We start from the raw sequence: 213806 nt of genomic DNA on the forward strand, positions 1-213806 counted from the left end.
GTGCGGGCCCCGCGATCTCTCCGCCCAGCGATCCCTCTGCTCCGCGCCGCTCCGCTCCGAGCCCGGCGGGCGGGAGGCGGGGCTGCACCCCCCGCCGGGGAGCCCCTCCCCGGCCGCTCCCCCGGCTCGGCCCCGGTTCCGTCGCCCCGCCGGGAACTCGGACCCGGGAGGAGCGTGGCGAGGGACTACTTTGCCCCCCCCCCACCCGCCTACCCCGTGGCGGAAGGTTACGGCGCGGTTTGAATGGGATTCCATACAAAGCTCAGTCGCCCGGGGGAAAAGCCGAGCCCGGCGGGGTCGGGGGGCTGTGTCCGCTCTGCTCGCGACGGCTCCCGCTGGCAGCAGCGCCGAGAGTCCGACTAGGGGATGGGATGGGGGTCCCGGCAGCCAGGAGTGGCCTGAGGAGAGCAGGGGGCGGCCCGAGCGAAGCGGCGCCGAGTGCGGGACAGCGCCGGGCTCGGGGAGAGCGGGGGAGCGGCCCCTCACACACACGGCCCGCCGTGCCGCCCCCTCAGCAGGGCTGCCCCCGGGGTAGGGCCGCCCGCCGCGGGTCTCGCACCGTGCCCGGAGCCGCCCTCACCCGGGCGCCGCCCCGGGTCCCCTCAAGTAACTCCGCGGCTCCCCCGTGGCCTCTTGTGCCGGGCCGGGGCCGCGCTGGGGGCCGGGCCGCGCACAGACCCCGCGCCCCGCACGCCCGGCGGCTCCACACGCGGGCCCGAGCGGAGCCGGCACCGAGAGCCCTCCGGCACCTCCCGGAGCCCTCCCGGCGGGGCGGCCCCGTCCCACGCTCCGAGCCTTCCCCGGGTGACCCGGCGGCGGGGCCGGGCGGGGAACAAAAGCGGCACCGCGCTCCCTTCCCTTCCCTCGGCACACGAGGCTCTGTCGGGAAAACCCGCACGGTGTGGGGGGAACGGGGCATCAGCCCCGCCGTAGCTAAAATGGGCAGCCCAAGTATAACCGGACCACACGCTGTTATTTGCGGCTCGAACTGCGCGTCGGGCTGGGGCAGCACAATGCGCGGTCATGGAAAGCAGCTTGCGGGGTGTGTCTGCTATTTTCATTCAAATTAACTTCTGTAGCAAGTTGGTTTGTTTTTTTTTTTTTTATTGGCCCGAGCAATTAAAAGTGCCATTTGACTAACAGCGGTTATCTGGTATCAGCCAAACTGTCCCCGGCCACTCCCCGCCTCTCTCTGCCATTTTAATCCAAGAGAATTTGCACAGGGGGAGGGGGAAAGAGCTGCCGGGGGAGAGCCATCGTCTCCAGCCCCGGCCTTATCCTTCCTGCTCTATGCTGTGCCTAAGATTATCAAAATTATTTCCCTTCCAGGGAGTAGTCTGTAAAGGGTCCTGAATATTCACCCAGTATTTTTCTCCATTAAAACTAAGAAAAGAAATACCTCGTTGAGGTGTGTGGTAGTTTGCTTCAGCACACTGTGGTCTTTACAGTATCTCCTTTCCCATCTTCACTCGGTCTGTGTGTTGTGTACATACTGATATGCACTCAGTTTCCTTTGTTAACGCATGCATGTACCTGTGAGTATTTATTCACCCCAGTTATTTACCACTGAAAAAAAATAAGCTCATTTTCACTACATAAAAATGAATACATACATAAAAATAACTTTTTCTAAAATTTATGATGGTGGCTCTTGATCCCACATTCTTCGAAAATATCAGTTCTAAATAAGGGGAGTAATTACTGATGCTCTTAAACCCCAGCACAGACAGCCACAAATATCTCCGATTGCAAAGTGTATTAGTTCTGTAGCAGAGAATACATTTTCATGATAGACAGGAATGCAAACACGGCTGAGTGTTCATTATCCTTCTCCTCTGTATTCGAGGAGTTCTACTTCAGAAATGCAAGGGCAGGAAGGGAACACCTGATCTTTCATTTTGAAATGAGCTTTGAAGGTCCCAGTACTGAAGGAAAAAAAAAAAAAAAAAGCTCACCCAAGACTTAGGCTGAGACATACCTGAACTTGAACTTGAACCTGAGACCACAGATGACATTTGGAAACGTGTGTACAGCTTACGCTGAGACACACACGTGTGCACGGTTCTGCAAATCTGGGCCTAATTTTGGTCTTCCTTCACTTCCTCTTCCTCCCTCCCTCCCTCCTCTCTTCATGGCCATTACCCACTTAGGCCCCAGGATTAAAATCTTAAGTCAATCATCTAAATTATTTACAACACGATTTCCCTCGTTTGAACTGTTGGAAACAACATTCACTGCCAGCACTTCCCCGCAGCGTGCCCGTCCCACAGCCCTGCCCTGCAGCCCCTCCAGGAGAGAGCTTGGGCAGCTCCATCCTGTCACAGTGGGCTGGGGAGCAGCACATCCCCTGTGTCCCCAGTTCGTGGCAGTGCCATCAGGGATGCCAGCCCTGCCTGAGCCATGCCCCAGGTCCATGCTCTGCCCCTCCTGCCCACCCACCAGGCTGCTCCTTGCCCCTGGCAGACGATAAACTGGTGCCCAGGGACAGCAGTGGGACCTCTGTGCCTTGTCCCTTGGCTGCCAAGGGCTGTGTGTGTGTGTGTGTGTGCACTGTGCATGTGTGTGTGTGCCCAGAGCAGGAAGTCTCAGCATTGTCACCGTCACAGCCCCGGTGCACCTGTCACAGCTGTTGTCCCAGGCCAACAACACCCTCTTCATCCACAGCAGGGCTGCTCTTCATTTTCCAGCCTTTCTGCAGAAATTCATGAGCCCTGAATATAACGTCTCTGATGCTGATGGAGCTTTTTTTGTTTCTAATCATTGAGAAGATTCTTCCTGTTTGTTTTGGCTTTCTGAACAGTGGTGTTTGGTTTCTTTATGCTTAAGCTAAAAGGCTGAATTTTTGGGAATGTCCCGAAACAGCACAACAGATTTTGGTGTTGTTCTTGAAGGAAATTTTGAAAAATTGTTTTCTGGCCTTGAAGAAAACTCTTTGCAGAGTGTAGGCAAGTGTCTAAACAGACACTGTACATACATAAAATACAGAATTGCAGTTTTTAGCAGCAACACTGAATGCACTTTATACAGCCTCTAACTTATGACAAAAGAGCAACAAATTCTACTCTGGCTTACAGTACTTGCTCTGGAGAACACCTGTGTTAAAACTTCATTATTTTTAAGTTTTGCAAAGTGGGGAGGAAACCCTTTGAGCACTGACAGCCTCTGGTAGGTACAGGGTATTGTTTACCTGGATGAAAAAAACTTCATTTAGACATGTCAGGCCATGATCCCACACATGACTGCACACACCTGTATGTCCTGCTCAGGCTCCTCAAGAGGCATTTCTTGTATGATCTGCAGCAGACTGAGTTATGTAAAGCACAGATGGTATTTTCCTAGCAGCAGAGCTTGGCTGCAACTTCTGGACAATACTGTAATGTGGTGGTTAACCTGCTCACCTGTTTTTAGATATTAGAGCAAGAAGAGTGGAAAAAAAAGTCTCTTCCATATGAAGACTGTCACTGTTGTGCATATATTGTGGCCTAACAGGTTGGACCAGCCAGGACTGTAATTTTAAAAAATTTCTGGAAATTTGTTTCTCTTTGTTAAGAGGAAAGCACCTCTCCTTGCCAATTTTTAAATGAAAACTTTTCTTATTGTCATTAACCCTGTCAGTCCCACAAGTAAAATACAGATGAAGTAGAAATGCAGCCAGGATGCCCAACAACTGAGCAGCTTTTATCCCCTGGATGAAAAGAAGAGCATCTTCTGCCTCTTTCTTGGCCTCCTTCCTGCCCAGGTGTTTCAAGCCTTTTCCCAGGACAGCAATGCTCATTGTGCATCCTCGGGGCTGCTGGTTCTTGCAATAAAGGATTGGTTACGAGAGTTAAAACCCTTCCCATTAGCTGGAGTTGAAAAAAGGAGCTTTCTCACTTCCTTCATAATGTATTTTCCTTGAAAACAGATGCACTAAAAATGCTTACCCCAGTGAGAATGTGCCTGTGTGTTTACACAAGTATATATATATGTATGTATATACATATAGCTGGTTACCAGAAGTACAAGGACAATTAATCACGCTCTAGACTGATTGTTTTTAATACTGAAATGCTATTAATCAGGAAAATGTTACCCTTTCAACAAGATGTTTATACAATCAACACTATGGGTTGTTTTTTTTCCCCTGGTGTTAAGCTGCCTGCTAATGCAGAGAGGAAATCGGGTTTATTATCTCTTACTTTAGAACTTTGTGCTCCAAGTTCAACAACAATTTTGGCTGGAATTTGGAAGGAATGCACATGAGATGATGCCAGTTTCTCTTAGGCTTCAAGGGGACTTGGGTGTTCAATCCCTAAATCTCTGGAAGCATTTACATGCCTAAAAGACATAAACAGACATGACGTGCAAATTTCAAAAGCACCTCCTTTTGCTAAAAAAAAAAAAAAAAAAAAAAAAAAAAAGAAACTAACCAAAACCCAAGGGGAATATAATTTCATTTTAATGTGACTAAAAGACTTAAAATCTGTCCCTAAATCTCTTGCGGGCCTTTGGAAATTTGTCCTTGGAGCCTTTCAGCCTAAAAGTTGCTTTTAGAGAAGGAATAATATAGTAAATTTTAATCCAAACTTTTATTTCCCACTGGAGAGAATGGCTCATATCCTGTAGTGAGTGGGAGGCCAGCAGAAAAAATCGAGGGGAGGACTGTGGTGGGAGTGAGAGGGTGCAGAGTTAGGGCTGGATCAGCAGTGGGACGCGGCTGCTGGCAGCTGCAGGATCAGGGGAGCCACCGCAGCCTAGGAAACACTGTCTTGGCCTGGAGCAGGGCTCCAGGCTGACCCAGAGGGGAGGCACTAAGAGATGGCCCTGGGAGGAAGAGGATGAGACTGAAATCCTGCACAGGCAGATGCCAGGGAGAGCAGCAGGACGAGAGCACACGACAATCTTGTGGGCAGAGTTGCAGAGAACACCCTGTCCGTCCCCAGCAAAGCAGGGACACAGCCCCCAGTGGGTTTGTTTCAGCATTTGTGCTAGGAGATATTTCACAGCTTGTTTAGCTGATGGGAACAGGAGTCACCCATCTGTACGTGCTGCTGTGACCACTCCCTTTGCAGAGTTTTGGCTCCTTTTTGGCAGGGCCATACAGCTTTCCCCACCACCCTATGTTGCCCTCACAGGACTCCGCTTCCTTCTTTTCCCCCTGGGAGCTTCTCTCAGCAAATTAAACTTGAAGCTGTTGAGGAGCCCTGTTCCCCCTCAGCTCCCCGCTGCCCAGCCAGCAGTGAGTGCTCCAGGTTGGGCACCCTTGGCAGGCAGCACCCAGAGTGGGCAGCCTCTCTCTGTCCCCATCCTGCACCCTCTGATCAGCCCTGGAGAAGAGCTCAGGAGAAGAAAATGGGAAACGACAGCAGTGAGAGGAGGTAAGACAGGCTCTAGTGGTATTAACCCCTCCACAGCTGGTTCCTTCTCCCAAAATACAAACCTTGAGTGAGGTGAGACAGGCACCTTGCCCTCCCTGAGGATGAGGAAGAGGCATGCAGCAAAATCAGAGTAGAAAGTCTCAGAGTGCTGATGGGTTTGCTTCACTCAGTTCTGTGTTTAAGTTAATCTCCATATCTGATGAGAAACACACTGTGTGAAGAGATTCATCACTCCTTAAAAAATATATGGGGAGAAAATATTTCCTTTTAGGGCCCCACTTAATCGTAGGGATGATTGCAGCTAATGCAGCACTTAACCTGGGAATATACCACTCTCTTTTTATAAACTTCCATTTCACTTGTCTCTGGGGCAGCCAGTGAGCAGTGCTAGTCTGTGAAGGGAGATGGAATTGCAGGGGACAACTGCCATCATTTTTAAGATGTCTGGGAGCCAAATAACATAATTCTTCTCACAGGAAATTTTGAACAAGAAATGCCCACAATCCCTCCAGAGAGCTCTTTGTTACAAGATGTGTGGGACAAGGATTGAAGTTTAACAGTAGATATCCACTGTAAGAGCTTTGCAAGAAATACAATCCCTTGCATTTCAGCAGTGTTTAAATCAACTTTTTTTTTTTTTCTTTTTTTTTTTTTTTTTTTTTTTTTTTTTTTTGAGTGAGTGAGTGAGTGAGTGAGTGAGGGAAGAAGTTTTCCCCAGGAGCCCATGCAGTATGTGGCATTATCTTTGGAAGGACACTGCTATGTCAAGGATAACTAACTATGAGAAACATCACCCAGGTCCAGCAGGAAAACTCCTCTATACCAGCCCCTCCATGGTGGCAGCTTTCCAGTGGCCCATGTCACTGCACTCCACGGTGGGAGCAGAAAAGACTGCCCAGAGAGAGGTGTCCCACCTTTGCAACATGTCAGGCAGCCCCTCCCTGCCCCCTCCCACAGAGACACCCTGGTGCCCGGGGCTCTGACCATAGCAAAGCCCCTCAGCCAGGTGGTCTCAGCCTCCCTGGGAGTCCTGCATGTGTCTTGCTGTCTTGCTGCTATCCTGGTAATCCCAGCAATGGAGAAGAGAAGTCCAGCTGAGAGGCAGCTGCTTGCTCCTGAAATCGTACCAAAAAAATCCCCGCATTGACTTTCTGCCAACACAGCCCCCTCTGCTCCACCCCTCAGCCCAATCTCTTCCCATGACACAGGGGATCTTAGGGAAATGCAGCCAGGGCTGTCCTACACGGCCTCTGAGCACTGCCATTCCCACGGGAAAGGGAAATATTAGAATTAATCTGAAACTCCCTTCAAAACTCATAGTCACAGGTCCAAGCAAACTGTTGTAACAGAGTAAAAATGTACAGGTTGGAATGTCCATGCATGCACGTGAGAGTGAAGAAAATCATCATATTCACATCCTTCTGACATATGTGGGGATCACTCTGCTGAAATCTCTGGAAATTCCCTTTCTTGTAAATCCAGTAGAAGGCTCAGGCCCAGCTGAACACAGCCCTAAGGCAGCACAGCTCAACAGGACTCTAGTGCCAGCTTTTGATTGCACACTTTCTCTTAATTCAGGCCAAATATAATCTGGAAATTTCAGATGCTAGTGATCTCAGAGGGAGGAGAGAGAAATACAGGTTAGTTCCTTACTGATATTTGTCTAAAGAAAACCTACAACACATGAAAACCCAGAAAAGAAATTTTTTAAAAATCAATGAAACCTCTATTTGCTGTCAAGTGAGGCACTAAGCATGAACCAAAAAAAAACCAATTTTCTAAAAAGCCATGACCTAATACCTCTTAAAATCACAATTTAAGAAAAAAAAAATAAAAAAAAAGTTACATTCCTATCTGCCCCAAGCTTTCCTCTTATTAAACATGGAACACACCAAATACAAATTAATTTCCCCCACCCAGCAGCACTGAGCTGGTGATGGATGATCTTTCATTGGTACTCTCTTACAGCCACTGTCCCTCTGGGATTCCCCTGCTGATGCCAGAAACCTTGCACCAAACTCAGATATCAGACCAAATCTTTATTCTGTGGTCTTCCTCTTCTCAGTTACATTGGTGTAAATCAAAGGTTTAAACTGATCCCAACCTGCTCAGTGGCACTGGAAGGCTCTGGATTAATATCAAGCAAAGGCATCTGTCTCCTGCTGTTTCTGTGCCTGTGGTATCAATAGTGATTTTGAAAATTATTATTTCCATACAGTCTGTAATGACTTAGAAGGAACGGTTACAGCCCGTTGTGCAAATGCGAATAATACGTGCTTTTTAAAAATGTGGATTTTTCATACTACAGGAACTAATGGCCCTTTCAGAGCAGTTATGGTCTATCTTGTCAATTTGGTTTCTATTCATGCATGCTAAGTGAATTTTTATAGCTAAACTAGGAGTCCTTAAAAATGGGCCTTACACTGGAAATGCAGATGTGACTTACTGTGAGTTGTGCTAGGAGAGCATCCCTGTCCCTGGGGAGCCAGAGCCAGTAATCAGAATTCCCTTTTCCCGTGCACATAACATGACTTGCAGGCACTCTTTCATTTGCACTGAGAGGCAGGAAGGAGAGGCAGAATTAGCCCCTCATTACAATAATGTTTCTCACACTTTCTCCAGCTACTCTCTGCAGGCATTAGTAAAGGGGGCCTGGCTGCCAGAAATGCTGAAAACCTACATCTCCAGTTAAAAGAAACCAAAGAGCAGGGTGCTCAGTGGCTCTGAAAAATCAGAGCCACAGAGCTTTAAACAAATGCTTTTATGCTCTTAAAAATATAAATATATGGACTCACCTTAACTTTACTCTCTACTGTGAGTGCCTTGTTGAAAGGAAATTGTGTATTTTCCAGATCGTCTGATTTCTCTCACAGCTTCACTATAAACTCTGCTGCATACATACATCAATATATTTACCTGCCTGCTTCACAGCTGGAAAGAAAATGAAGCCATCTCAATCACCTTCACATTCAGCAATAGAAAAAACTGATTTTTTTTCCTCACTCAATGCCAATTAAAATGTGAAATGTGGATAATCTGATCTCCACTAAATATTCCAATCCCCTTCATAGCACAGAGTGGATATACCTCCATCCTCAAAGGCAACCTGAACCTTTTCTAAGAATGGAAAAGGCAAAAGAACAGAGCCTGTACAGTCTTATTACTTATTTATTTAAAATGTTGCAGCCATGCCTCCCTTCATCTCTTGGCTCCTTACCCAAAACCTGTGTAATGAGCAACATCACAGGACCTGACTACCAGCAGACACGACACCTCCACTGAAATGAATGCATTTATACTGATTTATGGCAGCCAAGGAGCTGCCACAGCACACCCAGGGAATTCCCACCTCTCCAGAAAAAAGGTACAGTGCCGACAATGCCTTCCCAGTGTCTTCCCTGTATTCTCACAGATCCCATGCCTTAGTGGAGCAGGACTCATCCCCACCCCAGCTTCCAATCCTGTCTCAGTTGCTGCACCAGGTGCCGAAGTGCCTTGTCCTGGCCATGGAGGGTCTCCCCTGGAAAGGCACGGAGCCAAACCTGGCATGAACCGATCCGATATGTACAAAGGGAAATCTTGACGGCATCTGTGAACAGAGTTTAAGAGAAAGGAACAAAATAATACCACATATGTTAACAGATTGAAATGGTAGCTATGGTGACCACGGACAGACAAAGAACAAACCATTTTGACTGAATTCAGCCAATTCTTTCTGACAACAAACTGCAAGTATAAAGCAAACTTTTAAAAATCCCTAATGAAATCATTATAACAAATCCATTCGGCTCTGTTTGGATTGTTTGCTTTCTGAATTTCCATGGCAGCTATTACATTAAACCTATTAATCATTGATGTATTCAAATAATATCCTCCGACTAAAAATGGGGATTTTCTCACTGTAAAAAAAAAAAAAAAATTAAAAAATCTAATTGATTGCATTTTCGAGGAAAAAAAATAAAAGCAAGAAATAGTCATTGTAAAATGGCAGACATTCATAATTCAGGGCATTTTCTTGTGCGTGAGAGAGTGTCTGGGTTTTGTAGAATACAGGCTTGTTTATAAAAGTTGGATTACTTTCCCTATCCTGATATGCATCGTAGCTATGAAAAATGACTGTCCTGTTTATTGTGTATCACAGTGTCAAACGTCTCAGCGTCTCTTTCCCCCAGTGTTCCACAGAGCTGGAGCTCTCCCACTGAGAACAGGCCAGTTGTGCCCAAGGGAGCTGAGCTGAGGACAACGTGGGAGAGCACAGAGCTGAGCTATCGAGGAGCAGAAAAGCTGCCTGCTAAGAGCCAGCGCTGCAAATAGGCGGGCAGGAGACGGGGAGGATTACTCCAGTGCCAGCACAGCATAAGGCTGCTCAAAGTGCTGTGCAGCTGCTCGCTGCTTGCAAACTCCCCCCCAGGAGGCTGGCAGGGCCAGAGGAGCCCCCTCGGTGGATGTCACCATGGACACTGCAGGGCATCGCCTGCTGAGGAGCATCCAGGCACTCCTTGATGGAGACCCCCCCTGCCTGCTCGGTTTTAGTCAGGAATATTATAAACTTACACCAAGAGAGACTGTTTCAGCACACCCAAAACAGGGGATGCCGCCCCTCCGCCCTGTCCCTGCCCCCAGCTGTGCTCACTGGGTAAAATTTCAGAGCACAACAACAAGAAGAAAATCTTACTTCTAACCTGTGGCAAACCTGCTGTCATTTCCCTGGGTGAAGGCTTAATATTTAACTTGGTCCCTTTGCAGACTGTGCAGCTCCTAACAATATGAATTTGCATCGTAGCCGTGCTTTTTGATGCTCCAGGAGCGGCAACTTCAGATTTCTGCAGTGCACAGACACTCTCAACTCCACTCTCGCCTTCCCATCTGCGCGAGCTCCCCGCTCCTCTCTAAAGAACAAAACAAACCCGAAGAGCGAACTCGCAAGAAGTGCTGCCCACCATTCATGCGCCGCTCCCTTTTATCCGTGCGCTGACGGAGGCTCTGGCTCAGCCTGCTGCCAATTAAATGAAGCTCCCGGCGATGCCATCGCCGCCTGCGCGACCGAGGGCGCTTTCCCCGCTGGCGCTGCTGCCTCCAGCTCCCCGAGCAGCAGGACGGGACCGAGTTTATGGCCTTTCATCCCTGCCCTTCCCTGCCTTCTCCACCCCCAGCCTGGCTTTGGCTGCTGGCAGCGCACAGGGCAGGGCCCTGGGGACCGTCCCCCGGGAGCAGAGCTGGGCCAGGGGGAGCTCAGCACATGTGCTCCCGTCCTTTGTGCAGGGACAGCCCGGCAGGGAATGAGCGTTCGCTCCTGCACAGCCCCACCTGCCCGAGAGGTTTGCTGGCCCTGCACCTTAAGTGTGGCGAGGAGAACATGGAGGGGTGTTCAGGGAAGAGGGAAAAAAAAAATTAGCACGTTTTCTTTCGGTATTGCCGGCAAACAGTAAAGAAACAGTTACTTTGATTTTATGTGCGGTAAGCCCTCACTAGATGGCTCCTTACAGCAAGTAAATATATTCCCCACAGAAGGAACACTGATGTGGCACGGGGAGAGCAGGGAGAGCGTGTTGCTAACTGGGCTGCATGGCTGGCTGAGTGCTCTGCATGGAAAAGCAGGATCTCACACGGGGGTGTGTGGTGAGCCAGGGAGCGCTCACACGAATTACGGATGACACCGCTCTGCGAGTCGTGAACTGTGAGTCACATGGGCACCGGTGGCTCCGGCACATCAAAAATGCAACTTGCCCTTTCCTGTAGGTTTTTTATGTTAATTTGTTTCACGTTCAACTTTCTAATTCAGAAGGCAGAACTGGGCTGTGGTCAAGGGTACCAGCAGTGGAGATCCTGCAGCGGAAACAGCTGATCCCAGCAGCCAAGGTAACAGATGGTATTAAAGCTGAACCCCCTAATGTCATGTAATCACTCCTAAAAAAAAATAAGAGATGCTTGCTTCTGAAATGCCCCCCCATTACCATCACGAGAACATGTTATTTATAATGTGTGTATTGGCAGGATGTTCTGGGCAGAAGAGCAAAAAGAAATAAGCTGTCATCTGCAGTTAACCTCTCATTCATACATCACTGTGTGCATTCAGTGGTTCAAGGTTATGCAAGTTGATTGTGCCCTCATTAATGAGCAGTGTTAATTGGTGTCTATCCTGCTTAGAGATAAACATGTATATTATGTGTTAAAAGTACTGCAGGCTGTGAAGGAGCTGTATGGTACACAAATGTGTATGGGCCCTGCACAGGGAGCTGCAGGGAGAGGTTGTGAAATGCTAGGACTGATTTAAATCCACCAGCGATTCCAGCCTGTGCAGCCCACGTCCCTGCAAGACAGCCTGGCACTGGCTCCAGGGCCCTGTGACTTCTGCTGGCAGAACTCTGGCACTGTGTGTGCCCCTGGCTGCCCACCCTGGCTCTTGCTGCGCCCCTGAGCACTCTGCCTACAGCCCACTTTTCAAGGTGAATTAGCAGTGATGTTAGTTTCCCTTACAGCTGGGGCTGTAACCTCTGGCCATCAGCAGCTTAGAGGTGGTTTAACTGCCAGTGCACCAGGACAGACAGACAGACACAGAGAAAGGTGTTGTCCATCTCCATATAAACTGCCCCTGCTCAGGAGTCAGAGGCAGTGGAGCCAGGTCGGCTTCTGGTCTCTGTGTCAGCAGCCCTGAGGGCTTTATCCAGCCTCTTTTCTCTCACATTTCCCTCTGCTCATGTGCTGGCATGGTGCTAACTCAAAATGAGCTCAAGTACACAGAGCCACGAGTCTCACCTCTCCTGGTGAGGGACAGAAAACAAGATCTGACATTGTGTCAAACTTGTACATCATGAAAAGACCTTTTATGTTTTTTCCTGAGAGCTGCTAAAAATCAGCACAGATAAATACCCTGAACCAGGTCATAATCAACACACAACATTGATGCAAATATTACTTAAATTAGAGAATTATGGCAATTACGTTAAATAATCTACTGGAATACTATAAATGCTCAAAAGAATTGAGTTACATGTCTCATAACCAAGCACAAGCCATTTCAGGCCAATGCAAGAATTTACCAATAAAGTAGTATTTGATCATCTAATTAATGAAGCTGTTATCTCCCCATGACAAGCAAGGCTTAGAGCTTTTAGGCTGTTAAACATTTTGTCTCAATGCTTAAAAGCAAGTAGCACCCAACAGACCTTTCTGTTTCTCAGTAGTGTTCCCTTGAAATATAATTGTTTACTTCAGGCCTTGAAGGCCGGATTAAGAGCAGAGATTGTTTGCTTTAAATTATACACACAAATTTTATAGTCATTCCTTCTGCCACCAACAAGCTATTTAATAAATGTCAAAGTGGCAGAGCTCACCGACTGCAGAGCTCAGGTCAAACCTGTGAATCCAGAAATAATACTGAGATTTTCCTCTCTTTTCATGAAATGTACTTGCAGCATGCAGCGTTGAAGTGCTTCCAACTTTCATAGCAACAAGGAGAAGCAGCTCATGAGTCAGCCCAAAGAGGAAATATGTCATTAGCCAGGGAGTTTTCAACATATGCAAAACCATCAACGTGCCTATGGCATCCAAGGAGGAATTTTTATAATATTCGTTGTAGTCAGCAGTTTATTGCCAGAGCTGTGGGTGTGGGCAGGTATCTCAGTGGCTGAGGCTGTGATTGCCTCCAACATCACAGAGCATTTCACTCCATGGCTCTCATGCTCCTCCTTTTCAAGGCAGGAAACAGACGAGACATATTTGTTTTTGATAACTGCTGGAAAGACCCAGCTGAGTCCTGGTGGTTGTACCTTGAGTTCCTCGTCATCCTCCGTATCGTGCTCACCGCACCAAGGAAGGGGTAGGGCTCTTATCTCAGCTTTCTGCAGTCCCAGCCCTTCTGTAACTGAATGAAAACAAACACAAAGAAAAAAATAATCAGCTTCCTACATTTTCTTCCCTGTGTAAATTATGCATCACACTCATTATAGAAAAAGGAAGACGCAGATTTGGAAATCAGTTGTGAGTTTCTCCATATTTCTTAAAATTATGCAAGTGTTACAGCTGCATACACAGGGGACTTTTTTTTTTCCATGCAGCTTTACACCAAAATAAAGGCCTCAGTTGTTCTAGTTGGTGATTAGGCTCAATATTATGCCTCTGGGAATGGGAAGCACGGGGACTCAGAGGAACAGAAAACTTAATGAATTCTTTATTTGAAGAAGAAAAAAAAATTTCAAAATGTTTTCCAGAGCTCACAGGAGAGATTTGGAGGCTCTTCCTTCTTCAGGAAAATGTAGCTCCTCCAGGTGAAAAATTTAACCCTCATCTGCTCTCAGCTGCCCCTCACCAAAGGTTTCCTTGCCCTAAGAGCCCAAGCTGAGCTGCAGAGCACAAATTCTCCCACGGGCTAAAATGAAGTCACTGACCCCTTTACTAGATCTTTTTACTAACTAATATGGCTCATACTGGCATGTGTCCCTGCAGGACTTGGGACTCACAGCGGGATGACTCAGAAACCAATCTTTAGTTGCACAACAAGCTCCAGAAGGACGAGGAATACAACCAGTGAATTTGCATATACTCACTTTGTAGGGGCCTTGCAAGTGGTCCATGACCCAGGTTTAGGAGGCTCCTGATTTGGCCAGGCTCCTGCCTGTCAACATCAGACCTCAAAATGGAAAGCACCGCACCATGGGACAGCAACCCTGCCCAGCAGGAGCAAATGGGAACTATCCTTGTCTGGAAACAACTTTGGGTATTGGGGGCTTTCCTGATGTTGGTGTGGGGTGGGGGTTTTTTCAAATTTTAATATTTCATGTAATGGAATAAATAAAAAACAAACCCCAATCTCAGGATTGCTTGCAGTGCAATGGGCAGCAAATCCCCACTGTCACCCTGAGACAGAGTCTCCTGGTGCTGCTGTGTCTGTGACGCCTGTCTGGGGACAACACCAGAGAGGTCACAAACCATGACAGTGGGACACCACTGGAACCACAAGCTGGAGCTGTGGGGCAGCCTCAGCTGCCAGCAGTCCAATTAACAGCATGCCCTGCATCCTGGGACCCTTCACTGCTGCTGGGACACTGCAGCACTGAGATGCCTTGTGTGACAGGGACACCCATGGGCACCTGCTGAAGGCCACCCTACTGCCAGCCCTGTCTACACCAGGAGGTGAAGACACAATGGTAAAAGCTGCCCAGTCTTATTTTATCCCAGATCAGATGACCCTAAATCAATGAGCTGTGCCTGATGCTTCTGAGTGCACTCAAGCCTGCGCATAAAAGAGGACTGGCAAAATAATCATGTTGCAAAATGCTGAGAATAGTAGAAGTGGTCACCCAGTGTATCTAGGCTGCTAAGAAAGCTCTTTTGATTAAATCAAACACAGAGCACAAGAAAAATGCTCATGTCATACATGATGGTGTCTCCTGGGCTGCCTTATACTGAGATGAAAAAGAAAGAATTACCCATGCAAAGCCCAGATCATCCATAATCTGCAATGCATTTGGACAGAGGGAGGCCAGCCTTAACTCAAACCATGTGTGTTTGGCTTTAAAAACCAGCATCAGCAGGACTCAGCCAGCTTGTGTGCCATCCTGCCTGCCCTGCCCTGGATTTCCCGCTTCTCATATTCAGCATTTCTTTCCATGTTCAGAGCTGAATCACTCTTGCATCAGCAGCATCACCATGGGCAGTGTTCCTTCTCCAGGGCAGGCAAGTGGCAAGACCCCCAGTCCTGCTCTGCTTGAGCCATCAGCAGAAAAGGATCTCTTCTAGGATACTGTGTCAGACTCCTGTGCAACTTTTTTTTTTAATCTCAAATTAAAACTTAAGCTTCAAAGGCATAGATCTAGGGGGGTCTCTCCATGCAGACACTGTATTTCCTGGAACAGATCCTTTAATTTTGTGGTGAGCCAGAGTTGAAGACATTTGTATTCAAATCCTTATTTAGGCTCTAATGCTCTTTAGTATTGGATATAGGGATTTTAGACTGGAAATGGCACTTTTGACTTTACTATCACCCCAAACAGACAATCACATTTTAAGCTGCTATTTCTTTTCCAGCCTTCTTATGCTGTTCCCCACACTCTCCCAGAAACTGTAATTATTCTGCCACATCTACTTGACTAATAAAATTTATTCTGTTCTATGTTCTTCCCCCCATTTTCTTCACAAGTCTTACACCATCAAATAAAATCAAGGTTTTCATTTGTAAAGTGGTTAGCAGCAGCTCAGCTTTTACTTACAGTTCTTTGAGCAGGCTACAGAGATGGTAGATGTATAGAAATGTCATGTAATAGCATATACTGTGTGTAACATCCAAGCATCATTTTCTATGGGGTGTCCTACAATACCTTCTCCTTTTAGGTGGACTGTATTGCTACAGATGATAACAGTACTGGTTCTAATAATTTTGCTGGATGTTTAAAATAGACATGATCTAGTTGATGTTCATGTCACTCATGCCAGCTCATCTCAGTGTTTGCACTCCTGCCTGACCACAACAGGATTTGCAATCTCCATGGGTCCTTGCAGAACAGCCTTCACTCAGGGATCTCTCAGGGCTTTGCAAGCTCACATTGTGCTCTGTATGCTGGCTAAAATCCACAGGGGTGGACATCACTGGGCTCGTGCTGAGGCAGGGGCAGGCACAAGACCATGTCCCTCTAAAAACGCAGTGACTGAAACTCCCTCAGAAGGACTGAATGCATTTAAGATCTCACCTATGCCCAAAAAATGTACGTTGAATATACACAAAAGATTTCTTTGAATCTCAGCTCGTTCCCAGATTTGCTCATCTTTTTTGCATTGGTGGCTTTAGGAGCAGCGGCTTTTGTAGTGTCCAGCAAAGGATTCATTCTCAAATGTCCCTGCAGTGTGCCTGCAATGTCCACAGAGTGTCATGCACCTCCTCCACTCTCAAGTGTGCAGGTTTTTTCCTGAAATGTTCACACCTAAGCTGGAATGCATGGGCAGAGCCTCCCACTCACTAACACTTAATTACCAGGCCTGGGGCCTGGGAGGGCTTTGTTTCATAGGCTGGTATTGCTCCTGCTCTTTAAAAAAACAAACAAATCCCACATTAAGGACGAGCTTGAAATTTTCTGTACATTCTCTTTGCAGAAAACAGAGACCCCAGAAAAACTGGGGAAGGGGGATGGAAATCAAATGTCATTCCCAAAAGGCAACAAGACAACATTCATTTAAGTAGTCTCATATTTCCTCATCTAAAATCAATAACACCCCCAAATAAATAAAAGAGGCATACCCATTCAGCAGGTCTGGGGAATACTGCAAAAAAGTAGTTAGGAATATTATTTCATATCCTCAGCATATGGATGCACATTGCTCTGGGAGCAGCTTTCCATGAGCACTCCAGCTAACAAGCTTGCTGCAGAGCAATCTTTGAGCAGCAAATTTTAAAAGAAGGCCCAGAAAATATTCCCCAGAAGACAACTTGGAATAACTAATCATAAAAAACTCTGCACTGGACAGCTAATTTAGGAGCTCTGATCATCCTTTCAGTAGCTGGAAATATAACACTTGATGTGCTTGTCCAGTCAGAACAGATGTGTGTGACTCAGAGCTCGGGAAGTTGTCGCTCACCCTGCACTCAGAGGCAGAACTGGCTCACAGAAAAGTCATAAGCAAGAATGAGTGTGTGTGTGTGTGTGTGTGTGTGTGTGTGTTTGTGTCAGGGGCTCCCCTCCAGCACATTATTTACTGTGAATTACTTAGGCAGCCCTAGATTTTATTTGATAATTTTTCCCTTGATGTGCTCCATATAAAGGCAATGTTAGCATTAACCAAAGCTAATCCACGGTGCAGTTGGGAAGGGGATTATTTTGCCAATGATTGGTTTTCTTTACATGGACTTGTGATCAAAGCAATATGGTTCTGATTTTTTCCTCTATTTTTTAGCTTTGTAGTATGGTTCTTCTTAATAGTAAGTTACTGCTATAAGCATGCTGTGAATTTCCAATATAGCAAAGCTTTAATGATTTGCAGCCATAATTGTTCCTGCTTCAGTCTCCAATTCAATTTGGTGTGGAATTCCCATCTCCCAACACAAAGCTTAACTCAACGGTATCTGTGTGAGACAGACTATGAAACTAGCCTGGTATAATGGACTTCATTAAGGGATAGGCAAATTATTTTCATCTGTAATCTATTTTAAATGGAAAAAAGGGCTTTTGAATAAATATTTTTCCTTCAAAAGTTATTAATTTCTGTGGGAAAAAGAGGCATGGTTATTGTTGCTTATTTTTTCCTTTGTTTTCATAGAGGGTTTGAAAATTATTTTCTGGTTGAATTATTTCTTTGGTTGAAATAACAAATATTTAAGCCAGGGTGGAAACAACATCTTTTTATTTTACTGAAGAGTCAAACTGGGCAAAGAGCTTTCACTTCTTTGCCTGCCTATCTGTAACCTCTTCTGATGCTAAAATCCAAGCTCATGGACTGACACAACAAGCATCACCCATCTCCAGACCTCTGTGACCATTTCTCTGCCTGTGTGTAGATTTAGTTGTCTCAAATCATTTTTCAGTCCAGCCTGAAAGTAGCGAGCGGTGAGATTTCAGCACAGATACCTGTTTTTAGGAGGGAGCCTCTGTTGGCAGAAGACCATTAACCCTAACCTGAACACACACAGACTAATAACAGGTTAGTGGAAAGTCTTATTCAAGCCCCGCACATGGCAGTAAATTACTCCCTTGGTGAATAAAAGCCATTACTTAGTATTTAGCATCATAGCAAGAAGCCTCTTCGGCCTGTTCCTAACAGAGATGTTACAGTTAATTTAGTGTAAAATTATCACCTGCTGTACAATAAAACAACAAACTGCAGTCAAATAATCTCTTAATAAATGAAAATGTGTAATAAACTGTGTCAGCACCACAGAGACTTGGCAAGGCTGAATACCCTAAAGGTACCAATCCAAACAAATTCACCATACAATATATGGCCTATGTCATTTCTGGTTCTTATCAGAGATGATTCATCTGGGAATCCTTGGCACTAAGTTTTACCTCTAAAGGCCAGGCAGTTATTACAATGATATAATTTCTGCCACATTAATTAAATATAATGCCTGTTAGCCCCTTTATAGGGGTCTATAAATTCATTGTAAACATATGCTGTAGATGGGCATATGCAATCTGCAAATGTAATAAATGTTCAGTCAGCTTCCTCTCCTTGCAGAACTGAGAGAGGTCAAATGATCACAGTGCTAGAAAATCCACGGATACCCAAAGGTAAACCTAGTCTCACTTCTGTCACACATTATGATAAATATATATATATGTATAAATACAGAGACCCGTGTGTCTGAGACAGAGAGGGAGGACAGCACGAGCACAAGGAGCATGAGTTGGTGGCAGCAGACAGGAGGACATGAGACTGCTCTCACTGCCTGCAAGCTGCCAGATCCACTGTTGGTGAGCACAGATAATAAAGGTCCTCCGAGTCACTGCAGTTCAGCACAGTCCTTATGCTGGCCTCTTCCAGCTGCAGGAGAGCCAGGGTTATGTGGAGATTTGCTGGAGATTCAAATGCTCACTTTACCCAGTATGAAAAAGAAATAAGAGGGGAAACCCTTATTTTATTAAGAGGAAAGCAAAGCCAAGGGAACAAAAGCTGGTAACATTTTTTTGCAGTCAGCCAGACCCAGACTTTGAGCAGCATCAACAGACCTTCTGAGACATCACATGAGAAAGCTGAGGAAGATAATCTCCATTCCTATGCTCCTCTGGGGAAGAGGAAGGCAGGGTGCTCAGTGGGCACTGCTTGCCCTGAAGTCCAAGTCCATCCATTTGAAAACAACAAAGAGACTTTGGAGGATTGTCCTTTCTCTGCCCCACTCCACACTGGCTGCTTTAGCAAGCACTGGGAGCCTGGTTCCCCCAGCCATGCAAGGTTTGAGCAGGTGTGTGGAGCAGCTTGTCCCTCCTGGAGCTGGCACAGGTCCCCAGAGCCTCTGACTCCCAGGTTCTGCTCTTGGAGGGAGCGTGAGGGTGGTCTGCAGCAGAGGCTGTTCACACTTCCATGCTGTATTTATTCTTGTTTTGTTTCACATAGCTCACAAGGCAAGAGCAAGGGACAGCTGGTGACAGCTGAAACCAACGGAGGGTCAGGGAAGGACAGGGCAGGATGCAGCTACCTAGAAGAAATTTTAAATAAGCATCACCATCAGGAGCCTTTTTATCTTCCCAGAAGCATTAAAATTGTGACATATTCAAATAGTGAAAAACAGCAAAATTACTTTTGTTTTTGTGCTGTGTCTCCCATATGGGCATTTCTGATGACTTTCCCACTATCACAGCAAACCCCACATCTTACAACAGAGTCCAACTAGAATAATGGCTTCATTGAGACAACTTGGGAACTGCCTGGCATCCCATGCCAACCCTCTGAAGGGCTGCCCCTGCTGCAGGTCAGCAGCATTGGATAATCCTTTATGTTAAGCATCCATCTGCTACCACTTCTATAATGCAATCTTCACTGGTACAAATAACCCTGGTCCATCAATTCTTCCAGCCACAGTCTGGTACCATGGGCAGCAGGAATGACCTCTCAAGTCTACTGGCTCACATCTATCTTCCAAGCTGTTGCTGGTGTCTTTACACAGATAATCATGCCCCAAAACTCCTTAGGTCCCCACTCCTCCAAGGTGACTTCTGCAAAAGAACAATGGAACAATTTCTCTCAGGCTTTCAGGATGGGGAAAGAAGCTGTGCTGATGCATAAATTTGGCTGGGCATCTAGTGGCAAAACAACATCATTCCAGCCCCTACCTCCAGAAGATAGCCAGCATGTCTTTTTCCATCCAAGTTCCTGACTAGGAGGCTGACATGACACTACTGGAGACCCATAAGAGGTTTGGATGCTGCTACAGGGCTGGGTGCAGCCTCTGCGTGGGATGTGATTGGGAAGAAGGTTCAGGAGCCCACGGGGTAACCACACCACCTGTCCTATGGCTCTGGTGGGGCACAGAAGGTAGGACAAGTCACCCTCATCTGGTGCAACCCTCCCATTGTTAAACTAAAGGGGCCTCCAGCCAGAGGCTGTTTTACAGACAGGACCCCCCAACCCATGGCAGACATTGGGCTTCTGACTTCCATGAGTGGGGCCAGAGGCATCAGTTTATTCACTTCACACCACCACAAATGGCAAAGCTCTCAAAAAAAGCTCTGTGTATTGGGTAACACACAGACTTCTTAAAAGGCAGAGACTGATCATTTAAAAACAGGAAATTAAAGTGACAGCTAGAGGAGACCTCTCCTCCACCCCGCTCCCTCCTTAGGAAGCTCCATTCCTGTATAAACATCTTCTGCCATTAACCTCTCTGGACAGGTTCTGCTCAAGCTGTGAGAGCAGAGACTTTTCTTCAAACTGAGTTTAGATGAGCAGAATTACATCAAACAATTACATCAAACAATTACATCAAACAATAATGGATTATCAGGACATGCCAGCACCTTCTGGTAGCAGGAAGGGACAGTGCAAGGGGGGAGCTGGTGGTCTCTGACATCTGCTCTGCCAGGAGTCTCAGCTGTGCCAAAAATGGGCACATTTCTGCTGAGGGGGCAGCTGGTATCTAAGTTGGCCTCAGGGGCAAAGTGAAATGTAAATGCTCTGTGCTTCAGGCCAATGCTAAGGTCTTTCTCACTTTTAAGAATGCTTTTGACCAAAATGGTGGAAGATTCACTCTGTTGAGTGGTGTAACATCTGCACCTCCTGGCACAGCCTCTGTCCTGTCATACTGCCACGTGGGCTTGCAAAGGTAACAATAAAAATAAGAATAAGCAGTACGGTGAAAATATTTTTTTCCTTTATAAGGCCAGGAACAGTCTATATATCCATTTTTCATTAATACAGTGCTTGAGAAAGTTCCTGCCTGACAAGCAGGCAGGCAGGCTGCCAGGCACCATCTCTAAGATCCACAGCACAGAATTGGCCCAAGTCACCTCCAGCAAGTTTCACATGGAGCGACACTGCCTGAAGGAGTGGAGAAAGGGAACTGGGTAGTCAAAGGCTGAACATAATCCCTCACCCTTTAGTTGTAAAACAGATGGGGAAACACTCTCCCAGACCCAAAATGGGACCAAGAAGAGGACTTGGAAGTAGTGTGGTTTTACCTTCACAAATTTCTTCCATTCTAAAGATGGAGGGGAAGAGTGAAGCAAGTGTGGTTTTATTACAAGGATTCATGACCAGAATTCTGAAGAGATCTTTGGAGACACCTGTGAGGGCCCCTGACATCCATGGGTGCCTGTGTTCTTCACCTGGCTATGCAGATTTGCATAGGGGAGACACCTCTGGCTGTTTCTTCTCTGGCAGAGGAAAACCAACAAGTCTGTTGTCTGTGTCTGATGCAAAGGAGAAGTCACCAATAACAGGATGCTGTAGAAAATCTTGTCATTACCAAGAGGGGCCAAGCCTGGCTCAGTCTCCAGCCCAGGGCAGCTGATGTGACACCCAGCTCTGGCCACCAAGACACTGTGCTAACCAAAAGGACGTCACAGCAGCCAGATCTGACTCACTTTGTGGTCCACAACTGATGCCTGATGGGAATGCCTGAACCTGTAAACCTGTTCACCACAGCACAGGAAACAAAACCATCAAGGGTGAAGCCAATGGGCAGAGCCCAGGGCAAGGCAAGCACTGGTCCTGCTCCTTGCTCACTCTCATGGGAACAGAGGTCAGGGCCCCATCTGCTCCTCACTCTGCTCAGGGCTCAATCCATCAGGGCAGCAGGACTGTGAGTACATCCCCACATCCTCCCACCCCCAGCATCTGCCTGCTAAAACAGTTAAACCACCCAAACCAACCTGCTATGGTTTCAGTTTATCACCTACCACGTACAGATCTCTCAGGGCTCACTGGCTCTCATGATGTTTGCTTCCCTCAAAATGCCATCCTATAAAAAATACCTAATTCAGCAGGGGGAGGGAGTTTGATATTTTCTCCTGAGGCTTTGGGTTTGTTTTTCTTTTCACCAAGCAAAACCACTTTGGCCTTTTATAACTGGAACGAGAAAAGTGTGACCCAGGGCCTTGAACGGCTGCTAAAGGCTGAGAAAGAGGGACTGTAGTTACCTTTTTCCATCCTAGAAGGGCCTCTCTGTCTGTAAGGCTTGTGACTGTACAATTTGACTGTATGACCTTACCCTGTCAATGAAAGGGACAGACCACTGCCTGCACTTGTGTTCTTGCTGCTGTCGCTGGGGGACCCACTGAGGCCCCATTCCAAACAAGATCTCCAGCCTCAGCAAGTCCCTTTCTTTGTATTATGAAAATGGCTGCTTCTATGATTACTATTGCTACTGGCACTTCAGTGTGATGTGAAATTAAATGCTTGGTTTGGTACTGAACCATGGTTTTCAGGTTTTTAATTAAAATTAATAAAAATTGAGTAAAAAAACAGAAGATAAGTTTGATGTTTGAAGGTCTGAAATTTTTAGAAAAACAGGGAACTGTTCACCTTTACTTTGCTTTACCTTTCAGCTGTTTCAATGTCATTAAATTGCATTTTTTGTGGAGGAAACCCAGCCACTCCAGTTATGAGCTGTAAAGCTAAGAAAAAATAAACAAGAAGAGTTTCACTTAGCCTTTATCTGTTGCCAAATCAGACGTGCCTTTTGCCTGAAGTGCAGTTACATTATGACAGAGATGCCCATTGAAGGAGGATTTTCTCAACACCCATGGCCACTGCCATCCTTCATGTCCTCAGACAGGATTCACCCCACTCATATGGGATCACTTTGCTTTCAGTTTTGCCCAGTCCTGGATTTTCCCTTCCCCCATCCAAGGCAAAGCCATGTTTGCACAGTGGTTCATTTTGCAGCAAGGACAAGCAGCTTGGGCAGCAAACCAGCCCCAGTGTGCTGTAGGATGTGGGAGGGTCCCCCCAAACTGGGGGGGACATGACACCACCCAGGAGTGACTCCCCTTTGGCTGTGGAGTCCTGCCCAGGGGGCTGGGATATGTAGGACCACACCATGCTCACATCCCTGACCTCACAGCACACACTGTGCCTTCCTCACGAAGGACATACACAGAAAGGTGATGCTTTGACTTTTTGGAGTCTCTCCTGACTTAGACCACAGCTCATTTAGAGGTTCCTACAGGAGTGGCACTTGCATTTGGTTCCACATGATTACTTGGGTGGTGACAAGGAGCAGGATTTGGGTCTGTATTGTGGTGTCATTATTTTGATAATGATTTCTGCTTAACAGACATTTTCCCCTTCTCTGCTGGGTGCAAACCTCACACAGAACCAAAATCTGTCCAGAAGTGCATTAAAATGCAAAACTATTTCTGCTTCACAGAAGGACCCTTTCCATGAGCACCTGATAGACCACAAGGGTAGTTCTCATTCTATTTTACAAAACCCCCATTAGAGCAAGGGGAAGGGAGACAGAGGGATGTTTTAAGTGATGTGGAAGCTGTTAAACGTTTTCACCAGGTCTGTCAGAAATTCACATCAAGAACATGAAGTTGCAGAAAAACCACAGACCCCAAAGAATTCCTGCAATTGAGTTTCCAGGCCAACAAGTGCTGTTTTGCATGTGCCCAGCCATCAGGTATGAGCAGAGCCTGTACTGCCCAGGCAGTTGCATGAATCAGACCCAAGTTCCTCTGCCTATGGTACTGCTGTACAAACTGGGGAGGAAGAGCAACTGAGACCTCTAGACATGATTACACCCAGGTTACTGCAATTATAGAGGGTCGATACTGCAGAAAAAAACCAAACAAACAAGGGAAACCTCCCTGCACCCTGCTCTTTAATCTGCCCAACAGCAGAGATGGTCCCACCACAGCCATGTCTCCGTGGTTTGGGCTTCTCCCTAGTGTGTGTTTCTTTCCTGGCTCTGTGGCCTGGGCATGGCAGATGCACACAGGGGCTCAGCATCCTGAGCACTGCACACCAGCACAGTTCAACTGCAGCAGCTCCAAAAGCAGAGTGAAAAAGGTTATTGCTGAGTAATTAAAACTGAGTTCTCACCTGGCATACAGCTGGGAGCTGGTGCAAGACAGGCTGCAGCTAAGGTTTAGCTTCCTTGGGGTGCAGATGTCAAGGGAGAGCACCCCATCACAACAGGGCTTTCTGGGCCTGGTGTTGGGGCTGCAGACCCAGACACAGCCAGTGCCCATAGCCAGCCCTGCAGGAGAAACGCCCAGGAGAGGCCTGGAAATGGGAAACAGCTCCGTGGACAAGCTCTGTTCACATGTGCACAGCATGAATATAACCCAACAGCAGCACTATCAACAGAGAAACAGCAAAACAGCCACCTCAGGGTTACTCAGAGAGAGGAGAGCTGAGCCCACTTTTACCTTGCTTAGTGGGGAAAAGAAAATCCAATTGCATTCTCTCTGTAAACAACTACTCAACAGCTTCCTTCTGTTTCTTTGTTCTTTTCTTGTTCATTATGGACCTTGGTCTTTTTCTTGCTCTGACAATCCAGGTTTTCTTCTCAGTGTAATCAAGCACACAGCTATCCTGAAACCATTTTCTCCTCCTCCTGGAGAAGAGAAATGTTAAAGCACAGGTTTTCCTCCCTCAGTTCAACTCACCTCTCTACTTTCCACAGATGCCATTTCCCTTAACCTTGAATTTCTTCTGCTGAAAAAGTCCCTCAAAATAACTAATCCTCCTGCCTTCCTTCTCTGCCTCCCACCTTCTGTTTTCCCCATCCCTACTCCTCTCCTGTTTCTGGTTTCTTCCCTTTCATCTGGTTTCTCTCCACCAGCTGGTCTCTACATACACACAGCTCTCCCCTTCCTTCTCAGTCTCTCTTCACCCTATTATCATTTTTCACTTGTGATAATTAGACCCTTGGTAAATATCTTCTCTGTCTTCCTTGCCTCTCCCTTTTCATGACTTCCTAGCCCCCCTGTCCTGGCATTTTCCCTTCTAGGGCTGCCTTTAATGCCCTCCTGGGATAAAGAGGCCACTCAGTGCATCCAGAGGTCTTTGTGGGCTCTGGCAACTCCTATACCTAAAATACCCTTGCTCAGAAAGCTGCTCAATCTGCATCCCCACAGTGCTGCCCTGCACAGCTCAGCACCAGCGAGGAGCCACTGAGGTGATGATCACCCCAATCAGGGCTCACTCTCTTAATTAAGAGAGGGAGGTCAGATCATTACCAGCAGGTCAGGCTGCCAGCTCTGTGAGCACAGCCAGGCCGGTGCCTTCCTCCCCCAGAGTCCCCAGCTCTGCAGGAAAACTCCTCCAGTGCAGTCCCAAATCACAGCCAACACAGACTGCCAGGAAGGGCTGTGCACTCCCCCTGTCAGGGGGAACAGCCACACGGGAGCATTTCATCTCAGAGCTGATGTTCATGAGACTTGCCCTGGAGGACACGTTACAGCAGCAGCAGCGTGACTTATAAACACAGCCTTGCTCTGCATCCTGGTGGCTCATTCCCAAGTCTCCAAATAGCACAGGTCACCGACAAATTGTACGATTCAGATGCCAAACCCTTGGTATCTGGGATGGCTCTAGTTAAGAAGCAGAGAAAGGAAGGCTTGTGGCGCCTGAGGAGTCCAGCCCATTGCTGGGAGAGGTCAGAGGAGTTTTGGTCTATGTGTGTGCTTTTGTCAAAGCTGGACTGGAAGAAAGTTTTCTCTCCCAAAAATGCCTTTGAACTGCTTTTCCCAGGGGTATTTCTGTCAGCATGGGATCCTCAGGCAAAGGTTTCTGCAGCTGTCAGAAAACAAAATGCCTGCTAAGAAAGCCAGTCCAGCTCAGTGTATTTTATTTAAACATCACTGTCATTCTTCCTCCTGATCATCACAGTTTGCCAGAGCAACCAAAGCCCTAATTCTGGATTACACCCTGTGCTGAACCTGGGAAGATGAACTGTCTCTATGGTACAAGGGGAATCATCTAGACAATTAGTTCCTGTTTAGAAATAATTTAGAACAAGAAAAGTAGTTTTTTTTAAATGTTGAAAACATTGAGCCATCACTTATCTGGCAGTAGCAATGTGGCTCATACACATAAATCACCTGAGGACAGAGGAAGGGAACACAAACACCGGGTTTGGCCAGCACTGCTTGTGACACCAAGACCTTGCCTCTTTCCAGGCTGGCCTAAGAGCTATAGGGAAGAGCAGGCATCACCCTTACAGGAGGTAACTGAGGAACTGGGTGTTGAGACATGCAAACACACAGCCAACTCCACCCAAGCATCACCCAGGGCCCACAGAGAACAGCCCTGGCAGAAAGATTTGCCCCAGCTCACCACAACCCCTCCTCAAACCACAAGGAGCCCTCAGAGAAGCCCGTGGGACCAAAATCCAGAGAAGGGCTCTGCTGAACACACATGAGAGCTGGCACAGGAACACCATTGTCCCTCCCCAGCCCTGCAGGGCCTTTCCAAGGACAACGAGCCACCGCAGCTGCATCTCTGCACTGCAGCTCTCCCCGCTTGGAGGAACACCCATTTGGGATGTGTCTGACCCCACGTGAACCTTCTCCCTCCTTCCCCTGCCAACTGCAAATGCGTCACTGAGGGATATTGCCAGAGCCAGCCCCGGTGAGGAGTCGGGTGCTTTTTATTGCAAAAAGGGATGAAAATGAGGCAGTCTGCACACAAAACTGTATTGAAAAGTATTTCGACAGGGATAAAGTTATTTCCATTTTTTTGCATCTAACAGATTTTATTTTATATTAAACATATTAAACAAAATTTTCCCGTTTATTTTGATTTTTCTTTCTCTCTCTCTCCCCCCCCCACCCCCACCCCCCTCCCCCCCCAACCTTGGGTTTGGAAGCTGTGTTAGCAAATGCCACAATGCAGCAGCAGTGCCATAAGCCCCCAAAGAGCCTCCTTACTGACCTCACAGCACAGGCAGTGAGTGAAGGACTCCTTTAAACTGCTGGTTTTCCCTTTGCCTTCCACTCTTTACTCCCCAGGACACAGTGTCCCCTGGGACCACTGAGCAAACACAATCCATCTCCTCTTCCACAAATACTGAACTTCTGACTCTGACAGGGATAGGTCCTCCAGCCTTGGGCTGTACTCCTTCAGCTGCCTCTAGGTTCATGAAGGCTGAGGACCACACCAGCTTCTCCCCAGGTCAGGGTCAGTGATCAGAGCTTTGCCTGGGCTGGGTTAGCCCAGCACATTGGCAGTCCCCCAGGATCTCCACCCCTGACCACCTAAAATATTGTTCTTTTGCAGTATTTGGCAGCTGCAGGATGAAACAGGCTTTGCGCACTCCAGCCATAGCATCACCCCACCAGGTGTCAACACCAGCAGGTTCCTCACAGTCCAAAACTAGTCCTGGTCAGGTACAAGCACAGGGGGCCTGGATTACCCTGAGCACTGCAGCTGGCTGGGAGCTACATGCCAGGGCCATGCCAGCTGTGGGAAGATGGGTAATCTCCAATGAACCATGAGGCTGGAGCAGCCCTGACAAACTCTATCTGATCGTGCATCAAGCCAGCCCGTACAGTTTATCTGTCAGAATGTTTTAAGCCTATGTGGATGTGCAGCAGGAGCTCCTGCTGTACCACTGCTCTGTGGCAAGGGGGTTGTGACAGCAGTGATCCAGCTCCAGGAGCAACTATTCACTGTACTGGCAAACCAAGCTCATGGCTCTCCTCTCATCCAGCTCCTGATGCTGGGGTCAGCCAAATCTGCATCATGGCATTAAGCAAAAAGCACCATAATATTTTAACTGTGCTTGTTAATAAAGAGCGGCAGTGACCCTGTACAGCCAAAAAGGGAGAATTATAAGGTAGCAACAGGCTCCAGACAGGATTAACAGCACATATTCTGGAGATGAGGTACGGGTGCGAGAGGATGCAGTAGAGACAAGACCAGCAGTGCTTTCCTGCTAACAGCAGTGATTCATCCAAGAGAGCTAAGTCAGTAAAGTTTTCCCAGAAAAACAGAGCAAGGTTTGTTCCTGTAATTCATTCTAAAACAGCTGGCTTTTAGTTTTCCCTTGAGCATTAGCCATTTCCTTGTCCACTCTTTCCAGGAAAACCTTTAGAAAGGTTGAGGGGGAAGAAGGAGGGATGACAGGAGCAGGCTGTTCAAGAATGCCTGCAAGTTAATAAAAAAACAGTGTGGACTGCTCTTCTGTGACAAAATGTGAGCAACTGATTTTCTAAAGATTCCACACTACTATCTTCCTTTATTGATTTTTTTACAAGGTTTGGGTATATTCCCATTTGGCCATATTTTCCAGGCAGCTGTAGTGTGAGTTTTACACACCCTCTTCCTAAGCCAGGCCTGAACTTCCTCCTACCTCTGGCATGGAAATTGTTCTCAGGGAGATACAGGCAAGGCACAGCTTCCCATCCCTACGCCCAGTGTTGGGTGAGGGGTTGGTAGCACTTTTAGCACTCCAAGTGCCAGAGCTGACCTGGCAGGTATCACCCAGAAGGGTTAAAGGGCTGGAAGCTCCAAACCTCAGCTCAGCAATACAAGATCCAGGCATTATGAGACAACTCATCCCAGTCCTGGTGAAACAAGGACAAACCCTGGCCACCACAATACCAGTCTTACAATGGAAGCAAACATTTAAAGGTGGTTTTTTGCAGCAGAAAAGAAAAAAAATTATCCCCTGTCATAGGCTTGGTTTGTGAAGGGAGGGAAATGGGTTTTCAGGAGCTTTTTATACCTTTGTGAGCCTCCACTACGAAAAAAAAAAAAAAAAAAAAAAAAAAAAAGAGTACAAGAGCCCTGCTTCCACCATCAGCAATAAAAATGTTACACAGCTATGAAGCTGAACCTGAGATTATAAAGTAAAACTAAGCTGAAATTTAGTACTTTTGCCTTAGGTCAAGAAGTTGCATTTTCAGTGGAACCTTAATTACTTCTTCCAGCTGTAGGTCTTAAATAAGCCTGTCTGTCAAAAACTCACAGATTGGGTTGAAGTGGAAATTTCTGCGTAATCAAATTTGGAGCAGACGAAATTAAAGAAAAATAAACCACAGAAGAAAAACAAAATGACATAATGTACTGAGCTGGAATTAATTTTGCTTTCTTGACAGCCTTCTGGAAGGGGTCACCAAGTCCCACATGCCCATGCCCAAGGTGTTGGGCAGGAGGAGAGGAGAGCCACAGCAGTGTTAATGCACTGAAAACACCTACCAAAAGTTGAAGAAAACCTAGAATAACTAAAGTCAAACTTCATTAGGTCACTCCTCAGTACAGCTGCATTTTATCATCTCCCAAGGTCAGTTTTCATGCGAGGGAGTGTCAGAGTCAGCAATTCACATTTTTTATTGATATGCCACCTTGCAGCAGGTTCCATGTTAAATTTAACGGGTGCAATTTCCAGCAGGGCAGGCGGCTGCTGTGCTGTTGCCTCCCCCACAGGGAGCCCTTAGTGCTGGCTGTGTCTACTCCAGAAACCAGCTTAGGACAGAGCCAGGGCCACTCGAGGCTTAAGAGCTTTTTTGGCCACCAAGAGCATGGTACATGCTGCTCCCCAGCCTTCCCTGGGGACAATGACCAGCCCAGCATGGGCAGCCTAAAGCAGGGTGGACAGAGCAGCAAGAGTGCCAAGAGTCACTGTTGGAGCATTAGTCTGTGCTGCCAAAGCACATCCTCCTGAACCTTCTGAGGAGACTTGGCCTCAAACCCCAAATTCACATTTAGAGTAGGTCCCTCAGGTCATCTTCTTCCTCTCTTTTTCTCTAAAGACAAGGAATGTGTTGTTCAGCCACTGTAGCAGCTGGGACAGCATTTGGCCTGGAAAAGAATGACCCTCTGCATTCAGGGAGCAATCAACTTGGGGCCAACAATCCATATCCAAAGGTGTGGGCACCTCATAGCTACAGCACACAGCTGCTGGCCAGCTGCCACAGCTGCTTGCCAACGCTGGCCTCACCATTGGCAAAGCCTGGAGCTTTTCTTAAGTGAAGGAACCCAGTCACCCACCTCTCCCTACCTAACTCTCTACCCTATACTTGGTCTGGAGCTTTCCCCTGCCTCCATTTCAGTCTGGACCCACTCCTGCTCCTTCTATTGTGCCTGACCCTGTGTAAGGAAGCACAGATAATCAGACAACCACCATTTATTAACAAACAAACAAACAAATAAATAAATAAATAAATAAGAAGAAAGAAAAAGAAAGGAAAAAAAAAACCCAAAAAAACCAAAAAACCCACACCTCAGGAGGACTCAGGAGAAGCCACACTGCACCACACACTGTCTCAAAACAGTGATGTGATGTTATAACAAACCTTACCTAGACCAGGAAGGGAAACTGCACCCACATTATCTTCAATATATTAAGTAAAATACAATCTCCCAGACCCTATGAAAACAAAGGGCTCCCTGCATCCACTCCCCCCTCCCCAGGGAAGGAAAGAGAACAGACAACTTGTGACAGACAGCCAGCCCCGGCTCCCGCCGCACTGGGCTGTGCCCAAGGCACAGAGCAATCATCCCGGGCATCTCCTGGAAGGAGCTGTGTCCAGGGCAGGCTCCTGGCTCGCAGTAGGAACGTGTTTGCCCGTGTCATCCATCCCCACCCCCGCCTTTGCTCTGCCATCTCAGCAGGGCTCGGGTGTTCCCGGGGCTTTATCCCCTTCCCGGTGACATTCCCTGACTGTCGGGTCCTGGGCTGGCGGCGAACAGGAGCTGCCCCGGCCCCAGCACCGGGGTCCCGTTCAGGGCCGAGCCCTGGGCCGGTCCGCAGGCCGGGCCCCCATCCCGATCCCGGGCGCAGCCGGGCCATTCCCATTATTCCCATTCCCAGCCCGGCCATTCCCATTATTCCCATTCCCAGCCCGGCCATTCCCAGCCCGGCCATTCCCAGCTCCCGTCCCCACGCCAGAGCACACCGCCCTCTAGCGGAGCCGGAGTCACAGAAAGCCTTCAGCGGCCGCCACAATGACTGGGGAAATTAAGACAAAAAAAAAAAAAAAAAAAAAAAAACAAAAAAAAAACCAAAAACACCCCACCAAAGTCCAAACCCAGCAGCTCAGCTCCCGGCCAGGCATGCCGCTCCCTGGGAACAGCCGGATCCCACAGCGCGGGGCCGAGGGGGATGAATGAAGCCTCGGGCTCAGGGAGCCGCTGGCCGAGCAGTAACAAATGCCAGATCCAGGCGCCTCAGTGCCGTGAAAAGCAGCGGAGCCATGGTGCAGCTCCCAGCCACCCCACAGGACAAGGCCAGGACACTCCACAAGGCCTTTGGCTCCCCTCCACATTCAGGCCAGAGCCTGGGTTATCAAAGGCTGCTGCACTTCGGATGAAAAAGGACAAGAGATGTCCCTCCTGCCGGGAGAGAGAGGGAGGATTTTAAGTTGGCAGTCACCGAACTCTAAAATCCAGGTGCTTTTTGAGAGGGGAACGCTCCAACTCTTTATCCAGGGTGGTGGGTTCAAAGCGATGGCTCCAGGCCGCTCCAGCCCCCCAGGCAGCTCACTGCATCGCTCCCACACCCACTGGGGAGAGGGGGGCAATCATCCCCCTCAGAACAGGATTTCAAAGCATCTTGCAGGACCTGTGGAGTATCAGGACAGCAGCTCATCCCTCCCAGAGCAGGGGCAGCACAGCTGGTGGTGGTGGTGGCCCTACAACAGGCAAAGAGGCCCTGGTGCAGTCCTGAGACACGGGAACCCGCAAAGCCTGTGGGGGCTGGAGCAGCCCTTTCCCACAGGACACAGCCACAGGAGAAGCTTCCCAGGAAGACACAAAAAGCCAAGAGGCATCACTAACTGCTATGGAAGCTGCCCAGCTTCCCAAGGGGTTGATTTTCCTTGGCAAGCTGACTCCAAATCCAGTAAGGGAGGATCAGTGCAAGACTCGGCCTGCTCATTACATGAGCTCCAAGGAACAAGCCAGACTCTTGACAGGGCTTGATGGAAAACCAACACAAATGAGAGGAGAATTGAACTTTCAAGCCACTCCTCCACCTAAAAACAGTTAAAGGTAAAACAAACATGACTATTTTTACTTTACAGGTCAGCACAGACAATCCCATGCCTTTGCTCCATAGAAGGATTCCCACCCCACGATGCCAACAATCACACCAGGAACTCAAGGCCACGCTGTGTCAGGGTATTTTCTCAGTTATTCCTTGGAAAGATGGCCCAGCCAGGGTACTTTGGGCCTCTTGCAGCCTCTCCCCAAGTGCTATTCAGCAACTTCTGCCTAAAGTTTCTCTGTGGTTTGCAGGGCTGGACAGCTGCCACTGCGTGACTGCACCACTGAATCATCCAGCTGGAGCATTTGTTGAGGGGAAGCTCACCCAGGCTCAGATGCTGCAGGGAGCCTCCCAGGACTGTGTCACTCTTGGACACTCACAACCCCACTCCCAATAAAGGCATCCTCCACACTCTTCCTGGGGTGATTCTGGGAACCACCAGCCACTGGGCAAGGAAAGGTTTGTGAGTGGGAGCTTGTGGATCCTCATGTCTCCTGGGAGTGTGACCTGGTTGGGATACAGGTCAGATTGCTGCACTCCAGCAGGGCATGAAGGCAGGGACCAGAGCAAAAGTCTCCTCCTGCTTTTGATCCACCTCAACCAGGAAGGTTCATATCCTCCCATTATCTGACAGCCCTCCCTGAAGGATTTTCACTAACACTCAATGAGGGTCAGGCACACAGCTGCTTTTTGGGTTTGATTTCTCTGTCTGTATTCCTTGCATCTGTGATTCAGGTATAAAAGCCATGCAGGTGAGGTCTTGGTGCATTATCTATCAGAGACTTGGCAAGAAAGAAAGGAAAAGGAGGCTGGTGCACAAGAGGTGCTATTCCTCCAAGCATGGGTCAGTGGGTAACAGCCAGTCCTTGCTGAGAGAGGAATCATGGAGGCAAACAGCACTCAGGTTTCCCCTGAAAACTGAGAGCAGATGTTGTGCAAGACACTGGACTGAAGTGCACAATGCCTTTTAGCTGGGCAGTGGGATGCAGCCAATCACTCACCCTTGGTGAGGATATACTCTTGGACTCTACAGGACATTTACATGCCTCTCACAACACAGACTCTGAAGTCAGATCTTTCTCTTCCCCACTCTTCCAGTTTTATTCCTATCCTTTACTCACACATCCACCCAGATCCTCCCATCACCCAACAAACACCCACCTAGCAATGGCTTGTTTCAATCACACCATGGTCCCACTGCTGGGCCAGCACTGCTCTTGCTGAGTGAGGGAGAAAGCAAAGAACCATCTTCCCTCATCAGGCAGGTCCATCCACAGGAGGAACAGCACCAACCTCTCCTCAGCTGCACCCTTCCTCCCCCAGTCCTTTCTTTCCAACTCCTTCACTTTACTCAGGTCAAAGCTGCTGTGCTCTGCTTGTCCCTCCATTTCCCAGGGCTGAACACATTGAAAAATTACTATATTTTACCACATATGCAAATAATAAAGAATAAATAATCCCTGATCTTCTCAGCCATTCTGCTAGAGCCAAATGGGGACAGAATTTACCTTCAAAAGTCCTGAGACACAGCATCCCAAGAACAAGATTTTTAAGAGGCCTGAATAGACAGAGATGGAATTCAGGAGATTTATGTTTTTTGGGACATTGAATCTAAATTTGGAATCAGGCAGTTGCCTTCCTGTTAGCCCTCAGCTATCCGCTTTCCCAGAAGTAGCTGCCTGTGTTTCCAAGACATTTGGCAACTTTTCTGCCTCTCACGTCATGACAACTTCCATTGGTTTCTGTAAAAGGGCTTTAAATAAAAGGAAAACACTATAGAAAGGTAGAGCATCCCCTTTGATATGAGTTTCAGAGGACATAATCATTTACTCACCTCACCGATTGAGAAGAACAGTAGTTTCAGTTCTAAGTGCACTTTCAGTGAAAAAAAATCCACATTTTATGAAAATGTTTCAAACTATTTTTTCATTATTACTGATGACAAATTCCATATGTGTTCAACTGGTGCCAAGTTAGGTCTTCTAAACTTCTGACAGAGCCTTATTTCATCTGATCATTAGTTACAAAATTAGTTCTTTGGGAATACCATCTCCTTGGAGAATCAGACAAGTTGAGAAAATTTCCCTCTGGGGAATCACTGGTTTAACATTCAGACTCAATTCTCTTCTAAATTTCTGGTGCGTGTCTCTAGTATATTGAGTAGAGAGTTGGAGACATTTAGTAGACTATATCATCAATTTGAAATTCATGCTTTGTCTGGGAATGTGAAGGCTGAGCTGCTAGAAGTAGAAGCATATTCGTCCCCAACTTGGTCTGAGCCAGTTCCCCTTTTCTGAAGCAGTTTGCACACAGCACCGTACATGTAAAGTTAATTTTGCCATGCACAGGTGCTTTGCAGCACTGCTCCCATGTGAACACAGCTGCTCAGGTGCCAATGTCTGTGCCCCTAAGTCCCACTTTTAGACGTGCCCTCATACACATCCTGTTTCCCAGCCAGGATGAAGGAACTCAGTGATGGCCATGCAGCTCAAAGAGCAGAAACTCACATCAGAGGAGTCCCTGATGCAACCTGCACCAGGAGTGAAGAGTGGTAGGAACAGGAAAAAGTATCTATTTACACCTAAAAGCAGGCTGGACATGAGAGTGAAGTGTAGAACACACAGCTGCTGGAGGAGGGGAAGCCTCACCCACTGGTGCCAGGGCACTCACTGGTGCCTCTGCAGAGGAAGGATTCCAGTCCCTGGGGCTCTTAATCAGGCATTTAATATAATTGATCTTATTACACTAAGCATATTACTGTTAAGCCTTCAGCTGTTAATGTTCAGTTGCTGTTGGAAGGGTCAGACCCAGCCACAAATCAGCCTAAAAACAACACATCTGAAGCAAACAAGATGATACTTCTGAGAGTAATAATTACTTTGTCCAGGAGTCTCTGAATCAGCAGCAACTCCTAAAAGCACTGACTAGTCATTGTGAGAGATCTCTAGGACATGTCCCCCAAGGGCATCTGTCTGCAGAGCTGCCTTCCTGCAGCCTCACACTGCAAACTGCCCACCCTGGGCTCTCCTGCTTCTTAAGCCCCAGCTCTGAATAACTTGGACAGGTCTGTTCTCCCGTATCAGAGAGCAGCCCACACTGAACTTGCTCTCATCGGGTTTCACAGAGCTTTCCAACCCCTATTCATTGCACAGGCTCTGCAATTCTCCATTCTCCAAAACACACACATTGGCCTCCAGCCCAGCTCTTACATCCTCCAGGGAAGCCAGAGACCACCTTCATCTTCCAAGGCAGAAAAAGGTTCCCTGCAGGCACCACTCAGCCCCCAGCAGAAAGCTTAACAAAACAAGCTTCCCTCCAGCCCAAATCCCAGGACTGCTACTGAACATACCAGCAAAGATGGATACCCAAAACCAGCACCTCCACTTTGGGATTCCCAATCCAAACCTTCCAGCTTCTAAGTGCCCTCTATATCCAGCATGCTGGCTTGCATTCACACCATCTACTTTTCTTTGTGTCGCAGGAGGTTTTTTTCCAAGAGGTTTTAATATTGGTCACCTCCTTACATACCATTTGTTTAAAAGCGACCATGTCTTGAATACCTTTTTTTGACATTATCAGCTGTGATCCCACAACTTAGAGAGGCTCAAATTATCTAATGTAAAAATCATCAATGATCTCAAAAATTATGTATTTGAGAGTGTCTTTTAATTTCTTCATTTTCCTCAGCCTTTCTAGGGCAAAATTATAACCTTGACGTTGAAAGATGGAATAGAATTTAAGATGAAAAAAGTCAAACATTAGCTTTCAAATAGTGGGAATGAGGACCCAGGGCTCTAAAAGGATCCTTGAATATTTGGAACCAGAACAGTATTACAAGAGCCATCTGTGCTAAAATTATTCATCTCATTGTTTTTACACATGAGGTGGAAATCTATATTTGCAAAGTATTGCATGTGATTTAGGCATCCAAAGAGGAACTGAAAAGGAAAAATTCAGCCCTGAAGATTTGATCTATTGAAAGCAAATAACTGAAAACTGGGTATTTGCTGATTAATTCATTTGTGACCAGCTATGTCACTGTCACTTATTTGATTTCCTTCTCTGTGATGTGTCTGTGTTTCACAGTGGACAGAGAAGACTGCATAGAAGAGTCCTTGGAAGCTGTAATCAGTTATCAGCACCCTCAGATCTGTGACTGAAGGTTGTGGAAAATTCAAAGACTTCAAGCAAGAGTTCAGTATAAGACACAGCTGGCTTGAGCTGCTGCTAGGCAGGAAAAGAGCAGGTAAAGTGAGATCTGTGTCTCAGGGGAAAAAAACCAGATTGGATTTCACAACACTGCCCACAGGATGCCTGTCAGACCAGTCCCAAGGAACACGCTGGGAAGTCCTTGTTGCCACCAAACCTATCCCACACCCTGCTGGTGGAAACCAGGGGCAAGGAATGGCAAGCCCATAGCAAAGGATTCCTAAAACAGTCCTCCCAATGCTCACATGCCTTTCTTCCACCACGGGAAGAAGGTGCTGTATTGGCAGAGGATGCTGTGCATGGACTGCCCACCATGGGACCTCTCCTGGCCAGCCTTTCCCAGGTCATCAACATTAACAAAAGCAGTTTAAGGCCATGAAGTGTAAGTCATGCACACAGAGATGAACACTAGGATACACCATCTCCCACTGTTTCCATGTACTGGTAGCCTCCAAATAGTGCCACTCAGCTCAGCACAGTGCACATTGTGCCCTGCAACTTGCACTGCTTCTTTAATGGAGGTTCCTGTTCCTTAGAAGCAGAGCCCAGCCATGCAGTAATCTCACAGATAGCTTGTTTCATACATCCTGGGGAAAACCAGTGCTGGAACAGGAAGCCTGATGTTGGATAGCCCAGGGGCTTGCAGCCTGGGTTTGAGGCACAGTCCCTGGTTTCTGAGATGTTCTCTGAAATATTATCCACAGCTCGTTGGTATGACCTGCTCTGAGCAGCCTGCAGAGCACAAAGATATTCTATTGGGAAGTTCTTGGCTACTCAAAACAAACAAGGAAATAAAATGAGATTAAATATAACATCTCCAATAAAGGCAGCATTCTGCTGTATTATCCCATTTGGAACGGCTAAACTAAATCCAGTGGTGAGAAAAATCTTGATTTCACTCCTGATTTAGCATTTTCAAGGCTAACATGGGATTACACTACACAAACAGGCTGCTACCAAATAAGTTGACTTCAGGCACTCCCCAGCTCGATAAGCAGTTGGATCACTATGGCCATGTTTTGCTCTGCACTGCAGTAGGTTTTTGAGTGACTCCCTGTAAGCAGCAAGAAAGCAAAATATCACCCTCCTATTTCTGTATTTTTAGGGCTAAAATTGCTCTTCTCTCCCCTTCTGTGCCCAGGCATGGAGATCTAGGCAAGGACAGTTCACCACCATTGGCAAAGATCATATCCAGAAACAGAAGACATGACCTTCACTTTCCAGTTTCCTTCTTTGCATTTTTTTTTTTTTTTTTTTTTTTTTTTTTTCTCACCATTCCTTTCTCCTGAAAGTCCCCCCAGCAACAAGACCAAATTAATACTTGTGAGGAGTGTCTCACCAGACTGCAAATGCCTCTGCTCTTTATCCTAAAATAATTCTCATGTGAGTGACTAGAATTGCAAATTGTTTTACCTTAGCCAAACGTGGGACTTAAAATTATTAGGACTTTTAGAAGAGGCCAGAGGGTGCCCAGAAATGCCATTTCCACCTGGGGTGAAGCATGACCTCTGCAGGGCATGGCTGTGTCCTCTGTCACTCCCGAGGATGGCTGTCCTGCCCGGAGCAGGGGGCACAGAGTCAAAGCCCTGATGAGTCTTTTTCAATGCAGGCGGTTTTCTTTGATCCCAGGAAGAGCTGCATTTGTATCAGATAACGGCTCAGGGTGATATTTGAAGCTGGCAGGTCCGTGCTGAGCTGGCTGGAGGCAGCAGCTCACCCTGAGTGATTTTCAAGTTGCCAGAGGATGGAGAGGCAGTGCTGGGCACAGGGACATTGTCCCACCAGCTGCGGATGGTTCAGGGTGGCTCTTGTCTCAGCAGATGGAATTTGTCATCACCTGGAAATATCTCCTTGATAGACATTCCTGTGCGCATGTGTTCCCATCAGTGGGGTCACTGATGTCCCTCCTATCCTGCCATTAGGTTGAACACTTTAGTCACTCAACAGCTAAAAGATGCTACAAAGGGACCTTTTGGGAAGGTGGAAATGCTGATCTCCAATCTGAGGGGAGCCCTGCCAACATACCCCTGTATCCCCAAACCAGCAGTTCAGCTCGTCCAGAGCCCAGAGGGACTTTTGGGTTCAGAGAGAGAACCGTGTGACAAAGCCCAGAATGCAAATCACCCAAGAAACTGTCAGCAGCCAGATCAAACCCAACATTTGTACCGAGCATCTCAGCAGTACTGTGTGACAAAATCTCCACTCCAAAATTACTGAATCTGGAGGAAGTTTAAATCCAGAAACAAAACACTTATACTTGAATCAGCCAGTATTTAGAGTGGGAGTTTATGTGTTTGCATCCCATGCACACACATTTGTATGCGCTCCTTAACTACTGCAATTTCTAAAGAAAGTAAAAATCTAAGACCACAAGAAGTAAGGATTGCTCGCAGTAGCTGCATTTTTCATAGGCAAAATCACAGCCGAGGCTGGCACCACGATTTGCTTTTGCTCAGCTCTTTTCCCACAGACAGCATTTTGGGTCAAAAACAACTGGTTTGGTGTGTGAAGCTGCAGAGAGCCAGCCCATGCCAGGGGCAAATTCCAAGCCTGGCCTAAATGAGTGTAATTCACATTCAAATCAGCTGAAGTTACGCTAGCCTGCTCCAGGACTGCCCCAGCTCCGGCAGCTTTCCTCCTCAGATTGTTCCCAGCCTGTCACTGTGATGAGCACACGCTCCCAGGATTTTGGCGTGGGAGTCAGGCGAGGACGGCTCCGGACACGCTGATCAATCACAGAGCCCTTACATTGGACAGATCTGAAATCACTCACCGATTTACCAACTTCCAGGCATGTGACAATCAGGAGCATTTGGGGATACATATTTATGTTTCCAGAAATGAAAACACAGGGAGCTATTAATAGATGAATCTAAAAGCATCCCTAGGACCGTGTGAGGTGTCATCATCTGGCAGCACTTCACTGTACCCACTGCTGGGAACGTAATCATGGGGGTTGTGATCATGCACCCACCCTGGCAGCAGCACAGGCTCAACCCCACTCTGGGGCCAGCTCAGTCTCCACCAAAGGGGCAGCAACGTCTTAACTCCCCTCCAAAGCACTTGGAGAGGGAGTCGATGCTGGAGGTATTTTCCTCTTAGCAGCTCAGCTGTTTCCGCCTTCCCTTAGGAGACAGGATCCCATTTCCTCCCTCCCCAGGCAGATTGAGGAAAGCCTGGAGCCATCCTCTAGTTTCATGACAAAGGTACACTTGGGAGCAGGGGGGCACCTGTGAAAGATGCTCCTCAGCTGGGAGGCAATGCTGACCGAGGATGCAGATCTTAACCTTGCTCTTATTTTCTTGGAATAGGACCTGGCTAGGCTTGGGAAATGGCTGGGCAAGTCTCAGCTTGATGCCTAGACTCTGTCAGCATGGGACCCAGCAGACTGAGAAGCACTTCTCATCCCCTGCATCCAGGGTCAGGGGATCAGGTGGGATTTGGCTGCACAGGTCACGAGTTCAACTCGCTGTACATCAATATTCAGCATGAGGAACAGAAGTGCAATGTGTGTGTCCATTTGTTTTCATGTCTACTCCTCTGTTTCTCCTGCCATGGGTTCCCCTTGGAACTGCAGGCACATTAGACTGTTTTCCAGCTCTGAGATAGCTCTCTGTCCTTTCCCAATAACCTCTCTCACATCTGTGCTCTTGCCCTGTAGAGGTGGAGGTGATGGCAGAAAGCAGGCTGAGTACCCACTGCTAAAAAGTGACAGCAGGAGAGGAAGGTGGCCTGACCAGCTGATTCCTGGTTAAGTCCTTCAGTTCCTGGGTATGGCAGGGTGCTGAGCTCCTAGGGGGAAAATATTCTTATAATTTAAAGCAAAAAACATGAAATAAATGAGCAATTTTACCTTTTTTTTTTTTTTTTTTTTTTTTTTTTTTTTTTTTTTACCTGGAATTTATTTCTGGGAAAAATTTTCAAATATATTAAAATTGAGGTATTTCACATCTAATCTGTTCTTGTCCTTTAGTGCAGTCAGCTGGCACCCCCTTCAATTTCTAGAAGGTCATTCTACTCTAAGGCTGTTTCAAATAACTTAAATTAGTTACAGATTCATAAACAATTACATATTTATGTAAGATGAGGGATTTTCCTTAATATGCATTTAATGAGACACTCAGAATATGAACTAGCTATGGTTTGGGATTTTGTTCGTTTTTATGGTGTTTCTACCCATTTATTTTATAGGCTCTGGGGAGTGGAGTCTAAACTTGAGAGCTTGTAAGAGGTTATAAAAGAAGAGAACGGACATATTTTTCATGGCAGTTTGAATAGCCAGGTTTAAGAATAGAAAAAAAAACCCAAAAAAATCCCAGCAATGCCTTTTATTCACATCTTAGGCAATTGTTTTTTCCCAGTGCTGGACTCAGATGTGGGGACCTGTATTTTTTTTTTCTCATGGGCTTTTTTCCACCACCCCTCAGCACTGCAGCCCTGTGCTCACCAGTGTGAGAGCATCTCCTCTATCTGCAGCCCGAGGAGGGAGGGGCTGTGCCCTGCAAACTGCCAGGGGCCCAAGCAGAAAGCCCCAAGAGCCCAGTCATGGGGGTGCATGGCACTGTGCCTCTCTCTGTATATTTAAAGCATCACTCCTACCAACATCTGTCAAAGCTGTGGGAACCTGGCACTTCTGTAAATCAGATTTTCAGGTCTTCAGCAGGCATTCAGAGGAAAAGAAAACACATTTATGGGCCACCTGCAGTCAAACATCATGGAGGTCCAGACACAGATTTGCACAAACCAGTTCCTCGTGATGGATGGTTTGAGTACCCAGCCAGCCAAAAGCTCAAACTCCTTCTGTGTTGTTGATTGCACATCTCACATGCACCACTTCCAGCCCGTTTTTACAGAAAATGTCTTGAAAGGAGAGGAAACAGCTGGTGAATAATACATTGTGTACCCTCCCAGTTGTATTGCAGCCTCTCCTCAACAGGCAGGGTTATCTGTACCACCACGAGCCATTCCCCTAACGCTTCTGGAAACAAAGGCTCCCTTTCTGCAGCTGTTTACCCAAAGGACACGGAGAGAGCTGTAGGAGGAGTTGAGGGAACAGCAAGAGTATCCCCAGTGTAATCTCTTCTCAGGGAGCAGAGGTATCTCTGGACAAGGAGGGCTTGGGACTCACATTCCAAGTTTATCTCCCAGCTCTGTTCCCCTCACCACTAAGTCCTCTCCCAGTTTATAATGACCCATCCTCCCATATCAGAGACTGCTTCTGGACTTGGAAACAAACCTGAAGTTGTGAAAATTGAAGAATTATGAAAATTAAAGAAGCAAGCAATAAGGCAAGAGAAAACAGCTTCGAGTTGTGCCAGGAGGTTTAGATTGGATATGAGGAAAAATTTCTTCACTGCAATGGTGGTCAAGCTGCCCAGGGAAGGTGCTGCACAGAACAGGCTGTGCAGGGAAGTGGTGGAGTCACTGTTCCTGGAGGTATTTAAAAGATGTGCAGATGTGGCATTTCGGACATGGTTTAGTGCTGGGTCAACAGACTCTGGAACTGGGTGGTACAGAGCAGCCCTGGGAGTTGTGACAAAAAGTGCACTGGCTCCAGGGAATGCTTTTTGGGGAAAGTGGCCATTCCCCAGGACAGGGCTACCAATCAGGATAACCACACTGCTCATCTTGTGCTGAGGACCTCAGTCATCATCTCACTTCCAGCTCATCCTGAACTGGTGGAAAGTTGGTATTTCACCTCCCAGCCCATAACTCACACATCTATTAGTCACTGAGAACTGATTGTATTTTTTGCCATCACATGCAGTGCTGTAGATGTTGCCAGAGTCCAGCTTGGGGAATATTTCTCCCATATATCTTTAGTTGTAATTAAAAAAACAGACTCTTATCAGCTAGCTGCCCCAAGTGGCCTGCAGCATGGAGGGAGACCAGGGAGAGGTTTGCAAGTGGTTTTTTCAGAGTTGCAATAAACCCATCTCCAGGCCCCCACCACCAGCCAACTCTGCCCTTTGTGAGCTGCACAGATGAAGCAGGAGGAAGAATGTTGGTTGAAAAACTGACAGACTTTATGCTAATCCACCAAAGAGCATTTTAGACCATACATGGACACTTAATCGAGTGGGAAAGACAGCAGCGAACACGACATTTAATTATGGGAAAGAAAAACGAAGTCTTTTACCCTGCATTTGGCCTGCTCCCAACACACAGAGTTAATTGTTAGGAGGGTATATTAGAAGGCAATGAAGGAGAAGATTGAAAACCCTGATTATGCCGAGGTCCTGAAAATGCTGAATTTATTGAATTTCACATGAGAAAACACAGTCTGTGCTACACTGAGGGCTGTGCCAGCAGCCAGCTAAGAGCTCAGGGGGTCTGTATGTGCCTGTAAGAGGGGAACAAAGCACCCCAACTGCTTTATGAGCCTCTGCCAACTGCTGGCCAAGCCTCACTGCATCTCTAAAATGGGGCAGGTCAATATATATTCATGTAGATGCTCTTGGTGTAGGTGATGCACAAGGCCAGCACATTTTTCAGGAGTTCAATTTTCATTTAGAAAAGGATCTAACCAGGTAAAGTTGGAAAGTGCATTTCATCTGTGACCTCTGTGTAGTACATTTAGTTGTATTTGGCTAGAGCCTGAAGGTACAGCAAGGCCAAATGCTTTGGCAAGCAGTGGCACAGATGCCCATGAGGTAACAAGAGTGGTGGGGCTGGATCATGTGTAGGTCCATCAGTCCACCCAGAAGAGAAAGTATTAACAGAACAGAGAATCAACCAAAATTCTCCCCCCAAAACCCCACCACCTCCAATAGTTTGATTCTTATACCTGTCCTTGGGCTGTGGTGTTACCTCAGTATCCTCCAGCACATTTCACTGTGAATTTTTTCAGTTGTCCCTTGAACCATATAGTTTTAGCCCATTTTTACTTCATGCCTCATCATGGGTGAGGAGCCAAATCAGACCCGTGGATGCAGTCGTTATATCATGACCTGTGGCCCACCATACCTCCCTGGGAAACTCCCCAGATGGGGTTCCACAAAGGAAAAGTAGTACCAAGAACTGCCAATTCCATCACATGGCATGATCCCATCTGCTTTTGCTGAAGTCAGTAGAATTTTCTCCGGATTTCAGCAGCACAAGATGCTTTTATTTTATTTTTTTTTCCATTTTTTTTAAACAGGAAAAATCCTCATGGATAAATGAGCTCCAGTGGATGGGGCACCTGCAGTAGCTGTCACTGTGCTGCAGGGGGGAACCTTTGGCTGCTGATGCACTCGCGGCTGCTGCAAGTTGGAACAGGCACCGCGAGTCAACTTTGGCCGAAATGCCCGCAGGAAGAGCCCTGGTGATTTGTATCGTGGTCTCAATTTTTATTATAGCTTCTGGGGTTTTTTTCCTAGCTTTAAACAGTTTAGGAAAAAGAGTCCTAAGATTAAAATAAATTTTTAAAAGACAGAAAGAATCTGACATTTGGGGTAAGATAGCCAAAATTGTTCCTTCAGATCACACGATTTTTGTGCCAGACCAATGTCACTGGAAATACCCAAATGGAACACCTGATTCCGCCTCATAGACAGAGTCAGGCTGCGTCACTGCAGAGGGGAAAATCCAGCGGAAAATGTAAAATTCTGGCTCCTAATGAAGTGCAGCAAACCACAGGGAACACAAAAGGCTTATGCAACAGTGGCACGCCCCTCTCACAGCAGCCAGGTGAGTGTCCCAGTCCGGGCAGCGCTTGGCACCGGCTGAGCTCTGGATTGAATCCCAGCAGCTCCCATGGGAGTTGAGCTCAGCGCTGAGCCTGCCCCAGGCTGCTGCTCCGAGTGGCCGTGGGCGGTCACACGTCCCTCAGGGCCAGCCTGAGGACACACACAGCTCCCGGGATGAGGAGCCGAGGCAGGACAGCGCGACACCGAGCATCGATTTGTTGATGGAGATCTCAGGGGAAACTGCTGAGCCGAGAAAAACAAATTGACAGCAACTCCATCCTCAGCAGCCAAATGCTCTTCGGTTTTGGCTTAGATTTATCAGGTGCCTGGCCGAGCTTGTGCTAAGCCTGAGCACAAGCAGCCGTGTTTACCCGGCCGGTGGCAGGCAGAAGGAGCTCTGTGCCAGCCCAAAGCCTGTGGACAGAGCAGGAGCCGTGGGACCTGGAGCTCTGGCTCAGCCCTGCGTGCTGGCAGCATCCACCCCTCGTGATACAGCTTTTAGGCAAATAATTAAGTTTGGTTTTTTTATTTTTTATTTTAATGAGACAAGAAAAAGTCTCTCAACTAAAATGTCCACTATGCTGTTTAAAATTTGATTTAAACACTTCCCGCTGCTTTTTGAATATTTATCCCTCTCACTGAGATTTTTTTTGAAAACAATTCTCCACTTTAGGCCCTATAAACATTTTCCTATAAGGGCCTCTGTGAGGAAGAGGCTGGATGATCATTTGCAAGAGTGTTGATCCCTGGGGCTGTTTCCAGCACTGCTGAGTAATGCTCCAGGAGACCTGGCAATAATTCACCCCCAAGATGTGTGTGTCCTCAGTCACACTGGATTTTCAAGAATCACATCAGTGTGGAACTGCACGCCAGGCACGCGATGCCCTGCCTGAGTCAGCAGGAGGCAAGTGTGAGCACACACCTATGGGCAGGTCACAAGTGGAAATGAAGGTTAGAAACACGCAAAAGCAGTTAAATATTGGTGAGCAGACTCCTTGTTTTTTCAAGGATTGAGGGGAATTGTTTGACTTTAGTTTGCAGCAACAACCACGCTCCAGATCTCCATTGCACTGCCAATGCAAGTGTCCTCAGAGGAACCCAGGAAAACCTCTGCCTATAATGGAGAAGGAGATGTCTCAAGAAAAAAAAAAAAAAAAAAAAAAAAAAAAAAAAAAAAAATCTCAGAACAAGGCCACCTCAACTACAACACTTTAAATGGAAGTCAAGCTGATGAATGAAAGACTGGCCTGCTCCAGAAGCACATCATTTTCCTGTTCCCTGTATGACAAGCAGAGGGTGGTTTCAATTCAGCGGTGGCTGAGCTGCTGTACAGTAAAACTCACTGGTGAATGAGCTACTTTAAAAGCAACAGAACTTTGTCCTCTTGGTGGCTCAGTTTCTCTGGCGTCTCCAAAATGTTTGTTTATGAATGGGAAATGACTAACTGGCCTGGGCAGAAACAAGGCAATTGAGGTTCCAGCTTTGGGAAGCTGCCCATGGTGTCAGACAGACAGGGCTGGGGAAGCCCCATGAGAGCAGGGGCTGAAGGCAGCAGAGGGAATGCAGCTCCATCCTCACCACTGCAGGTGGCTCAAGGAGTTCAGCTTCTGATATCTGCTTCAGCCCTCTGGGACCTCTGAGAGAAAACCTGAATATCAAATCCCACTGCTCTGACCTTGCCTCACCTCTCCCCCACCACCATCCTCACCCTTCTGCTAAAAACACACTTAAGTTTCTCAGAGCACAAACCAAGCATCAGAAAACCTGTCCCTTCTTCCCCAGACAACAAAACACTGGAAGTGGCAGTGCCAAGGAGGCTCCCCTTGCCTTTACATCTCCATGTGCTGTCAACTCTGAAACCTAATGATTGTGCTAACACAGCAGCTACCTTTGGCTTGCTTCCAGGGACCACTGCATTGCTGCCAACTGCAGTGGGCTTGTGCTGCCATCCCATACTCCTTCCACAAAGCCCCAGCCCCTCGGAGGGAGCATCCAGTTTACTGCAAATATTTGCCATGACACAGCCACTGCTGCATGCCACAGTCTGAAAGGTCACCTCTGACACAGGAGAAACTACAGCCCACGCAACACAACCTTGTCTCACTCACCGAGAGCAGTCCAGACACTGGGAACAACAGATCAGCACCCTCTGGAAGACCATGGATGCCAACAGTAACTTAAGGAAAGCTGCTTTTATTCTATACAAGCAAACAAAGACCTTGAACTTTTATCAGGCACTTATCACCAAGACAACCAAGAAAGGCGCTTGAACCCTGGCCAATATGTTTTTCTTTCTGCTTCACAGAATACATGAATTGCAAGAGCAGGCTGGCTCCAGGAGCATTTGTGCCTCAGAGACAGCAGCCAGGTTTCCAGGGTAAACTCAAATGAACTCTTACATCTCTTGTGGGCTTAACCAAAACACAAGTCTAAGGGATCTCAAATGCTGACATCATTTAAAAAACCCAATCCCACAGTATTACCTCTCCCAAGCACAGACCTTACTCCAAGGCTTACCTCCCTTTCTCACACTGGTATATTATCCCAGACCCACTTTCTTCAGTGGTTTAAGCTGAAACACCTGGCTGTAAACTAGGACACAGGCACTAGGACACAGGACACAGGCACATTCTGCCATCTCCAGTTTGGGGGCAGGAGAGTGGGGCTAGAGGCTGACAGCAACAAAGCAGAGATGGGAAAAGGTGAGCCTGAGTAATTTTGTCTGTCTCCTACAAAGCTTCTTAGCGTGACTGAAATTCCCACTGGTGCTGTTGGGCACTTCAGCAGGTGCTGCTGTACCCAACTCTGAGTGAGCTGCCGAGCCACAGAACAGCCCCCATTGGTGACAGACCATGTTGGCAAGCGTGGGGTACACAGGTGGGATGGGTGACCAGGATGAGCTCTGCCCACAGCACTGCAAAAAAAGTCTGAAGGAGCCCAAGACCTTTGTCCAAGTGTGCTTCATGCCTTTCTGCAGTAAAAAACCCTGCATGTGCTCCAAACACTCCGTTTGCCTCAATGGTGGCTGCTCCACTGTGGGCAGCTCTGCTGTGGAGATGGAAGGCAGTGGTGAGCCCAGTCAGCCTGTCCTGGTCCTGGTATCCAAGCAGGGCTGTAGGAGAGGTCCAGGGAGCAGAGCCAAAGGGGAGGAGACCACTGGGGCCCCTGCATGGCTCAGGTGGTGGCAGGGAGCAAGCTGACCTTTGTACAGTGCTTTGCAGCTGAGTTCAGATGTTTCTTAGCTTCACTATTTACACATGGCTAGTTTTGGTCACATATCTCATCTCCCAATTACGTTGCATCATCTTTTTAGACCTTTTTTAATTTCTGTTTTTGGGGATGGAGGCATCACAAAGCTCTTACAACACTTTATAAACATCAGTCCTCCTGTTGCCCTAAATTGCACATGGAGGAGTAGAGGAAAATCCTGGCAAGGGAAGCTTGGACCCTAAGTCCCTAAGTGCCCCAGCCACTTAATAAGCTATGAGTAGACATACTAATGGACAAATCTGATCAGGCAGTTACAGCAATTTCTATGCAAAAGCAGTGCTTCTAAATGGAGAGTGCATAGAATTATGCTAGTGCTAGACCATCAGGTAAAAGGCATTGCTACCCTGTTTTTAAGCACCTTTATAGTCACAAAATTATCTATCACCTCTACATAGAGGATAGCTACTGACTTGGAAAAGGAAAAAGCAAATAGAAAGACCCCACTATGAACTCGCCCATGGTTTAACCTCCTGATTGTACTTGGATTTGAAAATTTAATTAGAAAGTAATTACAGAGAAACCGGAAATATTGCAGAGGCCTCATCACCAGGCCCAGGAGGTTTTCTTGGCAGCTGCCTGCAGCACTAGAAGATTTCTGACCACTTTTTTTTACACAGCAAAAGGCAGACTCTTCCTAAACACCACTCTGCAGCCAAAAGGCTTTTGACAGATAATGCAATCTTTTTTCAGGAAAAGAGGACGGGTTTCCCGTTGGGTTGTTGGCGGCAGAGCTGCGGAGGCTGCAGTCACCGTTGGAGTTAACTGCTGCACTGCAGCCGCTTCCCACTGAAGGGAGCTCACCACAGAGCTGCCCTCTTTCTTCATCCCTGTTTGTTATTTCAACAGACCCAGCAGCAGCCAAGAGCAGAGAGAATGAACAAATGGGAATAAAAATAAGTCCTCTAAGACACGCAAAGCATTAGCCAGTTCTTTTTTTAATCTTTCTGCTTGGCCATGTATCTATTGTGCTTCAGAGCTGAAATAGCAGAGGGGTTTCTTACAGCAAAGCCAGATCAAATACAACTTTCAGGTGAGCGTTATACTGTATTTACCAGACTCTAAACAAAAGTGAGGGGGCTGCCTTGCTTTATCTTAGACAGAAGTTTGTTCTGCAATGAGCTACAAGGTCAGAACAGTTCCATCCTGAACAGCAGGGTCTGAACGGCCACACATGCCACCAAAAATTAAATGTACACTAATCACGGGTGAACTCAAATCATTTAGGCCCAGTGGTTGGATAGGTAATTTCTGAATCACAGAGCCCTACTCACATGCCAGCTACAAATACCTTGGGAAAAAAAAAAAAAAAAAAAAAAAAAAAAAAAAAAAAAAAAAAAAGATGGTTAGGGTAATGCTCCCCATGGCAACCCAAGCATCTACACAGTGAAGCTGCTGCAGAAAGAGGATATCTCTGCTTTGCTCCAAGGAGGTTCCATCCCCCCAAACCTCATCTAGAGAAGGGGACCTACACAGCCCTGACAAGTACAGCCTGCTCCAGAAACCAGGAGCTTGTGAACATACCAGTAACACTATGTACCTACACATCCCTCAGCTTTATGCAAAGCCATTTTGGCATTCCCAGCAGCATTGCTTGGAATTAGGGTGCTGCTGCATCAGCAGTGCTGGGCCCTACAGTCTGAACCACAGGTTTCATTCAGGCCAATTATAGCACATTATAAACAGAGGATCCTGCTTGTTTTGGAACCGGCACATCGCGAGCGGCAGGTTCTGCTTCCACAAATAGCCTGGGAGCTGGTGAGGACAGGCTCACATCCACCAGCCTGAAAGGTGCTGGGGTTAAAATGACACCAACAGGGAACAAGGAGGTGTCCCCAGCCTGGCCAGAAACTGGAGTGGATAAGTCTGGGTACCAATTCTCTATGGGGCCAGGCACGGCTTTAGCAAAAAACCCTTTATCCTACTTACCTACAGAGCTTTCATTCTGAACCTTCCTTGAATGTTTTAAGTAGCAAAATTTAATAACCACAGGTGCAATTTTATAGGCAAACAGATGATTTTGTAATGATTTTAAGGCATGTTCATGATATATAATAAAAAAGGCAGGCAATTCATTGGTTCTTAGGGAGCCAGGGCAACAAATTCACATTGAATTCAATCAGGCACCTGCTCAGAGCAATTCCCACTGGGGAAGCCATCCTATTCTCTAATTATAAAACACTGCATAATTTTTCTAACTTTTGAATATTATAGATTTTTTTTTTTTAGGTGAGGAGACAGAAATGCCAAGTATGATGTCAGCAGGCAGCAGTACCTCAGAGCACAACTGCTCTTTCCCAAAGCAGAGCACTGAATGCCAACTGAAGCATGGCTGGATATTGCACAATAAGAGACAAACTATGCTGTGCATATTTGGGGCAATGGAGGCAAGGGTTTGACCCCTTGTGCCCTAGGGGTTGCTCTGCCAAGGCCAGGTTGCTATATAATTATGATAAGGGTAATCCTGTTAGGCAAACACATCAAACAAATAGTCATTCCTGATTGCAGACCTTGTCTAGGCCGATCTAAGCCTGGGTTAAAAATGTGCTGAGTGTGCAGTCTTCTGGCACAGCACACCTGGGGCTGAGAGAGGGATACGTGGGGGCTCCTGTGCCTCAGGACCCCATGCAGGCACTCTTTGAGGCTCAGGCTAATTCCTGGAAGTGTCTAAAAATTGCGACAGAACAAGTTCCCTCTCTTTCCCCTTTACTTCTTGTGTAGAAGAGGACAGATGACTCTTATGTCAGCCTGTTTTGCTTCTATATTTATGTCCTGCCTCAGGCTCACAATGTTCAGCTCAAATGCAATCCAGTCTGGTCGTATTAATACATCTGGGAAAATATTTTTAACAACCAACATCAAGCTGAAGGCCAAAATCATCCACAGGCACCAGGAGCTCTCTGACCCCTCCTGACTGCTTGCTTACAAAACAGAAAGGCTCCCAAAAAGGTACTCTGTAGACTTTTAAGGGCCAAGCATGCTTTTCAGCTTCCCTCTGTAATATACTAGATGAAATTTAATCTCTGCTGCAGCTCTGGGAATTTCCCCAAGTTTCCAAAAGAATGAACGTGGCTGTTTTATTACAGGTGCCAAAATCAAGGCTTAATGAGAGGTGGGCTCTGAACCCAGTCAAGGTGAAGAGGACTCTGATGACAGCCTGTGAGCATCCCTGAGGGCTTGAAAAACAGCTGCAGCTGAAGGAGCTCATCACCTTGCTGCCCACCTCACTCTGCTAGACCACTTTATCAAGGAACCAGAATAAAAAATAAAATTCAAAGCCTTAAAAACTGGGTAATCCCACTGGTGGGCAGCATCAACAAATCTGGACACCAGCTGAGCCATTTATTCAGCCTCTCCTCAGCTGGGACTGATGTCTGACAGCAGTTAACCCTCACATTATATACTTCCTGCAGAGCCACTGGCGAGATTTCCTTTCCAAAACAAAACCTATCAGAGCTTTGCTTGGGCTCTCAAGAATCAAAAATGGGTAAGGTTGGAAGGGACCACTGGAGGTCATCTAGTCCAACCCCCCTGCTCAAGCAGAGTCCCCAGGAGCACATCACTCTGGATTGTGTCCAGGCAGCTTTTTAATATCTTCAGGAGAAGAGACTCCTCAAGGTCTCTGGGCAACCTACTCCACCAAGAACCATTATGGGTGCAGATTTTTGGAATTTGCTCTGCAACAAAGGAAGGAAACAAGAGTAGCAAGTGAAGATTTGTTCACTTTGTTTTTTTCCAAAGCAGATTTTTCTTTCATGCCATGGATCAGGATGGAGCTGACCCTATAATGAAGCAGAGAAAGCAGAGCAGCCAAGGTTATGGGTAGCTCTGGCTCAGTGTGAAATGGTGATTCACACAAAGTCAAGCAAGCAGAGACTGACTATAATACAAATGAAGACTGAGGAAGAAGAGAGATGCAGAGCAAGACAGTGCAATGGTGAGTCATGAGAACAGGGTGAGGGTCAAGACTCCTCCTGTGGACAGGGTGATGTTGTCTGTTGATTCCAGCAAGGGAGCCAGGAGCATTGCCCCAACCCAGACCACTGCTGACTCTCTAATCAGCTGTCTTGTTTCTCAAATGAAAATATTTTTGCACTTCCCAGGAAAACTTCTGTATCTTTTCCAAACTGATTTGATATTCTGAAATGAAAGGACAGCCATTTGCCAAAATGTTCCTGAGAAACTGAGAAGGGCCATGAGACACACAAAAGGCACGTACATGACCCAGGTGTTACAGACCCAGGTGGGTGTAGGAGGGAGGTGCTCTCATCTCTGCATCTGATATGCAACAGCCATCCATGGTGAACAGCCCTCAATCACCACCATGCAGGAAGAAAATGTACACTCCTCCTTACCAGGCAACCCCAGGCAGCTTCCCTTGCTGCCTTCCCATCCCTGGTGCTGCGGGCAGCCAAGGGCCCTCAGATGACAGAAACTAAGGACAAGCTCATCAGAGGAACCAGCAGCAGCTGAAGAAATGAAACCGAAAGGTTTCTGAGAAAATGTTTGTGTGAGGCTTCCACGAGGTGTCAGCAACAGCTATTATTCATCAGAGCTGAACGGAGTGCCTGGGGCTGCCATCCGCCTCCTCACATGGCATGTCCTCACCAAAGGAGAACAAATCCTGTCTAGTGACTGCCAGCAGCTCTGCTGCCGTGTCTCTGTGCAGGATGACCAGTCCCTGTCCCCCGTCTAACACAGCAGAGCGGAGGGTTCCCATGCAGAGCCCAGACCCCAAGGACCAGAACAATATACTTGTACATTATCCCTGACCTAAAGAGCTCACCAGCTGAAACAGGATGGTCAAAGCAGAGTTACTGCACTTGCTGTGCAGGTGGGATGCTGGTGGCACAGAGAGATTAAACTGAAGATCAGTGATGTACCTGAGGTGAGAGGGGGACATACAGTGTGTATATTCCAGCCCAGCGTCCCTACATAAAACCCCTGACTCTCCTCATTGCTTACTTCACTCTGAAGATGTGCAGCTAAACAGGACGTTAGGCATTTCTCTCTGACTTGTTGATGAAGTTCCCAGAGACTAAAAGTGAAGTGGCAGCTGTGCTGTTCCAGCCCACCAGGGATCTGGAGCTGTTGTCCAAACTCTGCTGACCTTTGGTCCTGAGCCTGCCTTTTTCCAGAGGAGACTGGTAAGTGTTCAGAGTCAAACCCATGCACAGATTCTTCGCAAGGACTGGAGTAAACCCTGTATCCTTCAGCTCCATTCAAGAATGAGGGATGTACTCCTTGCCCATCTTCAATCTCGCGCTCAAACCCAGCACTAGATCACGTTCAGTGTACTCCCTGATAGTGCCTATTTTTATTTTGCTTTTAATTATACACACAGTGATGTCGGTGAAGTCAAAATTATCCTGCCCTCAATTTAAATGAAAGCCTTAGGAAGCAAATGACGTCTGCCACAAGAAATGGCAGAGCTTTTCCCTTCGTGCAATTACGTAGTTGGGGTTTCCGTAGTATTAAGAAGGTTTTAGTTGGTCACTGGCTGGAGAAACCAAAGGATCAAGGTCCCAGAGGAGGGTGAAGATGAAAATAGCTCTGAGGAGATACGTCATGTTACTTGGATGTGGCTGCACCGACAGAGTAATCTCTGTCATGTGCCAAGGAACCTGTGATAAGCCCTCTCATAGTCAGATCGGTAATAAGATCAGTTACTTAATTCAAAGTGATTAAAACCAGGCTGGACTGCAAACAAACAAATCATGTTCATGAGTCTGTTCAAAAAAATATACATATCAGAAAGACTTTTCTGGACTGTCCTGTTACATCACTAGTGCTGAGCACCGCACCCTATAAACAATTTTGTGGCCAAATGTAATCCAGTGCAGCCCACAGACAGGCTGCCTTTCCTACAGGCAGGCTCCCACTTCAAATGTATGTGACAAATACAATTTGCAAAGGGTTACCCACCAGCTGCGAGGCCAAAAGGACTTGGCACACTCTGGCCTATTTTTAAGCCAGTGCTGGGGCCCAAAGCACACTATGGTTGTAACCATTGCCACCACCACCACGGGAGAGCTTGGCCCATGAATAACAGTGCCATTTCTACACCAAAGACATTAATTTCCTACAGAAAAGCCAGTTTGGCTTTGCCACTGAGCTAATGCCTTGCCTTTAGGCTCTGACACCACTTGGCTTGCCCAGGCATATGTGCAGGATGAATAGAAAAGGCTGGGGCACCTGACATCACCACACTGGACATGGAAATCAATGGCAATGTCCTAGCAGCAGCTAGGGAAGGATTTGGGATTCTCATCAGGGCATCCCCCAGAGCAGGCGGTACACAGACATGTGGTGGGTACCACTGCCATCAGCAGTGGGCACAGGCAGACACAAAGGAAGGGCTGTAGAAGCAGCTATTTTTAAACAATTTCTTTCAGTCCCGCACCTTGGTACAAATCATCCCATGGCTGCAGTGATAGGACACGACTGCCAGGTCAGTGCCCTGCTGGTGGCAGGGACTGGTGAAGCGGCTGCCTTTAATGGGTTTTCACCTGGAATCGGAAACAGGCGGTGAAAGAGGATTTTCTGTGCCGTGGCTGACATCCAAGACTCCAGGAGCTGTGGTGGATCCGCGGGGATCCTCGGATGACGAATTGTGCTGACAAACACTGGACGTAATTCTCTCCGGCAAAGCAGATCAGTGGATGTTATCCTTCCTTTATTCTCTTCCCTCAGATGTGGTCAGCAAGAGTTTTTAAGTGTGACAGTGGTGTGCAGTACCCTACCCAGCTCCCCCACCTGCCTGCGCTCCCTCACACAGAGCATCACATGGCAGGGAAGAAGTTACAAAGCAAAGCAAGCGCAGTTTAGGCATTGTTTCCCTGGCTGAATGGTGGTTCAGAAGAGGCACAACAAAGGGGATGGCTGTTCCTCGCCAGCTTCATCGGGGTCATCAGCACAGTTGGTAGCGTGATGTGGTGTCCCTTCCTGCCTCCCCGAGCAGCTTCACAGAGAGGGCTGCAGGGAAGCAGAGCATTTCAGCCCCTGTCTGGTGATCCCCCTCAGTGTGCACCAGTGTCTCCCATTCCAGCGACAAACAGCAGCAGCAGGACAACTCCAAGGACAAAGAAATCAGAGCTGTGGCCTGTGAACCCATCAGCAACTGGCATTGCCCACCTGCAGATGCCAAAGAGTCTGATCTTCCTGATTGACAGGACAATGGCTGTCAGAGGGGGAGACACTGGGGCCAAACACACAGAGGAAATGGTCTCAGGGGGTCAAGGATGGAGAAGATCCCAGTATTTGCTATCAGTAAGGAGGTCTTAGGAGAGAGCAGATTCTAGTAACGACAGCACTTGCTTTCCAGGTGTGTGACTCTCACCTGTACACATGCATTTTAGGGCCAAGCTGCAGGGCTGTGGGCAGTGCTGGGCTCAGTGCTGGGCTCAGTGCTGGGCTCAGTGCTGGGCCCACGCCATGACCATCTCCTCGCTCTTCTATAGGCCAGACCTGACAGGTGCCTGTCAGAGGGAATGGCTGCAGGCAAATGTCACTCTCTGGAGACACCCGAGAGCCCCAAGTTCAGCAACAAGCACGTGTGTGCACACGTGTGCCGGCCGCAGGGCAGAGCCAAGCCCCGGCCCGAGCCAGCCCCGGGGGCGGGCAGGGGCAGGCCGGGAACTGGCATAGGGCAGGTCGGGCCCGGCCGGGGCGGGCACGGAGGTGTGTCCCCGCCTCGTGTGCCCGGGCACGGCCCGTCTGCGGCCTCCCACGGCCCGGTGTCCCACAGCCCTGGCCGCGGGCCCGCTGTGGCCCAGACGCCGTGTGCCCTTGACCGGTGTGTCCAGGCTCTGCTGTGCCCTGGATCCTCCACACTCGGGATCCCGTGCCCCGGGACTCTGCACCCTCTGCTCCCTGCCTCCCTTAGCCCAGGGCCCCATTCCCCCAGGGCACCATGTACCTGGCCTTTGGGACCTTTGTACCTGTACCTGTCTCCAGGTACCATGTACCTGTACCTTCGGGACCCCAGACCCCGCGCTGCTGGGACGCCACATCCCATCCCGGGGAACCCCGATCCTACAGCCCCGGGGCTCCATCCCCATCCCTGAGGAACCCCATATCGCTGTGACCTCACAGCCCCGGTAGCCCCATCCCCACGCCCCCGGCCCCGGCCCGGCCCCCGCCCCGCGGCATTCCCGCCCCGCCCCCGGGGACTCCGGGCCCTCACACAAGTTTCTTGGAACTTTGCCTCCTGTGACGCACGCGCGGGCGCCGGGCCCCGTCCTCCCGGCGCAGCCAATGGGCGGCCGGGGCGCCGGGGCGGCGGCCAATCGGCGTTGGCCGGACAGTTCCCCGGTCCTGACCGACCTTCACCGCCCGGGCGGGGGGGCCATAAAAGGGCCCCGCGGCGGCGCGCGGCGCTCCCGCTTCTCCCTGCGGCGGGCCCGGCTCGGCTCGGCTCGGCTCGGCTCGGCTCGGCTCGGCTCGGCTCGGCTCGGCTCGGCTCGGCTCGGCTCGGCTCGGCTCGGGCGGACCGCGGGGCTGGCGGATGGTGAGCGCCGGGAGCGGAGGGAGGGAGGGGGGAGGCCGTGCCCGTGTACCGGGTCCCCGTGCGGCAGTGGTATGGGCGTCCTGTGCGCTGCCGGGAGGCCGGTCCCCTGTACCGGCTCTCCGTGCACGGGAATAACGGTGTCCGGTGCACCGCGGGGAGGCCGGTGCCGCGTACCGGGATCGCGTGCGGCGGGGACACGGGCGTGCTGTGCGCCGGGGGGAGGCCGTTCCCCTGTACCGGCTCTCCGTGTACCGGGGACACGGGCATCCCGTGCAGGGGAGCGGGGAGGGAGGGAGGGAGGGAGGGATGTCGATGCCGTGCTCCGGTGTACGGGTGTCTCCGGCACGGGGTGTCGCGTCTGCTCGCTGTCCCCGCGCCGGCGGGCCCCGTTAGCGGCCCGGGGAGCCCCGGGGAGCCCCGTTATCCGCCCGGCACTGACCCCCTCCGCCCCCCCAGGTCCGGGCCGATGGTGGCAGGCAGCCCCCGGCGGAGCCCGGCCGCACGCCATGCCCTGGAGCGTCCGCTGGGTCGGCCAGTCGCAGAAGCAGTGCAAGAAATCCTCCTTCGCCTTCTACCAGGCGGTGCGGGACCTGCTGCCCGTCTGGTTCCTGGAGGACATGCGGACCATGGAGGTGTTCCACTGGGAGGACGGCGGCAAGGTGAGCGTGTACTCGCCCTCGGAGGCGCTGCTCTACGCGCTGGTGCACGACCACCAGCCCTACGCCCGGCACCTGCTCGCTAAGTTCCCGCAGAGCGCCCTGGCCGTGCCCAGCCAGAGCTTCAGCTGCTGCCAGTCGGCCCCGCACCTGGCCATGGCCGTGCGCTACAACCGCGTCCGGGTGCTGTCCCGCATCCTCAAGGCCCTGCAGGCCCTGCCCGCCGCCGAGCGGGCCGCGCTCCTGGACCGGCGGGGCTGCGGCCGCGTGGAGGGCGGCAAGACGGCCGTGCACACCGCCTGCGAGCTGGCCCGGCCCGAGTGCCTGCTGCTGCTGCTGGGCCACGGCGCCTCGCCCTGCCCGCGGGACAGCGCCGGCAACACCCCCCTGGACACCCTCCTGCAGCAGCTGGCCCGCCTGCCCCCCGCCAACATGCGTGCCAAGATCCTCTGCCTCGACTGCCTCTTCCTCTTCGTGCCTCAGCACCTCAAGTTCGCCATGAAGCAGCAGCTGTTGGACAACCGGCAGCAGTGGCAGGACCTGCTGGGGGAGAGCAGGTTCCAGTGCCTGGTGGGCTTGGCTCCCCCGTCGCTGTTTGTGGGAGCCATGCGTGTCTTGATCAGGACCATTGCACCCGAGCACTTCCCGGAGGCTCTGGATAACCTGCCTCTGCCTCATTTCCTAAAGCCTTTGGATTTGAAACTGGAGAGCTAGAGGGGTGGTATGAGAGCCTCCCGCTCACCTGACAGAAATAGACTCGTGATAAAAAATGTATCAATATACAAAGCTGCTAACGCGGTGGCCAAGTATCTGTTTTACTGAGAACAGTGTTTTATAAAAGAATTGTATCTGGCACTTTAGAATATATTTTATTTAAAGATCCTTGTGGTGAGGTGAGGGCCATGCTGCATTTTATAAAGATGTTCTATGGCATGTACAAATGAGGGTATGGGGAAGAACATATTTGTAAATACATCCGAATAAACCACTGGCAGATGTGATCAAAATACAAATCAACTGAAAACCCTGGAGTGGCATGTGCCTTGGAAGAGCGTGTGCAGGGTGGGGGAGTATCTTTTTGTTAGGATTTCCCTGTTACATAAGCCTTGCCGTCCTGGAACAGGATGACTCCTTTTTTACAGCTCTCCTAATACATCTTGGCAGAGATGCGGGGTTTTTTTTAAAGGCACAGATGAAAACTTCCTTGTCTTGTACACAAGACCGAAGAGAAGCCAGATACTGTTACAACTTCCCTAAACAAGGCTGGCAAGGATGTGCATCTGAACAAAATGTATTTTAAAATAGGCATAAATAACAGTTGGCTTCCTTGTAAAGTTGTCTCTGTTCCCCTTGGAGGGCCAAGGTGTTTATTTTCAGGCAGAGAGAGATGGAGCACACGTGTTGCTGTGGCCAAAAATGTACCTACCCTGCTCAGGCTGGACCTGCAGCCCCTTTGTGTGATTGCTGCAGGGTGAGGAGGGTAGCACAGAGCAGGAGGGACAGCCTGCTATTCTCAGAGGGATGTAAGGAGGTATGACAGTGGCCCAGGATATCTCCTAGATCATGGCTTTTTTCAGTGGATTCTGGCTGCTGTTCCCCATCAGCATGATGGCTCAGTGCACATGGCAGTCTTGGTGTCCACCCTGTGTGCCAGAGGAGTACCTTAGGTATCCAACCTTTCCCCAGCTATCCCTTCTGAGATGCTCCAAGGTACAAACAACATCCTCACAGCTGCTCCAGATCAAAAAGCCTTTCCAGGGTAATGTCCTGCTTCCAACACTTCTGTTTTGACTGAGCATAGGGTACAGCTTCAGCTCCTTGCTCTGCAGCCTTTACTCTTCAGCATTCTGGGCAGTCCTTGTGTGCTGTGCAGGGAGCTGTGCTGGCTCCACCAGTCCTGCAATGATAGTGATCTCCTAGGACACAGCACTGGAGCCTTGGCTCTGCTCTTGGAAGTTGTCATTGAAACTGTAGGGTTTTGTTTCAGGGCTTAAATTCATAGTCAGGGAGTTGTTTGCCACTTGAACTATTTCAGGACTGCTGTTCACTCTAGGGTCATCAAGGAATTGATGTGCTTAGGAGAGAAGAGATATGTTCAAGGCACAAATTTCTTTATTCATTAATTAATTTTGGTTAAGGAATGAAAAAAACCCACATAATTGGGCACTATAAGCTGTTCATGTTTCAGCAGAACAGAGTGGTATTTCATCTAAAATAATCTCTGTACTTGCATGCACAATAAAAGAAAAGCCATGCTTCTGAAATTTGAGAAGAAACAGAAAGAAGATTGCTATTCTTAGCCTGATAGCACTGAAAATGTTTCCTAGAAGAGAAAATGTTCCTTTTTCCTAAGAAACAAAGCGGACACATGCTCAAACCCATTACCATGGGAAATTCAAATCCTTTGCTGGAAAACATGGAAAAATTCTAACTGTTCTCTTCACCTATCTTGTTGATTATAAAAACACAGAAATCCAGAGAACTAATCCTAATCTTCTAAACCTAGCCACTTAAAAAAAAAAAAAAAAAAATCTATGTTGCTACATTCTTTATTAGAATACCTGTTTCCCATCACCTCTGTAACAACGGTGTGGAAACGTCTTTCCAGACAAGCAGTAAAGCAGTCAGGTCTAACTTGGACATGGCAAAGTGTCATGAGGTGAGGGAAGAGACAGAGCTGGGGGGTGGGAAGGAATGTTTATCAGCTTTGCTGACAAGACATAAGAAGATTCAGCAGTAGGGGGGAGTTGGTTGGTTGGTTGGTTGGACTGAGTGCTGAAGATGCTCCTGCTCCCAAGCTGTGAGAGTAATTACACACTGAACAGCACAACAGGCTGGGCAGGATATCCTACACCTTCAAATGAGCCCTTTAACAAAACACCAGTGCAGAGGCTGCCCTGTGACTCCCTGGAGCCCTCCCACCAGCTCTGGGGTAATTCATTTCAACAAACAGAATGGATCCCCTCAACATGTGATGGTCCCAAGCTGATTGCTGTGCCCTTCCTGTTATTCTGGGACAGGAGTCAGTGCCAAGCCCACGCTGGGATGGCTCTGCTGAAGGTCACCAACAGCCCACACTGTGTGTGGCTCGTTGATGTCTGCCATGCTGCAACTGGAGAGGAACTGTGGGCAAAATACACCCCGGAGCACATGGATCACTCCCCCAGCTGGGGCCAGGCTTGTTTGTCAGACACAGACACAGCTTGCAGAAAGGCTGGGGCTCCTTTGCATTGGAAACAGAAGTCTTTTGGTTATAGACCAAGCAATAGCAACATCATCTTTCCTCAGGCTGACCTGCCAGCACACCTCTGTCTTCTGTCACCTTTAGGTCACAGTGCACCTTTAGGAGTGCAGGCTCCACAGCCCATTCAGTTTTCCATCTCTTGGAGAAGGCTACCAACAAAAGTACCAAGAAGTGCCAGCTGCATCACCACTGACAACTTTATTAAAGTGAACATGGACAGTGATTATGTCACTGCAGAAGAGAACTGTGGTGCTAGAGCCAGGAAGCTGGCCACAAAGGTGTGGAAAAGAAGTCCTAACACCATGGGAGCACAGGGGTAAGGAGATAAAAGCTTCTGTGTTACATGCACAGGTTAATGTTGTCACACATGGCAAATTGCTCATCCATAGGAAATGCTTTCCAAAAGCATGGAAGAAAGTAGATAGAACCAGCATTCCTGGAAAGCTTGGTTACAGTTAGTTCCCTAAAAAACTACTTTCCATCAGGAAACACTGATGAAATCTAATAAATATGTCCCATGGGTTGCTCAAGCACTTTCAAACCGAAATATTCATATACTACCCACCTTGTAGTACAAAGTGGTTTTATTTGCTGTGGCAGGTAAAAAAGGCCTGAAACATCATTCAGAAAGCAAAGGGAGGGAAGAAGTACTGAGTTAGTTTTGACTCTGCAACTGACTCCTCCCTGCAGCTCCCAAAGTTTAGCCCACCTAGAGTCTGCTGAAGGAGATGAGGTCTATTGTAATTCTGAGTAACTTGTTTAAAAGATGGGTTTGTTCTCTTGAACAGTCTTCTTTACTTTTCCTGGCCCAGAGGCAAGGAAAGACAGAGACTAGAAAGAGGCCAGGGTGCCAGGTGTGTTTCCTAATTTCCTATTTGTCCTATGTCTGGTGTTCATATGGGTTTTTGATTTGCAGTATAAGAAATCTACTGACATCAGCAGATCCTTGTGCATTGCATCAGCCCGTCCAGGCAAACAAGGCACTCATGCCATTTGCCTAATATTTAAAGAGCACTGTAAATCCTTGCAAACCATTTCATCAGATCTAAGTTAATAACAGTACTTCCACCCCTGCTTGGTGTCAGCATGTGTCTGAGGCTGCATAACCTTTAATTCCCAGGCTGGCTTCAGTGGTCTCTCCTCCTCCACCTGTAACCTGTGAAAAGGAAGTTCTGCTTATGACTTGCTCAGAACACATCAAACTGTACTCCATTACCAAGAATCTCATCTATGGTGCTGCAAGGCTGCTGCTTGCACTGATTTACTCCTGCTCTTCCCACCACACAGGCTCAGGTGCACCTGTAGCACAAGAGTGGAAGGAGCTGAGCTCCCCCACAAAACCTAACTCAGAAGGAAACACAAATATAGTTTGCAAAAAACATCAGAGATCCCTCTCTGCTGCTACAAGAAATGGAACCAAGTTCACTTGGGGTACAAAGATTGTCCCCACTTGCCCTGATCACCTGTGAAGTGACCAGTATCTGTTTGCCCAGTTGTTTAGTTGATAAATGAAAAAAAGTCACATAAATCAACAAAGCAAATTTCAGAAACCTCAAATGAAGAAATACTCTTCATGTTTAGGAAGTACTGCTAAAGCCAGGAGAGCCTGGCCATCTAGTCTAAATTATGTATGACCCAGGCATCTGCTTTAAATCCAGCCTTACTTTATTGATTTTTAAACTGGCACAACCAAGGCTCTCTAAGGAACCTGTAGCTGAACCAAAGATCCCATCCAGCTAACCTTAATTGCTCATCTGTCCCTAAACCCCAAAACATCCCCTGCCATCAACCTTGCCTCCTTATTCTCTAGGAAAAAAATATTCTTTTCCTAATACAAACATGAGAGTTGACCAAAATGGATCTGAATCAGCAAGGAGAGAGGCAGAGACAATTCAGAGAAGCAAGGAAGGCAGAGAGAGACTTTGATTAAAGCAAGGTTTTAGCAAGTCTGAGCCAGTAAGTCAGCATCCTGTGTGAGCTCCAGACCCTCCAGGCATTGTAAGGTTACGTTCCCTGGACTGCAAAGCTAATAGGAAGCAGAACAGATCAACACTTCTCCTTCAGGAAAGCAAATAAGGCCTGAAAAGCTCAATTCCCCAGTTCAGGAGCCATGGAAGACATCTGCATGCCTGGGATAGGAGGGGTAACCATGGACCAGTCTCCCCCTCCCTGTGCTCCCCAATTAAGGCAAGCACAAGGGCGATACACTTCATGGACCTCAACAGGGAGATGAACAATTAATGCTAGACAAGTCCTTTCCCCAGAGCCCTCTGTGGAAAGCAGTGGAAGGAGGCCAAGGGAGGAGAGAAAAGACTTCCAGGCAGAAAGCACTTGGCTCAGCCAGGACAGGGAGCAGCTTCCAGCTCTGAGGAGGGCAGCACCCCCCTCCTCTTGGCCCCCTGATTCCTGCATGGTTTGCTGTGAGTGCCGCAGTTCCTCTCCCACAGTCTCATGGCTATGGGAGCAAATTGACTGTCCTCCCAGCAGTGACCAGGCAGTGTACACAGACCTTGACTCTATTTGGAAGACTGGGCAGCCCCATCTCTCTCTCAGCCAGCAAAGCAACTTTGCTCAAAATTGTCCCTCTGCTCCTTTGTTCCAGTCCCAGTGGTAATTACTGTTTTGATGTAAGGGGTGTTTTTTGTCATCATGCTCTTAATATTCAGGCTTTATTTTATAATCATTAGGGGTTTTTCTTTTTAATAGTGCAAGTAAATTGCAGTAAACACATAATACATCACAGTCATATTTTTAATGTGATGTCATTTTTCTGACAAATGTTTGAGGCAGCATTTTAGAGCGAAGCCTAAAAGGATAAGTACTTTCTAACTCACAGTAAGAGAGAGAATTAAATCCCTTGGGGACCTGAGTTTCTGAACATGCTTTCCTCTAAAACCATCTGCCAATGCTCTCCTGCTCTCTCCCACTCCTGCAACAGGGAAAGCTATTGATGGTTAGTGACTCAAGATGATGAGACAGAGGGATGCAGACTCTCACACTGATTTCAGTCCCTTGCTAATGCCATGCCCAGTCAGGACTGTGACCAAAGGCAGGCTGGATAAAATTCCCTAACTGGTAAAGGAGGTGATCTGAACAACGGCTTGTCCACTTTTTCTGTGAGGAGAGGGGGACATCACTTCTGATAACACATCTGATAACTTTCTGATAACACATCTGCAGGCTCTCCCAGCAGGAGCAGGGCTGGGACCTGAAGGGCCCCACAGCTTAGGAAAACTGCTGTAAGCACTGTAGGGCCAGAGAACCATTGCAGAGCTCTCTGTGCTCTGGGAAAAACACTCACTGCCAGTGGGAAGAATGTGGCACTCCCTCGGGTTTGCCTCCTCCTTCAGATGCCCAAAGTTTGACTCAGCTCTGCTGCTGCCTCATTTTCCCTGCCAGCAGCATCATCAGAGCTGTGGTTAGACCATGAATGCCCTGGTAGAAAAACACCCTCTGAGACAGCCCTGAGGTAAGAGCTGCAGGGAGGGCAGAGCAGGTGAATCACTCACTGAGTCACTCAGCAGGTAGAATATTTTGAAGGATAAAACCAAGTAATTTCCTTCAAAGTTAACTATGCTGCCTTCACTATGGAGAGCATCAGCTGAGGTGCTGGAGCTCTGTACAACATCCTGGCCAGAGACAAGCAATTCACATCCAGCATCATCCTCCCAACCTTCATGACAGGTCAGCAACCTGCCATCCTATCAGCCAGGGCTGTGGTGTCAAGCTCTAGGTGAAAGACACAAGGTGTATTTCCTCATAATCCTTTGCTCTGGTCAGTCTGGTCTCTATGAGACTGTAACTCTTCCCGAGAGTCACCACCCCAGACTGGGTGTGTAGAGAGAGGAACTCCACCCTCCATTCTTTGTCAGGAATAAAGTCCTCTCTCCAGCACAGCACGTCCCAAGGCACTTGCCTGCCACTGATCCCTTCCAGCACTTCCAGCCCCGCTCTCAGGATGGATGGGAAGACACTACCAGCATGGCATTGGGCAAAGAGCATCCAAGCTGTCCTTCAGTGTACAAGAGACTGGGTAAGCCCCAGCTCCTCAGCGAGATCAGGCCCCTGTGGAAGCACAGAGTGGGAGGCACCTGGGGCTTTGGGAAGACAGCATGGCCAGGCAGACATGGGGCCAAGCACCACAACACTTGTATCATGAATGCAGTGAGAACCTGAGTTCCTTTGGTACCACATGGTATCAGCTGTGCTCACACACAGGCTCAGACATGACTAGTAATGATATGCCTGTGTTACTGAGCCACTGCCCACATGATGAACAGCCAACCCACAACACATCTCCTTTTGCCAGTTTAGAGAGACACAGAGCAGTTAAATCCCAGCTTTTGGGGTCAAGCTTTTCCTGAGTAACATCAGCAAACATTCTTATCAGTAACATCCGCAAATATTCTTATCACCAGAGGTCTCTGGCTCAGTATTGTCCTGCAGTGGCCACCACAGCAGCCTTTAACTCCTCAAGTCTCACAGGCACCCACAACACAAGCCAGATAGCAGCAGACCTTGTCCTGCAGGTGCATGCTGAACCTGCAAACAGCATTTTTGCTGGTACCAGCCCAGAGGTTGTCAGGCAGGTGTTTCTACTGCACAGCTGAGCACCTTGGGAGTAAAGACAGAATCATAATGCTCTTCCCAAACAGCAGGACTTTCATGTGTTCCCATCCTCTTTCCACTTCAACTGAATAATGGGGGAGGAAAAAGGGGGAGCAAATTACTTTGCTAGCCCTGACAGTGAGGGAGTAATTTTCCAAGCTACAGCCAAGCAGAAGAGGGAAGAAGTGACACAGAGCTTGGCTCTGCCCACCTTCAACTCAGAAAGAAAAGCTCTGCTGAGCAAATGCTGTGCCTTTCAGAGGGTGCTAAGCAGCACTGAGTACTCACTCTGGGAGGTAATAAGTCCCAGCTGGTAGTCTGGATCTGCATCTATTCACCTTTTCAGCATTTGCAGTTCATGCATGGGAAGTGGCACTGTACTGTACCAAACCAAGGACACAGAGCTGGGAGGGTATTTGGAAGTCTTTTGTTCCAGAATCAAAAGAATCCTTTCCTGCCTCCTACTTGGGATTTGATGCTTTAGAAACTGGTTGCTCAGATACCAAACAAATCTTGTGTAGACTCCCTATTAAAACAAAAGCATAGAAATTTATGTAACCAAATCCCTGCTTTGGACTGTGACCTTACCAGGCCCTATTCATTAATTAGGCTACACTGAAGCTTTACTCAGATCCAAACCTGACACTGATGCAGCTCACTCTGTAGGAGACACCCTTGCTGATGGGACACATACCAAATGTGCTGTTTTAATCCCACCTTGACCACAGGTGACCTTGACATTAAATACAGCATGGCAGAAAGATGTGTCCTACCTCTCTCTGTTAGCTGCTGTCTGTGAAGAAAAAAGCAAGTTTGGCTCTCCAAGCCAATGAATTTTAGCTCAGCTGGCAGCAGGGCTGCACCCCCTGTGACAGGAAGTCTTGACATCTGACCCTACAGAAAACCCATGTTCTTTGTGGTATTAAACCATGAAACTTGCAGTGCTCTTGGCATTTCTACTTGCCTTCCTAGTCCCCAGCCTCTGCAACATGGTTCTTCATGGGTTAATGGGAAAACATAACTCTAGTGGTTTGTGGCTCCCTTTCCTATTGCAGTAAGATGTATCTGTCCATCATGCTACTCTCAAGCCCACACCCTCAGTGTGAGCTCAATGCCTGACATCCTGCTGAACTGGTCAGTGAGGGTCACTTCACTCTGCTGACCACTCTGAGCAGCCTTTGGGAACTGCCCAACCAGTCAGTCTGTCACCAGCAAACCTCCAATTCCTCTTTCCTGTTTGCCTGTTCCCCTTCTAAATCTGCCTTTAGGTAAAGATAAGTTCACTGCTGATTTACTACAATAAATATATGAGATGGCTGGTTTTGGAGAAAATAACCACATAATAAATAAAACAGACAGCTTAGGCCTGTTGAAGTCAAAGACTGACACTACACATGAGCATCCACTTGTGGAGGGATCACCTCTGTGGACAAAGACTATGGAACCAGCACCTACAGCCTAACAAAAATAGATTTACTACACAAGTCTAACCATTTGCCTTTTACAAGTCTCCCATACTGTTGTAATGACAAATCATCACTGGTCAAAGGAATCTTTTTTATGTATACTCATGACATTCTGAAAATAAAAAAAACCCAAGCCAACACCCAGGTATATATTACAGCTATTACAGGTGATGTCATGTGCTATGAGCCTGCTGGTGGCATTGCCTTTTTGCCTCTTCTACAATAAAACCCATTGTTTTCACCCAGGTCATCAATAAGCCCTGAATGTTCTCACAGATAAGAGAAGTGCTGGAGGACTGGTGTGCAAAACTGCTGTGTGTTCACCAAATGACTGTACAGGCCATTCATTCATGAGCTGGACTCTATGATCCTTATGTGTCCCTTCTAACTCATCATATTCTCTGATTCTGTGAAAATGACATCAAAGGATGATGCACTCATTCTTCACCTTCAGAATTCCTGACTTTCTGCTAACATCATTCAGATGTACCACGCAGAACACGAAGGGACATAAGAGTGCTTTAAGAAGAGAAAACAAGGTGATACCAGCTACGTAAAAGAATCAAGCAAAGCAACCGAACATTAAATGGCTCTGACAGATAGATGTTCTTATTTCAGTATGTAATTACAGGGCTTGTTCCCTTTGTCCAACCTTAAATGCTCCATGGAATGGAACTGCCACCATTTCCTGACAACAGCACAACCTAGTAAGTCTTATGATAAGGAAATGTTTCCTGCCATTAAGCCTGTTTCTTCTTCCCTCATTCTTCTTCCACAGGTCAGAATTACTCTCTTCAACATTCCCTGAAACCATCACTTTACTTCTCCTCACCCTAGCAACCACAGATTAAGGTAGGTATTCTTTCAAGGCTCTTTCACTCCTTTCCCTGCCCCCCTTCCCAAGGGAGAGCATTATCTCTGCTCATACTGGTTTTCTCAGAAATGTCTTTTCTGAAATTCAGGTGCTTCCAGCTGTTTGCAGTAACATTGATGTGAACACATCAATATCAGAGGGGAAAAAAGTTACATTAGCACTATGCAATGCAATGCAAAAGACTTCACCCCAAGCCAGGAACAAAAATGCAAATATTACACAAAACCACTATCACAGGCCTCCTGCAACGTGACTATCTTTTGAAAAGATATGCTCCTATTTCCCAACCAGTGGCATAAAATTGCTTCCAAAGACACTCCTTACTTACATGGACTACAGCAGAGACACTGGGATAAAGAGAGGGGGAAAAAAAGATGGTTCCTTCCTCAAGTGTCATCCATGTTAAAATTTCATGAGTCACTGCCAAAGGACTATCACGTTATAGAAAGAACATCCATTTATTTTGCAAAATCACTTGCTTGGGATGGCTTCCAAAAACATCTTACTTGGCTGAACATAAGCATAGTTGCCTCTTGAGATGTTATATAGCAAAGCCTACTAATAATATTCCTGAAGCCTATCCAGGGGCCGTTGTAGTGAAAGCTTTGCCATGAATAGGACTAAGTATGAAAGACAAGCTTTCCAGTATTCCCTACTTGCCTGGCTGTGTTTTACAAAATATTTTTTCAAAATAGTAAAAAATAAAAATTGTTTTTCCCCTAGTCAGCATGGTTATAACTGTGGCCAATATTTCCTGAGAGTTACATGACAATTGAATTCAGATACTCTTAATCTGCTATTGGGAAAACAGCTAAACATAAGTCAAGAGAAATCAACAATACCAGTGCTAATAAAAATAAACTTGGATTTCTTTTCTTTTCTGGGGCAAGAGCAACGTTCATATTCCCAATGCAGCCATGTTTCTGGAGCAGTGATTCTCCAAGATGCTTCATCAGGCACTGCCAAGTGGACCAGATTTGTTTATAGAAGCGTAAAACTTCTGTGGTGCTTTCTATTAAAAACTAGATGGGAAAAGTGCAGGAAAATCTACAAGGAAGTTTTAGTGGTGACCCAGGTCAACCCACTCCAGAATTTGGGAATAGCTATTTTAAATGCACTCACTGTGAACAAGCTGTACTTGTAGAACTAAGAGTAAAAAGTGAGAATCTTGAATGCAAAATGAAAACAGGGTAATAATATGCAAATCATCTGGGTGAGAGGCCCAATTGTTGGGTCCACTAGACACTGGATTTTAGAAGTATTCATCTCAAGGTCAGAGATGGGTACTTTTGGAAAACCACTGTCACTCAATGTCCTAAAATCAATGTAGATGGTAGACACAATATGGGCTGTGCTGCTCCCCTCAACATTTAACTTTTAAAATTAAAAACTGCATGAAATTTGGTGAAATTCACCCTGAGAGAGCATGAACAAAGTTGTATTTGTAATAACAACTAGTCAATGATGCAATTTGTGTCTCTTGTGCTGATGTGTTCTCCCCTGGCTGACTTTGGGAACTCTAGCAGGGAACCCTAAACTTAAAGCAAGAATCCTTAGAGATAAACCTAAGAAACCACCCATTTGCCCAGATCTGCAAAAGATTCCTCTTATCCCTCACAGAGGCTGGCAAAACTCACCAGGCAGGGAATCCTATGTAGGTTATGAGCCTGTCCATGCTGCCCAGAACAAATGTGCTGAGGGAGACACTGAAGTCTGGGCTCTTGGCAGTACAGCTCTGCAGAGACAATGTTATTCTTAAGGCGCCTGAAGCTGACAGCAAGATAGATGCCAACCTGCTTCTTAAAGTGGCTCTGAGAAATCACTGGCTGTATGATTGCAACACTCAGGGACTGAATGAAGCATGCCTTTTAAGTGAAAGCTGAGCTCACCTTGCTTGGTATGCTTTGAAAACTCATCTAGAGAAATATGACATCTCTCACCCATTAGAAAAAAAAACCAAAAAAACAAAAAAAATCTGTTACCTTCCATCTCAAAAGTCTTCTATTAAAATCAGGTTTAAGAAGTCACTATATTGCAAGCAGCCAGCAATGGTGAAAAACATGCTGCAAAGGACTAAGGACAAGGTTAAAGTTGACACAAAACCCTGCTGGGTTTAAGCTCTGTTTTTTATTGAAACTGAAGTTAAAGTAGAAGGAGCTGCTTCACTACATCCCTGCACCTCAATTCCCATCCTACAGCAATTAAAAATGGCAAGATGGGGAGGAAGGAAAGAGGATGCCATACAAAACACTCAATTGCCTGTGTTTTCCTCGAAGGATTTGCTCTACATGGGCATAACATAAACATATGAAAGGACAGGAGAAAGATCTTCCCACTAAGCAAAGAGCAGTATGAAGAGCCATCAGCAGGCCCTAAAAGCAAGGAGATTCATCCTCCCAGTGCATCCATTCCGAGTAGAGACAAACACGTGTTTCAGAGTTTTCTGTTGCTGTTTTAAACAGGCCTCATGTTGGCAATATTTTAAGTAATCAGCTAATGAGACCTGAAGCCCAACAGATCTTCTACACAAGTACCTATGGCATTGATGTTAATATTTAACAAGGTCAGCATTATTATTACAGCAATTACAAAGAGAACCAACAGTGCTAAACGTGTTATTTCAAAGTGTTACACTGATCGTTTACCACGTTCTCTTTAACTTAAAAGGTCTGACTTTCACCACAGCACCACGGAGCAAAGTGCAGGTCCACTGCTTCACATGTTTTTATCCCCAATTTGGAGTACTGGGCGCGGCTCACAGAGGGAACAGACCTTAGACCATCTGTTGAGGCACAGAACGGATTTAGCAAGACAAGCGTGGGAGCTGAGCAAGTAAAATCTCAGTCATTCTAGCAATTACCCTACTTACTTTGCACTTCCCATGATCAGCTGGCTGGTCTGTTCCCTAGAACAACCAGGGATTGTGGGGTTTCTTGCTGGCAGTTGCAGTTTTTCCCCTGCAGCTCAAGCAAATTCATTCTCTATGGTACATCCCCCTGCTCTGTAGCCAGGCACACATGCCAGGAATTCTGCTGGAGGCTTCCCCGGAACTTATAGGGGTTTTTTTCTGGGAGAGATCTAGTTAGCTTGATCTTTCACCTGACCCAACAGAGCTCAGCTAAATTCATCCAGCCCACGTTTAGGGAAAAATACAGCAGCGTGACAGCCTCAGCAAGGAGTCATCTGTTGAGTATTCTCATTTCACGCTTTAGGAGATGTCAACACCTGTGTCACTTCTCCATTCCATACACAAGATACCTCTGCACACCCTGAACAGCAGAGAGCTCTCAGCAAAAGCTCCCCACACTGATTACACAGCAGGTCCACTGAATGCAAATAAACCACAGTCATTTGTACAAACCCAAGATGGTAAGTACAGCACCTTAATAAAATTCTGTACACATCTTTAGGTACATTTTCTCTGGATATGAGATTCAAAACACAAGTGCTGTAAATGGAAGTCTCCTTCCTTTATCTGCTCTAAGTGTATCTCGGCTGAGGTTATGAGAAAATTATATTAAAATGGAAAAACAAGTCACTGGTTTCTTCAGTATCAGAAATAGTGAATAATGTTTGAAAGATTAATTCATAACTGCAGCTCCACTCAGTGATATTCAGCTGTGTAGTATTCAATTCCTCTATCAGAATCACAGGCTATAAAAATCCCTGTATTTAGAAGTAATTTCTGAGGGTCAGTTTGGAAGATTTAGTACTTTTTGATATTTTATTATCATTGGTATTAGCTTTTACAGAACAGAAATCAAAGCTCTTATATATGTGCATATACATATAAATATATATAAAGTCCACCATCCATAAGAACATAAAGATTCTCAAATAGATCTTTACTTTTTCTACGCTTTTTTTTCTTCCAATAGCATCAAGCAGGATTTTAACCTTATGGCTAATATAATAATTTGTTAGATATATTTACATACATTTCAAGTCAGGTAGACTCAAAGACCAAAGGAATCATCATGGTAATTTCACTCAGCTTCCAGTGTGATACCAGCCACAAAAAACTTCTAAAACATTTCCTGCACTGAACCTAAACTTCACTTTCCATCAATTTCAAGCAGTGAGAAATCCATTACTGATAAACCTAGATATTGCTATACAGCAGACTAGGGAGATAATTTCATTTATCCAGACATTTTAATCTTTATTGGTTGTAGTAATTCACAAAAGATAATGACTGCAACTCAACTTTCACTTTTCAGTAATTAAAATCTAGTCCTATATATTACAGCCCTATATATATATAAGTTATCTTCTGTCCTGCTGATGTGAGAGTGATTAACTATGATAACTCATTATCAAAAAATCAGGGTGATCTACTTTGTTTGGCTGGCTATTTGCCACCATAATACTGTTTCCAGCATGTAACTCTGGCTTTCAGGAAGGCTGCAAGAGGAATAAAGCTTGTATATCACATTTAGCAGCTGGAAATCCTCAATCCAGTCTCACCTCTCTACTCCTGACAGTAGGGATGGGATGTAGACAGGGACAGTGTAAAATCTGGAGACCTGAGAATTTACACCAAAGCAATGAGGAGAACTCCATACCTTCATAAACAATTAATGCTTCACTAACTGCTAATTAACCAGGCAAAGCCATACAAGCACTTGAATTTCAAGCCTTTATACTCAGAACAGCATTTACTGAAAACGTGTATCAAGGTTGTTCCTTGAAATCTACCCACAACTGGCTGAAACAACTAGCAAAAGCTCACTCATTAAAGAGACTTTTAAGAGAAAAGCAAAAATATAAACCAGAAAGTCACACAAGTCTGAAATAGCCCACAAGTGACTTTGAAATGCTTGGCAGACCTCATCTATTGAAAAGTAATATAGGGGAGTTATGGGGTTCTGATATTCACAAGTGTGTGGGAAGAAAGGGGGATCCCAGTCTCTTCCATCAGACCCTCTTTGAACAGGTAATGAAGGCTGTTCATGTGAAACTTTGTACCTGCACAAATAAAGCTGTTTAGATAATGACCCAAGTTCATGATTGTTTCTCATTGTAATTTCCCTAGTCGTAGTACTGTCTCATATAAACATCTCTATTATCTTACCTAAGGAATTAGTGTATTTTCTTTGACACTTGTTAGTGAGAGATTTTCTCTGTACATAGTGATCATTTAATATGATCCTATGTGTTTTCATTGCTGCGAGACAAAGAAAACCAGGAGTTTCTCAGCTGCCTAAGACGGCTGGTTTCAAAACAACTCATCACAGTCATCTTCCTTAAGCTGTGACATCAGGATTACTCCTGCATAATAGCAAGGAGCCAGTGCTGTAAGGAGACTACTATTTTCTCTGCAGGAGTCAGAGAAGCAGCTGAACCAGTTTGTCAAGATAAAAGCTATGATAATTAGCAAGGACACTGCCATCTGAATCTGAACAGGATTCCTGGGGCTGGAAGTGTGTTTAAGAGTCAGAAGCTCCATTAATCACTGTTATATTCTCTTGTGTGAAGTTACCCAGGTCCCAGCTCAGTCAGGAAACAGCTCTCTCCTTTGGGAAGCTAAGCCAAGGTGTTCTCTTTTAAGCCCTAGCTGCAGTTCCAGTAAAATGTCAGAAACACAGGAAGTCCTCAGATAATGAATAATTCAAGGAAGGGTGCAGTTACAGCACACGTGGTACAATCACCATTTTCTGCTGGACCATTTTCTAGCTGAACCACAAATGGATTATTTTTCACTGGGAACTAAATATTCAACATGCAATTTTTATTCAGCATGTAAATTTTTTTTTAAACTTCTATTACAGCAAGACTATCTTAATACAGAGGCAACAAGCTTAATATTCAAATATGAGATTTTTAAATTGTCTTTGCTTGAATGATGAATGTTTTGCTGGCTTGACACACCTGTCACAATTTAAAAAATATATAAAATGTACTTCACAGTAGCCAGGTCCTTACATTGTCATTACCATGTTGTCTGGGGCAACATTAGGGAAGGATTTAATAAGCACAGTCTTTCACAACAAGACAACTGCAAGACATAGAGAATTCTCTTGTAAATCACACAAAAGATGAGTCTTACCACAGTAATTTATTTCTTAAAAATCTAATTTATTGCACTTGTCTTAAAGCACAAACAAAACCGAAAACCTAAATACAGAAGTAAAAGTAAAAAACCCATCCTAATTTTGTTGAAACTACCCTAAAAAGTAGTCTCTAAGAGCTCTTGACACCAATTGAATATTAACAACCATAGCAAGGAACAGTATTATACAGTAAATAAACAACTAGCAAGCTCAAACCATTACTAAGATGACTTTGAAAAATGTAATACAAAAGTGTCACTATTAAATAATGCCATTGTACTTGAGCATATGGTGCTTGGAGGGCACAGAGAAGTTGTTTCATGTCCTTTCTCCAAAGTGATTGACTCGGGAGTTGCCATAAGATACTTTCAAGCTGAATTTCAGCTTCTTTGGGGTCCTCAAGACACCAAGCTATGCTTGCATAAAACAGACTGGGTTATTTCACAAGCTGATTCCATTACCATCCACTTCCAGACAGGCTAAAAGAATCCCTCTGGGGTAATCTCTGTATAGAGATGAGATAGCTAAGAAGCAAACATATCATCTATAAAAGGGAAATAAATCTGTCCTTCCTGTAGGATTAAGATTCAACTGAGAACCGACAGCCAATACCAAAAGTGCTACTGAAAAAAAAAAAATAACATAACTTGGTTCTCTCTCCACCAATACACATTCTCACCTTGTACCATGTTTGTTCCAAGTTTAGTGCAGTACAAGCATGAACTATTCTGAAAGAACAGAGGTGAAAAAGAAAACACATCCTTTTTCATTTGTGTTAAGTTCTGAAAACAGAAACATCCCCACTTTTCAACTCTTGGCCTTTCCTGAAGCTGGCTCTTTTACAGTATTGGTTAGCAGCTGCTTAAAACATTCTGATGATTTATAAGCTTAGAACAAACACAAAATAACTCCTCCGCCTACATACTGAACTCAGGTTCTCTCATCTATGGTTCTATTGCTTAAAAAAGATGAGGTATCTTTCAAAGAAGATTTAGTATAAAGAAAAATAAACTGCAATGATTAACTTAGGTTACTTCCCAGTTCATCACATACTCCTGTTGCAACATCTGTTAAGTATAAGACACTTCAAAATTTAGCTAACATAGCTAAAAATCAGAATATTGTTAAGTATTTTCTCACAATATCACAATTTTTAATGGGATATATAGGTAACTCTATCAATTACCATTTTATTCTTAATATATCTAAGTTTGGTACTCAAAACAATATGAGTCCAAATGTTAAAGCACTGGCTGGAGGCACAATTACAGCACAACAGGAATTATGAAAGCTGCCTTGTACATTCCTGCTTTGTACTACAAACCCAACAAGCGACCTCTTCTTATTCGAAACTGGGACTCACCCCCAAAACTCTGTCAGCTTCCTGATAGCTATGGAAATGGGCAAAAATCACCCTGATATTAGGTGTAATCCAAACCTCTACCTTGTGAATGAAGCCAAATTATTAACAAAATTTCTGGAAATGGAAGGTTAGTATAGCCTTGCAATTATTTATATGGAAAGGGATCAAACTAAGTTCATTCAAACCGTACTGTGTAATCATGATGGTCTCAGATCTTACTAAGAAATACTTCACCATATTTTCTTCCATGCTGCAAGGAAAAATAAATATATGTACAAGAGTCAGGGAGAGATCCCATCAGTATGGTATGAAGTTCAAATACAAGAAGAAATTGAGAAATGCTTAATGTTTCTGCTGTATAGAAATATTTAATGCAACAGAATTCCTCCTCAAAATCGATACATTAATTGCATGCTGTTGTGAAGTACTCACTTTCATTGCTAGTAAGGTTAACTTAAGAGTTATATTTCCCAAGGAGCTTCTATAGTAGTACAGTATTACAATGGCAGTATGCCACGCCTAAAGAGTCTCCCAAAAGATTATGTAACAAACATCAGAACTCACAGCTTGGAGGCTATTTAACAGGTCAGTGTTCCAATACAAAAGTGCTAATATCACAGGTCCAATATGAGTGGCTTTTAGATCAAATACTCTGTACATAAATTACAGAAATTCTGTCCTCCTGGTTTTTTTTCACTGCTTCACAAGCTTGACAGACTTCATATCACTTCCCATTCATCTTCCAAATCATCAGGGTGAAGCAGAACAGAGGTGTCATTATTTTTCTGCAAACTATGGGAATGGCTAAAGGTCTTAGTGAGGCGCTGGAGGAGAGATCCTGAAGTACTGATCGCCCACAGTTCATCTAGAGGGGTCACTGCAAGGCATAAATTATCCATCTTTTAATTACAGTAGCAGGTTCCAATTCTAAACATTGAATAAATAATATTTGGATCTGTTTTCCCAATTATACCCAGAGAAGCTGTTTACTAATGTGATAAAAACACCCTTGGTGAAACACAGCGTGCGCAGCTCTCCCTGCATATGGTCAGCTTGAGCACCATCAGGTAGAGCTCAAAGCAGACATCACAATGTTTTGGACAGACTGTCATGCAGAACCAACTTGCCTGTTAAACGTGAGACATTCCCAGGAATCTTCTTCCAGTAGTCTCCTGCAGGATTCTTGTCAGTGACGCCGTATCGGCGAGCAACGTCTCCATTGGGACAGCGTGCCCACACAGTCCTGGTGCTCAGAGCCAGCTGGCAGGCCTGCAAACCTACAGGGAATTGGACATCAGCGGGAATAATCAGCCTTTCCTAGACTTTAGAAGTACTTTGAGAGCAGACATCAAGACTTTAATAGTTTTTATATATTTTTACATGAAGCACTGGTGAACAAAAATGCTTTTTAACTGCAGACTTGGTACTCTCTGCATCTATTGACCATAAGGCTCATCCCAACATGGATACAATTTATGTGGCCACAGCCACAAGCAACATCCAATTAGAGGACCTTCATAACACACTTTTGGAGCCCCCACTGCATGTGACTACCACATGGGGAATAAGCCAACAATTACAATCTTAATTTGTCTAAAAATGGTTAATATTACAGATGTCGTGGACTCTTGCCCCCTCTTCACAAGAGTACTCTGCAACTAAGTGCCATGAGTTAATGCAGTGACAAATCTTTAAAAAGCAGACAGCATCAATGCACAGTTATTTAGAAGGAAACAAATAAAATTTAGTTTTATTTAAAAGCAAGGCAAAAGTGTAATTACCTAATCCACAACATATCCAGCACACAAGATTAGTAGAAAGATGTGCAAAACAGTGTAAGGTTTTTTTACCCACATCTAGGTAGAAACCTCATGTGATATCACAATTAAATACAAAACCCCACAGCACAACAATCTCCCTTACTGCTTAGGAATTCTGCTTTAGTTTTAACTGAAAGAGAACTGTACAACTTACTAACTGAGTGGCAGCAGTCTGAAATAGCACAACAAATTCGTTAAAAAAAAACGTATTTCTCCCAGTTAACTACTCAGTATTTTTAAGTGAAACCAAGGTCCTCTTTGGAAGATAACCCTTATCAAACACCTGATTGCCAAAAAAAAAAAAAATAAGCATTACTATCCAATTTAAAAAGCAACAACAACAACAACAACAACAACAACAAAACAAAAAAAAAAAACAAAAAAAAAAAAAAACAAAAAAAAAAAAAAAAAACAAAAAAAAAAAACAAAAAAAAAAACTAAACAAAACAAAACCATTGAAAAAATGGCAGAAACAACAAGGAACTGATGCATTCATTTTTACCTGGTACATGTTCCCAGTCAGTGCCTACAGGCATTTCATCTGTAATTCCAACTCGTACGTGGACATTCCATTTGCTATCAATTGCCCACAACATCTGATCATTTGGACTTGAATGAATGCTGACCAAGTTGATTCCTACTGGCTATAAAAATTAAGCACAGTATTTAAACTTTGTACTACTGTATCTTTGTACTATTGTAGCATTTGTTTTTCACAGAAGTACACAAGGGAAGTAAAATATTTACCAGATATTAAAGGCAGGGAGAAATGTAATTGATATTTTATGTGCTACTGTACAAAATGATCCACCTTCCAAGAATTTATGCCCTTTGTAAGTACAAAAGGAACATGAATTAATGTATCACTACTGATAATGACAGTCATATTTAATGTTCAGTATTCAAGTCTAATAATCAAAGAATCATTACGTTGGAAGAGACCACCAAGATCATCAAGTCCAACCCAGCCCTAACACCTTAACTAAACCAAGGGACTGAGTGCCACATCCAGTCTTTTTTTAAACTCATCCAGGGATGGTGACTCCACCACTTCCCCAGGCAGACCAGTCCAATACTTTATCACTCTTTCTGTAAAAAAAAACTTTTTCCTAATATCCAACATATATTTCCCTTGGCATGGCTTGAGAGTGTGTCCTCTCCTTCTGTGAGCTGCTGCCTGGAGAAAGAGACCAACCTCCACCTGACTACAGCCACCCTTCAGGAACTTATAGAGAGTGATAAAGTCACCTCTGAGTCTCCTTTTCTCTAGGCTAAACACCTCCAGCTCCCTCAGTCGTTCCTCACAGGGTTATGTTCCCTCACCAGTCTTGTTGCCTCCTCTGGATGCCCTCAAGTGTCTCAAGGTCCTTCCTAAACTGAGGGGCCAGAACTGGACACAGCACTCGAGGTGTGGCCTCACCAGTGCTGAGTATAGGGGAAGAATGACCTCCCTGCTCCTGTTGGCCACACCATTCCTGACACAGGCCAGGTGCCATCGGCCCTCTTGGCCACCTGGGCACACCCTGGCTCATGTTCAGTTGCTGTCACCAGAACCCCCAGGTCCCTTTCTGCCTGGCACTGTCCAGCCACACCATCCGCAGCCTATAACATTGCAGGGGGTTACTGTGGCCAAAATGCAGGACTCAGCACTTGGACTTATTAAACTTCATCTTGTTAGACTCTGCCCATCCAACCAACCATTCCAGATCTCCCTGCAGAGCCATCCTATCTTCCAACAGATCAACACACGCTCACAGCTTATTGTTGTCTGCAAATTTACTTATGAGAGACTCAATACCCTCATCCATGTCGTCAATAAAAATATTAAACAGAGCTGGCCGCAGCACAGCCCCCTGAGGAACCCCACTGGTGACTGTCCCCAGCTGGATGCAGCACCATTCCCCACCACTCTCTGGCCTGGCCATCCAGCCAGTTCCTAACCCAGCTCCTGTCCAAGCCATGGGCTGCCAGCTTTTCCAGGAGTTTACTGTGGGAGACAGTGTCAAAGGCCTTGCTGAAGTCCAAACAAACATCATCCACAGCCCTTCCTGCACCCACCAGGCAGGTCACCTGGTCATAAAAGGAGGTCAGGTTGGTCAAACATGACCTACCTCTCCTAAACCCGTTGCTGGCTGGGTCTGATACCCATCCTATCAGTGCTGTGTGATGACACTCAGTAAAAACTGCTCCATTACCTTACTGGGTACTGAGGTCAGGCTGAGTGGCCTGTAATTACCAGGATCCTCCTTCCCACCCTTTTTGTGAATGGGTGTCACACTGGCCAGCTTCCAGTCATCTGGAACCCCACCAGTGAGCCAGGACTGTTGGTAAATGGTGGAGAGCAGCTTCACAAGCTCATCTCCCAGCTCCCTCATCACCCTGGGATGGACCCCATCTGGTCCATCAGAGATTTATGAACATCCAAAGATCTCAGCAGTTCTCTTGACTGCCTCTTCCGGGATAACAGGGAGACCATTCTGCTCCCTGACACCATCTACCAACCCAGGAGGACAGTTGTCCTGAGGACAAAACGTTTTCCCACTAAAGACTGAGGCTAAGAAGGTGTAAAGCACTTCCACCTTCTCTCCATTGTAGTTACTAAGTTCCTCTACAATAGAGAGCCTAGGTTGGTCTTACGTTACCTTACACCATTAATATATATTTGTAAAAACATTTTTTAATTATCCTTTACAGAAGTTGCAAGTTAAGTTCAAACTGAGCTTTGGCCTCCCTAATTTTCTTCCTACATGCCTTTGCAACCCCCTTAAATAGTTCCTGAGAGACCTGACCCTTCTTCCAAAGATAATACATCCTCTTTCTATTCCTAAGTTCCTTCAAAACCTCCTTGCCCATCCAGGCTGGACATTTGCCTCATCGACTCATCTTCTGGCACACAAGGACAGTCTGTTCCCTCTGTGTCCTCAAGATCTCTCTTTTGAAGCACATTCACCTTTCCTGAACTCCTTTGTTTTTAAGGGTTGCTTCCCAAGAAATTCTCTGAATAAGTCTCTTAAAATAGGCCAAAGTCTGCCCTCCAGAAGCCTAATGTAAAAGTCTTGTTGCTGTTCCTCCTGATTTCATCAAATACTGAGAACTGTACAATTTCATAATCCCTGTGCCCCAAGTGGCCTCCAACCACCGCATCTCCCACCAGCCCTTTTCTATTTGCAAGCAACAGGTCTAACATAGTCCCTCCCCTGGTGTGACAAAAAGTTGTCCATAACACACTCTAAAAGCTTCCTGGACTGTCTCTCATCTGCTGTATTAAGTTCCCAGCAGATGTCTGGTAGGTTAAAATCACCTACAAGAAGAATGTTAGTATTTGCTCAGCCACTGCTATTCCAATCAGTTTCAACTGCAAGTTGGAAGAGGAAGCTCTTCCAATGAAAAGCACAAAATGCAGTATTTTCCTCCTGCCTGACAGAAAATTTTCCTAACATTATTAAACCTGCAATTTATTTCTAAGCATATTCTAAAGCAGTACATTTCTGCAGTCTGAACATCTCCTCTTTGCAAGGAAATGATGATCTGCCTTCTTGTCCTCCATTCTACAGGAATACAACCATGGAACTCACTGCAGAGCACTGCAGTACTGGAGCAGCCACACCTGCAGGAGAGGATCCACAACATTACCCACTGGCAAAAAAAATTGAAACACACTTCTGCTCTCAGGCATGTCCTTACTCCACCTGTTTCTACAGAGATTTGCCTTAACTACTGCTCAAAATCAGTGGTACTGACATAACATCATGATTTTGTAGCAAAATATATCACCTGATCAGGCTGATTGCAAATATCCTGCAAAACATGTACTTTGAATAAAACATGGATATTAAATTAAAACTTTTATTAAGAAGTTTTTCTCCACACCAGCTTAGTAAAGGCACTGCAGAAGACGGTATGATGTCTGAAATACATCATCTCCTCACAAAGCAGCACTGCATTCGCTGCTTTAGCCTCATGGCACAAGCTAAAATTCCAGAGTGCTAAACAGAAGAGCAAGTAGCCCTCTGTATGTATAAACTAAGGGATACAGAAGCATGATCTGCATGTATATATAAGCACATAACCCAGTCCCAGATGGGCCTTCTGTATACATAACAGTTACCTGCTTTGGTTTTGCTTTTAAAATTCTGGTGCTGACTTGAGTCTGACCATGCCACAACCAAGTCTGACTTGCATCACCAAATCAATCCTGTCTATTCAGGTTTCAAGGCCCTTGACAGACTATCTTCTCATGTTTTTCCTCTCATTAGGTATTTGCCCTCTGTTGGAAGCTTGAGGCTGGTAGTGGCTTCATCAACTATTTACCTGTGGTGAGTAAACTCAGGAGTGGCTGCAGTTTGAACACTTAAAAGTAAAGCCACTAATTGTCTCAAAAAGCACTGACTACCTAGAATACATTGCTGCTTAGCTACTTTCAGATTGGTATTAAACTACTCTCTTAAACAAAAACCTCAACCAACCAAAAAAAACATGCAACCCCAAAACAAACCACACCACAAAACCTCCAAACGTATCCAAAACCAACCAAGCAAACCCATCAAACACACAAACCACACACACACAAAAAAAACACCCACTCCCAATTTTCCCATTTGGACTTTCTGCCCCTTTGCTGGAAGTGACGCTTACTCCTGGCCCGGTTTCCATTTCTCCCCTCCATTTTTTTATTTGTTTTGTTCTACAGCCACCTTGGATGTCACTCCCCACTTGTCCCTGCTCACCTCCCCACACCACTGCCATGGGGCAGTGCCTCATTCCTGTGCAGATTCCTGCTCCATCACATCCCTCACCACACTTCTGCTCTTGCAGTCCCATGTTTTCACACAAGGGAGCTGGGCAGTGATTAGCTTGTAGCTGAAGTACTGCATGAACAGGAGACCTTTACCTCTCTTTCTTTTTTTTTTTTTTTTTTTCTTTTTTTTTTTTTTTTGTAATCCACTTATCTCCTTCTTACCACGCTCTCCTAAATAGCCACCTCTTTCCCAGATTTAGGACTTCTCTGTCACCTTTCCCCCGTGTCCTTCACACCACACACTGGCACTGTATCTGTCTATGCTCTGCAATACGCCTGATGCTCCAACCAGGATCCATCCCAAACTGTGCCTGACACCTTGGTAGGACTTTCGTTGCTGAACTGTTGGGATTTGTGCACCTTGCACACTCTCCTATGTCAGAATCCCAAGCCTCTCTTCTACTGTCATCTGTCTAGGAGAGAATTCTCTGAGAAGGAGCTGGAAGAGTATGGGTTTGACCCACACTTTTGAGGGCCAGCCTGGCAGAAAAGTGTCTATAATTAATTTGAGCGAGACTGCTCCTTGAAGGCGTTTTGTAAATCAAAAGGTTTAATAATTAAAAATAACAAAATAACAAATGTTACAGAAAACAAATGAAAAAGCCCCGCACAGGTGTCTGAGAAATCTCACTCTGCTACAAACACCCCAAAAAGCCTCTTACTTCTTTAGTGCTCCTTCCTAAACACTAAATGTTCTAGGAGGGATAACTTGGCTTGCAGCCAATAAGATCACCGAGGGGTTTTGAGTTACACTCTCAGAGCCCAATCCATGCCCCTGTGCTGGCACACTGAGCCAATCTTTGTCAGCAAGGTATGGAAGTTTCTAGTTAAACTTCCTAATATGTCTAAAGGTAAACTGAACTTCTTTCCCTATTTGGAAGCACCTACTGAGGGTGTGGGGCGCATCACTACAGAAGAGTATTTCCATCCATAAAGGCTTAGGCACTGAGTGCTTAAACCTACTACCTAAGCCTGTGCATTATTACAGATTTGCAGGTAGTGGAAGCTAAGAGAAGCAGAGGAAAGGCCCAAAAGGAGAGCCACAAAAGGAGCTGCATGAATCTCAGCTAAATTGCTCCTGATACCACTGCAGACTCAAGCATAATCAAAGTAATTACTTCTAGCCTATTCTGCACCACCAAGACATCTATGAAACAAACAGCAATCATCAAATTCAAAATAATGTGTTTAAAAGCTTGGCTAAATATTCTTCTCATTTTTTGCTTTTCTAAGTGAGCTCATTTTATCCTTAAGTTTCCCTGCCTCTCTGGGTATTTCACTTCCAGCTTCTATTCCTTCTTCAGGCTACTCAGCTCTTTCTGATAACCTCACATCAATAAAACAATCCTCTAACTCCTACTGTAAAGAATCCAGGCAATTCCTCTACCCCCCAGCTTTCTGCTGTGGAACAGCCAGGAAAGGACACAACTGACAGGACACATAGTGACATCATTATATACAGCAGCTTTTGGCACAAACCAGGGACAAGCCACTGGAAACAAATACAGGCAATTCTTAGAGCCTGTTGAAAAGGTTTGACTTCTGGATTATATTTTACCCAGAAAGCAGTCATCTACAACAAGAAGGTACTCTGATGGCTACCACAGTAAGGTGGATAAAATAAATTTAGGATTTTCTTGACATAATGTACTATTTTCTTAGAACAATCATGCGGATATTATCTCAGATATCTCCCATTTTCACTAAGTTTTAATTACCATAAGCATGCTTCAAGTATTTTGTAAGTTACATAACGAGAAAATCTCTACAGCTGCAGTTAAAGGTTAAATAGAGTTCTCTCATAGCACTAAAGAGAGATATCTCTGCAAATTCATAAATCTGCTGATAACATTTCAGAGGCTGATAACCATGAAAATTGATAAATTATTTCAGCATAGCCTTTACTCAGCTGGTTTAACTTCCAACAGCATTCATGAGATTTATATACCTTGACTGTGAAACATGTTCTATTTGTAATTTACTGAAGAATCTGGAATTTTAAAGAACCTTGCAGCAATCTCTCAGTGTTCCTGCTCTGACACACCAAACTCTGTTTATACATTTACCCACAATATAATCACCACTGTGAGAGATCAACCTGTTATGGTTAATTCATGGATCCAGGGCCATTTGATAAAAAATTGCAGAACATTGTTTTTCTATTACTTGGGGTGCCAAACATTTCTAAACTCTAAAAATCTAGAAGTCTGACTGTTTTAGCCAGTCACATCTGAATGCAGAGTCCTCATCTTCTGGTCTTGTGCCTTGGCTACAAACACTCCAGTCACTTTCTGTCTTTTGATATGAAGAATTTCCCACCAGGACCATGGACTGCAACACTATCAACTATGTCCTTTTTCAACATTCAAGAAATATACTAAGACCTGTGGATGTATTTGTTGTCTGCTACAAACAAAAACAACAAAAACCAGCTTGCCACGTGTCTGTTGTGAAAGCAGTATTGATAAAATGAAATAAACTTGAAGGAATCACATAACTGGCAAATTGTTAAATAACATCAAGAAACAACAACTATGCTAAACATATTTAAGTTATCAAGTTGTCCATTAGCTTTATAATTCTGTGCAAGTTACTTCCTTTCTTTCTGCAAACCACAGAGAAGTAAGTTTCAGCATAAGAATTTACCTTAAGCAATAGTATCAAACAAAATCCAAAGTAAAAACAAACACATTCCCCCATCCACTCTCCCCTACATACTACTCAAAAGTTTTGTCTTATTGGCCACAGCTGAACCCAAGTGGTTAAAGTTCCCTGTCAACGAAGAAAGGACAAACACACGCACACAAAAAAACACACCAGAACATTTTCCACGTCACTTTTCAGGAGCACAGAGTCCACGTACCAGCAAACCTCCATTATCTCTGTCCTGCTGGAAATATCCAGGATAAGGAAGACTAAACATAACATTATCAGTCTGTCTGAGCTCAATCCTTTTTGTAACAGATTGGTGGTTACATTCAACACCAATGTTCTCCTTGCCTTCAAAAGACAAATCAGAAACACCTTCAGCTGGTGCAGGCCAGGCTGTAAGAAGGTCACATCAGGGATACTTCTCACACTCTTGAGCACTGTGAATGTATCAGACTAATGTGGCTATTTTCATGACTAACAGCATCCAGACCCTCCTAATGAGGGTAACAAAAAAGAATGCAACTTAGAGAGACTCGCCCCCAATGCAGGCCTATTTACATATTATTTTCTGAGGTCCATTTAAATGAAGGTTATAAAGCTCTTTCAGCATTAGCTTGCGAAATTAAGTGCTGCTTTTTTTCTCTGCAGAGAAGTTCAAGGCAATATACAGAAGCAAGAAAGATGAATCTATGTTTTGTCTTCCTTGATGACACATATTCTTCAGTAAAGCTGGCACTAAATTGTCAGAAAAACATAACTATTTATTATCTGTAAAATTGGAGTACTATATTCCTCAAAAGCCTTAGAACAACAACAGGACCCTTTGCCCCACTTTTTGCCTTTAATGAATAAAAGGGACAAAAGCCTTAGTTGGGTATTTTCAATAAAGGAGATATCTACTGTGCTGTCTATGACTAACACAATCTGGAAGACAAGCAAAGTTAAGGAGCAAATCCCTTGACCTCTACCTTCTGCATTTATTCCAACATTTCTTCTTGCAGAAACATGGGAAAGACAACAACATATGGTATCAAATCATAGAAAAGATCAAACCTAACCCATGCAACTCCTCAACATATTCTCAAGAGAACCATAAAATATTTTAAAAATACTTAGTATAACTGTTCCTTAGAAACAATTAAAAAAATAAATAATTTAAATTTCATGTAACCACTTTAGAGACCATACAAACTCCAGGCCTACTCAGGTTTGCCCAACTGTCCTCTGGTCACTGTTTTATAACTAAGATTATAAACTGTAATGTAGGAGATAAGCCCTCTGTAATTACCACTACAGGTATTTTTAATAACATACTGAAGTACTAACTATTAGGAGAGTAAGAATGAATTATTTACAGAAATGTGTGTTAAATAAACACTGAGTGCAAATTCCCAGGAAGCAGAACATAATTTAACACCAGGTAATAAAAATCTTGTATAAGCAAAGTTCTGAGTAACAAAGGCTTTTATTTTTTTTATAAACACACTTTTAACGAGCATCAGCAAAACACCCTCTCATGCAGCTTATGCCCATAAAGGGCCCCTCTTTAGTTTTTGAAACTTAAATACCTTACCAAGGAGAGAAAGCATTTCTTGGGGGTTACAGGGAGGAGTCTTCAAGCTCTTAATTCAAGGTCAAAGAGTCTGATGTGCCCAGCAGATACCCCAGGGTGTCTCCTTACTCTGTGCAACCACAGCTCATGCCTGCTAAATCATGATGATCATCCTCTACCCACGAATTTTTGTACCATGGTGCTTTTATTTTTTAATAGAATAACTCTGAAAAACTCTCAAAACTTAACGACAGTTGTGGTTACTTTATTTGCCCAACTGAATGTTAAATGTATTTCTTAATCTCTCTGAAGAATAATTGAATATCTAATTCTGTTTTAACTAACCAAAATATGGGAATATTGGAAGAGTTGCAGGTATGAGGAAGTTCCAAGTAATGACCAAACTGAAATATGAAAACTGAAGGTTCTCTTCTCCACAACTGTTGTTTTAAATGTAAGCCAGTCTTGTCAAAAAGCAAATACACCCCCTTGAGATCACGTTTTAGAAGGACACGGGAGGATTGCCTACTGAACTCTCTGGGTGTACTCCAATTTGAGCACTTTCTGTGATCTGACGCTTCTGGTGCTGATAACAGTTGCTATCTCCCATGACAGGCCCCATGCATGCTTTTCTGAACACAGTGATAGCAGTGCCTTAAAACAAGTATCAGAAGGCTAAAACTCCACAGCAGCAAAATACAGTGAAATATAGAGACAGCAGTTTTCTTAACTAGCAACAAGGAGGAAGATAATAAGCACTATGCTCAGCAATGGAATCAGCATGAGGCAACTTCAGAACAAATGCTGAAATTGCATTTTTTCAGCCTCTAAAAGCACCTTTTATATAACTTACAATTATTTAAGATAGGCATGCCTGTGAAGAATAGCACTGACTTGAACTTAAACATTATGGCATTCTAAGTCAGCTAAACAAAAGACTCAGCTGCACAAGCTTTGATCTCCTATACTTATTTGCAACCCACCTTGAGACAGCTGCTCTTACTATTGCCAAACAGCTTTTCTCTACATCATCTTGAAAAGTGCAGTCCTCCAGGAAAATCTTCTCCCTAATAATGTTTTCAGAGGTCTCACATAAGTGAAGATATATAGAACAACAGACTAGTTAGTCTGGCCTAGAGAGAACCAAGCCTAATAAGTGTATTACTTCTCCAACCTAAGCAGACTTTGGTTAATAAATCAAAACCCTGAATCTCATCTTAGCACTCCAAAGCAGAACTTATGGTAACTCAGAAGATGTCTGTGCAATAGGTGAGTAATGCAAGCTGGTCTGTGCTAGTGAAAACCATTGGACTTTGAAAGAATAGTCATGTGGATATTGCATTGGAAAGAACAGAGATTCCATGACAAGGATGCTCGAAAGAAGCATAGATGATTCTGAAGTAAAAGTTATAAAGCATTTTCAACAGAAAAAAATCCCTCCTCTCTAAATATTCAATTCTTGAAGATCATTTCAAACAAATCCTTCCAATATTTCAGCTTAATGGCAGAATCTGATCTTGAGGACTGCTCATCACTTCCTCCTCTAAGTACCACTTAATGCAGAACTGGACTTAATAACAACAGAAATCTCACTGAGATAGGCAAAAGTAAGGCAGATGCAGAAGAAGAAATTAAGTCCCCAGATTCACATTAAGTGTTCTGTAAGGTAAGCAGAATTTTATCCAAATAAAGGAAACAAAACAAAGATGATGACAATCATTTCTAACAAGTCAACAGTCACCTGTAAGGCACAATCAACTCCTTACCTTTTATTGACATATGTTCAATGTAAGGTATTGAAAAGAAGTTAAATCTATCCTGTATTGATTTTCAGAATTACAGTTAATTTGCCTAAATTTCAAATGGCATTTTTAGACTACCATTTGCTTCCTAGTTTTATTAATTTTTGAATGACTGTGAAAGCATGAACAACCTTGATTTAGTTTTTTGGAAGTCTGTGTGCAAGAAAAAAATAGCTCCTCCCATCAGTAAGAATTTCTACTACCTGTAAGAATTTCTCTTACCTACAATATCAACTTAAAGTACAGACACAATTACCAGGCTGTTTATGGGAAGAGCAGTAAATCAAAATTTTCTCTAACTTGAAACACAGAAAATGCTTGTGACAATTTTATGGTGAACTAAGTCAAACAGTACTCATTGCTGAGACCCTGGGAACTACAAATGATCAACTAAAGCTTTATGCAGCAGCCAAACATTTCCTTAAACAAACCCCTTGTACTTTGTAGCTCAGACAAGCTATGTGGAGATTTAAACAGAACTCTGGATTTAATCAATTCCACTCTGGCTTTTTCAATTCCATTCTTTATGAAATTTGGCTACAAATGAGCAAAGAACAGCAATTAAAGAAGTGACAATAAAATGTCTCTATTTTTAGAGTAATGCTGATTATTTACAATGAGTAGATGATTAGTCACTCACTATAAATATTTGTTCTGTTTCCTTTAATTTTGTCAGATAAAGTTGTTTATCTGATAGATGCCTTAATGTAAATCTGCAATGGTGGCTTTTAAGGCCAGTTCTGTGGGAACTAAGAGTTTCTCAAGATCAGATTTTGTCCCAGCATATTTTTCTGAAGGTACCAGAAATAAAAGTTGAAATGCTCAAAGAATCATTTTCAAACCATCCAACTTTGGGGGACCTTTGAAAGCAATTTAAAGACTTTTACCTTTTGACCCAGCTCTACTCTTTAATAATCTAAATAAGTCTATTCTAATTTTCTATTTTATTTTTATTTATTGTTCCTTTAGGCCAGAAATCAGAAAAGCATCAAATCATAATAAAGATATACACATATAAAATATACTCTGTATTATCAATATAAATAATATTTGTATTTCCTGCTCTTTTTTTTAACTAATTTTTTTTATCTATGTAAAATGTGTATGTATTTTGAGACATGTTACAACAGATGATAGTTTTATCTTGCATGTTAACAACAGAATAGAAAAAACATTTTCTATTTCCTGGTCTAAAATAATTTCATCAAAGCATTTTGATCAGTTTTGTCAATGTCCTTGAAGCAGCTTCCAAAAAGCTGCTTAACTACATAATTATTTTACTTCTGAGACTGCAGAACCAAATTGATGAATCACAGAAAACAGCTATATATAAACTACTACTGCTCAAGATACTTTAATGATGTTATCAACCATTTCTGAAGTACTGGATAAAATAAAAAAGGAGGGAAGAGAACATATAATCTTATTCTTCATCTCAAGAGATACTTCAGTAAGGAGATACAGAGGGAAGAGTAACAAACAAGAATGGGTTTAGTCTTGATTTAATAAAAAAATACAGCATCACAGAGTCAAAGACTGAACTTAAATTATATTCACTCATTTTACCATGAGCAAAACCTCATCAAAACTGCAGTGTCTGAATACCTTTGTGAAGTTATGCAAAGATGAATGCTGTGCAACTGCAGCACTCTTTTAAGGAGAAGTGACACCATAAAAGCAGAGTCTGCAGCTGCTCACAAGCTGCTCCTGAGTCATGAGATCTGGGATAGACGAGTCATATTGGCTCTGACATTTACTAGGGAATTAAATATCCATAGTTGGTTTTAAATTATGTTGAGAGTGCTCCTGTACTTGAAGCAAGTAAAACGCAATTTTGATTTCCCTCTTTAAGCAGAAAATGGCCGAATCATTCACAAATACTTCTTACAGTATTTCTGTTGTTCTGAATGTAAGAGCAAAGCAGCATGAATTGTGTCAAAGTCAATTAAGGGACAGATAACAGTACGTGTTCCTAATAAGCAAATACTGTTCACTTAATAGCTCAGTCTACAGACATCATGTTATATTTGTTTTCCAAATACTAAGTTAACATTTGGAAATACTTTTAAAGTTCACATATTTATGTATTTTGCATTAAGCCTCTGCAAAAACATGAAAGACTCCTTTAATGACTTGTTTTAACATGCTGGAATTGTCTCAAAACAAGCACGGAACACATAAGTTTTCATCTTCTCTTCAAGCAACGTCTGAATTCTTGCCCTTTCACATTGACTCATTAAATTTGCCATGTCAGGAGTTGGCAAGATAACAGGAAAAGGAATGACACTGCTTTGGGTATCAGGTTATAATTTTTGGAAAGCAACATCACCCAGCTTTGTTGATAAGATAATGGGAAATAATTTGATTTTCCACCTTGTCCATTTTCTACGTAAGGAAGACACTGCCAAATCATGAGCCACAGCAAATCCCAATTCTTTTAAACACCTCTGTATTGAGTAGTTTAATCTACTTCAGCAGAGAAGTAGAGAATCCCTTAGTACAGAGAAAATACTATCAGCATAGAGAAACAGCTTTTTGGGTATTCTTCTGGATAGACCTTTGGTAAGAAGACAGTATACAAGTTTAAGTCTCTATCTCTTGGCAAACTCAGTTTAAATGGAATGTTTCTTCCTCTTTTTTTAAAGAATGTTGCCTTTATGGGAGACATCACCACTGACACGTTCTCTCCTCTTCCTGCTGCCCTACCCCCTTTGTTAGCAGGGACAACATGTTACAGATTACATCAGAAAGACCCACTTAGAGGACATCACGAACACTGTAACAAAGTCCTTTTTGCAAGTGGTATTGGCACCTACTTATCAGTCTGCCCTGCTATTTTGCGAAACAAGTTACCATTTCTCCAGAATCACACTCCCAGTACAGAATTAGTCATCTAACCAGTGCTCATTGATGGGATGCATATCTGCAGTTTTCATTTCCCCGTTTCCCTGCCCTTCTTTGCTGTTACACCCTGAGAAACACATGAGCCAACAACTGCCTGAGAGATAAGCAAAACTAAAAGCAAATTATGTAAAAGCCAAATAATTATTTCAACTCCACTGCCACACATTTACTTCTATTTCCTAATGTATATTTTTTAAACTACCTCGCATTTCAAAATCTTTAAGAGAAATCCTATAACATCATAAAATGTCCATCAAGTATGCAAGCACATCCAGTGCCACTGTGCTAGACCAGCAGATAGCCCAGTTCAAGTGATTTTGTGCCAAAGAGTAAAGAATGAAATCAGTAGTCAGAGGTCAGCTCCATGACAGCAGTCCCAACCCACAACAGAAATTACTCCCATTTCATAGATTAACTTGCAAAGAATTAGAGCAGCAATGAAAGCAAGCACTGTGGTTTAAAGAGAGATTAAAAAGAAAACAACCAAAAACCAAACAATAAACAGACACTAGAGAAACAAATTTTGTCAGTTTTCTATATTTTCCAAATATGCTTCCAGGTTACTTTAGGAGGCTTCCTTCAACTCTGGTCCTCCCAGCTGGCAGGTAGAAAGGATATAAAGTTTGCCCATTCCAGTAACAAGGGAAAAGGGTTGCATTTGTACTGCATGCTTACGAAGCACTGCACGACAAGCAAAGTCCCTGAATCCAGGCACAGCACTCTAGCAAACATCCCAGACTCACAAGGGTGAGGATAAAGGAAGAGGGTGTCAGGGACTTCAGCACCATGCCACTGGAGCAGAGCCTTCCCACACCCTCTGCTCTGTGCTGCTTGCCCATCCAGCCTCTGGCTTAGCACACAGAAGGCACTCAGGGCATAGCTCAGTGCTACACTCTACTATAAAACCTGGCTCTACTGTTCCCCATGAATTGTAAAATTACTGTTTTATTGTTTAGCACAGAGCTAAAACACCGGGTTACAAAGAATTGTAATCAACATTTTACCTGTATAGGTGGCTCAATCATTATCCATGCGGGAAGCATCAAACTTGGGTTAAGAGGTTGAGTTCCTACACGGAAATAAATGCCACCATTGGTGTCACAGGCCCAAACATGCTGATTTCCACAGGTCAAGCTGATCAGCTTTACACCACCTAGTAACAAAGAGATTATTAGCAACCTGGCATTTTCCTTTCAAATTCAGCTAATAATCAGAACTTGTATTTAGACTTCATTGTATTAAACAAGCTTTAAACACAGTCACATAAAAATGATTAGAAGTTAATACAACTTGTGAGAGAATAAAAAAATTGCTGGATACAATGAACAAAATCAACAGGTAGTGCATAAGTGACAAATTTCTCTCCTAAAAATGAATGTTTTAGTCATAGGAGAGTGCAATTTCTAAAGCACATTATAAATACGCTATTACAATAAATCAAGCAGGGAAACATTCCATGACAAATGTTATCAGTGCCTAGACAAACTTTCACATGACCTAACATGAACTCTTCTCTGTAGCTGGCCAAGCTCAGAGACTTTTAACGGTGTTGATCTGCTAATACAGTCAGCAAAGAACATTCCTAATGCCACCAGCATTTCAAAAATATGACAGCAAATGGGTTATGCATTTCAATGTTAACATACCAGTGTCACATCTGTAAATAAAGAACTGATTTTCAAATGGATTTATATTCACCACTGTACATATTTGTAACACTGATCTCAAATGTGCAGCAGTATTTTAACTCTGTCAGCACCACAAAAACAAAGCTGCCAAATAAGGGTGTGTTGGAGTGTTGGAGTGGTTTGTGTTTGGGTTTAGTCTAGATTGCTGCCAAGACAGCAGAGATGCATACCTGGTATTTTAGACTAAAAAAACCTGCTACTTAACTGCCTACTGAAACTCTTACTCTTTCACATTCATTTTAAAATAGCCATGTGACGTAGCTAACATATGATTTCCTTTTTTCATCCCATGTTGGACGAAACAAAGCTAAGTAATGGAAAACAAGTTCCAAAGAAAGCAGGACCCAAGCAGTACAGATCCACTACAGAAGGAATGCTCTGGTCAGACTCCAAACTAAAGACTCTAAAAATAGGCCTTGCTGGTTAACTGAACATGCCAGTGCTGCCTGGGATATCCCATTCTTGGTAGCAGTTCTGTTTTCAGGGATGTGAAATCTGGCAACGAATCCTGTAAAGGGCATCAGACACAGCATTCCTTAAAGAGGGCCGTGGAATTTTATCCCACAGAGCGCAAGTTCAAAGTATTTATTTCTGCAGAATGCAATATTCCCAATTGTTAGGGCTTGCTGGGGAAAAGAACAGGGAACAACAGGATAACAGAGCTTTATTTTTTATCTGTAGTGGTAAACAAATCTCATTGACCACAATTATTTAACTTTCTGAATCACGGGAATAGAAATCCATCTATCTCATCCCAAAATTTCCTTTAACCAGACAGCTTCATATAAAAACCAAAATGGAAAACAACACCTTCTGCTGCTTGGGATGAGAACATATATAGCAACTTTATTTGCAGACAGAGGCTCGACTTTGAGCTGCAAAGCCAAAATCTTACTTAAAACCTCGTAACTCCTTCTAATAAAGTATGACTTGAAGCAATAGCTTTGTCACATGATAACTCAGCTGTCGAAGTGTTCTGATCCAGAACAAGCATCAGGCACTCACACATGGAATCACATATCACCTACTCGGCATAGCTGGTATCATTTACGTCTACAGTACAATTTGATATTCAAAAACACAGCCCTTATGTAAATGTTTTGGAGGTTCTCCCTCTTCCCGCTTACTGTTTGTATCTTAGGAGAAGGTCATGTTAACCACATTCACCAACTGTTTTGGAGTAGCATGAACCAGCAGTATTGTTTATTGTTAAAACCTAAAGGTCATTCTACTGTGTTTAGAAACCTTGATAGTGATAGTGGAATGCTAATCAAAATAATCTACTGGGTGCTACTCCCAGTGCATAATGAAAAAGGCAAGATACTACCAATATAATAAGAATATTTCCACCTTAATGTTGATACCCCACACACAACCCCACCACATCCATACAGAATTCTGAACTGCGTTTTACAGAAAGTTTTTCCCACCCTGCCTGCCCTCCACAGTTGAAGTCCTAATGTTTCTGGAGTAAACTTAAACATATACTTGAACTGTAACAACAGCTCTCCGATTTCTTCAGCTCCGTTAGAACAAATAAAGGCTTTTCTACCATAGTGACGGATACACACTTGTTAAGCAGTGATGTACCAGATGCAATTACATGGAGGAAAAAATGCCTAAAACATCTTCACATTTCAGTGAAATGTGAAGTACAGTGGAGTGTTTGAGTACTTCCTGACCCCAAATCTCTTCTACGCCACCACCACGTGCCACAGAGCTGACAGGAACAGCTGAATGTAAAGGTTGAATTTCTGAACTGTTGAAGTTCACAGGCCAGGTATTACAGTCTGTTAACACCAATTACACTGATTTCCTGTAGGAATTCTTTTGAGATTTCAGACAATGGCCAGAAGTTACTTATTTTTTCAGTTAAATAGTTACTGTCTAAACTGCTGGAAAGCAGTGGTTCATAGGAAGAGTTTCAAACCACACTAAGGAACATGAGCAGGACAAAGTGGCCAAATCTATCCTGTAAGTCAGTAAAAGGCATCAATCAGTGTTTAAGTTATGGTATGATGAGTGATTCAGAACCAATTCATCAGGTCTGAAAAATAAGTGGTGTACAACTGACAAGCAAGTTGATTTTAAAAGACACATTTTAGAATTTTTCCATGACGTATTATAAACTATACACTAAAACTGTACATGAGGCTTAAACTCTGCCAGCTGTGTCTGCCTTTCCTTAAACCTTAAGTTAAAATTGTCTGTTCTCAGACCAGATATGAATATTGCCATCAAAAATGGAAAAATTGCAAACCAGTTGAATTGTTTTTAAAATGGTGAGAGAATGGTGCATAGTCTCAATTTCCTTTATCCTCAACTGAAACAGGAATGCAGATTAGCATGAAGGTAAGAATGTTATAACAGTCAAACTATTAAAGAAGTAAATCTGATTAGAATATTACTCATGAAGTTAGCAAATAACCTGATTACCACAGAGCCAAACTCCAAACTGCGACTACATTTCAATGACCAAATCATGCTCAACCACCTAAGCAAATGAAAAGAGCATTAACTAGCACCACATTCTAAGCATTATGCTGAATTATTACATCACCATAAACCTGAACTTGAGTGTTATCAGCTGCATCACTCATGAACGATGCCACTCTTGGAGCATAATTCTTCCTTGGCAGGAAGCTTTGATGACTCTGCTAAAAATGTGTTTAACCATAAAATTCAGACCTTTGTGCACTATACCAGGTGATTATGGCTGCACTGAAGTACAAGAGCCAGCCTAGTTAAAGCTGCTGGAGCCTCTGCACAGCACCGTGTCAGGCTGAGCCACCTGAGACTGACCAACTGCAAGACGCACTGAACACACATAAAGTATCTTGCAAACAGAAAACTTCTCGTCTCCAGGAAAAGGCTAAACAGAACACTCTTTGAAAGCCACATCTGTATCTGATGTTTTACTATAGCCTGCCAACAGGTCCTATTTAATCCAGTAAACGTTATATTCTATGTCAGTAAACTGAAAGGTACTTCTGGAAAATACGGTGTGCTGAAAGATAGTCTACTCAATGAAAATGTCATACCTAGTTGGGAGAGGTCCAGTTTTGTCCAATGCATCCCTGTTGGGCAGCTGGAGGAAAGTGTTCTGATAAAGATCTGCCCAAGACTATCCAAGCCCCAAATGGCATCCTGGCAAGCAGAGTACTGCACCATTTCAGCCTCCGGTGGCAGCTGCACCGTAGAAGGACGAAAATGAGGATTCTGATCACTGACACAAAACAGATCCTTGTTGCTTTGGCACAGCCACAAAAAGCTTCCTATGGAAAGGACACTTCTGTTATTAAAATAATTTCTAATCCACTCTGAGAAAGCTTACACATCTACTTTTTCTGAAAAAAAAAAAGATCAGTACATTTGAAGGCAAAACTAAAGCTTCTTGGCTGTGTTCGTTGGGTAAGGCTTTGAAATACAAATATACATCCTAAGCCCTTATTTAGGCAGTTAAATACTCTATTTCTCAAATAAAGGAAGCAGTAAGTGATCTCATTTGAAGAAATGTTTCATTTGAAGGAACTAATAGAGAGAAGACACATGTAACAGTGCACTATCAACTCTCTTTATTCTTTTGCTCTTTTTTATCCGTGATAATAGCCTTTGAAAACAGCATTCTTTTTCAGCTCTAAACCACATTTTTGCCACTGAAGCCAATGTACTTAGATAATGCAATAGCTAACAATTGTAACCAGCAGTTCAATTCCCTGACAGGGTCTCACTTTTACCAATAATGAGCAATTTTGCTGCAGTGACTGCACTGACAGGAGAATCAGGCATTTCAGCAAAGCATGCTCTGAAACTTCCAATTAGAAATTCTGGCAATTCATGCTTTGGCAGTTTAGGAAGTTGTTGCTCCTGAGGACCACCCACTTCTCTGTTGGATGCTGCTCCACACCAAAGGTGAGAGTGAGTAATACATTAATTTTAATCTCCAGTAGTTTTACAGACATACTTCCACCCTACTTCAAATACTTTAGATCCTTGCAAACAAAAAAGACAACCAAAATATGAAGTAATTCAGGATATTTAGTTACATATATCGTCAATTCCACTGTGTTTAAAAATCAGATATTATACGCCTGCACTGTTGATTTACCAACCTTCTTTAGATGAAGCTGGGGAAGCCAACACAAAAATCCATTTTGTGGCAGAAGCAGTACCACGAGGCACAATATTATTCCAATATGTGCCTTGAAAGAAAGAACAAGTGGTATTAATAGGAAACTTAGTTTTCTGTTAAAATTTGTTATTTAAAATTTAAAATAAATTCTATTGCAATCAATTATTAAATATATTTTAGGCAACATTTTCTACAAAAATCTTTCAAGAAACTGTTGTGGGGAGGGGGAAGCCTCCTCCTGACACCTATGTAAACACACAGAGAGAAATCCAGGAATGCAGAAGAGGATAAAGAATATTAATGGTCTTCAAGAGGGGACCAATTTGGTGATGAGGTTAAACAACATCCTAGATGTATTGTTAGTGTTTACCTAAACAAAGAAATGTGCCGAATCAGAATTCTATTTGAGAACTGTAGCAAGAAAAATAAAGCAATCCCTCTATTAGCACTGTAAAACCATAACATTAGTGTCTTGCACAATCACACTGATCAGGAGCCAGACTCCATGGTACAAGATAAAATAGGTTCAGTAGTTTAAGACTGCCTTCCTATCCCAAAGAAGAGGTGTTAAAAGCAGTAACTTGTGCACAGTTCACTGGTTGACAATGACTTTTCCGTGAAAAATATTTCCCTTTAAATGAGAAAGTATTTAAGCCCAAATGCTAATGAATCACTTAATTTAATTTTTAAACAAGTTAAAGCTGCCCTGACTTGCCAAGGGTAATTTCTGTGGTGACAGAGCTGTAGTTAGTTATTTCCTCCTATTCAATATTCTTAACTTAAAAAAATAAAGATGCAAAGGCACACCAACCTATTAAGTTTCCCTTCGCTACATGGAATTCGTTTTTGCCTGAAGAGATCCAAACTCCACTGCCATTAACTCCGAGGAGGCTGGGCTGACACTGAAGCTGCTGTGACCAAAATGCCATTCGAAGCTTGTCTGCCACCTTCTCCACAGGTGCCTGAGCTGCTGTTGCCACCGTGTGAGTTGCCTGGATTATGGTCTGGAACAGGCTGCACTGGTCAAACACTACGTAATCAGTGATGCTTACCTGGGAGGAAAAAGAAAAAAAGTGCTCTTGATAATAAATTAAGCTGTGGGGTGAACTGCATAATCTTTCACCAGAACCTTTTTTTGAAATATTCAAAGTGTGGGAAGGGAAAAATAAAAATGGTGCATTTTGAGTAATTGTCTTGCTAATAAGCCACAATCAGTATTAAACACCAGCTTACAACTCCCTTCTATCCAACAATCCATTTAGAAATCTCCATTTTAAGATAGCCCTTTGTTTTAGGATGTCTCCCTCTGAAAACATGCCAAATTCTGCAAACTAAGAGGTGAATTTTCAATTTCCCAGAGGAAGAGAGAAACTTGCACAGTGTAGCAATTCAAACCACACGACAAAAACTTGAATGCAATACTCCTTTGCAACTACCTTGTGGACATTTTAATTCACAGTGCAGGAGGAGGTCTAAATAAGCAATTCCATCTAAATAAGCAATTGCCCAAGTTGCAATTGCCAAGTGTCATGGACAACTAGACTGGAAACACTCTGGGATACTCCTAGAAAGAACAGAATGCCTAAGAGCACAAAAAGAGCAGCAGTTTGCCAATAACCTCAAAGCCAAGCTACTCATGATGCTCACATGCAAAAAAGGATTGTACATGCACATAGACCAAAACTCTTGTAAGCAAGGTAGTCATGCAGACAAACAAATTTTCTGTAAGACTGTTTTTACTCCCTTCTTCCCCATTCCCAACTCTGAAGAAAACAAGAAAAGCTGGAGAAACCAGTCAGGAATTCCGTATCAATACTGGACAGTACTTGCAGCAACTGAGTTGGTTTCACCCACACAAACTGTGGCTGAAGCAAGCAGCTCCACATGGCTCAGAGAAACCTCAACTGAGTGGAAAAATAAAAACACATTCTTTTGCATGGTGACCTTTTACTTATTTTCTCTAGCTAAGGAAAATGACAGGCACTGGAAGACAAGAGAAGAGGCTGCTTTCAGCAGTCAGACTTGATGCTCTGCCTCAACAGCATGTCCTACGACCAGGCAGAGCATTTCTTGTGTTCTTGAAAGCTTCTGCAATGCTGCGCTGGATGACCATGGGATGGTCTTCCTCCCCTCTTTACACCAGACACAAAAAGAGGATTTCAGCCATAGCCACAGAGAAGTTTTAACATACTGAATAAAGTGTACTACAAAATATCAAGCAATTAATTGCATTGTTTTCTTAGAATCTTGTGGGAAAACAACACAAATAATCAACCCAAGGTAAAGGACTAAACTGAAAGCAAAATAAAAAAATGCCTACTTGCCACCAATGGTTATCATCTCCTTGTGGTTTCTTTGAAACTATACCAGTCCTGAACCAGAGATTGCCATGGATATCCAAAGCCCATAATGTCTGCTGATCACCAAGGGTTATGCACACTGGTTCCAAAGCTTGCATTTCACTAGAAATTCAAACAAGTAAAAACGTTAAAAACCTTAGTTGAAATTTATGTTAATGGTATTTTAAGGAAGCTATTACAATGCTAATAGTTTAACACAGTTGAAACACAGTGGGACCAAGCTAAAAAACACATTTGACATTAAATTTTCAGTTATTCAGTATTTTATATTGTATTTAAGTAAAAAACATTCAACAACAACTACAGCAAAAACCATGAGTCCTTCAAAGATCAGTCAAGATGAAACTTGAACACTTAACAATAAAACTAAACAAGCCCTATTTTGTACAGTAAATAAGCATTCAAGAGCTGTGCTCTTTAAGCTTTTGATAAAACAGCTTCATAAATGTATCTCCTCAACTTCCTTGACCTATTCTGAGAACAATCTGCAGTTCAGGGACCACAAGTAAAAAAACTCAACTTAACTATGTGACAAAGATAAATGCTGAATTTAGGACTGTAAGTTTCCTGCATAAGTAAACGATTTCCAAGCTCAGAAAGTCAACAAAGTCAGGTGATCATATCAGACACTGAAAAGGTAGCAAACAATGCTAGTTCTTTCAGATAACCTTTCTTGACAATTTAAGAACAAATAGTGAGTGTTTCCTGCAATTTTAACACAAAGCCCAAGAACATGAAATGTACCTAAGGTGTAGGTCACGCAGGTATTTTCATTAAACAAACTCATTAAAGTACAAATAAATTTCACATTTGAACAAAGACACAGTAATGTCTCAGACAGTTCAAGAGCCAAATACCAGTCTAGGAGGCAGCACAAGTTAAGGTTTCACAATAGGATATTCAGTAGATAAAATCACCTAATGACAAGAACCTGAATTTCTTCCTAAACTTGTGCCAGGCTGATGTCACAAGAGACACTAAATTCTACATTCTCAAAGCCGGCAGCAGAGACTCAGCGCTTTTAACTTTATCACAAAAGAACTACACCATGAACACAGGATCAACTGCAAAGATAAATACCAACTACACAAAATATTTATAAAAATCTGTGGCTGGGGAGTGCAGAAGTGTTATCCAGCTGTGTGGTTGAGCAAGAAAATGCATACATTTAATCTCAGAAAAAAACAAAACAAAACAAAACAAAACAAACAAACAAACAAACAAACAAACAAACAAACAAAAAACCAAAAAAAAAAAAAAAACACCACCAAACCCAGAGAGCTCCTTAAAACTACTATGGCGCAGATTAAAGAAGCAATATTTTATTAAAAAATCACACTGACAGAAATCATAAAGATATTTTAAATTTTTTTCTCACTCTTTAAACCTGCTTCTGTTTATAACAATTCCTTTCATTACACAGCAGTCATCTATGGATGGATGGATGTCTGGCTGGCAGGAAGGAAGTACAGAGAGACAGCTAAAATAGATATATACACACACACAGTAGTATATAGACACACGAGTTCAGGTAATACTTTTTCAAACATTGAGGAGCTCCAGCACAATTATTTGTGTCATTCTGGTTATGCCCAGAATGTCCCTTTGGAGTTATTACCTGACAATATCACTCTTCCACTGCTCTCCCTCAGGACAGAAGCTGCGCACTCCCTCCCGGTAGAGCAGGGCCCGCTGCTCGCTCAGGGCCCACACCACATTATTTCTGGATGTGACCTGTGACAGTGGATAAGGGCAGTCAACCTTTACTGCTCGGGCACAAGGACGATCCACACTCAGGCCTAGAAATCAGAAAATGAGGATTGCTTTACAAACTTTAGCTTCTTGCAACAAAAAGGAAAGAGAAAAAGCAACTTAGTAAGAGAAAATGCAGAAGGGAATCTCCTTGACATGCTAACATTTGTCATTTGATCACAATTTCTTTGAGTGACTGTTCTTTCCATACACTATTAATGATTTCCTCTTACACAGCTGACCTCACACTTTAAAAAATAAGACACTGTACATCTTTCAACACCCTGCACAGTGCGTGCCCAGTACTGTCATTTCTGTTCCTTTTCTCCCTCTAGTGTCAGCACTAGGAATCTCCATTTGTAAAATCTCTATCAGAGCTGACAGAAGCGTCAAAGAAAAAGCCAGTAATGGAAGAAGTTTTTGCCCAAAACATGCCAGTGAGAGAAGCAACCTGATCTGAATAGTGACAGCAGAGCAATTACAAAAGAGCATGCCACAGTGTGTAGTGCCAAGAGGAGCAGAGAGGTTCTGGGAGATTTACAGGCAGTTTGCACATATTTCTACATCTAATCTACAGGAATAGGTCTTCTTTATTACACTGAAGCTTGATTTACACATGTGAAACTGCATGTGGAACACCTCAGAAGACATAGCTTTTGTTGCATCTCCTCATGCTGCCAAAGCCAGTATGGACAGACTCATGTGTATGATATATTCTAGACTAACAAGAACACTCATTTCTAAACCTCTGAGCACACACTTTTGTTATAAATGTTACGCAAGACAGTGAAGAGAATGAAAAGATCCTGGAGACACAATTTTCACTGGCTCCTCTCATTAGGAATGCAGATACACTGAGAATTTATTTTTTGCGTCAAAAGACAAATTTGGAAACCTAAGAACAGCAGAATGTAAGCTGATGTACTCAAACCAATCGTTCAAAGGGAAGAAAAATATTGATTCAAACCTCCACAGAGCCCTGTATGATTAGCATCCAAAATTTACTCTCCATCCCCACTATCCATGCCTGTTGGCAGTATGCATGTGACCATAGGCAGGCCACTTGATTTCTCTGGGACTACTAAACTTAACTAAAAAAGATAATTTTAATAGCAAGTCCTTGAAACAGCGATGTCTACTTAAAACAGTTTTCTTAATCACAAAGATTTTTTTGCATTGTGCTACAGTAACTAAACCTAAAAGAGAAGTTACCCAATTTCTGTGCCAGAATTAAATGAAAGGTAAATAAGAATTTTGATAGTCACTCAGACATGCTGTCCTGTTTCTGTACGTCTTATACAGTTTCCCTTCACCCCAGTCCTCCTCTTCATTCACCAGTAATTCCTTCATCATGTTATTGGTAATTTTTCCTTAGTAACTCACCTCTCTGTGCAAGCCCCACGTGCCCAGGACTCCTTGACACTTTTCTCTCTTAACTCTAAAGCTAATACTGCCATCCTTCATCCTAGCTCCTTGCATTTAGCCTGAGTATTGTTTCTATAACACCTTGCAAATACATCCTCTTCTGTTCACTGAAGAACTTAAAACTAAGGCCATGACCTCAAAGTTGCCACTACAGCATCCCTTTTTCCAGTTTGTGCCTCACTCACATCCAGTAAGAAGGCAGCTGAAGATTCCTGCCCCACTCTGTTCCCCCATGGCTCTGCTTTCTCTGTCACATAAAACACATACCACTTGTCTATACCTCCAAAACATTTCACAATCTTCTGTCTCAGAATACCTTCCTGTCATTATCAGGTGGTAACTCTTACTTTCTAGAGATCTGTCCTTTTCAAAACACAAAGCTTCTACTTCTCCCTATTCTGTCCACTTAAGGCTGAGTTGTTTCAGTGCACCATACCACTTGCAAAGCAAGGATATTATTTTGATATTTTCTACAAACCCTTTCCATTTATCTCCATCCATCTCATATCTTCCCCACGCCAAAAATTCTCTGTACTGTATGTACTCCAACTGGCACACACAAAACAACTGGCCATGAACTGGCTTTTCCACTCTCCTAATTACACAAAATCTCACAGCTGTTCCAAAGTGTTTCCCAAGATAAAAAGTTTTCCTTATATCCTGGCTGTGGATAAAAGTTTATAGCAAATTGCCATCATTCTATAGACTTGAAATCTAATAATCTCAGCCCACAAAAATTCAAGAGCCTGTGATTAATTCAGGTACCTGTTTGCAGATAGAGATCTCCGTTTGTTCTAATAATCCAGGCGGTGTCATCACTTAGAGCTACAAACACAGCCTGGGGTAAAGCCTCATACCAGTGCCGTTTTCCTTTTATAGTTACTTTGCCACAAGCAAAAGCTTTGTTAGTCTTCTGCTCAATCTTCCAGAGAAGAGTCCCTGTATGAGAAGAACATAACAGCACTCAGCAATTACTGCAACAGTCACAGATGACGTGTCCTAGCTACACCTAAACTAATAGGAGGGGAAAAGCAAACCACCAGCATTAAACAGAAATGCAAAAAGCCCTCACAATTATTTTTTTTTTAAAGTAAGACCAAAACAGTAACTGACTTCTAATATATAATAATAAAAATAAGAAGAAAAATATTTTTTCTTAAAAAAGAAAACCAAATGGAACGCCAAACTTCACTGCTGGCTTGTACATTGTACTGCCAGAACAGTACATGGTCATATTAATTTCCTTTGAATGATTCCACAAAGTTGCATTTAATTCCATTTTGACATGTTGTGGTTAACGTGCTCCCACATTAATACATCCATGGCAAACTGTGGATGCTAGGAACTTCCACAAATTCAGTGAAAAGATGGGTTAAATCCTGGAACTGAAGGACAAGAAATGCAGAGGAACAACATTTTGCCCAAGCAATATGAAGCATCAACAACTGTAGCCTGAAACTATAAAGGGCAAACATGACTTTCACTTTTCTGCAGGGACCTGCTGTTGGACCACTCCTAAGGGTAAGATACTGATCTGGATGAACCCACACTCTCACCTACTACTCAAATTGTTTTGTCTATAGCAAAGCTCAGCTACAGATCAAACAGAATTTCTTTCCTCTTAAAAGAGATAGCAAGCCTTCCCCTACAGAGAGAAGGGAAGACTGACATGTGCTTTTAGAGATGACAGGGAAGAGAAGCACTGGCAAGGCAGAAGAAATAAAATGGCTGAGAAACTTTGTATTTTCACTCCAGTCCTGGAACAATCTGGAAGGCCAAAAGTGACACAAGTTTATAACCAAAACCTGCTTATTTTTAATCCAACATAATCCTCATTCACAGCCATCCAGAACAAATGTATATGCAAATGTACTAGAACTTCAAAGTATTTTTCTTCAGAAAGAAAAGAAATCAAATCAACCAACTCATGCATACAAAAAGCCAATTCTGCACTTTAAAATTGTGAATCACAGAGTAGTTTGGGTGGGAAGGGATCTTAAAGATAATCTAGGTCCAACCCCCCTGCCAGGGCAGGGACACCTCTCACTTGACCAGATTGCTGAAAGCCTCATCCAGCCTGGCCTTGAACACTTCCTGGGACAGGGGATCCATAGTTTCTCTGGGAAACCTCTTCCTGTGCCTCACACCCTCACAGCCACGAACTTCTATAGCTCTGTAACAAAAATCAAAGTTTTGTATAGACAAGGAGCTCTTCTCTGCCTACCACTAAACTGCTACTTCAGAAGTTCACTTTAATCAAGCAAATGCATAGTGGAAAACTTCCAAAATGCAATGTGAACCTGTTAGAAAGACAGCCACAAACTGGAACATGGGATGCAGAGGTAGTGAAGATGCAGCCATATAACTGTGACTAAAAAAAACCAAACAAAAAGAAATCCAAAGCAACACAATACTTTTACATGAAACAAGCTGTAAACAACCAAGTTTCTGGAAGTAAAACCAAGTTTCTGGAAGTAATTCATTTGAAAAAAACCCAAACAATAAACTGCCTATGTGGAAATTACATATGCACTCAAGTCTATCTATAATCTCATAAAAATGACAAGTTTCACCTAATTAAATAATAACTGATAATTTTAAAAACCCCACAAAAACCAAAACCAAAGAAAATACTCAAGTCTACCCAAGTTTTATATTTAAAAGGTGAGAGTGCAGCAGAAGCCAACCTACCTGAGGGGGAAACTGCCACTTGCTGGACTCCATCCTCAAACTTCTGCCAGCGCAGCCCGGCCGCAGGAAGGGCACTGCAGTACAGGCTGCCTCGGTAGTCCAGGCACCAAATGTATTTTTCTGAGACAACCAGGCTGAGGATGCCATAACCAGGGCCAGAGTATCCCATCCAGCTCTCTGCAAACTAAAAACTGTAGAGTCAGAACAGCGTCAGGTGTCTTCAAACTGCGTGAGAAAATGGGTAGGTAAGAACAGCAGCTCCCACGTTTTGATTTTTAAAAAGGTAACTTAAGTACTTTAATCAACGAATAAATCTGCCTCATGAAAATAAAACTACATCTGTCATTGTTCTCTAAGGCAGTATGTGCACAACGAGACTGCTAGAACAACAGATTTAGCAAAAAAACAAACCACTCCATCCCGTCACCCACATCCAAAGAAGGAATATATAAAAATGTACAGTCTGCCTGTAATCCAGGAAATTATTCATTGTCTAGGAAGTGATGAGCAAAGGGAACAAGACAGGTGAAGGGCAGAGACAGCTGAATATCTAATTCTGATACTCTGTATGGTAGAGGAGACACATCTTGCAGATATCTGGTTTACAGCCTGCTCTCTTAAATTTTGATTGCTTGCATGAGGTGAACTCAAGCACTGCATACATTACCAGGGAACTTTTCTGAACATGACAGAGTATAAGAATACCATAACCTGAAACTAAAATCTTCTGAAATTTGGGCTCCAGTTGTTAGTAGATAGGAGACCATCAACTTATAACTCAATCTTTATGAATGAATATTTGGTTGATCTCAATACAAGGCTGTTACAGATCTGAAAGAAACAAAATCCCCACCCTACAACAACTGCATTTCCTTCTTATGACTTCTGCTAAAAGCCCCAGTGATTCCAGCAATTTTGCAGATTTTACAATTTACTTCAGTACTTCTTTTCTATAGTGTCTATGAGGATTACTCACAAAATAACAATGAAGGAAAGAGGGATAACAGAAAAAGGAAACTGTCAACATTTTAAACGGTCCTAGCTACTGCTGGTTAGGGGGCAAAGACTAATCCTTATCCTGAGTATTTACAGGTAAAATAATCCTTAAACAGAAGCCAGCCATGTGAGATAATTAGCATTAATTCTCCATGAAGTCAGCTGAATTTGAGAACAGTATCACACAGAATTTGGACTACTGGAGATCCAAACTAGCAGCAGCCCTTGAGTGTGACTGTGTTTTACTGCTCACTTTTTAATGGATGGGTTTCTAACAGCATTTTTGTTGAGCTGGGAGTAATACAGCCAGAACAGCTTCTCTGCATTGCTAGCACACATCACCCATTCTGAAGTCAGATACACCACATTTTTAAGAGTTACAACACGTACTGTTGTTTGGCTTTATATTTTACTTGTGTATTGAATCAAAGAAAAAAAATTGCTCTCCTAAAGATGTAAAGGAAGTAACTGCAGGAATGTTTCTTTTGAAAAGCTGTTTCTTTTTAAGGTTAAAGGTACTTTAATTAAAACTGAAAAGAAATACCTGATCAGATTTTGACAGCACCATTTCATCTAGGCTTATCTTGGCTACATCCTGTGCACCAGGCACAGAACCAACTTCAGGCATGCTGGTCTCTGAGGATGAATATGGTAATCCATGTCCATAAATATCCTCTTCATCACTTGAGGCAGATTTTTCAGTCTTACTTTCATGAGTGTCTGCTAACCTTTCAGCAGTGCTAGTACTACATTTAGCTTTGATTGCACTTTCAAAATTCCACCTAGAAATGGAACAGTTATCTGAATGAACATTGTCAGAGATGTCACACTGGAGCCCAGAAGGGTCTGACAGAGCACTGTGGATTAGAGACAGCTGCTGCTGGTCTTCCCCACCAGTTTCATCACTTTCCTTTGGTGTCAGGAATGTCTGGACACCAAGCATACTGTCACATTCCAAAAACATCTGCTCTGTAAGGTCTGGATCTTCAGAAGATATCTCAGTATCCTTCAGCTTCATTTTATCCAAGTCTTCATCTATTTTACACAATGTAGGAAAATCCTGCTCCTCCTCTTCCTCCTGGCTCAGCTTTCCAAGACAGCATTCAGTGTTTGCAGAAACCACACCACCATTACATTCCCCACCAACACTGCTTGTCAAGTCTCCTGTGAGCATCAGAGGAGATGCAGACGTCAAAGTATCTATAATAGCTGAAGTACCCATGCCACTGTCACTGTTTGGAAGTCCCTGTACATCAACCACATCTCCATTTTCTTCATTAATTAGTGCATTTGCTGACTCAGGAGACTGCAGGACACTGAAAGTTTCTGAACCGTTATCTTCTTGCAAGATTGTATGGGACTCCACACTGAACACACTCTCCTGATCTGGAGATCCAGTACTCAAATGATCAATGCTGCCACTCATTATGCTGGAAGTCATGGAAAAGGAGTCTGCATTCAAGGAATGTGGACTGTCACCAGAAAGCTGACGCTCATAAATTGGTGTGCCTTCCAGAGAGCTGTGGTTTCTCCTTGTCCCACTTTCTGTTATCACACACACATGAAAAAAAAGGAGAAAAGTAGTATTAATAAAATTTATTAAATCCCAGTGCCAAGTAAGAAATTAAAATATTTTTAGAACTGGAGGAAGAACAAAATTAAATCTAAATTTTAACCATACTGATTTTTTTTTAACTTTAACATTAAATGATACATACAAAGCCAAAAGTCTTAATACAGTAAACAATTAAAATTATCGAGTACTCACACTACTTTATCAAACTAAAGAGGACAGCTAAGAAAGACACTGTCAAATATTCTATTACACAATTCCAACATAAAACTGGACAGAGTCCACTGTATGTTCCCATTAACAAATATATTAGAATCAAAGCATGTTTACATAAAGCAAAACAAAAGAAATAAATTCCAAAGAGCTCTAAAAAGTCTTCATCAATTTATCACTTTTAAAGATTTTCATCTTAAACAGAAATGGCCTACCACAACCCCTCCACCACCGCAGAAGCACAACACCACAGTATACACAAAACCTGCTGAACACAGACTCTCATGTAACACACTCTAACAACAAGCAGTGGCAAGGAAAAGTTCTGCTTGACCTACCCTGTTTCTTCTTTTTTTTCTTTTTCACCTTAATTGGCTTTACAATAAGTTCTTGATCAAAATCTTCAGAGCTGATGGTGCTGAACCGTTGTGAAGAAAGCTGACCTTCCCTCTGAGCTTCTGGAAGCTGGTCTGCACACAACATAAAGCTTGAGCCACTGTCCACAGAGTTCACGGAGCTGCTCCTGCTTCGTGATTCACTGACTACAGAGCAGCCCCTTTTCCTGGATTCACTGCTCAAGTCTCCCACTCTATCAAAACTTTTCTCTGATAGTGTTGGAGTTTCCAGATCATCTTTCACTGAAGAAGTGCCATTTTTATCACCAGTAACTGAAGGGGAAGTAAACATTTTTTTTTCTGTTTCCACTGAAGGGCTGGATGATACAGATGAAACTACTGATGATGGGGTCAGCAGTTTAGGACTTGTATCTGTGAAAGGATGTGACAATTTTAAATTCACATCTAAAATTGTCCAAAAGAAAAATAAATGTATAAATACTTGTTCAAATATAAATACTAGCATCAAATGAGTGGAGGCATAATTTTGGAGAGTACTGAAAGGAAAAAATATTTACATTTAAAAAAATATTCCAAGCTAACAATATTTAAAAATAAATACTTGTTCATGTGTACACATGCACACACACATACAATAACTTATTGCAAATTAATCTGTATGAAAGCACTTCCCCCAAACCCTGTATCAAGCTTCTATTAGCAAAATCCTGAATTTTCATTTATGTAAAAAGAACAGTACAGGTCTGCAGCTTGGAAGATCCAATTGTATCACATATGAAGTGCCATCCTATGTCTTTAACATCTTCATTCAAACATTTAGCAGCTTGAAAAAAAATCAAGGAGAATTACCAGATAAATCACTGTAGTGAATAGAAGAAAATACACTTTGAAAGGCTCATTTCAAACTATACTTGAAAGTTGAGATTAAAATAATAAACAGTCTCTAGAGTTTTGTGAGTAAAGACCTGCCTAAATGACTAAAGTTATTGCCAATGTGAAATGATAAGAAAGTTCCCCAGCATTCAATGAGACTTCATAGAATATTTATTAGCATTTTGCTAATACAAAGCTTAGATGGAGTATTTAAATGCATTAATTGTCCCTTTTAAAGAGTTCTAGTAACATAAATGTCAGATGGCAACAAGTACGAAGAAGTCAAATTATTTCTGGAATTTTAGTGACCATTCTTTGGATTTATTTGCCAATTCTTTCTTTTTCATTGCTAGGAAGGCTGAGATTTCCCCTGGAATGTGGCTGGTGACAGGTGGCATAGAATCAATGTATTCAGCTATTGAGACTGATCCTAAAGGGATAACCATAATCAGGAATCCAGACTGCTTCAGCATCATGGTTCAGAATGAGCTCTCAAATGCACGGATTAGAGATGCCTCATTAGGTTAATGCTGATCCACCCTCAAAAAAGGCAAGCATATTTAATTTCTTAATGCCCCCATTCTCACTGTAGCCAAAAGAGAAGCTCAGATAAGCAGATAAACCAGATCTCTAAATATAACCTATAAAACAGATGAGTAACTGTACAGGACCTGGCAGGTTGTTGCAATAATCTGAAGAGTTTTGCCTGAGGTTTGGGTTATTTCATTTTTGTTGGGTTTTCTTTTGTTTGTTTGTTTTTATTATTATTATAATTTTAAAAGTACAATAGGCACCATGTTCCATGAGGAAGCTTACTAATGTATACAAACCTATTGATGACACTCCTTCAGGTCTATTTGAAATTCTTATTATGTCTCTATCTCCCTTTAAGAGAAAAATCTCATTGTTGGTACAGGACACAGAGACAATATCACCGTATCCTTCCAAGCCACCAATCAAAGCCTGTAAAGAGGCAACAGAGAAAGAAATAATTGGCATTACATTAACACAGTGTTTGCACAACATGGTACTCTTAACAAAAGTGTTCACTGGATTTTAATCAACATAAACAGTTACAGGCTTAAGATTTTTATCTTTTTTAAAAAGAAAGAAAATAGAAAAAAAGAATTAGGAAAGAACCCTTTAATCACGATGCAGCTCCATTTTTATACTAATTTAAATTCCACAGATCTATTCTTTGTCCAACTAAAGGCAACTAAATATAACAACTTAAGCAATATACAATTTGGTGCCACAGTACAAATGTTTAATATTGTTCAGACAAAAATATATTAGCTTGTATCCATATTCATACGCGTTTTTAAGACAACAAAATAGCTAACACTTCACTGTATAACAAATAAAAGGTAATCTGTCTTTTTTTCAGACACCAACAGTAGTAGAAGGGAAAGAATAAATAGTTCCAGGCACATTTTATAGGCCTAAAATATCTTTTTGCATTAGTTCCTACACTGTAGGTCTCAATGTTTCACTAAGCATCAGAATTAATTTTGATGTTAACAGCACGACTGAAAGCTTTAAATATATGTAATTTTCATAAACAACATACTGAGCTAGTTGGTGAGTATATCATGTGCAATGACAACTTGAGAAGGGAGACAATAAATGTTCTTTTTTTTTTCATTTTAAACAGGGATTTGAATCACAGCCATAGAATGCATAACCAAAAGAGTCTCATGAACAAAAACATGGAAGAAACAAAATATGCAGCCACAAGATTTATCTACCTGGTTCACAGTGTCTAGTAAATAGACGCTGTATTCGTTCCAGGTCAGCACCCATCCTTCTTGGAAAAAGCATGAGACAAGCCCAAGGTGTTTCTCTGGAGAGCTGTAACTTCCTCTGTCAGGTGGTTCCAAACGAGGATACAGTTCAAAAGTTTTTATTCCTCCAGCAAATACATCTTTCAATATGAATGTGGCCTGAACAGTCCCATGAACATCAGACTTCCACAGACGAAGCCCAGGTCTGGCAGCAAATAGTGTCAAGTCACTCTGTTTACACAGGCCAGGTATAAAACATGCTCCAAATTTGCCAGTGCTAAAATGCAAAAGAATTCCTTTTAAAAGCTATATACTCAACTTAGAAACAATTTAAAAACTAATGGTGCAAATTTACAAGCTCAAATTATCAGAAGTCTTTGATTAAAATATTCAGTCAAATGTCTGAAGTATAAATTTAGTTACAGTACGACAAGAGCAGTAACTCCAAATAACAATTTTCCTCTCAGCTTTGGATGTCAGACACTTCATCAAGTAAGCAAGTTAAATGACTCCTCCTAATAAGCTTCATAGCCTTAATGCCACTCTGTCCATCTCAAAAAGATCCTACAATGCATTCTTCCTTCTCCTAGAATCAATAAAAAACAAGCAAAACACTGCAAACTAATGCTAAGAAACTGACAGCCTTTACTTGCAAGAAGCACAGAACAGATCTCAGCTTTTAAACCCTTGGTTTCTAATACACAGAAACACCTTTACTATCATCCAAGGAAACATTACACATATAAGATGGACCTTGGTATTCCTCTTACTATTCATATCCCTGAAAGATACATCATAAACCCTTTTTCAAGGGTAAATTTCCTCTCCTTAGAGACAGTCAGTCATGCTGTTCTGTGACCGGGTTCCCTCTTCCTTACCCGACAGGGATTACATAAGAGAAGATGTCAAAGCCACACAAGAGGTTTCTAGTCTTCAATTCAAATTTAAGTGCTTACTACACATTCTCCGTATCAACTCATTTCAGTGTATAAAAAAACCAGGGATGATGACTTGCTTTTTGCATCAAATATTACATCACCTGTTAGACAGACTTGATTACAATGCTTGCTCACTCCAAGTGACAATAAACAAAGAGGGACTGCAGAGGAAGTTTAGCAGTGTTTTTCAGTTTAAACAATGAGAAAACATCTTAAATATTTGTGCCTAATAGTGCCTTGAAAACATGATTGTAACACACTTGCAACCACACACTTTCTAAATAGGTAAAATTGTCATTTCATGTTCTATTACACACAGCTATTGTAACTAGCTTTTTATGAGCAGACTGCTGTGTTGTATTAATTTTACTGCCTAGATCACTCAGTCTGTAATTCACTTTGAAATGCAAGAATTAATAGATGAGCCTGCATCAGGATTTTATGAGGGTTACTTTTTTCTGGGCTGTGTTCCAACTTGGTTGACGGATTTCTCTTCTGTGTAGAAGAGCAGAGTCCGCTGTAGGGTAGAGACAAGCAGCACCTTCTGGTTGTAATCCAGCTGGACAATCGAAGATGGCTCTTCCAATACAAGGCTGGAGTTGCAAATACCCTTTCAAAGACACACACAATTCACTAGAGTCAAACCCTCCTGAAAATACAAGGTAGTAACTAACACTTCAATGAAATTTATAAGCCCAAGAGAAAAAACAAAAAAGCTTTTGAACTCCTGTTGCATGAAATTCACTTAATGAATATGGACTTAATTTATGTAGGCAAGAGGGAAGTTAAGATTGTGTGTGACACACTGTGAAATGTAGTTTCTCTTGGAATATTAGTTAATATATTTCTTTTGCAATCAACAGAAACTTTGGAACTTTAGGACACATTTTCTTCCTTCTTCCCCACTGCCAGCTCATACATTGCTGAGACAATCATTACTTTTGGTGATTTCTGTCAAATCAAATTGGGGGACAGTCACAGATAAATCAGGACAGATGTTTTTTAAATTTTTCTCCCATTTAGAAAACCAAGTTGGCATTAATTTTGTTGACATCCCAGGTCTGTAGTAACTAACAAGATGTGAGAAAAATTCCATTTACTGGTAACATGGTAGTCAGCCAGCAGCACCTGAACGTTACTTTCATTCTACACTCTAGACTGAACTATTCTGGGACAAGAACTTCACCAATAGAGCCACATCAATCAAAAATACCCCTTCCAAACAAAAGAGAAAGTACTGGCTGAAAGCTGAAGAAAGATTTAATAGTTATTTCATGAAAAATGAGAAGGCTCACTACTTCTTTTAAAATGCACTACTTTTTTTAAAAGACAAGGCAGTTGGGAAGAATGGCAATCCAATGGTTGCTTTGCTAGGTGTGCACACACTGGGCCAAGTGTATATTTACCAATAAAGCCATCCAACTAAACACATAACACTAAGCAATTAAGTAACTGCTAAATATTTAAACACACAAGCATCCTTTCAGAAAAGTGCAAATGTGAATTAAGATCCCTGTAAGAAACGCTCACCTGGTCTAGGTCAAGTGCAGAATAAACAATTTTTCCTTTATCATCTCCAGAGAATAACTTCATCCCATTGGGACTCCAAGCTAAAGCTGTAATGCTACTTTTGTGGATGCCAGCAACATCAAATCTGCGAAGCTGTGAAACAATAACAAAGCAATAGAAGAATGAGCTGAAGAGAAAATGGATGCACAAACCTATTCAGTGACTCCTGGTTTAACTGGTGATCAAGTACAAAAATGCAGGTTCTTCTAAAGTTTATTTAGCACAAAACCCCCATAACAATCCAAACCCCCCTCCACCAAAGAGATCAGCCAATTATTACACATGAGAAATCTCTCAGAAACATATTTGATTAAATATTTGATTAAATACTTTTGTAATGCAAAGCATGCTTTAGTATTATTGTTTTATAAGCTTAACATATGATGCCTAAAATACATTCACAGCTATTTCATCAGGCAAGACTGAATCACAGTAACACTCTAGTAGAGCTGGCCATACAAGAGCTCACAGAGATATAGGCAAATGAAAGTATTTACCTGTTTGTTCCTTCCAGGTAAGGAAGACACAAGCTGGAAAACTGCAACTCGACCTGAGGCTGTACCAACAGCAACCAGATCATCAAAACAACTCAGTAGCTTTACAAAAGTTATAGATTCACACCTCCCCTGTTGAAACAAACCATACAAAGAACTCACAAGTTAATGAGACACCAACAGAGAGCTCAATTCTGAGCAACTCAGCTTCATCAGAAGAGACAACAGTAAAAGTTAGTATTTACCTCAAAATTATATTTTTTCATCTGGTTTAAATGTCTGCAATAGAGATAAAGCATTCCAATGCTGCTCCCCACAGCAATGTAGTCTCCATTGGTATCAAGTGCTGTGAGGTAAACCACAATAGAGCGAAAGCCTTTCTGGATCTTGGTAGGAATGGCATTGAGGAGATAATACAAGGGACAAAATTCCTTAAATATAACCGGTGAAGCCACAGATGCCATAGCAAGGATTTGCATCAGCAATTTTCAGGATGAAATAAACACATCTACATGACCACATAAGGAAATCTGGAAGACAAAAGCAAAAGACATGTCATTAGCTTGTGTGGAGAGAGTAATAGGTTAACAGACACAATTTAGCAAAAAAAAGAAGAAAAAAAATCTCAGATTTTGCTTTGCATAAAGAAAAGGCAAGTTAAATTCTTGTAGCGAATGTAACCTACTCTTAGAAGAAACCTTTTCTTACTAAAAAGCATATTCCTTGAGTTCAATTAACATGTAAGGATGTACAGTAACCACTAAATATGGGATAATCACTTTTTCTTGCATCTCCAAGTTTGTCAAAGTTGAGTTGAAATGCAATGTTTCTTTTCATCTGCTTAGTGGAAAAAAAAAGTAAGGCCTCTGACACTGAACAACCCATCTGACATATTTCTTCATCTTTCTGCAGCCTCTACCCTCAATCCAACCAGTGCCCAAGAGTATGGGATATTCACTGTGTCAGACAGTGCTGTAAGATCAAAGCAACAGATGAGCATTTTTGCTCCACTCCTTAATGCCCCACAGCCCAGGAAAAAACACAGCTGAGAAACAGTTCAGCTAGAGCTCCATCTGCCATATATTCAAGTAACAACCAAAAAAATTAGAATAATGTGGGAAGAAAAGGGAGAGTAAAAACTAAAGAACTCCCATTTTGACAGACACAGGAAAATATCCACGTAGCAACTGAATTTAGAAAGATAAGGAGCAAACAGGGAAAAAGTACCATATGTCCAGGTTTCCTTTAATGGATAAGAAAATAATTTCATGCTTGTGAGCCATACTGTAAATATACTTTGGGAATAATATCTAAGAATAACAGAAACAAAGAGTCTGTTTGCCTTCTCCAAGGAAAACAAGGTAGACAGAGCTCATCACAGTAACAACAAACTGGCACCTTCAGAAAAAGCTGATCATGAGGAACGCAAAAATATTCAAAAAATTTAATTAAAAATTTAATTAAACCCAGTAATTTTTCTCATCACTATGGCCTTGACAAGAACACTTTGCAGCAGTAGCTGCTGCTTCTCCTCATGGGTGACTTTGAAATGTGGGAAAAAAAAGAAGCCTTTATTTCTCCAATTTTATTTTGCCATGAGCAAGTCTGATTAACAGAATAGTATAGAGTCTTGCAGTTTTCCAAGACAAGAATTTTGGATATCTGTAGACAGGAAATTTTTTACAGTTGTTTAAGACCTTAACACTGAAGACTTTCTTTAGCTTCAGCAGAGTTAGAACTTCCTTAGAGAAATAAAACACAGAAATCAGTCAATTGAAGTTAGAAATGCTTCTAAATGCTCACAATTACTCTGTGAAGTACTCCTACTGCAATTTGTGATATGTCCTATTGTGCCTAGTTTTTAAATCTCTAAGGATGGAAAGTGGTTTTTTTTGTTTGGCAGCTTCATACATTGCTTGCAGTGTGTATCAACTATATTAGAAAAAAAAAAAAGCTGCTCTAGTTCAATATCTCCATTACTGAAAAGCTCTGGAGCCTCAGCTTTCCAACTATTCCAGTTATTGTACAAGAGCATTCAGCACCCACACTTTGGGCCCTGCAACACTTGCTGCCAATATAAAATTTCACTAAGTCCAAAGGGACTGTTTGCATGACACTGCCCATGCATGTCACACACAAACCACAGGAACAAAGACTGGTTATTTGGCTTATATTTTATCTGCTACAACAACTGCCAATACCTGCACTAGCACCAGCTGTTAGATGTTCCTAATTGTGGTAAATTTTACTGCTTGCTAGAGTTTAGAAATTAATTCCTCTCTCCTCCAATGTTTACAGCCTGTCATGATGTATTTCACGAAATACCATGAAGACAAGCTGATACATGTGTCCAAACTATTTCTGAATGAAGAGTTCCTTTCAGAGATGTTTATTAAGTTAACAGAACCTTAGCACATCACGACACTTCCACAATATTTTCACAAACCATCTATTTCCTATCCTATATTTTAGGTCTCCTACCCCTTCCTTCAGCATTTACTACTATCTACAGTCAACTAAATACAAAAAAAAATCCACTGCTAAAGTCCCATTTGCTGTTCTAAACGTGCTGTTTTGCCACTTTAGTAATCTTACTAGTCAATGGTCCTTTTTTTCTTTTCTCTAATAAAACAAAATCCAGTCTTTGTCTTGAGTCTCAGATTTACTAATCTTCCTCTGTCTAACCTCAACTTCTACCACTATTCATGAATTTCACATATTTTAACTCTTCTTTGTGACTCTTGCAATTTACATTTGTCAGCATCCAAAGCTGCTCTTGCAGTTGGAACCATCTCACACTCCTCAGTTACCAAAGAACCTTCCAAGCCCTCAGAATTCATTCTCTCTCTTAGTTTCCACCACTTATTCTTCCAGCTCAACTAATCCATTAAAAACAGAGTAAGTGATTACCAGCTATGGAAATATGCAAGTTTTTATTATCCAGAAAAAGACTTTTCCTCTTTCCTCTACAATAACCTTAACTGCTACCCGATGTATATTTTGGAAGTTCACATTTAATTTTAAAAAAGAATAAAAAGGAAAGTTTGAAGGGTTTTTTTCTTCCCATCCACAAAAAAAACATGGGAGGAATTATTTCTTGTCACATACTAAGTTAAATTTCAAAACTCTGCTGTTAGGTAAGGGTTCTCACACTTTGTAAAATTTATATACTATCTCTGATGGCAAACTAGTCAAAAAAACAAATTAAGATTTTGTTCTCTATAACCCATTCACCCTGTACAATCAAAAAAAAGGAAAAAAATTATCAATGATCTATAATTTCTTGACACTATACTCAGATTAGTTTCAACTTGAGCAATTTACAGACTAACAAAACACTTCTACTGCTTGTGTAAAAACATACAGGTGAAAATTCAAAACCATACTTTCATTAAAAGTATTTTTTATTAAAAATACTACTAGTTATGTAATTTTGCCAATACTAACCAAATGTGTAAGGGCCTAGAAGATCTCCCATATGGCCTGTACATTCAAAACACCTGCACAAATGCCACAATTCTTTGCTTTTGAGCCTAAAGCAAATATCCCTGTAATGACAGTTGTGTATCACATGTAGTCTGTAATGGCTTTAGGATAAATTGTTATCTGTTTTTCCTACCTCATTAATCAAAGCCCAACAGTGGATATAATTTATTTTCTCAGGCAGATTTTGGAACGGGATGCACGTGTTCAGCCTGTGCCAGCCACAGTCACTCTGAAGTACAAAACAGCTGTACAGGGCAAATCAGCTTGTGCTAAGCAGCTGTCCTGCAGCAGAGATAAAGTGGAGAAAAACACCACATCAAAAACAATCACCAGAGTCCTTCCTTCTCAACTCTCAGACTTCACAAGTTCTTAAATACTGCATTCAAGGCCATGCTTTGAAAAGTAGCTTTTTCAATTTTTTTTTCCTGGTCTTGGAAACAGGAATAAGGCTCAATGCTGCTTAACAGAGGGCAACTAAACTGAGAGATAATCTCGTGGTGCAGCAGACAGGCAGTGGCTAAAGGATATGCCACAGACAGACTGCAGGAAACCAAAGCTGTCACTGCATTTCTTTGAGCCCAAGGAGACTGTTTATACTAAAGGGAAAACAACTCCATTTTTTTTTTTTTTAAATCTTTGACATTAAAACTTACATTTAAGTTCTTCAGAGCACCGACAAACTACCATATGATCACACAACAGTCTCTGTTCTCAGCTAGATGCTACCAACTAAAAAGGAAAGCGGTTTTCTTTTCTAATACATCTCACACAGTCAGCCCCAGAGAGGGCTACCCCAGTGTCACATCTCTAGAGGTTTTCACAGCAGAATGCTGCCAAACAGGGCAGAGAACACAAACACACATCCTGGGCAGAGAACACAAACACACACCCCGCCAGAGCAGCTCTGCTTTCACGTGTCCTGCACACAGGCAAAGGACCAGCTGGCACACAGGTCATGGTTACCAGATTAGCAAACGCTTGGCTTTATACAATTCATGAAATGTTACGTTTTTGGCTCAAATGACGTTGGTTTTGGTTTTTTTTTTCTCTGTGACATATAAATAAATAACGAAACAAAAAAAAAAAATCTAGCTGAAGGAGGTGGAAAGGGTAGAAAAAGGGAACCTACAGTCCCTGCACATCCTTAAAGGGATGGGAAAACTCAGCTGATGGTCTTGTGACACCCTATGAAACCTTCACAGAACCCTGGACTGGCTTGGGTTGGAAGGGACCCACAGGATCATCCAGTTCAACCCTCCTACCATGGGCAGGGACACCTTCCACTAGCCCAGATCGCTGTGAGCCCCATCCCAGCTCGCCATCAGCACTTCCAGGGATGGAGCATCCACAGCTTCACCTGTTTCACCACCTCACCACTGTCACAACAAAGAATTCATTCCTCGTATCTAACATAAACCTGCCCTTCTTTCACTTTGAACCCATTCCCCCTTGTCTTAACCTCTCTCCCTCAAATGCACTTCTTAAAACACATTCTATTGAAGAACACTCAGATGTTTCAAACCTTTCCTTGTCAACAGGTGCCCTCCCGCACCCGTGTGGCCGCAGCCCCTTCCAGAGAGAGACAGACCAGCGGCTCCCGGCCGGACACCCAGGGGCCGCCTCGCCTTCCCGCCGGCTTTACCTCGGCTTATGCCGGATTTACCGCCCCGACCAGAGCCCCGCCAGCGGGAGGGGGACCTCTCCGCGGGGGGAACAGCGGCCGAGCCGCGCTGGGAGCCCACCCCGAGCCCACCCCGAGCCCCTCAGCGAGCGCCGCCCGCGCCCCGGGAGCGCCGCCCGCGGCAGGCCCCGCTGGCCGTGCCCGGGGAGGAGAGCGGCACCGGCACCGGGCCCGCCCTGAGGGGCCTCCCCCGGCTCGGCGGGGCCGCGGCTGCACTCACCGCTCCGGGGCGCGGGCGGCGGCTCCGGGAGGGCGGCGGGGAGCGGCGGAGCCGAGCCCCGGGGCGGCGGAGCGGCGGAGCGGCGGCGGCCCCGGTGCCTGCGCCGCTCGGGGCCGGGCCGGGCTGGGCGGGGCGGGGCCGGACGTGAGCGAACTTCCGCGGGGCCGCCATGGCGGGTGAGTCGGGGGGAGCCGGAGGGAGGGGAGCAGCCAGAGGCGGGGTCCCGGCGTTTTCTCAGCAAACTAACGGGGTTTAATGTGGCTGTGGTGCTCTGCCAGCCCACAGGGCTGCTGCTGTCACATCCCGAGGGTCCAGCACCTCCCTCATGCCCCGGGTGGAGCGGGGCGGGGCGGTGGGGGCATGTGTGTTACCACATCTCTGTATAAATGTCCAAAGGGTGGGTTTCAAGAGATTTGAGGCAGGCTCTTCTCGGTGGTGCCAGCCAGGCAGACAAGAGGCAACGGGCAGAAACTGATGCACAGATGTAACACGTGAACGTGAATAAGAACTTGGTTACTCTGCAGTGACCGAGCCCTGAGACAGATGAGCCAGAGGCTGTGGAGTCTCCCTCACTGGAGATATCCGAGAACCCTCTGGACACCATCCTGTGCCCTGTGCTCTGGGATGGCCCTGATGAGCAGGAGGGTTGGACCAGCTGAGCCACTACGGCCCCTCCCAACCTGTTCTATGATTTTGTGTGGACTTTACATCTTTTGATGGGATGAACTCTTTTCAGGAATCTCTGTGGATATAAAACCAGCAAACATTCAGGCAGGGCATTTGGCTTGGCCTTGAGCCCTGCTTTGGCTGCCAGGGCAGGGCTTGAGGTGCAAAGAGGCTGCTTTGTGTAATCAGAGGGTTCTTAGAGCTGTCTGCCCTCCAAGGAGACACCATGGAACGAGGGCTTTGTGCTCAGCAGTGGAGCAGCCACCACCTTCAGCAGGACCCAGGCTTTCCCCACCTTCAGCAGGACCCAGGCTTTCCCACCTTCAGCAGGACCCAGGCTTTCCCCACCTTCAGCAGGACCCAGGCTTTCCCCACCTTCAGCAGGACCCAGGCTTTCCCACCTTCAGCAGGACCCAGGCTTTCCCCAAACTCTCATGTTGCTGTGAATTAATTCTGGCATTCGTGGCATGAGCACTGCATGGGTGCACAGCAATTGCTGCCATGATTTCTCTGTCACACATTGCATTAGCATCTGACTGTCATCTGGTGTCAGAGGACTGCTAGATCTGCCAGCACTACAAAGCCACTGCTGTCCCTGCTGCAACTTCACATCTCAGAATGTGCTTGCATTTGTTTAATAATATGGCTTTCTTGCCAGCACAAATAGGTGAGGAATTAGATTTCATTACCAAAGACAGTTAATGTAAATTTAATTTTATTTTAATCAATATTTACCAGTAAAGCAAAGAAATCCTTCACACAAATAGCTGCTGGACGCTGATTTGTTTCTGTATGCTTTAAATGGCTTTAATATCTTTATTTTCTCATACAGCAAAAAGTCCTCCTGATAGTACTCCAAGAAGGCCTGTTTTATCTGTCAGTGCAAGAAAAATTAAAGATAATGCAGCAGACTGGCATAATTTAATGATGAAATGGGAGAAATTGAATGATAATGGATTTACTACAGCAAACAAAATAGTCAACATGAGGATCAGTGAGCAGTAAGTATGCTAATACACACGAATAAAGATAGCATAAAGATTGCTTTTATTGAGAGATTAATCTGCTTTCTTCACTAGAAAGGAGTGGGAAGATAGGAAAAGAACATGTCACAGTGGATAAACCAGCTCTTAGATCAAACTCAGCAGTTGCATTTTTTGGTTACATAAACGATTTACATTCCAATAATGTCTCATGTAGTAATGATATTTGTAAGAAATGGGAAATGTTTCTTTTACATAAGGTAAAAGGTAACATATTTTAAATACTTATATAATGTACCAAGTTAAAATCTAATTCTATAAATCTCTGCCCATGTGAGTTCCCTTATTCTCTTGCATATTTTACAGTGAGGCATAAAAAACTCAAAAGTTCTGAAGATTTTAAGAAAGAATCAATGATTTGTACCGACAGAAAGTTTTAATGGTGATGATTTAAAACAAAACCAACAGAACCAACAAAACCACCACACCACAGCCGCCATAAAAAACCAAAAAAACTACTGCAGCAAAACTGAAAAAAACCCACTTTGGTATAGCTTTTATTTTCATGCTGTAATGGAAAACCTTAACTAACAGGGCTTTGAGCAGCTTCTCCAGAGTCCTGACAGCTGAAGAAGGTTTGTCTGACAGGGTTCTGACAGGTACAAGCTGAGGAATATTTTGCTGTAATGGTGCCAGATGTTGCTTTTGCTCTTTAGCAGCTCTTTCTCTCTAGTCTAAGTTTACAGCTGGTGTGGGGTAATCTGCCAGACAGGGCAGGTGTCTGTACATTGGCTGCTCTGGGGTCACAAATAACTGACTTGGATTAAATTTGCACAGAGGGGAGTTTGTGGTGAGGCACCAGATTGTCCTGTGGAGCAGCTGAAGCCTGGGCATACCTTGTCAGTGATGAGAGAACAACCTCCAGCACAGGGGCAAGGGAAAGAGGGGAAAAGTGTTATCTTAACACCTTCAAATGTTTTCTCAAGTGCATGTTCTAAGGTAGAGTAGTTGTGTTTTTCTCTGAAGATTATGGTACTAGCCCCATTTGCTCATGTGGCCAGCTATGTTTTGTGCTATTTTTATGTAGGAATTCTCATGAACAGCCTGTGAGTGAGAGATTTTGTAGAATCAGACCACAAGGATTTTAAATCTGCACAAGTGAACCTCTACATAGTTGTTTACACTGCCTCATATTTCTGTTTTAGATTTCAAGACAACAAACTGGAGATAGCATGTGATAACAATGGCACAGAACCTGAAAAGCCGACCCGAAAATACAATGAAGAGCTGGACAATTGCTGTGCAGAATTACTTGAGACCTTAAAGCATATGGTAATACTCATTTTTCAGACTTCATCAATATGAATCAATTCCAAGTGGAAATGTCCTAAAATATTTATTGTAGACAGAAAACTGGAATTTTCATTCATAGTTCTTTGGCTTCAAACCTAAATGACTATAAATCCAGAGTGCACCCTTTATTTGATTGATTGGTAAATTTGAAAGTTGATTTTACATCTTCTGCCAGCTTACAATTCTACTCCCTCCTTTATGAAGTGATCTGGAAACAAATCATACAAAGAATGCATTCCAAAGTTGCACCTGTTTTCTGCTTCTCATCCTGGATATTCCCTCTGTTTAGAACAAAAGAAACAGCAAAGCATAAAGCAGTGCTTTACCTGCCATCATATCCTTGCAGTTGTCTTTGATCAGACACAATGCAGTCATATTTTTAGCCTGCCTACCTGTATTTGCTGTGCAGATCTCCTTCTCTGGAGAGTGGAGTAAGGTAATTATTATGTAACCCACCTTTTTTTCTGGATACCTTGCTAGGAATTAATGTCACCTGTCAGATTGACAGGAAGCAAACCATTTTTTTCTGCCAGATACTGTAATTTAAAATTCTTATTAAAAATAACTTTTACAGCCTTTTGCCAAAGTGGAGGCCCATTAACAGGATGGTAGATCTGTTTTTTAATATAGACAGGATACAGTCCTCAAGTATTTAGAAAAAGGAAACTGGCTAGATTTCCCTCAGATTTTGTTCTGTGGGGAAACATATGGGGATTTTATTTTTTTTTTTTTCCTTGATGTACTTTTGTATTCAGGCTACAAATGCATTGATGAAAGTTTTTACTTTTCCTGAGTAACAAGACTCTAAGAAGCCAGTGTTAGATTGGATACCAAACATAGCCATGACATAATTTATTTTTCATTCCTTAGGAGTTTACAGGTTCATAGATATATCTGTGGTTTAGCTGCTTGATGTAAAGATGCTGCCTGCAAGCTTCATTTTGGTGTAAATATTCATACCCAAATGCACAAAGTCAGAGGCACATGAAGGAAGTGGATGGAATGACCTATTTTTTGAAGCAAGCTGTTAGATCAGCCTAGATATATTGTCAGTAGTTAAAAGCAGCTTGAGCTGCTTTTCTCACCTGCTGCTGATCTTTGGAAATTAAAGTCATCTCGGTATGGTAGTGTAAGAAAGTATCTTGATAGGACTTGTGCTATATCAGTGTGATGTTTTTCCCCAGTGCTAAATTTCTATAGGAAACTAGGGAGGTGAAAAAATGAGAGGGCTTTAGTATATTTCTACATGTAGAAAACAAAAGAATGTCCAAAACAGAATCATATCTGCAGTGTACAATATTTCAGAGTATCTCATTAAATCTTTATATAGATTCCAGTTTTGATTCCTGTCTGGAGTTAAAAAATGTGAGTTAGAATGTTAATATTAAATGGCCTTCATAAATAGTGTGTTTTTAAAAAATACTTAAGATTATTGTAGCCTAATGTTCCTGAGATATTCATTAACACTCCATGATCATCGTTTTCAGACAAAAATACAACTGAAAATGGAAAAGCTTACTTCAACTACTAAAGCAATCTGTGACTTGGAAAAATTCCACCACGGAGCTGGGAATTGCACAGCACCCTTCTTTCATACATGGCCCACACCATACTTCTGTAAGTAAAATATTGATTATCTTGGCTAATTACATTGTGTCATCAGTGTCATCTAATTTATGACTGAAAAATAAGCCCTCTTATGTGGATGTCTTGCCTGAGAGGGAGAGAATGCTGTCTCCTTTACAATTGACTAATCTAATCAATAAACACATGAATGCACCACTTGGTTTAGGGTTTCTGCTGGTGACTGCCAAGCATTGTCTGACATGCAACAATTACAGCATAGAATTAAATTTGTCAGCAGCTTGCAGTGTCCAAGCTGCAACAGCAACAGCATCTGCAGGCAGAGTTTTTGTATGTGCAAGTTGCTGGTGTTAAGCTGCAGGCTTAACTATTTGACTTGTTATTTGACACTGAAATTAAATCCTTGAATGCAAAAGAGCAAGCTATACCTCAGTTAATTCTCAAGCAGCCAAAGAAAAATACCTCTGATCTCAGTGTCAATCAAGACAAGAAATGTTACACTCTACTGTTAATATTAATTCTTTTAGCATTCACTTGATGGCAAAAGGTACTGCCTCCCAACTGGTATTACCCCAGTTTTAAAACTGTCTGAATTCAAGAGAAGCCTTGAATTTCAGACAGTTTTTTTGCATGCAAACCAACTGCCTTCTTTGTGAAGTGAAAATCATACCTCTGTGAAGCTCTGCTTCTTACTTCATTACCACAGTTTAGCAGGAATCTTATGTATTAGTTTCTGCCAGCTTAAAAGAATAAGAATGACAAAGACAACTGCTGTCAAAACACCCATTGTGACTGAACCATTTAGTGATGCTGTCTACTCCATGAAATACTAAATCCGTCTGAAGGCAGTGATAGTTCAGGCTAAGTTAGAAGCACAAGCATCAGTGTCTCTTAAAAAACACTTTGTGTGGTTATTTTTAGCAATTCAAACAATGAAAGATTGCAGATGCATTTTAACCCCCCTACCAGTTTTACTAACATAACTAGTAACAGTTTGTACAATAAACACTTCAGGTTTTGTCTGTTGGGTTTTTTTACTGTTGTTTTTCACTATTGGTGTTACTCATTGGTGATCATGCATTGCTGAAATGCATCACAGCATGAGGCCATCCTTAAGATTAGCTAAAATCAAGAGCCACTCTAAAATGTGAAGCTTGTATTGCAGGATAGCATTACCAAATTTTAAAATCAGCTTTCAGTTATTTGAGGAACAGCTGTAACTGATAATTTTGCAGTGGGTCCTGAGCACCACTACCACTGCTTATTCTATAATTAAATGCAGACTCATGTCAAAATCAGCAGTGTGTAAAATACATCCCAGAGCTGAGGAAATTGTTTAGCATTTTATATTCTAATGTAAAAACATCATTAATGCTGTAAAAAAAAAGATGGTTAAATTTGGAGAATAGCTTATGTGTAAGGTAGGGGGGTTTTTATGATCCATATATTACAAGTATAATTTAGCTTTTAGAGAATTGCTGAAATGTTCTGGTCAATGTGCTTGGCTTTTCAATCCATTTCAGATGAGGTTTGTCTGAAGCTGTCTGAAATGTACAAGAAGGAGCTACAACTCAAGCAAACAATTGTACAGGACATTGCTCATTCTGCTACCCAGGATCTGATGATGGTGTATTTATCAACGTGGTTGTACCAGCCTTACATTGAGAACAGCAGCATGCTGCTGCTCGAGGCCATGCTGCTGGAAACAGGACACAGGCAGTGCTAGAATCCTAAAGGTTACATGGCTGGCTTCTAGTGATGCTTATATGAATTGGCATATTGCAAGGCTTACCAAGTAAGTTGATTTTTTGTAAAACTTATTAAAAATATTTTTCTCTATTTATATTCCTGACTTTGCCTCAGCTGATGCTCCTTTTTTTTCACGGGACAATCGAATTTTGGTTGTTTTAATCTATTTTAAGAGCAACACAGAGGCTACAGGTAGGAGGCAGTAGTCAGAAAGAGGACCACTGCTTGGTGGTCTGGGGAATCAATGCATGTAGAAGCTACAGCAAAATCTGTTACTCCCCCCTAAGTCTGGACAGCCTAGTAAAATACCTACATGGTCCCTTTTGCCATAGAAATTCAGCACTTCTTCATCTTTCATGGGCTTTTTTTTTTTTTTTTCATGAATTAACAGGGCAAATGTTTTTGTACTTGCTTTATAAGTGGAGGAAAGGAAAGCACAAAAAGAAGAATCCAAAAGGATCCACACAGTTTGGTGTGTGATTTTAAAATGCTGTTGCAGATAATAGTGCAAATTCTTGTTTGGTTTTGATTCTGGTGTTGTTGGGTACATCACCCTCAGAAGAGTGATCCAAGCCTGAACCAGCACTCAAGAAAGGGTTAGTACAACTCAGCATTCTACAGTCATTATATAATAAGGTCTTGTCCCTTTTAATTAATTTTAAATTATATTTTTTAAGGTATGTTTCATGAAACCTCTGTTGAATAAAACAAAACCTGCTTTAGTCAAGGCTGTATCCCATCTTGTTTTCTCCCTGTCAGGGGGTTCAGTGAGTTTTTCCTCGGGTCACTGTTACTGATGTCAAGTGGTTTTGGTTTGAAGGTGTGTCCATCCCCCTGTACTGATAGGAAAAGCAGGGTCACTTATCTAATTAGCCCCTTAGCACTTATCTAATTAACTGAAACCTCAAAAGTTTAGTGAGGGAAATACATCAGTTTCCTGGATAGGCATGAATTGGAAGGTTTTATTGAAATGTTGCTCTATTGAACAATGAGGTTGTTTCTGGCAGAGTTCTATTCTTAGCCCACAGCTCCAGCATCTAAAAAGAAGTTCTGCTGTAGCTCAAGGAGAATAAAGTTAGGAACAGCTTTGTTGGGTTTTGTTATTTTTTCAGTAGAAGTGTTCCACTTAGTTTAACAGCCACCTTAATTCATCTGAGCTGGGCCAGACCTGTGTCACTATGGAAACATCTCCATACTTCAAAAATATTTTCCAAGGAGAAAAGAACATATAGAATTGTTCTTTTAGGATGAGAGTAGGTGTATTGTATTTCCCAGCATGTGCAAATTGATAGGGAAGGCAAAATTGAAGGAAGTTTTCATTTTCTGCACCGGTGGAAATTGTGGTTTGTTCTTATTTCTTAAGAGTAAAAAAGCTCTTCAGGAAGGAGTCTTCACATTCACAGACCCTCTTGCTTATTGACTGTTGCTGGGCATTGGAAAATTACTGCAAAATCATTGCAGAGATGATTTGTCATTCCAGCTCTAAGCAGTTGATTGTTATATTTGTAGCCTTCAAATATAATTATTAGACAGTCACTACAAAAAGAGTATCATAAAGAATTGCTCACTGCAATCAAAGACTTTGAAAGACCAGCAGAACTTCACTTTTTATGCTACTTTCACTTACAAGGTAGATCTGTATCCTCTGTCAATTACAACCTCCTAAAAAAAGAGGAAAAAACGCCCCCAAAAATGGTAACTCAGTAATAACTCATTAATGTATAGTATCTTACACAGCTACTCAAAAAAGGCAACATTTTGGGTAATCAAATTCATCTTCTACTTATGCAACAAAGAAAAAAAAACCACCAAACAAAAAAGCCTAACCCAACTATGTTTAAAGGGACATAGCAGAGCAGTTTATTTAATGTAAATTGTCTTCTGTTTAGGTTCAATTTTAGTGGTTTTTTTTCAGTAACAATACCATGAAAAAAAATAAATCAGTGTTCATACTCAATTTAAGAACAACTCTCCTGTCCTTGGCAGATTTGTCCAGTTGTCCCCAGTAGTTGCATCTATTCAGCAATGAGGTGATACTTTTTAAGGATATGTTACCACTTTTCAGTAATGTCTGCTCATTTAATGCTGTTCTTTTTCACCTGCTAAACTTCTTGAAAGAAAAGACAGTGTCTTGGACAAGATGCTGGTAGGAGGTCTCCACAAAAATACAATCTGATCCAAGGATCATATTGAGAGTATGACAAAAATTCAAGTAATTTACCAAGTTTCCTCCCTGCCTAGTGCAACAGTCCCTTTGTATTATGATTAAACAGTACAAGGTAGTGTGGAAAGGTTGAAGAGTAGAACTGATAAAGGATGCATCATCTGAAAGGAAAACAAGGAGTATAATACCAGTCTAATAAAAAATAGCCCATGACAGACTAAAGCAAAAAAAAGAATTTGGTACCTCATTAAGGAAAATTAGATCACTACTTATGCATCTTCCCATTTATGTCTATGTAACAGCAATTTTTAAAGATGTGGCTGAACATTAGACAAGCAACTTAAATACAGTTCCAACTGTTCAGTACAAATCAGATCTTGTTTGAGGCTATTTTTGTCTCTTAACTCAGTGAATGCTTATTTCAGTAAGGATCAGCTAGGCTGTCACATTATTCCCAGAATGCACAAGCATAGATTATATTTAAACCTGCCCATTTTTCCAGGCAGATTTATGTGCATCAAGTCTAGATGCTGATGAATATTCAAGATAGCTTTTAAAAAGCATAGTAAGTGTTTTGTAATCTCAGTGGCACAGAAAATGCACATTTTTAATATAGCTTTTATTTTACCCATACACAGCTTGCCAGTACACAGCACATCACTGCTGAACAGCAGTACAACTTACTGCATTTTTAGATGGCTAGAGAGAAAAGGAACTATGTAACAAAAAAGAACAGTGCAAGTTTTAGGGTTGACAAGATTTTCACTTTCCACCCATCCCCAACATATAAAGCAAATAGAACAATGTTAATTCTAGAATTTTTGGTTGCAACGCTGCTAGATTTATATAAACATAAGTTATAAAAAGTACAGGTCATAGAAACAGTTTACAAATAAGTTAAATTTCAATTATCTCAGTATTCACATTAGAAAAATATACATTTTATAATCAGTCTTTTCCAGAAGAAAGCTTATAAGGTTTTCTAATTTATGGCTCCAATTCACTTTGCGAGAGCAAAATATCTTCACTTTGGCCACCTGCTTCCATTGCCAGTAGTGCTTCCACTGTTTCCAAAGGTATCCCTTCGGGTGTGCGGATGTGCATCGTGGTACCATTGGAATCAGTCACAATAACGATGCCTTCTGCCTGAGACAAAACAGCAGTGTCTGGATGAGACAAGATAAGCCCATCTGAAGTCTGAATAAAAATCTGTTCCTGTCCCTGAGACAAAAATTCATGGCTCTCATCAGAAATCTCAAAAGCTACAGTTCCATCTACAGCAACTGTATTTGCCAGCTCCTGTGCTTCCTCTGTCCCACAAGAATATTCACTCTGGTTTTTGAAAGCATTTTCCTGGTTCCCATGAGGGGACAGGGAGGCTCCCTGGACAGTGTACTGGTGTGACTCAACCTGAGCACCGTGGGGGTAGTTTATTGGCACGACGTTTGCTGAAAAAACTTTTTCAAGTTCCCGTATCTCATCAGTCATATCGGCATTGTGGAGTTGCTCAGAACGTTCTTTAACTGCAAAATCAGGGTTTTCTTCTTGCAGTTCATGATATTTCTGACTGTGACCATTTTCTTCAGTGGTTGGTGGGCTGGTGCTGTGCCTGGCCACTGCCTGCTCCGACGGGGAGCTGCGGAGCTCGGGAGCTGCCCCCGGCACGGTCCCAAAGCGCGCCTGACCCGGGCCAGCCGAGCCCCCTGCTCCCACAGGCAGCACCACCTCAGTGTGCAGCACAGAGCCTTCACCTGCCACGTCTGGTCCCTGTATGCTCACAGCCTGGGGATACTCTATCCTCATTTCCACGGTTTGGGAGAAGGTACCTGAATTTTCACCATCGAGTCTAACTCCTGAATCAGCGAGTGAATTGTGTTCCTCTGCTGTCTGTAATGTAGTTCCAGTTGTACAGCAAGTGATGTGCCTATCTTCTGAAAGCAGGATTTCTCCATTTAATGGATTAAAACCTGAAAAGGGGAAAGAAGTATTATTTTGTTGGGCAATCTAATATTGCATGCCATTTATTTTTCAGCAATAATTTTGGGGGAAAAGCTAGATTACTTCCCTGCTTTGCTTCCCCCAAATTAGCAAACCTGAAGCACCTTACAGGAGTTTCACAGAACTTCCCAATGAGAAAGTCACTATAAAAATATTTAAGGAATTTTTGAATAGTGATATTTTATCAAGTATTTCTATGTTAAGAGACCTTACATTAAGAGACAGCATTTTTCTGTTCATCCTGAAAACAACCTGGGCTGAAAGGCAAACTCAATTTTCTTCCATCTGTCATGAAGCCAGTCACATTAAAAGATAAAGACTTTTCCAGGCACAAACTTATCAGCTGCTCATCCTCATCACTTCTAGTAAGTTGATGGAAGCATTTAAACTTCTGTTTAAATTTCTATTCCTAATCAAGCTCATCCTGGATTCATACATATCATTAGGTTAATACGTATTAGCTCACTGCTAAGAGCCCCAGCAGCACTTTTGTCCTGTGCCAGAAAAGGTAAAAACCATAAATGCAGTGTTTTACCAGTTACTTGACCTGGACCTGACCACGGTCCCAAACCCTGAAAAGCAGTTAAAGCTGCAGTAGTACAAGCTGTCAGTCTTTATTATTAAATATCAAAAGGAGCAAGTAAGTTGGTTTAGTTTTGGATTTTTTTGTTATGAAAGATACCAGTGCACAAAAAAGGAGATCTAACACTGCAGAGAGGACTATTTTTAACATTTTGCACTGTAGACTAGCAAACACCCTACTAGCAGGTGCAAGCAAAACATAATTTTAAAAACTCATAGCCCAGAAGAAAATCATAGTGCAGCAAGAAGCAAGCATGATCATGCAGAGAGCCTTTCAAAGAAAGAAAATCGAAGGGAGGGAAACAAAAATAACCATTGACTGAAAGACATGCAAAGGGCAAAAGCAAAGCCACTTAGAGCAACACCAAAACAAAGTATTTACAAAGTAGATGGTACTGATAGACGTATCTTACTAGAGATTTACTTTCCTTTCACTGTTACCCTTCTAATCTGAAGGATGGCAGGATGAAACATGAAGAAGGAATAAAAAGAAAGCAGCCACCTGAAGACTGTGGTGCAAAGTGGTGCCTCAATTCCAATACAAGATGTATTCCAATGATGGATGCAAGACAGCCTACAGTAGCTCTCCCTTTCCCACAAGTTCCACAAAGCTCTGGTAGTTCTGCTATTGTGGCTGGCTGAGGCCAAGAGGAAGGACGTGCACTCTGCTTCCTCTTCCTCTGCTCTCTCACAGCTGACACAATGGTCATGCACTCAGAGGGACAGGACAGACAGGAAGCACACAGCAGAGGACAGTACTATGCTCATAAGTACTATCAGTAACTGATTATCATGCATCCAGGATTGAACTACTGCTGTCTGCATCATCTGTAACTTTTCCCTCCTCATGAGGCCTTTCCAGTTAAACAGCTGCTTTTGAAGGACCTGGGAAGCAAGTTAAGAAATGAAACCATAAGAAAAACAAAAACAGCATCTTGAAAAACAAAGATTTGTTCAGCTCCTCCATAAACAGAACAGAACTGGAAAATTTGAAGAGGTTACCATCTTTTTCAAACGTACACAAATTCCCACTCTTTTCTTTCATTTCATCTTGACTGGCATAAGCATTGTTCACATTCTCTGTTACATCTTCTAACTTGGTCCTTTTGGCTGGTGGCAACAATTCTTCCCCTGAGCTCTGTCAATAAAAGAGATGATTAACTGCTGCCCCTGTAACAGGTGACAATATTGGAAAAGATAACTGTGGGAACATCATGGCAGTGAACTGATGAACCTTGAAAACAGGATTTACACTAAAGGTCTTCCTAAGAGGTAAGGATTTAAACACAGACCTCACACTTCACCAAAACTCCAAGGGGACAAAACACAGCTCTCTGCTACAGCTATAAATAGACTGAAGCTCATCAACTGACTTGTCAGAAAGAAACTGTTTTCATGCCCCTCTATCAACCACCAATTAGGAGAGCAACGACTTCTCCAATGTCTGAACCTGCTGTAGGTTAGGCCATTTCCTCTAACACAAGTCAGAATCTGTGGAGCCCCCAGTACCCAGCACCTCAACGATGTTCTTTTGTCCCTGTATTAAAGACCTGTAAGTCTTTGATACTCTCCTGAATGCTACTACGTATCATCCCAAAGTAAAAACTTGGTGCTAGTTCATATGCCCTGCTATGATACCACAGCAGAGACTACTTTCAGTATTTCTGAGCACCACAAAAGCCTTACTTTAACATGACTCAGATAATACAGCATGATTTTTTAAGGAATAATTATGCATGTTTTAAAGGTTCTAATTTGTCTTAGTTTCACTGTTAATCTTCACAAAGGTATTGCATACCTCAGCTAACCGTTTTTGTCCCAGTATGTCCACAGGCACTTGCTCACTAACCATTTTAATTACACATTGTGAATAAGAGCCTGCACCTTGCATCTTCTGTTCTCCACTGAGTATTTCTGTGATTCCTAGAGATTCAGCAACCTTCAAAAACAGATGTAAGGAAAAAAGTAAAAGTTAGCCTCTCAGATCTGAATACAGAAATGCTGAAATACAGATTAGTTTTCTTAACACTGAACTAGAAACTACATCATGTCTAGCCTGACAATCACCTCAGCTCAATGCAAGTATTTAGACTCCCACGTTTTCTACTAGCCTTCACACTGACACATGACCTTCATCTGAAGGTGACTGTTAACAGGCAAACTTCAAAGAATTATGGTTATATATAGAATCCAGGGACAGTTACTCAGAGCAGTGTTTAATAAAAGATTATTGAGGCTCTCCATCATATAAAAAAATTGAAGTCTTCCTGTTTAGAGTATCTCTGTATAGTTAAGGCTTTTCCCCCCTCCTCACATTCCATTCCTGTGCCTCCTCCTTAGCAGGCATGCTACTATCCAGCTTCTCAAGGCTAGGTTGTTTTGGGGGTTGGTTTGGTCATGTTTTCCTTTTTTAAAGAGCATCATTCTATATTAAGAATGCACATGAACACGGAAGAGAAGCAAGAAAGAGGTTCCATCTGTCTTTCCAGATACAGCTCCACAGACAATGAATCTGGAGTCACTGAAATATTAGTTTGCAATTTTATTAATGTAGTCACTACCTTTCACGTTTGTTATTGTGACTGTAAACTGCATAGATGCATTCATTTTGCCCTCATTTTGCAATGAAATTACTTACCTCTTTAAATCAAGGTCACTCATTTTAAATATAGACCCCTCCCACCTTCCTGATCAAACATCAGGATGTACCTTTATAGGTGGTTAATGCTAAATAAACTTTGCAGTAACATGCAGCTTCATACTGCCCTAGATATGCAAGGCAGGTATCCACACTGCTAGAATTGGTTTTTATCCTTCTAGTGTATCCACTGATATAAACCAGAATTGTAGTTTTATTATGGATTTCTTTTTATTCTTGGCAAGTTGTTGGACTTTTCACAATAATGTCTATTTTTGCTAATTAAAAATCATGCTTTCAAATAAGTTTACCTGCATGAGAAAGTTTATTAGAGAAAGTTAAAAATCCAAAGCATCTAAGACAAAGCAAGCAAACAAACAAACAAACAAACCAATCATAGTTCCAGAGTGCTTTATTACCTTAGCATCTTTTACTTCAACAGGCTGTTGGCAATTCACAGAATCAGAGTTCCTGAGGTGATCATAAGCCATTTTCTTTACCATGTTATGCAAATCTTCAAATTCCCTATACACATCTGGAAAGTAAGCTTTGGCTGGATATCCTTTTTCCACCTAGGAATAAGAGGGGAATAAAAAAGGGTTGTTTCTCCCTCCCTATACTTTAAAAAAAGATGAAATTAAGATCTGTCAATTTTGTTCTGTTCAACACTTTAAAATAGGAACATTCAAGTCAAAAGACTATGGAATATTCAAAATGCCACTGAACCAAGCAAGGATTTGAATTGAGATCTACCAGAGTTTTGCCTATATAAGACTGAAGTGATGTGTGGAACATCTAATGCTGCATCGTACTAATTTAGAAAACTCAATTATGTCTCTAAAGGAATATTTTTATGTATACTAATGGAAGTATCCCTAAAATAATTTAATATTTTTACATAAAAACTCACCTTCATCAACAGAAATTCATACACTGTAACAAGCTTTGTAAGACGTGGGAGAGCCAGCTCCATTAAGTCCTCATTATCACATTGTTGTATTAGCTGTCAAAAGCCAGAATGAGATTATTAGGAAAAAGCAGCCCACATGTTATGCACCCCATTTTCAGAACATAAAAAAATCACAATTTTTTTTTGAAAGATATGCTGTATGTTTAGGCAACTTTACGAATAGATGCAAACTAACTCCAAAATGGGTAAGTTACAAAACCTCAGAATAGTTACTACTATTACTACTACTACAGACAAAACTCAGTCCCAGAAATGTTGCCAATTCATAGAGAGAACAGCAACCTCAGTAGCTTTAGTAGCCATAAAGGATCTACAACACACTGAAGACAAAGAACAAGTTGTGTTATTGGATATTAATCTCCATTCTATCCTCCCCCAAGACCACCTTTGTGGGTTTGTTTTTTGGGGGGTTTTAAATTGTTATTTCTTTTACTGTGTTGGAGGAGATATGTAGTAGTAGCTAGTAACTTTCCTTCTCCAGAAAAAGGGTAGCAAGAATACATCTACATGTCAGAAGTCCTTTTCCAAACTGAGTTCCCATTTTCCCTTTTTCCAGTGTTCTGTTGGAAGTATTTTTTTCTTAAAAAACATTTTCTTCTCAGAAGCCATCTAAGGCTTTCATCTTGTCCATACATGAGGATGTAAAAAACAGAAAATCTTTTTTTGAAAATGATTCATTGAAAATAACTGATTAAATAAAAAAGGGTGGGGGGCAAAATAGGACAGGGGGAAAAACACTTGTGAAGTAATTGCAGAAGAGAACCATACCTCTTTTAACCTAGCTTTTCTTCTGAATACATTGTGTTCTGCTGACACACTACTAAGTGACTTTGAAGGGGACTGACCAGGTCTGCCAAGCCTTCCAGAACACCTGGATCTTCCACCCATCCTGGGTCGGCCACGTCTCTTTGGTCGTCTGGGTCTTCCAGGTCCTTTAGGTGTTACAGGTCCCCGGCGTCCTGAACTGGTTTCATTTGGTTGTTCTGCCAGCAAGTGTCTGCTTTGCTCACACTCTGAAGCCTTAATTAAAAGGAGAAGTATTTATTCACCATTTTAAAGAGTTTTGAGGAAGACAATTTTAGAATTGTCATCTATGCAAACAATAAATAGCATATTTAAAAAAATGCAAAGCTGGATACAAGCATAACTTGCAAAGAAAGTTGTGGAATAAATCCAACACATTAGTAAGACTGTTACTTCTGCATCACACATATGCCATTATTTGCAGAGTTCGCATTTTTGAACCATAAAATGTCATACAAAATAAGAAGATTAAATAAACATAATGGAAGAGGTGTTTTAAGTGGGTTAAATACATTTAATATTTTTGAAGTAAAATATGTCCTCTTTAGATAAAGAGATTGTAGAAATAAAACTTAATTAATAGTGAAACATACTCGAAGTATAATTTGGGTTTCATTGTAACCTGTCAAAGCATGAAGACTTTATAAGAAAGACAAAACCTCTGACACCATGAACATTGACAAGCCCAGTAATTCAATATCAAAATGTACTGCCCAGTTACAACATTTTAAAATCCTGTCTTCCCTAGGAATACAGCTAGGAAGCAGCTTCTGTTATAAGATCACACAGAAAGTCAAAGTACCTTTTATTTGTTTAAGTTACAATGATTTCAGTGTAAAACTTTTTAACTGTTCAAAGCAGTGATTTCTTACTTAAACATCTTCCCTTCCAAGCTAAAATTTCTAAGAATGTTCCAGCATCTTCCAAGAAATGAGTTTATAATAGTACTGAGGTACATCAGGCTTCTTTGCATGATCTGTACATTTGCATCCCAACATTCAGTAACTCCCTACTATTCTACTGATTAGGAAAGCTCTATAAATGGCAAATTGATGTCAGTTCTATCCAGGGATTAAATTACTAAATTAGTTCTAAATTTGACATAGGACTAGGGGTTGAGCTTGGGGATCTTGATTGGCTTCCTGTCTGTATCGAACAACTACACTAATTCAGAGAGCAGACTTCAGTATTCTGCAATTCTCTTTTTCCAGAGATGATAACTGAGTGTAGAGGTTGAGGGAAGGTTTGTTTGCTGCACTAGCACCTTAAGCTGTAAATTTTCACTTTCCTGAGAACAATTTTACAACTACAAAGACAAGTAATAAGTGTGACAGCCTTACATCTAAACGAGTACTTTTTCCTAGCCAGCAGCTGCATCAGCTCTTGCTGCAAAATGTTAAGAGTCATTTCAATGTTAAAAGAGAAGCTTTTCTTTGAAGTGACCAGCTCAGAACATCACAGGAAAAAATTTGCAGCTGAGGCAGCTTTCACCCCAGAGACTTAAATTTCACCCGCGTTTGGTGTGCAGGGTTTCAAAGCCTCACTTTGAAAATCTGCTCTATGAAAAGTTGCAGTTCACTGCTGTGTTCCAAATAAAAGATCTTTCTGTGATGACATTATTTCAGCAACAGAAAATGAGAGAGCAGATGATGTGTTGCCAAAGGCTGTAACTCATCCAAATGCAGAGAAGAATGTGATTTATGCAGACAAGGTGAAAACTGTATGTCAGAAACCCAGTGAGAAATAAACATTCAAAGAACATTTAGTTGTGTGTGTCTGTGCAAGAGTACTATTGCTGCAGCACTGCAAGAGACAATTTGCTTTTTAAAGGACTTCAATGGGAAATTTGCCTAAGGTAGTCTATCAGTGGATATTTCTGAGCAGTACAAGACTGTGCAGCTACAGAACTGCCATTCTACTTCCACAGAACTGACAGTTTTTCTAAGTAACACTTTACCTGTTCTCCAGCCTTTGAATCAACAGTTTCTTCCAGACTGGTAGCTAGGGCTTTTTCATGATTTAAAGTGACAGCAATTGAATCCAGATGTGTTGGACTCATCATTTCCTCTTCCACAAATATACTTCCATTAGGCTTATTTAGAGGTATTTTCTGAGGTGAAGACTCCAGCTGTCCATGGTCTGGGTTAAGTTTATAATGTCTTGCTAATCCTCCTTTTCCTATGTAAGACTTTTCACAAGTCTGACATTTAAATGTTCTGGGTTTTAGATTGTAATTTGAAGAACTGAATAATGCATCCTTTCCCTTCACCTTTCCTTCTTCATCATCTTCTATACTCAGCTCAGAGTAGTCATCAGAATCAGACTTATGACCATCAGCCAAATCCTCCATTTTAATGAATTTATAATCTTTAGCTTTGTATTTGGGGGGGCGTGAAATCCGTCCAGAACGAGTTTTCACCTTCAAGGATTTCTTTAACTTGTCGTCCTTTTGCTTTTTTTCAAGGCATGGTGTACTTGCTGAACTGCCTGCAGCCACGGGAGGATTTGGAGACCTTGAAGCGGATGCTGTGGCACAAGCAGCCCTCCGTCCATTCACCATCTTAGGTGGGGGAATCTTGTCCACAGACACTGAGCCGTGAGATGGTAAAGGCCTCTGCATAAGCAACTGAACCAGAGACTCAGAGGAACTATGCAGGAATAGCTGCTGCTGCTCAGCTCCTGAAACAGGCTGTATCCTAATGATCTGGGGATTAATAACGCCAAGTCCTGGTACACTAGAATTCCTACCAACTGGCTGACTCAGCGTTATAGTTTTGGGCTGGACTGGTGCCAATGATGTCATTGGTCCTTCAGTTTCCTTCATCTGTCCTGGCTGAACTTGGACACAAATGGCTTCCAGCTGCTTTTGTGGAAAAAAGGAAGAGTTGCAATTACACAAATACAGCATTAATAAATAAATACAATATTCATCAAGATAATACACACATGCCCTTAAAGCAAAGCGTGAAGAAACCGCTGCACATCATTAGCTTTCCATTTTAATGCATCAAAGAACAGATTCCCTTCCTTCAAGGCATGGGTTTTCCTGCACATTTTCTGCTGTGACTGCTGTTCAACTAAAGCATGTAAAGTTTGCTCTGAGGCCATGTCACAGCTTTGTTTTCTGCTAGCAGGCTTATCTGGACTAGCAGAGTCAATGGCATCAGCAAGGCACATTCATAACCTGCAGCACATGGGAAAACTACAGTCTGCTACATGACACAGGCCAAATGCCCAGTCTGGGACATACCATAGTATGTGTTCAGTTCAGAAAAACTTTGTGGTGATGATTCACGGAATCAGATGTTACTGTTCATCTCCCTTACAGTTTCTCTGCCTCATCCAAATTTGTGCCTCAGTTCAAATCAAATACTTCACAACCTGCACCCCAAACGTGGGTTGAAACCAGCAAGAAGCACGCAGTGACTTCCTCTGTCTCACCACTAAACCACTACGGAACAGGTCTTCTAAGCTGTTCTTGGCTGCACGTGTTGTCAGACCCAAATACTGACCACAGCAGCGATTAGCTACATGCAAGCACAGATTTTCCTAAACCGCATTAAAAGCTGTGCCTTTGAGCTATGGGACTACAGTCTACACCCGAGGGCAGGTGTGACTGAGAAGAACGGAAAAAAAAATTATTAAGAAGTATAAAACCCGCCGGAGCCACGGCTTCCATCCCCACCGGAGCCCCGGGGTTACCTGGTGCGGGAGGAGGCGGGCGGCGGCCGCGGCCCTGCCCTGCTGCAGGGCCACCTGCTGGGCCGCGCTCTGCAGCTGCCGGGCGGCGTTCCGCATGATGCCGCCCGCGGGCCGGGGATGCGGGGGCGCCGCGGGCTTCACCTGCTCCTGGGCCCTGCTGACCTGCTCGATGACCCGCCGGAGCTCGGCGGGGGCCAGCGGCGCGGCGAGACGGGGCGGTGAGGGGGGCCCGGGGCTCTCCAGCCGCTGCAGCTCGCCGCCGTCCGGCCCCGCGCCCTCCGCCCGCAGGGACAGCTCGGTGCCGCCCGCCGCCCCCGCGCCGGCTTCCAGGGCGGCCAGGCTCTGCACCAGCTCCTCGGTCACCGCCAGCAGCTCCGCGCCGCCCTCCCCTGGCCCCGCCGCCGCCGCTATGCCGGGGGCAGCCCCGCGGGGCCCGGGCGGCTCGTCCTCAGCGGGCGGAGGGGGCGGCAGCGCCGCGGCGCCCCCCGCCCCGGGAGCCGCCATCTTGGCCGGCGCCGCATCGGGGGCTCTCCCCGGCGGTATCGGGGGCTCTCCCCGGCGGTGCCGGCGGGCGGTGCGCGGGGCACCGGGGCCAATGGGGCCAATGGCGCCCCCGGCAGTGCCCGGGGCGGGGCGGCCGCAGCCGACGGCGGCTCGCGCGGGCGAATCCCGGCGGAGGCGCGGCCCGAGCTCCCGGCCCCGGGTGCGGCTGGAGGTGGGGCCCGCGGGCGGGGTTACCGGGAGTCGGGTTTCTCCGCTGTTCCAGCGGAGTCTGTGCCGGGTCTCGGGGAAAGTATAAGAGGGGAATTGAGCTCCTAGAGCGGGTACAGTGCAGGGCAGTGGGGGATAGTTGCGGGAGTGGAACGTCTGCCTTACGAGGAAAGGATGGAGGAGTCGCGCCTTTCCAGCCTCCAGAACAGACAACTCAGCGGGACATCGTGTCTAAGTGTCTAAAGGAGCTTGTGCCCAGAGAACGGATCCACGCTCTTCTCGGAGATGCAGCCTCCAGGACACGAGACAACTGGCAGAAACTGGTGCACAGAAAGTTCCCCCTGAACACGCGGAAGAACTTGGCTATGCAGGTTATCGGGCACTGGAACAGGTTGCTCAGAGAGGCTGTGGAGCCTCCCTCAGCTGGAGACATCCCAGAGCGGTCTGGACGCGGTGCTGTGCCGTGTGCTCCGGGACAATTCTGCTCTAGCGGGGACGTCGGGCGAGTTACGGTCTCCTCCAGCGGTGACTCGTCCTGTGAATGAGCGCTCCGCCACTGCTCGCACCGCGCGGGTTCGGGTGACAACCCACACGGCAGGAAAGAGCCCGAAGGGGTCACCCCAGCACAGAAACCGAAATCCGCGCTCTGCCGGGGCCCGCCGGGCTCCATCGGCCGCAGGAAGGCGATAAAGCTTGGTCCGTACCGCAGCCGCCCCCGGTGCTCGAGCCCCGCACAGACACACACAGACACACACACACACCCCGCCCCGCTGCCGTGCCCTTGAGCAGAGGTCACACCGCATCTCAGCTGAACCGCTTGGGGTGGGTGGGAATCGCTGGGACAAACTGGAGAGATGAAAGGGACGAACAGGAGAGATGAAAAAAAAAGAAGAAAAACGGAAGCTTTGTGGCCCGTACGGGGATCGAACCCGCGACCTTGGCGTTATTAGCACCACGCTCTAACCAACTGAGCTAACCGGCCACCTATTACCTTCCTCGCTCTAGGAGGAATAAAGAAAAATAGCATCAATGTTCCACCCTTCAGCCGGAGTAGTGAAGGCGACAGACCGGGCGAGGAACCTCCTCGTCCCCGGGAGCGCCGGAGCCGGGCCCGCACATATGGAAACATAGGCTGAACTCCTCAGCAAAACCAAGAAGCAAATCGGAAACTTGTTCCCTGCCTATAGAGAGATGCAGCGCCTGGTAGGAAACAACCATAACGCGGGATGGGGGACAGCCTCTAAGTCGGTAGGGTAATGCTTCTTCAAGTTTACTAGGATATGATTTCAGTTTCTTTTAATTAAAATATTTGAACATTCTTAAAAGCATCTACTATTCTGTTTAACGCACTACCAGGATCACGGTTTGCACGGACAAACAATTCGCCTTTTCTCAGTGCTTTGATTTTTACTACATACGCCGCATAGAAAAAACAACTTTTCTGCTCGCCTTTGAAACCTGCGTTAAAGCACAGGATGCCCATTTAGCAAGAGGCAAACACCGGGGGGAGAGGACAGGGAGGGGATGACAGAGCTCTCCAAAATGCAGGTTTTTGGAGACAGCTCGGTGAGGAGAGCACAGCCCCTCGGTCTCTGCCCGGGCTCCTCTCCATGCCGGGCTGGCCGCTCTCCCCGCCCCGCAGTGGCGCGCAGGATCCGCCAGGGATCAGACCTTCACCGGGGATGGATCTGAGCCCGCCGGGCGCTGCTGGGCCGCGGGGACTCGCCGGCAGCCAGGGCCCGCCGCTGGGTTTATGGAGCGGGTCTCCTGTCCCGGTAAAGCCCGGTCCCCTCCTCAGGCCTCCCCCAGGGGCGGCTGGGCCCCGCCATCCCCGGGCAGGCCGGGCCGTGCTGCTGTCCCGAATGTGGGGGGCTCGTTGCAGGGTCCATTGACACCTCGAGGGGAGGTATTTCTGGGGTTTATTCTAGCCTGCGTAAAGCAGGGGACTGGGTGGTAACCCACAAAAGTCTAGCTCGGTGATCATCAAAACTTTACACTTGCTCTACCTTTTAACAAACAAAGGCATCGGCATTCCTTGATTACCGACTACATAACTTTTCTATTAGTTAGTATTTAAACCACTGTTTGCCAGTAGCATCTCGCCCCTCATGCTGATTACTCATCAGGCGCGGTCCTTTGTTCCACTTGAGTCTGGGGTCCCTTCTGGGCAGGCGGCCAATGGGTTGCGATCCCGCACTGCCGAAATTACGTTTCCCCCAGTCAATGTTCCATTCTCCTGACTTCAGTCCTGATGGCTCTCTTCGAGACAGCCTGTTCACCTTGGGACTGTCTTTCCTTTTCCCTCAAAAACTACATTATCTGTGGGTGCGACATCCACACCCCTCACACCCGCCGGGGCAGCGGCGCCGGCACCCCGCGCTCACTGCGCATGCGCTCCGGCCGTGCCGTGTGCAGCAGGCCGCGGCGCGGGGCCGGCGCATGCGCGGTTGCCGGGGCGACTGGAACACAACATGGCGGCCTGAGGGGAGCGCCGGGAGCGGGGCCGGGTCGGGCCCGGCCGCTCCTCCTTCATCCCCGGCACCTGCGGGACGGCGCGGGAGGCACAGTAAGGGGGTACGGGGAAAGGCCTCTGGCTCTTTCTTAGGGACGGTGCGGGCTCGGAGCCTCCAGGGAGGCTGGCGGTCACCGAGGGGGCCGTGGTCTTACGGAGTGCCCGCGCTGAGGGGGCCGCAGGTGCTTCTGTCGCCCCTGGAAACGCCGTCCCTGCAGCCTGTGGGCAGCTCCTGGGGCTCGCATGCCGACGCTGGTCTCTGCGTGCCACTCCTCCGCAACAGGGTGCGAATGGTCTTTCCTGCGGGGCATCCCCCCGGCTGCTGCTCTCCCCAAGAGCTTTCCCAGGAACTGCCAAGTTTTCCTGGTTCGTCACACTTTGCCTTCCATTGCTTAGCATCCTTCACATCATCCCATGTCACACCCTGCATATCTGGCGTGTCTCTGAGTGCAATAATTAGGTACCAGGGCATTGAAGCTCAACTTCTTGCTGCTTCCTTCATTTCTTTGGTTATTTCTCTCCGCCCACGCGTATCAATGTCATACTTAAACATCACAGCTTTTTCTTCGTCAGTATCTCGGCATCTTTGTAACAAAGTGTTTGCTTTAGATTTTTATAATACCCTCTTTTGACTTTGTTCTGCTGCCTTTTGTGTCATCTTGTATTGGATTCTTTAATTCTAAATGCCTGTTAATTTTCCACACTCCCTAGTTACAGTGATGGGGTGTTGTCTTTGAGCTCCATCACCTGCCCATAGTGTATATTTAGATCGTTCATTATTTCCTGGGTTTTCTAGCCTCTTTCACATTAAACTCTTATTCTGTTGAATGATCCGTGGCCACTTTTTGCGTTGTTGGATGAATTCATGTTGCTACAACTTGTTCTTCCCAGCCTTTATTTCCCTTTCCACTAAAAATTCTAAGCTGGAACGTCTGTGTGTGCTGGACCGGAGGGGAGGGAGAGGTGAGAGAACATCCCTTGTTACAGATGCAGGAGAGGACTCTACCCAGTGATCAGCTCTCTTTTATTCCTCAGTGTTCCATGCAGATGGAATTAGAACATTTCCTTTAATTTATCCTCGAGGCTTTCAGTCTTACAGTGCTCATAAAATGTTTAACCTTTCCTTCAGTCTTCATCTTTAACCACAACAAGTTCAGGGAATCTAACTGGAAGTCAGTTTTGTTCTGTAGCTGTACAAATTTTCATGGTTTGAAGTTGCCAGGCTGAGACCTGGCTTTTTGTGTTCCACATGTGTTTGAAGTTCTTTGTTCTGGTGGGTTCTTTTTGTTGCCTGGTCACTCTCAGGATGGGATCACACCATGATCAGGATGGTGCTGAAGTGGATTTTTAAGAATCCCCAGAAATCTTGGCTTGTGAATGCAAAATTAAATTTTTTTTAGTACCCCTGAAGGTCTAGATTTTATTTCTTCTTATTTTATATAAACTTCTATTATTCTTACATATATACTTCTGTTATTCTTACAGTGCCTGATTTTCTTTCAGCTGCTGATGAAACAGTAACTAACTTGTTATGTGATCATTATCATTTTGTTCCTAGGAGAAAACCCCTCTTATTTTAGGGACCTGTTTTGTTCAGAGTTTACATGTTTATTCTTCAAAGAACGCAATTTTCATTCCTGATTCTGCCCTTTATTCAGTCAGCTGAAATTACTCAGGCCTTTGCCTCATTCTTTTCCCTGGCTGGATCCCATAAGTGCCAGGTTAAAGCCTCAGCTGTTGGTTGTGTGGGGCATTTATTTTGTCTCCAGAGCTCTCTGCTGTGAAAGAATTACAGAAACAACCTTGACAGGCTTACATGGAAAAGAGCTTCAGTGCTGTAAGGATGTTATAAAATGTGTAAAGGGTTAAGTCTTTGTACAGTATTAGAATTATACAATTTAAAAACTAAACAAGTTGTTTTGAGCTCTCCACTGTCATCTGGGCTTCTCTTGTACCTGTAAAATACATTTATAGAAATAAATATATAAACATAACCAAGTAGTATAAACATATACTACCTGACTTCTTTAAATACTTGAAGATATTTTCAGTAAATTTGTACAATAATGCTTTCCCTGCATTTCTCTGCCTGAGCACTTTGGCTCATTAACACCATGGCTGCTATGCCATGGATATTAAGATCTTATTTTCAGATCGTGTTTCTGAATATTTTTTTTAATGCCAGAGAATCAATTACTTGCATTAAAGGAGAAAAAAAAAAAAAAAAAAACAAAAACAAAACAAAATAAACAAAAAAACACACCACCCCACAGGGTGGCCATTTATTAGAATAAAAGAGTAAATCAACAAATAGCTAACTATTTAATAAAAATAACTATTTTAATAAGACTCCCCATTTTGAGTCTCTGTTAGAGATTGCCTCCTTTACTCACAACGATTTTCAAATTCAATGTAAATTGTCTGTATTTAGAGCATTAGATGGTGTGGTTTATTTCAAATTACTCTTTCCAATTTTTCAATTCTAGATGGCCTAATTAGTTAGTTTATGGTGCAGCATGATCAATAATGATCAGAAAACAGAAGCAGCAGATGATCAAAATGAGAAAAGCACCTGACAATTCTCATGTAAGTGCTGCTACTGTATTAAACAAAGAAGGGTTGCAAGGGGAAGATTTCTACTAGTTAAAATACAAACATTGGGCTCACGAGGAAGGAAAACACTGTTTTGTTGTTGGTTTGTCTTTTTTTTAAACAGAAGCAAGTATGAAAATAGGGGAGATGAAAAGAGAATAAGACAACACAAATTGATTGTTAGTTGGAAGACACCATTCCCTGCCTAAGTAACTTTTCGCTCTACAAGATTTCTTGGCAGGCTTTCCCCAGGGTAAGGCTGTGTTTATACTTGTGAATTAAACATAGCTGGAAATCTTCTTGGCCACAAAGAGCAGCTGGCATGAAACAGCCACGCTCTCTGCTAGTAAATTCCCTTATCTTCCAAAACAAGGCAGAGGGACAGAAGCTGCTGGGGAAGTGACCTTAGAAGGAGCCCTCACAGCAGGGAAGGTGCCTCACGAGTGCTGATTGTCACAGGCCAGTCCTGCCGGGGCTGTTGTCACAGTAACTAACAACAGGCAGCTACACGAATTTACTGCACTCACAGTGCCCAGACACCCCGTTATTCTGACACCATAAAGGGCTCAACGTGGTAGAAGAGGTTTTCTGGCCTCCCTCCCTCAGAATGACTGGGTTTGCATTTTTTTCTTGAATAATAAGACCGTGTCAAAAGCAACAGCAGCATAAAGCTAACCAGAATTAGATTTTGCTCAGGTGAAAAAATGATCAAGGCTAGAATCTGTAGGTGCTAAAAATAAAAGGAAATAGGAGGATGAGGTGGGTGAAGGGAACTAGGCACTGGGATTGGTAAAGAGCAGTTAATCACAAAGCTGAAGGGGAATAAAGGAGGAAAGAAATAAGTCAATTCTGATGAAAATTAGAAGACCTGAAAATTAATATAAATAAAACTTTTTTTGATAAGCCTTATCTGCTTCATCCCTTAAAGTTCTGCAGAATTAGAAGTGACTGATTTTTCACATCCTTGTATTTGAAGCACTTCATTATCAAAGCCAAATATTACTTTTGTCTCAGTGCAAATCTCATATCTGAATTTAATATGGGAATAAAGCTTTAAAATCAGAAATTGCTTTGCTTAAAATAAAATTAAAAAAAACACCCCAAACCAAACAATACCTACACAAAAAAACCAACAAATAACCCCCATGTTGGAACAATGATTCCATGATACACTTGCTTTCCAAGATAATTTTATTTTCGGTATTTTGTAAATAAAGGGATTTTTGGTTTGGTGTGTTTTTTGGTTTTTTTTTTAAACAGCAAAGAATAAATTCAAATATGAGTTGCTAATGTGCTGCAGCATAAAAAAATGTAGGAAGGGCTGTGTGAAGAGGCATCATGTCTCTGAGCAAGGAGGTGGTAGTTTATTGTCTCAGAATTACTGTATTCTGCTTTCTGGAATATGTAATTCTGTAATCTGGACAGCAAAACTTCATTTGCTGTTTTTCATTTTATTTTCTCTCAATTTACATGTTAACAAAATACCTCTTTCGTTTGAAAGTTTTCCATTAGTCAGCATTTAACAAGTCAAGTAAGGATTGATAAAGAATCTTCATAACAATTTGTAACATACTGAAACAGTTTATTTTTGTTTTTAAAATACCAATTGCTGAGATAAGGAGAGGGAACATTTTCTGATGTTCTGGAGAAACTGAGTCTTAGGGAAGAAAAGTACTATGCAAGTAAGCACATGAAGCAGCATTTTGAAAGGTATGCATAATTAATCACAGAATTCTACAGAAAATCATGTTTAAATTCAGTGAGGGAACACAAAATTAAGACTAAGTGAAGCTTTTAAAGTACACATGAATTCAAAAGGTTTGCATGTGGTACAGAAAGGGAACTCTGCCTTCCTCTTTGGCACTGGGGGGTTATTTCCTTGAGTACTCTTAATTGATGTCACCCACTGAATTAAATGGTGCCTGGCCACTGGGTCCAGGGTGAAACAAGATGATTGAGGAATAAATTGTTGATTTCTGCCTTGCCAAATGCACTGAATTATACTTGTGCTGTTTTTCTTTTAGCTGTAAATAATAGTTGGAGGAAATGTGCCAGTCCTCTCCTTGGGTAATACTTTTTTCAATCTCTTTAAGTACTGTTTTAATGCAGCTTAAAACCAGTGCATTTATCCTTAGTCAATGTATGGCATTAATTCTCCTCCATATTTGCATTTATATTTACATCCATCATCCAGATGTTATAAGGTCACAAAATAGGTAAATACTAACTTTCCTACCAGTCAGGAGAACAGAGGAGGTGTGTAAATAGACACAGATTTGACATTGTCCTCCAAGTACAGAAGGGCCAACCAGTGCCTCTTGGGTTACTGATTTTGTATTCTCAGTTAAATATATCAAGTTCCTAATGAAATTACTGGGAATGACTCATTTGTACACACAAAGTGAAATGGGACATTTTGCTCTGAGGTGAGATTTCAAAATGTAACTCGGAGCTTTAAAGAATGTCAGTTAAAAAAAGAGAAACACCTTCAAGTAATGTGGCTTCTGATTCTCTGTTATATTGTTAGAGATCTGCTGGTCCATTTATACACTACTTGTATAAACTTCTATTTATACAGGTATAAATAAAATTATTTATTTATAATAAATAATTACAGAATTGGCCAGTTTATGACCAAAACAGTATTTAAACTCTGCTTAATTGCATTAAGGGCAGATGTAGACAACTAACTCAGTGGTAAGGCACAACAAGCAGACTCTCATCTTTTCATCTAAAACATCTTTTAGGCCTTTAACCCTTTGATAAATTGACTGGCAAATTGTTTTGATGAAATGAACTTTTAACAACAGATGATAACATTATTTTAAACAGAACCTGCCCATACAATGCATTTCTCTTGGTTTCAAAGTGGAAAATATTGTTTTGGTGTTGAGCTGTAAGTCTGGCTGGGGAAAGACGCATGTCCTGCTCTGCTCCATTCAATAGTGAGCAAAGCTCTTTGTTTCCTGCTTCCTCCCCAGAGCTTCTGTAGCATGGGATTTTTGTTTGTTAAAGCCTAGGAGGGCAATGAAATAATGTACACAATAATTGAATAGTGTCTATGTTTCATGTAAGAGGTTTCCATCAAAACTTAATTTTAAATGTTAAATTTGGCGATGCATCCCACTGAGCAATGTTTGGAATGTATGCTACAGCAGCACAGGAGTAAACAGTATCATCCATACTCTTATGCAACACAGAATTCCTGCTGGGCAGCTCCTTGGCATGGGAACTGGTGTCTGGAGCACAACACATTACTGCTTTTCTTCTTGGGGTGAGCCCAGCTACTGCAAGCTGCAAGAAGAAATAAAGCCTTTTACTAATTACTGATTTGCTTAATAGAGAAACAAGCAGCAAACAATTTATCAGCCCCTGGATTTGAAAGTTCAGTGACAGACTAAAGTTCTGACAGCCTCATGGCAGGGGAAAAAGTCAGCAATAATCCAGTCCCTGGCTGCAAGTCAATCTTCCTCTTTTCTGTTTAATTCAACTTTAGTGTAGAACAAGTGAATAATCTGAGATAAATACAAGCATTAAGGTGGCTGAGTCTGCATCCTACTATCTTTATGTTTACATAAAGTTGTTTTGTATGCATGGTCCATTGATTTTTTTCTTCTTTATTCCTGTATTTGAACAATGTCCAGTAACTTTTGGCTCTACAGACAACCTGTAGATTCTTAAACAGTTTTTTATTTCAACAGAAAGAAAAAACCAAAACGTTTCTCAAAATCTGAAGTCTACATGTCTGCCTTTGTTAAGAAAGTCTGATGTAGCTCTTGCTTTCTGTGGCTTTTTTTCCAACAGACCAGAAATATTTCAACATCAGTATTAAAGACTAAATATATGCTAAGCATAGTTAAATTCCATCTCATAATATGTAAGATTTGCTGGTGACTTCAACCCATGTCCCACATCCAGTTGGTGCTTTATCTGTACACCAGGCTCAGTTCTCTGGTCAGGCACACTCAGCTGCTGAAACAGCCTCTGGTACTTGAGGATCTTGGCTTGACTTATCAGTTTGAACTAGAGATCAAGGCAAACTATTCGGCAGTATCATTTCATAGGCAACTTTACAGACACCCCTGTGCAAGTAGTTGAAGTTTAGATCTCAGCATTAGGCAGTAGCTGAGCTATGAGCTTTGGGAAAGAGGTGTCAGAGATAAAGTTGGTTCCTTGCCTCATTAAGCACTTCAGAGTCTTCTGGGGACATGTTCTGTCTCACAGGGTGATCACGTTTTATGACAGCATTTACTCCATTACTGCATGGTGCATTTCATCACTGGGCAACAGCAGACATATCCTTCATTATTCAAATACTTGACACAAAACTTGTTGACTGCTCTGAAATATCTTTTCTTGCCCTTCAGGCTGTCCTATTTCTCTGCTCAAGGCTCAGGTACCACACTGTTACTTTTCTACAAATACACGGGAAGAGCTAATTGTGTCAGCAGCTTGGCTTTCTGGGATTCTCAGCCTCAGCTGCTGTGGTGTTAACTAAGTGTAATCCAGCTGGCCAGCCAGCCTGCTGAGCTCCTGCAGTCTGTCTGCAAGCTGAGCTGCAGATTGTACCCTCAACCTTTTACTGCCTGGGTTAACACAGCATTGCAGGGGAGAGAGACTGTAATGCAATTGTCTTACAAGAAAAACTGAGTACCTAAAGATGTCTGCCTCTGCAGGGCAGTGAAATGGAAAGTGTCAGATGTATTACATCATGATCATACTTTAAATTGCTGTTGTCAGCAAAATAGTGATTCCAGCCAGATACTCATTTCCATGCAATAGAACACTGCTGGAGATTTAAATTAAAAGTATTTTCACATATGGTGTCATGGCTTCCCTCTCTTATGGTAAGCTTGTATCAGTTGATTTACTGGAAATTTCTTGATACTGAACAGTCTGATAATGCCCAGAAAACATCCTTCAAAAAGCTTCATGGAATAAATTAGTTAAATTCTGCAGTGGGCTCTTTGGATAGCATAAACTAAAACTATGATACCTCAGATGTAAGTTTAAAAACTTCCATGAGACAGTGTCAATTAAAAATGAACATGTCTATTTCAATACTGGTTAAACTAAATACTTTTATTTCTATGCTGTGTACAAATAATTGTGTCAGTTTTATTTCTAGCCTAAAGTCTCCTTATTTGTTTCTGCAGTGATGAAAACTCTGGCTCCCTTCCACTGGTATGTGAATTAATGGCCATGAATATTTACGAGCTGATAAAAGGTATGTAGCATATGCTTAAGAAACACAAACTCTCCTTGTGTAGATCACAAAGTGGAATTAATTATTTTTCACTAATTTGTTCACTGTTACAGATTATAAAACTCATAGGGAATTTGGTGCTGTCCTGCTTTACCCTTCAGCTCTTGCCAGTGGAATGTACCCAATTGTTTAAGACATGGGTGCATGCAGGTTTCCCATGAGTCAAGTCCACAGCCAAACAACCCTGACTGCAAAACACAAAATAATTGCTTTATGTAACAAAAAATAAAACTTAAACAGATTCTTTGTTGGGTCAGGGCTGCAGTGAGGTAATAAGAAAATGATTCCCATTTGTTTCAAAACTGCTGAATCAATGAATAAGGATTTTCAGGTTTTATACCTAGTAAAAAAGCCTTTCACTAAGTTTTCTTTGTAAAATAACATTGTTCTCTCATATCTCCTGTATTTAAAAATTCTGGAGCTTTTTGTCGAAGCAGGTCAGAGACCAGAAAGCTTAAGGAAGAGTTCCTACAAAAAATTTAGAACAAAAGCTGATTTAAAACCAGATCTTATATAAACAGTAAAGGAACTGGATATAGCAAATTAAGGGGCTTACAATTCTTAAGTAAAAGAGGATTTTAAAAAATTAATAAATAAGAATTTTTAATGTCTTAACAGTTGGGAATTTAATTTAAATAACTGAACATGCAACTGTCACTCAGTGTAATACAAAAAAGACTTGCTCCTGTACATGACACTGGTGGCACTGACTATTCAGATCTCTAACAAAAGGAGTAACTCTGTTTCTGACCTAGATAAGAATGTGAGATTAAAATTGAGGTTTTTTGCTGATTGCTGAAGTAGACATTAGTGTGTACTAGATTTAATAAGACATTTTGGGTTTGCTATATTTAGCATGGTATTCAGATGGAAATGAGAATCATCATTTCAGTATGTTCTGATTTTTTTTTTTTTTTTTTTTTTTTTTTTTGTTATTTAAAAATACAAGTTCTTTCAAAGTTTTCCAGATTGTTTTCACACCACTTAGTTGTAGTAACCTCCTTTTCTATGGCATGGTGAATCAGTTCAAAATGAAATCTGAAGTGCTGCAGTTTGGGATTATTTGAGCATTAATCTGGGTCTACTTGAATTCTGTAAATTGCTGATTCTTCTTTATGGTCTGAATTTTGAGTCTGGACTGTGTTTACCACGATACAGTGCCTTATTTTTAATGTTGTATTAGGTGGTAGCACATGGAGTGGAGCTTGTCAAATCATAGACTATAACAGGAAAGTAAACTGAAGAGGACTGAAAATGAGTTTTTAATTTGACAAGGAGTATGGAGACACTTCTGTAATTAGGAGGACAGTTCACTGTAATGCTACTAATGTGGAAAGCTGATACTTTTGGTTTTTTCCTTAAAAAAACAAGAGACCCATGTTACTTCAATCAAGCTATTTGCCTTTACACAAAGTCATAATTGTTTTGCTGTTAATTTATAGCAGAAGCATTTAATAACTGAAAACCAGACTTGCCCTTTGTTTAATCAACAGCAGTTTGGTCATTTAAAGCAATGAAAAAAGTGGCTTAGAGACGGGTGGAGGATCTTTCAAGAGAAACGATGGAAGCCTCAAGTGCCACTGCCTTGGGATTCACTGCACCATTACTGCCAAATAAGGTTTCTCCAAGGATAAATCTGGAAGCAGAAGAGCATCTGCTCCAGATTTTTCTAGTGACATATAATGAAAAAGCAATTGAGCATGACTTCTTTTTATGAAGGCCCCATTCCTTAAATACGAATAATAATCTAAATTGATTTGAATAGCTGCATTTTATAATATCTTTTCCACTATAAATGAAAAAAGTCCTGATGTTGAAAGCAGCATTTATCTCTACTGGGACACTACTACTACAATTCCTGATGTAAATGGTACTCTATTCCAAGTGCTTTGTGATCTAATCCTGCTCAGTGGATTATGTGGCTGCCTGGAGGAGCACTGTAATCAGCTGGGAACACAAGTTCCCCGGCTGCTGGGGCTGTGGCCTCAATGAGTTACTGTCCTGATAATCTGCCTCCTCCTCCCCAGCCAATTACTCATACTACTGTCATCGTGCAGATCAGTACCTGCTTTGTTTTTCAAAAATGTGATCATTTCTGCCTCCCTTGATGGCATTGCAGTGTTACATAAAGGCATTACAGCAAGATTAAAAGGCCTTTGGAGCCTATAAAAGAAAAAAGCTGAGCAGTTACCGAATGGTTCTGCAAAACAGATAAATTTTATAACTGTAATTATTGCCTAACAGCAACAGCAAGCTAAACTAGGTAGGTGAGCCTTTAATTTGCAATTCAGATGTGAATCACAGTCCTTAAACCATTGTGGTAACTTGAGGTGATTGATACAAATCTTCAACCTGAAGGACAATTACTTTGAGTACAAAGGAAATGAGATATTTAAAAGTGAAATACTGGAGTTCTGCAAAACTTGGGGAAATAGATACTGCAAGTAATACATGCAGTAAAAACTAAGGCATCTTGCACAGTATTGAATTGACAATTGTTGGCTGAGCTATTCTGGTGCATACTGAAATATAAATTATGTCAGAAGTTGAATGGAAAATAAATTACAAATTATTTAGCTATAAATTACAGAAGTAGTGTAATTGAAAAAGGTGATATCAATGCACCTCTGGAAGCTGAAGACTATGGTATCTGTATTCTATTCGTTCTTTACTAAATAGGACTCACACAACTTGAAACTGTATTCTAGGAAGGAAAAAGCCATTGCCTGAAAAAAAAAAAAAATCAGGAACAACACGTGCCAGATATGCAGATCTCTAGATTGCTTACACAGGTAAAAGACCTGGTTCAGCAACAGCTTCACAGCAAATGTAGCAGACATTTATTTCAGGGTCTTCTCCAGGCAGAAACAGAATTGTCTGGGGCAGCAGCCAAGTGCAGCAGGGAGAGAAAAGGCCATGGCCCAGATACATCTTTGCCTGCAGCAGAGCCCTGGGAGGCAGCAGGCAGCCAGAGCAGCTGCCAGAACCCCAAAGGAGCTCTGGTACCTCTCACCTGCTGCAGGAATCCCTCCTGGCAGGGGATGGCCCTGGGGATCCTCTGGTGGGCCTGGTGAGAGCAGAAGCAGAAAGCCTGGCCTCTCCTTCCTGGACTTGCCCATTCACCATTCCCATATCTGTTGTCTCACCAAAATTCAATTGTTTACTATGCTGTTGATAAGTTTGGAAAAAGTACTGGTTTCTTTAAGTTTTGGGGTTTTTTTCACAAATAACTGGAAGCACTGATAATGTTTATCTTTTTACTGAATTCTTTCCTCTGCTGTGTTTGTATTAGAACAGAAATGGGACATTTCAGAGAGATGGGCAACAAGAAAACATTATAATCAACTTAATTAATTTTATGTGAGGATATTTAACTAAAAGTGAAGTATATAAGTATTTTTCTCTTTACCCTGAGAAGGTAATGTTTCTTCATGAATAAAAGTTCAATTTTAAAAGAAATATATACAGTTACTCTAGTCCTGATCAAGGGGAATGAACAAACAATTTTGTTACTGGCTGAAAGTTGAAATGACTGAGATGCACTACACCCTGCATGTGTTCCATCCAACCTAAAAATCTGTTCTTTATCCTCTATTAAGATATATTTTCCTTTCTGTGTTAATCTAGACAGAGGAAATAGGGTTCAGTTTTGCAGCTCTTTCTTTCTACATTCAATTCCTACATTTAGTGGAAGTTACACATACAAAAGAGAGCAGAAGATAGTGGCTTTCAGAAGATCTAATTGTAACCATCTCCCCTGACAGTTTCAGAAAGTTATTTTGCTAATGCTTGAAAAGCAAGGATTTTTAAATTCCATTTATGAAATTTTATTTTCTGAGGATAAATTTTTCTTTTGAGTAATAGAAGTGTACAGGAGAAGCCAAAGCCACTTATTACATCACTGCTAAACAGAAGAACTCTAATAACTTAATCTAGATGCCCTATTTAGGAGCCTTTCTTTCTGTGATAGTCCCTATGCTCTTAGACCTCTCTTTTCATGATGTACAGAACAGTATTTGCATTACATACTATGGACACAGATATCTTCATGCCTGGAGCTACTTTAATGCAGCTTTACTGCTGTGATACTACTACCCCTGGATTTCGGAAAGTTTCTTCTTAAAGTAATCTGTGTTTTCTTTTACAATGACTATTTTACAATCATTGCTTGAATATTTTACTGTTTGTAATTTGTGGAAATAGTTTATTTGTTTTTGCAGCAGAACACCCTGTAGTTAAGAGATTTTGGATCTTGTAGGAGTATCTATTCTCAGCAGGCACACAGTACCTCCCCATGCTGGTACTGAGCACTGGAATGTTTGCTTACAAATGGGCTCTATAGTTACAAAATTGGCATGTGGAGTCCTGGCTGTGTTTTCTATGAAATCACAAGGTACTGTGTTCAGTGGAGGGTTTTTGCTTATCATTAATCAAGATAATCAAAAGTAAATAACTCAAATTAGGAGCATGTGGTTTGGGTAATACGATCTTCGTTTCCATGGATTTGTAGAAGCTTCTGTGCTCAGTCTGCAGGGTTCATGAGGCAGTAATCCCGTCTGGTCTGGCACTCTCTTCACCCTGTGGCAGGTTAGTAATAAAGCAGTCCAAGAGAACACAGTACAAACAAAAGTGATTAAAAAAGAAACATTTTTGAACATTTTTTTCCCCAATGGCTTCATATTTAGTAAAAATGTATTTTCTCTGCTTTATCTTTGTGTAGAGTATGGCTCATTTCCTCTCATGAGCATCACAAACTATCCTCATTCTTGTTAATGCACTTAATGGTAAAATGTTTCCCACTTTTTTTTGACTTAATAATACTTTCTGCAAAAACAGAGGAGATTAGAGAATATACTCTCTCTGATTTAGGACTTTGATTTATACTATAGTGTGTCTAAGACCCCTGTGCTCTTAAGATCTGTGTGCTGGTATATTTTGAAATCAGGTTCTGATGAAGGAAGAGTTCAGGAAAACACAAATTAAACTCTTCTAAGGTTTTTGGTGACAATGAAACCATAACTCAAAAAATGTGTCCCTGGTCTTCAAGAAAAAGGGAAAACTACCCACCATGAGTATTTCTCCAATATCTTTGTGCCCTAGCAACAGCAGCAGTTCTTTATTCTCCTCCCACACTGCTGTCTCCGATCTGCAACCAGGACTGATAACATTTGCTTTGCTTCTTTCCTCCTCCACATGGCAAGTGCAGCTGCTGCCATCACCATCACATTAAATGACAACCATTATGCTTTGCCTGCTAACTTGTAGAAACATTTCTACTTCTTCAGCCAGAAAAGTGTTAAAAGAAAAATCACAAATGTGGCAGTACTCTTAAAAAGTAAATTGGGACCAAAAGCTTTAAGAATGCCTCATTTTTTTCATTGCAGCTTGAATCCGCTGGGCTTTGTAGCTTTGTAAGAAAATTTAAGTTTTCTTAGGGAAAAAAACCCCAAACCTTAAAAATATTTCCTTGCAGTTTTAGCTTAATGTAAAAAAAAATTCACTCTTTGCAACCACTGAACATTTTCAGAGATGTTATACGTGTGTTCAGAGAGAAAGGAGGGATGTTTATTGGAAATTAATGAGTTAAAAAGGTACAGTCTTGCCAAACTAATATGGACAGTTTTGTTTCTTTTTCAGTGCCTCCTGCAGTTGTTGCTGTTGAATGGTTGCATAAACCTTTATTCTTTACAGCATATTGTATAAGAACTTTTAGTCTTTTGCTCAGCCATGCTGATCTTTCAAATCTTGTTTCCCTTTCTGTTCCCTATAAATCAGGATTCCTGGATCACACTTTTCAATGGCTTGCACAGTTGTTCTTGACTTTGTTACAGTTTTACACTTGACAACAGCACATTTTTTACTTCACACAGAAGCTAGTCCCAGCTGCATGTCTTGATGCAGCTGCACAATGTGAATCAGATCTTTTCTCTCCTTCCTCTACTCTAAGCTTTATGAAGACACTCAGAGCAGTGTGCAGCCAGCTGTTTGATTGAATTTGTAAACAGTTAAAAAGAAGTTTCTCATGTCTACAAAGGGGCTGAGTGTTTTGCTTTCAAGAGTCATGTGGTGCTACTGAAGTGTTTCTTAAATTATAAGCCCAAGGAAAAAAGCAACAAGTGCAGGAAATAAATGTTAGTGGACCAAAGTCAGATTGCTCTAATATGATAACAATGTTTTCAAGGACTCTGTGAAAGTTTTATATTAACTGAGGATCAAGCTCAGGAATGAAGTTCAAATTACCATCTTTCCAGTACTGCTGCTTGCAAAGAACCTGTGTGTTAGGAATGGAGTGTTATAAATACATTTCTATGTGCTTACACCCTGCTTGATTCTGCTGTCTTAAAGTGAGAACACATTGTCTTTTAGGATCTTTACTAAAAGTAAACACAATCCCAGGTCCACTGCCCTTCACCACAAGGGATGATCTCTTTACATATTTTGCCTCAAACCAGCAGGAGACGGCAACTACAGATTTCCATTTAACAACCCAAGCTACTCTTTCAATCCAAACCTGCAGCTGTGTTGCTCTGCTGCTCATGTCATCCTCCAGCTGTTGACAGGTATTAAACTGTCCACAAATGAATAATTTTAACACGTTCTCTTCCTCATAAAAGAAAGGGGTTTTTAAATCAAAAGTGACAATTTAACTGTGTCTTCTCTAGTACTAATACCATCTCTTACCTTACAGTTTGCAGCCTCTTTTTCTTGGATCTAATGAGCTGGACCACATTTCAAAAGTCCATGAAGTGATAGGCACTCCCGGTCACAAAACTCCAAAAGTTCAAGCAGTAAGTATGCACTCCCATAGTTACTAATCTCACTGTTTCAATATCCACAATAGAGCTGTAGAGCTGTGTGCAATTTCTGCTCAGGGAACCACCACACAAACCTAAATCTGTGCTGAGCCAAGAGCAGTGTCTTCTATCCCTACCCAGAGACCCCATTCATGAACCTTACAGGCAGAGCAGAGGAAATCTGAGCCTATCTTGATCTTATTTGGCCTTTTATTTCCACAGTATGTTTAAGGCCAGTGACATAAATTTTAGGAAATAAAGCATTCTTTTTCAAGTACTACTTACTTTTCCCTAATGAATGATTACCTAAATCAGGTGATTTCTTTCTTTTCAGTAAATTGTAATCCTCTCTGAATATGCATGATTAAATGTTCTTCTCAGCTTGCTTAACACAGGTCAAGAATTTTGAGTTTTGAGTCCTCCCTTTAAAGAAAGGAAAGTCTTCTCTTGTGCACAGATTGCCTTTCAAAGGTTTCTGTTTCCCGTGTGCAATGATGAAATATGACCCCAATGAGAGAACTGCTGCCCATCAAACCTTACAGCATCCTTCTTTTCAAGAACTCTGGCAAGTGACATGAAATCACTTCAGTTTTGAAGACTGAAGTCAAAAGGTGAGGGGAGTGTTGTGTCCATGTTTCAAGTGGCGTGAAATTAAATTTGTTTCCAGTGCTAGTCCTTGTCTTGTCAACCGTGAACATAATTCAGTCAAGGTAGTTCTTTGCACTGAGTCCAAACCTTACCTAAAACACCACTGATGCTTCTCCATTCTTTTTGGCCCAACCTATTTAAGGCAGCCAATACATGAGCTTTAACCATGCACAAAAGATTAAGACTTGTAGGAAATAGGTCAGGGCAAGTACTTCAGTATTTGTGGCAAATTTCAAAGGCAAGTCCAAGACAGGTAGTATTAATGTGGAAGAACTGTCAGCCCATTTAGAGAAAGTAATTTGTAGCACTGAGCTTGTTAGCTAGAAACAAATGTTTTTACTTAAGCTGATTACTTGGGTTTATTCTGTCTGCCTAAACACAGATCTTTATTTGGTCTGATGCAGTTCCCCCTCCCCCCAAATCCCTGACATACACGAGTTAGAATTTAGAAGCTCTGATACCTCATAATCCCCTCGGGAGACTCTTGTTAGAGTTGCTGTTACTTAATGGGTCAGCTCCACCTTCATTTTTAAATATCATCATCCTGTTTTTGATGTCTGCCTTGAGTTAAAAAGTTTTCCAGATGAAGTGTGGCAGAGACAGGAATTGTGCTTTTGCCTTTTTAGGGCTTCAGTCTACATTTTGAGCAAATGAAAATATATTTTTAAAAAACTTAATTATCCTGTATATAGATGATATCAGGGAAATTCTAAACATGTATTTGACATGAAATAAAAAAAAAATTAAATATTATTTAAAATTCTGGCAAACTAAAACTTTGTTTATATATCAGCTATGTGAAAAATACTCTATGTATTCACTTGCTGTATCAACAAGGTGAGGTGGAAGTTAGTCCCACATGAAAAACTTAAAAATACAGGTTTTTCTCAAAAAAACCCTCAAAAACCTCCACAAACTAGCAAAGAACAATTATAAATTATTTTCTGCTGTGCATTAAGCCTTGAGAGCATGAACTCTCCTTCTACAGGAGAAGCCACTTTTTCCCACAAATTTAGTTCTGGGGTTCATCAATGTAGGTTTTCTAAGGAGTTCCTTCAGGCAAGATTTCAAGAAACATCAAGTAAGACAGGTAATTTTTAAAAAGGAATGAAGCGAAGTTGTAATTGGCTGAGGGTTTTTTAATTTCTATTTATTTGGATTTTCTCTTCTAATTGTATTCCTTAAGATGTTCTCAGAAAGAAATTGAAGCTTGTTTACTTATTTTAAAAGCATTCTCTTAGGAAGTCCAGGAAAAAAAAAAAATAAGACAACAACATGGGCCTCCACTGGGAGAACTACCAAAATTACATTTTTCTGGAGTAGCCAAATTGATTTCCTGTCCTACTCCTACACTGTATTTAGTTTTCTGGGCACCTAAGGAAGGTGGTAGAACCCCTGTGTTCCAGTCTGTCAGATTTATTGGATCAAATATTGAGTTGTAGACTCTCACTTGCCCACTGAAGCACATTTGAAACTTCTGTTGTTTCTTCAACAGTCTGAGGAACAGAAGGCAGTTCAGTCTTCCCTGAAACATTTCCATTTGCCTGCTACAGAAGGAATAGAAGTGAGGAAAAGCCTGGCTATGCAGTGAGAGAGACCGAGTCATGCTTCTGTTGTTAGAGATCGAACAACAGCAGCAGTGCCTGATTTTGCCTTGCTCTGACAATTTGTAGGAAAACCCCACAAGGTTTGAGGGCTGCTTTCCTACCATTTTGATACTCTTTTCCTGAAGGGGGTCAATATTTAATTAAAGCATTGTTCTGGCAGAGCACAGAGAGTGTTCTGCATTGAACTTCCTAAGTACTTGTTCCTTTTAGAACCTGGTGGAGGAGGAGGTTGGTTAAAAATAACATGAAAGGATTCTTTGAGCTCAAGTATTAGGAATGGAATGTTATCTACAGAATTTAAGTTTTCAAATTGTATTACAAATGACAGCTAACTGCTGTATTTTTTTTTAGATTTAAGGGTTTGGTGGTTTTTTTTTTTTGTTGTTGTTGTTTTTTTTTTGTTTTTTTTTTTCAGTTAGCTCCACAAATTATTCTCCTCCTGTGTTCAGTAACTTGCACCTCAGGTTCTACTGAGAACATGCAAATTGTGCCATTATATGAGATACTTGATTCTGATGACATTTCTGTAAATACTGAGTATTTTTATGTAACTACAATCTAACTCAAAGCTAAACCAACCTTTTAGCTGATTCAAAAGCAAGTAAAACTTAAGTTGTAGTTTGCTTCAAGCCACTGATCTTAACATTAATCCAAAGTCTTAACAGGGACTGATATTGCAGCCAGTTGCTTAAAAGAGCAGTAAAAGCACTTAGCTGATCATGCTTCAGAAATCTGGCACACAGATCATCAGTAACAATTTAACAGAGTATTTCCTATTGCTAAATTAGGTAAGAGTTAAAACATCCTTAAGATCTTTCTAGGAAAGAATCTTTATTCCAAATTGATATCATTGATTTTAAAATTCTTGAGATCTAAAATTTTGCATTAATTTGCAATACCTAAATTTGGTGATGGGTTATAGAACAGTTTTGTTATCTAGAAAACAAGTCTGTGCAAGTCATACTTGATTAGGGGTTAAAAGTCTTCTGCCTACCAAGTGTGCATGCAAGACAGGTTTGGCAAATAACTTTTTTGGACGTTTTAACAGTTATAAAAAAGTTATAAAAGATATTTTGCTCATAATTGGGAAGTGATGATCACTTTCATTTTTCATAACCAAACACCGGGCTCTGGTGCTGCTGTTCAAAAACCCAGCCATGAGCAGGAGGGAAAGGGCATTTTGTGTGAGAGGTGCTGCTGTGGGGAGGCACCATGGAAAATGGGGCACATCACATCCAAGTCACTCAGCCAACCCTTGGGCATCAGTGTGAGATTTGTGCTCTAGATCCAGACTAACTGTTTATTCTGACCAGTTAAGATACACAATGCAGTAAAATACAGGTTAACATAAAGACCTTGTAAGAGTAAAAATTATGTCTGTTATGTTCTCAGCTGTCCTTCTGAGATTCCACAGGGCTGTGCATTTCTGAAAATAATTATTCTTCTCACTCACTTTGAGGTCTTCCAGTAAGTGGGCTTTTTGCTGTGGTTTGTTGATTGTTTTTGTAAGAAGAGGCACCTTAACAGTTATAGGGTTCTGCTGTGACTGGATTAGATCCGAATCCTTGTTCAGCTCAATTTTATACATTTTTGACAACTTTGAGCATGCCCAAATTCCACATTGTAGCTTTTCTGTGTGGAGAAGTTCACGAGACTCAAGTTCTTTATGAATCCATTTGACATCTACTACTAAAAGAGCACTTGTCTAACTTAGATTTGTCTTCATGTTTAGAAGATGATATTATTATCACATACTGTACTGAGGATCAATGTGACATTTGTAAGGAGATTCTTGAAAATGTGAAAATATTCACAGGGTAAATGTGCAGACTGGTGTACAGTGGTGCAGACTGGGAGTATTTGATACTGATTCAAACTTGAGTATCCAAGTTAAATATCATGCACCTGCATCATGTACCATTGCTCAATTTATGTCATTTCTTCATAGCAAACTTTCACAATCTCAATAACAAGATGGAAAAACATCCCAGCCCTGACAAGAACTTTTGTAGAGTAAGACTAAAGCACTTGACCAAGATGTGCAGGGAAACCTTTACTGCTGCTACTCACACTAGGTGTGCCAAAGGAAGAGCAGATTTCTCTTACTGGGACTGAACAAATACATGACTCAAGTTTTAGTGGAGGAAGTGCTTTACACCAGTAGTGAGAACATTGTAACCAAAGGGAAACAGCAGAACATAATGGTACAGCTAACTGCTCCTTGTCATTTTATTGAAACTCCTACTGCATGGATGCTGCTTTCCTCCAGTTCCAAGGAAAGAGTGTTTTCCTGAAGACAGTAACTCAAAGTGCAGTGAAGGTACGTAAACCCACAGTGACTGGCTGAGGTTTCCTGCTCTGTTATGTTTCAGTGGATAATCTCCCCATGTCTGTATGCTTTCATGTTAGTAGCTCATACTGATAGAACAGAGAAATTCAACAATAAGGCAATACAGTATTTGAATACCTACCACAGGGGGTTTTTACAGACAGACAGACAGACAGACAGACAGACAGACAGGTATGTGAAAGGTGTGACACTACACTTAGAAAATGAAATTAAAGGCTGCAGGTCTATAGGCAGGCAACAGAGTGCACCAGTAACCTCCAAGTTCTTACCTTTGGAACACCGAGCAAAAGGTGCCAGGAGCTTATCCATGTTTTTTCCAGAGAGGAAGATGGTGAGTTGCTTAGTGCTGATGTATTTGGAGTTGACCATAATGAACAGCATTAAAACTGATGGTCTAAAAATAGGTAACTAACTGTATCCAAGGGAGCTTACTCTCCACTGTTGCAAATTTCTTACAAAAAAAAAGAAGACAAATCCTACTACTCACATTTGATGGATTGTTCTGACTCAAATCTCTCTTACCTAGCACTATACAGGAGGTCAAAGCTCAGATTATCAAAACTATATTCCTGATGGAGATACATTAATTGTATTGGTTGCTTCTCATAATCTGTTTCTGGAAGCCTCAAACCACAGATGCTGAAGTTTAAGTATTTTGACTAAAAATACAAAATTCCATCAAACTATGTTTGCACAAGGTACCTTTCTGATTTCAAAAGTCTTATTGCCACTGTTTGCTTCCCTAATTAATCTATCAGGTAGGTGATTATTCATACCAGGAAAAAGATGAAGTCAGGATTTTTGTAAGTTTTAACCTGGAGAGAAAAGGCTTCCAGAATAACATCTTGTGTATTACCACATTCTTTTTTATCTGGGACTGTCAGACTGTTATAATGAGAACGGCATTTTCATATTCAACAGATCATTTTTGCTATAAAATAGCAAATCTGAAGTGAAGAACCACATTGGAATTTTTCTTCATTTTTTCTTTTACGTTTTCAGGTGGACCTTAGTTTGGCACATACAGTACTTCAAGGATATTTATTTCCTAACAAGTTCTTTGCTGGTAGACCTCTGGAGACAACTTACACTTCTCTGGCTATTGGAGGAATAGGCAAACTTGAGTTTTCCACCTGCTTTGTAGCTAAAATACACCCACCTTTAAACTGTGAACTGGCAAGTGTAGTTCCTACTCTCATTCTTCCAGCTAAAATTCCATACTGAGATTATCTGTGTTCTGCTCACTCTTATTTCTTTTTTCATGTAGTAGGAAAATATTTTTATTAAAAGTTGTATTAAAAATAGAGGTCTTAAGTTCCTTTCAGGTAAGTTATTAATATCCTGTTTCTTATTAAAAGAGTTTTTTTCCATATGGAATAGGGTGTGGTATGGGCAGTTCAAGCTTCTAGATGATTGCCCTAATAGTAAAGAAGAGGCTGAAAAGAGAAAACCCACACACATTCCTTGTGTTCTGTGACGATCTGTGGCAGGGACATACCCTGCCAACACAGATGTGAGTAGCTGCTGTTGTTCCCCTGATGTTGGATATTGCCATTCTTTCCCTACTGGTTTTGTATTTTTCCAGCTGAAGGAAAAAAGTATTTTAAAGTTATTGCATATTTTTTCAACTGTTTCATTTTGATTCAGACCATATGAAGCACTTCTATAGAAGAAGTCTACGGGGAGATAACTATACTAGTTTTCAGTGATGAGGTTTATCTGTATTTTAACAGTTAAACCCACTATGTTAATAAAACAAAACTTCTGAAAAATAATCCTGCTCAGTTTCAGTATTTTCCCCATTCCTTGTATTTTAGAATACAGATAAGAATTGTAAAGCACAGCTCCATCTTGAATAAAGTAGGGAACTAATTCCCAGCTTATAAACGGATCTGGCACTTATCCACATGCTGGCTGCATTGCAAGGATAAGACTTAGTTGCAAGCTACTGCAGTTGCTTTTCCCCAAATGTTCATTCATTTCCTGAAAACAAATCACTTCTCATGCCAGAAAATGTCTTAAGTTTTCTTGTACTTAAAAAAATTCTACCCATCGTTATTGTTGGGAGAGCAGGAGGGGCATTAACATGTGCCCACAGATACAGTATGTGCACCCTTAGGCAAGTTCATTGTCCTGGGCAAGCAGCCTCTGTTCTACTCTGCCTGCAGGATTGTGCAAATCCCAACTGTGAACATTGCTACATGAGATAAAGGGAAGCATATGATGATATTTCCATTTTCTATCATTCTGGGGCTGGACATGGAGGGTTAATCTTTGCAAGAACTACTGAAAACAAGTTAAGTGGTGTGTTGACTGAATAAAAATGACAAGTGTATTTAGACAAGCAGCATTAACCTCTGCAAATCCATGGATATTTCTATCCCAATCACACTTATCAGTTTAAGACCACTGAATTATAAGTGAGATGCCTGATGCAAGACAAAGGAGTCACAGAAATGCTACTCCAATATGTTATCCCAGTTTCTGACTGACAAGTCACTAAGTGTGTACAGCTACTGCTGCAACTCCAAATGCATGGAACTACACGGTAACAAAATCCTTACCCCAGGAAGCTGCCTGTCTGTGAGATTGCTGCTGTGTGATGGATTTAAACTGCAGGATGTGTTTGGAGATGAGCCATTAAGAACAAGAACAGAACAATCATATTTCACTTTCCTAACTGAAATTCAGTTCTATTCAATGTGAAGCAATGTTCTAGGTGAGGTATTTTTGAAAGGAATTTGTTCTACAAAGTTTAGATAGTATTTCTGTACCAAACATTTAATTCAACAAAGAATTGGTTACATCAAAAGTGATTGGATTTGAACAGAAAGTAAACAAAAATGCATATTCAAGATAGTTTAATATGTATTTTCTGAATTAGAAATATCACTTTCTTAAATGAATGAGAATTTCTAGTGTAATGATCCATTACTCCCCTCCCCCATCACTGAATTACATTATTTATACATATAATACAGAGCTGATTGCAGTTGGAAACAACAATATTAAAATAAATGTTTAATAGATACAAAGGATCTTTTCTCCACAACATAGTTTTTCTGGTGTCTGGACACCAATTTTAAAGTAATTCTCTATAAGCATTAAACTATTTAAGTGCAAAACAATTTTGTTTTAAAAAAATCTATGATTGCAGCATCCATCTTCCTGAAAAACATTTTGAAGCCAGAAAGTAATGACTTTCATTTTCCATGAGTGCATTCCAGGCTGTCTTCTAGCCATCTCTGGTTAAAAAAATCAGTGCAAAATAAACAATGGTGAAGTACTAGTTTAACCATTGAACTTACTTGAATTTAAGAAACATATCTTATTTTACACTATATATATATATATATATATATATCTTTTATTTATATATTTATAGAGAGATTAAATTACACTGGACTTGAAAAGTATAAAGAAAACAAAAATGTTACTACTTTTTCCTGCAGCACTAAAGGAAGCTTTTTGCTTTTTCTCCAATGCAAACTCTTCCTTGGGTGAGCAGCCTAGCAGGATCAGCTGTAGTGAGAACTCCTTACATTTGTCCTTTGCAAGTCACTATGTGATTCACATAATTCCATGTTTACACTCTGCCACATTATAATTTGTGATGCTCTTTGCCTGAAGAACAGCTCCTGGTTCCACTGTCATTACTTCTTGTCCTGCGTTCAGAGATTTGCTAGCAGTAGTGTGATGGCTATACTACAGTTCCACTTGGAGAATTGGCCTGGTTTTGGGATGACAATAAACCCTGCAAACAAAGCAGTTTACATTAATCCAGCAAGAGAACCTGACATGAATTTTATAAACTTCTTAACCTGAACCTACAATGAGTACAGTTGATTTTTACCAACACTTGCTTACTTCAGACATCAGCACCTTCTCTCCTACAAAGGCTCTAAGTCACCACGGTCTCAGCCAAGCAGCACACAAAGAGCTCTCAGACAGGAAGAAACGTGTGCGTTTATGACACGGAATGGATCTGATCCCAGCATTTGGTTTAATCTACCTTGCACTTGGGAGTCATAGTGAACTGTGAAACTTCAAAAATCATACACCAAAAAAGTGATCAGCATTTTACTGGGGTGGTGTCAAACAAACCCATTCCAGAATCAGTGTGTTTGATACCATACATCCCCTGATACAGGGAATTGCTCCATCTCTTACATGTGATTGAATATTACAAGTTTTGAATAGAAAAATAGATCATCTAACCAAATACTTGTTTTGATAATTTTAAAACAGAATAAAACGCTGATGAGTTCAGTCAAGATTTCCTATTACAATTTAAGTTCACACTCAGGAAAACTTGGTACCTGCTCTTCTAATTACCTTGCCATTCAAATCAAGAGACTCATTTCACACACAGCCCCGTGACTGTGTAGTTGTGCCCCTCACTACACAGAGGCTGCTGCTCTGGATTAAGGCAACTACACCTTATGGATAAACCTGTGGGTACCAATGGACAGACTCCATTTCAGATTTATGCACAGTAGCCCCTTTTCACATAAAAGTAACTTTATCAGGCTTATCTAGGAAAAGCTTATTGTCAAAATACAATTTAGCCTCCTTATAAGGTCATCAGTTAGTTCTACTGAGTGCCAGCAGGCCAAGGAGCATGCTGGCAGCTGGAAGCACACTGGCAGCTGGAAGCACACCAGCAAGTATCCCCATGCAACTCCTCACCTCGTAGGTATGATAAATGCACTTTCAGCAGCTCCTCTAAGCAGCTCCCAACTTACGTTCTTATTTCAAAATTAAGATCCTAGGACTCAGATCCATCAAACTAGACAAGACCAGGCAGCAATTAGCATAGAGACAGAAGACAGAATTATGTCACTCCTTCAGAATCTACAGGAGCTCTTTCACACTCGGATCCAAGAACTGAGAGGTCACGATGATGGAAGTAAACCCTGACCTCAGAAGAGGTGGCAAGAGGGGAAGGAAGGCTGAACTGACTGGATTCAAATCATCAAAATTCTGTTAAAACCAAAGCCCTTATTTTTAAAGAAAATCTGATAATTTCAGACACATCATGAACCTGGATAGTTTGCAGGATTTATGGCAGACTGTGTGTGTATTAGCACATGGTCCATATGACAATGATATATAACAAAGCACATGGCACTTTACTTGGAGCCTTCCATAGACCTCACCTGAAGGAACCTGAACACCTCTATTAGTATTTTTTTTTTATGCAGGCAATATCTGATTCAAACACTGTTGAGGTAGACTGAAGTGGGTTGTTCTTTGCACTTGACATTCAGGATGTGCAAAGATCCTGCATATTTCATGAGAACAAAAAGTTTCCTAGTTATTACTTAAGGACTAGATGGTGAAAGGAGGCAGAACTTTAGAGCAAACAAGCCACTGAAGCACTTCTAAAATTTTTGCCAGGAACGTTTTGTTGGAAAGTGACAAGGCTGAATCAGAATTCACTAGTTCATTACTGAAGGATTCTTCACAAGTTTGTTAAATCCAGCAGCAACTAGAAGGTCTTTCTTGTCAGAAGATTACCTCCACTAAGCAACTTTGAAGTACCCTGGAAAAAGACATCCAAAGGTATTATATTCAGTCTTAATTAAATCGGCAATCCAAACTGTTCATGTGCAATTATGTGCTTTATAAGCACACAGGAACCTCTAGGGTTGGCATAATGTCTTTTTCAATAGGCTCATAACCACCCTATACAGAAGAAATAAGCCCTATTCTAGCACTGGATTTACACTGTAACACAACCAATTGTTGGGAAACAAAACAAAGAGTTATTTTCCTAAGATTCCTCTTGAAACTGGCAGCACATAGAGAAATTCAGTGTGGTGCCTTATTCCCTGTGAACTACCAGCCACTCTCTAGAATGCAAGTTCCAAGACTAGGAACAAACAAGGAGTCAGTCCTGGTTACATCCCATAGGCAGTGAATGCTCCCTGCTTTGAAGAGCAGCAGCTCAGTGCAGATGCCTTTCAGTGAGTACTAGGAATTGCTTGTATTTCAGTCCTTGCCCTGACTTAATTCTGCAACTCTGAGCAGGCAAGCCAGAGGAACATCCAAGTAGAAATAACTTCGAGACCAATATCCTCGTGCTCCTGCAGATGGAACAAATGTACACAAGTACTGCCTTAAAACTTGGACTAGGCTATGATGCTGTTCAGAAATTCACTCCCAGGGAGAGACCAGAAAGTTTGTGAGTTCTTCCAAGTGCTTGATTTCAGAAGACCTTAATCTTAGATGTTCATACAAGAAAAGGAAGAATATGAATTTGGTTTTTAGGTACGTAAGTTTCACCCAAGTGGTGAGTTCACAGTGGGTCCTGATTGAAACAAGAATTCTACAGAATTTTGCCATTGTATCACAGCCTTCCCAGCAAGGCTATTCATGAGGTTGTGCTTGGTGTAACACAGGAGTCAGGAAAACAACTAAGAAAAGCAAGTAAGGGCTCAAATAAAGTTACTGCTTTGATTCAAAGTTCACAGTAAGTCTCATCTGTGATACAAAGGGTGTGGGATTAGAACAGTTGTTACAGTCTCTGGAAAAATACAATGGGTAAGGTAATGAAAAAATATAAAAAGCTCCTGCCTGTAAAGAAAGAAGAAAGCCATTAGAGTGTAGTGCTTTCTGTGATGGAACCACCCAGTCTGGTCAATCAAGTGGGAAAAGATGGAACAAAAGCTGCAGCAATTTATTAGAGCAACAGCCAAGTCAGCCCATTTAACAGCTGTGACAGGAAACATGGAAGAGCAGAGCCACAACAGCTGCAGTTTGCTGCATGGTGCAGCAGCTTCAGGCTTAAGGACAAACAGATCCCACTGAGCAAGCAGCAGGAGCAAATTAAGACACTCTCAAAGTTTTGTAAATAAATGTAGTGTTTTATTAGCAGAAGTATTTTGTCAGCATATGAGTCTAGCAGGCATGGGAAATGGAAGAGTTATGAGATCCAAGACAGGCATTTCGTAAAGCAGAATTTGTCCCAACCTCAGAGGTAGCTGCTGTCCCATCTGCCATCTTAATGGGACACTGCACAGCTGAGCAGTGCAGCTTTCAGAGGATGGGGTCATTTGTCTTAAGTTAATTACTGCTGTGAGTAATGAACACAGGCTGCTTCAGCTCTAGCTGCTAGGACTATCCTCTTTATCCCTGCATTCTGACTTCCTGAAACACACAGGACTTTGCACATCTGGTAAAAATACGCTGGCATGGGCAGGAATGAAAAGCCATGACAAATACACTCAGCAAGGTCACTTGCACCTGGGGTTTGTGGCACTCATGGCTGGGGTCCATTCACTGCAGCAGCACCAACACAAACTCTCCTCCTCATTTATGAATTGTGAGGAGAGGGTTTATTTTTAAAAATTCTACATATAATCCAGACTAAAGTCTGGGGCTTTTTTCTAAAGACATGAAACATAATAGGGTTTCACAACAGAAACTAATTCTATGAATGATCAACATGCAATTGCTGTATTAAAAAAGAAAAAAAATCAGGAAGATACTGGAACACTAAGTAAGAAAAAAGTCAACAGCAGCCACTGAGTTAATATTTTCTGAATTTAAATTAGAGGAGGTTTAATTGGAGCCAAAGGTGCAATCATACATAGTTGCACTAATCTAGATAATAAAGGGCAAGTTTGGACACGCAAGCAGGATACAGTAAATGCCTGTCTCCTTCAGGGAAACAGCTCTGCTGGTGCTCAGAACATGCTCAATGTCAAACTCTGCTTATCTTTCTACTTTCTGGTTTGAAATTGAAAGGTAGAAAAAAATAAAGGAAAGGGTCCAACATAACAACCAATCCAATGTAAAAAAAGAAGTCTAGTACACTTCACTAATGCAATTAAACTAATTAAAATATGGCTGAATTAACAAATGCCCATACAAGAATGGCATTGGTTTTTTAAACTGTTTCTGCTATTGTTAGTATATAAAATAATGGGAAATTGTTATTTGAAAAACACTCCAGGAGTAGTTTATTCTTGTCCAGAACTGTGATATTCCTGGAGTAATTAGGGTTACTAGGTAACTGGGGTTACGAAGTAATCTGGACTGACAGCTTTGCTTGAGAAAAGAGCCCATGGTCCATTATGGTGTTTGAGCAATAACATGCCAAAACCAAAGTGAGATTTCTCACATTTGTTTAAAATTCTGTAGTTAAATCAGCTGAACTGGTTTTAAGATTTGCAGGAACAAAATCTTCGAGTTCCTTATCCAAACGAATAAATGTTTAACAGCAAAAGTTTCTGAACTGCATAAACTCACTAAATCAGATATTAATCTCTAATGGAGTAATAAAATTAATTAACTGAAAATGCTCAGGAAAGCACATGCTGTTCATTCGCATAACTTGCTACAGAGAAATATTTTGTATGGAATTTAGGAGGATACAGCAAAGCTGATACCTGATTTTACACAGCTTGTGTGTTCACTAAATGGGCTTTTAAATTTGTATTCCATTTGCCTTTTTTTTCCCTCTGTTATAATAACATTACACAGAAGTATAAATACATAAACCATTTGACACCAGACCTTATAAATAACTGTAGCACCTTTAGGGTTTCACTTGCAACTTCTCCTCTGTGTATATAAAGGAGTTTTTCTCTTAACAGAAGACACTGTCAACGACAAAAACAAATTCAAGGCTGGTAGAAAACGATCAGGAACTAAAATTCTGTCCAGTGGCCTGAGGTGAATGGAAGATATGCAGGTCCAAGAGGAAAAAAAAAATTAAGATGCAACTACTTGGGTGCTTGAAAATGCAGAAAAGGCTTTTGCCAGCACAAACCTGACCTGGGGCTCAAAAAATAGGACCTTTAAGCTCCATTCAAGTAGTTAAGGGCTCACATGCTTAGAAACTGTTGTTTCTCTACCTTCCTCAAACTACAAAAGTCAGTAAGGTGTAAAATTTTCAGTTTAGAAAATAGTGAAATTGAGATAAACCAGGGAAAACCTCAGGGAAAAGCTTATGACTTAAGGCAACCCCATGTGAGTTAGCTCAAAAGTGACTGTGGTCTTAGCAGAAGAAAGGAGCCAAATGAATTTGATACAGTTGAGCAGCACCTACCTAAAATCCAGCTTCAAAACCCAGAAAATAACATGATCTTACAAGTTATTTCCTTGAGAAGTTTGTGCAAGATCATTAAAGGCAAGTAAAATGACACCTTCATGTTTCAAGACATATTTTGAAAAATACCTTCTCTGACCACAAAACCTGTGGAAGTTGGGTTTTGTTTCAGGCTCACAGTGACTACTGAGAAACTGGTTTGACCAACCACTTCTTGCATCACTTGATACAACTGGATGTTCCAGAAGCATTCAAGCAGATTTCATTTTGTTGCTTCACTAGCCCCTGTTCTTAAATATGTATCTATGTTCTATGTATAGATCATCACAACGGTCAATCAATACCTCTGAAGTACCACAAAGGTCTCAAGTTTACATAAGATGGTTGCCTCAGCTTTAGTCTACAGAGTGTTTTTGCATAAGAGACAAACAAGAGTCCTCCCTCTCAGACTGGATCCAAAATAACTCACTTTTACACTGAATTTTCTCAAAAATGCCTATGGAACACTTTAGTAAATAGCCTTTGTTTGGCTCTTTCTTTGTTAACAAAGAATCACCACTGCAAAAGTGAGATAATCCCTAACCCCTCAAATGGAAGGGCAACATCTGAAGTCTTCACCTAAATTTGCTCCAAGAAATTTTGCAGCCAAAGTTTCAGATTAGCTTATTTTAGTTCAGATGAGTTTCACTCTAGACTATTTTTTTCTAGACAGAAAATGCTTGGATCATCTGCATGAGCCATATCCTCGGGGCTGTAAATTCAGCAATGATTAGGTAAAACACCAAGATCTAAAGCTGGAATAAAGAACATACCCTGCACCAGAGTCCACAGAGGAAAGAGCTCCTGTAGAATCCTAGAAGGAATGACGACACTCTGCCCCAGCTCCTACCAGACAGGTGTGCAGAGAGAATCTAGATACAGCCATGTCTGTGTTCTGCTGAATCTGAGTTCAAACAAGTTTGAAAAGTGGTTTGGTAAGTATTCTGTTTAATGTTACTCTAGTCCTAAAAAACCAGCTACTATGAGTCATGACATTATCAGCAAGATTTACACATCAAAACATCTGCATAGTCTTGAGATTAATTGAAAAAATTCTCAGAGCAGGTTACAGATGTGATCAACTTCTTACTTTAAAGCATGGCAAGTTAACAGTTTCATTGTGGCCATTTGTTCAGCACAGTGTGAGAGCATAAGACCACCTAAGCACTGCAAGATAAATTAAAACTCAAATGTGGAAAGGACTATTGAAAGTTATCTACATTTACAGTTCAATCACACATTTTTATTTAACATCAGTATACAGAGGACAACCCCAGCAAGTTATTTTGTAATGTCAAGTATTTAGTAAAGTTCTTCAGCTGTAACAGTGACAATAGAACAGCTAAAAATAAGCAGTATGAAACAAACATGATCTTCTTAAAATTATAAATATACCAACAATACTTCTTAAAGCTTAATTATTGCAACAGTTAAATTAACAATAGTTCATGTTAGAAAGGCTCTATGAAATTTATTCAAGTTGTCAAGAAATTAGATGGAAGTGTAAAAAGGAAATACATATGAATTTTACTTTTGATTTTCACTAAAGGTAGTCAATACAATTTTGTACAGTATCACCTAACATGTCAATCTTTAACAAACTCCAGTATACAGAATCATAAAATGCAGAAAAAATAGTTTAATCTTTACATGTAAATTAACAGTAAATTAACTGACACAAATTTTATTATTGTAACATAAGCAGGCCAGCATTTTAAATATTAATTTAGTAGTTTTATGTTGTTAAAGGGGCAGACATATACAGTCATTCCAAGTACATACTCAAATTTTAAGAGGTGATAATTCAGAACATGGGTTTTCTAGAAAGTGTTTAGTAAAAGTCATGTTATTTCCTAATCCAGACACCCTCATCATAAAGCCTTTACAGGGTTATGATCTCTCCTGGCTTTAGTGGAGCCACTTGTCACACCTCCTCACACACGCACACACACACACCTTGCTATAAATATCACACCAGTGTACTCTAGGTTTAATTCACCCTGATAGTGCGGGTATGCCATGTGCAACTTTGCTAATGTGCACATTACAGAAAGCTTCAAATTTGAGCATGGTAACCTGAAGTCGTATAGCTGTGATTCAGTTTAACTATAATCATCCCTGAAGTTTATACAGATACCGTATCACGTTGAAAGAAATCTATTTGATAGTACTTAAATACCAGCAATTGAACTTCAATTGTAATGATGAAATGCTCCTTTCCACTGAGGAAGAATTAGTATGTATAGCTGCTCATCTCACTCAAATATAGTACATGAATGTTTAAGTACTTTCACTAAAACAGAAGTCATACTAAAACATGATACTGTACTACAATTGTAGTTAACTAGAAAATTCAAGGATGTTATAATTTAAGTCTAAGTTTTCCTGTACAATAAGTCAAATAAATAAATTCCATGTGCATTTGTTTTACAGAGTGGTAGGATGTTTCTCTTGCTAGGTTATACACTGCCATTTCACCTGGGGTTACTTCTGGCCAATCTTACCTTGAGCTTTCTGACACAGGGAACTCACCGGCAACTTTCATTCGCATAAAATGGAGTCACTGTACAGACAGTGAACAGTCAGGTTTGAAATCCAAGACAGAAATCATGTAAGTAGTTACTCTGACCACTGACTTCAGAGAAAACTGATTTTGCATACCCAAGTACCGCTTTGGGGGTTTGTGGGTTGGTTTTGTTGGGGGGTTTTAAATTGCTTCTGCAGATCCTGTAATTCCGTTTGACATAAAGACAGCACAATAAAGGTCGCTTTTGTTCCTTCAAAATTCTGTTTCTAAGTTTTCAGATTAATCCAACGGTTCTGTAATCCCATTTAGGTTTCCCATCAGGGCCTGGGAAATCAGGGGTGAGGGATGACAGCTAATAGTCACCATGCAGAGAAGAAAAATTCATACTCTTGTTAAGGCAACCTATTTTTCTGACCGCCCTGAACCTTCTCTCACAGAAACCAGCTCAAAAAAAAAAGAGAGAGAGAGAATAAAAAATGAAACTAATGAACCCTGAGCCTCATCCAATTTGTTTCTAATTGAATTTTGCCATTCACTTCACTTCACTGACTGGGAGTTGGCAGAGCAGTTCTGGAAGTGCAATGCAAGAATGGTACATCCCATGAGGAAGCTCAAGGTATGATTTTGTACACACTGAAGCAGCAATGTGGAAAGTTTATAAACAAACTGTCAGGACACTGAGACTATCAACTACCACAGGGATTGTGGCTGAAGAGACACTTCTGGATTTATTTTCCACTCAGGGCAGCACAAGCCCAACCAGAAAAATAAACAGAACTTGTCATACACTGTCCAATTATCCAGCACATGTTTTGATGGCTGTTGGAAATGAGAGGGAAAGGTAGCACTGGCTCAATGGAAATTACATTAGACACTGCAAGCCTCCTTCGCTTTTCCATCCAAGTCTTTCTTTAGGCTAGCAGTGGCATCAATTTAATGAAGGCCTTTTGAGGCAATGATGGAAGCAGCAGCAAGATTCAGAGGCTTTTACTCTATAGAGTTGGCAGACAAAAAAGTGACAGAGCCATATGTCAAAGGAAGACTAGAAATAGCAACTTTAAACCCCAGAGTAATGGGACAACCTCGGATAAAACAGCTGGTGAAACAGAAATGATGGTATATAACCCAGTAAGAAAGACATCACCATGAGTGTTTTATACTTTGACAATTCTCTTTAAATAAAATTAAGTGCTTTCCTATAAACAAAAAGGATATCCATAACGTCCTTCTGGCACAAGTATTTTCCTTACAAAGCCCTGTAAACATGCCACCAAAATTTAGATTTTACCAGCAGAGTGAGCTCACTAGAAATGCAAGTGAAATCAGAAAACCAAATTAATTTGAAAATTTCTAAGTAAATACATCCTAAAGAATATGGCATTTACATCAGTGTGCAATATATTAAATTTGAAAGTGATAACTTCAGCATGAAAATTACTTACCTGTAGTTAAAGTTTTCCATATTGGCCAATACATAAATCCTGATTTTTGGTACTGCATACTTTATCTCTGAAATATTTGAAATGTCATATTCCAAATCAAAGTCAATACACAAAATTATTTAAGTTATACTCAGTCTAACAAAACCCCCCTCAGCCACTGAAAATAAACGTGATAGTGTAGTGTTTAATAGTATGCAAAAGAGTTTTGGAACAAAAAGAAAATGTAGCTCACAATAGCAATCTGAGGCACTGCTGTAATTAATAAGATGTGAAGTGCACTGAGTCACAAAAGTATAATTGCTTTAATACTTTCATTTTGAGCAAACATTTTAAATAATTTAGTGTTTTAAGGGAGTGCTTTTTATTTTTAAATTAATGCTGGATTTATAGTTCTCAGGCAAAAAAATACTTTCAGGTAACACCCTCCTCCCTTCTCCCATAAAGGGGTTTTCAATTTGAAGTTTTAGATTCAACCTTTAAATATGCATTAAGATGCAGAACAGACACAGATTTTTATGCATACCTATGACAAATTTGTGACAAATTTGATAAGATCTCAAAAAAGCCTACATTATACAAACAATTTTAAGAAAAATTATTAACTTTTACTTGCAAGTTTATAGTAGTGAAGATGTGGTATCTAAATATATACAGTACCTCTACTTCAAAAGTCAGATTTATGAACCAAATGGTTTAAATCTAACAAACAACAGATATTCATTTATGTTGCTCAACATGGCATTTTTCGGGTATTACCAGATCATTTCTTTTACTTCAGGTGATAATCTACATCCCCTTTCAGAAATTTTCACAAAAATAATGGTCCTTTTTCTCAGATCAACTCTGGAAATGTTTTCATAGCTGTATTCCTTTGAACTGTTGCTGGCAGGCAGAGCTATTGTAGCACAAAGTACTTTTTAATGTAAGAATCACCACACTTAGCTTCAGTCAAAATTTAGCTATCTATACATTGGACAGAAGAAAAATAAAATATTATACGTGTTCAAGTGCATCAACAACAAGAGTGAAAACTAGTAATAGACTAATGTAGGTTCAGCTGATGGAACAGGTGCCATCAAAAACATGAGCTTGTAGTGGTTGAACTGCCTAACAAACCTGACAGGAACAGAACACTGAAAATACTGAGAGAAAGCTTGCAGGATTTTCCCTAACTTAAATACATAAATCAAAACCTGGCTAAAATTAGAGTTCCTTGATAATACTGATTCACAATTCAAGAGCATAAACTACAGTTAGTACAGGGCTCACAAATCTGTGCATAAAATGGCTGATGTTTTAATAAGAAGTGGTTTCACATTAATGGCAGGCCACCACAGAAAAGTATGGAGGAATAAAACACTTTGGTTTTCATTTTTTCAGAGGCTCACGTTTCTCATTAGACTTAGAAGCAGCAGCTTTTCATAAGCTACTCTCATTGGGAGTGCTTATTTTGTAGAAAACATTAGAAGGATTATGATTATTTTAGTGTTTGACAGGTTTTACTTCAATTTTTACATAAATAGCTTTCACCATATTGTGGTTATGCTTAAGTATAAGAACACTGATCAATAGTTTAGATGCACAGTATTTATTTCTTCTGCTGGAAGGCAACTATATTTAATAATTGTATCCAAGACACTTCAAATCATTCAGAAATATGGCATGCAGTATCCAAAAGTATGGCTCTGAGGATATTCTTTTTACATTAAGCATAAAGAAATTTTATATTCAACATTCATTATATTTCAAGAAAACTATCTATTCAGAGTTCTAGTTCTTTGATGCAGCATTAAGGATTAAAACTTACCACTTTACCAGGCCTTGCCCATGTGCAAATAAATCCCTCCTGACAAGCAGTGACTATACAGTCTTCAAGAAAAATTAACACAGTCAGTCTTTCATGTGCTATCTTTTTACAGATAAGAGGCTCTAACAAGGGAACATCTTCCATTCGGGGACAGAGAGGTGTTCCCAAAGTTTTAGCTGGGTCCGTTTTGGTTTTAGTAACTAGGTTCAGTTTGTCACTGCTCTTGCTAGATATATGTCCCATGCTATGGTTTCTCTTGTGATCTTTTTCATGGTGTCTTTCCTTCCGATCGTGTAGCGACAAGGTTGCAAATTTACTAACGCCAGAAGCAATGGCACCATCCATGACACTGCTTTTACTGCCAGCGTTTGAGACTGCAGAGTGTGGAAGGCTGTTTGACCGTGGAAGAGGAGGGGGTACAGAGTTTCCAGGTGTTGTGATACTGTTGCCATTACTTCCTGGGTTAGTTCCACCACTTCCTGCAGGTGGACTCGTGGCATTCATGACATTTGTATGTGTCCTTGCTCTTGAGAGAGGTTGGTGGGGGAAGAGGATATCTTCTGTAAGATCCCACAAACAGAGCTGCGTGTCCTGGCCTACCGAACCAAATCTATACGTAACACTTACTGGACGACTGTCTGTAGAGTTCCTTTTGGATAGTCTAGATTGCGTGCTATTTGCTCGATCTCTGCCAAAATGAAGGTCTTGGAAATCCTCATCACTTCCGCTAAATTCCATCGGATCGCTCTCTTCTACACTAGTGGTATAGGGATCAAACGCAACGACACTGACCCATGACTTATGTCCATGGCCTCTCGCTATAACTCGACAGTCCACGAAAGACCAAACTGTCACCAAGTCATCCTCTCCGCCTGTCACTATGTATTTCCCATCGGGGCTCCAACACACACAGAGCAATCCTCCAAAGTAGCTTTTCATTGTACCATGCAATTCCACCGAGTCAAAGTTAAACACGCGAAGAAAACCATCCTGGCTCACACACGCCAAGAACTTCCCATCGGGGGAAAAGGCAAATTCATTCAGGGCACCCTCACCTACTGTCCATTTAAGCAGAGGGTTTCTTGTGGATTTACTCTTGCAAGTATGCACTGCAAAACTCTCTCCTTGTTTAAGTAGCTGGTAGTGCGGGGCTGTGGTACCACAAGTGTGCTCCACGTTATACAAGTACATATTGCCACTGGAATGAGCTACTAGGAAAAGGCTTTCCGAACCTGGTACCCATTTTACACAGGTTACTCGGGACTTGTCTATTAGTCTCTGTGAAAAACAAAGAAGATACACATCAGAAACTCTGAAAATTAAAGTTTTCATGGTTAGCTGTAAATCTGAGCTTTCTGGGGGATGAGGAGCAATACTTAAATAAAGTGAACTTAACTTTCTAGACAGGAACTATGCTACTGTATTTGCAAAAACTTATCAGGCAGTAAGGAGGAAATTATTTTCAAAGTGCTTTCAAAGGTTTTATTATGGTCCAGTCACATTCTACAAAGGCCATACTTCACTCAAGCCAATCTGTTATGAATCTAAAGGCAGTGCTCTTTGGTTTGCTTTTCCCTGTGTAGGTTGAACAGCATGAGAAGGAAACATGAAAACATTGAATAAGCTAGAGGGAAAAAAGGCAGTTACTCATCTGTATTATGCAGCACACAGGTTACAAATCAAGAGCAGTAAATTTAGGCTCTGATTTTATCTGAAATCACAAATAAAATGTGACCTCTGAAAAAGACGCTACCAGCTTTTACTGATTCAGGGAGCAAAGGCTGCATACACAGTGACCCTGTTATCATGTGGCTGGAAAGTCAGTGGTAAATGCACCTGCCTGGGTGAATTCACAGGGCACCACAAACTTTTCACTTTAGAATCCCCAACCTCCAATTATTTTCCTTTCAATAGCCAAGGACCTGCCAATACTCTGTTACCACTTGATTAAGCACTTTCCTTTAAAACAAAATGTTTTAATAGAGTTCATCATTGCAAAAGAATGCCCACACATTAAACAAACATTCCTGGTCTTAATGTCTTCAACACTCTAAGAACTGACAGGTAAAGTTTGACTTTTTTGACTGTTTCCACAACTTACCATGTTGTCCATGGCACCACTCAGCTGCAACTTGCAGACAAGTAATTCTTTACAAGCACATTCAAGATTTGTATTTGATATATTGATTGTAAGCAGAAAGAAGAGCTGAGCTACACAAAAGGCAAGAGTGCAAATATAAAGAGCCTAAGGAATACCAGAACAAGTTACAAAAGCCCTAAAAACAAAGAAAAAAGAATCTTCCCCAAACCTTGCTATGCTGTTTATCTCACACAAAAACCCCAAACTAATGGATAATACATCAACTGTTATCTGTTGTGGAACTGTCACTGGAAAGCAGCACCTGGCCATTTTAGATTACACTTCCACTGCTGTCAACCTCAGTGTAAAACCAGAAAGCCTCTCCTGTAATTTCTCATTGGTTAAAACAGCCATGGTGTATTTGACAGCTGAGAGATGTAACTAAATATGACAAAGTTCCTTCAAATGGAGTAGCTTTAAAATAATACAGTCTGTGATTCTGTTGTGGTATTTTAACTAGTTCATTGTGTATTCACTGATATATATCATGCATGCCTCAATCAATAATGATGGCATCAGAAACATTAGAGAGGAAGTTACTTGGCACACACCAGGAGCCCAGCTGGTTTCCTGTAGGCACCAGTCTTCTCACTGCCAATATGGCAACAAAAGCAAAATTTCTTGCTCTTTACTAAAGCAGCTCAATCTGACATGCAAGCTCTACTTGTAAGAGCACCTGCTCAACTTTTATACCAGAAATGGCACTTTATAGCCATGGTGGGCTACATGATCCTAAATACTGCAGAGAAACCCTGCAAACCTGATCTTTACTTCAAGGACGCTGTGAAAAGTAGAAGGTTACAATTTGCAATGAGAACAGATCAGCTCAGGGAGACAAGATGCAGACAGACTTTAACCTGACTTGCACAAGTGACTACAACGTATCCCCTTCTCAAGATAAAAACTCTGAAATTAGGACTTGCAGGAGTTTTAAAAGCTTTCAGCTGGGTTCATACAGTTCTGCAGCACAACAAACCTGACCTGCAGTCAGTAGGAGCAGCAGATACATTACAAGAATGGGCTGAATGCCGTATCAGCACATCAGGGAGGGATGTGAGATAAAGAGCTTATGTTCAATTTGACAGAAGAATAGTAAGTGAAGAAGCTTCGCTCATCAGTCAGAAACACAAACCAAGATTATCTTGGTCATGTTATGAAGAACTTGAAGGGACAAAATTATGGGCACAGGCCACAAAGGACTGAAAAATCTGAGGTAATCAAAGAATATGCATTATGGTCTTACACAGCTTTGGCAACAAACATACGGGACAAGTTTATTAGAGAAAAAATGCAGCTCAAGGCTTCAGTTTAAATTAAAAAAAGGATTAAAAAGTAAGATGAAAAAGCACTGGCTAGTTTGATAATAACAAACTACCAGCTGGAAACAAGTGAATCTGTGAGGTATATTTGACTGCTTTGGGGACTAAGAAAATATCAGTGGTTTAATTTTGACACTGTGGATACAGATGGATTTATGTAGGCAGCCACAAGCTGCACAGGATCTATCACTCACCTCAGCCTTTCGAGTCCCTGTCATCTTCTACATCAATAGAATTTAAAAAAAAAAAAAAAAAAAGAGTAATAAGTTAAGACTATGTCAGGGCTATTGCATTTTATGTTCAACATAACCTACCACAACAAGTTGATTTATTTCATGTATCATATTTTCTGATTGCTATTCTGTTTGCTCTACCACAGCTGAGAGTCAAAGCAGAGCTCTGAAGCACCAAATTGCTCACAGGACAGGAGGTGAATTCTATTACCTCTGGCATTAGTGCTGGATCTGTAGAACAATGTTGACTCTCATTCAGACCACCTCATGCCTACAGTTATTCCTAAAGACTATCTAAACTGAAAATATATTCAAAACCCAATAGGCACCTTCATCTTGAAGCAAATGAACTGGTTCAAACATCCGAGCTCACTAATGCTTCTCTGAAATGGGCTTTAATTACAAGTCAGAACTTACAAACAAATCTAGGGCAAACTTCAATACTGTAACTGACAGAATAAATATATATATATATATATGTTTTGGTGTTGGTTGTAACTGCAGATAAGGTCAGCATAGGAAACAAGAATTTGCCATTTAACTGCAGCCTCCTGTGTGTGTAGTTTTGGTAGCACTGAGGAAATCCTTACATTAGCTTGGTAGAAGAGAGATCACCTCACTTAAATTTCCACCAAACTGTCAAAGGGCCTATTTCCATCACACTGAAGTGATGTGCCTGTAGCACAGACAAAAAGCAATTCTGGCTGATGGAAGTGGCTTCAGTGCTTCCAGCGTTTGGGGAACACCACAGGAACTACTCATCCTGCAGCACAGCTTTGCACTGCAGTCACCAGACAGTAAACACCATCAGGGCCTGAAAAATAGCACTGGGCCTTGATGTAAGGATTCCACCTCAAGTTCTTCCCAAAGGAACTACAGCTCAGCTACAGGAGTGGGAATTACTCTGTGATGTGAAACCAGCTGTTTAGAGTATCTGCTACCCTTCTCAATATTTATAATATTATCGTACAAGAATAAATAAGACACTTTTTTTGGGGGGTGTGGGTGGGGGTGGTAGGATAATGCTAAAATTAACATTTCAACTAATTATACAGAGGTTTCTACCAACAGACAAAGATTCATTAAAAGATTCTCCAGCTCTGTTTCCCACTCAACACAAGCAGAGGCAGAGCAGCTGGGACAAGGCCAGGTAGGAAGAAAAACGCCCCTTTTCTGATCTACACGTAGCTACATTTAGAAAGCTGAGGAGGAATTAGATCTAATTATAAAACATCCCCAGATAGAACAATACTTCAATCTCCTTTGCACAAGGAAGGAGCAAGGCCACACATCCCTCTGAGGCGGGAAAGGTATACTGTGAAAGCTGAGCAAGGCTTAACTTTACAGATGAAGTTCTAATCCAGACTTGGAATTTCAAAAAAGAAAAGAAAAACAAACAAACAAAAACCAACCAGGATACCAGCAAACCTCTCTACAGAGCTGGATTAAAACAAAAAAGGAGCAAAAGAACAATCCCCAAAAGAAAATCACCTCCCCCAGACCACCCAAATTCCTATGGCTTATCCTCTGGAGAAAATGCTGCCACAAGCCATCCCAGTTACTGGATTTCTTTCCTTACCAGCATCTGGACACTTACTCCTCTAAGAATGTCAATGCTACCAGGTACTCAGAGCACTGGTCCTGTGACTTGGCATCAGTGCTCCCCATAGTAATTCTTTCATCTTTCCTTATTGCATGGCAGCAGAGAAAGCAGATGGAGAGTTTCCTTCCAAACATCTCATGGCCAAGACCTCATAAACCCTCAGCATTTCTGTGCACTCAGCTTTATATCCTACTCTTATCCAAGTCAAGCCTTTAGGAATACCTGATATAGGCAGTTTCTGCTGTAATGTCCTGACCATAACAAATTTGTATTTTTAGCTTATTTAATATTTTGACCATAATATGCTTTAAATAGCAGCTTAAAATTTTCTTCTTCATTGGCAACTGGAAGCCTCAGAAACAACTGAATTCAGAGCACACACAGCAACACTTAGATTTGTAGACCTTATTTCCATCTGTACCAACTCTAGTTACAGTACTACCCAAACTAGAAAACCCTAATTTTTAATCTTAAACCCCACAAGATGCCTTCATCTTTTCACAATAAATAGCATTTTTATGTAAGTACGCCAAGCCAATGGAACAGCTGAAAAACAAAGGCAGTGACTGAACAATAGACTACAAAGGCAAATGGAGCCATGTCTACTGAACTTTGAAAATCCAGGAACTTCAATATCACAGATACATTGCATGCGACAATATTAAGATTTCTACTTACTTCCTCATTAAATAATTTGCTAGTTTCTTTTTTAATAGGGTCTATAAGTTGGACCTGGCCTGCAGAGAAGCCCACTAGGAGAGAGACACTTTCTGCTGTGGCTGTTAAGTGATTGAAGTCGTGGCATGTAGGCTGTGTTCCTTTGTATATCCTTTTGTCTATTGGTTTGCTCAAGTCCGCCGCCTGCAAAGAGAGCAAACAGAATTCAGACAGTTTATCACAACATGTGCACATAACCACATCTATTTGAAAATAATGTTTATACCACACAACAATTTATGCAGTCACAAAAACCCTACTTTAAAAAGCAGCTCTGCATTTATGAGACATCCAAGATCTTATCACAATATTTCTCTCTTTATATTATGCAAGTACACAAAGTACACCTGCCCTTGCCTTTGCACCTACAGCAGGTGACAAATCAATGACAACCACACACAGCACAAAGGCTCCTGTGAGTCCTCAAGACACCAGAGGCTCCTCCTGCCAGGAGAGCCATCACAAGAGACAAGGTATCTTCTATTTTTCTAGTAGTACTTTCTCAGTATTGAGTACAACCATTAAAAACACCATATTCTCAATCACACAATTCTTGAACTCTAAGTCTATCCTTTAACAACACACAAACAAATGATATTATTCTCCCTAATCACAAAATATTATCAACCAGCTCCAAAGAGAACATTTTTTTTGGAAACAATGACTCAAGATACTATTACTTTGATTATAAAATACATTTTGCACCACTGAGCTACAAAGTAATTTGCTTCTGAAAACAAAATTCAAATATAGCTCAGACAAAATAAGTGCTAACAAAACTGAGGGATTTCAATATAAACAAATTAAGATCTAGCACTAAGTGTCAGAAGAATCAAAAGGAACAAAAAAGCAATTTAAAATGTTCCCTCACTTGTGTCACCCGTGTTTATCCCCATATCACTTCTGAACAGACAACTAAATCTTTCATCATCCACAGATTAAACCCCACAAATTTAATATGCAAGATCATACATCAGGTTCAACCTTGTTTTTTAACCTCCCTATTTACAAGGTTCAGAGTCTGTAATTAGAAAGCTGCAGATACTCAACAATATTACAGGCCTCAGATGTAGCTGAGATTTGGCGCTCAGATTCTAATTTTGATATATATTTTTTCAGTCTATTTAGTCAGAGGAAATCAGAACAGCAATAGAAGAGAAAGTAAACAAGTTTCACATAAAATAGAATTGCTCCAGAGCATTAAACCTTGGAGGACAAGGTCTGAAGAACAGCAGATCTTTGGTATGCACAGAGGTACACAGAGAGAAACTAGACCTGTCAGTAGGGAAAATCCCAACCAGCTGCACAGGTGAGCCATTTCCAAGGCAAATTTAACTACAGGATATGCATGACAAGCATTTATACACAACAGTATTAAAGTTGCACTTATGTTTTGCAGCACATATTATAAACCAGTTTAATCAGGTGTACAGTCTCCTGGTTAAAAACTCCACAATGACATGATGTATTACAATTTCTGAAGTCAGCAGACTAAAAAGTTACTCCCCAGAGTCCAGAGATCCATTATAAGTTGAAAGAGAATATTACCAATACCTCTTCAAGGAGAAATTAAATAGAATACTAGTTCTACTGGGAAATGGCAGGATAATGTGTATGCCTGCCACAGAGCATTCACAGGCTGATGATTTGAAGCTGAAAGATCAAATCCTAAAGGCCTTGAAGTTACATCTTAGACTGTGTAACATTCCCCTGTCCTGTATCACTACAAACAAGTGATGTCAAGAGAGAATCTCAGAATTGGGGTAGCATTTCTAGCTGGAAGAGCAAGCTACACAAACACATAGAGCCAGACCTCAAATAAATGCAGAATTAAAGCAAACTACGAGATTCAAAGTTCTCTCCTCTGGACAGAAGTTGCAGCAGGACTCAATGCCTAAGAATGAAGATCCATTCTAAAGTAAATACAACTTGGCCTGAATCACACTGAGCGATGAGAGAACCACAGACTCCCCAGCCAGTAGAGGTTACAGGCATTACCACCTTCTCAATCTTCACTGTCCCTTTAAGCAGCAAAGAATCAGTAGGTGCCTATGTTCAAATTATACCTTGCTCTTTTGTCTGGGTGAGGTTTTACACCACTAGCTTTGGTTTTTGTTGTCCAACAATTTTGGTGTGACTGAAGTTCCCCATCTCATGAAATAGTGTGATAACAAACCTAGCAACACATGAAATTCTGATAAATTAAATCTAAGCACAGATTTCACTGTGCTTATTCTAGCTGTTCTCTGGGAACCAGATGGCAGTTAAGAATCTGTCTGAACTTAAAAGAAGTATAAATAAACTAATTCAACCCAGAATTAGCCAGGCTTCTACTGGCAGGGCTGCTCCGCCTTTTATTTACATGCAGCTACTGCTTTCGGTTACAGCACACTTGTCTCGTGGAGATAAATCAGATCTACAAGCACTAAAGTACTGCTTTGGTCTAGATATCTCTTAACTGAAAGAGAGTAGAATCAATGGGCACAGGAACTAGGAGACATTTTCTTTATTTCTGCATGAAGGCTGCTATTGGATTTTGCTAAGAACAAGGAAAGTGCTTACTCATAAAATTCAATCATGCCCGGGACTCAGCGCTTCATTAGCTCACCACTAGGCCCATTTGCTATTTGGTGAAAGATGTGATTCTCAGAGAAAAGCTTTCACATGAGATCTGTGTCCATAAAAAACTGTCAAATCCTAAGATCTTTACTGAACAACGTGATACGAACTGCCCCCCATGTCAAAATGATGATGTATTTTTAAAAAACCCAAAAAGTCTTGGGATTAAGCGTTGCCAGGCATGGAAGTTAAAAGCACAGACACAGACACCCTCAAGAGAGCAGCTGGCGGCAAGCTATTTGCACACTCCCTGTCCCAATGCCTTCAAAATGTTCTGAAAAATACTCAGCACAATTCCAGCCTGTCCACTCTGAGAATCTTCCTCAATTGTGGATGATTCATGATAAGAGCAACACTGTCAATAATCACGACTGAAAGCAGAATGGGGCAGCTGATGAAGGCAAGGGATATCAAGGCTTACCTGTGCAGGCCTTGAAGAACATCTCAGCTGATCAAGGCTCTGGGACTGGCACCTTGGCCAGCTGACACCTGTGCTAAAAGTCTGTTCCTTCCAACACACAGAGGTACTGTCCCCCAGGGCAAAGAGACAAGGAATAACAGGTTTTAGGCAACAACAGGAACCTCACACACCCGGGTAAAGGCAGCAACACAGCTGAACAAAACTGCTGTACCTTGGGCATCAACAGCTTCCAAGTCCTGTCTCTGAACAGATTAAAACTCTGCTTTAAGAGAACCTCACGCTTGCTCACAAAAGAAAAATCGAACATTTAGGTTTGTGTGATGAATCCATACACTAGAAATAAGACATGAACCATGTAACTGTTTGGGGGACCTCCTATTCTCATTTAGTTAACTCCCATGGCAAACTGTCTTAGCAACATTACTCTCACTCTGCTGGGGAAGGAGGGAGGGAAAAAAAATAATCCAGCCATCTAACAGAACCCCATTCACCCTGGATTCATGACTTCCAGTAGAAGGGCAGTCAAATGAAACATATTAATCACAGCTTCAACTACATAAACATTAAGAAAAAAATGGCAGAAAAAACCCAGCAAAAACCAGTTGCCTTAGTCTGAAGTAAATATTTAAGTATTCAGATTCTGATGTCTAAATGTCTAATTAGGATGGGCATCAATAACCTTGGTTCTGTAGCTGTACGTAATTCTAAGGTCAAAGCCAGAGATTAATATCTATCTAAGATTTATTTTATTGATCCAAGACTTAGAGCTTTCATAATAAGATTGCCTAAACAGTGAATCATATTATTTTAAGTCAGCATTTAATCACAGTCCCTGACAGATGTTATTTCTTCCTTTATCTTTTATTTTCCTGACTTATATTTGTAGCTTTCTGCAAATTTTACTTGAATGAAATGTGTCATACATGTTACAATTCTTTCCAAGCTGAAAACATTGCCAAGATATTTAATTACTTCATCAATTTATTCCAGGTAATTTCAACTGTATTCATCACAAGGCTTCCATTAGGTACTTAATAATATTTAATATTACATTTGCCAGGAGACTGGCTTTCAATGGGTCATAGCTGTGAGACTGAGACAGAATAGTAAAGTATTTAATAAAAATTTTACTGCCAAAAAAATCCTCTTAAGAAAATCTCTCTTGTCCAGAGAATTAACTTATCCTGAGCAGCAGACTGGCTATGTATGTACAGCCCTGGTGCACAATAAAAGAGAGGACACACAGAACCATGACAATGTACTTTTGAAAAAAATTTCCTCAGTATTTCTGGAGCTTGGAATTCAAAACTGATTACCTGTAACTTGCTATGCCTTCCACACCTTGCTGTCCAGGGTCTAGAAACAGAACAATTTGAGAGCTGTGCTTGTTATAATGCTGTACAAATAACAGAATAAATCAACTCTTGGAATTATTACTGAGTGAGTTTCTTTGAACTTCACACATGCTCTTTAAAGCTCAGCTGAAAAGAGAAGGCAAAGCAGCCCTTGCTGGAGCCCTCTGCTCTACAGAATCTCCTGTGAATAGGACAGAATCCTCCCTGGCCTGCTCACTGCATTAGCGAGGACAGGGAAAACTAAACTTGTTTATTCCTCCTGCAGAGCTGCCCAAGGACAGAGGACACTGAGGAACACAAGAAAGCAGAGTTATCCCAGGCACTTTTGTAGTATTTTCTGGCCAACTTTTTTCCTTGTTTCTGTACACAAGTTTCTGACAGAAATACCAGCGTCAATACTTGCCACTGGAAATCTCTATTTTATTAGCACAGGAGTAGATTTCTGGATTTTTTGATTTTATAGCCCAAATACAGATCACTTAATATTAGCAACAGAGTAATTTGTAGTTACATCACTGTTGTTCCAAGCTGATCTGATCTCACAGCTGACCCTGCTTGGGGCAGGTTAGACTGGAGACTCTCAGAGGTTCCTTCCAACCCGAATAGCCCTGGAATCCTAAGCCAAGGATCAACCAGAGCAGCAGCACAGGGCCACTCCCAGCTTACTTAACAGGTCTGGTTTGCATCTTAAAGGAACTCCAGGAAGCAAAAAAAACTCCAGGAACAAGCTGGTTGTCTTTCCCTATAAAGACCACTGATGTAGGGCAAAAGTTCTGCTTAGTTTATATAAAATACACAACAGAAAGTCCAGGCAAGACTTCCTGCAAGTACAAAGCCCTCACAAAACACTCTTCAGTGCAGCTGACAGTGCCACAGCCTGTCAGTAGCAAACTGGCTGCTACAAATATAACTGCACATAAGCTGACAGACTGCTGATTTGGCTTTCTCGGTAGAAAGTTTAAAGTCTGGCAACAACTCACATCCTCCCTTCAGATCCAGCATCCCTTCAGATTCACAAACCTTTCAGGTAGTGTACAGGTCAACACATGTTCACTTCAGAAACCTCCCCCAAAACACTTAAAATAGTTTAAAAGCTTCTCAGCTTTCACTTAGAAACCAAAAAGAAAGAAAGAAAGAAAAGAAAAGTTAAAATTCTCGTTAGGATTCCATAAAAAGCCAGTAGACAATCACTGTTTGTAAAGTTGCCCTATTTATAGCCATAATAGGTTTCTTAAATGTAAGGATAATTTCTTTTAAAAGAGCTGCTTTTCCACACCTGAGTGATGTGCTTAGTTTCAAGGGTTGCATAATAGGTGTTGTGTGTGTACACAGAGAGTTTTAAATGTCTCCTGAGCCCTGCAAAGCCATTAATGCTAAGGAAATTTTAGGTCTTTATATTGCATTCAATGTACCTGCTTTATATTAAAGTCACATTTCTAAACTTCAATAAAAATATTATTTTTAGTTTTGCATTTAAAATTCGGCTGATCTTTCAACTCCATGAATTGAAGCATCAATAGCTTGCCACTCACAATACTGTTCCTCATAAATGGGTTCCTGTATCTTTGCAGAAGGTTTTTTATAAGTTACAAAGCACTTGATTAAATGCTGAACAGGAACACTTAAGGCATGTGACAGTTTCTAGGATACTCTGTAAGAACAGCTCTGCTAGTAAAACAGGGACACCAAGTAATTTTATTTAACCTAATTTTTTTTTCAAGTGTTCCACACAATTCATCCATAACAAAGTCTTAAAGATCAATTTTGTACAAAGCCGCTTGCAAATTTGGGAAGCTACTTGATATTCTTCTCCCTCCTAGATTTAATTCCCACTTGGGGCCATACAAGACATACATGACTTTTGAAAGGAGAAAAACATTACTTAACAAGATTTCAGCATTTATTCATACAGCAGACAACTATGACCACCTACATTTAGAGAAAAGCTCTACACCAGATAACTGGACATAAATCCATATTTAGGCAGAGATCAGTGCAGTTTTCTGAAGGATCCAATAAAATAATCATATTCTGTTTCCAGAAGAATTACTCTAAGCACTCAAACAGAGCAAAGAGCACGCACTGGTTTGAAATAAATCTCTGTCATATTAACTGAACCGATGGTTATATAATTGGCAAGATCAAGAAAGTAGTTGTGAGCACCATAAAGAACACACATAAAGGGCTGTTTGATTTACAGCTTATCATAACAATGTTAACTCCATTTTAGTAGGGCCATAAACCAAAACATTTCTGTGGTTACAGTAATGATCAGCACATTCTTTTGGAAGTTGTCTAAGGTGAAAGCACCAGGCTACCAATAACCCTAGAAAAAGTAGATATTTTTATTTTTTTAAAAGTGTTTGAAACCTCAGAAAAGCAGACTAAAGAAGAAACTGTTTGCAAGTCCCCATTCACTTCACAGGTGTATACAGCATCAACTTACAGCATCAACTTGTTTGTAAGACTGAGCAAAGGGCACTAAAACAGAACAGGAATATTAACACACTTGAACTACTGCAGGCCAGGGAGGCTGAGAAGGGAAGTTGAAATAAGGTTTTGAATCCCTCCACACAAAAATCCCTCTGTCTTCTGAGCACAGAATGCTGCTGCTGCCTCCACCTGTCATAACCCAAGAGAGGTCTGAAGTCCCTGAAACTTTAGTTTCTCACCCTTTACTCTGTTCCATTAGTAACTTAAAGCATCTTCAATTCAAAGTATTACTCACTTGGTAAAATTTTTACCTGAGCTGACACTGCTTCCGGAGAGTGGAAGACCAAAACACACAACTTGTGACAGTGCTGTTCAAAGAGCCAGGTCAGACCCAAATTGTTCTAATGAACTGACCATGACACAGCTCTGCAGAGCACATCCTGGTCAGTCCTGACCAGGTCTGAGAGCTCAGCATCTCCAAAAGAAACCCAACAGCCTGCCCTCTCCACAAAGCTGCACTTCAAGCAACTCCAGCAATCTTCAGCTGCACTATCATCAAACCACTAAAGCTTCAGGCAAGTGGCAGGACACGGTAGCTTTTCAAAAAGTGTTTGTTTCTCCATGTTTAACCAAGTCAATTTTTTATTACACCTGCAGAAGAAAACCTGCTCCCTTTGTCCACTAAAAGCCCTTGAATTACACACTTTGCACAACACTGCTTTACTATGAGACAAAAATATGAGCTTTAACTTGCTCTCGAGCCTCTAAAAATCCCTCAGAAACCCATGCTGAAGAAGAGCTAACAAAAGAGGTATTCCACAGTTTCCTTTGCAAAGTTCCCCTCACTGTGGGTTCCAGTTATTGACATGATCAACTCAGATAAGATTTGAGACTGTGAATCCAGTGTAATGCATTTGGTCACACTAAATCTGTAAACAGGCTAGTTAAACAACTCTGAATAAAGTCACTGTATCACACATTCCCAATAGACATGAACTGAATTAGATGTTCTATTTTGGTTCAAGCAATTACTTGCCTTTTTTTTTTTTAACAGGCAGAAAGGAGAAGCTCTGATATCAGCAGTATTGGCTCTTCCCAGTGCCTGGTCTGCAGAACTTTGGCTCTACTGTAACTCAGCCTGCTGGATAAAAACCTCCCCAGCAGAACCCTGATTCAGAACCAGGGATGTTGTGCATGTGATGCAGACACCTTCCTCCTCTTCTCCCCCTACTCAGCTCTTTTTAAGAACATATGTAAGAAAGAGATCTCACTGTGCAGTTTTAAGTTCAAAATAATGATCTCTCGGGGCTATTTATAAACCATGGGTGACAGGTCACATTTTTACGCTGGTCTCCCCCTCACTGGCTCAACAATTAAGACACAGATTTAACAGTCATAGCACATCCATACTTCATAATCCTGGACTCCAAACTGGACTTTGTTGCCAGTAGTTTTTACTCCAGAATCATTTCTTCAACAGTGGGCAGATACATGTTCCAGAAGTTAGCTCATGAAGTCAGCTGCATTAATGGATTATTGTCCATCCCAGATTTCTTTCAGGAAGCCATTTAAATTGCAAATATGGAAGTTTAATAACCCTTACAGGAGTTTGGGTTTGTTTTGGTTTGTTTTTTTTTTTTTTTTTGCATTAACTACTGTATGGAATTGAAAAAATTGCCAGATTTTAACTCCCACTTCCTGTTCATTATTCACTTACAAATAAAGAAGCAAGGTACCCTGGTGAGTTAATATGTGGATAAAAGTGTCAGTTCTGAATTTTGTTCCCCTCTGATTTTACTGAACACTGTCTTGTTCCCAGGAAGAGACAATGCTGTCCAACATTCCTCATATACACAGCACTTACACTGATTACTAGAGTAAGAAGTCCTGTCCTCAGTATTTACACAGAAGTTTTCAAATGTCACAATTTTCACCACTTCTCTGAATATCTCTGTAATAATACATTTTTATAGAACTGTAAGAAGAGATGGACCTACTGTATGACTTATTCAATTCCTGCTTCTAATATTCTTCTCCATTCCATTTCTTAAAGAAAGAAATACTTATTAGAACTCAAGTACTAATCAGTTAAGGCAATCACCAATATCAATCCTTTCTTTTTGGGTAGTGGCTCCAAACTGACTCAAGTATTTTCCTCCACTGTGCCACCAAGAGATTAGTGGGAACACCTACTGCTGCTCATTCAAGTAGCCTAATTGCATCTCCCAAGTTTCTCACAGTTGCCTCTTGCCAGTCAGTCAAATCACATCTGTCTTCAACTTCTGCTGCTCTTCCCCTTTTACTTCTTTTCCTGAAGTTACAGATACACTACATAACTATAAATTACCACATGTTAAACTTAGTGGGATGAAATATTTTATTTGCTGTGGCTAATCAGTGGTACAACTCTTCCTGGGGCCTCTAAATTCTTACTTCCCTTTGAGTTAAACCCAAGTATAATCTTCCAGATGTTTTCACGTTCCACTTTTGTTTTAATTAAAAAGTGCTCAGTAAGTCCTTTTTAAAGAGGTCAGCACAAAGCAGACTAACCTGTAATTCAATATAACAGTTACTGTTCACAACAAGAACTCCTGAGCTCTGTTTCATAAACTGTTTGTTCCATCACCTCCAACATTTCATGTTCCAGTAAAACTACTTCCCAGTTACAACAGCAGGCCTCCCTTCCCTAGAGACCATGTGTTACAAAGGCAGAGGCAAACTCATCATAGTTCCTCAGTAATAACCTAAACTGCTTTCCCTGAGCCTCCAACTGCCTGCCATAATCTCCAATCCATGTTATGCAATGCATGAAGGGATGAGGTGGAGTCACATGTTGGGGTAGGTGCCCATGATCACAGAGCCCCACTCCAGCTCTAACCTCCCTCTTCAGGAAGTCTTTAAAAGTAGCGTCTCCCTCAAGCCACAGATCAGCTTTCTGTGTGACAGCTTCCCTTTGGGGATGAGACTTTGGACAAGATACATGGAAATATACACACTCATTTACATGCAGAAAGAGAAAAATAACTGCATGATTTGCATGTGGCCACACCTATGGAAAACTGCACAGCAAGTCACATGCAAAAGGATCAGATTTTGCCACAACATCCTGACAGGACTACAATACCCAATACTGTGTTTGCAGTAAGCTGATTACACAGGGAACCTATCAAACTGAAAATCACCCCATTAAAATACTCACATAAAGGCCTTGGTTCCAGGTAGCAAGCCTTAAGACAAACAACTGTGGGAAAGTGAATTAAATATGGCGAGATATTTAACATACACAAGTAATTAAAGGATATATATGCAATCAGGAACAGAGTCAAACCATTAAATGCACAGAGATCATATATATACACACATCATACATATGTGATTTAACATACATATAATGACTAATTAACAGACAAATTTTAGAGAGACAAGACTGAATAATCTGTGAAACAAGGCATTGCACACTGAAAATATGTCAACCTTGATTACAGTACTTCAGCAATTCAATTCCTCTGTCTTCAAGAGGCTTCTCTATTCACTCAATGCCCTTACAGTTAGAGGGCAAGCCAACAAAGAATCTCACTCTTCTCTGCTTGTGAATATTGCCTCCTTTGTGCAAAACTCTGGACTGGCAATTAAGATTTGCTTAATAAAATAGGATTTTAAAACTGTATTCTTTGGGAAACAGTCTCTAATAAATTATAAACAAGTATATTTGCTCTCTGAAGTGATTATTTCACTTTACAAGTTTTCTTTTGTGTCTCTTAGTTTCCAAACTTTGGCATGAATTTCCTACTGTGTTTGCCATGGTAACCAAGCAGCCTGAGCCTCTACTTGAAATTCCATTTAACTGTTCAGCATTGCATATTGATCGAGATACACCAACAACCTAAAGTACCCCAAAGAGTGAAGCAGCCACTCTCACACTGGAGAACCACCTGCTATCACAAAGGTTGTTTAAAATGGCAGGGTAATAAGGAAACTTCTTTGCCAAAGATGTACGTAAAAAGCTACTAAATAAAAAGAATGCACTCAGATGTGAGACAAGGAATACATTCCATTTACAAGGAGCTACAATAAAACAGCAGTCTCTATCTGACACGATCTTCTCCCCAGTGAAAGAAGAGTTTACATTCATGTCAGAAAGGAGAACTTGCTCCAAGAGTACATTTGAAAGACTGTTTCCTGCATTAAAGCCTGTTCCCGTGGTGGAAAACTTCTGTTCCAGAGCAGTGGGGCCAGGTAACTGCCTCACTTCAGGTTCGAGGATTAACACCAGCAGGGCAAAGCCAAAGCACAGTTGCTTCTTGCTTCTTTTATTTCCATTTTGAAGAAAGATCTTTCTTCAAACATTTCTCTCAAACACAGGATCATGAGAAAACATCTGTTCTAAGCACACAGAATCTTTTCCAATTCCTACAAAACCTACCAAATACCTCAGCATAGTAAAATTTTATATAAAAGTAAGTATAAAACAAATTAGGAAAACCTGAAAAAAAAAAAAACCAGGCTTACTGCTCATATTTTTCAGTTTCAGTCTCACTACACCAGATGATTAAAAAAAAAAAAAAAAAAAAAAACCAAACAACTAAGGTCTGGCTGGTCACCAGTTAAGAAAATCTCATCCTTTACTCTGCTCATAGTTTCAGACAGGATGAAATAGTTCTGACCTTCAATGTCTGCTGTATAAATGGAGACTAAGAATATAGAAAACCACCTCCAAGAATACACAAAATACAAAATCCCCTCCTAAAGCTTCTCTACAAAACTACTAAGATACTCCAGCATTCATTTAGCTACCATTAAATATCTCCTGCTCTTTCCATGAGAGATGCCAAGTGAGCTGTACAACCATTTTTTCACTGGACATTACTGCCCCCAGCTCCTCAGTCCTTTCCTCTCCTGATCTGAAAGCCACTAAGGTGGCCTCACTGGGTACCACACAGAGTTGGATTTGTATCACTAAAAATAAATTGCCTTCACTCTGTTCATCTGGCTCAGCCCTAAGAAGCTTCTGGAGGAAACATTCTGCCTCTTGTTAAAACCTATTCTGTACTTGCCTTAGGGTCTGCAACCTATCACACCACAGTATTTTCATTCTACAGTTCAACTATCAGTAATTGCTTACAGCAGGGCAGGTCAAAAAGCAGGATCCTTCTAAATTAATAGTAAATTTTGTATGATTGGGATTTGGTAATGTCTCATACATCCAGGGAAGGTTTTGTATTATTTATTCACTCCTTTCCTCTCTTCTTCCTTTTAGTGAGAGTGACAAAAAGGTTATTTAGTGACTGCTTTCCTCAGAAAATTAAAATCACACACTTCTTTCTCCAGTTTTACATTAGACACCATCCTCTTTTATTAGCAGGAGTTAAAAATCACCTTCAACACAAGCAACCAGAATTTCATACAATATTAAAGCCATCTTCTCAATGCCTAGTACAACGGCACTAAAGACATTCTTTATGTCTATTGGTAAATCTCCTTTGAATTGCATTTATGTCCTCCAGCCTTCAACAGCTGTATCACAAGCTGGCTTAGCTTGTAATCAAGACTACACACTGTTTATCGTCTTTTCAAAGTTTTATTGCTGAAGCAAAAATTCCCTATGGATTTTTTTCAATGAATTTTCACTTCATCTATGGTTGTGATATCAGCTTGTTTCTCCTTATAAAGTAACTCTGATTATAAGCAGTGATGTGTCCCAAAGTCATTATGAGCACCATGTACGTGCTCTTGTTTCTCTGTATCAGCGTCACCAATTAAATTATTCCCAAAACCACTCCTAGAAGACTCAACTTTCAAAGGTCTCTTCCCAATGGTTGTCTCAGATATAAAGAACTAAGCTTTTAATTCTCTGATCATTTTGTAACAGAATTTCCAAGTTCTAAAATCCCCTCATTTTAAATATCTAATATGTGGATCTGAAGTTCCACTTCATTCAAGGACATGAACTTAGTAAGTTACAACTCTCCTTCACCACCAAAGTGTTACACTACAAAGGCTGAGCACCTGAACTTCAAATAAAACTGACTATATATACACATTATACATTAATGCTTTCCCACCTACAGGGAGACAACATTTTACTTTCAGCAAAACAAAAAAGAATCCCTAACACAGAAGTCCACAATGTAAGAATTCCACAGAAGTCCACAATGTAAGAATTTCAAAAGCTAAAACTGAAAGGGGATTTTTTGTGGTGGGGTATGTGTTGAATAGCACTCCTGCATGTTTTTTCTCTATCTGAATACAATCCAGGATAAGCCTTGCAAAAACACCTGCCTGTCACTCAGCCAAAGGCAGTCAGAAGATTTTTAGCAGAAACTTTCACTGTTAGGAATAGAGTGAATTAAAAAGCAACTTATTTCAGAATAGCACAGAGCATCCCAAATATTCACAGGCACTAAATAAAGTTCATGCTGGAATACTACTTATGGACTGTCACAAGCTGTGTAAAGAACACATCACCTTCTGTAAAGACTGGAAGGCATTGCAGCACACATTTTAGTCTCTTCGCTTTTGAGGAACTGAGAAAATTAAGTGTACTATAACAATTATCTCTTTCCTTAACTATGCTTCATAATTATGTTCTGAAAGTCTCACTTAATATTTATGCTTAGTTAACTATAATTCATTTCTCAATAGTTACAATTTAGAACTTTATAACAGATTCATAGCTCTAAAGTAAGAATGTAACAGTTCCCTTTCTGATCCCCTTCTTGTTCCTTATTCTCCAGTGGATCCCTGTATTTCCTCCTACAGTCTAGTCACACTGTTGCCTACACTTATAATCTGTCCTTTCTCACCTGTTTTTAACACTGAGTGAGGCATAATTCAGATGAGCTTAACACAGATAAGAATACATATACCAGATATAAGAAACAAAATAAGAAAAACAGGTATGTAAATATCAGATGGATACCAAGTATAAAACCACACATTCTGGCATGATTCAGCAGCTGTTCTCATTCACTTCACACGCTCAGCTGCAACACTTATTAAACACTTAGTAAGTTACTTTCCCTGGAAATTTGTTTAAGTTGGCCCAGCTCTGCAAGCAAAACTGGTTAAAAAAAATCCTACCTGTTAAAGGCAACACTTATTTAAATTAGAGCTGGCAGACTGCTTTTAGACGGCAACCAAAACATGGAACAAGCTGGAAACAGGGCATGACTTAGTGGCAGCGTCATCTCTGGGCTGATCACCTCCTCCCCGAGCACACACACCAAAGTTACCTGACCTGTCAGACCAGTGCTCTTAGTCAGTCACACATTCAAAGCCATTACTTTCACTTTACCTTTGAATCCTATTTCTTTTCTTTTCTAAAACATTGGTATTGTTTTGTTACAATATTGGGAAACTGCACTTGTGCAATACCTATCAACAGCAAATATTGAGGCAAAAATTGCTTTTGTTTTGTCTTTCATATGATCAGACATCTGAGGCATCTTTAAAATACTTAGCACAAAACAGTGTCCTGTTAAAACAGTAAGATTGTCATAGCTTCATCACTTAAGTTGTTAAAATTTCATCTCCTCTAACTTTAAAAATATCAAAATATTACACTTAAAAGTTGGCTTTGTCACTGTGTTTGTTCTATGGCAAAAAACCCCAAACACCTGCAGTCCCTTGACAAAACCCTAATGTTTCCCAATTTTAAGAGTGAAGATTAAAGTGGAATATTCATCTCTTTAAAGGTATTCAGAAGTATTGAAACAAAAAACAAACAAACAAACAAAAAACCACAGAGACTTTAAATACAAAAAGAACAAATGAAAAAAAAATCTGGCTGATTCAGGGAATCAGCACTACAACTTATCTAAATTTATTTACTCGAAATTTGCAGGCTATTATATGATCACCATTATTATTAAATTAGGCCAGGTTCAGTTTCATGCAGACTTGTCAACAGGCAAAGTGGAATAGAAATTCATACTGCATAACAATATATTCAATGTAACTCCATTCATTATACTAATAACACACAGGCAAACAGTTGCAGGCTGAGTTTCCACCTGTCTACCACACTGCTATCTCTCTCAGAAAGTCTCTCCCATGCCCTTTTCAGCTCATAAGAGGAAAAGTTATTTCTTTAGGAAGGAAAAAAAAAAACTAAAAGGCAAGAGCAGCAAAAGCTGAGGATTATCCGTTGCTATAACAAAACAGTGTTTTAGTCCAACAGTGTAAACTCAGTGCTTGGAAGAAAAAAAATATCTGCTAAGGAAAGGCAGTCTGAATAATTGTACCCTGCATTGCCCTGTTGCTATAGAAACTTACTTCACTGTAGCAGTTAATTGCTAATCAATTTATAATTTTTCACTACAAAGCTCAACAGAAGTCAAAGGCAACAGTATCACATCTGTCCAGCAAGCCCAAATCATGTCTCTCTGGCTACTGTTGGGTTTTGCAAGTCCTACAGGAATGCTGGACATTTTTGATACAGTGTTTTTATCAAGCTCATAATTCCATCGTGTTGCAGCATGTTAAGAAAATATTACTAGAACAAAGCCCTAATTACTTTGGTACTAAAAATAAGATGGAGCTGGCTCTCATCCTAAGAGCACCAGAACAGTCCCACAGAAGTTACATGAATAAAATTCTGCACAAATGTAAAACCTCTGCTCCAAAACCAGGATGAGGCCCATTGGTTTATGCTTTTTGTGGTCATACACAGTAACACAGATGAAATAACATATTTGTTCTATTACCCTGCAGTTGTTAATTTGCAATACATCTTCCTTCTGGGGCTGAAGACATTTCATTACAAGCCAGCCCAACAAGATGAAAAGTGATGCAAAACAAACACAGCTACCAGCAAACAAATACCAAGGACCAAATCCCTAAAACAAATACAGTGAACTCTGATTTCCCACAATCCCATGTGTACAAGTTCTAGGATATCACCCAGTCTGAGAAGCAGAATCCTCCTTCAGAATTTTCAGAACAAAAGGCAGTATGTTCCAAATTCAGGCACTAGCCTTCGCAATAAAAATATTTCTTTTAAAGTAAGCAAAGTATTAAGATATTTTAAGTAATAATAAGTGTTGGCAGTTTCACTGGTATAGATATTATGTGGAAAAAATCCACAACCTTTTGCCTGCTATTAATAATTTTCTTTAAAAATTACCATCAAAGGGCTAAAAGTATTCCACATACCAAATGGTCACACAACACTGTCTCTTTCCTCAGGCTGATTTTTGTCTCGAGTGTAGGAGGGAGTGATCAGACTGTCTATTGTCACCGACAGACCTCACACACACAGTGCTGCCCACTGAGAGGCCAGTGCCCACATGTCAGGAGTTTTGCTAAAGGTCCTCTCAGGAGACTGTGAGGACACCCAACCAGCCCAGCTATTAAATCATCCACCCACGGATATGGGCACACTAATGCCAGGCAAACCAGGGATCTCTGCTGTCAAAAATAATCCTACCTTTAACCACTACTGATGTTCCACACTGTCCAAATCTAAACTCTCCTTTATACCAATTTGCACTGCAAGTGCTACAGCTGCAAGACACCTACTAACCAGAGGAGATAAAACTGAAGAAAGGTTCCCAGATGAGTGAAGAGGGAGCACAGCAAAAACTGTTTCTAGGCTCTAACTGGGCTTCTCCAGGCCCTGATCCTACTAGCATTCCCCTCTGGCTCTCTCTTATGTACACACAATACCTCTCTCTATCAGTTTAGGACTAACAGGACACAATACACAGATCAATGCCAGTCCAACGTGTTTTTGCAGAAGGTATGTGGTGGGCTGACCCTGGCTGGATGCCAACACCCACCAAAGATGCCCTATCACTTCCCTCCCCAGCTGGGCAGAGGAGAAAACAATATAGTGAAAGGGTCATGAGCTAAGGACTGGAAGAGATCACTCACCTATTACCATTGTGGGCAAAACAGACTCAACCTGGGGAAATTAACTGAATTTATTACTAAGAAAATCAGAGCAGGATAATGAGAAGTAAAAAACCCCCTTAAACGTACCTTCTCCCCAACCCTCCCTTCTTCCTAGCTCTACCTCCTCCCCAGCAGGACAGGGAGACAGGGAATGGGGTTTGCAGTCAGTTCATCACACGTTGTTCCAGGGTAGGGTCCATCCCACAGGACAGAGTTCTCCATGAACATTCCCTATCTGAGTCCTTCAGGCACAGCCTACTCCAGCATGAGTCCCAAGTCCTACCAGGAACCTGCTCCACCTGGGCTCCTCCCTCCATGGGCCCTGGAACCTGCTCCAGCCTGGGCCTTCCACAGGTTTACAGCCTCCTCTCAGGTACCCAACTGCCCTGATGTGGGCCTGCTCCAAGGCTTGCAGGTGGATCTCTGCATCCCTGTGCCCTCCACGTGCTGCAGGAGCACAGCCTGTCTCACCGTGGTTCTGACTACAGGCCAAAGGGGAATCTCAGCTCTGACACCTGGAGCACCTCCTGCCCCTCCTGCAGTGACCTTGGTGCCTGTGGAGCTGCTCCTCTCACACGTTCTCACCCTGCTCTTCTCTGGCTGCAAACACATCTGCACAATAACTTTTCTCTCCTTAAATATATTATCACAGAGCTGTTGCTACCATTCCTGACTGGCTCAGCCTTGGCCTGCAGCAGCAGGTCCATCCTGGGCTTCTCACAGCAGCTTCTAGCAGAAGCCCCCAGAAGGTGGCCATGCAAAGCCAGTTACAAGGTGTCACCTACTGCCCACAGGGAACAGAAATGTCAGAGTGCAGCACTCAGAGCAGCTGAGCAAGCTGCCACTGGAATGCTGCACTAGCTCATTGGTAACCAGTACTTTGTCACTCTAAAAATGAGAACTATTCATCACCTTGATCATCGCTAAAGGCATCTTAACCTGGGCATTTTAGTTCTTCAGAACAGTTGTTTGCCCCACGTTTCTGATTTAGAAGTGCTAACATGTGCCCACGCTTAACCATCCCAGCTCCATCTAGAGAATTTACAGAGGCAGCATTTTGGCTAAAACACAGAACTACACTTGAACAGCCACTTCATTGGCACAGAAATTATTCTGCCAATGCTGTTAGGTCAGAAACATCACCTGGAACAGCATCTTAAAACTCTGAAGGTGTTGGCAAACAGTTCCTGACACATAGACAGAAGTTGTTCTGTCCAAGGAACCACAGCTGCACTGCTGAAGGCAGGAGAGGCCACCCTTTGTGTTAAACTGATGTGAATGTAACCGGACAGTTCCCTTTAGAGGGGAGGGAGTGTAAGTTCACACTGAAGTAACAAGAAGACATTTCTTGATGTCACCTGTTGAGATATACAGCTCGTGTTATTAAATAGCAATAATTCTCTAGTCAATACAAGCATCTCACTTTTACAAGCTGCACCTTGTATTTCTGAAATTATTCTTTGGGAAAAAGCCTCCTGGATCAATATATCACACTGAACAGGAACACTTAAAAAAAATATATTATTTAATTATTTATGGACAGTAGAGTAATACTTCAAATTGACACAAAATGACAATGCAAAATGGGCTGAAAAACAGGCAAGAAATACTGCATTTGGAAGTATATGATACAAAATTTCAAAAGTGATATTGCCTAATCATGCAACTATTCCTGCCCTCATAAGTTATTTTTTTATAGACAGACCCTCTTGACACCTTAAGTGCAAACAGGTAGCTATTGCAGGTCCCTGGCCCACTATCTTATTAAAAAGGCTAAAGAACAGCAACCTCTACAAATACTTCCATTTAAAAATGAAGTCTGAAAACAAAATCCAACTGTTCACTATTCTGTAAGAAAGGCAAAAATCTGAAGAAACATGCACACTAAGCCTTCACCTGTGGCTCCACAATACAGTATTAAGTTGATATTAAGAGACAGCATTTTCCATCCAAACCACTAAAATATGCAAATCCAAACCTCTAGACTGTAACTTAAATCTTAGTAATGTGACTTAAAAAACAAATCAATGCAAAATTAGTTTTCTATAGTACTGACAGTTAGCAACACAAAACCAGAAAAATCAGGACAACAAAAGAAATCCTTCACGTGTGCCAAAATTTCATTTCAATGACATCTTAAAACATATCACAGTCGTGCTCCAATATCCACCTCAAATATCAAGAAAACCTGCAAAAACCCTTTCTAGAAGTCTTAAAAGAACCATACAAAAAATTCTTAGAAATAATCTGCCACAGTTAAAATAGGATGAGATGACAACTTTTAGGATTCTGCATTTGTTATAGTCACATTTGTAAGTTAGGAAACAAAGACACTTACGTTACTCAGATTCACAGAGTTATCCCTGTAACTGTAGCCCTGGGCAGGCTAAAGTGTCCTTAAGGCATTGTTTAAGTAGTTTTTTTCAGAAGACTTGTAGGTTTTTAACACACAGTTCAATGTACATTGGTATCCATTCTCTCTCCTGTTGTCATTGCCCCCCCTTTCTTTAGCTGAAAGGGAGCATTAAAACCATAAACTTGAGTCCTCTCCAACTTTTACATGATATCACTTCCCTGAAAAAATATATCTAAAACTCCCACTAAACAGTATTTTTTTAACTACTAGGAAACTGGGGATAATGAAGTTTGTTCATAACATGCAATGTTTTCTCCCTACATCAGCGTACTCCTAAGCTACATTTCTTGCTTAGACTACTGTTTTGTCTGACATAGCACTTTACCATCTCTAGTTATACAAAAATTATACACTATTAAACCAACAACATCTTAATACAGTCACCTTCCAATCCCACGTGGAATTAAAAAGTACTAATAAAAATTATAAATACTAATTTTTTACCATTACAGCCACATGTAAACATTATTATTAACTCATGAAATTAAAGAACAGATATAGCTGGTAAACCAAAACTGAAATCAATTTGCAGAACATATCTATTGAGATCTATCATTCCATTATGAGCAGCTGGAGTGAATAACACACGAGAAATCTCAACACAAGTTACAACTCTGCCACTGGAAAGGTTTCAATTGCAGCAGCTGGTGGTCCTGTCCACAAGGACCAGGGGGCTGCACCCACTGCACCAACAGCTGCTCCACGGGAGCCAAACAGCCAAACAGCAGCTGCTTTGTTTTAAGGGGGGGATGGAGATGCTAAAAAACGGGCTGTCTATTCACCTGGGCCTAAAAGTGGAGTGAGGTAAGGAAGGAAAAATACTCTATTTCCCAGAAGGAAACAACTAAGTATTATTACTTAAGTATAGCACATTTAATGTTACTGTTTTTTTTCCTTAAGCCTTCTAAGAGGACAGATAATGAAAATATTAGGCACTATTTTGCACTAAATGGCATCACTTTCAAATAATAATTTGTCCAAGTGTGTCAACTCATAGTCATGACAACTGGATAGCAAGTGGCCTTTGGGTACACGTCCTTCACAGGAAGTAATGGCTCCCTTTAGCCAGAAAACTACAATAATCCTTCAAACTAGGGCATTAAATTTGATTCTAGAATGTCAAACAAGACAATTATGGCTGGCAGTTCCTCTCAGAGGTGGGTCTAGGCAGCCTTTAATTAGAGTTTGAGGCACCTTCAATGTACATTTTAACTATTAACAGTTAAGTATTTAAATGTTTTGCAGACTCCCAGATGTCAATGTATAATGCAAACTCCTTGTAATCTAAGCACATAGCACAATACTTTTATAAATATTCTGACAAAGCTGCCCCATAAAACTTTCCACAGGCACAGAGGTGCTTGTTACAAATGACCCCTCTCTGCATCTCTGAAGCACTATGACTAAACTTTTGTCAACCTGCAAAGAATGAGTGCCACAATTATTGGCTTTACATTAACTTAATTTCCCCAGCTGAATTCATGTAAGTGCAATATTACCACAAATGCACTTCAACACATAACAAAAACCTCCAAAATTATAAGTGCTGTGGCAAAAAAAGAAAAAAAAAAAAACAAACCCAAGCAAAGATACACACAAACTCAGTGCCTGTAAAACACTGCATCCCAACCTGGGGGTTTGGCCAGCAGAGCCCAGCACTCACTGTCAAACACGGCAGCCAAACAAACAGTCACAGACAAATGAACTGTTACCTCAGAGAGCAATCCTTCAGCCAACACAGGGCTCACTGAAGTCAGAGTTCTGATATGGGCTTCAAGCACAGACTAGGACAAGAAAAAGCACTACAGACTAATACCACTTCCTACATAAAAATCATCTTGCAAGCTCTGTCAACCATAGATATATTTCATCTTCCTCCCGAGCAAGAAACATTTAACAGTGTAACTGTCATTTTAAAGCAGCTTTTTAGTCTTTTTATCTCACTCTAGCCAGTCCTAGTCGCTCTGTATAAGCCTCATAACAAAATTAAACACTGAAAGCTACCTACACATCTGTAATCTACATTAACTCTTCACTGTTTCCTTCAGCAGTGTTGTTGGGGAAAAAAGGCATTACTAAAACTCTATGCTTCAGGAAAGACTACAGGAGTATTTTGTAAGATGTCTGTCAGTCCTCAGTACAGCCCAGCTAGAATTAGGAAAGACAGTATCTATCTGCATCACAAAACTCAAAGTGGTAAATATATCCATCCATTAAACACCTGAAACAAATTTCCAAGAGGCTCCCAAATACCTTCACAACCACAGATCAAGAGGTAAAATATTACTGATCTAGGCACAATACCTCCATGAGACTGGCTAGTCCTGGCCCAATGTAACAACTATTATCCAACACAAAGAAAAGAAAAGAAAAAAAGAAAAGAAGAAAAAAAGAAAAAAAAAGAAGAAAAAAAGAAAAAAAAGAAAAGAAGAAAAGAAGAAAAGAAGAAAGAAAAAAGAAAAAAAGAAAAAAAGAAAAAAAGAAAAAAAGAAAAAAAGAAAAAAAGAAAAAAAGAAAAAAAGAAAAAAAGAAAAAAAGAAAAAAAGAAAAAAAGAAAAAAAGAAAAAAAGAAAAAAAGAAAAAAAGAAAAAAAGAAAAAAAGAAAAAAAGAAAAAAAGAAAAAAAGAAAAAAAGAAAAAAAGAAAAAAAGAAAAAAAGAAAAAAAGAAAAAAAGAAAAAAGAAAAAAAGAAAAAAGAAAAAAGAAAAAAGAAAAAAGAAAAAAAGAAAAAAAGAAAAGAAGAAAAGAAGAAAAGAAGAAAAAAAGAAAAAAGAAAAAAAGAAAAAAAGAAAAAAAAAGAAAAAAAGAAAAAAAACACTCAGCAAGAAATTAAGAAATTAAAAAAAAAAAAAAGAAATCTTCAACACCCTTTTAAAGAGGGACAGAATAGAGTCACATCCAACACACCTCAGAAATGTGAAACATCAGCAGCAAATTCAACACATGATTTTCAAGTTCTATGGGAGATTTCCATGAATAGCTGAGAGTACACATCAAATTTGTGAATAACATCAAGACTGGAACGATTTTTTGCATTATGCAGCACAGAGCTGGAAATAAAACCACTCTCTAATAATCTTAATAGCACAAAATTCAATGAAAATGCTACATGGCATTTATAAACATCAACAAAAATCAAGGGATGGATAAAAACGGAGAAAAGCAGCAACATGATAAGAAACAATCCAAGTGAGTCATCACTACAAGCAGGATTCAAACATGTCAACACTATTCAATATGTTAACAGGAATATTAGAAGACAGACACAGCAAGCACCAATCCTCCCCTGCTCTGTACTGAGGTCACAGTGCAAGCACCGGGTCTGGGTCTAGTTTAAGCACCAATGACACAGGACAGCAGAAGCAACTGAGGAGAGAAATGAAACATTTGGACTCATGATCTGAGAAGAATGGTTTAAAGAGCTGGATTTATTTACCTCAGGAAAACTGAGTGAACAAATTAACAAGTTTTTAAATATGCAAAAGCCAAAGGCAATAGTCCTCTATGTCCACGTTAAATAACTGCATTCAGCCTGGTTTGCTTTCTCTTTTTCCCTGAAGGAGAAGTTTAGTCAGATATTGGAGGAAGAAGAAAGAGAACTAACAAAAGACGTTATTGAAGGAAACTGGAATTCTCATTACTTCCCTCTGCATCAGACCTACTGTATCTTCCATGATCCTTGCAAATCTCAGCATTTTTACAGCTCATATATGCTATTAACATGTGTGTCGTTTTCAGAGGCCTGACACAGCTTAGTGATCACTAAGTACACAGTAATAAAAATTCACATTCCCACCACATCTTGAGAAAATGTGATGGTTTTCCCCACACATCCCAGCTTCCAACCTAGAACCGCCTCACACTGCTCTTCTCAGAGCAATATATTAAGCACAGTGACAAAAGTCACCCATTATCATTCTGTCATTGCAACAAGTTCCCAGGTGAACAGTCTATAGAATGAAAGTCACCACCAAGGATAACACTCCTCAACTGCACAACAAATAAAGCCAGACACAAAAAAAAGTAATTTTGAGAACTGCAAAGGAAGGAATCCTATACATCAGTCTCTCTTTCTACTGATAAGCAGGGACTACCAGTATGCCAACTCTCAATAAAAGAAGTTGAGATACGAGATTATTTTCATCCTAGTACAAATATAATTTCCAAGACACTTATTCAACAAAAGCTTAAAAAGACAGTCAACAAATTCTGCCCTCCATGCCTCCAGCAACCTGTGCTTATCACCTGTGCACGTTTCTAATCCAACACTACTGCAACATACTGTGATATTCCATAGTTATTAACAGACTGCTGCTTTAGGTAGCTGCAAGAAAAAAGTCAAACTAAAGGCAAAGCCTCTTCTTCCAACAAGGTGATTTCAAAAAATGAAACGACCGGTGCTAAGAAAGTCTGCCACACATTACCAAAGAGCAGAGAGGCAGAATTTAAATACAATAAAAAGGGTTTACATCATGTCATAAGCTAAACTATACATTCAAATTTCATAACTTGCTGATATATTACATAAAAATTAGGACTGTGCACCATGCAACGCTATTGCTCATGTGTACTTGTATTGCAATGACAGCTGCAGATTCATTTGCCCAGAAACTTTTACAACATACAGAGAATAACACACCATCACACACACAACTTCTATAAGGAAAGTGCACAAGCTTCCCAGCAGGAAGGGAAAAGGACTTGATAGTTCATGTCAGCAGCAACCTGGAAAGCCTTGCCTTGTCCATCATTCCTAAGGCAAGGAAGATGATATAGCACTCTCCTCTTCCAGCCTAATGAATCAACTAATAAATCATTTTGCAAAGCTAGCCACAAACCATATTTAAGTCCTTCAAGGCTATCTCATAAGCAAAATCAAGTAACAACCCTCACTCCTGATTAGGGGCTGCAGGAAAAAGCAACCCACCAAGAGCATCAGAGCATTATAATGTGATGCTCAATTTTTGAATTATTATGTTATAATCTTACTCCACTAAGAGGGAAATGCCTAAAATAACAGGGAAAGCTCCCTTTAACACCTATAACTCTCTTAATCTAAACCAAGTCAACAATCCCTCAGGAACAGATCATTCCAAAACTGACTTAAGGCTGAAGCAGAGGCTTTATCAGGAGACACCTCCTAAGGCAGTGGATCCAAGCAGCCAGTCCAGGCCACTGAAGGGGGTTGTGCCCCTCCAACCCTTTCCTGGCTGTCACTGTACTCCAAGTACAGTGTGCTAATCAACCCCAAGATGACACCATTCAACTCACCAAATCAAGAGGAAATCTGCCCAGAAAAGCTGCAAGTACTTTTTGGTGCTGGTTTAGCAAGCTGAACTAGCTCAACCAGAGGCTGAGCACTGCCAAAGACAAGGAGACAGGAGCACCCTGCCAGGAGGATCCTACACTGCCAGTCCATCCCATCGTTTACAGCTGCCACTGGATCAGTGGAGTTCAAATTTACCCCTTCTGGTTAATAAGAGATCACTGCACACATCCAACCTTAAAGCCAAAGGAAAGGAGGACTGAAAGGGAAAGTCCATTGACACTCAGTGCAGTTAAGAACAATTACATTCTTATCTTAGTAAAGCAACCACATCTCATTCCATCACAGTTTAACTTCTTACTAAACTACAGGTCCATGTCTTTCTTTCTCCAGTGGATCCAAATCAGAAAACAGGAGTTTTCTGGAAGTCTGCATTGCTTTATAAATACAAAGAGAGTTGCAATGTTTCATTATTAAGAAAATGCAATGGATCATAATTAATGTGCTTTATATGACACAGAAAACAATAAACACAGTAAAATGTTCCACGACAAGAGTAAAATTTAGTAGGAACATGGAGACACAAAATACTAAAACTCAGCTTCCTTCTTAAAGAGGTGAAGAACAAAGCTGGGAGAAAATACCTTTTTGCTTTGAAAAGTCTCTAGAGACAGCTTGAAATGCTGTCCAAAACTCTTGTCTCTCTACCAAACCATTAGGACTGGAGTACAAACAGACAATCTCCACACCACTGTCCTGGATGCCAGATCTAACTTCACCAAATGCCTCGGAAGAAGGATCAAGGTTACCTGGAAACATTTTTCTTTATGTAAGTTAAATCTCCTAAGACAACACACACATCAGCAGTTCACTTAAAAAGGTGACTTACAAACCAGACATAGCAGACAGAAAGCATTTAGAATTTAAGGGAAACTAGAAGAAGAAAGATTAGCATTATTGATGTCAAGAAATATCCTTCCAAGTGGTATCTTTGACTCGATATTATGTTATTTATTCTTAAGTGTCGTTAATGGCTTAAGTGTTACTCTTCCTTAATATGCACTGATCTGCAATGGATTACTGATGCAGGAATTATCTCAGTACCTAACACACACACGTGCACTTAAAATACAGTCCTGGTGGTTCTTTCACTCATTTTAGGAAAAATATAGCATTTTCCTATCAGGAAAAGTAGTCTTAAAAAAAAAAAAAAAAAAAAAAAAAAAAAAAAAAAAAAAAAAGGAAAGTCACAGTTAGCTGATATATTCACACAGCGCATCTTCATTAAATTCAACTCAATACTCTAAAATATGACTTAGCCAAAATTAAAATCATAATCCTAAAGTAATCAGGCAAATTTTAAGGGATACGTAAATAATTATAAGCTAACAGCTAAAACTGATGTTAACAGCACTTGTATTATGCCAAGGAGCACAAATAGGTTAGTGTTAAACTCCCCATCCTGCTCCCAGGAACAGGAAGGAACACAGAATGTGACAGTCTGCCCAGTTTATGGCAGAATTACATCCTGTCCATTTAGGTAACAATAGCTCTCTCCCCTTTATGATAACCACAAGATAGAACTTCTGATTCTGAGAAGTTCACATGATCAGTTGTCAGCCTGTTCCGCTTCACTTTCATACACAGACAAAACAGTCACTTCCAACTGAAGTTCCAAAATAAATTCCAATGCAGCAAGTACTGCAGATTTAGGTTCACTTTAGTAAAGTACTATCCACTTAGAATACACAGCATTATTTTAGATAGTTAATACTGTAAAAGGTCATTGAGGTGAATTCTGTCCTGACCATGTGTATGTTTTACTCTATTCAGAGAAAAAAGCATTTCACACTGTCACAGGTCTAAATGCCTCAGAGCTCATGAGTTCACAAACTCAGATTTCCCAGTGACTGTATCTCATACCAGTAGCTTTTAGCATCTAAAAAGATTTCCAAATACCCAGCTCAAGAAGATTTTTGTAATTTGATATAATTATTCCATTCCTTATTGTCAACCAAGTTCCAGGCTTTAGACTTTTATTTTTCAGAAGTGTGGCAAGAGATGACTAAGAGAACTTGCAAGAATCACATGTACCATTACTAAACTACATAAAGGCCTGCTCTGTGAGCTGAGTGAGAGAACTCTGCAGCTACTTTGCATGGAAAAAACAAACACAGCAGGACCCAAACACAGCAACAATTTAAGATATAGATTTTCAGAGACGCTGCTCCTCAGGATACTTTGTAAAGATTGCAACTGCCTGTAAATAGGGAATATTGCTTGATACTAAATATTCCTTGTGTGCTTAAAGAAGCCATTGTCCAAGCAATGAAACATATCTAGATTACTAAAATTCATTAAAGGATGAAACTAAAATACACACAGACACACTTTTCCATACACTTATACAAGACATATCAGATCTGTTAGGTCACAGTCAACAAACAACCATGTAGACTTTAAACTCCTGCTGGTGCTGACATTTTATATAAAGTAGGAGTGCTCCGGGCACTGCCCTAGGACACAGCACATCCAGGTATAATTCCCTGCACAGCCTGGTGTGAGTCTCCAGCTCCCTGTGCCCTCACCCCACACTGAATGGTGGGCTAAGAGCAGGAAGATTTCAAGGTGCTCACATGATGGCAGCTGAGACCCGAGCATGTAAAACAATGAATGCCCACTCTTTGAAACAAAACAGAAAGCTGACATGCATTGTATCCGTGTTTACATCTATCAGGAGTAACACGCCTTCCCCCAGCACGGCAAATTCCGAATTCTTCTCTGAATCCCCTAAAATCAAGGGTTTGTTCTCAATATGGTGACCTGAGGGATCAAATGCATGCACTGTCCTGCATCCAATAATGACACACAAGGAGTCTCTCTCTCAAGTACATCAATCTTTCTTTCCTGGAAAAACAACTTTCTCTCTGTCAATTATCTGACATTTAAGACTCATCTCACTGCACCGCTCCCATTTAGAAACAATTCTAAAATCAACCCACACTTTTAAGTCATAACAAAGGCCTAAAACTGCACTGAATGCTTTAGCCACGCAGCCAAGGCTGGGAAGATCCTGGAAGCAGGGATTTGACACCACCATAATCACAACAGGCATTAGTGTGTCCAGCAAATTCTGACCTGAAGCAGCAGGTGAAGGAGGCCCAGGGAGGCAGAGCCAGCCCTCATTCCCGCACAAGGAGGGCTCAGGCCACCGCATCCCCGCGCAGGGCCCACACACACAACTCCCGGCGGTGACACCGTGTCTGGAGCGGCCCCGAGCACCGACCCGGCGCCGATGCCATCGCACCGCCCTGGGCCGGGCCTGCTCTCCCCGTCCCCGGCCGCTCAATGGGGACACCGGCCGAGCCGCGGCCCCCCGGCCCCTCGGAGCGGGGTCACGGCGGGAGGGGCGGCCCGGCCTCTGCCCCCGCCCGCCCCCGGCCCCGCGGCTCTCCCACCCCGGCGGGCGGGCGGCGCCCAGCCCCCGCCACTCCCCGCCCCGTCCCGGCGGGGGAGCCCCGGTACCTTGCGGACCCCCTTGTAGATGTAGAAGTAGAGCTCCCGGCCCACATTGAAGCAGAGCCGGTCCCCGTTGCCGCTCTGGTCGTTGACGTTGACGAAGGAGACGCGGACGGGGTTGGAGCCCTGCGAGTTGAAGGGCACGCGGTTAGGCCGGCTGTACTCCGAGTGGCTCAGCAGCTTGTACAGCCCCTCCCGAGTGGTGAACTGGGTCTTAATCTCGTTCATCTCCTTCCCACCTCCCTCCGCCGCCATCTTGGAAAGGAGCGCTCATCCTGCCCAGTGCCCGGATGTGCCGACACTGCGCAGCCGCCGGCGCGCGCGCGGCCCCTGCGCGCGGGGGCGACACGCGGGGGCGGGGCCGGCGGGGCCTGTTTACCGCGCGACTGCGCGCGCGCCGAGCCCGCGCGCCTGGGGGCGGGGGAAAGGGGCGGGGCCTGAGGCGGGGGCGGGGCCTGCGATGGGAGTGGCGGAGGGGTCAGACAGGGAGGGGACACAGGGGACACCGTGCTCAGCCGCCCTGCTCCAGCGGGGTCATCCCGGAGCCCTCTGGATGCGCCTCTGCGCTCCGGGGTGTCCCCAGTGAGACACTGGACAGCCTGTTCCAGTCCGTGGTCACTGCGCGGTAAAGAACTTCTTCCTCGTGTTCGGGTGGAACTTCCTGTGCATCAGTTTTTGCCCTGGCACCACCTGGCTCCATCCTCTGAGCCCCTCCTTTAGATATTTATACGCATTGATGAGGTCCCCTCTCCGTCAGCTTTTCTCAAGGCGGGACAGGTGCAGCTCCGTCAGCCTTTCCTCATAAGAGAGATGCTCCAGTCCTTTAATCGTTTTTGTAGCTGTCCACTGGACCCCGTCCAGGAGTTCCTCGTCTCTCTCTTGCAGCAGAGCCCGGAGCTGGACACAGCACGGCCGATACGGCCTCAGCAGGGTCACCAGCCTGGTGGCTCCAGGGGGGAACTGCCCTGGGGGATGGGAGAGAGGGGGAGGAGGGGACCACGAGCAGGGGCTTTTTGCTCCCACAGGGACCTGCCACCTCAGGATGTGCCATCTGTGCCAGCAAGGGTTGGGATGAGGTGGTCCCTGCTGCTAGAGGTGTGAGATCAGAGCCGGGAGGTGTCCATGGGCAGCGCTGGGTTTGGGGCAGTGGCTCCCACTGAGAGCCCCCACTGACATCACAGTGAGGCATCACTACCCTGGTCACCTCCATTGCCTCCTCTGCCATGGCCCTGGCCAGCTTTGCCCACGGGGCACTTGTCAGCCTGGTGAGGTTCCTGCTGTGGGAGTTTGTCAGTTTAGGGACAACAAATCCAAGTGTGCAGCTGTACTGTGACACTTCATGGCGAGCTCAGGCTGTCCCTGATGGAGATGGTACCTCCATCCCTCCAGTCCTGCACCAGCCTCCATCCAACCTGCTGCAGGCAGAGCCAGGCCTGGGAGTTGGCCTGAGGTGAGAACCTGAAAAACTGGTTATCAGATCACTCACCTCATTGTTCTGATCATCCTGCAGCCATACAGCCAGCTGTGTTTCGTGGTGAACCAGATCAATATCAGATGGAGGAGGCACAGGGTTGGGAAGGATTGTAGTCACTGGGCAGGACTGTTTCTCCTGACAGCAGTTTCAGCTTTAAGGGTTTGTCTGACTACAGCCTCATGACTGACTCAAACTGATCTAAGACTGATCTCCAGCTGTGAAAAAAGGTTTTGGCCCCTCCTCTGCAGGTATTTCCATTACCTGCCTTGCATCAGTTCTAGTAATCATGCAACCAAGGTGAGTCAGATCCACCTGAAAATTAACACACACACAGAAATTATGAGTTCTCAGGTAAGCAAAGTGTTGATCAGCAACCAGGTTGATTCAACTCACCACAGAACTGCTGGAGCCAAAATAAGGAAGGAGTTGGGAATGTACAAGTAGGGGAAGATAAGCAGCACAGAATTTGATCATCTTATGTTAACAATAAAAAACACACTTTCAAGGTATAGTTTCGTGCTGTAGCTGTGTGGCTCTAATGTGGCTGCTACCAAAGGCACTGTCCTGCTCTCTTCTTTCTGGACTATGTGCTGCTATTCCTTCCTGTACCAGCCACAGTGCTCTCCTGACCTCATGAGGAGCCGTTTCTGAAAGGTAAATGGATAGAGAATTAAACTCCTTGCAAATAAATATGGTTAAATTAAAAACACTGACTGCTTAAGAGAACAGACAGCAGGACCTTCCTTCTTTCCATTAGATCAGCTCAGCTGAAGAAGTCCACTTAGTCTTCCAGACTACAGGGGGTTAAAGGGATTTAGTTTCAAGCCAATTTAGTTCAAAGAGATTTTGTTTGTAGCTGAATACTGTCTTGCTGCTGACTATCAAAATATTAGTAAAAGATAGCTAAGAGGCATGAAACAGCCAAAGATCTCCAGAACAGAGTATGTATCTGAGTGAATATGTGAACAAGTACTGATAATTAGACTTCTAAAAGGCCAGGTATAGAAGACTTGCTTGAAATTCTTAAGATAAAGCAAATCAATAATGACCAATAGATCTTGTCAGCTTATCAGCCAGTCCTGCCAGATGGTATTGATGACCTCCTAAAAGCACATAAAGTAGGTAAGCAGCCCTGCAGTTTTTTAAAAATCATCTTAAGAGTGATTGTTTGGTAAAGAAATTCCATTAATGGACTTCCAGAGAGAAAGAATATTTTCAGTCACCTAAGAAGAGAAGGAACAACAAAGATCCCTAAATAGTAATATTTCAAATAGATAAGCATGTAACAAAAACATTTTTTTTAAAGTGTTGCTCCAAGCAGGCATACTGAGTATGTCTTATTCATTACCCACTGACAACATTGGATAGATCACTTTGAAGAAGAAAGCAGGCAACTTTGGTAGAGGGACTGTGTGGAATGCAAATCTACTGAAACCACAGCAGGCCATCTGTCACTGATGGAATGAGTGTGATCCAAAGAATAAACAAAGTTAACAAGTACCTGGTTATCAGCAGTACACGATGGTGCAGAAAGTCAAAGAATTGATGTAGTGTTTAACATTTACAAGAAACATCAATAAAAGCTGCTGAGAGATTCCACGGAGAATCCAAGACAAATATTCATTTGAAAAACACAGCTGCAAGTCACAAAAACACTATTGTACAGCCCCATCAACAATGCTCATCGAATACTAGGAGAAAAAGAGATTACAGAGATAAGTCTTGTGAAAAAATTCCCTGTACCACTTGAAAATTCTTCTGTTTCAAGCTAACCAAGGATGATAGTCCTGAAATGATCCCATGAGGACATCCCAGATGAGTTGTTTTGTATTCACTACACAACCAATAAACTGAAGTCAGTCACAATCACTTCTGTATTGTGCCTTTACTTTTTGCAAATTGTTTTGGCAAATTGGAAAACAGACATGAGCAAAATTCACTAACAGTAATAAAATGTGGTCCTTTGAGATTGCTTTACACAGGGCATAAATTGGTTCTGCAACTTTTCAGAGTGTAGTATTAATAGTGTTTTTACTGGACATGAAGAACCTGCAATACAAATACAGGTATGAACAAAACTTTCCTGTGCTTGAATCTGAATATTGTCTATTACTTCCCAGAAAGTGCAACGGCTGGTATTAGCTTTTACCAGCTTTCCTGAGACAAAAAAAAAAAAAAAAAAAAAAAAAAAAAAAAAAAAAAAAAAAGTTGATTACAGCCATACCCCATCAGGCAAACTATCTATTCCAGCATGCACTGACTGCAGGTTATGCTGCAGAAATCAGGAGACTATCTCTGCACTGTCTGTCAACTATATCAGGTCTGTCAAGTCTTTCTGGGACTTCTAATGCTCAAAACAATTTAGGCATTTAATGTGACTGGCTTAAGAGTCCAGAGAGTCAAAATCTCTTCACTGTGTAAAATTTTAGCAACTTTTGAATGTGTGTGAGTTACTAACAGAGATACACAGACATGTAAGGAACACATCTGAACTAGGCAAAAGGCTGGTGCTGGTGAGAGGATGGCGTGCAGGTTCCATGTAATATGGGGAGAAGAAAAAGGATGGCAGTGTTGGAAATATATTTCCAAGTACTTACATGGTCCTTAAAGTAGATTTAACTTGCTTTCATCATGAGAAATTATTGTTTCTGGCATAGTTTCATAGCTCCTTATTTGCATTAGGAATCTCTTTTTAACTACTGCATACATTTAACATAAAATATGTGAGGTAATGCCTTATGTATTACGAAGTGAAAGGGTGTTACCCAGGAAGTTTCTGCTCTCCTGGAACACATTACATGTTGTTTATACTTGTATCCCTCCACAAGAGGAGCAGGAGTATGTGAAACACTTTGTTTTTATGGGGGGGGGGGGGGGGGGGTTTTAATTACTGGGAAACAAATGGGTACTCTTAAAAACAGACATTTGTATTGAAGGAGGCAAAGTAAAATGAGTCTGCTTTGTGGCTGGGATAGGATGATGGGTGAACTCTGTTGTGTCTGTGGAAAATTCATTCTGCTGTTTGCAATCAGGTCACTGTGAGTTGTCTCCTGAAAAGACTACCTTGCCTCCATAGCCAGGAGTGCTGTTCTTGTCAACAACAGTTATTATCTTGGGGCTGTAGTTGTCCTGGAAATTATGTTCTCTGAAGATAAGACTGAGATATTGAATTTAATTTAAATTCTATGGAAAGTCGGAGAGATTGGTTTGATATACCTACAAATAACTTGTGTTTCTAAGATGTGCTGCAGCATTATGTACTTCTCAGAACTCCCTAAATAGGGAAGACAAATTATCCATATTTACAGTACTGCTGTAATCAGCTGAGGAATGACAACTTGTGAATAAATAAGGTCTGACTGTTGGCCAGCAGCAGCAACTCAGTTTTTCACAAAACTGGAATTTCTATACAGTGTTGCAGTGTGAGAATGCAGTGCCATTGAGAAAGCCAAGAATACTCCTAAAGTGCAGTCTGCAATAGACCCTTGCATGTTTGTAATTCAAGAAACAATAGATTCAGCAAATATGTGTTTCAAAATTATTTTCTCTTTCATCAGAACTGGCTATTTCACTCAGCTGGTTTTCATTGGGAAGCTTGTGGTTATTGAGTTACAATAATGCATGGTTGGTTATTGATGGGTCTTGCAGGTCAGCCAAGCAACCTGCATTTGGTGTGAGCAACAGTGAGTGAGCAGTCAGCCCTGAAAGAAAAGTGGCTGCCAGTTTGTGATTTAGGAGTCCCTAAGCAGAACAAGAAAATAAGGAAAGCTGAGAAAGTTGTTCTTGGAAAGGACAGACTTTAACAGTCAAGGAAAGTGAAGCATTAAAAAAAATTTAAAATAAAAAAGTGACTGAGTTTTAAAGGTGATCAGATTCAGGAGTCTGAATATTTTGCACTTAAGACAGGTATGTGCACGTATATCTTAAGTCTCAGTCTCCCCCAGGTCATCTACC

At 42.2% G+C, this 213806-nt stretch overlaps 5 protein-coding genes across 13 annotated transcripts; 2 read left to right on the plus strand and 3 right to left on the minus strand.

The window, feature by feature from the left end:
• The first annotated feature begins 55773 nt into the window (after nucleotides 1-55773).
• ANKRD9 (ankyrin repeat domain 9) lies at nucleotides 55774-57555 on the plus strand. The gene is made up of 2 exons (XM_083862887.1): nucleotides 55774-55875; nucleotides 56332-57555. The coding sequence occupies exon 2, from the start codon at nucleotides 56382-56384 to the stop codon at nucleotides 57243-57245; it is 864 nt and encodes a 287-aa protein (XP_083719013.1). The 5' UTR covers nucleotides 55774-55875; nucleotides 56332-56381; the 3' UTR covers nucleotides 57246-57555.
• A 15225-nt stretch (nucleotides 57556-72780) lies between these two features.
• Nucleotides 72781-116242, minus strand: TECPR2 (tectonin beta-propeller repeat containing 2). Its single transcript, XM_083862846.1, has 20 exons — nucleotides 116131-116242; nucleotides 112757-113041; nucleotides 112515-112643; nucleotides 111979-112110; nucleotides 110901-111058; nucleotides 109475-109787; nucleotides 108557-108689; nucleotides 106836-107264; nucleotides 105256-106256; nucleotides 103716-103899; nucleotides 101790-101963; nucleotides 99466-99646; nucleotides 97808-97949; nucleotides 96299-96539; nucleotides 95468-95557; nucleotides 94397-94630; nucleotides 90672-90820; nucleotides 76462-76603; nucleotides 75267-75416; nucleotides 72781-75016 (listed from the first exon to the last, which is right to left on the minus strand). Exons 2-20 carry the CDS (start codon nucleotides 112988-112990, stop codon nucleotides 74859-74861), a joined length of 4374 nt encoding a protein of 1457 aa, XP_083718972.1. The 5' UTR covers nucleotides 112991-113041; nucleotides 116131-116242; the 3' UTR covers nucleotides 72781-74858.
• A 1790-nt stretch (nucleotides 116243-118032) lies between these two features.
• On the plus strand, nucleotides 118033-124919 carry CINP (cyclin dependent kinase 2 interacting protein). The gene is made up of 5 exons (XM_083863619.1): nucleotides 118033-118074; nucleotides 119397-119565; nucleotides 120753-120879; nucleotides 122388-122517; nucleotides 124008-124919. Exons 1-5 carry the CDS (start codon nucleotides 118068-118070, stop codon nucleotides 124208-124210), a joined length of 636 nt encoding a protein of 211 aa, XP_083719745.1. The 5' UTR covers nucleotides 118033-118067; the 3' UTR covers nucleotides 124211-124919.
• Nucleotides 124920-127030: 2111 nt separating this feature from the next.
• Nucleotides 127031-138472, minus strand: ZNF839 (zinc finger protein 839; the record flags this gene model as incomplete). The annotated part of the gene is made up of 9 exons (XM_083863988.1): nucleotides 127031-128364; nucleotides 129998-130115; nucleotides 130776-130916; nucleotides 132035-132187; nucleotides 132526-132618; nucleotides 133354-133605; nucleotides 135347-136252; nucleotides 137092-137874; nucleotides 138314-138472. The coding sequence occupies 9 exons, from the start codon at nucleotides 138470-138472 to the stop codon at nucleotides 127385-127387; spliced, it is 3585 nt and encodes a 1194-aa protein (XP_083720114.1). The 3' UTR covers nucleotides 127031-127384.
• Nucleotides 138473-161610: 23138 nt separating this feature from the next.
• Nucleotides 161611-208667, minus strand: WDR20 (WD repeat domain 20). Of its 9 annotated transcripts, none has more exons than XM_083862812.1 (6): nucleotides 208385-208667; nucleotides 180418-180600; nucleotides 178098-178124; nucleotides 174445-175722; nucleotides 169442-169572; nucleotides 161623-163325 (listed from the first exon to the last, which is right to left on the minus strand). In XM_083862812.1, the coding sequence occupies exons 1-5, from the start codon at nucleotides 208631-208633 to the stop codon at nucleotides 169483-169485; spliced, it is 1827 nt and encodes a 608-aa protein (XP_083718938.1). In that variant the 5' UTR covers nucleotides 208634-208667; the 3' UTR covers nucleotides 161623-163325; nucleotides 169442-169482. The 9 variants fall into 9 exon arrangements, 7 of the variants coding, with proteins under 7 accessions (XP_083718943.1, XP_083718938.1, XP_083718941.1 ...); XR_014590276.1 differs by lacking the exon at nucleotides 169442-169572 and adding an exon at nucleotides 172638-172704 and having other exon boundaries at nucleotides 161624-163325; XM_083862813.1 differs by lacking the exon at nucleotides 161623-163325 and adding an exon at nucleotides 163332-165116.
• Nucleotides 208668-213806: the final 5139 nt, after the last annotated feature.

Source organism: Zosterops lateralis, assembly GCF_965231275.1.
Source record: "Zosterops lateralis genome assembly, chromosome: 6".
NCBI lineage: Eukaryota > Metazoa > Chordata > Aves > Passeriformes > Zosteropidae > Zosterops > Zosterops lateralis.

Coding starts and splice junctions, on each gene's coding strand:
- ANKRD9 (XM_083862887.1), top strand. CDS start 56,382: ATGCCCTGGAGCGTCCGCTGGGTCGGCCAGTCGCAGAAGCAGTGCAAG.
- TECPR2 (XM_083862846.1), bottom strand. CDS start 112,990: ATGCAAATCCTTGCTATGGCATCTGTGGCTTCACCGGTTATATTTAAG. Junction 97,950..99,465: donor TGGAAGAGTGATATTGTCAG/GTAATAACTCCA, acceptor TTGAATTTCTAG/TGAAATGCAAGCTTTGGAAC. Junction 96,540..97,807: donor ATGATAACCATTGGTGGCAA/GTAGGCATTTTT, acceptor TTTTCCTCCCAG/GTAAGCATCACTGATTACGT.
- CINP (XM_083863619.1), top strand. Junction 119,566..120,752: donor AACATGAGGATCAGTGAGCA/GTAAGTATGCTA, acceptor TTTCTGTTTTAG/ATTTCAAGACAACAAACTGG. Junction 120,880..122,387: donor TTGAGACCTTAAAGCATATG/GTAATACTCATT, acceptor CATCGTTTTCAG/ACAAAAATACAACTGAAAAT.
- WDR20 (XM_083862812.1), bottom strand. CDS start 208,633: ATGGCGGCGGAGGGAGGTGGGAAGGAGATGAACGAGATTAAGACCCAG. Junction 178,125..180,417: donor GCAAATTATTTAATGAGGAA/GTAAGTAGAAAT, acceptor CTATTGATGTAG/AAGATGACAGGGACTCGAAA. Junction 175,723..178,097: donor CAGGGACTCGAAAGGCTGAG/GTGAGTGATAGA, acceptor TGTTTTTCACAG/AGACTAATAGACAAGTCCCG.